Source organism: Mustela erminea, chromosome 10 (genome assembly GCF_009829155.1).
Source record: "Mustela erminea isolate mMusErm1 chromosome 10, mMusErm1.Pri, whole genome shotgun sequence".
Taxonomy (NCBI): Eukaryota; Metazoa; Chordata; class Mammalia; order Carnivora; family Mustelidae; genus Mustela; species Mustela erminea.
In genome coordinates, this window is record NC_045623.1 from 76,123,380 (window position 1) to 76,401,564 (window position 278,185).

Sequence of the window (278,185 nt, forward strand, 5' to 3'; positions counted from 1 at the left end):
GTTTTTCCAGCTGAGCCAGCCAGGCACCCCGATACGATAATAAATACTTTTTACAACCAATAGTAAAAGACTAACCGTGCAGGAACAAGGTCCTAACTTCTGGTTCTGGCAGTTTGGTTTACAGCGGATTAGCTCTCTTGTGGATAAAAATTATAAGCTCTGGTCAGAACCGTTTTTACAAATGACTGGGACGCCCTGGAAGGACAAAAAGCAGGCAGAAACTTAAGGGAATTCAATTCTTGAAAGAAGGCAACTGTATGGGTGAGAACCACAGTTCTATGGTTTCTCCTCTGAGAGTACTTCCCAGTTGTTACAAAACAGAGGGAAAAAGAAAAAAACAGAAAGCTTAGCCTGAGTAGTCACAGGACAGAGTTTGGGATTGCCAAAGCAGTAGGACATTGAGGAGGGAAAATCAGAAAGGAGGGAGTTACAGAAGGGGCAGCACTGAATCTATATATAAATTTTTCTAAAACCCTTGGCTGATCCCTAAACTACATGAGTGGAGAGACTCCAAAGAGATTACGGGAGAAAAAACAGCTGGAAGCCTCAAAGAGCTGAGCAGAGAGACTTTACTAGCTGCCCACTTTAGGAGGAGCAGTTCTTAAAAACTAGACAATAGGCCCCAAATGGAGTCACTTAGGTAAAGCCCTACATCATGAAAAGGAGACTTAATTACAGTTTCAGCCTTTCCCAGAAATGGAATATTAAACCAGTCAGTCAGGAATCAGCTGGTGGGCACTAGGGAGGTAATCTGCCTGATGGACCCCTACCATCCCCTAAAGGAAAGTGATCTTGACACAGTCCACCTGCTACTTGCTATTAGAATTTTCTCATCCCACTCCCTTTTGCTGGTAGAGGTAAAAAGTCAATAGAATCCAAAGAAGATATACAAATGGCCGATAAGCACATGAAAAGATCTCAATATCATTCCCCATCAGGGAAATGCAAATCAAAAGCACAATGAGATACCACTTCACACTCACTGGGAAGGCTATAATAAAAAAGACATATCTAACAAGTATTTGTGAGGATGTGAGAATTGGAATGCTCATATTTTGCCAGGGGAATGTAAAATGGGTTGCTTTGGAAAACAATCTAGCAGTTCATCAAATGCTTAAACATAGAGTTCCCATATAACCCCAACACTAAACTCTAAGGTAGATACTCCAGAAAAACGAAAACACATGTTTACACAGAAATTTATTATACACAAATGTTCATAGCAATTTATTTATTATAGCCAAAAAGGGGAAACAACCCAGCATCCATCAACAGATGAATGGATAAACAAAACTGGTATATCCATACAATGGAATATTATTTGACAATAAAAATATGAAGTGTTGATACATGTTATAACATGAATGAATTTCGAAAACATTATGTTAACTGAAATGAGCTGGACCCAGAAAGCCATATGATAGAACATTCTATTTATACAAAATATCCAGAATAGGAAATTCTATGGAGACAGAAAGTAGATTAGTAGTTGGCTAGGGCTAGGCGATGGTTCCCCCCCAGAAGGAAGGGAAACTAAAGGGTATATGGTTTTTTTGGGGGGGATGTTGAACATGTTTTAAAATTGATTGTGGTGATGGGTGCACAACTCTGTGAATGTATTCAAACCATTGAATATTATACGTTAAGTAGGTGAATTGTATGGCATGTGAAACAATAAAACTATAGTTTTTTTTTTTAAGATTTTATTTATTTATTTGACAGACAGAGATCACAAATAGGCAGAGAGGCAGGCAGAGAGAGAGAGGAGGAAGCAGGCTCCCTGCTGAGCAGAGAGCCCGATGCGGGGCTCAATCCCAGGACCCTGGGATGATGACCTGAGCTGAAGGCAGAGGCTTTAACCCACTGAGCCACCCAGGCACCCCTAAAACTATAGTTTTAAAAATACTAGCACATAGGATCCTGGAGTCCTGGGATCAAGCCCCATGTTGAGCTCTCTGCTCAGCCAGGGGTCTGCTTCTCCCTTTCTCTCTGCTGCTCCTCCTGCTTGTGTTCTCTTTCTCTGTCAAATAAGTAAATAAAATCTTAAAAAAATAAATATTCACTAAAAAAAACAAAGAGAAGAAAGAACATAGGGAATAAATAGAAACAAGTAATGAGATGGTAAACTAAAACAACAATATTGATAATTCTATTAACTGTAAATGGATTAAATATTCCAATTAAAAGGTACAAATTGACAGACTAGTTTTGTTTGTTTGTTTGTTTGTTTGTTTTAAGCAGGGCCCTTTAATGTTTCTTGGGCTTTGTTCTGGGATGCAACTAAGTTACTTTCAAACAATTTGATCCTTTTAGGTCTTGCTTTTATGATGTGTTAGGTGAGTCTGCAGCAGTGCTGAGTCTAAGATCAGTTATTTCTCACTCCTGGGAAGCATTCTATAAAATGCCTGAGTACTGTGCCTAATACCTGGTGAACTTAGAGTTTTCTAGTGTGGACTTGTTTAAGTGTCAGGCACTATTCCCTTTAATCCTTTTTGATGATTCTTTCTCTAGTCTCAGGATGTGTCCCCACATACATACGCTGACCAGGACTCTGTTGAATACTGGAGTGAGATCCTCTGTAAACCTTCAGGGTTTTCTCTCTGTGTACCTCTCCGCACCTTTGTATTTTGTCCTGTAAACTCTAGCTGCCTTGTCTCCAGATTCTGAGTTCCAACTTCTCAACTCCTGGCATCTCTAGATTCTGCCCAAGTTCTTCCTATTTATGCCATGATCTAGAAACTCTTCCAGGCATTAAGTTTGGGCCATCATAAGATTTATTCTTATTTAAAAAAAAAAAAACCAACTTTTTATTTATTTATTTATTTATTTATTTATTTATTTATTTGAGAGAGGCAGTATGAGTGGGATGAGGGACAGGGTGGGAGGCAAATGGAGAGAAGAATCTCAAGCAGACTCCATAATAAGCAGAGTCCGATGCTGGGCTTGATCCCATGGCCCTGAGATTAAAACCAAGAGTTAGATGCTCAACCAACTGAGCTACCCAGATACCCTGATAATCAAAGGAATCTAAATCAGTTGTTTCCCCTCTCTCAGTGATCTCTGTTCTTCTTTGCCTGATGTTCACTATTTCAAAAACTTTTGTTCCACATATTTTGCCTGTTTTTGTTTGTTTCCAGGGAGAGGGTAAATCTGGTCCCTGCTACTCTATTTTGGCTGGAAGAAATCATTTATGGCTGTTTTAATATTAGAAAAAGTGGATTTTTTTGGTGACGAGAACTTGGTGTTTTATGTAGGTGATGAACTGCTAAATTCTATTCCAGAAACCAACCTTACACTGAATGTTAACTGAGTAAAATTTAAATAATAAAAAAATAAAGTGTAGAGGAGGGGGAAAAAAAAGAAAAAGTAGACTTTAAGACAAGGAATATTAAGATGAGGAATATTATAAGAGACAAAGAGATCATTTCTTGGTCATAAAAGGATCAGCCTTTCAAGAAAGAGGGTGAAATCTCCAGTGATTGTGGATTTGACTAGCTCTCCTGATAGTTCTGTCAATTTAAAATATATATATATATATATTATTTATTTATTTGACAGACAGATCACAAATAGGCAGAGAGGCAGGCAGAGAGAGAGGAGGAAGCAGGCTCCCCGCTGAGCAGAGAGCCAGATGTGGGGCTCGATCCCGAGATCCTGGGATCATGACCCGAGCCGAAGGCAGAGGCTTCAACCCACTGAGCCACCCAGGCGCCCCTAGTTCTGTCAGTTTTGCTTTATGTATTTTGAAGCTGTTATTAGCTGCTGTTATGGGTTGAATGTAGTCCCCCCAGCCCCAAATTTATATGCCGAAGCCTTAATCCACAAAAATGATGGTTTTTGGAGGTAGGGCCTTTGGCAGGTAATTAGGTTTAGACGAGGTCATAAGGGTTGGCCCTCATGATGAAATTAGTGTCCTTAATAAGAAAAGGGAGAAATCGGGGTTCTCCCTCTCTCTGGCATGTGAGGTTACAGTGACAAGCTTGGTTGTCTACAGCCGAGGAAGAGGGCTCCTGCTCTGAACTGAGTCTATTAGCACTTTGATGTTAGACTTCACAGCTTCCACAGCCATGAGAAGTAAACGTCTATTGTTTAAGCCACCCAGTTGTGGTATTTGGTTATGGCAGCCTGGAGCTGATTGATCCAGGTACATATGCATATTTCAAATTGTTATCTCTTCTTGGTAATTGATAAAAGAAGTACACTAAAAATCATAAGGGTACATAAAATTTGAACTAACATTATCAACCAAATTGACCTAATTGATATTTATAGAACCTTGATTTCAAAACGTCAGAATACATCTTCTTTTTAAGTGCACAGGGAACATTTACCAAAGTAGACTATTTTCTAGGCAATAAGACAAGTCTCAGTGAATTTCAAAGGACTTAAACCATACAGAGATGTTCTCTGATCACCATGGAAGTCAGTTAAAAACAAAAATAAATTTAAAAACCAGAAAATACCTAAACATTTAGATATTAGAGGACTAACTTTTAGCCTATATATCAATAAGAGATCACAGGGGTGTTAAAAAATATTTGTAAGTGAAGAATAATGAAATTATACCATATCAAAATTTAGGGAATGCAGTTAAAACAACACTTTGAAAGAAATTTATAGCTTTAAATGCTAATGTTAGAAAAAACAAAAAAATTACAAAATCAGTGATCTGAGTTTCCACCTTAAAATGCTAGAAAAAGAGGAGCAAATTAAACTCAGATAATAAAGGAGAAAAGAGATAATAAAGATAAATGTAGAAAAAATGAAAGAGAAACAGACAAAACAGAAAAAAAATCAACAACCCTCAAATCAGTAAAAAAAAAAAAATGGTGACTGATACATGTAATAACATAGTTTGAATATTAAAAGCATGTTAAGGGGCGTCTAGATGGTTCAGTCAGTTGGACCTCTGCCTTCAGCTTAGGTCATGATCTTGGCGACCTGGAATCGAGTCCCGCATCAGGCTCCTTGCTCGGCAGAGAGCCTGCTTCTCCCTCTCCCTCTGCCTACTTGTACTCTCTATCTCTCTGCCAAATAAATAAATAAAGTCTTAAAAAAAAAAAAAGCATGTTAAGTGAAAGAAGCCAGACCAAAAGCGTACATACCGTTTGATTCCATATATGGGGTTCTAGATGAGAGACAGCCCATTGGTCAAATCTGGCCTGATACCTATTTCTCTGCATGACCTTGAACTAAGAGTGGTTGTTACATGTTTAGAGGATTGTAAACGAGGAGGAGGAGGAAGAGCAGTAGTAATGACACAAATCATAAACGGGTTGAGAGCCTGAAATACTTACTATTTGTCTCTTTTTAAAGACCTTTTATTTTTAAGGAGTCTCTGCACCCAACATGGGGCTCAAACTCACAACCCCGAGATCAAGAGTCACATGCTCCACAGACTGAGCCAGCCAGGAGGTCTGTTATTCTTTACAGAATACTCTTATTTACAGAAGAGTTTCCAATGTGTGATCCAAACAAACAACCATGACAACGGATATGAGAATAGTGGCTATGTCTGGGGGCGAGGGTGGGGGCGAATGACTCAAACAGGGCAGGGGGAACTTTCCTGTACAATGGAAATGTTTAATATTTTGATTATAATGATATTTGAATGCATTTTCTTGTCAAAATCCATTAAAATCTGAGCATTTTATTGTACATAATAACATTATACCTTAATAGAAGAACCAAGAGGAGGTCCCCCCCCACCCATGAATTGTAGTCACTGATTAAAATAAAAATAGATCTTTAAAAAGCATGTTTAACTTTCCCCCCTAATATCTTTTCTTCTAACTGGGATGATATCTGGAACAGAGAGCTTTGTTCTAGAGGTCTTCTTTGATATTTTAGCTTGATTGAGGGCCAATCAAACAAAAAACAGTGTTTATAGGGCTTCAGAAATTATTGTTTCCTTAGGATTGTGCTTCCCAAGTAACAATTTAACATGATTGAAAATATAAATTTATGCTGTGAACTGATGTTTTCTTTCTAACGTCTGTCTGCCTACCTGTGAATGGGGCTGAGCAGTGTACTCTCTCCTCCGCCTATGTTAAAATTTATGAAAAACACACTGTAAATTATTTTGCCACATATTCTGTTTTCCATCTATTGCAGTGAATTTTCCTGATAGAAAATTGACTTGGTCTTTAAACTGATATTAAATTCTGTTGTAGCATGACTTTTGGTTTTGAGAATCCAAAGTTATAAATTCCTTCTTTAAAATTTATGATTAAAAACTTTTTTTTAATTTTAATTTTTTAAAGATTTTATTTGACAGAGAGAGAGAGAGATCACAAGTAGGCAGAGAGAGAGGGGGAAGCAGGCTCTCCGCTGAGCAAGAAGCCTGATGCAGGGCTTGATCCCAGGATCCTGAGACCATGACCTGAGCTGAAGGCGGAGGCTTAATCCACTGAGCCACCCAGGCTCCCCTGATTATTATTATTTTTTTTTAACATGAAATGATGTTGACCTGTGTTTGCTTCATCCTTATGTCAGAAGACCTAGCTCCCTCTTCCTTCTAATCAAGTGATAAAATTGGATTGTTAGAAAGAAACTTTGTAATACAGATTTTCGGATATGTTTGATTTATTCGTAAAGCAATACGCAGGTGTAAAAATCCCAGAGCCACTAAAGGAGTGAATATTAGTACAATTTTTTATGTTGGGGATATCTCACTTAAAAATAGGTTTTCATGACTCTTTTAGATATCCTGCCCCCATGAGCAACAAAAAATAGGGTGGAAAAATGTTTTTTCTTTTAAAGATTTTATTTATTTGACAGAGAGAGAGAGAGAAAGAAAGAGGTCACAACCAGGGGGAGCAGCAGAGGCAGAGGAAGCAGGCTCCCTGCTGAGCAGGGAGCCTGATGTGCAGCTCTGATTCCAGGATCCTGGGAACATGACCGGAGCCAAAAGCAGATGCTTAACAACTGAGCCACCCAGGTGCCCTGGAAATGTATTAAAAGTTGATTTAAATGATACCACCTCTGGTGCGCCTGGCAAGGAGTCTGGACCTCCAGGTGAGGTTGGGATTCCCTGCGGGTGAACTAGAGATATGACTGAACTGAAAAATACTACCGACAGAAAAAGACAATGAGGATGTTCTGTCTCCAGACCTGGAGGCTGTCCTCACTTGGAAGTGATGCCTGATAACTGTGTGTCAAGAAAACTTCTCAAGTCTGGAACTTAGAATAGATTCTAGGTTTGTGCTGTCTCCAATCAGTTGGCAGAAGTGAACATGGAAGATTCCTCCATGGAGGAACACGCTTGCACCGAGATCGTGAGTTCATACACATTTTATTTATTACAGATTTTATTTTTAAGTAATCTCTACACCCAACATGGGGCTCAAACTCATAATCTGACATCAAGAATCATGCTCTCCACTGACCGAGCCAGCCAGGTGTCCCTTTCATTTTTATTTTCATTGATTGGGTGAGAGAGAGAGGGGAGGGGCAGAGGGAGAGGGACAAGCAGACTTCGTGCTGAGAGCCGAGCCCAGTGCGGGGCTCGATTCTACCACCCTGAGTTCATGACCCGAGCTTAAATCAAGGGTGGGACACCCAGGCGCCTCAAGAAATACAGAAGACACAGAAGTTTGACAAAGGAGCAACGGACTATTAGGAAGGATTAGGCAGAGTTGAAAAGAAACTGAATAAAAGTTCTAGAAAGTAGGGGCGCCTGGGTGGCTCAGTGGGTTAAAGACTCTGCCTTTGGCTCAGGTCATGATCCCAGAGTCCTGGGATCGAGCCCCGCATCGGGATCTCTGCTCAGTGGGGAGCCTGCTTCCTCCTCTCTCTCTGCCTGCTTATGATCTCTGTCTGTCAAATAAATAAATAAAATATCTTAAAAAAAAAAAGTTCTAGAAAGTAAACAAGGTAGGAAAGAAGAAGAGAGACCAGAAATGGACCACATGTACGTGGTCAATGTGTTTTTTTGTTTTTTACAAAGATGCAAATGCAAATGTGGAAAAAGGATGATATTTTTAATAAATGGCGCTGGAACATTGGAATATTCACAAGCAAAAGCTGAACTTTGACACATATGTTGCACTTTATACAAAAATTAACTCAAAATGGTTCACAGCCTGAATGTAAAACCTAGAGCTATAAAACTTCTTGAAGAAAACATAAAAGAAAATTGCTGTGTCTTTTCTATATAGGAGGCCAAAAGCATGATTCATTTAAATAAAGATAAATAACAACTTTAATTAAAAAAATAAATTAGACTTCATCAAAATTAAACATTTCTGCTTTGTGGAAGGCCCTGCTGAAGAATGGAAAGACAAGTCACAGACTAGGAGGAACTATCTGCCCAAGACATATCTGACAAAGGATATGGATCTAGAAGACATAAAGAAAAAAAAAAAAAAAACCTCAAAACTCAGTAACAACAAAATAGCTCGATTTAAAAATAGGCAAACGTTTGTAACAGACACTTCACTCAAAAAGATATTTGGGTATGCGGCATCTGGGTGGCTCGTTCAGTTAAGCATCTGCCTTCTGCTCAGGTCATGATCGCAGAGTATTGGGATTGAGCCCTCCATTGGGCTCCTTGCTCAGCAGGGAGTCTGCTTCTCTCTCTCTGCTTCTGCCTGCCTCTCTGCCTGCTTGTGTGTGCTTCTCTCTCTCTGACAAATAAATAGATAAAATCTTAAAAAAAAGATTTTATCTAAATCTTATCTAAAAATTTTTTTAAAAAGATTTTATTTATTTGAGAGAGAGAGAATGAGAGAGAGAGAGAGAGACAGAGAACATGAGAAGGGGGGGAGCCCGATGTGGGACTTGATCCTGGGACTCCGGAATCATGACCTGAGCTGAAGGCAGTCCCTCAACCAACTGAGCCACCCAGGCGCCTGAATGAATAAAATCTTAAAACAACAACAACAACAACAACAACAACAACAACCACAACAAAATAAAAGCCATGAAATGACCAACATCAGTTTGGGATAGCGGCTACCTCTGGGTTCAGGGAGGAGGGTGAATTCGCCTTTAAAAAGGGTCACAGGCAAAACCTCAAAGTTTCTCTTCTGATTCTACTTCCTCACCTCACTATTATGTTTTTTTATATTGTTAAAACATGTATTATCTTTTATTGTTTTTAATAACTTATCTGTATGTTATACATATCCTTTTGAATATATTCTGTATTTCATACTATAACCAAGAAAAACACCTAAATATCATAAAAGGCAATGGAGAGTAGCTTATATCGGACCAACCCGCCCCCTGGGAACAAGTGTAAAAGCTGGACAGGATTTTTAAATAAGTCGTTTGGAGGCGCCTGGGTGGCTCAGTGGGTTAAGTCTCTGCCTTCGGCTGAGGTCCTGATCTCAGGGTCCTGGGATCGAGCCCCACATCCAGCTCTCTGTTCAGCAGGGAGCCTGCTTCCCCCCAACCCTGCCTCCCCCCGACCCTGCCTACTTGTGATCGCTCTCACTCTCTCTCTCTCTGTCAAATAAATAAATAAAATCTTAAGAAAAACAAAAACAAAATAAACAAGCTGTGTGGTAGCGCTGGAAAGTGACCGACGTAGGCCAGACTGCATATAGTCCTTGACACGCACAGGCCTATGGGTATGAATCGCACCACTGTGTCTCCTCCTTTTGCCATCATATTGTGGCAGGGGGACTCAGTCATCTTGATGACCTACAAGATGTCACCCTGGTTCCTTCCAGTGACGGCTGCTCTTACTAGCCAGCCTGGGGAGGGCGAAGTGCCTCCCAGCACTCTAGATGCTTCTCTAAGATGTGTATGTGCCCGAGGCTGAGAGCCCTCCCAGGTAGTGCAATTTCTGTGGTCTCAAGGGTCTGGGGCCTCCTTCTAGAGTGAAAGGCAAGGGGCTGGCTCCTGAATGTCACAGCACAATGAAGGACACGCTGGGGCCAGAGGGAGGACCGGGGTCAAATCCATCGTGGATGGAGCAGAGCTTTGCTCTTGTGGGTTAAATACGTATCCTGCTTTTTTGTCTTCTCTGCCTGACGTGTTTCTTCCAGCATCACGTGCAGACTTACAGTCCGCCTTAGCCTTCACGGAGCTATCAGACACCGCACCTCAGACAAGAGACGCTTTTTACAGCACAAAGAGTGTGGCCGTGGGCACATGCCTGTGAACTTCACTGGTACGACCATGTTGGCTTCCTGCCTGGGCCCGAGTGGCTGGAGAGAACGATGAAGTGGATTACTACAGCCTGAGTTACGTGCCATCAGGAAGGAAAGGGCTTCCAAAGAGCATATGCTTGGGGGCACCTGGCCGGGTCAGTTGGAAGAGCACGTAACCCTTGATCTCAGGGTTGTGTGTTCAAGCCCCACGTTGGGTATAGAGATTACTAATAAACAAACAAACAAACAAACCCCCCAAAAAGGAAAAAGAGCATAGGCTTTAAGCCAGAGGTCATTGTATGAGCCACATCCCCCAGAGCCAGGATGCGTGTGATTCAGAGAAGACCTTCTGGCTTTCCGCCCTCTGAACTGCAGGCCCCGGGGGATCTGAAACTTCTAGCATGCCCCGTAGCGATTCTTCCACAGGAAGAATGGTCATGGTGCTCATGAACTCGAAGCTGAAATGGACCCTGCTCATTTTAGGCTCTCGTGTCCCTACACAGCCAGTGCAGGGGTTCTCAAATGTGGAGGGGGGCAAGGACCCCTGATTACCGGGGGAGAAACTGTATTGTCCCTGTGAGGGCAGTGGTACTGTGGCCAGTACCTCTCTTCTTGCTCTGAAGCTCTGGTCAGTGGAAGATGGACAACCCAGTACCGTCAAGACTACGGATGACTCGGCTCCTCCAGAGGGAAGGCGTGAGTCATCCCACTGACCTTACGAAGGGCTGGTAGACGGCAGAGGGAGACTCGGATCCGGTGCTGGCATCTGATGGGATCTGATTTGGGCCTATCATCAGCCAGAGATGAGGACGGTAACAGCTATGCTTACGTGACTTTACTGCTCACTCCCTGTTTGGTTTCTACCGCCATCTGACACGTTATCACGACTACAACAGCTGAAAACAATACCCATTCATCAGTTCACGTTCCGGAGGTCAGAAGTCCAGGCATGGAGAACATGGCTGGGCTCTCTCCTCAGAAGGTTAATATCAGTAATGAGCTGCGTTCTCCTCTGGAGCTCAGGGTCTGCTTTCGGGAGCACGTGGTTGGGGTAGAATTCAGTTCCCTGTGACGGGAGGCTGGAAGCCTCCATAGACTCCTTTTCTGGGAAGAGCTCTCACCCTTTCAGGAGTCCACCGGATTAGGTCAGGCTCACCCAGGGTACTCTCCCTTTCATAACTGGTTTGGGACATTAATGACATCTGCAAACTCTCTTTCTAGCAGTACCTAGATGAGTGTTTGATTGAACATTGGAAAGCACGTGTGCATATGTCTGGGAGCAGGAATTTCAGAGGACACTTCGGGATTCTGCTGGCTCACTTCCCTTAACTTTCACCTGATTCCTTACCCGAAGGCGATCAGTGGTACTAATGCTTTTGTTTTGGGGGAGGGGATTATGCCGGATTAAGATTGCCTCATGGCAAAACAGGAGCCAATGGGACTCTGTGTATCCCGTGGATTGGGACATGAGTTTCTCAATCAGATGCAGGACGAAAGGGTATCCCCAGGGAGGAGCGACATGAACTGTGCCAGATATATGGTGTGTGTCCCTCCAAAGCTTGTTCTCCTTGCTCTCTGTCCAAGTAGGCAGATCTATGTGGATTACATCAGTGGGTTCCTTTGTTCTCTGCATCTGCTCCATTTGGCTTATCTGTTTGGTTTATCTAGAGATTGGGAGCACGGAGGAGAGGAAGGTCTGGATACCTATTTCTCGGGCTTCCTCCCGGCAAGCCACTTCAAGCCACCAGTGTCCTTCAATGGAGGGCTTCTGCTCCTGGGAGGGCAGCTGTCTCCACATGATCCTGGATTCGAGTCCCCCACAGCCCCCTCTACTTCACCTTGCCAGGCCTGGGAATGGCGGCGGACCTGCTGCTCCTAGCCCCGAGTTGCTGGGCTAGCCCGCAGATCTCACGTACGCCCTGCCCACACCTCCGTAAATGGTGCCTTTTTAAAATCTCCTGAATTATCCTAATTTGAATGTGCCATCTGTTTTCTGTTTGGACTCTGACTGATCCAAGAACCTATCAAGAGATAGACACAGGAGTGTGACAGATGGAGAGACAAATATTACTTTCATGACTGCCACCGCTGATACTGGACAATATGGCTTAGGTCTGCCAGGCAAGCGGGATTGCTGTGTTTCCACCCTGAGGTCAGGCCTGTGAGGGCTGAGGCCCCGGCAGAGTAGGAGTGCTTTCTTACAGAGATCAGGGAGCATGGGACTGAACTGAGCATTTTGGCTTTTCTTTTCTGCCCAAGTTACCAACCGCGGGGGTCACTCCTTCGCCCTGGGGAAGACTGAGGGCAGGCTTCTTTCCGCACGGGAGCAAGAAGCTCCATGGAAAGGCCACGCTCCTCCTCCCCTCTGAACAGCAAATGTTGCTTTAAATAAAGTGAAAGATAAGCAAAAGAGCCAAAGACGTAATGTCTGGAATTTCTATAAAGAGCACCCACAAACTGATTCATGAGAATACTAAGAATCCAGCTGAGAAGCGGACAGAGGTTACCAGTGAGCGAGTCACAGAAGAAGAAATAATAATGGCAAATAAACACCTGGAAAGATGTTCAACCTCAGTAATAATCAAGGACTTGATTTTGAAAGACATTTCTTCCAGGGCACCTGGATGGCTCAGTGGGTTAAGTGGCTGTCTTTGGCTCAGGTCACAGCTCAGGGTCCTGGGATGGAGTCCCACATGAGGTTCCCTGCTCAGCAGGGAGTCTGCTTCTCCTTCTCCCTCTGCTGTTCCTCCTGCTTGTGCTCTCTCGCTTTCTCTCTCCCTCTCAAAAATAAATAAATAAAATCTTTAAAAAAATACAAAAAAAGACATTTCTTCCCCTTCAGGTTAGTGAAAATATCTTTTAAAAGATTTATTTATTTATTTTAGCAGGGGAGGGGCAGAGGGAGAGAGAGAGAGAAAGAGAGAGAATTTCAAGCAGACTCCTTGATGAGCATATAGCCCCAAATCTGACGTGGGGTTTGATCTCATTATCCTGACATCATGACCTGAGCCAAAATCAAGAGTCAGACACTGAAATGACTGAAACACCCAGGCATCCCATGGTTGGCAAGAATCTTAAAAACTGATATGATTCAGTATTGATGAAGATATAGAGAAATAGGTACTGTGACAGACTGTCAGAAGGAATGCAAATTGATAAAACCTTTTGAAGAGCAATTTATAGTGGTGAATCAGAGCTTTCTTCTTTTTTTAAAAAGATATATATATTGATTTGAGAGGGAGGGAGCAAGGGGGGGGCAAAGGGAGAGGGAGTGAGAATCCCAAGCAGACTCTGTGCTAAGCACAGAGCCCAGTGTAGGGCTTGATCTCATGACCCTGAGATCAAGACCTGAGCTGAAACTAAGAGTCAGTACCCTAACTAAGTGAGCCACCCAGGCGCCCCAAATTAGAATTTCCAGTGCCCTTGTCCTGTGGCCCAGCAAGTCCTCTTATGGGACAGATGATGGAGAAATATTCATATTTGTACACACACATAAAACATATACAAGAATGCTTTTTGTTGGTAATAGTGATGATTTGGAGGCAACCTTGTTCATCAGCAGGGGAATGATAAAAAGTCTTCATATTTTGGATTACCTGGCTGGCTCGGTCGATAGAGCGTGAAACTCTTGATCTAGGGGTTGGGGGCTTGAGCCCCATGTTGGGTGTAGAGATTACTTAATAACAAAATCTTTTGGATATTTAAAATCTTTTTGGATTAACATATTTTGGAATAAAATGCAGTTGAAAGAACGGCCAAAGCTCTAGAGGGGAAGAGAACAGTAAGGTAGACTGAGTTTATTTATATTTTCCTAAAAATATATTCCCTACATATATCTGATACATATTGAAAAAGAAACAAGAAGCAAAAAGTAGGTACATAACACCAAGAGTAGAATTCACATGTGTAAAGATTAAACAAGGGAAGGATAGGATTTTGTAGTCAGGGTTACTGAGATTTTTCAAAATTTCCAATATAAAACCCAGCTTTTTGAATATTCACACCTGTGCCCTTTGAGTCACACATACGCTGGTTGTATTTAACCAAGTTTAGAGTTTGCATGGGGTGTCTGGTTAGATAACTCGGCACTAGTTAAGGCTGTCAAGGGAATTGTGTGTTACTAACAGCACACACATGGAAGGGAAGGGCACGAGGAGAGGGTCTGGATGTGATCCGGACCACCAGCAACAGAATAGAAACTAAAGGACCAGTTATAGGAAATCTCCTTTGCAAGATAAGGGCGTATAACATGAGACAGCAAATATGATAATACCTTTCCAAGAATATTATATGATCATTCGTGCGAACAGTTTTCATAAAATGATTCCATGCTGTTTTGTATAATGATGTTATTCAACGTACTGTTGTGTGTGAGATGATTCTGTTTAAATGTGCTGAAATTGGAGTGGGAGAGTCCTAATGTGGATGCACCGTGGATATATCTCTATGATGTGCTTGGATCCACGAGAAAGCTATGAAAGGAAAACTTTACCGAATACCTTGCTTCCTTTCCAATGTGGTTCCAAGCAATCATGGGTCTGTGTGATATGGACGACTGTGGGCATACTGAAAAAAGCAGGGAAGATCGGTTCCCAAACCTTAGCGATGTACCTTCAGCGGCTCAAAAAAATAACAATAATTGAGTAACACTTGAATGCTGCTATTCTTACATCTAGGCACCTGTAACTGAACACATGGTTGGACATGAAAATATAGAACATGATCTGTGGAATCCGATTTGAGCGTTGCTGTATAGAAGAGGTATAAAGACCGGTAGCTCAAAAAAGAAATGAAGATGCTCTTGTGTTAGAACAAGGTAGGAAAGAGCTTAAGGAAGTCGGAGTGAAATGAAAACAGCATAAACTCACGACTTTGAAAAGATAAAGGCTCTGCTACAGGCTACATGAAATTATATAAATTCAGAAAATGACATAAATACATAGCCCCAGGGCCCAGGGTTCGGGTCTTTAAATTGAGGAAGTTATGTTTTACCAAGAGAACCAAATATTTCTTGGAATTGGGCACCATGCTGGATCTTGGGATGGAAAAAGCAAGTTTGTTCTGGTACATCTGGTTTCTAGAAAGAGTTACGATGAAGTTAGAAGGCCAGCCTGGTTGATTCCCTCACAGAGGTTCCAAATGCTGAACACAGTGCCACTTGGTTTTTCTTTGCCACTCTGCTCTGTACGTTAGCTTTATGCTCTCTGGCTGACCATCCCCATGAGCTATGGTTCTCTTAGGAAGCAGAACAGAGGGAACAGAGGTTGGGTAGGCGACCTACAATGTCTGTGACAGGTTATATGGTTGACACGGCTTGGGTCAGGTGCCCACTCATTGACCAATCAGTGGGACCTGGACGAGAGAATCATATCGGAAAATGGCAGCACCCATTTATACCTCAAGGTGCCAGAGTGGTAGAAGTGACGTTGTTTCCTCAAACTAGGGTACTTATCCCAGAAGGAAAAAGATATCCTTTCTTAGTTATCCCCTGTTGCCAACAAATTACCTCAAAACTTGGTGGCTTAAAACAACCAACATTTATTACCAAAGAGTTTCTGTAGGTCAGGAATCCAGGTGTGGTATCTCTGATTCAAACCATATCTGTCACAAGGCTGCAATTAAGATGTGGTTGGAGGTACAGTGTTGAGGCTTAATGGCAGAAGATCTGCTCCCAAGCTCCCTCACATGGCGGTTGGCAGGCCTCAGGTCCTTGCTGGCTGTTAGCCAGATGTTAGCCCTTGGACCTGTGTCTTTCCATAAGGCAGCTCACAACAGGGCAGCTGGTTTTCCTCAGAGCGAGGGAGTGAAAGAGTGAGAGGGGGCGCTGAAGACGGAAGCCACAGCCTTTTTGTGACCTAATCTCTGAGGTTCTAGTCTATCAGTTAGAAGGAAGTTGCCAGGTCCAGCCCACATTCAAGGAGAGAGAGTGTGAAGACAGGAGGAGGACATCACTGGGGGACTGGACAGGCTGCCTACCATACGTTCTAGGCAGGTAATATGATAAAAGACCACTACATGGAACAGTGACACATTGATTCCAGAACGTGGTGATTACCGTCTATCACAAACAAGCTGAGTCTGTAGAAGAAGCCTTGCGACTAAGATGACATTACCAGAAGGATGTTAATGCAAAATGTGCTAACAGGTGGCAGTCATGCTTACAGAAGGTTTTACAAACTCATTTTTATTAAATATGAAACAGACACAACATGGTATTTATAAAATAGATGCGAGGTAGAGGGAGTCGTGATAAAATGGAGGTGCGTGCCTACGGGACCGTCTCAGCCAGCCTGAGAGAAAGGGGATGGCCATGGCTTTAAAGCCTCTGACGCTCCCCTCTTCCCTCCCCATCTGGAGCTCACGGTCACCCTGGATTTTGCAGTCTTTATTCACCTGCTCATCTTCACATTTTTACCACAGAGGCTCATACCCTTACACGAGGCATTGTTTGGTCTTCTCCGCTTTGGACTTTGTATAAATGGGATCACACTCTATGTATTTCTCTGTGATTCGCTTCTTTCACTCTGGTTTCTAGAAAGAGTTAAGATAAAGTCAGAAGGCCAGCCTGGTTGATTCCCTCACAGAGGTTCTAGAGGTGCCTAGAGTATGTTTCTGAGATTTATCCCCCAGATTTATCCCTGAGATTTATTCCCTCACAGGCGCCTAGAGTATGTTTCTGAGATTTATCCGGTTGATGTGTTCGCACTGATGTTTCCAGCTTGACCCAACCTTCACTAAGCTCTTGATCTATCACCAGAATTCAAGAGCAAATTTAATTGGGTTATTTGGGCCACCGGCTTTGTCTTCACTTTTCTATACAACCCTGGATGGCTATCCTGCGACTCATCTCTATGCCTACCTAGTGGACATTAGGGTTAGTTTCACATTTTGGTACGTAAAGAGTGGGGCTGCTTTACATCTGTGCAAACGTCCCTCCAGGGGCTATACCTGGGGAAGGAACTACGGGATCAAATGTATATGGATGTCCGGCCTTAACAGATGCCACAGGATTGATCTCCAAAGTGACGGTAGTGATTCACGCACTTCTACCTGCAGTGAATAAATGCTCCAGTTTTTCCAAATCCAATCCAGTATTTGATGTTTGACTTAAAATTTTTTGTCAATCTGGAAGTTATAAAATGAATTTCATTGAGGTTTTGATTTGCATTTCACATGAAGTGTGTGTGTATGCACGTGTGTATATGAAATTATGTGTGTGTGTATGTGTATATATATATATAAATATTATTTATATATATATATATATATATATATATATGCCAATTGGTAAGTGCAATCCAGTAACCAAACAAGACTCTGAACTCCACACTCAGGTCTTAGCCACCATCCATGTAACTATTTATAAGTCATTGTTACTTTAATTCATTGTCATATCAAATTCTTTGGTTAAAATTTAAAAGTAAAGAATCAAGATTTATTTATTTATTTTTAAGATTTTACTTATTTAATTGACACAGAGAGAGACACAAGAGAGAGGGAACACAAGCAGCAGGAGTGGGAGAGGGAGAAGCAGGTCTCCCGCTGAGCGGGGAGCCAGATGCTGGGCTTGATCCCAGGACCCTGGGATCATGACCTGAGCCGAAGGCAGATGCTTAACAACTGAGCCACCCAGGAGCACCTAAAGAATCAGGATTTATAATAATAACTTAGTGTAATGCCTATGTTGCAAAGTGGTATATGGTAGAAATTCAAACAGTGAGTAAAGAAAATAATTTTCAGGGCACCTGGCTGGCTCAGTTGGTGGAGTATGCAACCCTTGATCTTGGAGTCGTGAGTTCAAGCCCCACATTGGGTGTAGAGATTACTTAAAAATAAAATCTTTAAAAAAAGAGAACAATTTTCATGGGCATTGTCCTCCTTTTGCATTTATTTTGATGTAATATGTGAAGGTGTTGACGAAAATTAAGGGGGAAAGTGAGTCATGCCTCTCTAGTCCAAAGGGTATACATACAACGGAGTGGACCCCAGAAGATGGTGGTGCTTTTAAAGTCTTAAGTGGAATTTACACACTCCAAGATTTACAATGAGTTCTTAAAAAGGAATTACTTTCGGTATACCTGGGTGGCTCAGTCGGTTAAGTGTCTGCTTTCAGCTCAGATCGTGATCCCAGGGTTTAGGGATTAAGTTCCCACATTGGGCTCCTTCCTCTGAGGGGAACCTGCTTCTCCCTCTGCCTGCTACTCTCCCTGCTTGTGCTCGCTCTCTCTGACAAATAAATCTTAAAAAAAAAAAAAAAAAAGAGGAAATACTTTCCTTAGATGTTATTCTGCATGGTCAACATTGGACTACAAACATGCTGAAGTTGGGACTGATTAAGATGTTAAACTTAATGAGGTCACATCCTGATTGGACTATACCCAAGAAACACATTTCAGGACAAGTTCAAGTTCCAAGTATAACACCAGCTGCAAATGGGCAAGAAATCAGGTGATCAGGAAGAGTGACAGTCAGGTGATCAGGAACGGCGGCAGTCCGTTCTTAGAGGCAGAGCTAAGCAATGGAACTTGCTGGCCGCTTGGATGAACTCTGATGCTGGCCTGGACCCCAGGTGTCTTTGAGAGCCTGTCTGGGGATAGAGGTCCACAGCTACAGGGAGTGGCTCCTAATGTGGCCCTTGGAGCTTCCTTCTCTCAAAGCTAGCACAGAAAACCGACCAAGAGGACTTCCACCCACATACTGGTGGAGTATAAACTCGCAATGGTTTTAAAAAGCAGTTTAGGGGGGAGCCTGGTTGGCTCAGTGGATTGAAACCTCTGCCTCCGGCTCAGCCCCTGATCCCAGGGTTCTGGGATCAAGCCCGGAGTCAGGCTCCCTGCTCAGCCGGGTGCCTGCTTCCTCCTCTCTCTCTGCCTGCCTCTCTGCCTACTTGTGATCTCTGTCAAATAAATAAATAAATAAATAAATAGATAGATAAATAAATAAATTTTAAAAATCTTAAAAAAAAAAAGGCAGTTTAGCAGAGCATCAAGACCTTAAACATGTTCCTATTTGCTGACTATGTAATTCCAGCCTTAGGATTCTTCCCAATCACTCGGGTTATTGAGGATGAAACAAACTCATTCTGCTTCTCTCAAGAAACATTAAGAGGCTACAGGGGCACCTGGGTGGCTCAGTGGGTTAAAGCCTCTGCCTTCGGCTCAGGTCTGATCCCAGCGTCCTGGAATCGAGCCCCACATTGGGCTCTCTGCTCAGCAGGAAGCCTGCTTCTCCCTCTCTCTCTGCCTGCTTGTGATCTCTGTCAAATAAATAAATAAAATCTTAAAAAAGAAAAGAAAAGGAACATTGAGAGGCTACAGACAGCGGAAACCCAGGAAGGTCTAAACATCCCAGCCTGGGAAGTGCACAGACCCCAGGTCTGTGGGTTTCACCAGCCGGATAAACACCACCTGGAAGTTTCTCGAAGTGCCATCTACCCCTCGTACTCTGGTGCTTGGTTACTCCCCTGCCTGCGTTCCTTCACCAACTGACTCTTGCTTACTTGGTTTCTACAGCCACAATCATTTTTTTGGCAAGACTACCTCTTAGTTGACTTTCTCAGTACTTCCAGGTTTGGACTTTGAGAAACAAAATCTGATTGGCCAGATCCAGACTAGGCAGCTGATGGGTCTTCAGCCAGTGGAGGCTTCCGCTGCCCTTGGATCAGATGTCCTCCTGTGGCCCAATCAGCTGGGGGAAGAGGGAATCCCCTCACCCACAGCCGCTCAGTGCGGAGACCAGGGGCGGGGCCAGTTCTCCTTATAAAGGACTTAGGGCTGGCAAGTACTGTAATGGACATTTCAAAGGAACCTCAGAAAAAAAATTCAGAGGTGGAGCCAAGAGGTGCATTCAAGTGCTTTCACAACACACGCACACACGAATGTTGAAAAACTAATGACCATCAACAGAGCAGTGGGATAAACTCTGGGCTGCGGGTATGGCACAATGAGCAGCGAAAGCAATGACTTTGAAGGATATTGAACACGGGGAAATGTTAGCAAAATAATATTAAATGAAAAAGCAGACCATGAAACTGCATGTACAGTATGATCAGAATTCTCTAAGGAAAAAAAAAAACTGCTTATGTTTGTTTTTTCATCTGTAAGGGAAAGTTAGCGGTTAGTGGTGCGATGACTGGTGATTTAAATTTTCTTGATTTCGTCTTGTAGCTTTCAAACGTTGCATAACAAACAGATACTATTTTTATAATGGGGAAAATACTAAGTTATTTGTTAAAGTTCACGTTCCTCTCTCTTTTAACTGGGTTCTCGGGACGGGCCAGCTCTCTCTTGCCCTTCTCTGGGCTCTCAGCCCCTGGGGCTCCCAACCATCCTCCGGCACTGCCGCCCCCCCCACCCCCCCGCCCTGTCTACCGTCCTGCTGTAGGAGGTGGCGGGGGCGGGGGGGGGGCGGATGCTCTCCCGCCGACCCCTCCGGGCCGAGCTCCTCTCGCTTGGTTCTGTCGCCTCTCCCCGCATTTCTTTCTCCAGTCTCGAAAATGTCACTTTTCTGGGCCGTCCTCGGTCTTCACCCTACAGTGCTTTTCTAACCAAAAAGGCTGGCACAGAGGGCCCGTGGCTCGGCTCGCGGCGCCAGCGCGCCCCCCCTCGGATCGGGTTCCCCAGGCGCGCCCTCCGGAGCCGGGCCCAGCCTGGCCCCGCAGCGCCCTCCCCCGGATCGGCGATTCCCCGCCCGGCCAGGTCAGGGCCGCTCCGCCGCGCCCCGCCTGCTTCCGCCTTCCGGCGGGTCCTGGACTCTGCCCTGCGCGCGTGTGCCCGGCCAGTCATGGCTCCGCTCCGTTTCTCGGCCAACGTGTCGTGGCTGTTCCCCGAGCTCCCCGGGCTCCCCGCGAGGCTCCGGGCGGCCGGCGGCTCGGGCTTCAAGGCCGCCGAGGTGGCCTGGCCGTACGCGGAGCCGCCCGAGGCACTGGCGCGCGCGGCGCGGGAAGCAGGGCTGCGGCTGGTGCTGATCAACACGCCCCCTGGTGCGCCGCGGGGTCGGGGCGGGGGGCTCCGGGAGGCCCGGGAACGCGAGCCGGGTCTGAGGCCTGTTCTCTCCGCAGGAGACCGAGAGAAAGGGGAAATGGGGCTGGGGGCCGTGCCCGGGAGGCAAGCGGCCTTCCGAGAGGGGCTGGAACAGGCAGTGCTGTACGCCAAGGCTCTGGGCTGTCCCAGGTATCCTACCCTCTCCTCCACCTCCTCCCCACCTTGCCCGGTCTGCTCCAAGCTCCTGCCCCCCGTCTGGGGTCTGGGAGAACGGAACGCCAGGTTAGAGAGGTTCAGAAGTCCGCGCACTGGCTCTTCACTCTGCTAGTCCCGGTCCTTTGTCAATTGCCTTTTGTATTTTATTTGTCCTGTGTCATTGTGTTCGCCACACTTTCATGCAGGGATCCCGTGCCAGGACCTCTGACCAGGGAGATAGAAAGTAAACACAGGGAGTGATCCATTGAGGGTCAGTTTATGGCAACTGTCTGGGATTAGAGGAAGCTTCTTACAGGTAGTGATGTTGAACTGGGGCTCCAAGAAATGAACACGCGTTTGCCTGATGTAGGGAGCACGGGAGGCAAGGGTGCACTGATCAGAGGCAAAAGAAGGCTTGGGGCGCTCAGCAGAGTTCCTGAGGCTGGAGATGGGGCCCTTTGGAGCTGGGTGTGGCCAAGAGATCAGGGGATGGCAGGAGGAGGTGTTAGAGGCAGAGTGGGGCAGATCAAATGAAGGGCAACGGGGGTCTGAGTGGTGGGGGCAGAGCGCAGATGGGAAGGATCTAAGGAACAGCTGCAGAAAGTGGAGACGAGCAGCACGGGATACTTAAGGGAAGGGTCAAAATACCTGCTAGAAAGTGAGGCTGACCCGCATGTTATAGCCCCAAAGAGAGGGGCCACTGGAGCGCTAAATGAGAGGTCTCTTAGGCGGGAGGATGGTACCTGGGAAACGGCTTGGCCTCAGGCTGCCACAGGAGGGCAGGTGACAGCCCAGCCAGCGGGGGGTAGGGAGGACAGCTGGAGGGGCACTCAAGGAGCCACAGGAATGAGGCCCTGCTGCTGTCAGGATGGCCTCCCCAACCTCCTCCAGTGCCACCTCCCCCCAGGATACACCTGATGGCTGGCCGAGTGCCCCAGGGAGCTGACCGAGCAGCAGTCAGGAGTGAAATGGAGACCGTTTTTCTGGAGAACCTGAGGCACGCAGCTGGAGTTTTGGCTCAGGTGAGACCAAGGACAGACAGAGCCGGGAGAGCAAACGAGGCAGGAGGCGGGGCACTGGCCCAGCTCAGAGGGAATGGGGACGGGCTTCACCAGTCGCTGGCGGAGGGGGCAGGAAACTGGAGCAGAGCTCTGTTCACGGGCCCGCCGTGGTGCTAGGAGAGCCTCGTGGGACTGCTGGAGCCCATCAACACCCGCGTCACCGACCCCCAGTACTTCCTGGACACCCCCCAGCAGGGTAGGACGCAGCCCTGTGCCTCCCCCAGTCCTCTCTGAATCTTGTGCTCTCCTTGGGTTTCACGGCCCCCTCCCCGGTTTCTCTCCCAGCGGCAGCCATCTTACAGAAGGTCGGAAGACCCAACCTCCAGTTACAGATGGTAAGCGGAAGAAAGGAAATGCTTCTCAGAAGGCCCAGTGTTCCCCACATCTGGGGAGAATGGGGTGAGAGCAGGGGGGCTTGCAGGGTCTCTGACTAGTGTTCTCTACCCAGGACCTATTCCACTGGCAGATCATGGACGGGAACCTGACAGGGAATATACGGGAGTTCCTACCCCTCGTTGGTGAGAGGGGTCTTTTTGCTCCTCCTTGTCTGCTGTGCTCCCACCCCTTCAGCCCCTCAGGCCTCAGGTGGAGCCTGAGCCCCCCACCTGCCGCCATCTGTGTCTAGGGCATGTGCAGGTGGCTCAAGTCCCAGGCCGGGGGGAGCCTAACAGCCCCGGCGAGCTGAACTTCCCCTATCTGTTCCAACTGCTGGAGGATGAAGGCTACGAGGGCTTTGTGGGCTGCGAGTACCGGCCTCAAGGTGAGGGGGCGCTGGGGCTCCAGGCTGGGCCTGGGGGAAGGGAGCTCTGGACTGACAGGTAGTGGACATGGCTGCTCTTCTCCTCACGGGCCGAGATGCCACCGCTTCCCTCTCTCCTCAGGAGACACAGCCGAGGGCTTGAGTTGGCTTCGTGCATACTGGGACAGGCGGGGCCACCCTCAGACTGGCCAGTGAGGGCCTGCCCTGCACCCCCCGGTGCCTCTGGGGGACAGGGCCCAGAGCGGCCTGCATCTCCTGCATTAAAGACCACCTGCCGAACATTGTCCCATGTGTGTGTTATTGGGCAGTGGGAAGACACACAGTGTCTAACCCCTCGCTCTCCCGGGGCTGCTTCCCGCCTGGTGAGAAGGGAAGAGAAGAGACATCCGGCTCACGCTCAAGTGCTCCAGTCTCCCGTGCACACGGGGGTTTCTGAGTCTACCTCTTCATTTACACACCACAGACCACAGGTGCGAGAGCTAAGGGACTTGTCTGTGGTCACAGGGGCTTCAGAAGCAGAGCAGGCATTGGAACCAAGGTGACGTATCTCAGTGGCAACGTCCAGCAATGATGTTCAAGTGGGAAACGAAGACCAGAGGGCTCAAAGCAGGGCAGGGTGGCTGCTGGCCATTGGGGCCTTGGAGGCAGTGTTCAGGCAGAGGAGCTCTCGGGTGAGCGCTTGCCAACTGCTGTGAATTCCTGGGACTCCACCAGGTGAGCAGGAACGTGGAGTCCCTTCCTGGAAGGGCCCAGGGGACTGAGAGGAGATGGGCACCTCAGGGAGTTGGGCTACCCCTCCGAAGCCTGGCCGGTCAACAGTGGCAAGTGCTCAGGAGGGTAGCTCCCACCGCGAGGCCGGGGCTGCAGACCCGAGATCTAGTCACAAAGCTTCTGGTGTCCCCTTCAGTCTGGGCCCAGAAGGGCTGGTCAGTCCTCCTTCAAGTGGGCAAGCTTCCAGACCCCCATGGTTCAAGGAATGGTGCCATTCAGTGGTCTGGTCCTCAGAGGAGGCGGGTCCAGAGGGTGAAGCAAGCTGTGTTGATGACGGACTCGAGGTGGTGGTAGGTGGACACCAGCTGGGCAGGGGGGCTCTCGCTGTCCTGGGGCTGTACTGGGAAGGGCTCTCGGAAAACCACTGTCAGAGACTGTGGGGAACACGGCAGGGGTGCAGTGGTGAGGAGGGAGGGTAGGCAAAGAGGGCAGGGTTCCCCAGCTTCCCTAGGCTCTAGGGGCAGCCTCCCACTAGGCTGACACAAAGCCCCTCACCCATTCTTACCGTCTTTCCCAAGTGGGAATCCAGAAACACCAGCACGAAACAGTCTGTAAACTTCTGATTCAGTACCACCTGCAGTGAAAGACAAAGTGACACGGGGAGTGTGATCTGTGTCACCTGACGCAGCATCCACCTTCCTTGAGGGCATTCTGGAAGTGGGGCCGGTCTGAGGAAGGCCTGCTCCCATCACCACACCTGAGCCCACCTGCATTCCAGGCGCCCAGGACCTTGTCTCTAAACTGAACCTCCGTCCTCATCCTCGCTGGCTCCCCGTCAGCCCAACCAGCCTCCTCAGAATGAGGGGGAGGCGCCTGACTGGAAGGCTTCAGAGCTCGTCTGTCTAGAGGCCCTGCACAAAGCTGGCATGTGGAGAGTTCTCTACCCTTGGCACAACTCCCCCTTGCCTCCTGTCCTTGGTCTTGCATCACTTTGACCTCCCCTCAGACTAACCCCCTATATCTGGCTGTTCCTTTGCTCAGCTCAGTGATCTCTTCCAGGTGATTCCTTTTACTCCCAGGCTTCAGTGACCACCTGTTCACGTAGCTGTTGCTCAGGTCTTTCTCTCCTGGGCTCCGGTCCCCAGCATCCATAAACCTTCTAAAATGTGGTCCTGGGAGGGCCTCATGGACCTCCGACTCAACTCATCACCCTTCCCCCAAATCCACTCCTGCTTCAGTGCTCCCCCTATCCACAGGAGAGCCCCCATCTGCTCACCCCCCCCCCAACAACCTTACCAACTCACCTCAGTGTCCCAGGAATGCCCCTTCAGGCCCTGAAACTCGCCTTCCTCACAAGCATTGTTGCGGGACCCCTCCCTATGGACCAGCGCCTACTTTTTTGGAAGTCTTCTTCCAAATCTCTCCTCCCTACAACCACTACTCTCATCAGGCTCACGTCTTCAGTCTCTTAATCCCCCATGCTGTCTGGCCGACACCTGAGCCTTTTCCCCTCTACCTGGCCCAGGTAGTGCTTTTAGCCTCTCGTGTGCCCCTGGGGATTAGGCTAGACTTGCTCACTCAGCATGTTGGGGCTGGGGCCTGAGAGCCTGCATTCTGGCAAGCTTCCAGGTGTTGCCACTGCCGCCAGTGTGACGACCATGCTTTGGGTGACGAGGCTTTAAAGCCCCAGAGGTCCTTCTTGGGAGTCAGCCCCTAAGGCTGATGAGGTTCCAGACCTTGGCCCTCAGGATCTCTAGCAAGACGTGTGTTTTTGTGCGGTTTTAAGGTCAGAGCTCCAGACTGCTCTCATGAATCCTATGCCAAGGCTCGGTGCTCAGGGCTTTCAAGCCCTGATTTCACGTGGATCCTGTTCCACCTAGGCCTTCCCGCCAAAGCAGACCCAGCTGGGTTGCGGCTCCTTCAGGGACATGTCATCTCTCTGATGAGGCCTTCGGCTACATCTCCCCCTTCAGAGAAGTCTCAGGGAGACTTACCAGATATTGAGTTCCCAAGTCTGGGCTCTGGAAATGACGACAGCTCTGAGGAAAACGGCTTAAGAGAACTTTGATCAGGCTCTGGTACCAGGAGACCGTCATAGACAGGAAGCAGTCCTAGGGGAAGGCCCAAGGGGCTGGATCTGCTGTCCGAGAGCCACCTGAGAGCTCTGCACCCTCCACCCTGGCTGCTGCCAGAACCCCTAGTATCCAAACCGGCCCCTTCTAGAATGCATGGCCGCTTACCAGCTGGGGGTCAATGTCCCCAATGGATTTGGCATGGACTGCTTCCAGGAGCTCCTCCAGCTCCGCCAGAGCCAGGCGCCCCCCAAGCCGTAGCCGGTCAGGCCCCGGAGGCTCCAGCAAGAAGAGGCGCTTCCAGAGCGTGTCCCGACGGCAGTGGCCTCCAGCCAGCCGGACCAGCTGAGCCAGCCGTGCCCGCGCCACCCCCACCTCTGCAGCCAGCGGGGGGAACAGGGGAGTCGGTCCAGGGGCCAGACCAAGCCCCGAGGCCTCCCCAGGGCTACCAGCTGAGCTCCCAGGAGCTTCTGGCTCAGGGGGCAGTCGGGGTGGCTTCCGGAACCGGCGCATGTCTGCGGTGAGTCTGGGGAAGAGCTCTCGTTGGCTGGTGAGCACCACGAAGAACTGCAGCCTGGGGTGAGGACGGGGTAGGAATGTGGTGATCAGAGTGGGACACAGAGAAAGCAAGGGCACTGGGAAGGCTGGGCCATGAGCACATTTGAGGTAGGGGATCTGCTGACCGCAGAACGTGCCGCTCAGCTTCTCCTTGCTCTTCAAAGGGTGCAGCACAGTGACACACCAGCAGAGACACATCGAAGTCATCCTGGTGACGAAGCCCCTCGGAGTCCAGGTAGGAGCCAGAGCTGTATGGTGGGGGTGGGGAAGATGCCAGCCCTGAGGTTCTAATGAAACCACGCCCATCCAGTCTGGCTCAAGAAAACTTCTCTCCCTACTGCCCCGGGGCAGGGGGCGGGCCCTGACCTCAGCTCAGCCAGAGCACATGCTGGTGCCCCCCACACATCCAAGTTCACCTGTTCCATGCTGATACCAGGGCATATTCATTATGCTCTGGGCCTCCTGGCCGGGCCATCCGCAAGGGCTTCATGTGGTAGGAGCTGGCGTGGTCAGCTACGTAGTTGTACAGCTGGTGGGCAGCAATGAGTGGTGTGGACAGCTCCAGTGTCCCTGAGGGGTGAGTTATAGGAGACGCTGAGCTTGAGACAGACATACTGAACAGGTGGGACGGGAAGACAGACATCCCTAAGGCTCTTATTGACAGGCGGACTGGCTGTTATTCTGGGGGGCTCCTAAGGTCCTGGGGAACATAGAGGTGGGCCCAATGTGGCTCAGAATCTAAACTTTGATGGGAAACACCATGAAGAACTTCAGAGAAAGACAGAAACCGGAGCCACAGGGATATGGTCCAAGTGACATGAGGTAATTAACAACATGGGATAGGATGGGACAGGAGAGGCGGAGGTCTGGCCCCAGGAAGTGGTCCCATCAGTCCAGGTCTGGAGACCCCATGGGGCCTAGCTCTGGTTCACCGGCCTGTCCTCTGGCACCGACCTTGGTAAATGTGATTGCGGCCAAAGTGGGGCCCGTCTGGGTGGTGAGCCAGGAAGTGCCGCAGGAAGGTGGTCAGGTGGTAGCCGTGCCGCAGCACCAGGTGGGCGCCCAGCACGTGCTGGTGCACGAGGCGCAGGTGGAAATCATAGCTGAACGAGTGCACGTGCATCAGGTCTCGAACCTTGTCGCACTCCTCTGTGAACAGCATGGACAGCTGGGGAGGGGGGCGGGGCACGGGTCAGGACCTGGCAGGCCGCTTGGCACAGTCCCATTTCTCTCCCTCTTCCCTGGGAAGCCCCTTCCGCGGGAAGCCCCCCTTTTCGTACTCCCTTTTTCATACCTGAAAACTATAATCGTTTTGACGGATGGGCCTTTGACTCTACCCGAGTCCACCAAAGTCTGGCCCAGATCACGGATGCAAAACATACTTGCTTAGTGCCCGCCAGATACTTTTTGAGGTGCTAGGGAGGGGGCGGACCTGGCCCTCAAGGAGTGTCCGTTCTAGCGGCGGGCAGACAGGGTGGCCAATGTTAGGCCGCAGACAGGAGGATGTAGGACGTTAGAAGACAATGTTATGCAGAATCTAGCCAAGTGCCAGTTTTGTGCAGGTGGCCAGGGGAGGCCAGGCGTGGAATGCACTGTTGGGAGTCTCTCCTGGTTCCTCCCATGTCTCCAGCTTGACCTTCCCATTCAACTACCTGCTCTTCCCAGGACACTGCATGTTCTCTTCACACTTTTGTACCTGCTTGTTCTGTCTGCCTGGAACGCTGTTCCCCCTGCTTCCCAAATCTGGCTAGCTCCTACTCGTTCGTAAAGCGTCCTCTGGGACACCCTGCCAAGGCTAGGCCAGAGTGGACCTCCTTTAACTGATCTGTGAATGAATGAATGAACCATGGAGGGAGGAAGAAAGGAAGGTGGAGACACGGAGCTGGTGCTTCTCCTGATGGAAGCCACCATCACTGAGAGTGTGTCAGCTGATGGACCCGTGGTGCTGGGCTGGCAGGATCTACGGACCCAGGCCCACGGAAGCAATGGGTGCAGGAGTTATAAGGAAAGGAAAGAACTGGCTGTCAAAGAAACTACGGACTAGCGGTCAGAGTAGCTGTGTGGTCTTGGCTGAGTCACAACGTCTCGTGTGAGACATATAAGCTCCCTTATCCTCATACGAAGTAGAGGTCTTCGTAAAGTTAGAGAATGTGTGGTAAACTGAATGGCCCATGGATTATGATGATCATGAGCACTAGGGTGGAAAGAGCTCGGGATGATTGTGAAGGAGGGAAGAGGAGGAGAGGAAGGCCGGGGGGACGTAATTCAGGCTCAGGGGCATTGATGATGTCACTGTCGGCGATGGTGCATGATGGTATGTTAGCTGAGGGTTCCCGGCCACAGAACTAGATTTCAGCCTCAGTCCTGCCACCGACTAGCACGTTGCAGGGGGCACGCACTTAACCTCCATGCATGCAGGTCCCCTTAGGTGTACAGGCAGAGGAAAGCTCTCCTCTCTGCTGAGCCTGCATACTGTGCACTTGGCAACAACAGCAACAGTGCAGCAATTTCGGTACGTAACACAGGGCCGGCGATTACACAAGTAGGGGCAGAGAGAGGCTAGCCGGATGGAGATCAGGGGCAGGAAGCTACAAGGACTTCAAGGAGCTCTAGAAAGTCACGGGGCTGGGTCATTTCCGCCAGCACAACAGCAAAGTGAGAAAGTGTACCTGCCCGTCCAGAGCTCCTTTGGAACACTCTGGCCCAGGCAGGTTTCTGAACGTAAGGTCACCATGCTTTTCTGGGTCACCTTATCCCTTGAGGGCTTTCTAGGTGTCCACACTCAAGTCAAAGGCAACCATCCATGGGCTAGATGTGAGCTATCCAGGTATGAGGAGTCAGGCAGACGAGGCCCAGTCAGATCCTTATCTCGGGAACAAAATGAGAGGCACAAAAAAGGCACAAGCTCTCACGCGACATGTCTGGTGACTGAAGGAGCTGAACTAACTCAAGTCTAGAGGGCTTCAGGTCCCTGACATCACTCAATCCTGACTCATTCTTAGCAGTTCTGGGAGCTGGCCCTGCCCTGAGGCAGACAGATAGGAACATAAATAACCACCAAATGCCAGGGGTACGCTGTGTGGCTGGGAACTCTGGTCCTCATTCTAAGTGTTAGTGGCGATCCTGACAAAGCCTGGCTATTTCCAGCTCTAGATCAGGCCAGGACTGCCCGTGGCACTGATGTCCCCATGTGCCAGATTACCCACTATGTTCAAAGGTCATCACTGATCATCTACATTATGAACTGATTATGGTACTGGGCTCCTGTCAGTCCCACAGTGACCACAGGACCAGAGCAGCCACTGTGCTGGACTGCCTTCTGCCTCTAGCGTTGCGGTGGAATATGGTCTGGCCCACTGACAGAGCGAGGCTGAGGGGTGGATGACCCAGTCATGATGACGGAATGGCCATAACTTGGCCACTCCACAGCATTAGATCCCCACTGGCCCAGACTAAACCATCCTAACTAACTAACTAACCTAGACTAACTAACTAACCTAGACTAACTAACTAACCCAGACTAACTAACTAATCCTAACTAACCCAGACTAACCCCACTGGCCACAGCACACTGGGGATGCACTATGCCTGAGACCTTGTATTTCTCCGGCCCCACCACATACCTGAGAGTTGACAGCTTGCCCCATGGGGATCCGGGAACATTCTAGGGCAAACTGTTTGACACAGAAGTAACAGCCCTGGAGAGAAGGTGAAGATGAGATCAGAAGGTTAAGAGATAGGTGGGTCCAGCTCTCCCCACTCACTGTTCCTCCTGCTCACCTGAAAAGTCAGCTCCATGAGGATGATGCCCCCGGGCAGTGCACGCTGCAGGTGGTAGGTGGTGACTGGAGAGCCAGTGCTCTAAAGAAAGGAGAAATACTAGGGTTCAGGGGCAAGGGTTGGGGATTCACCAGCCTGGAACCAGCAGGGGAGTCCTTTGGGTACCAATGTACCCCTGGCATTTGGTGGTTATTTATGTTCCTGTCTGTCTGCCTCAGGGCAGGGCCAGCTCCCAAGACTGCTGAGAATGAGTCGAGATTGAGTGAGGTCAGGGACCTGAAGCCCTCTAGACTTTAGTTCAGCTCCTTCAGTCACCACGCATGTTACGTGAGAGCCTGTGCCTTCTTTGTGCCTCTCATTTTGTTCCCGAGATAAGGATTTGGGTCAGTGATTCGGCTCAGTGACACCTGGGGCTGGGGCCCCGTTGATTATACTGCTGGGGAAGGTACACGACGATGCACTACCTTGGGGCTCCCATCAGTCTTGGTTTTAGGGCAGGAGAAGGAGCCTCGACCTTCCGTTCCAAGGATGGCCATGGCCCGTAGCCGGCTGGTGCTGCAGAATAGAGGGGGAAAGAGGATGAGGCAGGCCAGCGGGGAAGTGGTCTGGCCAGCAGCCCCACGATCACTTTCACGGGCAAGCGACCTGCAGGAGCTGAAACGGGACTGGAGAGGGAAAGGACCTGCTTAGGGTACCATGTTGGGGAAGCAGCTGGGACTGGAGTCCAGGTGTACACCGTGGGGCAGCAGGGCTCCACGGCAGCTGCTGCTCTAAGGGGAAGCTGGAGCAGTGCTCCACGGGGGTGTGGAGAGCAGGCCCCTTTCCACTGGTGAGAGAGGGGACAGGTTAGGGCACAAGAAGCTGCTGGGACTGTTTCAGGGTCCCCTAGGCCTACTCAACTCAATGGTAAGGGGAGAAGAGAAGCAGGAAAGGTACTGTGAACCAGGAAAACAGCAAGGGCCAGCAGGATGCACTCATTATATCAGGAGCTATAAACCACCAGAGCGCTTGCTGGCAATCGGGTTGGACGGTGAGGTGGGGTGTGTGAAAGCCTCTGGAGAAAAGAAATGTCTCATTTGATCCTCAAGGAAATTGGAACAAGACTTTGACAGTGATTGGTGAGAGAGGAAGTGAGACTGGTGAGAGAGGAAGGCCTGACTGTAAATTTGTCTCTGGAAACGTATTTTTCATCCCAGTGTCTTTTTAAAAAAATTTAATTTTTGAGGGTGCCTGGGTGGCTCAGTGGGTTAAGCCTCTGCCTTCGGCTCAGGTCTTGATCTCGGGGTCCTGGGATCGAGTCCCACATCGGGCTCTCTGCTCAACAGGGAGCCTGCTTCCTCCTCTCTCTCTCTCTCTGCTTGCCTCTCTGCCTCCTTGTGATCTCTCTCTGTCAAATAAACAAATAAAATCTTAAAAAAAAAAAATTATTTTTTTAAAAGTAGGCTCCATACCGAGTGTGGGGCTTGAACTCATGATCTGAAGATCAAAACCTGAGCTGAGATCAAGAGTTGGACACCCAAGTGACTGAGCCACCTAGGTGCCCCTACTGTCTTTTGTTTTAAAAAAGGAACCCAGACTTTTGGGAAGAGCTTCAAACTGAATGGAAAGTATGGAAACTGAAGTCTCTCAGAGACGCTCCTTTAGGGGGACCCACTGGGAAGCAGGTAGAGTTCCTTCTCAGGCCCTGATGCCCAGAAATGAGAGGGGTGGGGTCCCAAAGGATAAGGCCTGTCCTCTCTTCCTAATGCCCGGGAGAGGGTGGGAGGTCTGGGAGCAGGAGAGCTAGTTTCAGAAACGCTCAGGAGTTGGAATTGGCTCTCTGGGCCAGGTGGTGTCCCAACTAAGGAAGTACAACTCGTACTCAAAAGTAATTGTGTGCAACACAAAGAGGGAGGTTCCCATAGCCACTGGGAAGGGGCTGGAGCACAGACTCTGGAGGCTCAGATGTTGAGAAAAGCATAAATCAGGGGCCACAGAAACAGGAATCTGAGATTTGACACAGCACAGGAAGAGTGGCCGTGGCTGCATCACTGTGCTCCGGGGAGCTGCAAAGTGGTGAGAGATGAGTTGCCTGCTTCCCAACACTGAGACCTGTCACGACTGTCCCAGAACGGGCTGGAGGACAATGACGCAGGTGGGCCTGGCACAGGGGTCCCTCGTGAGAGAGGCTAACTCAGCAAGGACAGGGCTTCCTGGGCCACGAACCACATGAGATACCTGGAGAGGACCCTGTGGTGACCAGGCCAGGAATCCTTAAGGCCCAGATCCAGGGCATGGAGGTACACAGCCCATCAGTGTGTAAGCCATATGTGTGCATAGCCGTGTGCACACCTGGGTGGCTGGGAGGTTTACAGGCCATGCCTGGGGCCCGTGGGAAGGCGACCCTGACCCTTGTGGGTATGCTTGGCCCGGTGGGGAGGGATGTGCAACAAGGCCCACAGGGCTCAGAGGGAGCCGGCGCGAAGACAGCAAGGGTGTGTGGGGCCGTGTCTGCAGCAGCAGAGGTGGGGAGGGTGCTCACCTGCGGGCCGGGGAAGGGGGCCGCAGCGGGACCAGCACGAAGCCCATGCTCTGTAGATACTGCACGTACTGCTGCAGGAAGGCCAGGCTCAGCTCCTTCAGCCATGGCTCCTCCCGGGCCCCTGGCGGGGGCGCATCTGAGGACTCGCAGCTGGTGGGGGCCTCCCGGCTCCCAGCCCCAGACTCGGGGCGATGGCGCCGCTGGGGGAGTGGAGATTAAGGCAGGCTCTAGCTGCGGTCAACTGCACCATGGGGGTGGAAGGAGGTCCCGTGGGAGAGACCCAGGAGTCTGGAGCCTTACCTGGCCCTCGGGGGGCCCAGAGGTATCGGGGGGCCCATGTAGCCAGGCAGCTGGGTCGAAGAGCAGGGCCGTTGCACAGTAATGTACCAGGCGGGACGACTGCTTCAGGGTCTCTAGCTCTGCAGCCTGGGGAGACGAGGTGGTGAGCACGGGAACGGTGGCCAGGGACGGGGTCCCAGGAGGCTCAGGGAGGACACAGGCTCGAGCTACTCACACTGATGGGCATGCTGGCTGGGGCAGAACGTTGCTGCCATGTCACAAACAGGTTCTCCATCTTCATCTGGCGCTCCAGCTCTGGTGGGTGCAGGCATTAGTAATGGCCCCCAGGAGCTGTCACTCCTCTCCTCCCACACTCCACAGACTGCCTCCGCCCGGCCCAGGGTCCTCACCTCTGCGCTCCGCCATCTTGATCTCTAAGAACTGTTGTCCATGGTAGGTGACGGGATCAGGGGGTCTGGGCACAGGGCCGAGAGAGGAGCTGGGGCGGGCGGCTGTGATATCCCTCAGGGCCTCATCAAAGGGGAATGTGTCGAGGGGAAGGGAGCCCCCACCCCGAGAGGAGGCACTCAGCCGGCCCTGTTCGCGGCTCAGCGGGGGGCTGGCACTCCGGATGAGGGTCTCTGCTTCCATGGTTGGCAGGAGGAATGGGTTTGGCTCCTGAGAGAGATGGAGTGTCACGATGGGTTCATGGCCTTTGCCTTCAGACCCTCTCTCCCACCCAATGGCCTCCTCTCTCAGATGTTCCCTCCCTACTATCTCTGCCCTCAGTCTGTCCCTCTCCCCTGCTTCCTGGCTGGCACCTCCTTCAACTAATCCCTTAGGAATCAGAACTAGAGGAGGGAGCCCAAGCAACAGGCACCTTTTCGTCCCGCACTGGGAAGTCCAACTGGCCACAATGATGGAAAAGCCCCAGCTTCTGGCTGAGGAGGCAGAAGATGAGGTGGGCGCGTGAGTTCTGCCACTGCACGAGGCGAACCAGTGCCCGGCCCAAGGCCGCTCCCAGGTCTGGAGCCCAGTTGTAGGTCAGCAGCTGTAGCTGGAAGTCAGGGGTCAGGGTCAGTGAAATCACTGAACTCCTTCTCCCACCCAGCCCCTGGCCCCCCATCTACCTTCTTGTCCACGACCTCCAGCAGCAAGAACCTCTGCCGGGGAGCGCTTCGCCCACAGCTCCCGTCGCCTCCTGGCTCAAAGCGCTGCACAGCTTTGGCAGCTAGGGGAGGAATGCTCAGTTGAGGTCCAGATGTAGATCCCCGTGAGCCCACCCTGTTCCCCAGAACTCTGAACTCACTCCCTCTGGGCCATGCCCTCACCCTGCTGGGTTGGTCTCCTCCACTGCAAGAAGTTCCTTCCCAGAAGTAGCAGGTGCCGTTCCGTCGCTGGGCGCGGCGTTGGGCACAGCTGTCCAAGGGAGCAAGGACTGAAGATCTCTGGCTCTGAACCCCTGGAGGGAGGAAGGGAGGGACAGAAAGCAGACCATCCATGCACAGCCCCATTCCCTGGCTATCACCTCCCAGGCCTAGCCGAGCTTAGCCTCCAGCAGACCCAAACTCACAAATGCTGCTCAAAGATACGGACACTGGTATCTCCGGCCATGGAGGTGACCAGAGTCGTGAACTCAGAGAGGACAGATGGAAGAAGGAATCGGGACACCATGTGGGTGGAGCTCCTGGACACTGAGGCACAACCTGGAACCGGGGGAGAGAGGTCATGGTGGAGCTGTAGGTTGGGGACTAGGCCATGGGGTTGAGTACAGGTGAGAAGGGGCTGGGGGTCTCACCGATCTGAACCATAAACTCCATCCAGCGCTGAGTCACGCGAGCAAACACAGGCTGCAGGGTCCCTACCTCACCCTCTTCTAGCTGTGTGGTCCTGCGTCTGAGGACACATCGGGAATGAGCCTCACCTCCACATGGGACATGTGTGTGCTTACACAAACCCAACACCTACCTGTGAGTTCACCCCCCACACAATGATGCAACACCATAACACACACACACACCTTTGTCTCTGGGCTCCAGAATCTGAGCCTGGTGCCCGCTCAGTGCCACCTGGAGTCCGAACACTTTCGGTTTTGTGACGCCTCCGGCCCCGGGTGTCTTCTGGCCGATCCAGGACAATGTCATCGGTTGTTTTGGGGGAACCCAAGTCCCCACATTCTGTTTTACTCTGGGGGCAAGGCAGTGAATGAGGAAGTGCTGCTGGGAAGAGGGATGGTGTGGAGGATGGGGGCATCGTGAACCAGTAATGAGAGCCTGTGGGGCTTGGAGGCCCGGGGCAGGCCCAGCTTCAGGCAGCACTCCGCTTTCCTGAGCCCTGGCACCCTCACTGGTGCAAGCCTGACTTCTCCTGTGGGCCCTCCATGAGAAAAGGGAAGTGAAGGCACTTGCTCAGCTGAGGGTCTCTGTGTCAGAGAGACCCTGCCGTGCTGCATACCCTAAAGGGACAGAGTTGCTTTATGTGACAGGCTGTCTGGGGCAAGGTCTACGGGGGGAGTAGAAGAGCCAGGAGACAGGCAAGAAGGCGGATGCCAACTACATCACCTCTTCCCATCCTCTCATTACCAGCATATCCCAGAAGCTACGCCGGCCAGCTTTGCTGGGGGGAGTCACGGGCTCGCCAGGGCCAGGGCCAGGGGGAAAGGTGCTAGCTCGGCCTGCAGGGCTCTTGGTTTCCAACGACCCGCTCCGGAGATTTCCTGTGACATCAGACATTACAGACTCCTGTCACTGTGCCTATTTCAGACAGCCCAGCCCCGCAATAGGTATGACAGTGACTTGCCCCTTATTCCACCTGTCAGGCAATGGTGGCGTATGCATCTGAGAGCTACGTGTTTGTGTGAAGGGAATTCCTGGTGCAGTATCCCTCTCGAAATGGGGGACCAACTGGGTGTGGACCCTTCTGCTGGCATGTCACCTTGCTGACGCAGAAAAGATACAGGACAACTGTGTATTGAATGTGTACTTTGGAGGGAGCCTCTGCGATGCCATCCCGGAGCCCCACCTTTGCAAGCTCACCAGAGACCCGGTCTTGCCTGGGCCTGGCACATACTCTGGAGCCTCCGTACCTGGAGACACGTCCTCAGTACACAGGGAGGCTGGCAGTAGCCGCAACTCCATGACGGCGTCAGCCAGGGCCTGGCGGGCCGCTCCCCGGAGCTTCTCCTCCAGCTGCACGATGCTGATATTCCCCTTCTCCCACACATCCAGTCGAAGCCGTGGGGCCCCGTTCTGAGCTGGGGGAAAGAATGGGGATGACATGAGGGGGCCTCTGGTTCCCAGAGCATTAACTCAGCACCCCCTCTGCTGACCCACCTGAAGAACCATCCGGCACAGTCGGGCAGCGAGTGACCTGGGTCAGTTGCTCAAATTCCTCCTCTTGCAGTGGGTCTAGGGGCCCCGGAGAGGAGGGGGGCCAAGAGGCCAGTGAGATGGGGCTTCCTGCTTCATCCACGAAGGCTAGAGTGATACAGGCGACCCCTGGGTAGAAATCCAGAGAAAGGCTCGGGTCCGAGACCTCCAGATCGCCCTGAGTGGCCAGGCTGGGTGAGGCCCCCCTCAAGCCTCGAGGCAGGAAGATGCTCTCGCACGCTCAGCAGGGGCATGGGGCTGCGCCCTGCAGCGTACCTTTGCCGCCGGTGCCCTGTCCGCCAGGCTTGTTATACAAGTAGATGTCCAAGTCGGGGAGGCCGCCCTGTGGTGGCAGCGGATGCTGAGGAAGGAAGTACCACAGAGAACTAAGCCCAAGCGGGCGGACAGAAAGAAAGCATCAGGGGATGGTGTCCACAGTGGGGAATGGCGGACAGACACGGCTGGGAGCGCAGGAAGACATGGGCAGAAAATAAAGGTGGAGGGGGTGGGGGAGGCAGTGGTATATACATGTCCACAGGCCAAGGTCACCTGCAGTGCCCACAGGGAACAGTTCCACAGTCGGGGGGAGTATGGAGAGGGGCCCACCCTCACCTGGAAGTGGTTGCGGCTGTTGCTGTCCGTGTACTTGGGTGAGTGCAGGAAGATGAGCAGGTTCTGCCGCAGGTACCAGGCCAGGGCAGGAAGCCAGGGCCTGCAGGAGGCAGGGAGGGCCAGGTGCAGCACCTCGGAGGGGAGGCTGCCAGGCGGCTGGATGAACTGCAGAGAGGGGAAGGAGCATCAGAGCCGCGCAGAGAGAGCAGAAAGCAGATGGTCCCTACACCCAAGCCCTGGAGGGCCTTCGGAGGCTGGGAGGGAGCTGACCTCCACATCAGCGGGTGTCAGCTTGCAGTTCCGAACAAGCATGACTGTGATGACATCCAGCGTGGCCTCGTCCAGTCGCCGACGCAGCACCCGTACTAGCTCGTCGGTAATCTCAGGACCTTGACACAGCAATGGCAGGAAAATGGAGACCCTGGTAGAGGATCCAGCGACTCCCCCCAGCCTGGCCCTTGACCCCTAGACTCGAACATTCCCCCACACACTGGAGGCAGCCAGCACTAGGTTCTAGTTCTGCCCAAGTTCTAGTTCACTGTTTGACTATGGACAGGTAAGTGTCAACTCTCAAAGACTCAGTGTCCTCATCTCTAAGATGAAAGTAATAATAACATCTACCTCGTACGTAACAGCCTTAGCCCAAGACCCCGTACATGTTAAAGCAACCGTAAACATGAACAGCAACATCCAGTTGCCTGCTGGATACCTCACGCTCACCATCTCCCAAACCAAACCTATGACCTTCAACCCAAACTCACCCTTGATCTCCAGCCAGTGGAGCCACCAACCACCCAGTCACCCAGGCTAGATATCCTGTGTCAGCTTTCATGGCTCCCCTTCCCCAAGCTGCATTCAATCAGCTAGAGGGCCTATCCTCTAAACATCTGTCTGTCTGTCCCACCCAGCTCCTGCTTGAGGGAAACCCAGAGCACAGCATGAGCTACAGTAGAAAGGTGCCAAGAGAAGTCTTGGGAGGATTCTGGAACCTCCTCTGGTCACTCCCCAGCCCCCTCCGAGCAGTGCTTACCTGCCTGTCCTACACCATGCACCAGAAGCTGGATATGCCTGTCTACTTGGCCCACAGGACGAGCAGCATCAGAACTGCGGCTAGAAGCCATGTCCAGGGGAGACCGAGGCCCCTACAGGGAAACTTGGGTAAGTGCCTGGCTCCAATGGGCAAAGTATGAGGGGGAGCACAGGGGCCTCGGGGTGGGGGTGATACGTGCCGAGGCCTCCTCAGAGTAGATGGGCTCCTGGCTTCGGGACAGAGCTAGGGAGGGGGGCAGCGCATCGCCTTCCCATGGCCGGTCGCTGCAGGATGTCTCCAGGAGCCTGGGAGAGAGTGGCACAGACTTTGGACATAGCTCTTTGGCCACCATCTTTGATCCCTGCTCTACCCCCTATTCCCAAGGCCCACGTACCGCAGGTAGTACACAGCCTTTGTTGCTCGTTCCTGATAGACAAACATATTCTTCCGGTTCACCACAGAGAAGGCATTGAGCACGGAGCGCAGGGCCTGGATGGCTGTGGGAGTAATAGTGGCTCAGGACAGCCCCTTCTCCAGATTCCCTCCCCCTCCACTTGCCTCTCATGCCCATCACACACCCCGAGAGACCCCCATGCTGGGCCCCATTTTCAGGCGTGAATGGACTCGAATCACGGTTCCCCACACAACGTCACAGGAGAAATGGCCAGGGACAAACTGCATTGTGGCGGCTAGGTACCCTCGGGGTGCACAGCTCTCATCAGCAGCATAATCTGGGGAGAAGGGAGATAGTGGATGAGAGGTGGGACACAGCCCTCTGCCTTTGCTACTTCTCACTTATGAACTGGCCTACTTGTCCTTACTCCCCAGGACTCCTTGGCCCTATCACCCTGCAGGGGAAAGATGGTCATTTCAGGTAACAAGGCAGGACCATACTCTTCGGAAACCAGGTCACAGCACAAAGGCTCTCAGGCAGTTGTGGAGAAGGAGCTAGAAGTGTCAGGTGAGGCAGAGCCTGAGAAAATTCTGAAGAATTTTCTGAAGACACTCCTGCTGTATACTAATATGATATATAACACACACCCCATCTGTGTACTCACATGGAGGGGCAATGAGAACCCCGTCAGATAGGATAGGAGAGCTGATACACACCTGCAGAGTCAGGGCAAATGCTGCGCTCTGTAGGACAGCTGACCCAAAAGGACTCATAGGGCAGGAAGGCAGAATGCAAGAGCCCAGGGGCACAGTCCAGAGCCTGGTCTGACCCTTTCCAGCTTCCCAGGTTGAAGAGGAGCCCCCCAACACGGCAGAGGCAGCCATCTGGTTTCCCAGAGAAGCTGCTGCCAGATGTGAGCTGTGTACAGAGCACACAGGAGGTTGTCTGGAACGGAATGCTGGTTGTGGAAGGCTCCAGCAAAATCACGTGGAGAGACTATAATGAGGAAGGGCTGTCTCCAGGCTCTGCCCGGCCTTCCATTACACGCTGCTAGAGGCACTGGCAACAAAGGTGTGTGGCTGTCCTATCTCGTGCTCAATGTGCAGAAGACGCCATCAGACCCTGGGAAGTCCGCTAATTAGGGGAATGGTGCTTTGATACAGAGCACGTCTCGGGATGTGCTGAGACGTGACGTCCGGGATTGGTAGGAACGTTCACCTACAGACTTGCTGAGACTATTAAAAACAAGAAGTGCTCTGATTTTCCTTTTCAACCAGATGGGAGAACTGCAAAGGAATGACATCATTTGGCTTTCCCCTCTGAGCTGGGCTGAGGGGTCATCAGGAGTCAAAGAAGAGAGCGGAAGTGTCAAGACTTCCATTAACATCTTGAGTAGAGTATCGGGCTTCCTCATCACAACCAGAAATCTCAGGAAGCCCAGAGGGGTCCTGTGCCTGCCTATCAGGAGGGACAGCTGATAGGAAGGCAGATCCTCCTACTGGGCCTTAGGCTCCTCCCCTCTGATCTTCTCCCACCTGTGACCTGGCCTACTCGCCCACTCCCCACCCCCACACCGTTCCTTGGCCCTATTAGCCAAAGGGGAAAGATGGTCATTTTGGAAAGGAAGGTGGGATGAGCAGAGGCACGGCCTTAGGAAGACAGGTCACAGCTGGTGCCCCTTCCGTGGTCCCTTTTCTCCTGTGTTAACGCTTCCTTGCCTCTTGGCTCCTTCCCTGTGGAACACAGATGTGCTCGAGTCTGCCTTGTTGTCAAATTCCTTCCTTGTGTGCTTGCCACACTACATAAACAAGTGGTTCTCCTCTGCTCCACCTGTGTAAGATCCTCTCACTTCTGTCTCCTCTGGCTCCTAATCCCACTTCTCTGCCAACACTTTCACTAACGACACAAGGGAACTCTCAATGGCTAAACCCAGTGACCCTTTCCTGTCCTATCCTCCCTGCTCTCCTGGCACCGGTGACCAAGTCACGGCGACTCTGCCCTGGTCTTCTCATGCAAGCATGGACACAGGAAGGGCAGCAGCAGCCCGGGAGGGAGGCTCCTAGGTGGGGTCTCACCATCACTGGGCAGTGGTGCCCGCTGACGGGAGTGGAAGGGGGTCTCGCTGCGCCACAGATCTTCTTCGCTCTCGGCCACCAGAAGAGAGTTACACACGTGACTGTCATGAAGGTCCTGTAGAAGCAGCCGCTGGGAGAAGGAGCCGGGTATCAGGGAACTGAAATATTTCTCAAAGAATTGGTGGCAGTGGTCAGGGGTGATCAAAGGCCAGAGAAGATGGTGGTTATCATAGGGGTCAGCGATCAAGAGAGCATCAGTAATCACGGGGGGGTCAGAGATGCGCCCTACAGTCACCGGGCTCAGGGATCTGAACCCCAGGTTAGGAACACTCGATCCTCCTCTTTGCCAGAATCTGTTCTCCACCCTTCAGGTCTGAGCTTAAAAAGATCAATTCTTTCCCTGACACTTCAGAAGGTCAGACCCCATCATATGCTCTCATCAGTTTCTACCTTTCCTCTGTATGATTTTTCACAATCATAATGGAAACAATTTGTGTAATTTAATTGTTCGGCGTCTATCTCCCTCACTCGACATAAGTTCCAGAGAGTCGGGGTTTCTCTGTCTTATTCACTATTGAATCCCTAACACCAGTGCAAAGCCACAAGATGGAACAGCTCACAGTCAGGGTCTGGAAGAGTAACCCACATTACTGGGAGTGGGTGGGGGAGTGTACCCCAGTTTGTAGGGCCCAAGGAGCAAGAGTACCCCAGTAACCAAGTGTCAAAGAAAATGTCCGTGATAGATCAACAGCTTCTGAAGGTCAAGTTCCTAGAAATTCCTTCCTCATCTGAGCAGTGTCCCGTGCTTAGAAAGCCCTGCTCCCCGCTGTCCCTTACCTGGTTGACCTCCCTGCAGATCTCCCCAACTCGCCTCACCAGGAGCTGCTGCAGGAGGCGACACTCGGCGCCTGGCCCCCCATCCTCCCGAATCAGGCTCCTGGCGGGGAGGGATGGAATGGACATGGTTGGTGGGAGTGGGGTTTGGCAGCTGGGGCCAAGAGAAGCCGTGAGAAGGGAATAGGACTGGACCAAGGGAAGCAAACATGGCGGGAACTGGGAAAAGCAGAATTCTCCGTAGCAGTTACGGAAGCACAAGCTCTAGGCTTGCTTTACCAGCTTCCACGTGGGCAGGACATGTAAGCTTCCTTCTTCTCCCTTTTTAGACCTTGAGCAGAATGGTGGTCTTCCCTTCTCAAACCCAGCTCACCCCGTGATGGGAGCCATCTTTAACCCGGGGCCTTGCTGTGAGTCCTGGCTCTGCCCTTTCCCGTGACCTTGGGCAAGTATTTAACTTAACTGTGCTTGAGTTTCCTCCCCCCGTCACAAAAGAAGCTGGTCTAGGAGGAACGCTCAGAACAGTGTCTGCCATGTACTAAGTGGTTGTTAAATATCACCTGTTAGTCCCACATGAACTTCTGAAGCTGCTCTGAACCGGAGAAGCTCTCAATGCGAGGCTAGGAGCCCCAAATCCTACCAGCTTTGAACTCCACTAGGAAAGCAGAGAGTGACCTGCTTTGCTACAGGCTGTGGGAAGTGGTCAGGACCCTCCAGCCCCAGAACACAGTCAGACCCCGACCCAAACCCTCAGTCCCATGTCTTACTTTGGGATGACCCTGGAGAGGAGTGTTGTGGGACTGGGGAAAAGCGGCACAGTGCAGGCCCCTACTTACTGTGCGTGGGCATACACTTCTACACGATCCTGTAGCACCCGAACGATGAGCCAGAAGTCAGGCAGGCAGGGCCCAGGGAGGCCTGAGAGCGAAGGCTGTGGAGGTGTCGGCCCGGGTGGGGTCCGCAACATGAAGGGAGGCTTCTCCCCCAAGGTCTCATTGGGACCCTCGCTGTCTGAGCCACTGCTGCCACCATCGTAACCTGTGTCAAACGAGCTGAGGTTCAGCCCCAACCTTTGGCTCATCTGATTCTCCAAGCGTGTCAGGCTTGATGGGCCCAGCCCCTTCACGTCAGTCCCTTCTGATGGCCCCTGCCCAGTCCTTCAGTCCCTTCTGATGGCCCCTGCCCAGTCCTTCTGCCGCACAGCCCAGTCTCTGCCTCCCATCAGCTTAGAGTCCTCCCCGAACTGTCCCGGCTTACCCAGGTGGTCAGAGTCCACACTGCCCTGACTGGACATAAGGCTCAGCCCCCGGCTGGGCCCAGGCTGGCTCCCTGGGAAGAGAAGGGAAAGGTCTGGAACCTCTACTGAACTTGCTTAGGACTGCCCGAGGAGGGAAGCAGGGCCAGGGATCTGTAAGTCCCTGGTCTTAGCCCCCAGACTTTGTTGCCCAAGTCCTCTCTTACCTCCCTGTGGCAGGCTGAGGAGGGGGGTGCCCTCGGAACCCTCTGGGGAGCCAGGGGCTTGGGGGCTGGCTGTCAGGGCCTGAAGGGCAGGAAGTCAGAGCTGAATACAGGCCCTACACACCTACCTCCACCCCCCCCCCCCCATTCCCAGGTCATCCCAGGAAAGGCTCACCTCCCCTTCGATGCCTTCGGCCCTGTCCTCATGGCTGTGCCAAGCCCAGGCTGCTGAAGGGGGCTCCCCTTGGGACCCACCTGGCTGTTGGCCAACTGCCACAAAGAAGAAGCCACTGTCAGGATCCTCAAGAAGAACATGGCCAGGGAGGTGAAGGCGGCGAAACTCCTGGGGAGCAGAAGCCAAGGTCACAGTTAAAGCAGAAGCAGCCCTCCCTGTTCACGGCACCCCACACTTCCTCATCAGACCCTCACAACTACCTGGTACGCAAAGGGTCTGGAAGTTGCCTAAACTTCAACAGGCCTAGTGGCAAGGAAAGGGGCTGGGTCTCTTCCCGCTGAGTTGGGTTGCCAGGCATGGGGCAGGGGACAATGCGGTGAGGAGGCTGTTCGGAGGGGAACGCTATGGACTGAAACCAGGAAGAGGCCCTTCTACTTCCGTATCTGGAGTCTGGAGAAGAATGGGCCCTAGAACCATCAGTGGGCGTTCTGAGGGCAGCATACCTCCTTGAATTGTGTGAGGGAACGTTCTGGCCCAAACACAAAACTCAGTGGCAGGGTTTGGCGAAGGCAGGTGGAGCGTCCAGGAGAGCTGTGGATGTGGGCAGCTGCACGGTGCAGGGCAGGGCTCTGAGGGATGCCCCCTCTTCGCAGGGCTCCCACCATCTCATCCTCCAGCAACCAGTGGATCTACACAGAGCAATCCGGGAAATGGCCAAGGGCACCTCCTTGCCACCTAGGGCATCACCTCACTTGCAGACTAGAAGACACCCTGCCTCACAGATTAGGGAGGCCTTACTTTGATCCCAGAATAAAGGGGCGCCTCACCTTCCTCATATGCTGGCAAGGGTATCAGTTAGTGCTGAGGGGCTGTCACTTAGCCTGGGGGAGGGAAGGCCCTCACCTCACTCATGGTGGTCTCAATAGCCAGTCTGTGGGGTGTGGCCAAATTGGACAGTCCCGGGTGCCTAAGTGGAAGAAAGGGTTAGATGCTGGCTTCCAGAGAACAAAACTGATATGGCGCGAGGAACTCTGAGAGGCAGAAGGGGAAGTACCTGTCTTCTTCTGGGGGTGGCAGTGGGGGCCCCAGGCCATCATCCGACCTTAAAGATGATGGCTGCCCTGGGGATCGTGGGAATGAAGCACTGCTTTCAGACGTGGACCTGAACAGGGTAGGAGCGAAGGTCAAAGATCAGCAGCTACTCTTTTCCTAGGCCTCCTAGGAAGTCCTAGGCCCTCCTAGGGAATCCTTAAGGGATCCCGAGTCCCCAAGTGCCTCTAGATTCCTTTAATGGGCCCCCACCCCAGCAAGGCCCAGGCCTCCCCTCCCCCCACCAAACTTGTGGCCACACCGGTGGTGCTGAGGGTCCGAGGTTGGGGGAAGTTCCACTTCCAGAGGCAAGGTCAGCACGAAGACATCCAGGGTAACACTGAGGTCCCTCAGGGGCACTCGGCCTCCAACAGGGGGGCCCTCCAAACTGGAAAGCACCTGGCCTGGGAGAGGGGGAACATCAGAGGTTGCTGGAGCCTGGGGACAAGCAAAGACTTCAAGTCCCTGTGCTAATGAGTTACATCCATAGGCCCTCTCCCCCATCCCCGACAGGCAGGCGGGCTGTGCTGGGACCTGTGGCCCGCCCCCAGGGACCCCGCACTCACCCAGGCAGGTGGGCAGGCTGCACACGGGTACTGAGCTGTGCTGCCCACGCAGACGCACCGAGCACGTGAGGTGCAGGAAGAGAGGCGGCAGGTCGCGCACCAGGCTCTCCGGCCCCGTCGGTGAGTCGCCCCCCAGGATGCTGAAGGAGTCTTCATCAGGGTTCATGGTGTCAGCATCAGACAGTGAGGCGGAGTCAAGCCCCACCGGCCCCAGCTCTGGCTCACGGCTCTCACGATATTCCACCTCAAGCTCTGGGTCGCTCTCAGTGACCACACAGCAGGCTGCCGTGTCTCCTAGACAAGGGTGCATGTTGTGTGCTCACTGGGACAGGCTGATAGCAGAGAGCCCCAAATCCCGGCTTGAAGCAGCCGTACCGTCTCTCCCCACTTGCCCACACACCTTCTTCTCCTATGAGCTCAGCCTCTGAGAACTCTAGGTCACTGACTTTTCTGTCCACTGTGTCCCGAGGGCCCTCATCCTGAGCAAAAGAAAGAGACAGCTTTAGCCAAGGCCAGACAAGAGCCACACTGGGGCCTCAGGGAGCCAAGTCAAGAGGATCCGGGTGGGTATGTGGGGCTGTGGCTCAGGGGTCTGAGGGAGGAAGGGAGGAAGCCACTGACCTCTCGCCGGCTGGACGGAGGGCAGTAGAAGAAGTAGTGTGGATTGGAGGGCACCGTGCGGAAGTGGAGACTGCTGATCTCCAGGAACTTCTCCTGTTTGGGGTTAGAAGGAGGCTATTATGTCAGCCAGCCCTCAGCAGAACACTCCCCCCAGCCTAGCAGACACCTCCACAGGCCGTCCCAGGACAGCCCACCAAGGCTGAGGGCAGGCGGGACTCCTCTTCCCCCACCAAGTGTCCCACCTGGATGAGGCCATGAAGGGCGTCATGCGCCTCTCCTCTGAGCTGGCAGACGTCTGTCAGAGAGATCTCCAGGCTGGGGTCTGGGTGGCCAGGGACACGGCTGCTCTGAAACTCAGGCTCACTGAGGTCCTCCGTCTCTATGCTGAGTGGTCAGAGTGGGGGTGAGGGGAGTTGAGGCGTTAAGAGCCACCAAGTCCCAGAGGAGCCTGCGTCCCTACTGGGAGTGGCTCACAAAGTCTTTGGCTCTAGCAAGGATGCTTAGTACAATGGCAAGGGCAGTGGGAGAGGCAGCAACCATCCCACCCGTTTTGGCTCGAACCCCCACGTTTCTTAATGGCTGGACATTTCTGTGACACAGAGGTCTGAGTAAGGAGGACTCCCAGTTTTCTGACTAGGGTGGAAGGTGACCTCTTTCACTGGGGAAGAAGACAGGTGGAGAAGCAAGGTTTGCTGGGGTAAAAACGCACGGATGTGGGGGCACGGAGGGCGGAGGCTGTATAGCTCCAGACAGGGAACTGGGCTGGAGTTTGGACCTGGGTGTCATCAGGACCCTCTTCCCTCTGCTTCTTCTCCTTTCTTGATGTTAACACACCACGGGGGCCAGACACATAGCTGTCTGCTCGCTTGCCTTTCTCCTTCCCTTCATCGGGGACCTGTTGGGCCCCTCAGGTGAGCTGGGGACCCAGCAGGGAGCAACACACTCTGAACTCACAGAGTGGTTCTAGGGATTACTACTATTGCACCAGTGTCCTCAGAACAAGATTCCCCTTTCACTGATGGCAGCCAGCAATTCTCCACCCCTCAACCAGCTGCATACTCCGTGCCGGAACAGGAGAGACAGAGAGGAGACGGAAATATGGGAGCAAGAAACCAGCGACAAAGCAACTGCCTCCCCGATGTGTGGGCATGACCTGGCGCAGTCCGACCCCTGGCTCGGGAAGTCTGTTTACGGGGATCTGGTGCAGCCCTGATGCGTCCCTCTGGGACCAACCTAACCTGGACTCAGAAGCCAGGACAGCTCGTTCCCGAGGCTCTGGGCCCTCCTCGATGCTGCTGCTGAAGGGCCCAGGGCTGAGAGGCCCGGGGCTTGGGGGTGCCTGAGGCAAACCCCGAGTGTGGCCGCACAGTGCAAGCAGGAAAGGGGTGATGTCTACTTCCTGTAGCAGCTCCTCACAGGCATCAACCGCGATCAGCAAGTCCTGCGAAGAGACACTCTGTGCTTGTTGCAAACTCCCGAACAGCCCTGAGGAAGGGGAGGAAGGGGAAGGCGCCATGAGGGTCAAGTTTTGGAAACAGCCCCTCCAGCCCCCATGCCTGGAATCCCACAAAGCCCCCCCATCTCCTTCCTGACGCTCCTTCACGTGGCCTCCTGCTCACCACGGACGTAGCACCGCTGTGCGTGCTCCTGCAGCAAGGCACAATGGTTGGCTGCCTCCTTGAACCTGGGCTCCATCCAGGCTGAGGACGAGGAGGGCTGGTCGAGGAACGGAGTCCTAGGAATGGGAGGGAGGAACTAGCTTGGCCAACTCTCCTGAGGGGTATCTCAGACTCCCCAACCACCCATGCTCCCGTGGAGTGCCCATACATCTCCACTGAAAATATTCACAGCCCAGCAAGTTCAAGTGGTTTGCTGAAGGAAGCTAAGCCAGGAGCCGGCAAGACACGGACTGAGTTCCTGCCACTGATCATCGAACTGTCAGTCTATCTGCCTGAGCGTGGTGGTTGTAAGCCTTGGCTGGGGGCCGCAGTGGGGGGCAGAACCTAGGTCAGCACCGAGGGTATTCACCGGAAGATGAGGTCTCGGGGTGCCTGAGGGGGCTGCAGGCCAACCATCTGCTCCCTCAGTGCTTCCAGGGCACAGCTATAGACGTAAACAGGACACCGGGTCCGGGGAGCATCTGCGCTCTCTGTCTGCGGGGCCTGACGCCCAGCATAAGCTTGTAAGTCCCGACGGCACGGTGGGCTGAGGTCTTCTGGGTTTTGGGCAGTGTCTGTGGGAAGAGGTATCACGTGATCCCCAAGCCTTCTATTTCTTCCTGTTTCTGCTCCTGCTTAACTGACTCAGAGCCGGCAGACTTACCACTGGCTGGGGTGATACTGAGTGTGGGGACCTGGGCCTTTGCAGCCCTCGCCCCAGGTCCTCCCAGATCTTTCAGACTGGCGGCCCCGCTCCAATCCCCAAACTTTGGCTTTGTTTCCTCTTGAGAGGGTCCCTCCAGGCCATAGGCAGCCAGGTGCTGGATGTCTGAAGAGGAAAAAAGAGACAGAAGTCAGCTGCTGGCTGGCCTGGTGAGGGAGTCTAGGGGCCAGTGATGAAGGTGAGGGGGCGGTACCTGAGAAGGTCGCGGGGAGGAAAGTCAGAAACACATGCTGGGGAGTCACAAGCCTTGCATAGCAGCGCCACTGAGGGGCCTGAGCAGAGATGAGAGGCTTGAGCGTCTCAGGACCTCCACCCTGTAAGAGAAAAACCACCTCAGAGCAGTCTGCAGGGCCACCCAAGCCTGGCTCCCCTCCCCCACCCTGGAGTGCAGCCCTAGGTAGAGCTGTGAGATCCAGGACAAAGGGCAGGGATGGCATCCTGTCTCCAGTAGGAGGCACTTAGCATCCCTGGTGACAGACAGCTGGGGCATGGATTGGTGCTAACAGAAGCTCAGTGGGAAAACAGGCCCAAGGAGACAAAGCAGTGCTGACCAGGGGAGGAGGAGCTGCGTCTCCAGTGGCCTGGGTGCTGCTGACTGCTCCATCCTTTAGGATCCTGTGGCCCCCTGCCGGTGGCTCCCCCGGACCTACGATGGGGGTAGAGGTGGGTGGGCGAGGGCAGGGCCAGCAGAGAGGCAGGGCTCTGAGGGGACGAGACAGGGAGGCCAAAAGCCAGAGACAGAACCCCGCCCTGCTGCACAGGGATGGGGAGAAAGGGGCTGGGCCAGAGGGTGCTGTCTGGGAAAGAGGCGGGAGCTCACCTGGACTGTGGCAGGCCCGTCGCAGCACCTCACTCAAGAAGGTGGCCTGCTCAGCAGCGGTAAGCGGGATCTCCCGGTCACTCAGCTCCTGCCCCAGGCAGCTGTGCAGCAGGCACAGCACCGTGTCGTTGGCGGGACAGGGCCCCTCGGCGAGAGGGACGCCCTCTGGCTCTGCCCGACACACACTCCGCTCAGCACCGAGGGCCTCCTGCTCCCCGGCACCCTGGCTCCGCCATGGCCATGGCGGCCCTCATGCGGCCTCCCAGCTACCGCCTGCCCCAGCGCTCATCTGCTCTCTCGGATCGCTCACTCCCATGCCCGTGGGCCCTAAGGGTCTGTAAGGAGGAAGCTCACCCACCTCTGGAAAGCAGAAGGAAGAACATCTGCAGCTGTTGACACTGGGGCAACAACCCCATTAGGTCAAAATGGAAAGGGATCTCGTGGACACAGGTATCTCCTCCCTGGTCCAATGCTAGGAGGGAGGAAAGGAAGACAAGAGCCTTGATGAGACCCAGAAGCCCCAGCTATGGTTCCCTCCACCCAATTCTCCTGATCCACCCTGGGGGCCCCTTCCCCACTGACCAGCAGAGACCCTCGGCTCTGGGGGCAGGGGACTCCACTCCTTGCTCTGGCACAGCTGTATCAGGTATTCAAAGCTCAGCATGGAGCCTATGCAGGCAGCATCCCGAGGGTGGAGCTGGGGCACAAAGAGCAGAGGTCAGGGGTCAGCCTGCCCTCAGCCAGAGTACTCGGGTGGCCACTCTGCAGGAAGACCGCATAGTCAGAGATGGGCAGAGCACAGAAAAGAGGGCCCAGGAAGGGCACGGGCTGCTCCGGAGGGGACGGCGCCACCCCCGGTAAGGTTGGGGGGTCCTTCAGAGGCCACTCACAGCTCGAGGGATCTCGGAGTACGTCAGGTCCCGGAGGTGCTTCCAGCTGTCAGGGCCGGGTGCCACCCGCCCATACTGAGGCTCCACCCACACCTCGGTGACAAGGTTGAGCTCGGAATCTCCTTCCAGGGCCTCCACCTCCACATCGTTGTCATCATCTGTCGAGAAGCTAAAGGAGGAGGAACCCTGAGCCTGGCGGAGAGGAGAGTCCAATCCACAGGCGAGTGGCAGGAGGTCAGTTCACAGAGGGTGCACAGGATGGATGGAACTCCCATAGGGCCTTTCCGGACCAGCATCCGCCTGATGAAGCAACTGCAAACAGCATCCCCTACCCCAACTCTCCAAAAGCCCAGGAACAGCACTTTGGGGGCCATAGCGACAAGTGGGAATGTGGAAAGAGGCGGCTCCCAAAGAGGACCCGGGTCCCACCTGTCTTTGGTAGAGGCAGAGTGTGGGGGGAAGAGGATGTACTGGACGACACAGGTGTGCTTCTCTTCGCCAGCAGCCTGGGGCTCATTCTGTGGGCACAATGGCAGATCTTGGGCAAACCTCAGCCAGGCCAGTTCGGGCCCTCGGACCCTAGCCCCTGGCACACTGTCCTGTGACTGGTCTCGGGCTTTGGGTAACTCTGTCCCCATGAGGCCGTTTACAGCAGTCCCAACCCAGCTGAGAGGCAGATGTCCCTCTGATGATGAGCCCCGGTGGGGAGGTGTCACGAGGGACGGCAGGTACCTGAATTGGAAGCTCCAGGACCATGTTGATGATTCCTTCCCCACTGCAAGCGAAGTGGAAGCCTTCGGAGAGTCGGACTCTGAAACCCCATAAAGGTAGGGGTGGGGACGGGATGAGATGGTGGAGAGACACTGAGTCCATCCTCCTGCACCACATGCCACTTATGTGGCCACTTCCAGCAGCCGTCCTGGCAGACTTGTCCGCTGGCAGCCATGCTCAGACTACTGGGGCCTCAGGTGCAGCAAGCTGTAGCTGCATAGGCCAAAGTAAGCCAGCTGTGGTGGGTAGCGGGGAGACAGAGAGGGCAGCGGCAGGCGCTACTCTGCACTCAGTACTGTGCATAACAGTGGGGGCGGCGGGGCCCAGAGAGGGGCAGGGTCTGACTTAGGCTTTCTGCCAGGGCAAAAGCCACAGTCTATACTCACTCTCTCCCCTCCCTGAACTGCCCAGCCTGGCCCAGATGACATACTCAGTGAGGATGGACAGGAGCTGTGCAATGGCACTGAGTGGCAGTGCAGGTGCCAGGCCCGATGGGACACTCCAGAGCCACCGCTGATGGTACAGGTAGCGGGACAGCGATGCTAGGCTAGAAGAGGCTGAGCGGCCCGACACCAACGGCAGTGGCCCCGGCGGCTCCAGTGTCAGTAAGAAGGGCGCCCGGTAGTCCAGGGGTAGCTTCTCATACCTGGGCAACAGAGGCAACACCTCGATCACCACTCAGACCCAGCTGAGCCTCAGCCTTCCCATGGGTCCCGACCTGGGCCCCAGACTCGACACCAACCTGATGAGTAGCTTGTCTAGGGGTTTATGCAGGACCACAAGGCAGGGCCGGTCAGACAGCGCCTGCTGCGGGCCCAGCATGGGGGGGGGACTTGGAGGGAGAGCTGCCCCCACCAATGCCCCCCAGACCTTTCCGTTTGACCTTGGGTGTTGGCTCCTTGCTTTGCACCCGGTGGGGGAAACGCAACCGCAGGATCTCTTCCCGCAAACCCGACACAATCTGGGGGAGAAAAGTGATCAGATCTCCCTAACTCCATCCCTTCTAGGTCCAGAAGAAGGGGCCCCCAGACAAGGTGAGAGAGCCCTCTACTCCAAGCATTCCTTGGTCTGGGGGCTCCTGTCTCCACTGGCCCTGGCCCTATATGATGGGGGAGAAATAGCCAGTCCATCCTCCAGGGCTCCTGGGTCTGGAAGTCAGTCAGGGCACAGCTCACCTTGTGTCGGGCCTGGGCCGGTGTGCCGATGGGAAAACCCAGGCGAAGGACCATGCACGGGGCCTTGGAAATGATGCGGACCATGTAGAAGGAGGAAGGGGGCTGGTCAGGGGCACTAGGGAGAAATGGGGGTCAGTGAGCAGCTCAATGTGGGGAGTCAGTGGGTGGAGGAGAAGGAATGGTGAGGTCTGGGCTTAGGGGAAGAGATGCAGGATGTGGGGGACAGGGAGGAGCGGGAGCCCACCGCTCTGCATACCTGGAGAGCAGCTTCACATAGGAGTAGCCCTCGACCAGCACGAAGCTGCTCCAGTCCCGAAGCAGGGAAGTCAGGGAGGAGTGCGAGATCCTGCACTGCACAGTGCTGTAGCGCCCATTGCTGCCGGGGGTGTGCAAGTGCTTGGGGATGGGTCTGGAAGAGCGGGATGGGCTGAGGTGAGGCCTCACGGTCCCAAGTGTGGGGGCCAAACACATACTGCTATTGCTCTCTGCCAGGTCCTGTCTGAGGATGTGGGTGTGGGTAACTGGGAAAGACTGGGAAGCGTCATCGTCTTCCCTCAGCTGAGGGGGGTGAGGGCTTGTCTGCTGTCCCCCTCCCACGTCCCACCCCCCTGAGCCTCCAGCCCACAGCGGGTACCCACGTGTCGTGCTCCAGGATGAGCACCAGCCGATGCATGTGCAGCCAGCGCTGCCAGGAGTTGGCATCCATGGACAGCACCGGCTTCCAGTAGGCTGCAAACTGGGCGTGGGAGGAGTCGGACCCACTGTGCTGAAGTGAGAGCACCTGGGGACGGGAAGGACAGCCCTGTAGGAGCCTTTGTGGAGAATCATGGCACAAGAGCCAATTGGCAAACAGGACCGTGGGGTCCAGGGGTCAGAGAGGAGCTCAGAGCCCAGCCTGGGACGGGAGCCTAGGACAAAGGCCAGATTAGGAGGAGCCCAGAGACAGACTGGGTGGCCCTTGAAGCTGCATCCAGGTGAAGGATAGAGCTTACCACATCTCCATCACTGCCTAGGGGAAAGCAGCCGAGTGACAGCAGGAACTCAGGGTGAGCCGGCCATGTGCCAGCGTAGGCCAAGGATGAAGTCAGCACGGGACAAAGTAAGCTATGGTCTTCTGGAAGTGCACAGCTCATGGCAGTGGGCACGGGTGAAGATGCCAGGGGGGAGGGGGCAGAACACGCCATGTGAAGACGGGGTGAAGGGGCTCCTGGGCACCTTTGCATTCTCTAAGTCTTTACCCCTGACACCCGTGATCTGCTGAGGACAGCCTCTCTACAGATCCTTCTCTGTCAGCAACTTGGAAGGAGGAAGGAGAACTGCTCTCGAGGCTAAAGCTAAGGAATTCTGGGCAACAGAATTGAGACTTGAGAGGGAAGGAAAAAGGAGGCGGCTCTGGGCTCCAGAAGCTGTGCCAGTCCGAGCCAGGGTGGGCGTGGAGTGGGGCTGATGAGCCTCGGAGTCACTCACCGGGGTGGTGGAGCCGGGAGGGATATAGAAGAGTGGCACTCCGCTCTTGGTGCTGTCAGGAAGCGTGAAGTGTTCCGGGACAGAAGAGAAGGACTGAAGGTGGGCGAGCATCTGGTCCGTCTGGTTAATGCTGCAGAGCAAGGGCCAACCCTGAGCCACCCCTGACTCCAGGGGGCACAGAGGAAAGGAGTCCCAGGGGGACGTGGGACTCTGGACACAAGCCTGGGCCTTAGGGGCGCTCTCGCCAGTTCCCAGTTTCATCCCTCTGTCCACCCACACAACAAATGGGGCATTGCTCACTGAGCGGTGTGACCTCACTCACCTCTGCAGCGTGTTCCAGAATCGTCGGATGACGTGGGTACGATACAGTGAGCGGATGGGTTGCCTTAGTGCACAGGACACATCATGCAGAATGTCATAGCCCCCTTCCATTGTCACTTCTACCCGTGTTCCTCGAGGGCCCTCAGGCTCCAGGGGCCAGGGCGCCACGGCCACATACTCAATGCGCATGTTGTGTTTCCACAACAGCACGAGCTTCACCTCCAGCTGAGACCCTCCTTCAGGGGAAGCGGGAGGCTAGTTACGGGAAGAAGGCACAGCACTCCAGCCTGGGACTGAGCTCTATCCGAAACCCCCACCGGCCTCCTGCAACTCTAGCCTGGCAAAAGGTTCCAAGCATGCTTTCAGAGATTTCAGGCCTAGGGCCTGCCAACTGCCACAAACAGAAGTTTATAGGAGTGATGTGAAAACAGAGTTGGCTACACCACCCGCTGCTGACCCACCCCTGGCAGATGGAACCAGGAGGCTAAATGCTAAGAGCATAAGGCCCTGAAGGCGGCTCGGAACCCACTTATCTGCAATGACAAGCAGCATCTCACGGGTGCCTTCTGCTTTGTCTGGCAGGTCTGAGACTTGCGTGACGGGGCAGGGCCTGGTGACCCTCACCTTTGGCCAGTGTGACCTCTCGGACACTGTAGCCCTCTCGGAGCCGTACAGACACCGTGCTGACCAAGTCGGCAGGCACCTCCTTCTCTGTGTGTTTCTTCCGGCGCAGGGCGAGGGCAGGGTTGCTGCTGGCCGAGACCAGGTGCTCATTAAACAGGCGGTGCTGAGAGCCTAGAAGACCAGCAAGGTTGGGGAGGGGTGGGCAGCTCTCTGTGAGCTGACAGAGAGCTGGGCAGGGGAATGGAGGGTGGCTATGCTGACATCCCAGGGGAGAGAACCGTGCCACAACAGTCAGCCCCGGCCCAAGCTCAGGGCCCCTGGGCACCCCTTCCTGCATCACCTCTGGGTCCATGCTATACTTCCCGGCCTCCACCCCTGGTCCCCCCAGTCTGCCCCTCACCGCAGTAATACTCAGGGTTCAGGGCTTCCCCACTGCGCAGGAAGGAGTAGAGGAGAAATGCCCGGTGGTAGACGGTCAGACCCGGGCTGCCTGGTTCTGGTTCCGGACAAGTGGACAGGTAAGAACCAAATGTGGCCATTGCGATAAACTTCATCAGTTCCACGTTGGGCACGTGGCCAAAACTGCAGTCATAAGAGTAAACTCCTCCCACCTAGAGAAAATGAGCAATTAGAGGCCTAGCTCCAAAAGTGGCACAGGAGAAAAAAGTACAAAAAGAGTGGAAGAGACTGAACTGGTGGCTGTGGTCACCCCTGCCCCAAGGACCAGGACCACAGAGAGGAAGTGGGCCAGTGTTCTCCTGGGACAGATCACTGCTCTGCAACTTTCCTCCCCTAGGCCCTTAACTGAAGCCACACCCCTCAGCAGAACATCAAATGCTAGACTGCACCACTCACTAAAGATTCTGGGAACTGGGTCACTGGCTTCCTATTACCATTGGAGAGACTTAGGCATCTCTAAAAAAAGTGCTTCTCAAACCTTAGGGTATATACAAAACACCTGGGGGTTTTGTTAAAACGCAATAGGTCTGGGGTGGGCCTCAGATTTTCCATTTCTAACAAGCTCCCTGATGATGCCAGCGCTGCTGGCATGAACCATATCATGAATACTAAGCCTGTAGATCAGAGATCGGCCAACTACATATGTCCTGTGGGCCAAATCTAGCACATCACCTGTTTATTAAATAAAGTTTGGCTGGAACACAGCCATGCCCATTCATCTTATCTATGACTGCTGGGACACTATAAGAGCAAAGCTGAGTAACTGTGACAACCATATGGCCAGCAAAGCTTAAAATATTTACTAGGTGGCCCTTGACCGAAGATGGGGAAAGACCACCTCGAGATGTTTCACTCAATTCCTTGACTTCTCCATTCCTGAACCCTCATCTCCAGGAACTCTATTCCACTTGCCTGCCCACTGCCTACGCGCTGTCCCTTGGCTTCTCTTGGAACCATTTCATTTTTGCAATTTCAATTGCCACATCTGACTGATTACATGCAACTATACCCCTTTGGATTCCTTCCATCCTCCTTCTCCTGCTGCTCTTTGACCTAATTAAGGCTGCCAGCCCTTAACCTCCAAGTCTATCCCTGGCCCTCTTGACTCTGCTTTGACCTCCAAACCCCAGTGAGGAGCACAACCTCTCCATGGGATCCCAAATGGAGAAAGCTGTATGGTTGCCTAGGTTGGTGCCACCTGGGAACACATTTACACCGAGCCCAGCAAGTCCTTCAGGGCTGTCCTCAACACAGTTCTCCCCGATGCTCGCCAGCCCTCCTCACAGTACTCACCCCTACCTTTTCCTTCAGAGAGGGATGGAAGGCCCTTGGCCAAATTTATTCCCATTGTCACTTCTATCCTTCTAGTTTCAGAGGGAGAATGACTCCTCTCCACTCCCAAAGAGTCCCTTGATCTACTTCTTTGAGCCAGCATCCTCTTGTCAATGGAGAGACTTGACTCCCTCAGGCTTCCTTTTCTTTCCTTCATTTTCAAACTCAGCTTCCTCATGGGTTCTTAGAAACAAGCTGAGGTCTAGCTTAGAAAACAAACAGAACCAAGCCCTGGCCTCTTCCGCCCTGCCCTTTCCTCCAGCTTCCATTCTCTCCTGCCCCCACTCCTCTGCTCATCTCCGCTTCCTTGTCTCCCACCCCCTGCAATCACTTCCCTTGTCACCTCGTCACCAAAATGACCTGAAAAGGACCAGTGACCTCTTTACCACCAAATCAAGAAGTGGCTTTTCATTCCTCCTTTCACCCGCCGTCCGCTGCATCTCACACTGCAGACTGCTCCTTTCTTCCCCAAACTCCAACTTCCCTGACATGAGAATCTCCGGGTTCTGGTCTGATTCCTTCCCTTCATTCTTTGCTAGGTCCCCTTCCTAGGAAAGACCTCTCAACACTGGTATTCCCCAAGGTTCTTCAGGGGCCCTCTTCTCTGCTCAATTACCACCTGCAGGCTGACAAATCCTCTCTCAACCAGTGCTGTCTCCTGAGTACCAGATCTGCATATCCAATGCTAGCCGCTCTGAACAGGAGCCATCTACGACATAATTATGCACTCTGCTGGGCCCTTTACATGCATTGTCTCACCCAACGAGGGAGGCACTGCTACGATTTCCACTTACAAATGAATCCGACCAAGAATCAAGTGAGGTGCCCAATGTCACACAGCTGGTACTTAGAGCCAGGATTCAGGCCGAGCACGCCAAACTCCAAAGGTGATGCCTTCAGCTGCTATCCTGTAGACCCACAGGAGCCTCAAACTCGACATCCACAAGCCTGGTTTCATCATCTTGTCCTCACCCACGCCAGCTGCTTCTCTTCCTGCATGCCCTGCCAGCTACCCAGTCACCACCGACGGACAAATCTGGAGACATCCTTGACCTCTCTTTCTTACTCACCCCTCACACCTTGCTAATTTAAGTCATGTTGACGACCTCCTCATTTTCGCAATTCTATCTGCTTGTTTCTTACCCTTTATTCCCCTAATTTAAGCCCTGTTCCTCTCTCACCTTGAGCACAGCAATTAATAACCCCCCTGCCTCCACTCCTGCCTTCATGCAGCAGCAAGAATGACTTTTATAAAATACAAGCCCAACTAGTGACTTTCCTTGTGCTTATCTGCAGTACCCACAGAATTATCCCAAAGCGTCTTAACACAGCAGAACCAGCTTTTCATGTTCCAGCCGATGCCTACCCAGCAGCCTTGTTTCCCAGAGCGTTTTGCTTTCTACCCTCTGGCCCATCAATCCAAATTGGCTGTGGTTTGCTGAATAGTCCTATTCTTTCCTTTCCTCAAGCTAGTTTGAGTCGGGTTTTCTGATCCTTACAATCAAAACAGTGATAACTAATCAATCTAACAGGGGAGATGAGGCTGGGTGTGACTGTCAGATTTCAAATCCAGCACTCTTTATCCCGTAACATGCTGTCTCCTCACATCCTCTCCCACCACTGCCACCTACCCTATTCTAGACATGACACCTATTCTCCCCACTAACACACAGGCAACTATATTATTGGCTTTATGTGGGAAATCATCACCTGTAAGAAAGTAACCAGCCACGTCCAACTTGGTGACATACCACACTTCCCTCTTCTCTTTTCTAGAAAAGTCCTCACCTGCACAAAGGAACAAGCCACGGTACCACTGCGAAGCTGGTTCAGCAACGTCTCACAGACAGCAACATCAGGGACACTTGTCACCCCATCTGTAATCACGATGATACCTGGAATAGGAAATAGCGGACAGACCTGGGGACGCTGACCAGACCGAAGTCGCAGGGGGGCATCCAACTGATGGGGCCCTGAAGACTTGGGTGCCCACCAGCCGATGCATTTTATGATCTGCAAACACCCTTCCTTCTTCCCTTCCATCCTGCTTCTCCCTCCTGAATGCTGGATCCCAGTGTCCTAGGTGATGGCCTTGGAGCACAACTCCTTCCCACTAGGGTCCCTGATGGTTGTCAGAGCTGAGTACTCGAGAGATGCACCGATGCACACTGCCCTTCCTGAAACAAGGACACATCCTCTTCCCAGGGACGCAGGGAGCCTCAATGTCCCCTTCTTATACCCTATTTCCCCAGCCCCACCAGCATTCCTTCTACTGACCTGCACTAGAGTTTGAGGGGAGCAACTGCAGTGCCAAGATGCCCTGACGAATCATACTGACCAGCCCAAGGTCAGCTGTCACCATGGAGACTCCCACCTTCCGGCCCGGGGCCTCCCCTGAGTCTGGGGACTGGTCCTCTGCCTGGCCCAAATTACAGAAGAGACAGAATTGGACAGATGGCATTACTATCCCACCCACAGCCAAGCCAGAATTTATAGCCCAGCACCGGCCAGGCCAGACAGGCCCAATCCTGTGCAGACCCCAATCCCCTGCTCTGCAGCCGAGGCCTGACTGTGCTTGCTCCCCTGGGGTGTGCACACATGCTGGCCCGCAGATGGACAGGGAGTCCAGCACCGGCAGGAGCACTGGATTGTCCAGAAGCAGGGTTCCCCGCCTTTTGTCAAGGAGGCTCTTGACCCAGAGTTTCCTATCACTCTGATGAAATATTCTCTACATCAATCAAATTAAGTCTTCACAAAGGTAGGACTCAATTTCCTTGGCTACTTCTAGGATATCCAAAGGAATGAGCAAGTGTGTTCAAGTGAGTCCAAGCAGCTTTATTCTTAACTGTACAAAGTCCTAGGGAACAGAGCCCCCCACGATCACCTTGTCAGATCCAGTGGGGGAGGAGATCTAGGACTGAAAACACACCGGCAAACGGCTTTCACATTTACCCCCAGCAAAGTCTGTGTCTTGGGCAGTGTATTTGAGCCCTCCTCCAGCAGGGAACCTGTGGTATGCACTTGCCAGCAATCCTCTCCTTGGCTCCCTCTGCCTCCTAAGCCCCTTTTCCTGCCCTCTCTTCCTTCTGTATTAGGGTCTGTCCCTCCCCGCTCCCTTCTGTCCCTTCAGAGCTCCTCTTTCTAGGGGGGCCTCCAGCGGTCTTCTCTCGTGCATACCTGACTCTGGGGGTCATACTGCAGCTGCAGCATGGTGGCCACCTTGTCCTCAAAGAGACAGAGCTGCTCGTACACCTGCTGCAGGAACGCCTCCCGCTGGGAAGGGTCCAAAAGGCAGCCCTGCACCAGCACCTGAGAAGCACAAGGGAAAGACAAGATGTGAGGGTCAGGGGGACCCAGGAAAGCTCCTCTCTGGCCTGTTTATTCTCCATAGCTCCCAGTAGGCAATCCTGACTTTTCACCCAGGATCTCAAGTTGACAAAATCCATAGCCAGTTCCTCTCTTATCAGATCATCTACTTCATGAGGGAATTGGGGCCATTCGTGACCTTAATCTGGGTTCACAATCTTCCTTTGCTTTCAGTCCTGCACACTGGGTTTCCCCAAATTCCCGCACGGGGGTGCCCTAAGATTTGCCATCTCAGGTCACCAGACTGCCCCACCTCAGCCTGGCTAATAAGTCTTTCTCATTCTGACTCATACGTATTTTATTCCTTTTTTTTTTTAAAGATTTTATTTATTTATTTGACAGAGAGAAGAGAGACAGAGCGCAAGAGAGGGAACACAAGCAGAGGGAGTAGGAGAAGGAGAAGCAGGCTTCCCGCAGAGCAGGGAGCCCGATGTGGGGCTCCATCCCAGGACCCTGGGATCATGACCTGAGCCAAAGGCAGACGCTTAACTTACCGAGCCTCCCAGGCACCCCTACTTTTTTAAAATTCTTGTTGATTTCTAAGCATGGCACACAGAGGCAGCTCTGGACCTTTTCTCTTTTAGTCTCAAAATCATCTTCCCAGTGAGTGCTCCCTCCTCCCCTTTATCCTCAGCAGGTAACTCTCACCCCTCTCTCCACGGTGAAAGGAAACCAGCCAATGGGAACTCTGGGCTTACTTTAACCCCAAGGGTGTACTACTTTCCAGAGAATTGGACATACTTACAATGTCTTCCCAATGTTTACACCTACCTGTTTTTATTGTTCTTCCAAGGCAAGAAAAGACTCCTCCCCCGCTTTTTCCCTCAAGCTAATCTCTCCAACTAATCTTGGACCTTTTGTCTAATACCTTCATTCTTTCTCCCTGGGGTTCCCTTCCTCCTCCTTCCAACATAAGTAAGTGCCCCCACCCTAGAAATTTCATATAGGCCTGGAGGCCCCTGAGAACTCTCCTCTCTGTCAGGCTCCCACCACCTTCTCACATGCGCATTACCCCCCTGCCCCCGCCCTCCCGGGCAACAACTACCTCTTCACTCCCTACTCAGGGCTGGGGAAGTGGGTGGTCACAGCCAGAAGAGGGGAGAAGGGGGTTCTGTATATCCACTGAAGGCCTGACTATGAGAAGAAAAGAATCAGGGGACTAGGAGGAACTGGGGCTCTAAGGTGGGAGAGATGTTCATAGCAGCACTGTTTATAGGAATGAAAAGTGGGTCAACCCACAAGTCCAACAACAGGGTTTGGCTAAATGCGGAATAATAAAATGTGATAAAATATCAAGCTGGGCAACAATTAAAATTCATATTTTCAAAGAATACGTACTGCCAAGGAAAAAGGCCCAGATTATACATTACAAAAGCATGTGCGAATGGCCTGATGTTTCTCCTCTCTTCGGACTGGAAGGGTGGTAGGTAGTGAGGGAGGATAAACAAGAACTCAAAGCCAAGAAGGAAATTCCATCACAGTACTTAGTTCTGAGTGGCGTCTTAGGGAAGAGTTCTGTTTCTCTTTGCATTTTATGTATTTTTCAAATTTCCTTCAAGGGACATCCATTATTCTTGTGATTTTTTTTTTTTTGAGGAACAGCAGGTCACATCTTGGGGAGCTTTAAAGATGGGGTGGGGGAAGGAAGCTAGCCTGTGGCTGACCCTGGGGCGGGGGGGGGGGAAGGGGGGCGTTGGGGTGGGGGATGGTAACCTGAGTAAGCCTCCTCCTTCTCCACAGCTGCTGCCCTGGTTCAGGGCCTGCCTCTTCTCTGGGGCTGCAGTCACCTTCTGCCCACTCTCCCCAGTAGAGAATCTGCCGTCCAATCCGTATTGCCCATGGACAAATCTGAGCCCACTACCGTCCACTTAAAAACCTTCCATTTTTAATAGTTTTAAGAACAGGGAATAGTTTTAATAGCTAATATTTCTGCATGTTTTCTATGCGGCAGGCACTGTTCTGAGTGCTTGATATATATGAACTCAGTCACCATATGATATTGGTCCTGTTATAAAATACACAGATGTGTAGAAAGGACAAATATTGCATAAGGGCCTGCAGCCAGCAAGCAAATACATGGGTGTGTGAATCTGGTTCACCACGCTATACTCTTCTACGGAACAAAGGACAAGTTCTTAGCTATGACGTTCAAAGCCGCTCATGATACGGGGCTCAATCCCAGGACCCTGGGATCATGACCTGGGCCAAAGGCAGAGGCTTTAACCCACTGAGCCACCCAGGCACCCCTCTTTTATTTTAAAGATTTTATTTTTAAGTAATCTCTATAGCCAACATAGAGCTTGAGCTGAGAACCCTGAGATCAAGAGTTGCACACTCCACTGACTGAGCCAGCTAGGTGTCCCTCCACTTATCTCTCTCGTCTCCCCTTTCCTACCACTCCAACTCCCACACGCAATGTTACTGTGTCTAGCAGAATTACAAAATTACTGCGTCAAGGCACACCTGAGATTGGAAGCACCATTTCATAGCTCTCTGGCTTTGCTCTTGGGCCCCTCTGTCTAGAAAGCCTATTTCCCCTTCTTTGAAGGACTCACCTCAATCCTTCCTTCAAGACTCAGTTCAACTGCCTCTTTGTGCAAAAATCTTTCTGTTGCAGCCCCAAGCTTGGCTGGGTGCTCCTTCTTGGTGCCCCCACCACACCTGAGTCATTACTTATCAGTGTCCTTATCACATTCAATTGGAGTTACCTCCTTCAATATCCATCTCCCCTCCTCCCCCAACTCTCAACTCCTCCCATCAGGACAGGGACAGTATCTGATTCATCTGTGACTCCAGGACATAGCCCAGGTCGTGCAAAGTTTGGGCTTCAGTAAGCACCTGCCAAAATGAACCGAGCACTGAGCGATTACCTAACACCTGTGCCTTCCCTGTCCTGGCTATCATTGCCTGTGAAGCCCCGCCTCTGCCTGGCGACGCAGCCTACAACCAACAGTCCTAACAGCTGTGCTAGGAGAGCACCTTAAACCACAGCTGGGATCCAGACATGGGCCAACTGCCCTGTAGATTTTGGACCCTCAGGTGCCAGCTGGACAGCGAAGGTGACAACATGGCCATCAGGGAGTTTCAGGGGAAGCCCCTACCCATGAGTTGAGGGTGGTTAGAGCAGATGAGGGGAAATTGGGCCACTGCTTATCTAAGCCCCAAAGAGAAAATTCCAGTAACAGACTTGGCCATTGTCCAAAAGGAGTGTCTTGTGCTGGCCTGCTTGGGTGGTGGATAAGCCCTGTCATTATCTGTGTGGTCAGAACATGCAGCAGTTCACAGGGTCCTCACAGAAAATGACCCTCCTCCGTCCTTGGGAGAAGTGATGTTTCTGGGTTATTGGTTATATTTCAAAATCATAAAATTATTCTAAAGATCGTCTCCCACAGGTAGTGCCAGGTGTTAGGGTACAAGGAAACCTTCCATTCAAACCAGGTGGGTGGTGGTAAAGGCAAAAACAGACATCCAGGGGCCAGAACTACAGACTTACAGAAGGAGTGAGGGAGGCATGTGTCTCATCAAGGCCACCTGACCTAAAGCTCATGAGAAGGCTCCTGTGGAGCAGAGGAACAGATTCTCCTCACGAAGACAGAGACTCAGAGATGACTAGTAAAGGGGTTCAAGAAGTTGGCGGAGCTGGGGACTCTGGGCGCAAGACCACAGAGACAGGACAAGGACTTGGTCAGCAGACTCCCAGAAGTGAGGTCTAAGGGCACAAAATTGGGGAAGAGATGCGGTACCTGGTGGGCCTGCAGGCCAATGATCGAGGAGTAGGCCTGGATGGTTATATAGATCTCAGGCTGGAAGTCGATGCAAGATCCGGGTACGCGGAAGGGTCGAAGCAGCCCGCCTAGGCAGCGGGAGAGGGCATGGAAAACTTCATCAAACAAGATCTCTCCTGTGGAATCATCCTGAGGGCAATGCAGAGAAAGATCTCTCAGGTGTGACCATAAGCAGCCCTGAGCAGAGGGCAGAAACGAGCAACTTCCACGGGCATTCTTTCCTGAAGGTTGATCACACACCCAAATACGATGCCACGAATGGAAGGGGATCTGTCTTTCAACGCTCACCATTTAAAAGCCTGTTTCCTTCCTCCAATGGTAAGCTGGGATCCCTTCTCACTTCTCGCAGGCCTCTCCCTCTCTCTCTCACCCCCTACTCCCTCCTTTCCCCTCACTGTTCTCCCCCCAACCCCTTACCACAATGCCAGTAGATGGGCTAAGGTCGAGCTCAACGACAAATCGATACTGCCAAGCGAGGAAGGTGACCCGGGTGGAAGGTACAAGGAGGAATGGCCTTGGAAGCACTGGTTCATCTGGCTGCCACCCAGGGGGCAGGACACTGAGGACTTCCAACTCCTGCTCAGACTGGAGCTGACAATCAGGACAGAGAGAAAAGGAAAGGGTCCGGGAAGAGTCACCCCTTTATTTCCTGGACCTGAACTTCTATATCCAAAAATGGCAAACCATTAGCTCCACCTCCCGCAACCCAAGCATATATTCTCCTTGTCTGGAAAATTCAACATTTCCCCTGTGGAATCATCCTGTGGGCAAAGTCCCTTGCCCATCCTAGAATCGGACCGCTCAGAGTTAATCTCCCCTCCCATTTCTAGGACCCTCTTAAAAGAGCAGATCCTTTGGGGCCAGCCCCTTACAGCCTCTACGTTTCTGGACCTCACCAGCATCTCCTGGGGTGTGGCCTGCACCGTCTGATGCAGGTGATTGAGGAACCAAGCCAGGCGGACATTTCGGGAGATTCGATAATCCTTTTTCATCAACAGGAACACCTGCCCAGCTTCTTCTACCTGGAGACAAAGAGACATTTAAAAATCTGTAACAGTTCATTGAGTTCCTAGTATCCGCAGATCACCTCGCAAGAAACCTGTCCAAGGAGTTCACGATATGCGAGAGGCAAAGCTGCAAAGGTGAAAAGTGAACTCCCACCTCCGTGCAAGGTGTTCCCAAGGATTCGAGTCTCTGCTCCCACTCCCCCTATGTGGACTTCTAGGTCGATGAAGTAACGTTTTCACGTTATTGAACATTTAGGGGTTTCTCCTATAAGCCAAGAGCTCGTTGAGGGCAGGGACTCCGTCTTGTCCTACTTTTTTTCGTCCCTCCGCATGGCAAATTGCTTACGACAGAGCAGATACTCAATGATGCCAGATGCCTCCTCCTACAAAGCCTTGACCAGAGCAGCCACTAAGGGACATTTCACTGGGTGACAAGCCAGCCTGCCAAGTGCCTCAAGATTCAACTTCTTCAGGTCACAACCCACACTTTCCCCGCCCTCCACACCTTTTAGTGGCCAGCACTCTAGAGCCTTCCCACCACTGCCTCACAGCCATCGACGCAACTGTGTCCTGCCAAGCACCAGCTGCCTTATCCCTGTCCTTGTCCTTCCACCCAGAAGCCCTGCCAAATCCTGGCTCAGGATGGATCTGCCATTCTCTCTTATCCACACAAATACCACTCCAGTTGCACTTTGACACGAAGAAACGTGTCACTTTGCCGTGCCACCTCAGGGAGGCTTGTACCCATCCTTTGACTTCTCCCTGGTGAGCAACCTCTTTTGCTCCCCCTAGAACATTTCCTGATCTCTCAACCCCTTGGGTCCTGGCAGATAAACTCACCTACTGTCTCAGGCAGAAAACAAGGGCCCACTGGTCTGAACTCCCCCAAAGTTTCTTCCTGAGCAAGGGTTATCTGAAATTCCTTTTTTTTTTTTTAAGATTTTTATTTATTTATTTGACAGAGAGAGATCACAAGTAGACAGAGAGGCAGGCAGAGAGAGAGAGAGGAAGGGAAGCAGGCTCCCCGCCGAGCAGAGAGCCCGATGTGGGACTTGATCCCAGGGCCCTGAGATCATGACCTAAGCCGAAGGCAGCGGCTTAACCCACTGAACCACCCAGGCACCCCAATGCCTTACTCTAGCCTCTGATGAAGATTACACTCCTCCCAGTTTAGACAAATTGCAAATTGCTCATCCTGGGTCCCTGACAGGGGAGGGGAGACGCCAGGCTCTCAGGACTGAAGAGAGTGGTAGAAGAGAAATGAGCAGAGGCCAGTGACTGCCTGTTGAGAAATGTGGTATGGAAAGGAAGGGAAGGTTTTTTTCTTCCCCTAAATGGGGTAATGGGGAGAAGAAATAGAAAAAGCCCGGAAAAGCCACTAAGGAAGGGTGCCTAGGGGCACAAAGGAGCATGGAGAGCAGAGATTCGAGGACTAAAGACGAAAAAAGCATTTCTTCTCCAGGACAGAAGGCATGTAGCAAAAGATGCAGAAACAGCCTCTGGCAGTGGCATGGGTGAGAGCAGAAGGCAAGAAGAGGGAAGGCACTCCCATTCCTTAAGTACCTGTAATACATCTGATGGCCCCCTGGAGAAGCTAAGTGCAAGAACTTCAGACTCAGACAGCCTGGCATGAATCCCAGTTTGGCCTCTTAGTTGCCTGTGAGGTTGGGGAAAGGGTAATTAACCTCCCCAAGCCTCAGTGCCAGCATACATAAAATGGATCTAATCCTAATACCGATCTAGTGTTGTTTAGTGGGTTAAGTGAAATCAGGTACATGAAGTGCTCAGCACTGTGCCTCACACTTAGAAAGAATATGATAAAAATGAACTAGTACGGGGCGCCTGGGTGGCTCAGTTGTTAAGCATCTGCCTTCAGCTCAGGTCATGATCCCAGGGTCCTGGGATCGAGCCCCACATCAGGCTCCCTACTTGGTGGGAAGCCTTCTTCTCCCTCTTCCACTCCCCCTGCTTGTGTTCCCTGAGCTTCCAGCTCAGCAGGGAACCTGCTTCTCCCTCTTCACTCCCCCTGCTCGAGTTCCCTCTCTTACTCTCTCTCTCTCTCTGTCAAATAAATAAAATAAAATAAAATAACTATTACAGGTTATTACCAGGCACAACACAAGGCTCTTCACACAAGTATGCTCATTCAGTTGGCACATAAAACATTAATAGAAAAAAACTTGTCCAAAAAAGTGAAATGATTTAACACAATTAGTAGGAAGAGGATCAGAAATCAAACTCAGGCCTCATGAGCCACAATGCCCAGTGACTGAGCATGACACATGGATAAAACTGGGGAAAGAGCAGGGAAGATTTGGGGCGCCTGGATGGATCGGTCTGTTGAGCTTCTGCCTTCAGTTCAGGTCACGCTCTCAGGGTCCTGGGATCGAGTGACATATTTTGGGCTCCCAGCTCAGCAGGGAGTCTGCTTCTCCCTCTCCCCCCATCCCATTCTCTCTTTCTTGCCCTCAAAGTCTTTTTTATTTTTATTTTTCTTAAAGGTTTTACTTATTTATTTGGCAGAGATCACAAGTAGGCAGAGAAGCAGGCAGAGAGAGAGGAGGAAGCAGGCTTCCTGCTGGGCAGACAGCCCGATGTGTGGCTCGATCCCAGGACCCTGGGATGATGACCTGAGCCAAAGGCATTGGCTTTAACCCACTGAGCCACCCAGGCACCCCTCAAAGTCTTTTTTAAAAAGGATTTTATTTATTTATTTGTCAGAGAGAGAGAGAGGGCACAAGCAGGGGGAGTGGCAGGCAGAGGCAGAAGCAGGCTCCCCACTGAGCAAGGAGCCCAGTGTGGAACTCAGTCCTAGGACCCTTGGATCATGACATGAGCCAAAAGGTAGATGCTTACTGACCGAGCCACCCAGGTGTCCCTAAAATATTAAAAAAAAAAAAAAAAAAGGAACGAGAAGGATCTCTACAGGCAGAAAGGATGCTCTGGCATAATCAGAAAGATAAAAAAAAAAGTTAAAACATCAATATGATGTAATTCAATATTATAGGGCAAACTACTGAACTTTTTTTTTTTTTTTTTTTTTTTTTAGCAGAGCAGTAATGTTATATCTGCATTAAAAAAAAAAAATTCCCTCTGGCTACCATGTGATTCAGAAAGATCCCCTAATGACCAGGGGAGATGACAATGGCCTAGACCAGAGCTACTCAAAGCAGCCATTCTATAAACTGAGACTGGTCCCCCATGAGACAGCAGCTGTGCCAGAATGTAAGCCAGCAATGCCTTTCATTGAGAAAGCCTGGTTTTATACACAGACACACACACACACTCAGCTGAACTAACTTTCAAGACAACTGAGCTTCACTGACATTTTAAGGAATCTTTGGAACAAGACAAAAATTGGTGATTAATTGGAAAGTAATAAAAAGGTGTCAAGGATGGCCAAGATAGCACTGGAAACCAGTAAGCTGCGGAATTTCCAAGTTAAACAGAAAAATCAAATATAGGTATTTACCATCACTTCTAACCACCATTCCCCCCAAAGGTCCCGTCAGATTGTACACTCTCATTGCCAAGATGCTAGAAACTGAAAAGGGATTTATTGGCAAAGAAGGAAAATGCAGCAGTTACCTGCCCTCTACCTCGCCCTTGGTTTCATCGTGGGATGCTCTCATAAACTAGTCAAGCTCTCTTTCAGGACTGGCTGAGCTGGTGTGGGTGTGAGTGCCCACTCTTGTCTAACTGCTGATGCTGGATCCGGGCCAAGGTTATCTAGAAAAGGATGGTCTGGGACTCAGAGTGTTATCAGAATGGGAAGGATACCCAAATTCAGCAGTCCTGTTTATCACTCTATCCTCAAAGCCTACAGCAGTGCCTAGCACATCAGATGCTCCATATGATTTTGCTCAATAAGTGAATTCACCATATGTCCTAACCAAAGCAAGGTTAATGTTTAAAACTAATAATCAGCAGGAGCCTGGGTGGCTCGGTTGGTTAAGTGTCCAACTTCTTCTTCTTTTTTTTTTTTAGATTTTGTTTATTTGACAGAGAGATAGAGAGTACAAGTAGGCAAAGCGGCAGACAGAAGAGGGAGAAGTAGGCTCTCCACCAAGCAGGGAGCCTGATGCGGGGCTCGATCCCAGAACCCTGGGATCATGACCTGAGCCGAAGACAGCGGCTTTACCAACTAAGACACAGGCACCCCTAAGTGTCCAAATCTTAATCTCAGCTCAGGTCTTGATCTCAGGGTTGTTGAGTTCAAGCCATGCGTTGGGCTCCACACTGGGCATGGAGCCTACTTAAAAAAAAAAAAAAATTAAAACTAATACTCAGCACAACTCTTCTCAAAGTGAGATAATCTTAACACTAATCTCGGTACTATTTTCCTCTTGTTCTTCTTTGGTAGTTAGTAAAGACTTTTTTTTTCTTCCTTTCCAAAGAAAGAAACAAGGAAATGCAAGGAAACACCAAAGGGAGTTTGGGTCCCATCTGAGCTGGGTTAAACAGGGGAGAACACATGTCCATGGGTCAGCACCATAAGAACAACCAGGAACACTTGCTCACTCCATCTTCTAGCACTAAAATATTGGTGATTCTGGTTTTAATGAATGGATCTTTCTATGACTCCCTACACTAAGTTAAGTATTTCTATCAGGCATTCAGGAGGCAGTCTATAACTCCTCAGAGCACCTACCAGTTTATAACAAAGTATTTGTGCATTTCATAATGTCTGTTTCCCCTAAAAGTCTGGAAGCTCCAGGGAGGTAGAAATTGTGTCTATATATTGTTCTTTGCTGTATCCCAAGCAACTAGCACAGTGCCAAGACACACTAGGTGCTCAAATATTTGTTGAATGAATGTATAAATGAAGGAAATTGCTCTCACAAACTTTATTTATTTTCTTCTGTGTCAAGTTATGTTCTGAATTTCTTACCAGTGATTCCTAATTTTTCACTGTTATCAACACCTGGTCTTTGTTGTCCAAGAGTTCCCATCCTTCCTCATCTACTTTATGGAAAAACTAGCCTATTTCATTGTTTAGGTTTTTCCTTTGCTTCCATGAAAGTTGTTTTTACCAGGTTTTCACTAATATGTGCCTTTTAAATATTTTCTCTCTTGCTCTCTCTTTTTAAACTGTTCTTGGAATCTGGGGAGGAGCTGCTGGTGTGGGTTCCAATGTGCACTTTGACAGCTGAGCCTCTGGGCTTGAGTTTTAGTTTCCTCCTCTATAAAGTATGATCACCTACCCCAACAGCATGTAAAAGGATAAATGTGCATATTAGCGTAACAAGTAATAACAAATAATTCATCGAAAAGGTGCTTCTCTAAGTCTGAAAGGAGTCCCACACAGCCATTCACCAGCTTTTTTTGCTCTTCTCCAGTTCCGTGGCATAGCTGGGCGTTTCCTCATACTGAGCCAAAATGTCTTCTTGAGATCGTCTTAACCCACCCTTGAGATCTGTTCTCTTGAATACATCTAAACCACTTTTGGTTAAGGAGACTCTATCAAACATCTGAGGGCAGGCCCAAGTCTCTGCTTCTCCATAATAAACTTCTCCTAAATTTTTCAGGTAGATCTCAAACGGCATGGTCTCCAGTTTCTTCACTATTTTATATCTTCGATGATATGCCTATGAACACTGGCTGGTCTCTTTTCCAACTTAAAATGTGGGGGCCAGAATGGAAGACAATACCTAGGTGTGGCCACAGATTCAGAGTCTCCTAAGCTCTATTTGGAAGCTTCACCATCCTGTTGGTGCAGGGAACCTTCATGACTTTCTCACTTGTGTTGCTGTTAAGACACACCCTCCATTCTGTCCTCATGCAGGCTTTTTGGGACACATACAATTATTCAATTAGTCCTGTTACATTGGATAAATTCAGTCTATTACTCTATTGTGAGGCTCAGAGTGCTGTTCTGCCCTCTAGCAAATCTCTTTCTAGCTTAATGTCCCTGCTAATTTCGTCAGATGCCATCAAAAACTCAACCTGGTCCAAAGAGGACAAAGACAAGATGAGTGTGCATTCAGGCATTGGTCAACAAATTGATAGGACTGGGCTAGGTCCTAAGGATACCATGGAAGGCAAAAATTGGCATTCTCTGCTCTCACAAAATTTACCCTATAATAAAAGGGGGGAAAAAAAACCAACCCTGATCATATAACCATTCTACTTACTGTATTATTACAAACTGAGTAAGTGCACTAAAGGAGAAGAATGTGGTTCTATGGCAGCATACAACAAAGTAACTTAACCCAGGTTAGATCTTAGGAGAAAGTGACACTGAAGGTTGAGCAGGGTTTGCTAGGTGAGGAGAAAGGGGGGAATAAACCAGATGGAGGACACACTGGGGGGCTGTGGTATTAGAAATGTTCTTTAGATTAGTAGTAGTTAGTAGGCTGCTTAATTCCATCACTGTATTGCTTTAATTTCTCCACCTTGTCTTGAAAGTTATTTTGAACTATGGACTGACTGCTCAAGGCCAAGCTGAAGCCTACCTAGGTCATCAACTAGTTCTTACAGAATCCACCTCTTGAAACTAGGGACGGTTGTTCAGTGTGAACCTTCTCACAACATTCTCCCTCATCCACGAGCCTTCAAAGTCAACAGCTATGTGTTCAAACCACCATCTCGAAGAGATCCTCATATTCAAGATATAACTGATCAGAACCAGAAAAATAAAGAATTAATCCAAGCAGCTAAAACAGTAGTTTTCGAAGTGTGATCCAAGGACCAGGTACATCAGAATGGCCTGAAGTGCTTATTAAAATGCAGATTTCTGGGGGCGCCTGGGTGGCTCTGTGGGTTAAAGCCTCTGCCTTTGGCTCAGGTCATGATCCCAGTGTCCGGGATGGATCCTTACATCAGGGAGGCTGCTTCCTCCTCTCTCTCTCTGCCTCCTCTCTGCCGACTTGAGATCTCTGTCTGTCAAATAAATAAAATCTTAAAAAAAAAAAAAAATGCAGATTTCTGGGCATGACCCAGACCAACTGAATTTGAGTTGACAGGACTCAGGAACCTAAATTTAACAAGCTTCCCCAAGGGATTCTTCCACTTTAATGCCTGACAATCTCTGAAATGGTTGTGTTCTCCCAGCATCCACACTCACACGGAGCTTCAGTTCCCTGATATTTAATCCCCAAGACTCATGTGCATTACTCTTGGAGTGGTCTGGCAAAGACACAGCAGGGTTCTGGAGTCAGAGACCTGGATTCAAATCTGGCTTTACTATTTGCTATCTATGTGAGCTTGGACAAGTTACTTAATTTTTCCAGACCTCAGTTTCTTCATTGATAACATGTAGGTGAGAATGTCTACTTCATACGGATGTTGTTGCAATTAAACATGAGAATCCAAACAATGATAGAAGAAGCCTAGCATTCTTTGGAACACTTATTGAGGCCTCCATACCATGTCTAACAAGATGAATAACACATTATTAGGCACTGTGCTGCATACCACGTATACTAGGATGAAGGAAACATTGCCTGTCTCAATTTGTTGGTTTTGTTTGTTCTTTGTACCTGCCCCTTTGTGGTTAGGGTATAAATAATCTTTGAAGACTTTTCCAACCCTAATGCTATTCTCTCTTAACAGAATTCCATGAAATAATTTCGATACTTCCCCCCTTGAACTGTCTGAAGGCTCCTAACTACTGCGTACACGCCAAAGTCTGGAACCTTTAGCACAGGCTCAGCCTCACTCCTTTTCTCCTCTCTCCCCAATCTCCCACAGAGTTAGAGCACCTAGGATCTTTTAAACACTGGTTCTGCTACTGCTTATTAGTGTAAGGCCTTGGTGGTGAAGTTACTTAAACTCTTTGTGCCTTAGTTTCCTCATCTGTGACACTGGGAAAATAATAATGCCTATTTCATGGAGATTCTACAAGGATTAGGTGATAGTCGGTAAGCCCTCCTGAAGTGTTAGCTATTCTCGGTGTTAGCTATTCTCACTGCCCCATTGCACCCACATTAGCAGCTGCTTCTAGACCCTTCTCACCCCAGGATTTTCACTGTTGCCTCTGCTCACAGCCAACTTTTACTCATTCTTCAGAGTGAAATGTCGTTTCTCTGAAAAGGCATCCCAACTCACCTCTCCCCTCATACTTCTTAACAGAGTCAGTTAAGAACTCCTTTCAAACACTCATTTATTCTGTAGTTTTCCTTTGCAGCCCTCATTATAAGTCAACGTTTATTTACTCCATTAAAATAGGGGACATGTCTGTCTCACACTGCTTGGCATCCACCCTAATACTTAGCACAATTCTGAGTCCATAGGAGCATTCGTAAAGTATTTTCAGTATTTGATGAATGAATGACTTCTTAAATCTGACTATGCCCAATTTTTTTTTTCTCTTAGAATTGCAACAACCTCTAAAAGTCACTATTCTGCCCAGGGGCAGACCTCTTCACTCCCCTGACTGAGATAAAATTTTCAGAAATGCAAATCAAGAACTTAACACATGCTTAACTTTTGGCTGAATGAGACTTCCACCAGTTTGTGTCTTCACTCCAAGTTACTACAGATCTGCACTGATCAATACAGTAGCCACTACCAAATGGGGCTACTGAGTAAAATGTGGCTACTCCAATGGTCCAAAATGAAATGTACTGTTAAGTGTAAAACACATGCTGGATTTTTAAAAATTTGGTACAAAAAAGAATGATACCTTTTGGCTCCCTGAGCAGCGCAAAGGTAGTCAGCAAGAACAAGCACCCTACAAAAGGCGGCAAAAAAGGAGCCAAGAAAGGGAGCTAAGAAATATTGGCATGATGTGAAAGCACCAGCTATGTTCAATTTAAGAAGTATTGGGGGGCGCCTGGGTGGCTCAGTGGGATAAGCTTCTGCCTTCAGCTCAGGTCATGATCCCAGGGTCCTGGGATTGAGCCCTGCATCGGGCTCTCTGCTCAGCAGGGAGCCTGCTTCACCCCCTCTCTCTGCCTACTTGTGATTTCTGTCAAATAAATAAATAAAATCTTAAAAAAAAAAAAAAAAGAAATATTGGGAAAACATTAGTCACAAGAACTCAAGGAACCAAAATTGTATCTGATGGCCTCAGGGGTCGTGTTTTTCAAGTGAGCCTTGCTGATTTGCGGAATGAAGTTGCACTTAGAAAATTCAAGCTAAGGGCGCCTGGGTGGCTCAGTGGTTTAAAGCCTCTGCCTTCGGCTCAGGTCATGGTCCCAGGGTCCTGGGATCGAGCCCCGCATTGGGCTCTCTGCTTGGCAGGGAGCCTGCATCCTCCTCTCTCTCTGCCTGCTTCTCTGCCTACTTGTGATCGCTGTCAGTCGAATAAATAAAATCTTAAAAAAAAAAAAAAAAGACTACCGATGGTTATTTGTTTTGTCTATTTCGTGTCGGTTTTACTAAAAAATGCAATAATCAGATTCGGAAGACCTCTTATGCTCAGCACCAACAGGTCCGCCAAATTCAGAAAAAGATGATGGAGACTGTGACCTGAGTGATTCAGACAAATGACTTGAAAGAAGTGGTCAATAAACTGATTCCAGACAGCATTGGAAAAGATACAGAAAAAGCTTGTCAGTCTATTTATCCACTCTATGATGTCTTGGTTAGAAAAGTAAAAATGCTGAAGAAGCCCAAGTTTGAACTGGGAAAGCTCATGGAGATTCATGGTGCAGGTAGTAGTTCTGGAAAAGCTACGGGGAATGAGACTAGTACTAAAGCTGAACAAGGGGATGTATATGAGCCACCAGTCCAGGAATCTGTTTATAGGGGTGCCTGGATGGCTCAGTGGGTTAAAGCCTCTGCCTTCGGCTCGGGTCATGATCTTGGGGTCCTAGGATCGAGCCCCGCATCAGGCTCTCTGCTTAGTGGGGAGCCTGCTTCCTCCTCTCTCTCTCTGCTTGCCTCTCTGTCTACTTGTGATCTCTGTATGTCAAGTAAATAAATAAAATCTTTTTTTAAAAAAAAGAATCTGTTTATAATTCAGACATTTAATGGTGACAAATAAAAAATCTTATTTGTGTTGTTTAAAAAAAAGAATGATAAATATCTCATAATTTTTAATATTTATCACACAATGAAATGGTAATATTTTGCAAATGTAAAGTTAAATAAAACACATTACTAGAATTGATTTCATTTGTTTTCTTATCCTTTTAAACATGGCTACTAAAAAATTTACATAAATGGCTTCCATTAGATTTCTACTGGGCAGTGCTATTTTATTTTTTTTTTGAAGAATTATTTATTTATGGGGGGGAGGGGTAGAGAAGGAGAGAAAGAATCTCAAGCAGACTCCCCATTGAATGTGGAGCATGACCTGAGGCTGATCCCATGATCCTGACATCAGGACATGCACCGAAATTAGATGCCAGATGCTTAACCGACAGAGCCACCCAGGTGCCCTGGACAATGCCATTTTACATATCTGCCAAAAAAGTATGTTGTATTTCCCTACAACATCCCCCCATTTCCTCTCATCTTAATCCTTAAGATGTACTTCAAATTCTTTCAGTCTTTCTCAATGTTGATATTTCCAACGCATGGGCTATTCCACCATTCCCTGTGGAATATATCTGATTCTTTTATTTTTTTTCTGAAGATTTATTTATTTATTTGAGGGGTGAAAGGGAAGGGGGAGAGAGAATTTCAAGCAGACTCCCTTCCCAAGGTGGGACTCGATCTCATGACCCCAAGATCATGACCCAGGCTGAAACCAAGAGTTCAACTCACTGAGCCACCCAGGCGCCCCATCTGATTCTTTTAAACAGCACAAGGTTTCCTACTTAAACTTTGGTCTCAACACATCAAATCCCAACAAACTGGAGATTTACCATCCTGTGGCTACAGTATTATTATACTATAATCACGATGGTTAAAAACGTAAGATCTGGAGCCAGGCCACCTGATTGAGAGTCCTGGCTCTACTACTTACTAACTGTGTAACCATGTGACTCTGGTGAGCTGTGTGCTTCAATTTCCCCAACCGAAAGATGGAGATGATGAAAGTGTCTAGGGATGAGAGCATTAACTGGTATTGGTGAAGTGCAGAGGCTGGTGCCTGGCATGCAGTAAGCATTCGCTACATAATGACTACTATTTATGTCATTATACACATCCTTCGCCCTGCCCACCTACTCATGTACTCTCTTAGAACACTGGGCACCTCTTCTAGTGATGTTGTTCTTTCCAAATCTAATAGGTTTTATGCTCAGATCTTTTAACTTCAAAACTCTGCCACTCCCCCGCCGAGTAGCCCTTGGGTAAGGCACTTAACCTCCTTCATTTTTCAGTTTCCTTATCTGTAAGTGAGAAAGGATATTGCCACCTTCCCTTCCTCGTACAAGTTTGAATAACATCGTGTGGCTAGAAGTTCCTTGCATTAGCACCTGATGGATGCCTCATATACACTTTCTGTTTTAATACATAAGGTCCTCACAACACACCATAAAACAGGTATTCTATGAAGAAGGAAACAGGATCCGGATAGTCAAGACTTGCCCAAAGTTGCACAGATAGCTAAAGAGCAGTGCCAGTATCCGGACGAGGTATCACTCCGAGTCAAATGTTTTTTCACGAAACAAAAGCTGCTCCCTAAGTTCACAAGCGCCACAACTAAATTAATTCATGCTGTTCATGGCATTCCAATGTTTGGGGAAATGCATAAACCAGCAAAGTAGGTCTATTGCCGTGTTGCCCATGGAAACTGCAGCAGAAAATCAAACCACAGGTTTTGCTACTATCATTATTAAAACTGAAAAATCCGAGAGCTCTAGAGTCGGCGACGTATCTGAAATTTTAATAAACAAAAAGCGACGGGTTTTTGCTCTAGCAACCCCCCCCCCTTCCCCCACGGAGAAAACTGCGGGTCACGGGGAGGAGGTTCAATTGTCGGGCCTTCCGGGCTGGGCCCATCTCTGCCCAGGCAACTCGGCCCGGCTGCCCCCAGGCCAGGAGGAGGCCGCCGCCGCGCCGGGCTGCCGGACCCTCCCTCTCGGGGCTCGGGGCCCAGCGCCCAGCGTTGCGCCCGCCCGCCCCTCACCTCCGGCTCCGGGCGCTCCGAGGCCATCACACAGCCCTCCCGCGCCGGCCCGGGCCAGAGAAGATGCTCCACTGGTGACCCCTGACCCGGCTACAGGAGCCTCGCAGAAGCCGGAAGTAAGTGGGAGGGCCGAGCTCTGAGCTTTCTGATTGGGGGACGGAGCTTTCTCAGAGTGGCTCGCTGACTTGAAAACCGGAAGGGGAAGTCGCTGCCGCCGCCGCTGCCGCCGCGATGCAGGTGAGCGCGGTTTTGGGACTGTTGACCGCTAGCTAGTTAGCTAGCTTCAGGCAACTGGACTGAGAGTGGGCTGGCCGAGGAGAGTGAGGAGTTGGGGCTGGCAGGAGAGGGCAGAGTCCAGAGCTGACGGGTATGGGCCCGCGGGATGGGGAGGCGCGGCCGACTGCAGAGGTGGGGGTGGGGCCCATCTAGCAGGAGACTGGCCGAGTTGCGAGGAAGGAGACCTCGCGGACTTGCTGGGGTGCACGAAGGGATCAGGCTGCTGTAACCTGGGAAGGTTGAAATGCAGTCCAAGGAAGACGGCTCAAGAAAGTAGCGGGTTGGCTCAGGCCCCGGCCTAGACTGTTGAATGGACGCTGTCGGATGCAGACATAACAAGGGAACTGGAATTGGAGAGAAGTGGGGATTGGGGTGGGTGGGGGGCGGTGAAGGAATTGCAGGGTGGGGTGGCAGAAAGCTGAGCTAATTATAATCTGAGGCTGTGGGTGGAACCCAGGATCGAGGCTCCTGTCATACACATTGGTGAGTTTGCAAGACGATTTTGCATCATTCTTCCCAGCCTGAGCCCGTTAGTTGTTAAGGATGAAGAAATGAAGTAAAACTGGAGACAGCAGATGGAGAGGAAATGCTTGCAGACACCCCAGCATTTAAAATTGTTTCTCTGGTGCTTAGGAGCGTGTGCCTTTATTTTGTTTTGTTTTGTTTGTCACTTGCCACTTACTTTCTTGCACCTGGTTCTTTGTCAGTAAATGTTTATAAGTTGACTAAACTTGTGAAAGGGACACAGGAATACTGGCACAGAGATAAAACGAGTGTCGATTAATTCGGCAAGAAGAAGTTTGAAAACATCAAATGCTAAGGCCAAAGGAAGAGTGGGAGAGAGTGGGGAGCAGTGGTGGTACAAGCCTGGTATTCAGGGAAAGCCTTGATATGTGGGTAGGTTTTCCTGGAGATTGTTATTGGCAAGAACTGCCAGGCTCACGAGGCAGGTTCTAGTACAGAAGAAGCTGAAATACATATGCTGCAGACATGCACAAAAGATAATAAACACTAGGCATTAGGTCTTGTGAAAATGTCTCAGTGAGTGAGTACAGAGTGTTTCCAATGCAGAGAAAAGCCAGACATGAATTAGGAGATGATGAGAGAAAGGAGGAATTGAGGTCAGGGGAATGGATTGAAAGGTCTAAGGGTTGATGCTGTCTGTAACCCAAATACCAAAGATAGAAAACAGTCTGGCTCTCCTGCGCCAGGGAGATCCTGTGTTACTTGACTAGTTTTGCATACTGTCATCCTGGGTTTTCAGCCTTCCTCTGTATGTTCCTATTGGTGCAGAGGGAGGAGAAGCAGCTTGAGGCATCATTAGATGCACTGCTGAGTCAAGTTGCTGATCTGAAGAACTCACTGGGGAGTTTCATTTACAAGTTGGAGAACGAGTATGACCGGCTGACCTGGTAAGGGTTGCCAGGGCAAGCTGAGGAGGGCTCCATGGGTGTGTGTGTTCGGTGAGGGGGGGCAGGTCTCCTGGTGGATAGGACATCTCCAGTGATGTCATAACTTAGAACTAGGCAAACATCTTTCGATTTGGAAAGAGCTGGGTTTCCCAACATTTAACAAGTGAAGTTTGTCTTAGGGCCACCATGGCAAGGAAGTAGAGAAATGTCCAGTTTCCCAACCAAAGTTCTTTCTAGCTTTCGATTCTCACCCTTGACTTCTCTGGGAGGAGGTATTCCCTCAGTGGGTCCTCCTGCTACAGTAAGAATCCAGTGTTCATCCTGGATCTCTTATGAGAGATATTGCTGAGTCTTTTAGGTCCAGCCTACTCTGGAAGTGTGGATCCTATTTTTAGGCCTGAAAGGAGGTCTTCACCCAGTTTCTGAATGTTTAGTGATAGGTATAGCCGTGGTTCTTATTTTGCCACTGGTCCTCATCCCATTCAGAGAATGAACTGCCTTAATTTTCCACCTGTGTCAGAAACTTAAAGTGTGTCCCTCTTTCCTAACCCCACAATCCCTGGGAGCCAGTCTGATTCCTGCCCAGTCCAGGTGAAGTGCTAGGAGCCTTTCTGGGGTGAGCCTGGGTATTCCTAGTCTGAAGGACCGCTTCAGTGCTACTTTACTGAGAACATTCTGACACCTTCTTATCACCACCAGGCCCTCTGTCCTGGACAGCTTTGCTTTGCTCTCCGGACAGCTGAACACTTTGAACAAGGTCTTGAAGCATGAAAAGACACCACTGTTCCGTAACCAGGTCATCATCCCTCTGGTGTTGTCCCCAGACCGCGATGAAGATCTTATGGTAAGAGAAAGAGAAGGGTACGACATGGAAAATTAAATTCTTAGATGAGGACTTAGAGCACAATTGTTGCTGGGTTATTTTAGAAGTTCTGAAGGCGTAGTGTGTGGTGGTAGAAAGCAAGGGCTGCATTTTGGAGACCCTGCTTTTCTTACTTCTGGAGTTGGGGAGCCACTCCCAAATAGTGCCAAATAAACCTGAGGCCTGTGTCACTAAGGCAAAGACCTTTCTCCTCCAATACCTACCTTGAGCAAAAACTATGTCCTTTTATGAGTTTGTCCGTTTTGGTATTACGTTAAAATGTAGCAAAGAGAAACTTGCCCCTAGGTCTGGTAGAAAGAGAAGTATGAGGAGACAGAAAGGAAGCAGGGAGTAAGGGCAGTAGTGCCCCTGGAAGCTAGATATTATAAGTGTCAGGTGGTGTTTTCCCTGAGAATGTATCATTTGCCTATGGAAGGAACTGTATATGTCATGCTAGACTGAGTCTACTTGGGTTGCATAGGAGGATCAATAAAAATCTGTGTTACAGCGGCAGACTGAAGGACGAGTGCCTGTTTTCAGCCATGAGGTGGTCCCTGACCATCTGAGAACCAAGCCCGACCCTGAGGTCGAAGAACAAGAAAAGCAGTTAACCACAGATGCGGCCCGCATTGGTGCTGATGCAGCTCAGGTTGGACAGCCTCTCCCCCTCATCCCCCGCCCCATACCCCAAGTCCCATCACAAGAAGCTAGGCATTAGCATCTGTGTCTGGTGGGGATGCACAGTTGGTTACCCATAAGTTGCCCCTGGAAGAGCACAGGGAAGAAACTTCACCACACTCATTTCTTGATATCCCTGATCTCTGCACAAACGTGTGTGTGTTACAGAAGCAGATCCAGAGCTTAAATAAAATGTGCTCAAACCTTCTGGAGAAAATCAGCAAAGAGGAACGGGAATCGGAGAGTGGAGGTACGGAGGGATGGGTGGCGAAATGGAGAAGGAAAAGAGTGAGGGACTCGCTGGAATAGGAGTGGTGGTTTCGGTGGTGGTGGAGGGAGGACGGGAGACCCAACTGCTTCGGAAAGGGACTGTCCATTCTGTTTGGCATGTGTACTTAGGGCTAGCCCCAGAGCAGGTGGCAGAAATGGGCAAAATGAGAGGAGGGAATTCTGAGATAGTTGTGGGAGTCTTTGGGGGCTCTCCTTCTGGGCTGCTGGTGAGTGTGGATGCTACTGAGCTCTGGTGCTCCGAACCCTGGGGCTCAGCCTGATCTTCCTGCCGCTAGCTTCAGTCCAGGGTCAGAGACATACCTCAGCCTCCTCACTTCACCTTTTTCTTCAGGTCTCCGGCCAAACAAGCAGACCTTTAACCCTGCAGACACCAATGCTTTAGTAGCTGCCGTGGCCTTTGGGAAGGGGCTGTCTAACTGGAGACCTTCAGGCAGCAGTGGTCCTGGCCAGCCAGGCCAGCCTGGAGCTGGGACCATCCTTGCCGGAGCCTCAGGACTGCAGCAGGTGCAGATGGCAGGAGCTCCAAGCCAGCAGCAGCCGCTGCTCAGTGGCGTACAGATGGCTCAAGCAGGTCAAACAGGTGAGGGGGCAGGGAATGACATGGTAGCAGACCTTGAGAATGGAAACAGGAATAAGCTGCATTGTCCGAGCCCCCAGCATCCCAGAGCTGTAGATTTTCTCCTTTTCTTCTTGGACCATGACCCATAAAACAATTTTTCAGAAGTAAAAATCTCCTTGACAGTCTGTAGCAGCAAGAGTCCTTTCCAGAGAAAGGAAGAACTTCAAACAACAGAAACTGTGCCTCCCCCCCACACCTGTCTTAGAAGCTGCCTCAGCGATGTTCTGTCCCTTTTACTCTGGATACTAGGTGTGCTGTCAGGGTCTTTTCTTAGAGAGACCAACAGTCTTAAGACCATTCAGTAGGTGCACTGGGAAGTGACAAACAGGCAAGCTCCATGTATTCTTCTCTGTATCCTGTCTCTCCTGCTTACCGTTAATAGTTACGAGAACAGTCTGAATGAGTTAAGATGTACGTGGCTAAAAGAGTTATTAATTTTTTTTTCAAAGCTGTCTGGGAAAAGGAGCAATTATAATAAGAGAAAAGATATATATATATAAATTTTTAAATATAAATATATATATATATAAATTTTTTTTTTAACCTGTGGCATTAAATGGGGACTAACTGTCTCTTCTGGGAGTAGCTGAGTAGGAGACTGACGGGTGTGTTTCAACCCCTCCTGCTATCAGCCCTCTCCTCCCAGACACCTTCAGGGAGAGGGCTGTTTAAGACCCACACCTCTGATCTTTACTACCCAGGGTCAGAGGCCACAGAGGTTCTGAGACAATAGAGCAGAGGGGTGGCAGAAGGGAAGGGAACCCGGGAGACCATCGCTCTGGTATATCATGAAAGTCTCACCATGCTACAAGTGTCTTTCTTCATGTTTCTTTTAGGGAAAATGCCAAGTGGAATAAAGACCAACATCAAGTCAGCTTCAATGCATCCCTACCAGCGGTGAGTGTGGCCGGCAACCTCCACTCCCCGGTGTCCCTTGCAGAGCTGGCGGTGAAATTGCCTTCTTCCCTCAGCTGAACTAGATGGGTACAACGAAGAGAACATGGGCTTTCGGCACCAGACAGATCCCAGATCCACCATTGACTAGCTGAGTGACCTTGGGCAAGTGACTTAATTTTTCTCAGCCTGTTTTCTTGTTTGTAAATGGCAATGATACCTACCTCATAGGGATGTTGTAAGGATTAAAAAGAGAAATGAATGTAAAATACTTAGTACAGTCTGTGAAATGACGGGTATTCAATAAATGATAGTTTCTACAGCCACTTCTCCCCGCTGCCCTCCTCAGTCCTGGATCCGGAACTTAGTGGGATCTGACACTGCTTCACCTCAGTGGTGAGCCGACGGACTCAGGGTCACGGGCTGCCTCGTTCTGTTTGAAAGCCTGTGCTTACTTTGTGCAGCCAGAAACTGTCGTAGCCTCTGTGAGTCCTTAGGGGCATGCCGGCTCGGCTATCCCCCCTGCCCAGGTTCCATCCTGGCCATCTCTCCAGGCTGTGGGCAGCGAAGCTGCTGGGCTGGGTCAAACGGTCCACCTGCGGCTCGGGTGAAGTGTGGGTCTGCTCTCCTCCTCCTCTCCTTTAAGAAGCTAGTTCAGCTCTTACCCGGGCAATAGTCACAAAGTCGCCTACCCTTTACCTCATCCCCTACAGAGGAAAGAAGATGTTGACAGGTCCTCTGGGTGGGGGCTTCCCAAGATCGGGCTCTACCAGGTAGGACTGTGTGAGAAAGGGATTTTCTTTGCACATGAAGAAGCCCCTTCTTCCTGGACTCATTTTCCTTATTTTAGAGGGAGAGGGGAATTCCACTTCGCACTGTCTTTCTTCAGGTTTTAGTTGTCCTCATAAAAGTGTGTGGTGCCTGGACTCCAGCCAGGATGGCTTTCCTCCAGTCCTCTGAAACTCAGCTAAGAGCCAGATTGCTGGTGGGTGGGGACAGCCACCCAGGACCTCTGCCTGCTTTGCATCAAGCTGAAGAGCGGCGTGAGTTGGGTCTGCTGCTAAGCTGCCTTTCTCAGTGCGCCTTTGCAGGCGCTGGGGCGGGGTCTGAGTCAGGAGGGGACGGAAGGGTTTCTCTGAATGAAGTTATTTAAACTGGAGGCCACCGTGTCAGGGTTAGCAGACAGCGATTTATGAGAGAGCTATGTAAGGATCAGAGACCCAGTGACAGAGACTTCCAGAGTCGCTGCAAGGCAGTTCTCATTTGTTCTCTGTAAAATGTTTTCTTAGCTTCAATTAGCTTTGATCTGAAAATCCTGAGCGGTATGAGGAGGGCCTGCTCATACCTGCTGGCTGCCTGTCTTCTGTTCTCCCCTGTCACACAGCGGGACATAGGCATTTGTTTTGTGCCGGGCAGAATTCTGCCAGGCTGTGGCAGCAAAGGACTGGGAAAGTGGTCCCTGATGTCATCCCTTCCTGCCCCATCAAGACGAGATGGGATCCGCAGAGTTCAGTGGTCATAGCATACAGCAGCATGGGGGCCTCCTGTTTTCAGCTGTGAGGCAATGCCAGACCTTTCCCCCACTTCAGCAATACTGCCTTATTGCTCTGCCTGCCTGCTCAAGTGTTCCTTAGGTTCTTACCCCCACCCCCGCCACTGGAAGTGTCAAAGCTAACTGTCATACTGGATAAAGTTCATCTTTGAAACCCCTGAAGCAGCTTTTGGGGACTGCTGTCCTTAATTCTACCAGAAGATTCCCTTCTATTGAGAGGCACCAACCCCAACTTTCTTTGTTGTCTCAGACCAATAGTACCTTCATTCCCACCATAATATTTGAAATGGGTTCCTTGTCCTCCTAGGGTGGAAGTATCCTCCTGCCCCAACAGAAGCATGAGCAGGACCTCACTTACATCTTGGGCCGTTATGCAAACAAGCCATACTCTGGAGGCACTCACATCCCTATATTCTTCACTCTGGAAACACGTTATTTCCAACCCCCTCACACCCCTACATCCTCTGGAGTACATACACCTGTGTAGCATCACCAACTTTGGGACCTATACAACCCAGTAAATGCCCCAGTGGAAAGTATCTCCCTCCCCTCACACGCATTTCCTCCATTCCCTCAGGAGTGAATATATATGGCGCCCTCTTTGAAGAAGATGAAGTGGTGTGCTTACTTGCTCAGATTTAGGATTTGTAAAAGATGGCTCTCTTGCTCCTCTTTGGTGGTATTCCTGTTTCTGACTACTCGGTTTTGCCTGGGTACTGTGCTTTCTCCTAATCTTGGGGCACCTGGAGGAGGAGATTAGGCCATCTCCTAATCGGGATTGTGCCTAGGGTGGAGAAAGCAGCCCTGTGAAACCGTGAGAGCTTTCTGCAGCACACAGTTCATCCCACTGAAGGCAGAAGCTTAATCCATATCTGCATGAAAGCCACTGCCTAGGACCACTCTGTCCCCAGCTCTGCCCTGTGGCTAGAATTCTGTCATTGTTGACCCTCCCTTTCACTCATTACCCCAGTCACCCCATTCTCTACCCCTTCTGAGGTCTACTGCTGCCCTACCCAGCCAACTTTACTTAACCTTGTGCTTTCTTGTGAAACAGCCCAAATCAATCGATTGTAGCTGAGTGCTCCTTCCAGCTCTGTAATGGGTTCTGGCTTGAGGACCGAGCTGGAGGTGTTGATTGCCCACCTCCTGTCCCGCCGTTGGGGAGGAAGCTGAACTCTGCAGGAATGCCCTAGTGGAAGGCTGGTCCCTTTTCCCACCCCATTCTCACCTCCCCCAGGCAGCTGGGAACAACCTCTCCCTTTGTCTGAGCTTCTTGTACAGAATAATCCTCCTTACAGACAATGTATTCTCTGTGCCCTGTGGACATAGGAGCCGTGTGAGCTGATCCCAGCACCAGGCAGGACGGGAGGCTGAACCTTTCCAAACGCCCACCCTGGGTCAACTCCTAATTACTGTCCAGAGAAATCACTAAGGGATGTACGTTGACCTACTGGCTTAATCCAGAATTTTTTCAGGGTCCATTTTACTTGATCTCCATGGCATTTCCTAGAACTGACCACTTCCTTCTCATCTCTTTCTCCCCACTTGGCCCCTGTGTCTCTGACCATTCCATTTCTGCAGCTTTTGGCCTTCTGTCCATCTGCCTGCTGTCTCTGTGACTAACACTTTTATTTTCAGCTCAGAGCTCTCTGCCCCTAGGATCCATAGGTTCCTCAGATTCTTTTTTTTTTTTTTTAAAGATTTTATTTATTTATTTGACAGAGAGAAATCACAAGTAGATGGAGAGGCAGGCAGAGAGAGAGAGAGAGGGAAGCAGGCTCCCTGCCGAGCAGAGAGCCCAATGTGGGACTCGATCCCAGGACCCTGAGATCATGACCCGAGCCGAAGGCAGCGGCTTAACCCACTGAGCCACCCAGGTGCCCCGGTTCCTCAGATTCTGAATGTTCAAGTCCAGTCATCCTTCCCTCTGAACCTGATTTTTTTTCCGTAGTTTCCTGGGTGTGACCTATCCATGTCGGTGGAAGCCATCCTAAACCCTTCCCTCTCTGTCCCAGCCCTTCATGACCCAGTCAGGGGCCAAATCCTATCTGTTCTTGCTCCCTGATAACTGTCCATCCTGCCCTGCATTTAAGGCCCTGGGCCTCTTTCCCTGAAAGTGTTGTTCGGGCTCCCTGTTTCTCACTCCTGACCCATCTTTGCTGTGGCTGCCAGGTCTTTCTAAACAGCTGATCAGATCACATTGCTTCTCTGATTAAAATCCTTTTGATAGTTCCCTCCTCGTTTCTCAAACTGGAGTCCACGCACCTGGCAGGTTGGTGTGCCAGGCATGCTGGAAGTCCTAGGATCAAATCACCCCGGAACACTCATTTTCTTGAGGGTAAGTAATTTAAACAGAGAACACAAAATTATCACGTATACATTATATGGAGAAAATAGACTTCAGGGAGTTCCTACTAATCTGAAGGAGTTCAGAGTAAGCCACCAGATTTCCTGGGGGATATTTCTTTCTGTCTTTTCTGCCATTACATTTACTTCATTGAAAAAGATTGAAAACCTCTCACATTTCCTGGAAAGGCAAGTAAGATTCTGTGTGATCTGGCCCCCTGACTTCTCCTGACTTAGTTTCTCTATTGTCCTGCTGCCCATTCTGCTCCTGAGCCATACAAGCTGCTTGAAGTTTCCTGAAAGGAACAAACTTTCTAGCCTCCGTTCCTTTAGTCCCACCATTCCCTCTGCAAGTAACATTTGCTCCATCATTCTGTCTGATGAATACCTAGTCGTTTTTCAAAATTCAGCCCACAAGCCAGTCCTCTGAAACAACATTCTTTGGGATGCCCCGATACAAACAAAACTTATTCTTTTATTCAAACCACTTAATAATTTGGGACCAACCAACTTTTTCACCTTCTTACATATAAAGGTCTCTTATTCAATAACCCAGTGCAGGCACAACTCAATGCCACTCTTAAGTAAGGTCAGTTACCTCTTTTTTTATGCTCTTTATTGTCCCCCAAGTTCAAGCACCCTGAACTGTCAGGGTTTGAATTGCAATTCATCTACCTGGGAGCTCGATGATCTTTGTGTCTGGTGTCCTACAGCATCGGGCCCATCATAAACACCGTAAATGCTAGCTGCTACTATTAGCAGTAGTAGTGTGATTTAGTTGACTTGGGGGAGCTAGCATTTTGGTTAAATGAGCATGTTCAGACTGCCTAGGTTCAAATCCTAGCTGTGCCACTTACTAGCTGTGTGGCTTGGTAAAGCTCATTTACTCTGTGCCTGTTTCCTCATTCCTGGGGATGATGATATTAGTGGCTATATCATAGGGTTGCTATATCGTGATGTTTAAAGAGATTAATACATAATGAAGTACTCAGAATAGTGCTTTACAATGAAAGCTTGATAAATATTCGCTATCCTTGGGGCAGCATCTAGAACTCTGCTGTCCGCAATTGTTGCTTAAGCCAGTGATCAATCAGTCCCTTTCTGAGAAGATCACCTCTTCCTCCCTCTGTAGCTTGTTTATGCTGACGTAATGCTCAGCCTCAGGACTCGGCCTCCGGAGAGATCCTTGGCGCACATCTTATCCCCCACGGTGTCTCTCCAGCCCCCAATGCAGAGCATTTTCACATTGGTTTACCTGGTGTAATAAGTCATTTTCAAATCTAGTTTTGTGAATTTTTTTTCTCCCTCTTAGTTGACACCCATGCTCTTCCATTAAAGCCCAGTTCGGGTTCTTAAATCATGTCATTTTGCTTTGAGACCAAATGACAAGCTCCCTCACCTGAAGTGTTCTTTGTCCTCCCTCCTAAACTGTATCTCTGTCCCAACCAGCTGAAGGCTCAGTTCCAGTCTGCCTACAGTTCTCTCCTTAAAGGGGGCCCTGCACCACGCATAGCCCTCTCTGCAGTTGTGATGAGCTCCCTCCTCATTTGTCCACACTTACTAGGTCTGGGTGCAGGTCTTCATGGGCTGCTGTTGGGATTCCCCGGGTATCACCGACCAGAGCCTATGCTTGCCTCTCTTCACACTCCCACCAGTCCTGTAGGCCTTGCTGTGTCCCAGCTGCTCCGCTGTCCTTGCCGCTAAGCCATAAGTACTCTCAGCTGGAGTCAGGACTGGGAGTCAGGTGCTGTGTCACACCACCAATGCTGACAGAGGCTCTGCCCTCTACTTGGACTGTCTGCCCTCTCTTTTTCCTGCTCCCAGCTCCCTTGTTCATCTAATTAATAACTCATCCTGTCAGTGTCACCTACTCCTGTCGGGTCTTTTACACCCGACCGTTCTTCAGTTATACCTGATCTGGACACATCCACTGTGTGGCCTGAGGTGAGTTACCTCCCTTCCAAGAACCTCAGTTTCTCTCTTTGTGAAATGGCATTATAGCCCAGACGACAGAAGGGTACCTTCAACTGAACATATTTAAAATTAAAGTGAAACCTTTAAGTAGCTCATTAATTTTCTATAGGATAAAGTCCAAACTTCTCAGAAGGGCATAAAAAGCCCTGGAAGTATAGTCAGCACTCAGATGCTAACTACTGTTCTTTTCCCCTACTCTCTCCTGAGCAATTTTATTTTTTATTGCATCCTGATATATTAGACTGCTTTGATTGTAGCACATTGCAATCAAACTAGCCTAGCCAAAAACAAAGAAAGGGGGACCCAATTGTATTTAGATTACTCGGGTGGGGGGCTGAAGGGTCACTGGCTGCAGGTGGGCTCCGGGGCTGGGGGGTCCGAGGTGCTCTGTTTCTGTATTTCTGTACTCTGCAGCAGTAGGGCTTACCTCGTGCAGGAACTCTGATTGTTCTGGCTTGGATTCTAGCCTCCTAGGAGCACAGATTGGGGGAAACAGGCCAGTGGAGTGGGGGCAGGAATTTTAAAGGAAATGAAAGCAAGGAGCTGGGAAAGTGAGCTCTCATGGTCCACATTATGTGATTTCGGGGAATCCTCGGGTTTTTTTTTTTCCCCTCGAGCCCTATCTCTTCTTCCAAACTTAGAGAACTGTGTTCAGGATTGCCTGTGGCATGTGGCATCATACTGCACACTGCAGATGTCCCCCAATGCGTGCATTTCTTCCACTCTGCTCCACCTGAGTTACCCAGCACAACCACCTTCCTGTCAGTTCTGTGTCCTCTCTCTGCTCCATGCTCTCAGGCCTTCCGTGTGTCACAGCTGTGTGTGTGTGTGTGTGTGTGTGTGTACACCTGCGCGTCACACCTGTGCACTGTGGCTGGTCTCCCAGCTGGCTCCCCTCCCTCTCCTTTCCTCCTGGTGACATATTGTCCCCATGTTTGCCTTTCTGAAGAACAATGGGGATCACACAAATCCCTTTCTTAAAAATTCTTTGGGATGCCCCGATACAAACAAAACTTATTCTTTTATTCAAACCACTTAATAATTTGGGACCAACCAACTTTTTCACCTTCTTACATATAAAGGTCTCTTATTCAGCGGATGGTTTGGCCAAGCAGAATCACGTGTGCTGCGCTTTCCTCCTTCCGTCCCTTTTTGCCAGTTTTCCCTCAGCCTGGAACACCTGCATTGCTTCTGCCTTGCTTGCCATGTGACCTTGAGAAAAATCCATCACCCTTTCTCATTCAGTTCTTCATCCATGAAGTGCAGTAATAGTAGTTATAGGACTGGACTGTAAGAACATAGGGAAAGGAGCTCTTAGGGCCCCACTCTCGCCAGACAAAGTATTGAATAATAAGCTACGCTTTCTCTTTCCCCTTTTGGCTCTTCTCAACGCATCTTCCAGATCTGTCACAACCCTCTTCCCCCCACCCAAGTTTCTTTAGTTCCATTCAGTGAACACTGCATGTTACCCACGGCCAGATGTGATGAGTGTTCGCACACGGTCTCTCCCTTCTGCCAGCTGGATGTCTTTCCAGCTGCGGTTCCTTCAGCAGAGGGCTCAGCCTTAGGCAGAGGACACTAGCTAGCTGGCCAAGACCCAGGGATATGCAGAATGATTAACTGACAACCCCTTCACCCTCTCTTCACTCCCCTGTCCTCACAGAGTCAGCCCCCAACTCCTCTGCCTGGCAACTGTGTAGAAAGTGCCTTTTGTCCTTTACAGGATGGGGAAGGGAGGAGCCTGATGCAGCCCCCAGGAGACTATTTCCATCTCTCTCTGCTGCTCCTGGGGGCCGTTAGCCTAGACCCTCAGTTCCTATCCCTTTTAGCTGACTCCCTGCGGCTCCCATGCTGTGTCCCCTTCACGCGTCACCTACCTGCTCATATACACACAGGCATGCCTTTTTCCTCATTATTCCTCATTGCCATTCCTGCTTCTTTGATCCCAGTTCCTTTTAATTTTTCTGCTGAAACGTATAAAGCCTCAGATAATCATGGGAACGGAGTTGTTTGCGTTCACATGGATGGTGGTTTTCAGACTGAACCCTTGCTCAAAGTACATCAGTGGCTTATCTTCTGGGGAATGAGGATGGAGAAGGGCCCCTGAGAGAGCAGTGAGTGAGCAGTGAGTCACACAGGGTGGGACCCCTAAGGGGAGTCACCTCACTTCCTGTTAGTTAGGAAGCTTCATGAAGGAGGGGGAATTTTAGTCATTGGGTTGGCAAAGTCTTCCCCTGCACCCCCCATCCCCAGCACCTGGCTTTCATCCTTATCAAGCCTGTGAGTTCCTGGACCCCTTCGGTTTCCCCATTTTATCAGCCTGCCCCTTCCACTTCTCTGCAGGCCCCAAACGACCTCCTTCTCCCCCAGTCCCCTGACAAACTGACTCTTCTTTTCCATACATGTCAGTCTGTGAGGTGCTCTCCTTAGCCAAAGGCTAATCCCTCCATGTGCCTGCTGGCTCCCATGGTCTCCTTCTACACTGTACATAAACATGATTGGGCCTCTTCCTGTTAAAAACAGCCATTAGAATCAGTCTGAAGGCAAGAGCCAGATGCTGATATTTTAAAAGCTGCCTAGGTGATCGTGTGCAGCCAGGGCTGAAAATCATAAACAGAACAAAATGCACACTTCCCACCGTGGCATTCAGGGCTCTGTAGAAACTGGTTCCTGCCCATGTTTCCTACCCTGACCTCTCTGCCCTCTGAGCTGGAGCCACACCAAACTCCCTAGAGTTCCCCCAGCCTGCCACATCTCTTGCTTCTGTGCCTTCACACACATCCTTCCTTCTGCCTGGAATGCATTTCGCTGCTTTCTAGAAAGTGCCCTTCAGCGTTCAGTGTGGTGTCCTTTTGTGAAGTCTTCAAGAATTCACTCCCACCCTGGGGCAGGGTGACCCTCCTCGGTACTTCCATAAGCCTCTGTGTTTATCTCTGTGGGAACACTTGCCACATGCTAACTACTATTGGTCTCCTCGATATCTGTTTCCTCCTCTAGATAGCGACTGCTTTGCAGGAAAACCCAGGGCTATAGAGATGCCATTTGGTAGGACGTGGGGCCAGGTGATCTCTATCAGAGATGAGTTCTCCCAGGACTGGGACAGAAACTGAGCGAAGTGAGTCTTGGTGCCTGTTCATTCATGTGGTCAACGTGGGCTGGGGGCTTGCTGTGCTCACTGACCACTGGGGCCCAATAAATGGGTAGCTGAAGTTCCCTGCCTTGACTACACTTGACCTCTGGCACTGTACATCCTCTCTGGTCGTCTGCTTGGTTCGTCTCTAATTTGTCTCTAGCTGGATACTGAATCCAGAACTGCTCAGTAGAGATCTAAGAGCAGTGTGTGCACACAGCAGGCGCTTAGGAAGTATCTGCCACTACTGACCTACTGGTTGTCAGTAGTGGTATGTTCTTGACATATTGGTTGGTTCCGGTCCTGTCTGAAATGTTGAGCATCGCATGGGGGCCAGCTCCTTCACTCTGCCCGATGATGAGGGAGGCTCTGCTGTTCCCATCTTACAAAGGTTTGGCAACTTGCAGAAGGACACGCAGGTACACGCTGGAATACTTAAACTCAGGCCTATGGAGTCAGGGCTGACCCCAAAGCCACCAGATTATACCTGGGACACATTAGGCTTTCAACAAGTATTTATTGACTCAAGGGAGACTGCGACCCCCAGGGAATCAGAAAGCCTGAATTCTCAGCGTCCTCCCCGCCTGACTCTGGGTCCCATGACCTCTCTGGGCTTTCTCACAGTCTCATTTATTCTCATATTCACTCCACAAACATCACGAAGGATCAGATGAGCCAGCCAGTGGGCCAGGTACAAGAGATATGGAGACAACTAACACATGCCTCTGGCTGAGAGGAACTTAGAGAGGGGGAGGTGGTAGATAATTGCATTCCTGTAGGATCACCAGAGCTGGGGTGGGGAGCTGTGTGGACCCTGTATCGAGCCAAGGGACGAAGGCTTGGAAGGGTGGGAGTGTGTGCAAGATGTGGACATCCTTGGGGAACAGGTAAAATGTAGCACAGGAGAATAACACAGGTAGAATGGGAGGCCAGGGGCCAGCTCAGGGAAGCCTTAGTGTTCTAACTCGAAGAAATTTGAGCCTTTTGAATTCTCCCGCAATTTCCTTTCAAGGGTAGCTGCTCTCGGGCTGGATCATGGCTCTAGTGGCTCTGACCCCTTACCTTGAAGACTGAACTCCTGCATAGCTACATCCCACCATTTACCAGCATATTGTTTCTCCCAGACCACCCTCTCTTCTGAATTCTCCTTCTGTCCACATTTACACCGATCTGACAAGAAGGCATCCAGCCACTTGATGCCAAGAACCATTCGGGAGCTGCTGGAGCTGCAGAGTTCATTCTGTTCCAACTTAGTCCTTACCCTGTTGAGTGGAGTGGGTGTGTACACTGTGGAGCTAGACGGGGAATGCAAGAAGCCAGATGGACAGCTCCGCACAGAGTCAATCCTCCTGTCTCGGAGACATCTCCAGTGTCTGCCACGCCCATCCCATCAGTTTCCAAAGCTTAGGTCAGCCTGTTAGCTCTCACCTGGTCGGCCTCAATCAGCCCATGGCCCCTGCCATCAGAGTGACGTGACTCAGCCAGCCCTAAACCCTGTGCTGCAACAGCAGCACCTGCCCCCTTCACCCGTGTGTCCCTAGCACTTACCTCAGTCTTGCCCATGGTAGGCATTCAATCAGTATTTGATCATGCAAGCCTGATGGCAGGCTCCTCACAAATCTTCACTGTTTCTGTCTTCTCTGCTTCCAGAGTAAAACCAAACTGGCCGGGTTGGCCTTCAAGCCCTACTACATTCGGCCACAGTTGGCCTCCCTTCCCTTTATTTCCTTTCAGTACCTTCAAGGCCAGTTTAGCCAATGATTCACTGTTCCTGCCCCGGGCCACTTGTATTCTCCCACTGCAAAGTCCTCTTAGTTCCTAATGCTAGGGCTCAGCCAAGTTTATGGGCCAGTGGAGAAGGCTTCCTTGCCCAGCTGCTCCCTCCGGCTGAGACCTCCCTGCCACTCCAGGTCAGACCCTCGCACACACGTGCTACCTCCCGCCCAACCCTCCCACCAACCGCTGGGGAGAAAGCACGGTAGGAAAAGGCTGGAACTTTCCTCCGGGTCCCCAGGGTGGGCCTGCCACAAGCTGAAGATGTGTCGGTCGCGTTGGTGGACCGTCACCGGAGGTCCCAGAATGAGACCGAGTGTCAGGAAGCAGCCAGGTGCAACTCGGGTGGGCCGGGGTCGGCCCAGGGAGAGCCGCAGGAGGCGGGCAGCGAGAAGCAGAGGGAAGGGGTGGGGAGCCCGGGCTGGGCTTGCTTCCTGCCCCGGAATCTGGCGGCCCGCCCCTGCGCCCGCCCCTCGGGCCGAGCGGAGTCGGGGCCAATCAGCAGGCGCCCCCCGCCCGGCCCGCCCCGTCCCCCTCTGGTGACAGAAAGTCGGCCCAGCAGATGAGGAAGTGGCAGGCAGGCTGGCCCTGGGGACTTCTCTCTGGCCCTGCTCCCTCCGAGCCCTTCACTGCTGCCCGCCTGGCCCCCCACTGGTGAGTCTGGACCTTCCACGGGCGGGCTGTCCACGTGCCCGGGCACCCTGCCCGCTTAGCCCTGCCCTGCCCTGCCCTGCCCAGCCTGTGGGCGAGGCTGTTCCCGGGGACCGTGGGTGGGAGGTCCTAGCTCTCTGGGGCCGGGCCTGGCCGGTACCCTCCCTCCGATCCCGGCCCCCATTTGTTTAAACCTAGGCCATCTTCCACCACCTCCTGCTCTAGTCCCTCTCCGCCTCTTCCCCTCCCTCTCCTTGGCTCCCAGTTCTTCTCTCCTCCCTTCCCCTCCCCCTCCTTTGCCTGTCTCCCTTTCCCTTCCATCCATCTTAAAGGAAGGAAGCACCCGCCTGAGTTCCCCTACCAGGGACACACCCAGCGCTCCTCAAGCCAGGGGAGAGGTCCTTTCCAGAGCCTGGAGCCACTCCTGACCTCCAGGGCGCATGAGTGTTTGTGAGGGGGTGAACTCGAGGTGGTGGTGCAGAGAGAGCGGGAGAGATAACCAGCTGGCAGGCTCCCCTGGGTCAGGGAGGAACTGTGTGTGTGAGCGCAGGCCTCCGCCAGGTGGGCCGCGCCACAGAAGAGGCAGCCAGCGAGGTCTGCCTGTGAATGAATGAATGGTCATTGTGGTCCGTGAAAGTGATCTGTGTGCATGACCGAAGGCAGGTGTGTCTGAGTGTGGTGAGTGGGATTTTATGTTTATTCATCTCTAAGTGGGGTGTCTGAGTTTATGTCTGTGACCACATTTATCTGTGACTCAACGTACCTGTGAGTAAAGCTGCGTGTGGGCCCCGGGGGTGCGAGCGTGAGTATTTGCACATGGTAATACTAGCAGGACCAGAGAAGGTGGCAGGGTGAGTGTTTTGGGTGTGTTGCGAGTATGAATGGAGTTAGGAGTGGGTCTGAGTATCAGAAGCTCTGCATGTCAAAGTCCGTGGAGGCTGTTTGGGTGGTGTGTCAGAGGTGGGCGGCTAATGCCAGTAGGAGGTGTGTGGGCCCTGCGTGTACATAGGCGTGTCAGCCCTGGGTCAGCCTGTCGTTGGTGCTGGGGAGAGCTGCGTGAGAGGGAGGACTTGGGGCCTGACCATGGTGGGGGCAGGTGTGGGTCCCCATTGTGGCTGCAGGAGCTCCTGTGGGATGTGTGCCCAGTTCAGTGTGTGAGGGGCACGTGGATGGCCTCGCTGGAGGTGTCAGAAGGTGGCCCTTCTTCGCTTAGTGCCTGTGCATGGCTTTTTCTCTGGAAAGAGGGAAGCTGGTGGGCATCTGCTTCCCTCACTGGCTGGGGAATGCCTTGCCCCTCTGGGACAGCCTTGGCATCCCAGGCTCTCCTGGGTCTGGCCCGAGGCTTTTGTGTCCCAGGGTGCCCTCCCCCGACATTCCTTCAGATTCTGAGGGGGAGAGGGCCTAGCTCATTAGGACCCTCCCTAAGGGAGGGGAAGATTCCTGAGACCTCCCCCACTCCCCCACCTCCTCACATGCCACTGGCCTCCCTGCCCCTCCCAGGGAGAGAAGGGTGCTCGTACCCATTCTGAAGCAGGACAGACTGAGAATTTATGGCTAGTTTAGGAGAGGATGCTGGGTGTAGGTTTTCAGCAGTCCTCTTGGGGCCAAGGCTAGGGCTTGGCTGGAGCCCTGTGAGGTTTCTGGCTCAAAACAAAGCTAGATCCTTCGCTCATCTGGCCATCCAGGGTGGGTGGATGGTGAGTCCCATGCTTTACTCTTGGCTTTCTCAATCCTGGTGGGTCCTGCTCCTCCAGGCCCTGACCTGTGGCCTGGACCCACCCTCCACCCCATGCGTAGTGCAGCGGGGGCGGGTGGAGGGCGGGGCGCTCCCAGAGCTAGTTAGACAGGTGGAGCCGCCGGGGCAGGAGTCTCAAAGAGCCGGGCTCCGGAGAGGAAGGGCTGGAGGGGAGTGCCAGAGAAGAGGGCAGCGGGGAGCGGAGAGAGTCGCTGGGGTGAGAGCCCGGGAGGGCAGGGGAGAGGAGGAAGGGGCAGGGATGGGGGGAATCCCCCCTCGGGAGAGGAGCATCCTGAGGAGCGGTTGAACGGGAGGATCCTTGGGGAGGGGGGAGGACCCTCTCGAGGCTGGAGAGGTGGGAGACTGGCAGGGAAGGAGAGGCGGTCATTCTGGAGTGGAGAGGTAAGATTCTCCAGAAAGAGACCAGAAATGGAGAGTCCTCCTGTGGAGGAAGAGGGAAGGTGAGGCCCGGTGGTAAGAATCTCGGCGGTGGAGCAGGGAGTGAGGGAGGCGACTGAGGTGCGGAGAGGAGGGCAGAACAGCCCTTCCCAGCAGGCGGGCAGGGTGTGCGGGAGGCGGTGTGAAAGCGGTGTGTCTCCTACCCCCAGCCCCTCCGCAGCTCCTTCCTCTCACTCTTCTGTCCTTTCTGCAAAGAGGTGTCGGGAGCTGTCCCACCTGGTCTGTGAGCCGTCTGTGGGTCAGGGGTGGGATGGGGGCACAGTCGGCCCTGACCCACACCCCCCATACCTCCCCAGAATCCTTAGCCAGGATGGAGGCGGTTGTGAACTTGTACCAGGAGATAATGAAGAATGCAGGTAAGACGCTGTCCTCCCTCCTGCTCCAGGATCCCTGAACCTAGGGCTGTCTCCTGCTGGAGACTCCCTACGAACCCCTTGACTCTCTGTGACCTGACCCCATGCCTGTACACCTGGTGGGGACCCTTTGGACCCTGTGACTCTTTGTGACTCCTTGACCCTTATCCACAGATCCTCGGATCCAGGGCTACCCTCTGATGGGGTCCCCCCTGCTAATGACCTCTATCCTCCTGACCTACGTGTACTTCGTTCTTTCACTTGGGCCTCGCATCATGGCCAATCGGAAGCCCTTCCAGCTCCGGGGCTTCATGATTGTCTATAACTTCTCACTGGTGGCTCTCTCCCTCTACATTGTCTATGAGGTAGGCCTCTGGGGTGCCTAGGTTTTAATTCCTGCCAGGCTCAGATCCGTTTCTTCAGCTAGATAGCAGGAGGGGTTGGGCTGGGTGGATGGATCTCTGGTGGCCTAATCCACTCCCCTCCCTAGTTCTTGATGTCTGGCTGGTTGAGTACCTACACATGGCGGTGCGATCCTGTGGACTATTCCAATAGCCCGGAGGCACTAAGGGTAAGTGGGGGTCAAGGGTGGGGAGCTAGCATAGAAGCACTCTGGGGTTAGCAGTTTGGCCATGCCCTTGTCTCATGGGTCAGTTCAGGGAAGTTTCTGGAATAGCATGGGTGTCCTAAGTCTGCCTGACTTCTTGCAGATGGTTCGAGTGGCCTGGCTCTTCCTCTTCTCCAAGTTCATCGAGCTGATGGACACGGTGAGTGGTTATAAGAGATATGGGGACCCTGGGGGGAGAAAGGAGAGGCCCTGGCTCGGAAACCCATATCCCCACTCTTCTCAGGTGATCTTCATTCTCCGGAAAAAAGATGGACAGGTGACCTTCCTACATGTCTTCCACCACTCAGTGCTTCCCTGGAGCTGGTGGTGGGGGGTACAAGTTGCCCCGGGTGAGTGGTAAAGGCCACTGGGGGAAGAGGGATAGGCATTAAGGACCAGCAGCTCAACTCTCCTGACCCTATTCATTGTACCGACAGGAGGAATGGGCTCTTTCCACGCCATGATCAACTCCTCTGTGCATGTCATCATGTACCTGTACTATGGGTTGTCTGCCCTCGGCCCTGTGGCTCAGCCTTACCTGTGGTGGAAAAAGCATATGACAGCCATCCAGCTGGTGAGGGGCCTGGCCCATAGCCATACCTCCCGCCTCCCTGGCCTGGATCCCCCCTTTATCCAGCTGGCCTCACCTCTGACCGCATGCCTCTGTGTTCAACATCCAGTCGGTCTACACCACCTCTTGCTGTTCCCTCTCACCCTTGCCCGTCTCCATTCCAGATCCAGTTCGTCCTGGTCTCACTGCACATCTCCCAGTACTACTTCATGCCCAGCTGCAACTACCAGTACCCCATCATCATCCACCTCATCTGGATGTACGGCACCATCTTCTTCGTGCTCTTCTCCAATTTCTGGTATCACTCCTACACCAAAGGCAAGCGGCTGCCCCGTGTGCTTCAGCAGAATGGAGCTCCAGGTACCACCAAAGTCAAGGCCAACTGAGAAGTGTGGCCTAGCTAGGTGCCCACCTAAGTGCCTCAGGACTGCGCCTTGGGCAGCATCTGACTTCTCCCCACCTACACCGGTGACCTGTGACCAGGGCTTACGTGGTCAGGACTGAGCAGGGGACAGGCCCTCCCCTCCCCACAGCTGGTACACAGGGACCATGGCTTCCGTTCCTCACCCACTTCTCCCGGCCGGCACCAAGGACATGGCCTCATTGCCCTCTGCTACTCCAGAGCTGGGGGGCCAAAAGGGCTGGACACATTTCCCCCTCCCTGCCTTAAACTTGGGAGAGGAGCACTCAGGACTGGCCCCCACCAGGGTCTTGTGGCCTTTTTCCTCACACTGAAGAGGTCAGCAATAATCTGTCACTGTGCACCCATGATCCCTCCTTCTCTCCCCCACACTGAAGCAGAAGCTTCTTGGCCAAAGGTCAGGGTGGCTGGGGGGATTGGGCTCACTCGCTTAGGTCTTCATTAAAAGTGACAGAGGAAACCACCGAGGCTGTGTGTGTACATGTGGGAATGGAAGAGGTGTGCCAACCCTGTCTGCCAACAGGAGGGATGGTTCTGGCTCTCGGAGGACCATGGTGGAGAGGAGCCTCTGGGAAGGCTGCTGGGACAGAGGTGATGCAAAGAGAAGAGAGGGAGACGTGACTTTATTAGAAAAATAAAAAAAAAACAAAACAAAACCCAAAACTACTGAGGTGATGAGTTGGTCCTCAACGGATGCCCTGGTGGATGAGGCTGCTCTTGGCTGCGCTGGCCTTCTCCCGCTCCCGCCGCCGTGCAGGGTCCAGCTCAAAGCAGCGCCACAGCCGCAGGGTCTCATCTGCTGCTGCCGAGGCCACAGTGGCTCCGTCTGGGCTCATGGTCAGACTCAGGACCCGGGCCGTGTGACCTGAGGCGTGAGGAGGGAGACGGTGAGAGCGGAGCATGTGAATGCAGACACAGCCCCCAGCCACCAGTGCTGAGAACCACCTACCTTTTTTATTTAATACCCCCGAGAAAATAACTCACACACCATAGAGTGCATCCTTTGAAAGTATATAGTTCATTGGTTTTTAGTATATTCACAAAGTTGTGAATTGTTGCGAACGACAAATGTTGTGAACAACAGTAATTCCAGAGCATTTTCATCGCCCCATAAAGTCTCTCCTCGTCACCTTCTCCCCCGCTGCCCCTGGCAACCATCAATCTGTTTTATTTCTTTGCATTTGCCTCTTTTGAACACTTCATGTAAACAGTCATATACAGTGTGTGGCCTTCTGTGTCTGGCTTTGGTCACTTAGCACCTACCTTTATTTTTTTTTATGTTGAACCATTTTTTAAAATTTAAATTAATATATAATCTATTATTAGTTTCAGAGGTAGAGGTCAGTGACTCATCAGTCTTATATAAGACTGCTTGATTGACACCTCAACTTAATATCTCAGAGGCAACTCAAATTTAACATGTTCAAAAGGAAACTCCCCACCATTCACTCCAAACCTGTTCCCCTCATGGGTTTTCCTTCAGTTTTCCCCACCATTCACTCCAAACCTGTTCCCCTCATGGGTTTTCCCCCCCAGTTTCAGAGGTAGAATTTAGTGATGCATCAGATGTGTATAACACCCAGTGCTCATTACATCACATACCCTCCTTAATACCCGTCACCTAGTTGCCCCATCCCCCCACCTCCCTCCCCTCCAGCAACCCTTAGTTTCCTATGATTAAGAATGAGTCTCTCATGGTTTGTCTCCCTCTTTGCTTTTGTCTTGTTTTATTTATTTTTCCTCTCTTCCGCTATGATCTTGTTTTGTTTCTTAAATTCCACAAGATCATATAATTATCTTTGACTTATTTTGCTTAGCATGATACCTCTAGTTCCATCCACATCACTGCAATGGCAAGGTTTCTTTTTTTGATGGCTGCATAGTATTCCATTCTATTATGTATACCACATCTTTTTTATCCATTCATCTGTTGATGGACATCTGGGCACTTTCCAGAGTTTGGCTATTGTGAACATTGCTGCTATGAACACTGGGGTGCGGGTATCCCTTAAGATCGCTACCTTTGTATCTTTGGGGTAAATACCTGGTAAGCACCTACCTTTAAGTTCAGCAACCTTGGCCATGGTTGGGTACTTCCAAATAACCAACTGGTTCTGGGCAAAGCCATGGCCTGAGATAAGCTCCTTGTAGTGGGGAGACCAGAGGATAGAGCACACCTGTGGAGGGGGTTGGGGTGTGGGCACAACATAGAGCCAGCACTACTCAAATGAGAACTAAGTCCATTTGAATATTAGGCACCCTGCCAGGTGCCAGACTCAGACTTGAATCACCACAGTTCTTATAAAAACTTTGAGAGTTAGAATTATTATCCATTTTAAGAGATAAGGAATCAAGCAGAAGAAAGTTCAGCAAGTTGCCTAAGACCACATGCAAGTTTAGTAGGTGACAGTGCCAGAATTTGAACTCTGGCTCCAGAGCCCAAGTTTAGAATAGAATGAAGGCTGCACAGGGGAGATGAAAGTGGAAGGAGAGAAAGCTGGAACAGTTGCAAGGAGACTCACCAGCAAGGGCCTCCAATGTCATTCTACCTAATGTGGATTAAGGGCTATAGGTGATAGGGAGCTACTGAAGGATTTTAGGATAGGAACAGACCTCCCAGACCCAGTGCAGAGGACAGATTGGAGGGGATAAGTAAAGAATGCTGAGAGACCAGTAAAATGGGCCTCCACTCGGAAGGCCTTCCACATGGAAGGCCTCCATGAGGGGAGGGGGGTCACGTGAATAATACTGAAGGAAAAATGATGTGTTTTGGGGACTGGGTGAAGAGGAAAATCCTAAAGATTTTAGGAAGTTGTGCAGATTTCTGAATAAGTTCTATCACTCTCAAACAATGTAAGAGGAAGAGGAATACATTTCAGGGAGACAAGAAGTGACAAATTCAATTTAGGACATACTAGCATGTTGCCACCTACAGGACAGGAGGATGGGGTTAAGTAATGGACATTAGTATGGTTTGGACCTCTTGAACGAGAGCGGAGTTAGAGTTTTGGAAGTCATCAGTGTATAGAGTTGGTAAAGCCACTGAAGGGGACAGTTGCCCAAGGGGACAGTTAACCAAGACAGAGTAAGAATATTTCTGAGAAGGAGAGGCTGGAACGTAACAGGTAAAAGACTACCTGGGATTGAGCATCCACAGCACTCAGACAAGCCCCAGAGCAGACATTCCAGATGCGAATGTGTCGGTCACTGGTGCCCCCTCCGGTTGCCAGGACATTGGACTGCCAGGGACACCAAGCTACAGCCTAGATAGGATAAAGATGGAGTCAGCTGCCATAGAACTAGACAAGGAGCTACAGGGGTCACAGGGTAATCCCGTCCAATCCTACCATCCCATCTCCCCTTAATGGTCCCCAGGTTCTGGGGGAGGGTCTGCAGAGCCCCCAACCCAGCCCCACTCTCACCTTGACAGCCCCCTGATGCTGGGTGAATGTCTGCAGGGGAACCCAGCCACCCTCTCCAGGAGCACTAGGCCACACATTGACCAAGTTATCGTTGCCGCCGCTGGCCAAATGTCGTCCATCTGGGGCCCAGCGCAGCCCACACACCTCCTGGCTGTGGCCACTCAGGGTGGCCACATGGTGTTCTGCCACCCGAACATCATGGTGGTGGATCTGGCCAGAACGTGAGCCACTGCAGAGGGGAGGGGAATGAGGTTCAGCGGTAATGCCAAACAGTGCCAGCAGCACCGAGTTGCTTCAGTTCAGAGATGTACCTCTGGGGAGAGCTGGCAAAAATCACAGACGGATTTTGCAACAGACTAGCGACAGCCACAAACCTGGATACGATGTAGCTGTTCCAACACAGGGAGCTCACACGGGCAGAATGACTAGTCATGTTTCGAAGCCGCTTCTGCTGCTGCACATCCCATAGCTAGAGAGACAAGGCTGCTAGGACCAGATGGTGACCTGACACGAACACCCAACTCCCCGACAAGCCCCCTGGGTCTGGGCGCTGCAGAACTGCAGCACAGAGGACAAGGCTCACCTGCACCTCGGCACTGCTGGTGCCCACTGCCAGGTAGTTGCCCTCTTTGATCCAGGCCACAGAAGATATATAGTCTCCAGGCTGCTCCATTTGCAGCAGCTGCAAGATGTCCCCGGAGCTAGCACTCCACAAGTACACGCTGTTGTCCAATGCTACAGCCAGTACATTTCCAGAGCTCCAGTCCACAAGGTTCAGGTCTTGCCAGAGCAGGGAAAGGGAAGAGCATGAGCTTCCTTGTTTGCCTGGTCCCGGGCCCTCTTTCTCCATGCGATGGGCAAAGAGAAGGCTGCACTTACAGTAGTCATTCCGGATTTCAGGGGCGTCCAGGATTCGGTCTGGCAGGGAAGGAATGTAACGGCAGGTCTTCCGGCTGGAGCCAGGCGTGGCCTTCTGGCTGTAAAGCACTTTCAGTCTGTTCTGGTAACCTGTGGCAACCGAGTGGGTCCACACAGTGGGACAAGTGATTCCTCCCCCTGCCTAGACAAGCACCTCCCCTCTCCTCAGTCTCAGGTGGGAATGGCAGACAGGCATCACTCCTCAATTCTAGAACTTGGGGTCTTACCCTCTGGGGCATTTTGTGGTTTTCCACTGAGCCGAAGGATCTTGGCTTCCTCCACATCAAAACCGTTCAGGTTCAAAGCCCAGGCTTTCTGATGTTCCTGGCACAAAGAGTGAGGGTGAGGCATGATCCCTACACAGGCGGGTCTTTTGCCTAATAGCCCCTCTGGGACACATACCTTCTTGGTGGGCGTCTGGCTATCTTCAGGCTGGTTTTCCTTGCTCAGGAGGAAACTGGCCACCTCCATCTGGGAAGCACTACGATGGGGGATGTAGCGGTCACCGCCAGGTTTGCTGGGAGTGGTCTGAGTCTTGGAGCTGGATTTGCCTGGGGTTGAAGGAAGGAAGCCAGAGAGTCTGACCAGGCTTCTGCGGGAGGAGGCACGAAGCCCGCTTCTCAGCCGTCCCCTCTCCCTCCCCGATGTCCCGCCGCACCCCACTGACCGGGAGTTCGGCCTGGGGTCCTGCCCGCGCTGTGGGATCGGTTGGCCGCCCGCATGGGTGAGGGGACCGGCCCCGCGGCTTCCTTAGCTTTGCGCTGCCAGCGCGCGGGGGGTGCATTGGGGATAGGTGCGTCCAGCTGCAGCAGCGAGTGCAGGTCGCTCTCGAACACGAACTGCGCCATGGGAGCGTCTGCAAGGGGAGAGGTCCTTGGAGTGGGTGCCCGCCGAGTCCTGGAATAAAAGGTGACCGTGCTCGATCTGGGACGGCATCCCCGCCGCAGCCCCACCCGACCCAGGCCCCCTGGCCGCCTCTCACCTTCAGCCCGCAGCAGGTTCCAATCCCGGACCGGCTTCCGCAGTGCCGATTTACGCTTCTTAAACTCTCCGCTCCGAGCACTCATTGGCTCCTTCAAAACCCAACCGTCGCAACCGTCGTTTTCGCCCATTGGCCTTTTACGGCATAGGAGGCGGGTCTTCCGGTGCAAGTCATAGATCTCACGAGAATCCAGCCATGGAGCGTGATTTGAAGAGTGAGCGGGTGAGGGCCCGTCTCCCGGGGAACCGGTGTACGAAAGCGAGAGGGGCGGGGCGGAGAGGAGCGGGGCGCGCCTGGGGGCGGGACCTGCGCTGCCGCCGCATTCCTCAGCCTCTTCCATTCATTTCTCAGCTTCCCCTCATCAGCCCTTCACGCAGAAAACTGCATGTGATGTGCGCCAGGAGTGAATTTGTTGTGACCTGCGGAATTGTTGAATCACTTTTTTTGTACCCATGAAGCCAATATAACACTGTATGTTCACTAACGGAATTAAAATAAAAACTAAAAAAAAAAATAAAAAAGATACATATGAACACACATACAGTGGAATATTACTCAGCCATAAAAAAAGAATGAGAGGTTGCCATTTGCACAACATGGATGGACCTAGAAGGTATTATGCTAAGTGAAATTGTCAAAGAAAGGAAAATACCATGTAATTTCATTTACAGTAGAATCCAAAAACCAAAACACAAACAAGTGGGGAAAAAAAAAAAGATAATGCAGAGAACAAACTGATGATTTCCAGAGACGAGGTGGGTGGGATGATGGGTAAGATAGGTGAAGGGGATTAAGACGTACAAACTTCTAGTTATAAAACAGTCACAGAGGGTGGCGGTGACTCAGTTGATTAAGTGTCTGCCTTTAGCTCAGGTCATGATCTCAGGGTCCTGGGATTGAGCCTCAGGTCTGGCTCAATCCCAGGACCTAGGGAGTCTACTTTTCCCTTTCCCTCTGGTCTCTGCCACCACTACCCCACCCCCCGCTTGTGCTTGTGCCCTCTCTCAAATAAAATCTTTTTTTTTTTTTTTTTAAAGATTTTACTTATTTATTTGACAGAGAGAGATCACAAGTAGACGGAAAGGCAGGTAGAGAGAGAGAGAGAGAGAGAGAGAAGCAGGCTTTCTGCTGAGCAGAGAACCCAATGCGGGACTTGATCCCAGGACCCTGAGATCATGACCTGAGCTGAAGGCAGCGGCTTAACCCACTGAGCCACCCAGGCGCCCTCAAATAAAATCTTTTAAAAAATTAAATAAAATAAGTCACAGAGATGAAAAGCACAGCATAGGGAATACAGTCAATAATATTGAATAATGTATGATGACAGAGGGTGATCACATTTATCATGGTGAGCACTGAGTAATACATAGAATTGTCAAATCACGGTGTTGTATACCTGAAACTATTATAACACTGTATGTCAACTATACTTCAAAAATAAATATTTAAAAAAAAAACCTGCTTGTGGATTGTATCAATGATACAGAAGTGCAGATCTCAGTGGAGTGACCAAATGCACTTAAGCGGTTCAAAGAAGGGGAAGGCAGCAGGAGGGCAGGGGTGGGGAAGGAGCTGAGAAGCTTAGGAGCAGGAAGAAGGCCAGAGCTAGTTAGCTCAGTGCCTGTAGGAGCACTGTTAGAAAGGAAGTAGCAAGTGTGTTTGTTTTTGGAAAGAGGGAAAATGTTGTTTTACAAACGGGGAAAAAAAAGAGGCTGGAAAGGGGATGAATTCCTTAAGGTCAAGAAAAAAAGTTCAGGGGGCACCTGGGTGGCTCAGTGGGTTAAGCCGCTGCCTTCGGCTCAGGTCATGATCTCAGGGTCCTGGGATCGAGTCCCGCATCAGGCTCTCTGCTCAGCAGGAAGCCTGCTTCCCTCTCTCTCTCTCTGCCTGCCTCTCTGTCTACTTGTGATCTCTCTCTGTCAAATAAATAAATAAAATCTTTAAAAAAAAAAAAAGAAAAAGAAAAAGAAAAAAAGTTCAGGGGGCACCTGGGTGGCTCGGTTGTTGAGCATCTGCCTTCGGCTCAGGTCATGATCCCAGGGTCCTGGGATCGAGCCCCGCATCGGGCTTTCTGCTCAGCAGGGAGCCTGCTTCCTCCTCTCTCTTTGCCTGCTGCTCTGCCTACTTGTGATCTCTGTCTGTCAAATAAATAAATAAATAAATCTTAAAAAAAAAAAACTTCAGGACTCAGACCTGCCTATCTGGAGCTAAGACTGCATTGCCTTCGGAGAGACATTGTGGGCTTATCTCCATGGGGCTTTAGTGGTGTCAGGAATTTTGCAGATCCACTAGTCTTATCTGTATGTGGTGCATCCTCCCCATCCTGGCACCATACCCATATTTTACAGATGAAAAAGCCAAGGCCCAGGGAAGGGATTTGCCTGAGACCACAGTTGGTGGGAAGCCAAGTCTGATTCCCAGTCAATCCAGTGCTCTAATAAGGACTTGAATGAGTTGTATGAATATGCTTAGAGGTGAAACAGCAATAATAAAGATAATAATGGGTACCATTTATTGGCCATCTATTAACTACTGTGTTTAAACATTTTACACACATTATTGACTTTAATCCTTAGTCCCATAAGGCAGATATCCCTTTCCCTTTTTATAGAAAAAGAAACTGGGTCAGAAAAAGGTTAGAAACTTGCCCAAAGGCATACAGCCAAAAATAAATAGCGGAGCCAAACTATCTGGCTTATGCCTGCACGTCTAACCATATGCTAATGCTGTCCCAGAGAGAGACCAGAAAAATCACATTTTCATTCACTACCTTAGATTAGCTCTGATGATGACAGGGAAAAATCTAGGGTTTTTAGCCCGAACTTATTATTTTTATTATTTTTTATTTTGAAGTATTATTACTTTTTTATTTCCAATTACATGGATGACCTAGGGTTGGCAACAGGGGGACCCTGAACCTCAGAGAACATAGAAGAGGCTTCTTAGAGTAAGGCTGGTCAGTGCCTTAAATGTTAAGCTAAGGAGTTTGGACTTTATCTGCTAGGCATTGTGGAATCAGTGAATTTTTGCGTAGAGAGGAGCCAAGCAAAACATGCCTGAACATAGGATGTGGCCAATAAGCTTCTGGAGTAAGGGTAACTAGAGGCAAAGAAGGATAGGGTTATAAATAAGGGGATGACCTCAGGGAATTCATACATTTTAAAATAAAGGAATGAAAGAAGCCAGTGGAGATTATCCTGACAAGGACCTTGAAGAGGGAAGAATTCTAAGATATGCAAAATGGTCAAGAAGACTGAAGACAGAGAAGGTCGGATTTGGCCACTGACAAATAAATCATCAGTGACCTTGGAGAGCGAGCTGGATCAGAAAAGTGTGTGCTTGGGGGAAGGGGCTGCAGAAAAAAGGCTGGGGATGGGGAGAGTATAGAGGCAGCAAGCATGGGATATTTGCATGAGAAATTTGGCACTGAGAAAGGGGCAGTGCATGGGAACCTAAGGGAACCAGTACCAAGAGGCTGATGCATGTTTGAAGGTGAAGGCAAAAGAGCCAAGGGAAATGAATGAAAGTGAGCAAAGGCCAGCTGATAGAACAAGGTGCCTGGGTTACCTTACCCAGGAAGAAATGGGATAGAAAACACAGGGAGCTTTCCGGTCTAGGAAAGAAAGATCACTTCCTTATACACTGAGGGAAGGAGAACAAGGCTTTAGAGATGTGTAATTAGAAGCCAAGGAACTGGTTAGGTGGAAGACTCCCACCTAAAGGACTTGAGTCTAGGAAAGCAAAGGGCATGGAAGGAATAAAATATAGGTGGCATCTAGATGGTAGACCAGCACAGTTGGGATGATAATAAAAATAGCTCAATAAGCATTGAGTATTGACTATGTGCTTGGTATTATTTTGATACTTTTAATCCTAACATAGGGAAAGACTAGATGAAGAAGAGGTCAGCTGCTGCAGAGTGAAGCTGGAGATTTAGGGGTATGGAGTGGGATGAATAGGAAGATCAATCTAGAAGCAGCATACAGGTTGAGTTTAAAGAGAAATCCTGGAGGCAAAGATATTAGTTAGAAGGCTGTAGCAATAGTTCAGTGGAGACAGAGGAGATGGACCCTAGGAAGTAAAAGTGGTCAGGACATGACGGCTGAGTGAGTGACAAGATGAGAAGTTCAGTGGTTTGGATCTCAATCCTCGTCTTGAGTCCCTAGCACTGCAGTCGGAGCCTTGACCATGGCTAGGGGAAGGAAATGTGGAACAATGAGTATATTGGATATCCTCCATCTGTCCCACTCAGGCCTACTCTTCCATCCATCTCTACCATGGCCTGTGCCTTGTGAGGCTGAGGTATAGGGCTTATATCAATGGATTCCCTTGGGTTGGTTTCTGTTTGGATTCCACCAATGGAAGGATACTATGGATTAAATTCCCCCCTCCCTCAAATTCATATGTTGAATTCCTAAGCTCCAGTACTCCACAGTGGAAACTTATTTGGAAAATAAGATCATGGCAGATGTAATTAGTGAAGATGAGGTCATTTGGGTGAGGTCATTTAGGTCATTCAATCTAGTGAAACTGGTGTCTTTATAAAATGGGGAAGCTTGAACACAGACATACAAGGAAAATGCCATGTGACGATAAAGACAGAGATGAGGGTGATACATCCTCAAGCCAAGGAATACCAAGATTGCCAGGGAACCACTAGAAGCTAGTGGAGAGGCATGAACAGACTCTTCCTCACAGCTCTCAGAAGGAACCAACCCTAATGACACCTCGAACTTCTAGCCTCTAGAACTGTGAGATAATACATTTCTGTTGTTTAAGCCACCAGCTTTGTGGTCCTTTGTTAGGGCAGTGCTGGCAAACTAATACAGAGGAGAACAGAGGGCAGAGGGAGAGGGGGTCTAAGCTATGTATTCCCCTGAATCCCTCGCTACCATGTCCTCACAGTTTGGCTCTCTATCAAAGGTCACCACTCCAGTCAGGCAACCTTCTCTTAGAGTGACTCTCTAGATCTAGTAACCACAATTGCCCCTTACCCCTGGATACCTAGGGGTGGTACCAACTCCCAGTTCTGGTTAGTCCTGGGGTACTGCACTCTTTCTTCAGGGTTTTCCTAAAACCTGCCTTATCTTTACAAATATGCCCTTTATTAAACTCTCATCAAGATGCCCAGTTTGAATGTGTCATCTATTTCTGCCAAGACCCTGATTAATACAGTGGGTATGTCTGGAGCAAACAAAAAATACCATATTTTTGCGAATTTGAATGAGTAAGGGGAATCCATAACCAGAATGGCCTAAGCACATTCTTTTTTAAAGATTTTATTTATTTATCAGAGAGAGAGAGAGAGTGTTTGTGTGTATGCATGCACAAGGAGGGGAGGCAAAGGGAGAAAGAGAAATAGACCCCCCACCAAGCAGGGAGCCCAAAATGGGGCTCAGTGAGGGGCTTGATTCCAGAACCCTGAGATCAGGACCTGAGTGGAAGGCAGACACTTAACTGACATAGCCATCCAGTTTCCCCCAGCCTAATCACATTTACTGCTGCAAATGAATGGCCTAGAGGATGAGGGCACTTGCCATAGGGTAAAGGTAGCACTATCCAGAAAGATTTCCTTCATTTAGAAAACATTTATTGAAAGCCTACTATCATGCACCAAGCACTGATCTTGGTGGTGGGGAAAGACAACTAAATCACAGCCCTGGCCCTCAAGGAGCTCACAGCCTAGTAGTAGGAGACAGACAAGTAAACAGTTATTTGCATAAAGAAGCACAGGGATGACAGAAGTCAGGGCTGGATATAAGAACTTTGCGGTGGTCAGCTTACAGGAAAGGCAGTGGACTCTTGAGTAACTACAGTAATTAAGGGGTGGGAGAGATGCCAGGATAAGAGAACAGGAAGGAATAATTACAGTAGTTCAAATATAAACATACTATGTCCAAGGCACTTAGACTAGCTCACTTATCCTCTTCACAACTCTGTGAGTTTCTGGCATTATCCCTGTTTTATAGATGAGAAAATCAGGGTGCAAAGACTTTAAGTTATATGCCCAAGGTCACACAGCTAGCAAGTGGGTAAGAGAGGAAGTGAACCCAGCTCTGACTCCAGAGTTTATGCTTTTAACTACTCATATACTCAGAGCCAGGAGAGAGGGTGATACTATAGAAGCCAAGGTAGGAGAGAATTTAAAGGAGGAATGAGTAGTCACTATGACAGATGCCACAGAGAGATCAAATAAATTGAGGATTGACAAGATCCTACCGGACCTTGCAATCACAATATTTGATGTGAACCCTGCCCGAGTTGTTTCCTTAGCAAAGCAGGGGAATGAACTGAAGCTGTCTGAAGATCAAATGGGAAGTGGGGATGTGGAGATGTCTGTTCAAGGAGTGGAGCATTAGGGAGGAGAGAAAAAGCAGGTGAGTTAGAGGAGCTTAGTCAAGTGAACTGGTGTGAGGAGGGAGAGTCTTGGCTTTATGTCTGCAGCAGTACCAAATATTGTCAGTGTCAGGGAGTCCAACTATGAGGACAGACAGAGGGGGATGGACGTGAGGTCCGAGATGTTTGTGTTGAGGGGATGGGGTGGGTAGGGAGGTTGGGAAAAGAGGTCTGGCCAGTTTGGATCTGTCCAGAGTACGGGGAGAGAGGGCCCTGCCAGCAGCTCAGAGGTAAGTAGGAATGGTTGGCGATGTGGGTGGTGCAGTAGGACCCCGACTCAGCCATGGGTGGGCACACACACAGGGGCATGGTCCCCAGGCAAGAAGGGGGCAATCCTCGGTAGTCCATCTGGGTCTGGGAGGAACACAGGGCCATGGAGATCTTCTCTGAGGACTTGGGTAGAATTTCAAGGGGGCTGGGTTCCACCTCCTCAAAAGCATCCGAGACTGCAGCCTTGGGCTGGGAGAAATGGGGGGAAAGGATTCTGGATTAGAGCAGGTGGGAGGGGGACCTGGACTATATAGGAAGGAGGGTTAGCTGGGCATCGGGCCCCAGGATGGTAGGCTGGTGGGCAAGGGTCTTGGAAAAGTGTGCAATGGGGTAAGGATCCAACTCCAGGCAGGGCTGATCCTGGAGACTGGAGAAGGGAATTCACTCACCGGACTCAGCGCTGCAGTATCCCTAAGGTACTGGCCTAGGACCCGGTGCAGGTCTGGAAGGGAGGGCCACAGGGCATGCTTCAGGCTCCTTGGGGAGAAGGAAGAGGAGACTGGGTCACAGGAGTGAATTGGGAGGGAGGAGGAAACCACTGAGGTGATGAGGGGTTGAGCCTGAGGTTAGAGAATAAGGCTTAGAGAAGCAAGACTGTAGTCAAGGCAATAAGATAAGGTGGGGGGGCATAGGTGAAAAGGAGGGAAAAGGGAGTCAGGGGTGAGGGGTTCAAAAAGCGGTTTGAGTGTCCTCAAATACCCCTGCTTCAGGGTCTTTATGCTTGCTATTTTCTGCACCTCTTGATTCGTTCCCTCATTTCATTTAGGTCTCTGCTCAAATGTCATCCTAAGAGAGAAGCCTTCCCCGACTGCCATGTCTAAAATATTATCACCTCCTTTCCCAGTCCGTTTCCTGCTCTGCTCTATTTTTCTTTATAGCGCTTGACTTACTGTATACACATTATATTATCCCACAGGTTTGTGTTTGTCTCTATCAATCCACTAGAATATCAACTCCATGAGAACAAAAACTTTGTTTGCTCAGTCCTCTATCTCTGGGAGATAGAATACTGTCTGGCTCATAGTAGGTCCTCAAGAAATTAGTTGAGTGGGTAAATGAAGAGAACCAGAGGGGCTTATTACTAAGTTACTGGGGAAGGTGGTCTCTCTGGGAAGAGTATAGATTAAGCTAAATTGTGGGACCCTGCAATTCTTTAGGCTCATATTTCCACATGGAAAGACTTCAAGAACAACATTTCAGGGTTCTTCTGCGACCCTCACTCATATCTCTCCAGGGGAGGAGTGATTTATCTGGCAAATTGTGGACCAGGAACTGAGTTCACCTGGTTCATCATCTTCCTCTTCTACCCCAACTTTTTTGTTGGCTCTGACTACTTGCACAGAGGCTATAATGTGGTCTGCTTATGCAGAGGAGTGAATCAAAGAAAGACATGTTCAAGGAGAGATGGGAGCATAAAGAAGGGACACCTAACCTAGTCTAGGGTCACCAAGGGAGGCTGCCTGGAGGAGTTGCCTTCTGAGATGAGTCTTTAAGAACCAAGAGATGTTACCAACTGAAGGACTGAGGTGGTGTGGATTGTATCCTTGTGTGTGTTTGTTTTGTTTTACTTTTCTATCCTCATGTTTATAACTTCTAAAGACATTTCTCTTCAGCCTTAGTCTTGAAGCCACATAAACAAGTCATTAATAACATTTTTTTAAGGGTGTGCGATTTGGCAAGCACTGTGCTGAGTGCTGAGGATTTAAAGATGATCACGTAAGGTAGAGGGAAGACATATAAAGAAATAAATCCCGGGCCGCCTGGGTGGCTCAGTGGGTTAAGCCTCTGTCTTCAGCTCAGGTCATGATCTCAGGGTCCTAATATCGATCCCCCCCCCCCCCCCACACACATCCAGCTCTCTGCTCAGCAGGGAGCCTGCTTCCCCCTCCCCTCTGCCTGCCTCTCTGCCTGCTTGTGATCTCTCTTTCTCTGTCAAATAAATAAATAAAATCTTTTTTTTTTTTTAAAGAAATAAATACTATGAAATGCTACTGGTATTGTGATAGAAGTCTGTACTGGGGCACAAAAAGAGTAGCCAATAGGGGAGAGTTCAGGAAAGGTTTCTAGGAGTTGGTGGAGAAGGTTATTTAAAGATAAAGGGATAGAAGTCATGGAGGGAACATATCCCCAGCAAAGGGAACACCGTATGCAAGGCACTGAGAAGTAAAGCCAGGGGGCTTATGGAGGAATCACCAACAGTTTGGCGAGGCTGATGCACGGGGTGGGAGGGAGTGGAAAGGCTGGCAGGGGCCAGATTTTACAGAGCCTTGCCTGTCATTCCAGAGTCTGGACTCTATCCTCGGGGCTAGTAATGAGACTTAAGGAGGGGAGTGAGAAGTTCATGTGTGCTTTTTAGGAAGATGATTTGGGTGGCTGTGTGAGGCCAGACTGAAGCGGCTCTGTTTCAGCGAGCCGGGTAGTGTTTGTAGGGCTAAAAAAGGGGACCATTGTTCGAGCGACATTTAGACATTTAGGAGGTGGAATGAGCAGACGAGGCGGGCCTGCGGAAAAGGGAAGGGAGGTGCCTAGAGTCCCGGTTTGGATGATGGGTGGACAGCAGCCCTGTTACTGAGATGAGGAGCCAGGAGGTGGGGTTGTTTGAGGGGTCTGGTAGAGCGGGCATGTTAGCGTGTAAGGAAGCGGTGCGACTCCCAGGGGAGACGTGCAGGAAGTGGCTGAAGCCACAGGTGTGGACATGCGGTCCTTGGTCCTCGGGAGAGCGAGTGTCGTAGGGTAACCCTGGGAAGCTTGTTTAGAGGCCTCCGGCCCCACCCGTCTCCTGAGTGACCGGGGCGGTACCTGTAATGCGCAGGAAACTGCCACCTCAGCACCAGCAGGCCCAGGAGGGCGCTGAGGCCCAGCACCACGAGCAGAGCGGTCACCAAGGAGATCCAAGCTAAGGGACAATACCAGTCAGACTTCTGCAGCCCCGGGCCGGAGCCCCGCCCCCGGGCCCGCCAGACCCCGCCCCTCTCATCCCCCCTCCCCGCCCCCCCTCCGCGGCGCCGGCGCCCCTCCACTCGCGCAGCCGCAGAGCGCCTTGCTCCCTGCCGGGCGCTCACCGGAGTCGGAGGTGGTCTCTGCTGGCACCGGCTCTGACCAGGCGCTCCAGGGCCCTTGGTAGGTGGGGCCGTGGAGCCTGGCGCGCAGCTGTAGGCGGTAGCGAGAGCGCGGGCGGAGCTCCAAGGTCTCCCGCTGGGCCCCGAGAGGCGGCTCCAGCACCTGCGCAGAGGGGGAGCGAGCCGGTGGGCCGGCTCCGGGCGGCGCGGCGCCAGCGTCAGGGCCTCTACAACCTGGCATCCTTTTGGCCAAAGGCCTACTGCTCTGAATCTCCGGGGGTCCCTCCCAGAGAGCCGCCCCGACAGAATAAATACATGCATCCCAGAGAAAACTGGCAAGATAGAGCCCGACAGAGAGACATGCTGACCTTAGAGAAACGCGCCCCGACACACACGCGCACATACACGCTAGCACGCGGACCTCATCTGCACAGAGAACTGACCACTCATCCGGACACAAATGCATTCGCACACTGACCGGGGCACGCGGACATCCCGCCAGAAGTGCTCCCCACGATCCAGGTCAGGCCACGGAAACCCCGGGCACATTCAGATACTCAGGGCCAAACGGACTGTTCACAAGTAACATGCATCCAGCTGTGGGTGCTAGGTGCTGAGGGGCAAGGACAGATTCCAAGCAGAGGGAACAAGCATTGTGTGGACAAGCAGGGAGACTAGCTATCAGGTAGCAAACATTTACGACGTGCTGGTGATAATGCCAAGCACTGGGGAAAAGGATAGATGAAAACATGGTTCCTCGCAAGTCCAAGGAGGACCGCATGCAAACCAGTAAATAATTACAAGTCATTAGTGCTATAATGATGATTTAAGTAAGGCAGGATAGGAGCAGGAGGAAGCATGGCATGCTGTCTGGGCTGCTTGATTGGGGGTTAGAGAGTAGTTCAGTGTGCTAAAAGCACGGATGGGCAGGCTGTGTGGTCAAAGATGAGCTAAGGCAGTGGTAGTAGGGATTTGAGGATTGCTAGTACAGTAAACCGAACTTCAGTGTTGGTGAATGGAGGGAAGGGACAGGGGAAAAGGAAGAAGAGTTAAGGGTGATTCCAGGTTTGGATAACTGGTAAGTGGTAGAGCCACTGCCAGAGAACAGAGAAGTTTGAGGATGAAATACTGTATGGTTTCACTTTATTAGGTTCAACAACAGTCAGAACTTATCAATGGTGACATCAGAACAGTGCTTACCTTGGGGTATGTGTGGCTGTAAGGGGCATGAGGAACTTCTGAGGTGTAGAAATAACCTATATCTTGATCTGGGTAGTGGTTAAATGGGTGTATACATGTACAAATTGATCAATTGTATATTTAAGATCTATGTATTTTCTTTAATGGAACATACCCCAGGGAAAAGGTAAAATAAACTTGGGGAGGAAGATGAGTTTAGTTTAATTTTGGATATACTGGGTCTGAAATGCCCCCGAGGGCTTTTATGCACACTGTCTGGTAAGAAGTTGTATATACACGTGGTTAACGAGAATAAAGTAGAGAAAGTAATATTTAACGAGTGTATATTGAGTACCTTCTATCTGCCAGCAGCATGCTAGATATTTACATACTTAATTTTTGTCACAATTCTGGAAGATAGATAGTTGTGTCTCCATTTGACAAAATGGAGACTTCCAAAGTTTAGGTAATTTACCTAGGGCATAGAAGTTTCTTTCCATTTGGGTGTTGGAATGGTAAGTTTGGGCTGGTAAATGCATAGTCATCAAAACTCTGAGTACTTACCTAGGATGAACATGTATATTTATCGAGAAGAGAAGGGAGTCTAGCATGGGACTATAGGAAGAACAACAGATTATGGAAGGGTGGAAAAAGAGAAGCCAGGAAAAAGGGAGACTGTTCAGCCAGACAAGTAGTATAAGAATTGGGAGATTGATAACCCAAAGGCAAAAGAAAGAGAAAATTTTAAATGGGAATAGTCAGCAGTGTCAAATGCCAAAGAAAGATTAAGATGCCAGTTGAGTAAGATCCACACAGATACAGAAACCCAGACACAGATACATGGATACCTTCACTCTTGATAACAGACCGGATGAATCTCAGGGGTACTCTGTGTAGTGAGGTCTGTGGGCATTTTTTCCTTGATCGTACCTTCCAGTCTTGATGGCCTTCTCCTGTGTAGCGGAGCTGATAGCAGGTCTCTTGGGCTCCCCAGGATGATGGGTGTTGCCATTCCACTTCCAGCTGCCCACTGGAGACCTCCCTCCAGTGCAAGTTTGGAGTGGGGATGAGCACTACAGGGATGCCAGCAGGGACTGGCCTAAGCTCTTCTGTGCGTGTGACATCATGCCACTAGGGCCATGGGTCAAAAGTGCCAGAGCCGGTGATCCTGGGCGTGGGGTCCGTGGGAGTAGGGGCAGGAAGTACATGGGAGGAGAAGGGAAGGAAGTTCTTACCAGCCTGGTGGATCCAGAAAGGGGAGCCCAGGTAGCTGTGAACAGCACCCTGGGCTGTGGTCACCTCCACAAGGATGTGAATAATGCTGTCGTTTCGTGACTTGAAGTGGCAGCGGGAGAACTGGGAGGGCTGTAATCCTGGATTTTTCTCCTCTTCACACTTCTCCCAGATGGGGTCCCTAAGAATCATGCCCATAGAGTCACTCAATTGAGCCTAATCCTGATAATTCCCATCCCACAAGGGATATGACCTGTAAGGATTATAATCTAACTCCTCCCATGGATGGGCTTCCAAGGCTTTCTCTCTGTCTTCCTGCCATGATGTTTTGTTTTCTGAAGCTGACTTTGGTGTCCAGCCTCTTCCTCTTGAGGTAAGAGCTAGATGATTCATGGACACTGCCTGGGCTCTAGAGCTCAGGTCTTGGCTTGGTCTACAACTCTGGTACACGATTGATCTCTGCTCCCACTTCTTCATCTGTAAAAATGGGTTAAAAATCCTTACTTCACAGGATTGTTTCAAAGAGCCTTCATCTTTCTGGTGCAAAGGTCCTCACATTTTTAATCTCATACAGCAGGCCTGTTAGTCACCTCTCTGGGTTATTCTACTATTAGATGATTACAACAGCCTCCCATCTGGCTTTTCTGCCTTCATTTTCACCACTCCCTTGTGGAGCTTGTTCTCCACAAGAATTTACTTCCAAAATTTTAATCTGATAATGTCCAGAAGAGATCACAAATCTGTCCATTTGTTTGACTCTTTCCCACGGCCACATTCCATGAGCCACCTGTCTCCAGCCTAGAGTAAGGCCAGCTTCTAACTGGTGACTCTGCCACCTTTCCTTCTTCATCATTTCACAGAGAAACACACCTTTTTGAAAGAAAAGTAACATCACATCACTCTTCTGCTGGAGATCCTTCAGTGGCTCCCTGAAGGCCCCCTTGAATGAAATTTAAGCTCCATGCAGGGCCTGATATGGTTTACTTCTTCCCTATCTGGCCATTCTCTCTCCTACAATTCTTACTCCAGCTTGCTGCTTCTCACCCACAGGGGCCTTCTTGCTGTGCTGTAAATATGCCCCTCGCACTGCCTTTGCACTACACCTTGCCCTTGATTGCTCTGACTCTAGATCTCCATGTGACTCATTTTTTTTTTTTTTTTTTTTTTTTGCCATTTAGGGCTCCTGGCATTCTCTGACCACAGAGTCTAGATTAGCACCCACCCCCCATCCTTCCACTTAATCTCTATCATATAACCTGTTCCGCGGTCACCTTACTTCTTTGTCACCCCTCGTCCCTCCACCCCCCCCCACTAAAATGGAAGGCCCCAACAATGTGGAAACTTTTTTATCTGTCACTCCAGCCCCAATCCCTGGCACATAGTCACCCTCAATGATTGTTGATTGAATAGATGAATCATGTCTCCTTCCTGATTATAATTCCTAAATGGCTAGCTCTTACAAAAATTATTTATTAATGTATTTATGTATTTACTTCTTTATTCAACAAATAATTGATAATATGTGGCAGACACTGTGCTAGGCAGCATGAATACATAGAAGAATAATCAAGGAGCTCTCATTCCAGTGGGAGAGGCAGAAAAAGAGACAGATGGTATTTTTCTGTGGTGTGTTCGGGCTCCTTTGGGGAGGGGTGGGTATCAAGGAGGATAATTTAACCCAGATGGGGAGGGTCAGAGAATACTTCCTGGACAAGGCAGTGCTTAGACCGGGTCTTGGACTATAAATAGGATAGGCAAAGGGGACAGACAGGCAACCCAGGCACATGCTTGTGCATAGATAAGAGATAGGGTGCTTTGGGGGGAATTCTAAGTGGAACAGAATGCCCTTAGCTTAGAGGGCCTCGTCGTGAGTGGTAAATGGGAGAGGGCAGACTAAGATCATGTCTGATCTTATGGCCTTCCTGAGGAGCTTGAACTTAATCTTGTAGTAATCACGGAAACATTTAGGGATTTTAAACAGAAACTTGTCATAATTAGCATTGTACTTTGGGAATATCACTGTAACTACAATTTGTGGGAAAGAATTTGTGAGGACAGACAAGACGCAGGGAGATCCAATAGGACACTTTTATGGATGAAGGCCCAGAAACAGGGTGGTGACAATGGAGGTGGAGAAAAGGGATTCAAGGGATACTGAAGAGGTAGAGATGATAAGACTGTTTCTGATTAGACCTAGAGTGTATGGAAAAGGCAGAAGCCCATGGAAATCACTATGTCAGGCTTGGAAAATTGAGCTGATGGTAGGATGGAGGACAATAGGAGGAAGAGCAGGTTTTGGTAGAAGAAATGATGATGTCAGTTTTGTTCCCCTTTAATCCATTCGTGGCACCTCTAGGCTATGGAAATCTGTGCAGTTTTTAAAAGGAATCAGTTATGCCTTTTTGTAATGGGCTCCAAGACACATTTTTAAGTAAAAAAAAATATTAAGTTGGCAATTATATATATAATGTGTTCCAATTCATACTGAAAATGAAATGTTGTGTATGGACATGAGTAAGTACATAGAAAAACTGGAAGGACACATTAAAACTGTTAATGGTGTTTTTTTCATTATTCATTAATTTAGCAATTTTTTTTTTTTTACTGACTAATTGCTAAGTTCCAGGCACTGTGGTAGGTAAGAATACATTAATGAGTAAAAGCAGATATTGACTTCGCTCTTAGGGATCATGTATGTTCAATATCAGCCCCTCTCAACTGGAGTTCTGAGACAGAATGGTTATCAATGAAATAACCACATAAAATATAAATGTAAAATTGTAACTATGGTAAGTACTTATGAAGGAGAGGTAAATGGTACAATAAGTATGTGTAGTAATGCTATTGGACCTGATGAGGAAGATTGGGGAGGGTTCCCTGAGAAGGGGACATTTGAGTTGAGATCAGAAGGAGGGCTGGGTGGACAGCATGCACAAAGACCCAGAAGCAGGAGATAATATGGCAAATAGAAGGGGACCTAAGAGTCATAGAAAGGAAAAGGCAGCATAGTGTAAGATGAAGCTGAAGGTATTCAGGGGCTGAGTCTGTTAGTACTCTATAATGCCACAATAGGGTTCTTCTTCTTTTAATCCTAAGAGCCGTAAGAAGCTATTGCAGATTTTTAAAAAAGATTTTATTTATTTATTTGACAGGCAGAGATCACAAGTATGCAGAGAGGCAGGCAGAGAGAGAGAGAGGAAGCAAGCTCCCTGCTGAGCAGCTAGCCCAATGTGGGGCTCGATCCCAGGACCCTGGGATCATGATCTGAGCCAAAGGCAGAGGCCTTAACCCACTGAGCCACCCAGGCGCCCTGCTATTGCAGATTTTTGAGCAGAGAGTGTTATGTTCATTTTTGCACTTTAAAGATCACTACTCTGGCTCCTATGTGGAAAATGATTTGGAGAATTTAAGAGGTGATCTTATAATAAGTGTCCTCAGTAGCCCAAGTGAGATACCATGATGGCTCGTACTAGGGGAATGGCAGTGATGAACAGAAGTGAACAGATTCTAGAGATATTTAATAGGTAAAATCCATAAGACTCCGTAACTTTCTTATACCATACACAGAAATAAATTCAAAATGCTTCAGAGATGGGCGCCTGGGTGGCTCAGTGGGTTAAGCCACTGCCTTCGGCTCAGGTCATGATCTCAGGGTCCTGGGATTGAGCCTCACATCGGGCTCTCTGCTCAGCAGGGAGCCTGCTCCCCCCCCCCCCCCTTTCTCTGCCTGCCTCTCTGCCTACTTGTGATCTTTCTCTCTGTCAAATAAATAAAATCTTAAAAAAAAAAAATGCTTGAGAGACCTAAAAGTGAGGCAGGAAACCATCAAAATCCTAGAAGAGAACACAGGCACCAACCTCTTTGACCTCGGCTGCAGCAACTTCTTACTAGACTCATCGCCAGAAGCAAGTGAAACAAAAGCAAAAATGAACTATTGGGACTTCATCAAGATAAAAACTGCACAGCAAAGGAAACAGTCAACAAAACTAAAAGGCAGCCTTCAGAATGGGAGAAGATATTTGCCTATGCCTTATCAGATAAAAGGCTAGTATCCAAAATTTACGCCCAAAAACCAAATAAGCCAGTCAAGAAATGAGCAGAGGACATGAACAGACACTTCTCCAAAGAAGACATACAGATGGCTAACAGGCACATTAAAAGATGTTCAACATCACTCATCATCAGGGAAATGCAAGTCAAAACCACAATGAGATACCACCTTATACCTGTCAGAATTAATAACACAAAAAACAACAGGTGTCGGTGAGGATGAGGAGAAAGGGAAATTCTCTTAGACTTTGGTGGGAATGGAAACTGGTGCAGCCACTCTGAAAAAGAGTATGGAGTTTCCTGAAAAAGTTAGAAATAGAAGTATCCTACAACCCAGCAGTTGCATTACTAGGTATTTACCCAAAGGATGCAAAAATACAGATTTGAAGGAGAATATGCACCCCAATATTTACAGAAGCAGCACTATGAACAATAGCCAAACTAAGGGAAGAGCCCAAATGTCCATTGACCAATGAATGGATACAGAAGACATGGTGTGTGTGTATATATGTTCCATATATATATATATATATATATATATATATGTATATATATACACACACATATATATGTATGTATATATGTATATATATACACACACATATATATATGTATGTATATATACATATACATATATATACATATACATATATATACATACATATATATATGTGTGTATATATATATACATATATATATATATATAAAGGAATATTACTCAGCCATCAAAATAATGAAATCTTGCCATTTGCAATGATGTGGATGGAGCTACAGTGTATTATGCTAAGCAAAATAAGTCAAAGACAAATACCATATAATTTCACTCATATGTGGAATTTAAGAAACAAAACAGATGAACATATGGGAAGGAAAAAAAGAGAGGGAAGCAAACCATAAGAGACTCTTAATGGTAGAGAACAAACTGAGGGTTGATAGAGAGAGCTGGGCAGAGGATGGGCTAGATGGGTGATGGGGATTAAGGAGGGCACTTGTTATGATGAGCACTGGATGTTATACGTAAGTGATGAATCACTAAATTCTACTCCTGAAACCAATATTATACTATATGTTAACTGTCTAGAACTTAAGTAAAAATTTGATTAAAAAAAAAAAACCAAAAAACAAAACCCTAAGACTTGGTTTTAGATTGGATATGTGGGGAGTGATAGATTAGTGAGGTGCTTGGTGGTAATTCTTGAAGGCAAAGTTTGGATTGGATTTGATAGTGGAGAGGTGCAGTATGTATTTGAGTAGGGGAAGACCATTCAATGTTTGAGTTTTTAACAAAGGTGTTTGTCAGAAGAATTGCGGGTGAATGAGAATGTAGGTTGTTGCAGTGGTCTAGGTGATATAGTCTAGGTCTAGGTGGTATGATTAAATCTGGACTAAACCAAGTCATCCCAATGGGGATGGAAAGAAGTTGAGAAGGTAAAATACCTATTGGAGAACATGAGCATGGAGGGCAGTTGGTTTGAGGACAAGGGAGGGGAGTGAAGAGGATCAAGAACAATCAGTCCCTTTCTGCATGATCATGCCTCTCTCCCATGACATCAAGCTCAATCATAAGTTCAGCTCTCACCTGTCTCTGGGGCAGCACCGTGCCCTGCTGTGGAAGAAGAAGCCTTGGGAGCTAGCATGGTCCTGTTGCTGCCACTGACAGGTAACATTCTTCAGGTTCAAGGTAAAGCACTGCAGTCCAATTTCCACTGAATTAACAGAAGAAAGTCCCATCAGGGCCAACAATTCCCACTCTGTAGGGTAGCCAGACTATCTTTACATAGTTAACTTGGAATATTTACCCCCATTCTTTGTTCTCTCCCTGAATATAGTTCACTGTGTCTGTCCAGTGGCATGTTTGGGGTTATTAGGAAGGACCATGGTTCTCAGAGCTTCCATATCGAGTCCAGACCTCTCTAGAGTTCTTTTCTATCTCCTCCCCATCTTCCCATTCTTTTGTTGACGTACCTGCATCACCAGGCAGGTCCACGGTTGCAGGGAGGGACCAGGAACCCCAGGAACCAAGGAGGGAGACCCCATCAGGTTGGCTGCGTAGCTGGAGCCAGTAGGATTTACCAGGCTCAAGCCCTGAGATGAGGCAGCTTCCACTCTTCACTGTTAGAGATGAAGCCTTGGGAGAAGAATCCCAGCCTCAGAATCTAGGTCTGCCTCAACCAAGACAGCCTCCATCTCTTATATTTGAAGCCCCACAGCATACCTGTGGAAATATGGCCAGTTCCTCACTGGATAGATAATGTACACAGACTAGGGGCCAGGCCAGTGGGTTTCAGGTGGTGTCCAGAACTTTTTAGGCCTGAAACACTCAGCTTTGTTGGTGTGAATGACCCAAAGTGGGAGATACCTAAATAGAAATCACTCCCAAGCTCAAACTAACTTTCCAAGGACCAACCCAGCCTGGAATTCCCAAAGTATGGAATCCCCTGGGCAAGTTTTAGGGTAGGAGATAGGAGGTGGGGCAGAAGGCCAGGATACTTCTCTAGTTGGGGACGTCTGCTCTGGTCCATCCTGTTGGGGCATCATGGGCTGAGCACATGGAGGCTGGTGCAGAGCTGGGACCAGGTTCAGTCTCTGCAGAACTGGACAGCAAGTTTCTGTGGGCAGCAGCTGCATGACTGTGGGACCAATGGAATTCCTGGGATCCTTGGGGCCATAGCGAAGTTCATGCCTCAGGAAATCACTGATTTCGGGAGCTGGGGTCTCCCAGCTGATCTGAAGTTCCCCTGGCTGGATCCCGCCTGAAGCCTTAATGATATCTGGGGGAGCTGGCAAGCCTGGGGGCAAGACAGGGTACACCAGAATTCTCTGAGTGCCATAGCTGATGGTTCAACCCATGGACTGTAGAGAGGGGAGCTGCAGCTGGTTTGGGGGCAGCCCCTGCATTCTAGAAGATCACAGGCCACTGTTCTCTTGTAGGCCAGGGCAAGGAGGTTCCTTATCCCGTTTTCCTTTCCTCATGAGAACAGTGACCTCACTGCGGCTTTGTTAGACTCAGTGCTTTCAAGAACAGGGATCTCTCCATCTCTGTATCCTTGTCACCCCGCACAGTTCCTGACACATAGTAGACACATAGTAGGTATTCTATAGCTGTTGAATTACTCAACGAATAGGTTAATGATGGGACAGGAGCATAGGTTTGTCTCTGGTGTGAAATGAAATCTAGCTCTGGATGTGAAGAATGATAAGGGGGTCTCGAGGTGCCTCTGGTGGTCTGGTAATGAAGGGCATCCACATTGCCCTAAAAGAGCACAGATCAGTCTGATCCTAGGAGCTGGACTGAGGACAGCAGATAGAGGGGCCAGGGTGACAGGAGGATGGCCCTTACCCACACTATCCACAAAGAGCACACGCTGGGTCAGAGTCTGGTTCAGAAACACGTTCTTCACCCAGAGGTGCAGCGGAAAGAAGAGGCGAACTTCATCCTGGGCTGGAAACTGACACACGTATCGGGTTCCAAAGGGGGGCACGCTCTTGAAACTCAGGGGGCAGGCACGGGGCTTCTCCCTGTGGGCATAGGAGAAGTCTGCTCCACCTACACGGCCACCATGACATCATGGGCCAAAGCCCAACTTCGATTTCCATTACTGCCATTTTTGAACTCAATGCCTGGCATAGGTGGGCTTAGGGATTATGCAGGGACCAGCACTGGGGCCATTCAAAGCGCGTCTGTTCATTAAATGGTTACTGAGGGCACGTACTTGGAATAGTCTCTGATAGGGCCAAAGGCAGGGAAGCTACAAGAGCTGGGCTCAGCAGAGGTAAGGACAGGACAGACACAGGGGAGCATGACACAGCCCAGCACATACCCTGGGTAGGCATACAGCAGCTGGTATGTTCCATTGGGTGCTGCCTCTTCCTCATCCCAGAAGCAAGTGAGGTCCTCAAATGTTCGAGAGAAACAGTTCAGGGGCTCTGAATCCGAGGCCAGAAAGGAGGCATCTGAGGAACAGCTGGTGAGTTGAGCTTAGGGTGCTCCCGCGCATGTTTATGGGCAAGAGTAAAGGGGCTGGGGGGAGCCTCCTACCTTGCACCCCACCCCAGGACTCCCTCTTCCTGGGAATAGGTGATCTCCACCCTCCACACACCTCACCTTTGTTGGTGACTTGTGCCAGATTTTGGGGGGCCAGGAGGAGGCAGGAGGTGACCGCCAAGAGGGCCCAAGAGGGCATCTTCTCCGGCACTGTGTGCCTGGCTTAGCCCATCCTCCCCTCAGGAAGCCGGGCCCCAATCCCCTCCCAGACCAGCCCCTCAGGTTCCTGTCAGATACAGCCCCACGTCCTGTCCCTGTCCCTGCCCCTTTGGGGCCCATTCAGACCACACTGGGGCCAGAGGCCAGGGGAGGGGGAGTGGGAGTGGGCAGGAGGGGAGGAGGGATTTGAAAGAGAAGATATAGGCCTTTTGGTGGGAGGGAGATGGGGGTCATCTTTTTGACCGTGAACCAGGAGACTGAGCCTCTGTATGTGACTACGTCAACTATTATAGAAGGCTGTATTATTAACAAGAATAACATTTACTGAGCACTTACTAAGGACTTCATATCTATTCACTCAGCTCATCCTCCCATTAGTATTATTTCCACTAGAGAGGTGGGGATACTGAGAGGCGGAGCCATTAAAAGATTTGCCCAAGATCACAGACCTACTGAGAGGCCAAGCCCAGGAGGTCAAGCTTCAGAGCCTGAGCGTCAAGCAGCTACGCCATGCTGCTGGAAGGTGTAGTCCATCGGGAAAGGACTGCCTCACAGACATAACAAAATGGTGGCTGTTTCCACTCGAATGGCTTCTGTAACTTTGGGCACAAACACATTCTCTCTGGAACTAGACGTGCACCCTCCCTTGTGGGGAGCCTCCAGGGCTGCCTCTCGTCCTTTGCTACTCAAAGTATGGCCTGTAGACTAACAGCAGCAACATTGCCTGGGTGCTTGTTAGAAATGCAGAATCTGGGGTACCTGGATGGCTCAGTCAGGCGCCTGCCTTTGGCTCAGATCATGGTTGCAGGGTCCTGGGATCGAACCCCGCATTGGGTTCTCCCTGCTCAGCGGGGAGCCTGCTTCACCCTCTCCCTCTCCCTCTGCCTACTTGAGCTCTTCCTCTCTGTCAAATACGTAAATAAATAAAATCTTTTAAAAAATGCAGAATCTTAGGCCCCACCCCAGACCTACTAAAACAGAATCTGCCCTTGACCAAATCCCCAGGTGATCTGAACACCCATTTAAGTTGGAGAAGCACTGGTCTTGTGGCTTAGCTATGCTCATCTTCTTCACATCAGTAGCAAAAGAAAAGGCATGATGCCTTGTCTGAAGCCTGGGCTGCCTCCTGGGAGTGCTGTACCTGTGGGTGGCTTTTATGCCATCTCTCACAAGCCCTGACTCTTGCAGGGATAGAAGGACGTGTATGAACTCCTCTAATGAGACCCTCCGGCCTCAGCTGGGGCTACCATCGCTGGCTCTACAGGCTAAATGGCCTCCATGTCAACCTTTTCTCCTCCTCCTGAATTAATGTTACTTATAGAGGGATTTGGGGGAGCTGGGTGGGCAGGGAGTAAATGGAAATGCTTCAACCTTGGGACGTCTTAGTTTCTCTGGCTCTATTTCTTCTGCAAGAAGAGCCTGAGGCCAGGCTCGTCCTGATTCCTGTCCAGTTCTTGGGTTATAGGGACCAGCTTCCTCTGTCCAATGGGGATGACTTTGGAGGCCTCCCCCAGCCCCCTATCAAGGGCCACCCAACCTCCAGGTCAAGCGAGAGGTCAAGTAAGAGATGCTTTGATGCTCTGTCTATGCGGATGACTTCAAAATTAGTATCTCTAGCTGTGGCTTGTCCTGGGGTCCACACTGGGATCACTACCCACCAGCTTGGCATCTCCACGTGCACGTCTAATGGGCAATTTATACTTAAGATGGCCAAAGTCAAACTCTCTCCTCCTCTTTTTAAAGATTTTATTTGTTTATTGACAGAGAGATCACAAGTAGGCAGAGAGGCAGGCAGAGAGAGCGGGGGAAGCAGGCTCCCCCGCTGAGCAGAGAGCCCGATGCGGGACCCTGAGATCATGATCTGAGCCAAAGGCAGAGGCTTAACCCACTGAGCCACCCAGGGGCCCCAGAGTCAAACTCTTGGTTCTGGTTCCCACCCCGAAGCCTGTGATTTTCTTTTTCCTCTAGTCTTACCTTCCTCTGTAAATGGCACCACCGTTTACTCAAGTGATCAAACCCGAAACCTCAGTCCTCCTTGATTCCTATCTTTCTCTTACCCTACATTCAACTTACTATGAAGTCCTATTTGATATTCTTTCAAAATGTACCCTGAATGTGAGCAATTTTTACCACCTCCCGCCATCCTAGTCCAAGTCTGGACTACGGCCGCAGCTTCCTAGGTGCTTTCCCTCTTCCCCTCTTCCCCCCAGCAGCCCACCCTCCAGTCTTCTGCAGGACAGAGGGAGCTGTATAAAATGCAAATCCAACTTCTTCCTCCCCTGCTCAAAACCCGCTAATTGTTTCCTACTGCATTTAGAATAACATCCAAATACCTTCTCAAGGCATACAAGGTCCTGCCTGGGGATACAAGGTTCTGCATGATGTGGCCCCTGCTTACTTAAATCTCATCTCCTACCGCTGTCTTCACTCTCAACCAGCCACAATAACCTCATTGTGTCTTTCATCTCAATCCTTATCATGCTCAACCTTTCTGTAACATTTGATATTCTCCTCCTTCCTTGGCTTCTACAAAGTATCACATTCTCCTGGTTTCCTCCTACCCCCTGGAACATTCCCTCCCAGTTTCTTTCTTTCTTTACTCTTTCTCTCAAATGTTGTTGTTCCCCAGGTGTCCTTGCTCTGCCCCTTATCACCCCGCACCCCCGAGAGATCTTGTGGCTTCAGTTCCATCTATAGACCAAGAACTCCCAAGACTGTGCCACTCTCTTGAACTTCAGATTCTGAGCTACTTATTGGATTTCTATTTGTTGTTCCGTAGACACTTCACCTAAATGCACCAAGTCCCAAATGCAACTATCACTGACTCCCATACACCCTTCCCGATTTTTCTCTTCCTGTGTTTTCTGCATCTCACCCTAGGTTCCTGGGCATCTAGGCCTGGAAGCTGAAAGTTATCCTCAAATCATTCTCCCTCCACTCCTGCACCCAAGCCTTATCAAGTCTGTGACTTCTACAGGGAGACAGTGTTATAGTGCAAAGGATGCAGAACCCACAAGTCAAGGGGCTTTGTCTGTCCAGAGTTGAGATGGGGGCTCTGCATGCCTGAGTGAAAGGAGGTGCAACTACCTGTCCCTGTCACTTTCCCATTTTTCTCTGTTTCCACACAGTGGGGAAGAGGTGCCTTCCCCAGTCCTTTGCTTCTTTAGAATATCAAGGGGGGTGTTAGAAGAGATCTAGGGGGAAAAGAGACCACTTAGGTATGCCCATTCTTTGGTCAGGGAGTCCAATAGACTCCTCAAGGTCAGCTCAGATCAGCAGGCCTAGGCTTTTCTGTTGGGCTATAAGGCCAAAACCCCAGCTTAGAGAAACCTGTATTTGATCTGTGTGCAGTCGCTGCTCAGAGAATGTAAGGGGTTGCTGGATGAGGTTTGGCTCAGGCACTAAGTCTACTGTTCAACTACTCTCTGGGGGCAGAAGGAAGCCCTGTTCTGTAGCATTTGCAGGTTTTTGGTGCAAATACACCACCACAGCCTATTTCACGCTGCTAAGATGACGTTGCCGAACAATGGGTTGGGAAGAGAAATCACTCTCCTGAGCCCATGCCTGTCTCCCCATGTCCCCAGATTTCCAGCACCAGTCAGACACTCGGGGATAGGTAACTCTAGGCCCCCGGGTTCTCCATCTCCCCAACACTTACTTCCCCAGCGTTGCCAAACTCCTCTCCAGAAGGGTCGCTCCACTTGTTGGATGGTTCTGGCAGGGTGTCAGAGTGCTGTCTTTGCCCCACACCTTTGTCAATGTTGTTTTAAGTTTGCTATGCTGATAGTTGACAAACAGCTCAATCTCACTTGGTGCTTTTTCTGAAGCTCAAGTTTGCTTTTATTCTTTCCCTGCTGAACATCCTTTCATGGCTCCATAGGATTCTTTGGACCAAGACTCATCTCTGGACACTGGAACACAAGGCCCTTCTACCTTTCCGCTTCCCCTTCCTGGAATCTCTTCCCCAAGATGCTCCTTTCACTATCCCCAAACCCAACCCCCTTTCTGCCACAGGGCTTTGGTCCCTTTGCTTCCCCAGGCACAGGACTCTCCAATCTCTGAGTCTTCTGGAATTTTCTTTGTGGTTCAAGCCCTGACTCTAGCTTTTCTTATCCCCCAACTATACGTCACTCTAACTATACGTTAGAGCAGAAAGCCTAATTTAAAAAGACAGAGGTTATTTTACATTCCTTCCAGAGGACTTGTAGCTCTTTTATGATTACGAGAAACATGGTGAGTCTTTGGGCACGGCCTTGGTCAGGAGGGAGAGGGCTAAATTTGCTGAGTACGAAATTGGTGGGAATTTGGGAGTATACTGCGGTAACTCCAGAGAAAAAGGAGGAGGGCTGGTAAGGGAAAGACGGCAACCGGAGGAGAAGAGAAAGCCTCACGAGTGAGAAATTCCAGCAGGACTAGCGGAGGGAAGTTTCAGCACAGGGATGCCTCATGCCTGGTTTGATGTTCACTGACTACTCTGTGAAAGCTCAGTTGCCCCAGAACCGTCCCCCACCCAAGGGGTGTCCTCGACACAACCTTCATTGGTGGTGTTTACAGAACAAAGGCAGAAGAGTAACGATACCTGTGGAGTGGAGAGAGGATGGCAGCCCCAGAATTCAGGTTGAGAGGTGATCCCGAGGGTGTGAACTATGGGAAGGGGAGCCCAGGAGGAACAGAGGAGGGTGTGGACTTTCTGAGGATGTGGAATAGGGACTGAGTCGTTCTGTTGGGATAAAATTGGAAAAGTTGGTCCCGAAGGGCTGCCCTGAGGACTTTTGGGTTGCATACACATAATCTTTCCTTCCTCTCAGAACCCCCCCCCCCAGAATTTTGTGTCTCTGTTGGGGTGTTTTTCTATGGAAACAGTGAGGCTAGCCTCAGCCTGAGCTGGATAAGCCTGAGAACCCTGCCACAGGGCAACTGTCATCCTAACTCAGTCCTCCTGGGTCAAAAGTCGGGTGGGAGCGGGCCTGCCTCTTCCTTCCCGACCCCAGTCCCGGCATCGTAGCAGCTGCCACCAATGGACACTGGCTATGTGCCGCCATGAGGCTAATGCACGGTCTCATTTCTTCCCACAATGACTCTCTTCAGTTGCCCTGTCCTTCCTTTAGGAAAGTGAAAATGCAGGTTGCAATGGATTAAATGAGTCGTCCAAGGTCACTGTTAAGGGACACAGCTGAGATTCGAATTCAGGTCCATTTCATACCAAAGCCTGCTCTTTTAATCACTACATAGACACCTCTTACTGTTCCATCTGTTTTTTTTTTTTTTTTAAGATTTTATTTATTTATTTGACAGACAGATCACAAGTAGGCAGAGAGGCAGGCAGAGAGAGACAGGAGGAGGAAGCAGGCTCCCTGCTGAGCAGAGAGCCCGATGCGGGACTCGATCCCAGGACTCTGAGATCATGACCTGAGCCGAAGGCAGCGGCTTAACCCACTGAGCCACCCAGGCGCCCTGTTCCATCTGTTTTATTCACTCAACGGTATGCGCCCGGCACAGGGCCTGCTGTGTCTCTCCCACAGTAGGAGGCTGAGCTCAAGACCAGCATCAAGAGAGGCCTGCTTCAAGTAAATGGGAAAAGGACCACCAAGATGCATCCAGTAGTGACCCCCAGCAGGAGAGCTGCAGGGACCTGATCCGGTCAGCCTTCTGTCCTCCGTCCTCTGAGAGCCAGCCGGGCTCCTGAGCTGCTCTTACTCAGCTGCTGGGCTCTCTTTGACCCCTGCATCCATGTTTCCTGCTGAGGAAACAGGGGACCAGGCCAGGACCGTCAGACGCTGGCTGGTCTGCCGCCCTGGGAGAGAGCCTGGGGTGAGATAAGAGGATGCAGAGTCCATGGGAGGAGCCTGAGCCAGCCAGAGGGCCAGGCAGGAAATCACCCCTTCCTTGGGGGGGCCGAGAGGGAATGACTCAGGGCTGACTGGCGGGAGTTCCGTTTTTGTGGCCAGGGCAGGCTGCAGGGAGGCCGCTTGGATAACGTGCTCGGGGTCGCCTTCCCCAACCGTCTGCCTAATGGGCCTTGGAGAGGTGTGCTTTGGCCTTTCCTCTTTCCCTTTTCCACCTTTTCTCTGGAAACAAGTGGGCGGGGTTGGTCTCTTGCTCTACCCCTGCCCAACCCAGGCTGTCCCCTGGGCAGTAGAACACAAAAGTGGGGAGGAATGAAGCTGGACAGGCGTGGGACCACTGAGGCTGAAACTCTAGGTGCTCTCTACCTACCGTCTGCTGCCTGTTATGAGCCCAGAGTGGAAATGTGGGCATCTTCTGCTGGGGGAGGGGACCCTCGGAGCCTGCCCTTAGCCCAGACGTGGGGCTGATCTCCCTGTGTTCATGCCTTCTTTCTTATAAGGAGATATAATTCACGTGCCTCACAAGCCACCCACTGAAATTGTGAATTTAGTATTCACAGATATGGGCAGCCACAGTCAATTCTAGATCTTTTTTTATCGCCTCAGAAAGAAATCTGAAACTTTCAGCTCTTGCCCTCCTATCCGCCCCTCCCCACCACCTTCCTCCCAGCCCTAAGGAACCACTGAGAACTCATAACTGAGTTCAGCAAGGTTGCAGGACACGAGACTGACACACAAAACACAGTTTTCTTCTACAGACTTGCAATCTACTTTTATCCCTACAGATGGGCTTATTCTGGCCATTTCGTATAAATGAAATACAAGCAGATGCAATAGGTGGTCTTTTGTGACTGGCTTCTTTTGCTTGGCCTGGTATCCCAAGTCCATGCCTGTAGTGGCACAGATCAGTACTTGACTCCCTTTTAATGATGGAATAATACTCCGTTGTGTGGGCAGACCACATTTTGTTTACCCATTCATCATTCAGTGCGCATTTGAATTCTTTCCATGTTTTGACATTACAAACGACATTTCTATAAACTTCTGTGTAAAAGTTTTTATGGGGACATATGTTTTGATGTTTCTTGGGTAGATACCTACGAATGGAACTGTTGGGTCTTACGGGAACTCTTGTGGAAACTTACGTTTAATCGATGAACTGCCAGATTATTTTCTGAACAGGTTACACAATTTTACATTCCCACCGGTAGTGTATGAGGGTTCTGATTTCTCCTTGCCAACATTTGTTATCTGATTTATTGATCATAGCCATCCCCGGGAGGTGAGAATTTGTATCTCCTTGTGGTTTCGATTTGCATTTCCCTGACGATTAATCATGTCAAACATCTTTTCATGAGCTTATTGGCTAGTTGAGGGTTCTGTGGAGAACAAGCTCTTCAAATCCTTTGCTTGGCTAAAAATTGGGTTGTCTCTTTATTATTGAGTTGTAAGTCTACTTAATACATTCTGGACACAGTCCCTGATCAGATACACAATTTGCAAACATTTCCCCCATTTTGTACCTTTTCTTTTCACCTTCTTGATAGTCTCCTTGGATGTACAAGTTTTCTATTCTGATGACGTCTATTTTATCGATTTTTAAATTTTGTTTCTTGTTCTTTTGTTGTCCATAGATTCCATTACCAAATCTGAGGTCATGAAGATCTGTGTTTTTCTTCTAAGGGTTTTATAGTTTTGGCTCTTACATTTGGGCCTTTGATCCATATTGAGTTCATTCCGTACATAGTGTTTGGGTAAAAGTCCAGCTTCATTTTTTTGCATGTGGGTTATTCAGTTGTTCCAGCATCATTTGCTGAAGACCATTCTTTTCCCATTGAATGGTCCTGGTGTCTTTGTTAAAAATCAGTTGACCTAGGGTGCCTGGGTGGCTCAGTGGGTTGAAGCCTCTGCCTTCAGCTCAGCTCATGATCTCAGGGTCCTGGGATCGAGTCCCGCATCAGGCTCTCTGCTCAGCAGGGAGACTTCTTCCCCCTCTCTCTCTCTGCCTGCCTCTCTGCCTACTTGTGAGTTCTCTCTCTGTCAAATAAATAAATTTTTTAAAAAATCAGTTGACCTTGGACACATGGGTTTATTGCTGGACCATAGATACTATTCTATTCATTTATTAGATATTTGTTGCTTTGTAGTTAATTTTGAAATTCAGAAGTCTGGGTCCTGCAACTTTGTCATTCTTTTTCAAGATTGTTTTGATTATTTCGGGTCCCTTGCTATTCTATATGGATTTTATTATCTTTTTAAAGATTTATTATTTATTTATTCATGAGAGACAGAGAGAGAGGGAGGAAGGCAGAGGCAAAGGCAGAGGCATAGGCATAGGCAGAGGCAGAGGCAGAGGCAGGCTCCTTCCGGGCAGGAAGCCCAATGCAGGACTCCATCCTAGGACCCTGGGATCATGACCTGAGCCGAAGGGAGTCACTTAACTGACTGAGCCACCCGGGAGCCTTTAGACGGATTTTAGAACGGACTTATCAGCTTCTACTAAGAAGCCAGTTGAGATTCTGATAAGGTTTTCATTGTGTCTGTGGATCAGTTTGGGTAGTATTATCATCTTTTTTTTTTTTTTTTAAAGATTTTATTTATTTGACGGAGAGCGAGGAATCACAAGTAGGCAGAGAGGCAGGCAGAGAGAGAGAGGGGAGGAAGCAGGCTTCCTCCGGAGCAGAGAGCCCGACGTGGGGCTCGATCCCAGGACTCTGGGATCATGACCTGAGCCAAAGGGAGAGGCTTTAACCTACTGAGCCACCCAGGCGCCCCAGTATTATCATCTTAATAATGGGAAGTTTTCCAAATCATGAACATGAGAGGCTTGTCCATTTATTTAGTCATGCTTTAATTTCTTTCAGTGATGTCTTATAGTCTTCAGGGTGTGAGTTTTGCACTCTTTGTTAAATGTATTCCAAAGTGGTTTTTTTCCCCCCACAAATGGTATGTTTTATGTTGTTTTTTTTTTTTAAAGATTTTATTTATTTGACAGAGATCACAGTTAGGCAGAGAGGCAGACAGAGAGAGAGAGGAGGAAGCAGGCTCCCTGCTGAGCAGAGAGCCCAATGCGGGGCTTGATCCCAGAACCCTGGGATCATGACCTGAGCTGAAGGCAGAGGCTATAACCCACTGAGCCACCCAGTTGCCCCTATGTTTTGTTTTTTAAATATTTTATTTATTTGAGAGAGAGCGATCAAGGAGAGGAGCAGAGGGAGAGGGACAAGCAGACTCTGTGCTGAGTGTGGACCCCAACCTGGGGCTTGATCTCATGATTCCTGAGATCATGACTTGAGCTGAAACCAAGAGCCAGATGCCTAACCAATTGAGGCACCCAGGCACCCGGCCTCTGCCAAAAACAAATTTTTAGTCTCCACATCTTGGACGTCCAAATGTCCCTGTAGTTGATCTGAAATTTCATTCTAGCAAATCCTATCTCCTGTCCTACATAACCTCCCCATTACTCCAGTTCATTTCTCCTTAAATTGAGCCCCACACTCCAACCATTCAAGTCTCTTTGGAATACAGATTCTGATAATCAACACTCCTTCCAAACTCCTTGTGTTTGTAGATACTATCAGCTGACACTTACACAGTACCCACTAGGTACCAGGCCCCGTACGGCCCCTGCCCGTGTGATCTCATTTAGTGCTACCAACAGTGAAGTAGTCATTACGAACCCCATTGTGCAGAGGAGAAAACTGAAGCTCAGACAGGTTAAGTGACTTGACCAAGGTCACACAGATGGTACATGATCTAGCAGGAACTTGGACACGGATCCATGTGATTCTGGAATCCATGTTATTATAAAACCATACTGTTATACCTTCTTTGATTCCATCTGATTCACTGAAGAAATGTATGAAGCAAGACAAGCCTTGTTTCTTAAGGACGGGTGAGAGAGAAGCCTGAGGACAGGCACACAGCCTGAGGTAGTGACAGGGGGACTAGTGTTCAGGACAGGAGCACCTCCCAGAACACTGAGATAGATCCTGGGGAAGGTGAAGGATTCTGCCGTAGCTGGCTGAAGTCAGAAGTGACCTCTGCCTTCCTCCTTGAGGGCCCACAGGCCAGCCAGTAAGGTGGTTCCCAAGCGAGGCTACCTAGAGTCATAAGGAGAAGCAGGAGCTCAAGACAGGCCAGAATCTGTCTGGTGCTGAGGCGTCAGTCTGAGTGAGGTTAGGCTATTGCTGATCCTGGCATGGACTATTTGGACAGAGCAGACCCCTGGACTGGCAGTTACACAGAGATGTAAGGAGAGCTGCTGGTGACCGGGGCTGCAGAGCAGGGAGGAGACCATAGGAAACTGGACCTTTCATAGAACAGGGAGGTAGGTGGTGGTGTCTGTGTAAAATGGGTCTTCCAGAACATTCCCAGCATGGAGAGCCAACCCCAACAGAGGGCTTGAGTTTACGACTGGGTCACTGGGGACACTGTTTCTTTTCTTGGAAAATCCAGTCTCTCTTTGGTTCAACTTTTCTTTGGGATTGGCCGGCAGTGAAAGGAATACATTGGATGGAGCTTCTCATAACATTTATTTTTTTTGGATGATAAAGCCAAAAGTGGGGAGTAGTGGGAATGTTAGCTGTGTGGGCGCTGGCTTGGGTGGAGGGGCTGAAGAGGGCTTGAGTGTGGGGAGTCACAGAAGAGGGTACAAACCTGGAGCAGCTGAACTAGAAGAAGAAATGGGAAGAGTCACTCTAGGAATAGCTGCAGAAGGCGTGGGAGCGATGGCAAAGGGTGAGTATCCGAGTGCCCTAAGCCCACCCCCTGGGTCCCCTCTTTTTTTTTTTTTCTTTTAAGATTTTATTTATTTATTTATTTGAGAGAGAGAGAGAGAGAGGAGGGGGGAGGAGCAGAGGAAGAGGGAGAAGCAGCCTCCATGCAGAGCATGGAGCCCGATGTGGGGTTCGATCCCATGACTCTGAGATCACGACCTGAGCCGAAACCAAGTGTTAGATGCTCAACCAACAGAGCCACCCAGGTGGCCAGGATCCCCTCTTTTCTTAAGTTAAAAAAAAAAAAAAAAATTCCTCGAGGCAGCTCAGGCCAGAGGCCACAAGGATCAGAAGGCACAGGCTGGAGAGTGGAGTTTGCTCTGGCCCGCAGAGCCTGGTACTGGCCTGACAGCCGCTCAGGCCTCCTCGGCTGTGGCGTCGATGCCCGCGTAAGTGAAGTTCTCAAACAGCGACATGTTCACATAGGCCTGGGGGACAGAAGAGGCTTTAGTGCGGGCCAGGGGTGGGGGCGCCTGTGGCCTGGAGCTCCCTGGCTTCTGATATGGCAGCCCTACTTGAAGAGACACTGATTTAGACTCAAGATGGCCCCATGGCCAAGGGCAGCCCTCTGCAGTGAGAACAGACCAAAACTGGGGGTCCAGGTGAGAGCCCATTGACATATTGTTAGACAGAAGGGTTTTTTCTTCTTAAATTTAAAAAAATTTTCATTGAAGTGTAGTTGACATATATTATATTAGTTTCAGGGGTACAACATAGCCATCTGACAGTCACCATCTGTCACCACACAAAGTTAGTATGGTATTAGTGACTATATTCCTTATACTGTTTTCATCCCTGGGATTTATTTATTGCATAACTGGAAGTTTATACCTTTTGTACCTCTTAATCTTCATCGATTTTGCCCAAGTGTGGGGGCTTGGCAACCACTAGTTTGTTCTCTGGATTTATGAGTTTCTTTTTTTGTTCATTTGTTTTGTTTTGTTTTTTTAGACTCCACATATAATTGAGATCATGTATTTGTTTTTCTGTGACGTATTTCTTGGCATAATACCCCCTGGATCCATCCATGTTGCTGTGAATGGCAAGATTTCATTCTCTTTGATGGCTGAGTAATATTCCATTGTACACACAACTGACCCTGAACAACATGGACTTGAACTGTAGGGGTCCACTTACTCCAGATTTTTTTTCAATAAATGCCATATAGTGGTGTAAATGTATTTTCTCCTCCTTATGACCTTCCTACTAACATTTTCTTTTCTCTAGCTTATTTTGGTGTAAGAACATAGTATATAGTACATACGCAAAATATGTTTTAGTTGACTGCTTATATTAGTGGTACAGCTTCCAGTCAACAGTAGGCTCTTAGTAATTAAGTCTGGGGAGAGTCAAAAGTTATATGCAGGTTTTTGACTACCTAGGGGATTAGTTGCCCTTAACTCATCCATTGTTCAAGGGTCAGCAGTATATATCACATCTTTATCCATTCATCTTAGTTTTTTTTAATGCACCTGTCAGATGAGCTGTTTGTTCATGCATTCATTATTTATTCATCTATTCATTAAGCTATTTTGATCATTTATCCATTTACATGGATCATTCATTCATTCTCGTTCATCTGTTTAAAGATTTTATTTTTAAGTAATCTCTACACCCAACATGGGGCTCAAACTCATCACCCCGAGATCAAGACTTGTATGCTCTACCGACTGGGCCAGCCAGGCGCCCCTGATCATTCCTTCATTCTTAAGACAGTTCATTAATTCCTACAGCTCCTTAGTCATTAATTCATATGAAGGACTCTTTTTGCTCTTGCTCATTTTGATATATTTCTTCCTTTATATTTACCTGATAATTCGTTTATTCACATGGTTATTAGGTTCAGTTATTTAATTATGTTTATTCATGTTTATTATATCATCCATCCACTAATTCTATTCATTCACTTACTCTTTCATTCATTCACCCATCCATCCATTTGGTTAGGGGACCATTCATGCATTGTCACTCTGGCTCTGTGTCCGGTGAAGAGAGGTGGCCCAGATGAGACTGGGCTGAGGGCCCCAGCAGAGGAAGACAGGTAAGCAGTATGGGACCTGGGACCCCGGGGGAGCGATTTGCCGCTGGGGCCTCGGAAGAGTTAGGAGGGCCTAGTATTCAACCCCTGGAGAGCTGGAAAGTGGGGCGGCACCCTGAGGCCCAGCTGTCCTGGCAGCTAGTGGTGGGGACAAGGACATGGAGGCTGCTTCTTTCTGGCTTCTATGAGAGGGCACCCCTGGAGCGTGCTGAGCCCTGTCCCCATCAGCCCCCATCTCCTCACCTTCCTGGCTTCCAGCATCCGGCCCAGCTGCAGCGCAATCTGAGCAAAGGGAGGTCGCTCATATGGACGGTCCCGCCAGCACTGACGCATCAGCTCGTACCTGCAGATGGGGCGTGGCTGAGAGGAGGGGTCGGGGCCAACCGGGCTGAGGGGGTCCCGGGGCTCCAGGCTGAGGACACTCACACTTCGTCGTCACAGTTACGAGGCTGTTCCATGCGGTAGCCCTGAGGTAGCTTCTCATAGAGCTCAGCACAGGTCATGCCGCAGTAAGGCGTGCCCCCTGCAGGAGGTGACAGAGCTCTCTGAGCCCAGGGAATGGGAGGGTGGGGGGATCAGGAGAGGGCTGGGGTCTGGGGGTCTGGAACTCACCAAGGCTCACGATCTCCCAGAGGAGGACCCCAAAGGACCAGCTGGAATGAGAAGGATGTGCTTAGTTCCCGTCTAGGCCCAGGGGCCAGCTGCTCAGTAGCTGCCTGCCCCACGGTGCGCGCCTCCCAGCCCTTGCGTGGGGGCCACTCTGCAGGTGTCCGCCTTGGCCAGCTGCTGTCTCTGCTCCACTGAAATTCCTTCAGAGCTGCTCCCAGACTCACCGTCCGCACAGCTAACATTCTAATCACACACTCTGGGCCATGCACGAATCAGCTAACATATACGTTCATGCATTTAACCCTCACACCGGCCTTATGATGTAGGCGCTACCATTATGCCCATTTTACAGATGGAAACGCTGAGGTACTGACAGATTAGCTAGCTTGCCCAAGGTCACATGGCTTGTAAGTCCTGGAACCAGACTCAAGACCTGACAATCTAACTCCAGACCATTGTTCTTTACTACGTCTTATACTGTAACAACCTCTAGGCGGGGTGAGACCAGGATGGGAGTTCTAGTTGGGGGTGGGGGTGGGCATCTAGGGAGTTTGGGGGCAGAAGCAGGAAGCTTGGTAGTGGTCAGAGAGGCAGTCCCTGTGGTGGACAGTGAACAAGGCAGGCCAGGCCAAAGGGCCAGGGACCAATGAGTAGAGCCAGAGCTGGATGGCCTAGCAGGCCAGGTTCCCTGGAAAGAGGAGCAGAAGGGAGGCCAATATGGTTATCTGGGTGTGAGGGGGTCTTGGCGGTCATGCTCTGGATAGGCTCCTGGTGGGGATGACTCTGCCCTTCAGAACGAAGGTGAGAACTTTCCTCGAGTGGTCTCTCCCTCCACCCAGGCATTGTCCTCCCATATTCCTGAACCCCTCCAGTGTATCTCCCTGTGTTAGATGAACCCAGCTCTAAAGTTCCCTAACACAATCCTACCACTGAAACGCCTTCCAAGACAACGCCTCCTTCCAACTAGCCCCCCATCTTCCCACTAAGATGCTGGGCATCGCCAAGGTATACCCAAGATGCGCTTGTCTCATATCTGTGTCATGTAGAACAGACCCTGGCAATGCCCAAATTGTGCTTATACTACTCGAGACGTATCTAAGACGTGTCTAGGTTTATGTCTGTATGTGTCTTTGGGGGACCAATCCCTCCTACCCCTTCTGAGCCCCACACTCACACATCGCTCTTGGTGGTATAGACGCTGTAGTTCAGAGACTCGATGGCCATCCAGCGCACCGGGAGACGCCCCTAGGGGAGAGTGGGTTTGAGGGGCTGGGTGAGGAGGAGGGGCCTGTGTCAGGGGTCCTGGAGGCCAGGCATGGAACCTGGGTGCAGAGACTGAGACGTACCATGGTCTTCTTCACATAAACCTCCTCTCCCCGAGAAAGGCCAAAGTCGGCGATCTTGGAGGCCAGGTTCTCTCCCACCAGCACATTGCGGGCCGCGAGGTCCCTGTGGATGAACTGCAGGTGTGGTCAGAGGTCAGGGAAGACTGCGGACGGGCAACCCCAAGACTCCTGGGGCCCATGAGGGATCTGACCTCCCAGCTGGTCTTTGTGGGCCGCCTCCCTCCCTGTAACAGCCCCCTTACCCTCCTTCCCAGCCAACCAGGTCTTATCCTGCCTCAGAAGAGTCACACTGCTGGCTGTCCCTTCCTTCCTGGGATCCAGCCAGAGCCAAGCTCAGGCTGTGTGTCTCTTTCTGGGATGAGGTTGGGCTTCTCGCTGGTGACCACACTGCCCCTTCACTTCCTCCAACCTCCCATCCACCCATCCTCCTTTTCTCTCCGCTCTTGGATGCAAGTGGGGAAGGCCCTCCTCTTGCTTGAAGTGACCTTTCCCTGGAGTCTCCAGTCCCCTCCACCCCCCGCCACAAGATCTTCTACCTTCCCCAGAAACCTCTCTCCACCAGCCCCTCCCTCTGCACAGGTTTTTACTTGTCTGCTTCAAGGACACCCAAAACTTCACCAACTTTAAATGTCTCTCCTCAGTCTCGTGTTTTCCTCCTGCCACTGTCCTCTGCTTCCTTCCATTCAAGCGAGGTGTCCTCAGACTTGGGCTCAGGCCTCCACTCTCTGCCTTGCTCTCCACCCTGTCCTGGTGGGTCTCTCCCTCAGGGCCCCTCACAGGGTCCACTCCCTTGCCATGAGACTCTCCAGCACTTTGTAGGGTGATGGTTCCCAGATTGTTGTCTCTGGCCTAGGCCCTTCTCCCAAGTTCTAGGCTGACATCTCTAACTGCCAGCTCAGCATCTCCAACAAGCTGTCCCTCAGCTGCTTCCAATACAACGCCTCCCCCAGCTCTGCTTCTCGGCTTGCACTCTCCCGAATTCACCCAGGCCAGCAGCTCCGGGGTCTTGCCCTCCCCTGTCTTCCCTGCCCTGCCTGCTACAGGGGGTCATAGTGGCGGCACACCTTCCTCCCCATACCCCTGCACACCTGTTTCTCGCTCAGGTACTGCATGCCATTGGCGGCGTCACTGGCAAAACGTAGCAGCTGCCGGGAGCTGAGGGTGGAGGCTGTGCCGTGCTCTCTGGCGAAGGCTGGGTCTGTCTCCAGGACCCGGCTCTTCCGCAGAAAGTCTAGCAGGTTCCCGTAGGGGGCATATTCGATAGCGATATACAGGTAACCTGGGAGGGAAAGAGCCAGGGACGGAGTGGGGGTTCCCAAGCTGGCAGCTGGCCAGCAGCAGGCCTCCAATGGTAGGAGAAGGGGGCAGGCTGCCGCTGTGTGTGTCGGGGTGGGGGGGGATGATGGCTGTTGATGGGGCTTGGGAAGAAGGGATAGGTGAGGACCTGGGGACTTACCTCGGTTCTCACAAGCCCCCAAGAGGTTGATGATATTGGGGTGATGTCCCAATTTGCACAGAACTTCTAGTTCTCCCGCAAAGTCACGATGGTCATTTTCAGAGGCATACTCTGTGTAAAGAATCCAATATCACTTTAGTCAGAAATAGTTCTGAAAAGGCATGGCTACTGAGGGCTGGGGGCAGTTGCTGGAGGGGATCCAGGTAGGGCCTGGGATCTGTGGGACAAAGGTAGGGGGTGGGCCTGGGGTCAGGGGTCACTCCGGGGGGACCTTTTAACATCTTGATGGCCGCGTTCATCTTGAGTCCGTCCTTCTTGATCATGGCCCGGATGACCTGACCAAAGTTCCCCTCCCCGATGAGGTCCTCAAAGGTGATGTCCTCCCACTCCAGCACTGGATAACTCAAGGGCTCAGGCTGTGGTTTGGGCCGCCGGGTTAGCGTCAAGGTGCCTGAGCTGAACTGCAGGATGGTTTCTTCGCCCTTCATAGAATGAGACAAGTGGGAAGGCAGTTGGCGCCGCAGATGTGGGGCCAGCAAGAGGTACAGACAGGCATTGAGGGATAGTTAGACAAATGGATAGAGACCCCCGCAGAGGGCACTGTGGCGGTCAGGCAGGAACAGATATGCTGACAGAGGATACACACTGAGACAGAATCACAGGAGATGAAGCCATCCATGGGCCACTGGCTAGACAGAGGTCCAAGAAGAGAGATGTGAGGCCACAACCAAGGATCTGGTGTAGAGGGCTCTGGGAGAACAAGGAGTGGGTAAGTCTGCTAGAAGCCACGAAGACAGGAGTCAATGGAAAGAGGGTATCTCCAACATTTCAAACGGGAAGGAATTGGAATGAGCTGTGATGGGAAGTGGCAAGCCTCCCATCACTGTGCCGATCTCACGACCAGGCTTTTTGCTCATCAATCCTCTGGAGAGGATTCCAGCCTTGGGCCGCGGGCTAGGACACATTTATAGAGCACCTATCACATGTGAAACCCCAAGCTGGTGCGAGTCAGCGGAGGGGTTTTCTCTACAGTACGGGAAGCAGAGATGAGGACTGTCTATGGTTCTAAAACCACCAAGGAGCCGAAGATAGACCACTGCAAAGAGGAACATCCACTTCCCCTAACCACATAGGAGCTGGTCCACCTGGGTCAGGAGGATGGCAGGAAAGGGAAACAGCTGGATAGGACCCAGGGCGCCACTGACAAGAGACCTGGAAGAGGGTTAACACAGACCTGGGGGTGGGGCTCCCTCAGTGAGGGGCTAAGGACAGGGGGCACATGGATTCACAGGAAACATGGAAAGCGGAGGCCACCGTACCTCAGGTGCATGCACAGCCATGTGCTCAGGGAGGGGCACATGCACAGGGACACACGCGGGCACACACGGGGGTACCCACCAGCAGACGCATAAGTGCACTCATGCATGGCACACGCGCACACCTTCATGCAGGCACACGAGGCACGGAAAGTCTGGACATGTATTAGGATTATGTCTGTGTTCAAGGCGATTTTCCCATCTCCCTCCCTCAACATCTGTCTCCATTACCCTGCCCCCACCTCAGCCCTAGTGGCTTTCTGTGCACACTGACCTCAGAGGGAGCAGCCTGGAACAAAGAAGCCAATTGACTCTCTGAAGGGAGGCATGGCCTAGACAATGGCATTGGACACTAGGCTTTCTATCATAAGGATCAGCCCTTGAGAGAGAAGAGCGTTTTTGTTTTGTTTGTTGTTGTTTTTGTTTCTTTGAAATGCCAAAGCATGGCTATAAATATCAAGAGCCCAGGTGCAAAGGGAGGGCTGGGGAAAGACTCTGGATCACCTGGGACAGCACTGGGGAGGATCTCATGGGAAGAGGACAGGTGGGAGAGAGACGGGAGGGGGGGACAAAAGGAGGGATGCTGGGAGCTGGGAGCCGAGCTGGTCCCCCACCCCACTGGCAGTAGGGGCACAGACTACTGACTACAGAGAGCTCCGACAAGTTTTACAGCCAGGTATACAGCAAGGCCAAGAAGAGCGGAGGCCTTCCCCCACCCCCCATATAGGGACGTGGGTCAGCACAGCTCTGGAGTGGCAGAAGCAGCCATAACAGGGCTTGCAACAAAGGGTGTAAGCGCCACAGAACACGCTGCCCTCCACAGGGTACAGGGAGCACCTCAGGGCTCTTAAGTCTCCCAGAGGAGGCCATGGCCTTTGCAGAGATGAGGCCGGAGGAGGAACCCATAGTAGGAGTTGCCTGTGGCCAGGAAGCCACAGAAGGGCTGAGGGCATTAGCCACAGATGTGTGCTGGCTCCCAAGGCAGGGAAGGATGCCAGAGCAGAGGCCAGCATGAAGCTCAGATGTCCCGCTGCCCGCCGCACCTCCCGTGTTGTCCCCATGCTACCTAGGCTTCCAGCACCTCCAGAAAGAAGCGAGAGAACCCTGAATTAACCACGGTGAAATATGGACACAGGGAACTAGTTTCAACAGCGAATATTAAATATTTCGCACTAACATAAACTGACTTATGAACTGAATTCAGTTCTAGAAAATCAAGGAAAATTATATCTTGCATCCATGAGCACGGTTAAGTCCTACACCCGCGACCTAAACACCTAAACATGCGCACGCGCACACACTCCGGGGTTGGCGGGGGGGGGGGGGGGGGATAGGTACTGCGCATGAGCGGACAGACTCAGCTAGAGTGGTGCACGCATGCGCCCAGAGCGGGCACAGGAACTGACCGAGCCCGACTGGTAGGTGAAGGTTCGTCGGCGGTGCAGGCAGCTTCTGCGGATGCACACGAGCGTCAGGAGAGCCGCCAGGATGGTGAGGCAGGTGGCTGACACGGAGCCCACTACGGCCAGTATCAGCTGCCGGTCCAGACCCTCTTCGGCTGCTTGGACCTCTTGGACCGGACCCTCACTCTGCAGCCCTGTACACAAGAGTGGGGGCAGATGGCCGGGAGGGAGAGATCACAGAGCCTAGTACCAGGAAGGACCAGGGGTATCAGGCCTAAGGCCGGTGGTTCACTGGGGTGACGGGGTTTTTCCCAGCACTAGGACAACAGATGCAGGGAAGGGTCAGGGGGGCCAGGATCAGGACAGATGTGACTTGTTGGGAGGGACCTCGGATGTCCTGGCTCCAAAACTGGAGATCCGGTGCCAGGAGAGGGCATGGAGACCAACCCCGGGCTGGGAGTCCCCGTGGCTGTGCTCTCTCACCATTGCCCAGGGTGGACTCCTCTGCCACACTGCTCCAGTCTCCGGGACCCTGGATACTGGCCCGCACACGGAAGAGGTAACGTGTACTAGCATTAAGGCCACGGACAATGGTGCTTGTCTCCTCGGGCCTGTCCACGTCCATCCACAGTGGGTCTCCTGAGCCCCCAGCCACCTGCACCTCCACGATGTACTTGGATATAGGCCCAACCGAAGCCTCTGGGCGCTGCCATGTCAGCTGGATCTCAGAGTCTGAGAGGGCTTGGGCACGGAGGTGTCGGGGAGCTGGGGGCCCTGAGGAGATGGGGGTGGGAAGGCAGTGCTCAGACGGGAGCAGGGTATGTGGCTCTGGGGTGAGATCCACTCTAGCTGTGTTCCCTGCTCTGTGGACCCCCAAACGCGAGCCAACCCGCCAACCTTCCCCGTTCCCTGCTGGGCTCAGTTTCGCTCCATACGCCTCCCCTCACCACAAACTTCTGCTTTCCTTTGTTCTCCTTATGGGCCAGGTCTTCCTGGCGTCCCAGATCTTCCCAGCATGCTAGGTCTTCCTGTGCCCCATACCCTATGTTCGCCCAAATCCCATGTCCTCCTGGTACACCACATCCTCCCTAAGACCCTTAATCTCCACATGAACCCTGGCCTCCCCGTCTTTCCCTCATCCCGTATGCTCCTGGGGGCCCACCTCTCCCTGGCCACCAATATCAGACATCTCACGTCCTCCCTTTGCTCATGTCTGTCTGTCGTCCTACTTCCCCCTTATGCCCACGTTTTCGATACATCCTGTGTTCTCTCTGTGCCCACGCACTCTCTAGTAACCTCCTGTGTTCCATGTCCTCCCTCATCTGGAACCCATAACAACCTTTCTGGGTACAGCATACCGCTGGGGGGCAGGAGCACACGCGCGGGGGGCGAGGCAGGGCCCAGAAGGGTACAGTGGTAGAGCCGTACATCCAGCTGGTAGGGGGTGCCAGGCGTGAGTCCAGTCAGGAGAGCGGTGCGGGCCTGGGGGGACGAGACATTCTCCCGCCGCTCCTGTCCCCGTGTCCCATCCCACAGGCGCAGCAGGAAACCATCGCCCACCAGTGGCCCAGGCACCGAGGGTAAGGACCAGCTCACTCGCAACCGGTCAGGACCCTCCACGTGCCAGCCCTCCAGCCACGGCTGCAACGAGGGCTCTGGGGCCGGAGGTTGGGAGTCAGAACTGTTCAGTTGGTCCTTGGGGCTGTACAAGACAGTTATCTCCCCCCAGGGGACAGGGTGGGACAACCTCCAGTGGGAAAGGCAGGGGGCCCCTGGCGTGGGGACAAGACAGGACAACCCCTGAGTGCATAGGACGGTAACCCATGGGGGACACGAAGGGGTGACTCTCGCCTCTCACCAGGACAGTCTGTGGTCATGAGGGTGGGAGGCCCCCAGGCCCCCTCCCCTCCTTCCCCTGGCCGGCTCAGTTGTACGCGGACACTGTATCCTGTCTTCGGCCTCAGGTTCATTAAAGTCACATTCTCGCTGGGGTCCACTGGGGGCAGCACACATCATTCAGCCCCCACCTCTTCCCGAAGCTGCCACCTCCCCCCTTTCATTCTGACCCAATATCCTCTCCTGCCCCAGACCCCCTCCTGCCCCCAGCAATGCCTCCCCCAGCCCTGAGCCCCCGCTCACCCACAATGGCGGACCAAGCCATGGTGCTATCCTGGGGCCGGTAGTGCAGGCGGACAGAGGTGATGGGTCCGTCCCCGGAAAAGGAGACCAGTGGGGAGACCACGAGCTGGCGGCTCTGCTTGGCCAGGAGCCGAGGAGCAGTCAGGGGCACTGGGGGCACTGCCAGGAGACCCCAAGTCAGGCAGGGTCCAGATAGCCTGCCCAGTCTTCCGAAAAATAAGAGGACTCAACTCTGGCCAGCAAAGATATCTCGGTCTTGGTTTGGATCTGGGGCCCCTCTGGGCTGGGGAGAGCCCAAGTTCAACCGATGGGCAGAAGGGCCAGCATCCAGTCAGGACAGTGTTCTGCCGCCTGGGCAGCTTGGGGCACAAGGATCCGGCAGCGAGGACTCGAGAGAATCCCCAAAGCTGCTAAGTGAGGTCGGATGAGCCTAGCTGGGTGTGGGGGAGGCAATGTGGAGCACGCAGAGGGGCCTGAGACCCCAGGCAGGGCGAGAGCCTGGTGTCAGCCTGCTCTCTGTTCTCCCTCTACCATTTATCACTCTCTTTGTTGGAGAAAAAAAAAAGAAAGCCAGCCAGTGATGAACTATGGGCTTTGCAATGGCTACTTGTCCCTTTAAGACAGCGCTCTGCCCACCCGGGTGCTGAGGCTTGGAGATGTGTACCTGGCCTATGGCCAGGCCGTCAGCAGGAGGTACAACCAGGATTTGGAAGACGCGTTTGGCCAGGCCACCTGGAATCAGCCAGTTCTACCCCAAACGGCTTTTGATTCCTGCCTGGCTTCCTCACTTCATGTTCATTGACCCTCTTCTGGCCTGAGCTTTTCTGCCCAGATTATCACGTCTGCACTATGACTGGTTCCTTTGCCTCTCCCAAACAGTTATCGGACCGATTGTTCTAAGAATGATGGATGCATGAACCGGTGGCTGGAAACAAGGGAGGGCAGGAGGCCCGGGCGGAGAAGGAAGAGTTGGGAGCTGGGGGGGGTGTGCGGGGAGGAATGGTGGGGTCGGCAGGTCATGAGGAGGGGAGAGCAAGGGGGGGGTATGGAGCCCTGGAGCCCCTGTGCCTCATGCTTACAGCGGGGCTTAGCTGTGCAGGGAGTGGTCAGACATAGAGTGGGCCCACACTTCCACTCAGACTTCAGAACCAGACCCCCAGTGCTGGAGGTCCCATCAAATGGGTCTGGAGCTCTGGGGAGGGGTCTAGGTGGCAGATCAGGTCCTGGAGTTGCCAGAGAACAGCCAAAACCTCGGAAGAGGACATTTTGGTAACAGTAACAATAGGGATGCCTGGGGGGCTCAGTCCGCTGAGCATCTGACTCTAGGTTTCAGCTTAGGTCATGATCTCGGGGTCCTGGGATCGAGCTCTGCATTGGGCTCTGCACTCAGCTCAGAGTCTGCTTTTCCCTCTCCCTCTGCCCCTCCCCCTGTTCGCTCATTTCCTTTCTCTTGAATAAATACATTAAATCTTTAAGAAAATAATAGGAACAATAAATGCCAACATATATGGAGCACCTTGCATGAGGCACCGGACTCAGTCCTCGTATACATCATCTAAGCTCATTGCGTTAAATGACCCATGACATTAAATAACATAACTTCAGCGCATTAAACGCATCATCTGACTTGCTTCACAGCAACCCTCATGAGCTGGGAGGGGCTAAGCAGCTTGCTTAAGCCAGGAATTGGTGGTGAGGATTTGAACCCAAATCGCCTGGAATCGGAAGCCTGGGGAGAAGAGACAGGCTAGATGCAGAGCCTGGGCGGCACTGATAGGTCCTGCTGGTGGGGCAGCTGCAAGTTGGTGGGAGGGGTGGAGAGCAAGCAGGGAAGGAAGAGAAAGAGGAAGAGGGGAGACGTCTGGGTTTCTGTGGGGGAGGCCGGCTGTCAGGAGCAGAGGGCAAGAGGAGTCAAGGCGTACGGGGCTGGCAAAGGTGAATGGACAAGATTGTACCCGGCTCTGGGCCATCCTGGGCACTGGCAGCTCCCTCCCTACTCACCTCCCTACTCACCACGGAGCTCCTCTGGGTGGCAGGCCACCCTCTGAGCTGAGGCACCCCACACGCTCCCCTGTCCTGGCCCTGGGAGCCCTGAGGCGTGATGAGAGCAGACGGCAGCATCCCAGAGGCAGAATTAAAGACACGCCGTGTGCAGGGGTTGTGAGCGGGTAGAGAGGGCCAGCATGGCCAGATAGGAGGCTGGGCAGGGTCAGAGGGTATGCTGTTTCTAAGGCATGGGATGTCCTTTCCAGATAGGACCGAGCTATGCTTCTGCCCTGACATGGGCCAGACCAGACCTCTGGTGGACGACAAACCCTCTTCTTTGCTGGGTGCTGGGCTGGGAGTTCAGGGGCCCTTGCCCTTCCTGCTACTATGCCCAGTCTGCGCAGCACCAGCCCACTGAGCACCACTCTGCCCACGGACCCTCCTCCATAGCCCCAGGACATCACTGACCTTTGACATTGACCCTGAAACGTCGGCTGTCTTGGCCACCAGATGTGGACACGCGGCACTCCCAGAGCCCACTGTCACCAAGTGCCAAGCGGGGCACCTCGAACTCAGCTGTGGTCCTGTCTGGCTCCACAATGGCCTTGGTGGACTGAGAGAGACAGGGAAAAGGGACAGACCATAGAGAACAAACACTCACGAGGCCAATATGGGACTAATAAGGGGACAGAGGGCCCCTGGTGGTTTCTCAACCATCAGATGACCCCATATGAGCCACAGTCAGGCCAGTGGGTAGAGCCTTTGGAAAACCCTGAGGGGCAGGGGTCTGAGGGACCACCTGTGAGGCCAGTGGGGTCAGGGCAGGTGGGGGGCTGCTGACCAGGAGGACCGTGCCGTCGGGCTTCCGGAGCTCCATGCTGCCCCGCACTGGGAACGGGTTCCCTGCGGCTGCACAGTTGATCCGGGGTGTAGTCTCTAAGTTGAACTCCATTTCTGAGGCCACATCCAGGATCTGGGGGATCCGGTCTAGGGAGAGAGGGAGGATACATCCTGCAGCCCCACGGGGCAGACATTGACCACCATGCTGCCCCTTTTCCTGTATCATGCATCTCAGTGGAGGGGCCACCAATGGCTCAGTCGCTCAAGCCTAGAAGCTGCAGAGTTCCAGACAGCCCTTGCGCCCCACGGCTGATCGGCCACAGAGTCTATCTCCTGTGCTCCCAACCCGATGTCCTGTCTCAGCCAACACATGCCCCTCCCCAGCCTTATAGCCCCAACACTGGTTCAGGCCTCACTCATTTCTAGGCTCTGTTACAGACCCTCCAGGTTCTCCCACCTCCACTCTCCACCCAGCTGCGTGGGTCCTCCCTCAAACACAAATCTGACTGCCTTCTGCCTCTTCAACAATTCCCTCCTGCCCCCAGCACACCTGCTGGCCTGCTGTTCAAAGTTCCCGAGGTTTGACTCTTGTGGTCACTCCCCCAGCCTTCCTACTCCACTCTCATGGTACCCGACCCCGAGTCCCTCAACCCCTGGGCCTTTTCCAGTGCTCTTTCCCTAGCCATCTTGCGCTCATCCTTCATACCCCATCTCAGATCTTGCCTCTTCCGTGAAGCCCTCCCTGAACCACTCAGACTGGCCAGGGGCCTCCTCTGGGCTCCCATCCATTCTGGGCTATTGCCCAGCCCTGCGTGGGTATGGGTGATGTGAGCTGGGCGGTGAGAAGGCCCCCTGAACCCTGATCTCCCCGGGTGTAGAGCTTGGAGTCAGGGAGATGTGTCTGGTGAAGCCTGACTTGTTTTAAGTGATCTCAAACACCCTTGTACCTGACTTCTCACAGTGCATTCCATGCCAGCCAGAGGGACAGACACAGCCGCTGAAGCGGTCACATGTACCACCGTTCCGACACTGGCACTGGAGGCGGCAATCTGCCCCAAAGTGGCCAGGGGCACAGGCTGCGGATAGAGGGGTTGTGGTTAGAGGGACACAGGTCAGCGGCAGTGAGGGCAGAGCTGGGGCCTGGGTTATGCCAGGCTGGGTGAGCAGGGGGCTATGGAGGTTCTGGTGTGGACACCAGGGCCAAAGTGGAGGGTCCAGGTCCAGCCTGTGGCTGGATGTCTGGGTCAGGGACTGCGGAGGGCAGGTCAGTCCATACCTTCCTGGCACTGGCTTCCTCTCCAGCCAGATCCACAAGAACAGCCATAGGGGTCCGGGAGGCAGAATGTGAGACCTCGGCAGCCCGATGTGCTGGGGCACTGCTCCTGGCAGCTCTGCCCAAAACGGCCCTCTCTACAGGCTAGAAATAGGATGGGTGGATATAGGGCCCACTGCTGGACCTCAGGGTCCGGGCCCCACTTGGCATTCTCACCACCCACCAAGCTCCATCCTCTTGGTTCAAGAGTCTTCCCCAGCCAGTCAGCCTCTCCTGCCTAGGTCCTAGCTTCCCGTCCTTACCCTGCTCACAGCGGGTGCCAGTGAATCCAGGGGGGCACACACACTCGCCATCCTGATCATGGCAGACACCTCCGTGCAGGCAACCCGGGCACTCCTTGGTGCAGTCTGGTCCCCAGCGCCCTGCCCTACAGCCTGGAGGAACGTGCTTTCAGCAACCGACCCTCACCAACCTAGCACTGCTGCCGAGGTCTCGGGCAGCCCTGGGGGCCCACAGGAAGTGCCCACAGGGCTCCCAACCTCCATCCCACCCCCCAGCTCTGCCCTCTGCTCCTAACCCCTCACGATGAGCCGGAAGAAGGCGCTGCCTAGGGGGCTGGTTTCCAGGTAGGTGGCACTGTAGATACCACTTGCTGAAGGCTGCACGTTTGGGAGCTCCATCAGGAACCGTCCATCCTGGGCCTCATGCCAGTCCAGGGTGTAGAAGTAGGATCCTGGGGGCAGAAGTGGGTCAGGGTCCTCAGCACCAGGTGAGAGCTGGTGCCCAGGTCGAATCAGTGTGCGCCCCATACAGTGACCAGAATTGGGGCAAGGCACCAGCCAGGGTCTGTCCCCAAGGCAGAAAGCTGGGATGCATCCTCTGTTCCACGCCCCAGCAACACTCAGGAAGTCACCAGGTCCTGCAGTCACTTTTTTCTGTCCCGCTCATAGCCACCATCACCACGGTCCCCACCTCCCGCGGTCTTCCAGGCAGTCTCCTCTGCCTCTGTTGCCCCTCCCTCCCTCCATCCCCGACTCATCAGCCAGCAGCATTTTCCCCAGCAGAAGCCTCCACAGTTCCCCTTCTTGGACTCCTTCAGTTACCCACTCCTTGGCATATCCCTGCTTCACCCTCTGGCCCCATACCTCTCCACACCCTGCCCGATTCCTAACATTCCTGAGTTCTGGAAATGCTGGTTTCTCTTCTAGAAACACCACGGTATTTCAGCACTTCCTGTCTGTGCTCTCAGCCAATCCTCCTCCTGGAATGTCCTTTCCTCCTCCTTTGTGTGGCTAATTCCCATTCCTCCTCCTGGGCACAGTTCAGGGGTTATCTCCTTGGGGACTTCTTGGGGACTTCTCCCAGAAGCTTCTTCCTCCAGGACTTGCAGTCCCAAATACTAGGGTCCCTATCCGTGTCCCAACTCCTTTTGCCTCTTTGCCCAGGACTGGATTGTAGGGAGTACTGGTCTATGTGACCCTTCACACCTCTCATCAGTTCAGGGGGCCTGGTGCTCAGGAGACAAACCCCTTGGGCCGGGGAAAGGGTCCTCCTTCCCTCAAGAACATAGGGCAACCAAAGGGCTGTGGGTCTGAGGGCTGAGGCTGGAATCTCTGGGGCCACACAGAATAAGGGCTCCCTCCCATGGAGTGGCCAGAGGTTCTGATAGGGCCAGGGTGGGGGCAGGCCTGGGCTGAGTTACCCGTTCTCTTCTTCCTCATGGGGACTGCTGCTCCTTGCCAGAGGGCCTATGTGACAGCACCTGCTAACTCCCAGGGGAGTGCTAAAGGTGAGGGTTCAGCACAGTGCTGATTTGAGGGTAACAGGGAAGGAGGTGGCGTGCCACAAGGCTGCTGGTCCTCTGGGTATAGGAGGAGGACCGAACAGGCCAGAGAAGACATGGTGCAAGTGCTTCCTGTGGACCTGACACAGAGGCAGGTGCAGCGGGGAGGCAACAGGTGTATCAGAGTGAAGGCCGTGTGGGCGGCCAAAGCTGGGGGAGGTCAAGGGCAGGGAGGTGTTCGTTGAAGGGGCAGACCGTTGACCTGCCCAACCTGTCCAGAGGCCCCTCTCACCGTTGCTCTTCCAGATCACATCTGTCTGCTTCTCCTTGCGCACACGTGCCACAAGCACGGCCGTGTCGCCTTTGTTCACCGTGTGTGTGACCTTGTCCGGGAGCAGGTGCGCTGTAGGGGACCGGTGGGTGGGTGGGGGATGAAGAGAGGGGTCAGAGGTGCACAGCGGCAGCAGCGACAGCGGCTCCCGTCCGCTCCCCGCCCCGCGGGCCAGACTCACCTCCGGGGCTGTTGTGCACGTAGAGGACGCGCGTGCGCCCCGCGCCGCCCACGCACGAGAAGACGCCCACGAGGTCTGAGGGCTGCGAGAAGCCGCGCAGCGTGATGCTGTGCGAGCCGTTGCGCAGCAGGTGTGGGGGCTGCCCGGGCCGCGGCGTGCGCACGATGCGGTCGTCCTTCTCCAGCAGCAGCGGGGGTCCCCAGGCGTCCGCGCCCGCGCCTGGCCCGGCCTCCCCGGACACGCAGGTCAGGAAGAAGCGCTGGGGCTCGGTGAGCCGCAGGTCGGCCAGCAGCGTCAGGTCCACCGCGGCGCCTGGAGCCGGGACGCCAGTCCTCCTTCCGACGAGGTCCCCAGCCCGCCCCGCGCTCTCAGGCGTTTCCCTCCCCTCCCTTCCTGTCTCTTTCCCGGCCGCACACTGGCTTTGCCCCCCCAAGCCTCTTCGTCCTAAAAACAAAAACAAAGCCCCCTCTCTGGTCTCCTGGTGCCCCCCTTCTCCCGCCAGATGGCTTCCCTTTATAGCCTCGGAAAGAATGATGTATGCTCCCTGTCTCCGTTTCCTCACTGTTTAATACCCTGCCGGTCCCCTTGAGTCCCCACCTGTCTCAGACTGCTCTGCAAAGAGGAGCCGCTCTCCAGGAGAGCAAAATCTTCTTGGAGAAAGCCTTCCCTGCCGCTCCAGAAATCTAGACGGGCTTGCCGTCCTGGGATTTACAGGAGAGGCGGGCTTCTGCAACCAGGTGGTTGTGGGGCAGAAAAGGAGGGGAGCCCCTCCTTTTCTGTCCCTGCCCCTTAACTGGCAAGTAATTAGCTAGCTTTAATGCCACTTAGCTCATCAATTAATATTCTTCAAAAGCCTACCACGGGTACATTGAAGTTGGCATTTGCTGACCGCCCACCATATGCCTGAGCACCTGCTTTCCAGTGGATGGTCACACCCCCCAGTGAAGTCGCTGTCTCTCCATTTACAGAGGAGGGCGAAAATAATTATTCTACAGGCTTCCTGGAGCAAGCTCATCTACTCCCCGGGCTTTATCATCATCTCTGAGTCAGCCTCTCAGCTTGGGTCTGCATTTCTATCAGCTTTCCCCAACCCTGCCCCTCTCTGGTGTTCCCTGACTCAACAGATGGCACTAACCACCTGAGACACAAACTTTGGAGTCCTCTCGTGTTCCTACTTTCATGATGATTAATGTTTATTGGAGGTCAATTATATGGCAAGCACTTTAATTTTATCGCCCCAACAATCCTGGGTGGTGGGTGTTACTACTCTAGTTTTATAGCTGGTGGATGAAATCTCAGAGAGGTAACTTGCCCAAAGGCATATAATCAGTAACTGGCAGAGCCAGGTTGTCTGACTCTAAACTCTATACCTCTAAGGGTGTTGCTGGCTGCTGCCATCAATCACAAAATTCTGCGGATTCCACATCCTCAAAGCCTCTTGACTGCACCCCCATCTCCAAGCCCACCCCTGTTTAAACCCCACATTTACTCACCTGGACCATCCCAACAGCTACACCCTCCTTTCCCAGCTCATCCTCCAGAGTGGCCTTCTAAGACCTTGGGATTCTCTGGTCTACAACTTCCCATGGCTCCCCATTGCCCTCGGGATACAGAGCATGCTCTTGAGCCCTTCTTTGCTCATACTCTGCCTCTCCTGTTGAGTTCCCTCCAGAAACCTTCTCTCCCATACCCTTCCTCACCTCTGAGACTTGCATGGACTGTTCTAGCTGCCCAGAATGAAGGCCACTGTTCTTAGTGAAGTCTTTCTGGACGCCTTTGTCATCTACTACCCCCAAGCAGAGTAGCTGACTCCTTCCTCCATGCTCCTCTGGAGCTACTTGTGTCTCCCTTTTATCCTTCACCCCATGTCCTGTGTCTCCAGCTACCACTCAGAGCTAGCCTTTGTGTTCCAATCCTCTTGGCCATCACTGAAGGAATCAACTACCACTTACACAACTGGGCACTGGGTGCTCTGCGTAAATTACCTCCTTTAAACCCCATAACAGCCATAGGAGATCAGCATAATAGAATCTATTTCAACCTGTGACCCATAACACAGCTCCTAGAATATTGCTGGTGCTAGATAAATGTTTGTCAAATGAATGATTAAATGAAGCCAGCACACCGACTATACGAGCACTCCCTGAAAACTCCATAGGCTCCCATAGGCCCCGCTGTGCTTTACTGATCCGAAAATCCAACACAGTCAATGACTGTTCTATTCCCAGTGCCAGGCTGCAGTGGTGTCTAGGGCCTGCCTGGGTTTTGGAGGCCTTGATCCCACTTTCTAGCTGATCGGGAAAGTGTTGGCAGTGATCGTAAGGCTTCCTAGGGGGAAAATCAGGGCTTTGGGGGCTGGGGGTGGGAGTGGCTTGGGGGAGACTTACCGACATGAGAAGCCAGAAAGAGGATGGGGAGCAGCAAAGGAGGCCCCAGCCAGACCATACTCTGGAGGCTGACCAGGTCAGCCAGGACAAGCTAGGCCTCCGGTCAGTTAGTCTGGTTCTAGATGCTGGGCCTGTACTGTTTAGTGCGTGTTGGTGCTGGGGAGGAAGAGGAAATGAGGTGGCTTGGGTGGGAGGGGTAGCCGTGGAGGGGTGGGGAGGACCTATCCTGCTTCTGCTCACCGAACAGGCCCCCCACCCCAGTCCGGCCCCCACAAAGCCAAGGATGGGTGTGGCCTGGAAGGCCCTGGAATGGGGTCACTTGAGGTGGGGGAGAGTTGTAAGGGCAGACCTAGTCACTATGGGACAGGTTTTCCCCTCTCCTCTCCTCCCTTTGGTCCTCTGCCTTGCCAACAGGCAGGAGGCAGGAGGCAGGAAAGGGAGGAAGCCAGTGGCTTCCGCCTATTGAGGAGGGATGGGGCTTTGGGGCGGGGAGGGGGGGTGGTGGTGGGGTGGTGGTGGGGATATTGTTCTGGGGTCTCCCCTCCCCCCAGCACATACACACATACTCCCCTCCCCCCAGCACATACACAGCAATTCCTTATGTATGTGTCCCAGGACAGTTACACGGGTGTCCTAGAGAGCGGTTCACGTACATAACAAGTGGACAAAGGAACACAAGAACTCACACTCAGGGGAAAAAAAAAAAGAACTTTGATTCTATCTTGCATATGTAGGGGTGAACAGGTTTTTCCTTCCAGGTCTTTTGGCTGGTCTAGTAATTGAAAGGAGACAGATTAACAGGAAAAAACAAAAGTTCAATAGCATGTGTATCTCCTGGAGACATAGGAGTGAAGGGGTTCAGAACAAGTCTTCCTGCAATATGCCTCTTTGGCATGAAGATTATTTTGAGCTAAAAATATTAAAAACCCAGCAGACTCAGGAAAAGCTTTTTACCTCCCTTTCAGCTGCCTAAATTTATATTGGAAAGGGTGCCTGCACCAGAAAGAGAGCTATTAGCAGAGATTCCTTTTTACCTAAGAAACTTAACTGCATAACAGACCAACCTTTTTTTTTTGTTGTTTTGTTTTAATTGCGTTATAATTAACACACCGTGTTATGTTAGTTTCAGATGCACAGCATAACGATTCAACAATTCTATACATTATTCGGTGCTCACCACGAGATGTGTAGACTATCCACCAAACAACTCTTATGATATCCTTGACTATAGTCCTTATGCTTTGCTTTTCATCTCATCTCTGTGACTTTTTAATTTTATAGCTGGAGGTTTATACCTCCTAATCCCCATGATCTATCTTACCCATCCCCTCTGGCAAACACTAGTTTGTCCCCTGCATTTGAGTCTGGTTTTTGTTTTGTTTTTTAGGTTCCATATATTAGTGAAATTATGTGATATATGTTTTTGTCCGACTTAGTTCAGTTAGCATAATGCCCTCTGGGTCCACCCATGTTGTTGCAAATGGAAAGGTCTCATTTTTTTATGGCTGAGTAACATTCCATTTTATCCACATTTTGCTTATCTATTCATGTATTAATGAACACTTAGGTTGCTCCCATGCCTTGGGTGTTGTAAATAATGCTGCAGTAAAAATAGCGGCGTATCTATCTTTTCAAATTAGCGTTTTCATTTTTTTCTTTTTGTGGGAGGGTGAATACCCAGTAGTCCAGCTGTGCTTCTTCTGTTCTGTTTTTCGTGGAGGCTGCACTAGTCTGCCTCTCCACCAACAGTGCACGAAGGTTCATTTTTCTCCACATCTTCACCAACACTTGTTATTTCCTTTTTTTTTTTTTAAGTCATTCTGACAAGTGTGAGGTGACGTCTCATTATGGGTTTGATTTGTTTTTCCCAGATGATGAGTGGTGTTGAGCATCTTTTCATGTGTCTGTTGGTCATCTGTATGTCTTCTTTGGAAAAATGTCCGTTCAGGTCCTCTGCCCATTTTAAAATCAGATGTGTGTGTGTGTGTGTGTGTGTGTGTGTGTGTTGTGTTGAGTTGTGTAAGGTCTTTATATATTTTGGATGTTAACCATTTATCAGATATATTATTTGCAAATATCATTTCCCATTCTGTTGGCTATCTTTTCATTTTGTTTTTGGTTTCCTTCACTGTGCACATAAAGGGGCAACCCTTATTTTTTTTAAACATCTCTCCTGCCTTCCTGCCAATGACCCACATCCCTTTTGGAGCCCACCCTTGCCTTAGTTCAGGATGTTATAAACTTCAGCCACCTGGCTCTTCTTTGGGTGTCATATTTTAAGGGCTCCCATATATATGTAATTGAATTTGTCTTTCTCCTATTAATCTGGCTATGTCAATTTAATGATTAGACCAGCTAAAGAACCTTAATAGGAAGAAGGGAAAATTTTCCCCCCCTTATAAGAGAGACCCAGGAAAACTTGAGTAACTCCATGCAATGGCCAAAGCCATCACTTTAAATACCATCTTCAGCTAGAGACGAAAGAGGATGGGTGGGGATGGCTGGGGAGTCCGTTCGGGACTAGGAAAAGCACAGTAGATGTGGTTAAGATGGTGTCAATTGGAGTTTGTGCCTTCTGTCATAAGATAAGCGTTTCTAGAGATTGAGTCATTCCCTCTTCCTGGTCCGGGGGGGGATACCCTTATAAATGGAGATTTTCCTATCAGTGTAAAGGGTAACTTCTATGCAGTTTTCAGAACTTCGCCTGTGTCTACTGTTTCTTCAAAATAACTGGCTTAAAATAATCAATTGCCAAGGAGATAAATTTCAAGGTGGTCTATTTGGCTTCCCTTCATATAGCTTTCTGGTTTTACAACTGGAAAAAGTGAGGCCTGCAGTGTTTGAGGGCACTTTGGGGTTGCGGCAAGGCTGGGACTTGAACTTCTTCTGACTTCGTGGCTCCTCAAGGGCACCTGTTAAGCAGACCCAAGGAATGTGCTGGGAGTGAGCCTCCTGCATTTACAGTCTTTAGATTAAGCTGCAGCCAGAGACACCTCCTCATTGTCTGCCTGATGTCACAGAGCAAGAAAGAGCATGTGAGCAGGGGGAGGGGCAGAGGGAGAGCGAATCTCAGGCAGATTCCCCACTGAGCAGTGCTGGGGGATGGGGTGGGGGGGCTCCATCTCATGACCCCGAGATCATGACCCGAGCTGAAACCAAGAGTCGGACGCTTAACTGACTGTGCCATCCAAGTGCCCTGATGTCATTATTTTTGTGGCAAACCCATGCCTATCCCTGGCACTGGGGATGCACTGCCTGTAGGGGACTGACAACAAATAGGGGGAGCCCCAGCCCATTGAAAAAGCCTCCAAAACCCATGGCTCTTGCCCCTTCTGTGCGTCCCCCCAACTTACCCCGTCTCTCACTGCCCTGGCATCACTGCTTCATCTGGGACCTCCACTGGCAGTTCCCAGAACAGAACATGGCCTGCAGGTTCAAAACCCCTGCCAGGAGTCTGTCCTTCCAGGGGGTAGAGGGAGAAGTCTTGGCACCATCAGATGGCAGGGGCTCCTGGTGAGATCTGTGGTCCCTCTGGCATGGAACGGAGTGGTCGGGGTGGAGGTGAGACCTGGTGCCAGCTTAGTGGACTTTCCACCAGGCTCCAATTCACTGTCCTGGGGGAGCTGGACCCCTGCAGCCTGATTTTGCTGGGGCCTTTCTGAAAATCCCTGAAAAGTCTCAGGAGAGACTTGGACTGCTGACGTAGCATGAAAACAGATCAGGGAAGATTCCCCACATCCCATAGACCCACAGACATCCCATTCCTAGGAGTGAGGCTAGGAAGAGCTTTTTCTGGATGAGTCTCTGTGGGAATGGGTCGTTGATGGCAGTAGTCTTCAGCCCGTCTTGGTGCCAGGGTCTTTGAATCTGGCACTGAGGACTGCCAGGGCAGTCTGTCTGGCAGGGTTGAAGGTCCTGTTCACTTTGGCAGAACACCTCCCTCAGTTCTGGGAAAACCTGGCGGGCCTGATGTCATTTTGCAAATGTGTGGAGAACACTTGGGCAGCATCTGCTCTTCTGGAAAATGACACAGATCCTAGCACAAACGTCTTCTCTGCATGGAGAAATCTGAGCCTATGACACGGTGGCACGTGCCAAGACTCGAGGCCCATCTGCCCTCCCTGCTTTTTCCGCTGGGAAACACATCCAGCAGTAATGATCTGTAGATAAATACAGAGCAAATCCCACAGAGCTGGTACACAGAGACTTGTATTATACAACAACCTCCTATAAGTACCAAAGTGTATTTTTATGTGCCTTGAGATTACAGGGCAAGTAATTCAGTGTATGTGCTGCCCAAGGGAGCATTGTCGTGAGTAATATACGTCGCACAGGTTTACAAACAGCATGTCACAAGTGAAACATCACTGCACAAACACATTCTGAGTGAGTTGCACGTGGGTCTGCTAACCCTTAAAACCATGATGCGAATCTCAGAGTTTCAGTCGCTGGGAAAGTCAGAGGCTCAAAAGGATGCTCACGCAAAGGACAGCTCCCCACATTGTAAGGTCCATCCTTGAACCCCTGAACTAAGTTCATAATGAAAGCGCTCAACCAAAGATGACCCCCGCCCCCCGAACGGGAATAGCAGCCTGACCAACTCCACACAAGGCTGATAATTCACAGCAGAGAAAGCCGCCCTCCTGCAAATAGTGGGCATTCCAGCTGCGGGCCTGTGGGCGTACCCGGGCGCGCTGTGCCAGCCGGTTGCCAGTGGTTTCTGGGCCGCCAGGCTTCCTGGTGGAATGCTGAAGCAGAGATTTTAGTGCCGCTGAGGATGAGATTTAAATCTACGTGCCACTTTTAGTTTCCAAATGCCAAAGTTGGGGACCTCTAATTGGAGTGTTACTGGTAAGAAGCCGTAGCTGGACCAAAAAGGAAGGGGTAGTTAACTATCTTTTGCCCGTAGTGACTGAAAAATGGACTTGTGTTTTTGGAACTATCAGGACCCACTGGGGCGGCCCCATGCTCCACGGTGGGCTGTGGAGCTAAGCAGGTCTGTGTTCTCTCCGTGGGGTCCTCCATTTCGAGTGACACTGAATATCATTGTGTGTTTTTCACAACTGGTCTAGATTTGGGGGGCTTCCTTTGGAGAAGTCGTCTGTCTTGGTCTTTTCCGGCTGCTGAAACAAAATACCACTGACTGGGTGACTTACAAACAACAAATGTTGATTTCTCACCATTCAGGGGGCTAGAAGTTGGGAGAGCAGGTGCCAGCATCCTCAAGGGGAGGGCTCTCTTCCAGGTCACAGGCCCTCATTGGGCAGAAGCAGACTCTTGGACCTTTTTGAAATTTTATTTATTTGAGAGTGTGAGCACAAGAGTGAGATCGGGAGGGAGAGCACAAGGAGGGGATGGGGCAGAGGGAGAAGGAAAAGCAAGTTCCCTGCTAAGCTCCGTCCCAGGACCCCAGGGATCATGACCTAAGCTGAAGGCAGACGCTTAACTGACTGAGCCACCCAGGCGCCTCTCAGACCTTTTATTAATAAAAGTATCAATCCATTCATGAGGGCTCTGCCCTGTGACCCAATCACCTCTAAAGCCCTATGTGTAACATCACACTGAGCATGAGGGTTTCAGCATGCTTTCTGGGGGAACACAAACGTTCAGATCATAGACAGCATAGTCCTTCTCTAGAGATGGGGACAGGCCTACAGCTTTCCAGGAACCCATGCCCACATGCTGATGTTTTCCATGTCCCTCCTAGGGGCCAGACCCTGTGCCATAGGCTAAGGCTGCAGCCATAAGGAGGACAGACATCATGCTTTGGAATGTTTAGCCTAAAAGGCAGCAGAGATCCTTTCATGGCAGAAACCTGAAGGCTTGAAGCTTCAGGGCATCTGTTGAAAGAATGGGAACCACCTTACCCTTTGGGGCAAGGCCCATGTTCTACTGGGGTTCCTGTTAAGAGGCTCAGTGTGTGATTTGGTGACACATGGAGTGATGTCCGACCCACACTGAGGCTCCTTTGGAATGATGTTTCTTCTGTGGGGAGGGAGAGAGGTCTAGGTACCAGAATGACAGATGCAGAACCATAGGATCTGATTTGGCCATAACAATGTACAAGCCTCAGTGTGGTACTTTCTTTTCTGCATGTGCTGATTATGACTCAGTCTGAGAAAAATGTTAACAGCGACGGCAGCTTGACTGAAACATTTCTGAATGTTTACTCTCACTTTTTGCCCTAATCTCTTTGTAAGAATGTTCTGACAAGTGCTGGGTCACCAGCCGCCTTTTGAGTCACACTAGTCTAGTAGGGTAATGGAGCTGGAGGGATAGGTGGCTGGGCTTAAAGGTGAAGTCTGAGTTTGTTTTATTATACCCCTTTCTGGGGTGTGATAGAGTCTATGGTGTGGCTGTGAGTGCCAAGGAAGTGAGGGCACAGGAACAAGAATCTAACAGAGTCATTTATCAGGGTGTGTTCCTTTTCCCTTACTGTTCAGAACATGCCACATCTCTCCATAGAGCGGACATATAGAGACTCTGCACTGGACATTTCCAACATGGGCCTTTCTGATTTGTTACCATCGCCATCTTGACTGTAACACAAGACTCTTAAATTATCTCAAGATGGAATTCTGTCTTTCCTCTACAGTGGTTCTAAATTCTCTCCAATGACCAAAGATAGAATAAGCAATAAAATAAAGTAGCATTGGATTATAAGCCAAAGCATGAAAGAAATACCGATGAATCCATCGTGATATAAATAAATGCTTAACTAGATAAATAAGTGGAGGAGAAGAGGGACATATCTCCATTTCAGAAGAATTCTGAATAACTTATGGTAAGTTTCAAGGAGGGGGAGCGCAAGTCTGCCCTCCTTAAGTGAGGGCTATGCATAGGGACCTCAGAGGGGACAGCAGAAAGGCAGGAAAGAATAGTGACATTATAGTGGAAAAACCTGACCATTACCACCTCAGTTAGGTGGTCAGGGTCAATATCAACAGTGAAAAACATGTTGATAGTCTGTAGCTGTGATATGATGGGATGAGAATAGCAGTTGACCTCTGTGGTCTTTTTCCCCAAAACCTGTAACCCCACCTAATCATGAGAAAAACATCTATAGGCAAATTCCTATAATAGAACATCCTACAGAATACTTGATCAGTACAGCTCAAAATTGTCAAGATCACCAAAAACAAGAAGTTGGAGAAACTGTCATGCTAAAGAAACTGACAGGCCAAGGAAGGAGCTAAGGAGACATGGCAACTAAATGGAATGTGATGATGTGGTTGGATGCTGGAACAGAAAAAAAGACATAGGAAGAAACTGAGGAGCCCAAATAGACTATGGACTTAGTACTAATACTAATGTAGTAATACTAATGTATTGACACTGGTTCATTACTTACGGTAAATATATCATACTAATGTAAGAAGTTAATAGGGGAAAGCAGGTGTGGCATATATGGGAACTCAGTACTATCTTCTCCACTTTTCTATGATTTCTAAAATCACTCTAAAAAATAAAATCCATTTTTTAAAAAAAACACTTCCCTCCAACTCAGGAGAACAAGAGTCATAGGAGCCCATGGGCTATGGCCATAGACTGTGCCAGCATTGCCCATCATTCTGATACTGAGGAAACCTGGTCAGGCACTGCCAACCCATCCCTGACTTCGTCACAGGGTCAAGGGGAAAGGTCAGGTAGTCCCTTGATGTAAACCTAGGATGACGGAAAGGGATATCTTCCCCAGGACCACCACTATCTGAAGTACAATCTAAGTGGAACTCTGGCGGGCTCCCACCCGACCTCCTGCCCATGACCCAACATGGTCTGGGGGTCCCTATGCCAAACCCTCCTCCCTTTCCTTCCTTGCTCCCTAACCTCCATTCACAGAAGAGCGTGGAAGATGTAGAATGGTCCATCTTGGAGAAGAGTAGTCCTTGGCCCCAAATAAGCCCAAAAGCAGGTCTCTCATTGTCTGGAGTCCTCTGAACACCTTGGGGTCAAATAGGACACTCATTGGTCATATTTGGCCAAACAGGCCAATGCAGCCAACTAAACCCCCATCATTTTGGAGGAGCTCTGTCCTTCCCATCACACCCCGAGAGAATTGCCTGTTCTTTGCCTACTTGTGATCTCTGTCAAATACATAAATAAAATCTTTTTTTTTTTTAAAGTGGTATTTCAAATCAGTAGGAAAAGTTGGTCTTTTTAATAAATGGTGTTACAGGGGCGCCTGGGTGGCTCAGTGGGTTAAGCCGCTGCCTTCGGCTCAGGTCATGATCTCAGGGTCCTGGGATCGAGTCCCGCATCGGGCTCTCTGCTCGGCAGGGAGCCTGCTTCCCTCTCTCTCTCTCTCTGCCTGCCTCTCCATCTACTTGTGATTTCTCTCTGTCAAATAAATAAATAAAATCTTTAAAAAAAAAATGGTGTTACAACAAATCGCAGCTGTTTATAAAAATATGAAGTTGGATCTATACGTTATATATCCAGATAAATGCCAGGGGTGCCTGGGTGGCTCAGTGGTTTGAAGTCTCTGCCTTTGGCTTAGGTCATGATCTCAGGGTCCTGGGATCGAGAGCACCAGGTTGGGCTCCCTGTTCAGTGGGGAGTCTGCTTGTCTCCCTCTGTCTCTGTACCTCCCCGCCTGTCCCTACCTTGCTCATTCTCTCTCTGAAACAAATAAATCTTAAAAAAAAAAAAAGTAACTCATATTACAGATTAGAAATCAATAAAAACACATAAAATCCAATAGATATATGGGTAAAGACTATAAAAAAGATACTATGTTAACACACAATTCCATGATTACAAACAGTTTATAGGAAAGTAAATACAAATAGTCCTTTAAAATATGAAAATGTGGGGTGCCTGGGTGGCTCAGTGGGTTAAGCCGCTGCCTTCGGCTCAGGTCACGATCTCAGGGCCCTGGGATCGAGTTCCGCATCGGGCTCTCTGCTCAGCAGGGAGCCTGCTTCCTCCTTCTCTCTGCCTGCCTCTCTGCCTACTTGTGATCTATCTCTGTCAAATAAATAAATAAAATCTTAAAAAATATATATGAAAATGTGCCTGGTCTTACTTATCGTAAGAATAATTCAAAGTAAAACTCTTCCTGAATACCATTTTCATCCATCAACTTGGCAGAAACACAGTCTTGATGAGGCTGTGGGGAAAGAGGTATGTTCACATGTAATAATACATGCTGGTTTAGCTCCCACGGAGAGGGATTTGGGAATTACTGTCAAAACCACAAACATGTTGACTCTCCCACTCACATTCTTGGGAAATCATCCTTGCAGTACTCTATGTAATGGCGAAAGATTGGGAAAGACCCAAGTGTCAGTCAACATGGGACTGCTCCAATAAATTTTGAGGTAGCCACATGACGGAATATTCTGCAGCTGTAAAAATGGTTGAAGAAACTCTTTAAGTCTATATAAGGTTTTCCAAGACACACTAATTAGTGAAAAAAAAAATAAGATGCAGAACAGCGTGTGCAGTATGTTGGCTTTTGAGGAGGAAAGAAGAAAATATATTTGTATATTCATAGTGCTCGTATTTGCATAGAGGAACTGGAAAGATGCACCAGAAGTTCATAAAAGTCAGTCCTCGGGGTGAGAGGAATAAGACAGTTGGGAGCCAGGGGGCTGGGAGTGAGAACTGTGACTGTCCACCTTTTCTATTTTTCTGATCTCTGACTCATATTTGAGAATAAAATACAAGGCATGTGACATAAAAGGAGTCCCAGTTCTTTAATTTATTTCCTTGATTTGAGAAAAGGCAAAAAGCATTCTGTGACACATGAGACAACTCACGAGTGTGAAGGTCTGGCTGTGGTCTTAAGTACCACTTAGAAGGGAGTGCTCAGCTGCTCACCAATAAAATAAATAAAGCCTTATTGTCTTGACTTTTAGTTTAGGAGAGTAAGGGCCCATTTCTTATGGTCATCCCCAATGGGTTGGGCCCACTGTTGTCCAAGTGACCCTCATGTTCAAGGGGGACAGAAAAACCCAACCCTCCAAGGCCCATCAGCCTCCCGTCCCCCAACAGGTCACTGAGACCACACACTGATTTATGCCCCTTCAGTGGTCTTCCAGGGTGTTCCATGTGGCTTCTTAAACTGCTCTGAGGGTTTTAGAGTACATGTAAATATGTGTGGAAACATGCCACAGGTTCCTTTGAAAATTCAACTTAATGTTTTATGTATACAAGTTCCCGGTCTTCTGGCAGAAATGGTGGAATGGAGACCGCTCTGGGTTATGCGAATTATGCTCAAAAAGTTCCTGGTAAAATTTAGGGCTGGGTCCGTGGATGTTGAAGAACATACATCTCTCCAAGCTGCCCCTCACAATTGACATGAAGGCTGTAGGAATGGTCAGATCAGTCCTCTGCTAAGTCATAGAGACTCCTCCCAAGGAAAGCTGCCTGGCGCGGGTGGATTACCTGGGTGTCCATGCAATTATTTTTCCAAAATAAACAGAGTGAGAGTTCCATCTTTGCTTCTTGGATCTCAATAAGCTGTTATATACAAGCTGTGGAAAGTCAGTATGTGAAGCTGAATGCTGGGCTTTGTTTTCCTCACTGATGTTAAGGAGATGGGTGGTCCCAATATTCCCCTCCCCATTACATTCCTGTCTTCTCCTAAAGCATGCCCTTGTGCAGTGGCTCCTAGAATATTCTGAAAAGTATTTAAGATATTTCTTTGTTTTGGGCAACCCCCAATGCTGGTGTCTTTATATATTCCAGAAGTGTTTTATCTCTCTCTCTCCTCTTGGTCACAATTGCTTTTTGAAAAACCACGTGAAATGTTGCCTACGGAATGGATGAAGTTTTCTTTTGGCTGAAATAAGCGACACGTTCACCCAATTCCTACGCGCCCCTTACCCCGACTTTAATTTTACCAGCAAATCACTCTTCATGTTGATACGCCAAGAAGGTTAAAAAAAAAAAAAAGTGATTCTTCTAAGATTTTTTTAGGTCAGCTGTTCATTAACAAGAGTCCCTTCACTTAACACTCAACAGCAACTAAAGTCATACTGTCGAGTCAAAACCTGTTTTTGCTCTTCTTCTAGGAAATAACTGTATTTGAGAGGAAGTCTGTCAGCAGATGTTTCTGGAACATCAGGCTGAGGCTCTGCCCCCGGAGTTAGTGGGTGAGTGTGTGTGTTTTCACCCTGGGCTGAAAAGATGTGCCAGGTGTTTGTGACAAGCTGTGATGAGGACTGCAGATTACTTGGAATCCATTGTATTCTTTCTTCTTGTTGGAGAAAGAAAGCTCTGAAAACAAGCCCTTATTTAAAGGAAGCCCCAGTTCATCCGACAAGGCTTTGAATGAAGTCCCTTTCATGCAAACTGCTCGACAAAGGCCATTTGGCCCTGAGAAACCCTATGAGGCCAGAAGCTGGAATGAACACCCCATGGAGGGTTCAGACAGTTCCAAGCTCAGGACTTTCTTCAAACATTAACAGGTGTTTATTGACCCTGGTCGGAATGAAAACGACCCAGTAACACAAGCAGGAGAGCCTGGCATAGAACGAACATCCATCACCGTGACTAACAGTTGCGGAATAGTTACAGGTACTGGGAAAGGGTGCTGATGACTTCTCATGGGCTCTCTGCCTTTGAGGTACGTTTCGTTATTATTTTCTGCATCTTACAGGTGAGGACATGCAAGCTTCTTACAGGCAGCTGGGTTACGGTCGTGTGGGGGCCCAATAAAGATGGGCAGGCACGACTTTTCAGGGTGTCTGGCCTTGGAGGCCCACGGGGACCTTGCTTCACCCCTGCCACCCTGAAATCCTAGAACCAATAGCATGCAACACAAATGACTCATTGTCCTTCTGCCTCAAACAATAGCAGGCCTCCTTAGAATACAAAGCACATTTGATGAGAGAAAGCGGCCACCAGAGGCCACAGCCACACATTAGGGCAGAATCCACAACCCCTGGGGGGGGGGTGGCAAAAGGGGTGCATCCCACTTGTTCAATCTCACTTCAAAGATTGCTTGAGGAGAAATGGTAATGACAGCACAAATCCATGAGCTCCGTGACCCATTGCTGGTGACACAGCGATGACACGGAAACGTCTGAAGGCAGGGCCCCAACTCCCACTCTTCTTGAGACACTTTTCTCCTGGAGGCACTCTGGTGCTTTGCCAGCACCATCCTTGCCACCGCCCTGAGGAACGGATGCTAGTACAACACCAGGTTCCCTGCCCCCATGGGGGACAAGCCTCCTTTCAGCCGTAAGTGGCACCTGCCACCAGAAGATTTCCACACGGGAATGGCCCCAACACACCCAGGGACTCACAGGTGGGCACCAGCTTTTCCCCTTTCCCCTTTATTACCAGAGCCCTGTGAGAAAGCAAGAATGTGGGAGAGACGACTGCTCCCCTTGCATGGGACCTGGGGAGGCAGGGCTGGGTGGGGCAGCAGGATGGGGTCACTCTGTCTAGCTGGTCTGCCCCTTGGCCACTTGCCTGGGCATGTCATCCCTCAGGAGAGGGTGGAGTCATCCCCTGCCAGGTCTGCTGAGCTCTGTCCTCCTGGTCCAGTTACTCCAGAGATAACTGATCATGGGGGGCCTCAGACCGCTATCTCATATCCAATGTGGCAAGATGGAGCTGGCAGCTTGGGAAGAAGTTGTCCCAGGAACCCGGATGTTGGACTGATGCGGCAACCATCTGAGGTAATCATACTGGAGTTTCAGGGTGGTGTGGTTGGGGCTAGAAGAAGCTTGGTAAGCGCTTCCTTCAGGGCTTCTTGGAATTCTGTGGCCCTGGACAGGTTTTTCCTCCTTGAGGAAGGACTGGAAGCTTCCATCTCCAATGTTTCCCTAGTCTCAGGTCTGGGTCTGGGAAGCTCCACTGGGATAAATCCTTTGAGCTTACCTCAGTGAAGTGTGACTTTTGGTGACGATGAGGTAAGAGGATTTGTTTCACTGAGCTTCGAGACCATTGCCCACTGGGGCCACTTCAGGGACGCTCCGAATGCTGGGGCATGTCCAGGAGGTCAGTGCTGGCAGACCAGGAGTGGGGACAGGCCAGCCTCCAGGGACAGGCCACCCTCCAGTGGCTTGCAAGAAGAAGGGGTCCTCTACCTATTTCAAGGGTCCACCTGTTTACAACAAAATAGAGCTTCCTGCATACAGAGTGTGAAGGGTTAACACCAGTTCTTCTCCTGGGAAGAGCAGGCGAGCTCCCGAACTTCCAAGGATTCATCCTCATGATGAGTGTTTAGTGAGCACCTACTCCATGCAGACCCGTGAGCGTGTTTGTAACTGTGCTCACTAGCATCTTCCTGCTCGCATCAGCTTCTCCAAAGGGGACCGCAACCACCCCGAGGCTAAGACCCCCGGGACGAGCCCAGGGAGGGGCTAGGTCCCATGGAGAAGGGAGTGGGTGTAAGATGGGGAGCAGGACACCTTGTTCTTTGCTTCCTCAGCATCCATTCCCTGTTCTTCTATTAGCAGCACTCTCCATTTCCTTTGGGAGATACAATCCAATCTTTGAAGGGACTGTTGTCTGTCACTGCAAATGATTGTAAGGAATGGAACTCCCTCGATGGTAAGTTTTACTGACAGAAGAGGGATCTAGCTGGGATATAACTGGACAGGTGCTGGACTTAGAGTCAGAAGAGCCGGGTTCGAATCCCATCTCTTCCATTTACTCATAGAGTTATTAGTGGGGTTTCTTCAGTCCTCTGATTAGCAGGTGGAATTAACGTACTTCAGGGCATAGTAAGACCATCATCGGTCCATAGACGCCCATCTCAGGACCACCCCATGGTTCATATTGGAGGGCATGTCTGTATGAAGAACAGCATCCCCTGGATAACCTCTATTTCCATTTGCCACAGTCTGCTGCTGACCACCTCCTATTTTTTCAACCTACTCTCTCTGGCACAACCAGCAATGGCTCTAAAATCTGTCCATCCTACCACTATTTTTTGGGACCCCTCACACCTCCTGCACCTGGCACTCACTTCCTCCTGGCCCAGATTGCATGGGCCAGCAGGGCAACACCTCTGTTGCCCACAGCTCAATTCCCTTGCCCCTCTCTGGCTGTATCAGATTTGCTGGACAAATCCGCAATCCTGACCCAACGATTCTCTCTCCCAAACCCCAGGATGAGGAATTTACATCTTCTAGAATCCCAGTACCAACACCCCCCCCCCCCTTCATCATGAGCTGATGACATTGCTTCCTGTTTCTCTGGAAAAACAGAAGCCACCAGAAGAAAACTCCCTAAGGCTCCCTATCATTTCACCTGTGCACTCCACTTTCGTCAGAGGGAGTCTCCCTGCTCCCGGCCAGTGCCAACCCTCCACCTTGACTCCACGCCCCTTGATGCCTAAGGACTCACACTCCCATTGTCTCTTCTCTCTTTGTGTCATCAGTTTCCTGTCTCTCCTGGATTATTCCTAACAGCAGACACAGACAGTCTAAAGGCTCCTAACCTTTAAAAAAAAAAAAAAAAACCTCCCTGGGTCCCACACCTTCTTCTAGATTCTGCCCTTCTGCTCCTTTTACTCCTTTAGAGCAAAATCCCTTGGCAGAGTTGCCTTTACTTCCTCTGCTCCCAGCTCGTGCATGGCTCGTGCATCATACGCCATGCCCCGTTGGGCATTTGTCCCCACTGCACTGTGGAACTGCTCTTGTCACTGCCAGGGACCTCCACATGGCCAATTTCAAAGTCTTCTCAGTCCGTAGCTGGGCTGACCTCCTGTCAGCATCGGCCATAGCTAACTGAGCCCTTGCCCTTGAAACGCTTCTCTGGCCTCCGGGACACCTCTCTGGGGTGTCAGCCTCCTACCACGCTGGCCAGTCCTAGGCTCCTTTCCTGCTTCTCCTCCCCTCCCCAGCCTCTGCTCCTGGCAAGCTTGAAGGCTCGGCCCTCCTCTCTTTCCACATTTCCTTTGGGGCATCTCATCTAGATGGCTGGCTTTAAAAATAGTCCACATGGTGCTGGTTCTCAAACTTACATGTCTAACTCTTCCCTTCCTGCCGCATTCAGGCTAGTTCCTGGTAGTGCGTACTTAGGATGTTACCTGGATGTCTCATGGGCATCTCACGGCCAGCGTGCCCACAACTGAGGTCCTGACTGCCCTGCCAGATCTTCCCCAATCAGAGTCTTTGCATTTCAGTAAATGACGACTCCATCCCACTAGCTGCTCACTCAAAACTCAGGAGGGATTCTTGGTTCCTTTTTTTGCTTCCTCAAACCCCACACCCCATCAGAAAATTACATGGGCTTTACCTTTAGAACATACCTGAAGAGTCTGAGCCCTTCTCCCCTTTTCCACCTGACTACTCTGATGCCACATTCCTTCTCTTGTGAATGATAGCCACAGCCTCTCAACTGACCTGGGAAAGAAGGTCAGCCCCTCTCACTGATGGAAGGAAGGATAAGGCCCGACATGAGTTGGCCCCACATAGCCCCTTCCATTCTCCCCACTGTGCTCCCTTCAGCTAGCCTCTTTTCTGTTGCTTGTATGAGCCAACATGTTCTCACCTATTGGTCTTTGTTCTGGCTGTTCCCTCTTTCTGGAATGTTCTTCCCCCAGATACTGGCATGATTGCTATCCTACTTTTAGTCAGATCTCAACTCAAACATTCCTTCTTCTGTGAGTCCCGTCTTTTTTTTTTTTTTTTTAACTATGTGATGTAGAGTAACAGCCACCTGTACAAGTCTCTATCACATGAAGCTATTTTCCTTTTCATAGCACTCAGTATCTGAACTAATCTTATCTATTTCTTGACTTGTGTATTGTCTGCCTTCCTAACCAGAAGGAAAGCTGTATGGTGGTGGGAACTCTGTCCCCAGTGCTAGCACTGAGCTTGTCACATGGTTGCCAGGGCATGCCATGGTTGCCATGGAGGGTTGTAAGGGTTGTTCACTGCATCAGAGTTCCTGGCTGAGGAGCAGGTGCTGACATCCAGCCTGTTCCCTGCTTTCCATGCACTGGGGCCATCCAGCAGGTTGCCTTCTGCTGTTCTGCAATTTGTGTTGTATGGGCTGGTAGTGGCTCTGTGACGGGCATTCAATAAATATTCATTGAAGGTGCCTGGGTGGCTCAGTTGGTCAAGTGAGCCTTCAGATCAGGTCATGATTCTAGAATCCTGGGATCGAGTCCCATATCAGGCTTCCCCTGCTCTGCAGGGAGCCTGCTTCTCCCTCTCCCTCTCCTTCTGCCTGCACTCCCCCGCTTGTGCTGTCTCTCTCTGTCAAATAAATAACAATAAAAAATAACAATAAAAAATAAATATTCATTGAATAAATTACTGATGGATGTGCAGACCTTTTCTTCTGTGGAACTTCATGCAAAATACCTTCTCAGGGCCTTATTTTCATCATCTGTCAAAGGGATAACTAACATCTATTTCATAGTATAGTTAGGCAGTTTAAATGAAATCGTTCATAAAAAATCTGGCACAAATATGATTAGATTTGTATGAAATACCCAGTATAGGCAAATCCACAGAGACAAAAAGCAGATTAGTGGTTGCTGGAGGCTGGAGGGATGAGGAAATGGGGAATGACTACTTAATGGGGTGGGGTGCTCTTCTGGTGTGATGCAAGTGTTTTAGACTAGATAGAGGGATGCTTGTACAACGTTCCAAATGTACCAAATGCCACTGAACCATGCCCTGAAAAGTGGCTAAAATGGTGAATTTCTTACATGAATCATGAGTTATGCTATATGAATACCTCAATTAAATAAAGAACCAGCACAGCGCCTGGGAACGGTAGGTTCCACGTGGGGACTGGTAGGTGTTCAGTGAATAGCTTTTGAATCTTATGATGATGCTCTTGATTCAAGGGCAAGATCCCAGACCTTCCTTGGTTCCTTACTGCCCCATCTGGGATACTATTCAGTTTCCTCTCATTCATTTATTTCAGAAGCATCTATTACGGCCACTTTAGATATTGGGGATGTGGAGAGGAATAAGACAGACACAGACCCTTCTCCCAGAGTTTACTGGCTCATAGAGGACTGTGCCAGATGAAGAGAAAATCACAATACTGTGCAGTCAGGGCTAGCTGGGAGAAGGGCCAATGTCTGTGGGGCACAGAGGAGGTGGGTAGGGACCCAGACAAGGGCATGTCAGGGAAGGCTCCTTTAGATAGAGAGGCACTGGACCTGGGGCCTGAGCCATGAGTTGGTCTGGCAAGAATAATCAGCCAGGGGGCGCCTGGGTGGCTCAGGTCATGATCTCAGGGTCCTGGCATTGAGTCCCCGCACCGAGCCCTCTGCTCAGCGTGGAGCCTGCTTCCTCCTTTCTCTCTCTGCCTGCCTCTCTGCCTACTTGGGATCCCTCTCTGTCCAATAAATAAATAAAATCTTAAAAAAAAATAATAATCAGCCAGGTGGGAGATGACGCGTAGGGGTAGGGGCTGGAGGGCGGGGTTGGGGTCCCAGAAAGAGCCCAAGCAAAGCCTGGGGGGGAAGACCGTATGGGTCGGAGGAATAGAGAACAGTCTGGTGTGGCTGGTGCAGTGTGCCCAGGTAGATGACGGACCAGGCAGGAGAGTTCTAGAAGGGGCCACTGGCAGCAGGAATTCAACTCCAAGCTAAGATATTCAAAGTCCTGCAGGAACTGACCTCCACTTGGTTGTCCCGGGGTCCCACTGACACACCCTAGGGGCAGCCCTTGCTCTGGCTGTGCCCCATGGTTCCCTGTGACTTCCTCGTTTGTACTCTTCCTCCTTTCAATATTTATTGAGAATCTGCCCAGTGTCAGGGGCCAGGAACCCTGCTGTCAGGATCAGGACGGGGGTGGGTGGTGGCGGAGGGCAGTGGAGCACCAGGAAAGCTCCTGGGAGGCAGCACCCAGGGTGCCCTGGGCAAGAAAGTGGGGCTTGCAGGGAGAAGGCAGGACTAGTCTGCCCAGACCTAATGCTCGGGAAGGTGACTCTGAGCTAGGTCTTAAAGGACAAGAAGGTGCTAGGTCTGGGGATGAGGAGGAAGGCAAGAGGGAAAGGTTCAGAGCTGGCTCTGTGGGCTCCCAGGATCCTGGAGATCCAGATCCAGATGACAGGGCTAGAAGCCTCTATCCTGATCCACACCTAGGCACACAAGTAAACCGCAAGGGCACAGGTACATTTTCCATTGACCTCAACATTCCCCACCCCCTACCCCTAGCCCCCCAGAGTCTGCTCACAAACATTTTTGCAGGCCATTCTGAATGTCCTCGGTGCCTGTGGCTTTGCAGGGAGGAACTCCCTCCCTCTACCGTCCAGTTCCGTCCCACCGCCTTACCGGGCCTTCACAAAACTCCCCCTTCCACTCTAGACTTTGTACAGGTCATGGAAACACACTAGCTTATGGGGCCGTCGACCCGAGCAGTCGCTCCGCTGAGATGCCTGCCTGCTCCTTCTAGAGCCTGTTGGACGCCCCCTCTGGATCCCAGGAACACGCCGCCCCCTCCCCCGACTTCTCACCGGGAGCAGAGGGTGGGGGTGGGGCCTGAGCCAGAAGGTTCCCTGCAAAAGCCGAGCCAGAAGAGTAAACCTCCGGATTGGAGGCTTCGCCTGCAGCCTGGCCCTCCGCCCTCACCTGAGGATTAGGCCCCGCCTGCCGGCCGCGTCGCCAGGTGTGTCAGGTGGCCGCTCGGGCCCACCCACCTGTCCGCGTTCTGCCCGCCCCAGCCGGAAGCTTCCTCCTTGGACTCTGCACAGTTCCTACAGGTGGGGAGCAGAGGGGAAGACTTTGGGGGGCCTGGGAGGGGGATCCCACAGATCTCTGAGGGCTCCTGGGAGTTTTAAAAGGAGCCCCCAATCAGGGTGAAGAATGTACGTCTGTGAGATCAGAGACTGTGTGTTTGTGGAAGGAAGAGATGTGACATGTGGGGGTAGGGTGACAGCCTGTGGGGGTGTGTGTGTCCTTGAGAAGGAGTCACAGGGGCAGGGCAGGCAGGAAAAGAGTAGGAGTGAAATTTTAGAGACATCCATTTGAATACAATTCATTTCCATTTAAAATCTGATTTCCTGAAGATCCAGTGCCTATGGTGGGGCCCAGAATAGGCACCCAGTGAGAGAATGAGGGATTGAGCCCTCCTTTCTGACGCCCCGCTTCACTCTCCAGCTCCCCCTTCTTCCTCTCCTACCCGCCCTGAGCAGCTGAGCATCAGCTCTCTGCTAGCTGAGCACCAACTCTCTGTTAGCACCAGGCCACCCATGAACCAGACTGGTCCTTGGCCCCAGGCAGCTGCCCATCTAGTAACGGGCCACTTCTGCTGGGTAGTTGACTGCGTAGGGCAGGGAAGGGGTCCTCCAAGGGGGTCCTGGGACAGTCTCACAGGAGGGTGTGGTCTGATTTGGCCTGGAGGGATGGGATGGCTGGGCAACAAGAGGGAGGTGAGGGGGGTGTGTGTGTGTGTGTGTGTGTGTATAGCATGGGGGAGGGAACTGTGGACAAGAGGGCTAGTTTGGTCCAAGGGCCATGTGCTGGATTCTGGAGCCTGGGAGAACAGGCTGAGAATCTTCATGTAGCCCCGAGGGCTTGGGGAATGGTAGAAGGATGTTTAAGAGTTGGGGAGTGATGGGGTCAGATTTGGGCTTTAAGGCTCATGCCTCCGGGGAATGGACTGGAGGCAGGGCAAGATGGATTAGGAGGTCCCGTAGATGAAGGTGGCTTGGACTAAGGCAGTGGCGGTGGGGTGCAGGGAAGGGGCAGAGCCATTCCAGAGATGTTTAGTTCCAGGAAGAACTCATGAGTCTTGGTGACAGGTTGGAGGAGACGAGGGAGGGTTTTAGGAAGATTATTAAAAAACATGGGAGGTACTCCCCTAAACTAGACGCTACTCTCCTAGGTGCTTTCCTGGCTTGGATACTCCTCCCCAGGTACTCCTCTGATAATCTGCAGCCCTAGCTGTTCCTCTGACAGGTACTTCCCTAACCTAGGTGCTCTTCCTCTAGATATTCCTCAGATTCAGGTGTTGCTCCCCCAGACATTCCTCTGACTCAGGTGCTCCTTCTGCTGGGTGTTCCCAGGCCTAGGTGATCTTCCTCCAGATCCTCCCTTAATTCAGGTGCTCCTCCTCTCGCTCCTCCTCAGCCCTAGTAGTTCTTATCCGGATCATTTCCTGATCTAGGTGATCTGCATTTGGCTACTCCCTGAATACTGCCTCCCTTGGAGGCAAATGGAGGTCAGTGGACAAGGGATGTGTCTGAAGAGCTAAGAGGGTCAAGGTTGGGTAGCAGGAGCTCCTGACTGAGGAGTGGGGTCCCCTGCCTGGGCAGGGACTGGCACTCTCCTCCACATGTGGTCTCTACTTTGGTTCATCAGCTCTAAGCAATTGCTGTTGTCCAATCCCTGGGAGCCAGAACCGCCTCTGCCCCCCTTTCCCATCCAAGTGGTATAGCAGACTGGACTCTGGACCCTGGTTTCAGAGACCTGGGTTCAAGTCCTGGGACGTTGACTGAGTTAGTTCACCCTTCTGGGCCTCAGACTCCTCATCTACAGAGAGGGGATCCTGTTTATACCCACATTTACAGGGTTCTGTGAGCACATTGTCCGGAGCTTGAATCAGACGTAACGTTGAGTAAGTTCCCGCATTGATTTTTTTCTGAGGCTTGCAGAGCCGGACCCTGCAGCTTTCCCTTACAGAGAGCCAATTTCTAGATGTGCAGCTCTTTCTCTTTTGTGCACAGCTGGTTGCGGCCAACTGTCCGGTGTCCAAAGATTGTGCAGTGCCCTCGCATGGCTGTGCGTCTGCCTGAGAACGAGCACCTGTGCTCCCCGGACACCCTCTTGTGTGTGTATGTTCTAGGACTCTGGCCTCCGGGGCTGCCTGGCATCTGGGGGTTTCCTTGGAGCTCGATCTTTTCTGGCAGAAGCCGAGGCTCACCAGTGTCTTCAGGCCCCTCCATGCGTGAGACAAACCAAAGTGAGTGAGTGGGAAGGAGGCCAGGGCAGTGGGGAGAGGTTGGGAGAAGGACCCCGCCCCACACCTTTCGGTTTCCCCAGGGAACCCAGCTGGGGTCCCCATCCATAATGCTGTCCCTTCCTCTGCAGCCACTGTGGAGCCCTCAGAGCTCCCAACAGCATCGTCCATGTCTCCTGGAGTGGGCACTGGGGCCCGGGCATGGCCCGTGCTGGTAGGGGTTGTGCTGGGGGCCGTGGTCCTCTCTCTCCTCATCGCACTTGCTGCCAAATGCCACGTCTGCCGCAAATACCGTGCCAGCTACCAGCACCGCCCGCTGCCCAGGACAGGGAAGGGGATCTGCCCGGAGGTGGCCGAAGAGGATGATGATGGCTTCATCGAGGACAATTACATTCAGCCCGGGATTGGCGGGCTGGGGACCGAGGGTAGCAGGGACAACTTTTCCTTCTGAGTCCCAATCTCCGGACACCCCACCCTAACCCCGTGCCCATACCTGACAATGTAAGGATAATGGAGACTCCACGAGGACCGTGAGGCTCAGGGACAGAGGTATCTAGGGCTTCAGGGCGAACCAGGGGTAGAGCATCCCTTCTTACCCTGACACTGGCTACTAAAGTGACAAACCTTCTCTTGCTCTGTAACCCTCAATGGCTCCCTGCTGTTCTCCGGACAACCACAAGGGCCTGGCCTGGGAAATAAGGCCTCTTTCGACCTCTTGATTCCCTTTCTTGCCTTTCCCAACTTCACTCCCTACTAAACGAATTATTTGTTATTTCTGTTCTCCCACATGGTGTTTTTCCATGCGCTTTTTCCTCACATGCTCTCCCAGGCCTACACTGCCCTTCTGTTCTCTCAAATCCTCTGTGACAGAGGGCACCCGGAGGGGGACTCACTTGGTGGAGCGACTGGCTCTTGATTTCGGCTCAGGTCATGATCTCAGGGTCCTGGGATTGAGCCCTACACCGGGCTCCCTGCTGAGGATTCTCTTTCTCCGTCTGTCCCTCCCTGCCCTCCCCCACCCCGCTTTCACAGTGCGCCTGTGCTCTCTCTCCCTCTCTCTCAAATAAATAAATAACTATTAAAAAGAAATCCGCTTTGACAGTGATGAAAATCCCTGGCCAACAGAGCCCCTCTGGCCCGTCTACCTGCCAGCATTTCTGGTGTGCTGGAATGTTAACAGTTGAGCGGGTGAAAACCAGTGTGCCAACCTTCCTACTGAATTTTTTTCAATGAAGTGAGTAATCTACATGGTTACATGACATTTTTCACAGGTAGTAATAAATTGATTTTCATTTTAAATGAAAGTAAAAAAGAGTCACTGATTTTTTATTTTCCTGAATTGGGACTTGTGGGTAAAGTGTTCCTTGTCAGGGCACCTGGCTGGCTCAGTCGGTTAAGCGTCTGCTTTCGGATCAGGTCATGATCTCAGGGTCCTGGGATCCAGCCCCACATCGGGCTCTCTGCTCAGCAGGGAGCCTGCTTCCCCCTCTCTCTCTCTGCCTGCCTCTCTGCCTACTTGTGACCTGGCTTCCTCTGTCAAATAAATAAATAAAATCTTAAAAAAAAAAAGTGAGGGAGGGAGTCAGATGTGGGAGACTTTATCAACAGTTGATCAAGAGGAGGAAGGCAGGTACATCCTTGCTGGTGGGGAGATTGGGACAAAGGAGGCAGTTTGTTTGTGTGTGTGTATGTGTGTGATATTCAACAATTCCATACGTTACCTGGTGCTCATCATGACAAGTGTACTCTTAATCCCCATCCCCTAGGTCCCCCGTCCCCTTGCCCCCCCCCCGCCCCCGTAACCATCAGTTTGCTCTCTGTATTTAAGGGTTGTTTCTTGGTTTCTCTTTTTTTCCTGTTTGTTCATTTGTTAAATTCCATGTATGGGTGAAATCCTATGCTGTTTGTCTTTCTCTGACTTATTTTGCTTAGCATTATACTCTCTAGATCTATCCATGTCATTGCAAATGGCAAGATTTCATTCTTTTTTAGAGCTGAGTAGTATTCGTGTGTGTGTGTGTGTGTGTGTGTATGTGTCTGTGTGTACCACTTCTTCCTTCTCCATTCATCTGTTGATGGACACTGGGGCTGCTTCCGTAATTTGGCTATTATAAATAACGCTGCAATAAACATAAGGGTGCATGTATCCTTTTGAATTCTTTGGGTAAATAAATACCTAGTAGTGTGAATCCTGGGTTGTAGGCTAGTTCTTTTTTAAGATTTTTCAGGAACCTCCATACCGTTTTCCAGAATGGCTGCACCGGTTTGCACTCCCACCAGTGGTGCACGAGATTTCCCTTTCTCCCATCCTCCATATCCTCTTATTTTAGCCGTTCTGACCAGTGTGAGGGGATAGCTCATTGTGGCTTTGATTTGCATTTCCCTGATGCCGGAGTGACATTGAGCATCTTTTCATGTATCTGTTGGCATCTGGATATCTTCTTTGGAGAAACGTCATTTGTGTCTTCTGTAAAACTAAAAGACAACTTGCCGAGTGGGAGACTGGCAAATGACATATCCGATAGAGGGTCCGTATCCAAAATGTATAAAAAGCACTTATACAACTCAACACCAGAAAACCAAATAATCCCAACAAGCATCGAAGAAGGGAGCAAGTTAAGCTTTTGGTTGCAAGCAATGGGAAGAGAATGAAAGGGACAGCTGACTCAGGAGGGCAGGGAGCAAGTGGCTCCAGGAGCCTGAGGACAGGAACATACTCTTATTTGTGGACATTAATGAGACTCCATGCCTGGGACCCCCAAGTTCTTGACTCCAAGTTTCAAGTACTCAGGTGACAGTCTCATCAGCCCAGTGTGGGTCAAGTATCCACCACTGGTCCAACCAGCTCTGAACGGTGGCAGGCTCCGTTAGTGCAGATGTGATTTGGGGAGCCTGCCTATTTGTTCCAGGTCATTCCCAGACAAGGGGGGAAGTCATCATGAATCAGATGGTCACCCCGCATACACCCATTGGAGGCAGCGCTGGCCTTTGAGGAGGAGCCCGCACAGAAGGAAGGTGAGGGCAGGACTGATATAGGGAGGGGCTTGAGAAAAGGGTTGGTGAAGGAGGGCTGCAGGGCAGAGTCGAGGGGGGCCCTGGGCAGTGACGAAGCTGAAGGGTGGGCCAAATCATCTAGGGCTTTGGCGCCAAGAGAGCTTGCATTTCAATATGAGAGCAGCTGAGGCTCCGCTGTGGACAGTCAAGGAGTGATGTAATCATGATAGAAAAGTCATTCTGGGGGAGCCTGGGTGGCTCAGTGGGTTAAAGCCTCTGCTTTCGGCTCAGGTCATGATCCCAGGGTCCTGGGATCGAGCCCCACATCGGGCTCTCTGCTCAGCAGGGAGCCTGCTTCCTCCTCTCTCTCTGTCTGCCTCTCTGCCTACTTGTGATCTCTGTCTGTCAAATAAATAAATAAATCTTTAAAAAAAAGAAAAAAGAAAAGAAAAGTCATTCTGGATGCCGGGCCAATGGGTCAGGAGGGAGAGACCCCAAGGGAGGTAAGACCTGCCTAGGATATGGCGGGGAACAGAGATTCCAGACACACAGGGAGGCAGGATTGGAGGAGGGTTTGCTGCTCCTGGATGTGGGGAGTAGGAAGGAGGCAACAAAGTCACCCTGATTTCTGGTCGGGTGGCTGGGTGCCTTGGGAGGGGCCGGATTTGAGGGAACAAGTATTCAATGCTTGATGGGCGATTTCCAGGGGGAGATGCTCAGGGACAGCTGGATTCACCTGGGAGAAGTCCGGCCTGCCGGTGTGGGTTTGGGACTACTCTGCAATGGGGTCACTGAGACCCAGGAGTGAATGAGATCGGGGCCTGGGTGGAGGACCAACTAGGGAAACTGACGTTCAAGGACTTGTCAGCAGAGAAGGACGTGGCAGGGGAGCCCAGTGCATGTGTCACCAGCCCTAGCTGTTGTTCCTGAGTCCAGAGACCGTCTGACCCTTGCAGGTCTGGAAAGTCCCCGTGTCTGGAACAGCAGCATAGGCTGCCCCAGCCTGAGACCTTGAGAAGGACCTTGAGTAGCAGAACTAGGGGGCTGAGGGCACGTCCTGAGCGAGAGAAGAGCTGCTGGAAATGCAGCTGGGCCTGTTCCCTATGCTTGTGCCCCCTCAGTGCCTATGTGGAGGGGTTGTCCTGTCTGAGTTCTGGGCTAGAGAGTAGCTCAGCTGTCCCCTTGGTCACATACCCTTCAGGACCTGAGTCAGAACGTCTGAGGGATCCAGGGAAGGTAAGGGCTTGTTTTTCCTGAGCCCAGCACCCAGCAAGGGTTGGCAGGGAGAGCTTCCTCCCAGAACCTGCTGTGGGTATCACGCCTGGCTGAGCAGGCCCCTGGGGTTGTAGGAACCTTGGACCCTGTCCTGAGAGGCTTTCCTGGATTCCTCTCTGAGGCATGGTTTTCACTGTGCTCTGCATGCTGGGCTTCTTGTACACAAAGAGGGAGCTTGATTTGGGTCCACGGGTTCAAAGGCCCAGGGATGCTAGAATTGTGGGAGGCCTGAGACTCAGCCAGACCTCTCTGACCTCCCTCCCCTGGCTTCAGACCCTCGCCCCAGCCTGCCTCTGTCCCCAGCCCTCTGCACCCTGTCCTAGAGAACACAGCAAGTGTTAGCTGTATCTTTCTGGGTACCCTCAGGGCTGGCTCCCTACAGCAGGGGGCCAGTTTTCATCCTGAAGGGGAAGTTTGCCAAGCCTCCTTCCTCCTCATTCACTCTGGGCTGGAGATTTGAATGTGTCTGTTTACCTGGACTCAGGTCAGAAGATCTGAGGCACCTGGGTGACTCAGTTGCTTGGGCATCTGACTCTGGATTTTGGCTCAGGTCATGATCTCCAGTTGTGAGACTGAGTTCCACGTCAGGCTCTGTGCTCAGTGTGAAGCCTGCTTAGCATTCTTCCCTCCACCCTGTACTCCTCCCCTTACCTCCCCATGTGCGTGGGAGTGCACACACACACACACACACACACACACACACACACATTCTCTCTCTTATATACATATATAAGATTTTATTTATTTATTTATTTATTTATTTAATTTCTATATAATATTTATATATATATGTATATAAGATTTTATTTATTCATTTGAGAGGAAGAGAGAGAAAGAGTGAGCACAAGCAGGGGGAGCTGCAGGCAGAGGTAGAGGGAGAAACAGACTTATCTCTGAGCAGGGAGCCCAATGAGGGCTCCATCCCAGGACCCTGGGATCAGGACCTGAGCCAAAGGCAGATGCTTAACTGGTTGAGCCACGCAGGTGCCCCATAAACAAAATATTAAGAAAAAAAAAAAAAAGAAGAAGAAAACCCAGTGAGGACAGGACAGTAAAGGACTTGAGTTAGAATCTTTGATACTGTAGAACATAATAATAGTAGGAACAACCGCCCTGCTGGGCAGGAACCCCCATTTTACAGACTGAGAAGCTGAGGCACAAACAAGTTAACTGCAGCTTGCCTGCTTCACTCAGCAGCAACGCTGTGAGCTCACCCCAGAGTACTGATGAATAAATTTAGAGAGGGAGCCTCCTGGTTCTTGGACTTGCTCCCACTGTGCCTGGGCTGGTAACCCCCGCCCCGAGGGAATGGGAGCTGAGAAGTTCCAGGGCACAAGCGCCTGGTTTGGGAGGGCAGGCCGTGAGGGTAGAAGTGCTATGCCCCAAGCCAGTCCCTGGGGTTGACTTCCCAGGAAATCCGAGGAGCCTCATGGGTCCTGGGGAACAGTCGAGAAAGTAGCCCCCATCTGAGTGCAGAAAGCTGAGCGTGAGGGGACATGTGTTGGTCCCCTGAGGCCTGGAGGAAGCTGCTCTAGACACCTGAGTGTCCCCAGAAGCCTGCGGTCTCATGTGGGATGTAACTGGATACGATGTAAGAACCACCCGGATTGGAACGGATCAAAAGTTTCTGGAACATGTTCTTCCAGTATCAGGGTGTACAGGTAACACAACGGAGAACCTGGAATGTGACTCCTGAGCTCAGGAGGAAGCTGTGGCAAGTGCCTCTGTCTCCCTCCCCTGTTGCCCAATGGGGACCTCTGTCTAGGCCCAGACCACTCCACTGTCTCCCCATCAGCCCCCTCTTAGCTTTGCTCTTTACCCAGTGGGGACCTCTGTCTAGGCCCAGACCACTCCACTGTCTCCCCATCAGCCCCCTCTTAGCTTTGCTCTTTACCCAGTACCAGCTCGGATTTCAGGGTCCACTAGGTCGACCTTCCACTAACATCCTCACCTCACCTGCCCCATTGTCTCCCCATGCCCATTCCAGGTGGGGCTCCACCTGTGGCCTGCATCTCAGGCCCCGTGTGCTGTTAAGAAAAGAGCCCAGGGTCAACCCTGCCTGTGCCTCTGTTCCTGCCTGGTATCCGGCCTCCTGCGGGCTCCAGGCTTCCGGCCATCTTGCTAGATTGGCTAGATTGGCTAGACTGGCCATCTTGCTAGATTGGCTCCTTGGCTAGATTCCCCTCTCCTCCTGAGCAGCTCCTTGACATGGCCTCAGCATCACAGAGAGAACAGTCGTCGGCCAGGGCCTCCCTCCTCTTCCTGCTCCAAACTCACCTGGTCTGCATTCTTTCTTCTCCCCTATCAAAGTGGCATCGGAAGCCCAAGGCCTCCATCGCGGGCCCTGGAGCCACCCTCCCTGCCTCTCCACTCAGGGACGTTAAGAACAGCCTCTTCTCTGCCTTCTGTCTTAAACTTCTGGTTCTGTCCGCATTCTATCAACACATCGCATCTCTCCCATCTTAAAAAGCGGCTCAGTCGCAAGGACGGGTTGGTCCCACCCTTCGAATGTCCATCAGATGTGTTGTGTTTCACTCCGTCCCGACAGCCACCCCTTTGTCTGGGCCCCCATCATCTCCCATCTGGGGATGCCATTCACCCCCAAAGGAGTCCCCTGTCCCTGATTTTGCCCCTGCCAGTTAATTCCCTACAATGCGGGCAGAATGACTATCCTAAACCACAATTCCAACCAGGCCATTCCTTGGCTTAAAATCCTTCACTGGCGTCCTCCTCACCATAAGCAATGGTGTCACCTACTATGGAGCTGCTGAAGCCTGGGACTGGCCCAGGGCCTCTCCCTGGGTGTACCCTTGCCTCCCGGCCATGAACGCTTGGGTTCGGGCCCCACAAACTGTCCGTTTCCTTGAGGAAGCCAAGTTCTCTCGTCTCTGGACCCTCCTCCTGCTCTTCCTTCTTTGTGGGATACCCTTTCTTCTCCATCGCTCTAGTTTGGCCTGCTGCTTCTCGTCCCTCAGGGGCCAGCAGAAACGGCCCTTCTGGGACTGACTGGACATTTCTTCTGATTTGTTCTCTCCTAAAGCCAACTCCCGGCTCTACATCGCAGCCAGCCGGGCCCAGATCCTATTCTGGGCAGAGTACTTCCCTCATTAAAAGCTTTCCATGCTTCTCATTGTCCTGAGGACAAAGTCCAAATTCCTCAGCTGGGCTGACACAGCCATTCCACAGACCACAGGAAAGGTGGTGAAACTCTTTGGTAGGAGCAAGGTGAAGGCTTCCCACCACATGACTCTATTTTCTCGTGACAGGGAGGCCAAGCCTGGGGGTGGGGGGTTGTTTGCTGGGGTGTGAAGGTTGTGGAGAGAACCTGGGGGCCGCTGTGGAAGGAGGAGCTGACCAGGGAAGCTTGTGTAACTGATGAGTACAACTGGGGACCGGTTGAGATGGGTGGTGGGGACACCAGTTTGCCTGGCCGTGTGGATTTCTCTAATAACATTTCACCATGAGGCAGACGGGTGGATTTATCCAAGGGCGGGGATTTGTTAGAAAGTGGGACCAAAGGATGAGGGACTAAGGAGCTGAGGACTCTGTCAAGGAGTGGGTGAAATGATGGGTCATGGAATCTTAACCAGAAGGGAGACGAAGACAGGAGGGCCAGTGGATGGCTGCTGGCGGTGTGGACTGAGATGGGAATCAGTGAGAGGCTCTGAGCAAACAAGCTGGAGGTGGTAGGTTGTGGAAGTCAGCCCTAGTGATTGCGGAAATTGTAGCATTTCTGCCCTGCCTGTGCCTCGACCCACCTCCTGCCCAGACCCACATTATAAGCTACGTTATAGCTGCATGTGGTGTGTTACTTCCCCAGCCCTTTGGAACTGCCCTCAGGGGCAAAGGCCAGATTCTTCATCTGGCATCCTTCCCAGGAGAGCTCAACAAAGGCCTTGCCCATGGTGGCTGCTTACTCGGACATGTGTGCTGTATAACCCCTCCCCTCCCCTTTCCCTAGGACTGTGTTTCTGTTTTCTTTTAGTTTTTTGTTTTTGTTGTAGCATGCTATTTGTTTGTTTGTTTTTCTCAAAGAAACCGTCTGCCTCTTGTTGGGTTTTTAAAAGTAATCTCTAGGCTCAACATGGGGCTCAAACTCACGACCCCAAAATCAAGAGTTGCAGGGTCCACCAACTGAGCCAGCCATGTACCCTTCCTTTAGTTTTTTAAAAGAAACATCGTAAAAGAGTCTAACCTTTACTCAGCTGCAAAAAGGCAGGACTTCTCCCCATATTACAGGATGGAGAGGCAGTCTGTGGTCCTTCGATGGCCCTGGGGGTGATGAGAATGGGAGCCCCAGAAGAGGGAAAATTTTGGGGCAGGAAGATTCCAGGCCAGTAGTGGACAGTGGCCCAAGTTCCCAACCCGTCCCTGTTCCGGGTAGGTCTCTTCCTGATCCTCACATACACATTGCCATCCAACCAAGCTGAGTCCTTCATTCATGCAGCAAAACTACTATGTGTCAGGCCCACCTTGGGAGCGAGGGACATATGGATGAATAATATCACAATCCTGATTCAGGAGACAAGGCACACAGGGAAAGAATTCTAGACTGGTGCCTACAGTTGTGGGTCCAGGCATAGAAAATGGGCAACTCATTAGTTTCAGGGGACAGGGCTGGGGAAGATGCCTAGAGAACTAGGTCTGAAGGGTATGAAGGCAAGGAGAAGAGAGACACGAAGCCTGGGAGAATTGAGAGGACATGGGACGGTCACGACAGTTGCGTGCGGCTGGCTCCTGGGCTGCTTTGAGGTGCGGGAGCGGCCAGATCATGTCGGGGAGCCCGCGCGTTAGCTTGCGTGCCATGGAGGGTCGGGCAAGGACTTGAACGTTTTAGGACAGCCCTGGGTTGCCACCTGGAGCTTCCCAGGTATAGTCTGAAACTGGCCCTCGTACGTGGAGGGCAGGAAGAGATGAGACACAGAGACAGGCCACTCTAGATCAGTGGCTCGCAGGTGTAATGGGTAAGGGAACTGACTTATGAGGTTTTCTTGGGTGGCTACAAGACAAGGAGATCTCCGGACCTGCCCGTCAGGTCTTGAAAGTTTATACAGGTCTTCAGTGGGTTCAGTCTCATGTGCCATTCCGATAGTCCCCACACAACACAACTGTCTCAAGGCTGTATTTCTGGGGCAGCTTCCAGGAGCTGGAAAGTCAAGTGGGACACACATCTGAAGGACAGGAGAAGGGGTGGGGAACTTCCCATTGCCTGGTCCAGCTCATGGGTCAGCTGGCGGTCCCATTCCCCTAACCCCATCACCTCCCCTAAAGTCACTGGCTCAAGGGTGTGTGTTGGGGTTGGGAGGGAGATGAACTGAAGAAGAAAAGAACAAAAGCAGGAAGCCCCAAGGGGAGGCTGCAGAAATCAGGCTTGGTTGGGGAAGGTGCTAGAAGTGAGTCCAGAGAGCTGGGTGCCCCACACACATGTGTTTGGGGAGTCTGCAGGTGGTGATGTGGTTGCTAGACCCTGGGTAAGGAAGAAGCGAGGGCGCCGTCAGGGACCATGTTGCGCTTTCTAGCCTGGGTGCTGGGTGAGGGCCACAGCTCCCAGGTGAGACGAGGAGCTCGTTCAGGATGAGGACAAAGGGGATTGGATGTTGAATATGTGGGGTCGGAGATGCCATAGTACCCGGGCAGAGGTTCTGCTGCTCCAGTGGTCCTGGACATGGCTTCTTGTTTTGGCTCACCTGGCTCCCTCCTTGGCAGGCAACACCCTTCCATCATCCATCAGCCCAGAGTTTTCTCCAGGAAAGCCCCTAGATCTTGCCCTGAAAGCAATTTTCTCCCCGTCAGAACCCAGGTAGCTCTACGCTTAGTGCCCCTTGGAGGCCTGTCCCGTGTCCCTGTCTCTCTTGGCTCCCTGGCAGGGCTGCGGGGCACCTGATCTTGGATGTTAGAGATGATCATTGCCACCCAGGAAGTTCTGTGCCTTCCAGGGCTGACCCCAAGCAGACAGTGACTCTTACAGCCCCGGGGGGTTTCCAACAACTCTTCTGTGCCTCGGGTTGGGGGGGGCAGGTGGGAGTGGGGTGCAGAGGGAGGCCAGCCAGTGCAGCAAGTACACAGGCCAAGATATCCCAGTCCCAGAGGTGAGATAGGGTACTGTGGCCTCCAGGGGAACCAGCTGATGAAACCCCAGTGCTTCAGGCTTTACCTCGAAACAGTGCAGGAGCAAATGTGAAGAATTTGGGGTACACTCCCTCCGCCCCAGACCAGAAACCCACCTCCTCCCCCCCAGTTCGCTCGCACAGTACCAGTGAGGAGAAACCACACCCCTGACTGGGGACATGGCATCTTTGTCAGCTAGAGAGAGACACAGAATATTACCTGTAGAAGGGCAGTTGTTGCGGGGGTTGTCGGGGAGGGGGAAGGAAGGTCTCTAGGTGAGATGGCCACGGACAGACAATCACCATGACAGCGGCCACCACTTTTATTGCACACCTGCCACGTGCCTGGTCCCTTCACACACGATGGCATGTGGTCCTCACGATCCAGTTCACAGCACGACTGTGACTCTCTAGAACCCAGGGCTCAGAGAGGTTCAGTCACTTGCCCCAGGCCCCCAGCTGATGAGTGGTAAATGGGGGGATTCCAGTCCAGTTTCGGCACTTCCTGGAGCCTGTGTCCTTTCACTTTGTCACCCGTTACTCTCCTCAGTGAACAGTTGCCGGGATGGTCTCCGGGCTAGGCAGGTAACAGTCACTCCCAGAAACTCCCTGACAGGTGTTACAAGGCAGGGTTGCATTTGAGGGGTGTCGGGAGTAAGGGCCAAGAGTCTTCAGGGATCCCAGAGAGAGGCAGGGTCACACACCCCCACTTCTGAGGAGACACCCCCATGCCTTCCTGTGGCAGGGGGACATGTGGGCTCTTCAGCACAGGTCACGCAGCCCCACAGAGGGTCGGACAGTCCTGGGGAGATAGACAGACTCGCACACTCCCCGGCATGTGTCTGTGCAAGCACACACCCACCCACAAGCACAGACAGCCTGGCGCAGCCCTGTGGCTGCTGGGGCGGGGGGCGGAAAGGGGAAGTGGGGCTTGGTCAGATGAGGCTGGCGATGCTGGACGTGGTCTCGTGACGCTGGCCAGCAGACAGCCGGCCTGAGATGCTGAAGGTGCTGCCGTGGCCGCCGTGGTCACCGGGGGTGGCGGGGGCTGCTGCGTGGAGGGGAGGACAGTGTCCGCTCAGGCCCACCTGGTACAGCAGCAAGCCCAGCAGCAGAAGTGAACCCGTGGCAGCCAGGCCGATGCCCACCGACAGCATGGCAGCCAGCGGCCGGGCTGGGGCAGGGGCAGCGGCCAGCCCGGCCAGCGTCAGGCCGGTGACCAGCACCACCAGGCCGCTGAGCAGCACCACGAGCGCATCGGCCCCTCCGCCGCTCCGCAGCAGGGCCACTTGGTGGGGCTGGCGAAGACAGTTCATGTCCTGCACGGCTGAGCTCATCAGCTGCTTGACCAGCACCAGCAGGGCCAGCAGGCAGAGCACTGTGCCCGTTGCCAGCCGCCACTCGCCGGAGCGGCTGCTGGTGGAGGACAGCAGCGCCACGCCACCCGCCCCACAGCCCGCCACCAGGACCACGGCCACAGCGAAGCAGAGTGCCGAGCGCCGCGGCTGCTGGGACCACCATAGCTCTACCTGCTCTCCCAGCATGTCTGGGGGCAGCCCCCCAGGACCCGGCGGGGCTGGAGCCTCTCCTTCAGACATGGCTGGGGGGCAGGTGAGAGGGCAGAGGGCAGTGTCAGGGGTTAGAGGGTGTGGGTCATGGCCTAGAGCCCCCACCACCTGCTTGGCAGCTAGAAGCCCAGAGTCCCGTTCCTCTCCCCGTCCGGGGTGTGGTCACCATCACCTGCAGGGGGGATCACACCTGTTACCTCCCCAAACAACTCACCCTTTTTGGTCTCTCCTGGGAGCCTTGGGGATGATCCCTGGGAATCCTCCCCAGTGTCCCCCAGCAGCCCCCTCCCCAGCACTGCCACTCAGGAATGCTTCTCCAATGATCCCAGGAGAGTTCCCCCACATAACACATCCCCCACCCCCTCCGGGGAAGCCCCTGGCCCAGCCCCTGACCTCTTTGGCTCTCTCAGTTGCCTGTCCCATCCCGGCTGCCTCCGAAGGAGCTGGTGTCACAGTGGATGATAGGACCAAGAGCAGAGATAAAGCCTCATTCAGGATCTGCCTCACATGGCCTCAGCTGTCACGGCTGGCTCCTGGGGGGAGGGTTGTGGGGAGGGAGGGGGCTTATGACTTAACCCTTCTGGAACCATCAGCTTGACCCTGAACCTTCTTTCTTGGGACTACAGCTACTTCTCTGTGGGTCAGGATCGAATCCCTAACTCTTCCCTTCCCCCACATCTCATCTGATTTCCTACCCACAGCTGCTGGTGCCCCGATCCCTCTCTTCCCCAAACCCGGATCTCCCTCCTAAGCTCCAGACCCATAAGCCAATCGTCACCTTCATGTCCCCTTGTCGTCTCTGATGCAACACTTCCCCGCCCAAGCTCCGTCATCTTAGCCTAGACCTCCTCCTCTTACTTCCTTACTTCCTTGTGAAGTGCACGTCTCAAAGAGGCCACCTGTAAACCTCTCTCCACACGGTCCCTGCTTCCACCCCCACGCCTCCTGCCACATCATCCCCACCCAAGCCCCTCTTCCTGCCTCCTTTCTTCATTCTCCCTCTCACCACCCCCCCCCCCCCAATGCCATCCTCCTCCTCCACCATTATTCTAAAGTGGAGCAAACGGAGGAGGGCTCTGTCCTGTCCTTACCAGCCATGGGACTCTGATGAGGGACCTGGCAGTGGTTACTCATTTAACATTTAACCTTCCTCTAGAGGCCAGCCAACATGATTCAAACTGGGCAAAATAAAGCAGTTATGGTCCTTGCCTTCAAGGAAAGCCAGCTTACAGCAGGTGCGTATATGTGATTAAAGCCCCGAGTGGGGGAGTCAGAAGAGGGGCCCAGGGGAGGGTCAGAGGGGGAGGGTCAGAGAAGCCCCTCTTAGAGCCTCAGTCTCCCTATTGGAAAAGCGAGGACGATAATATTTATCTTGAAGCATGGGGGCGAGTCATTTGACATTTCCGCTTCAAATGCATAGATGTCCAAAGAACTCTTTTTAAAATAAAATAATACATGTTCTCTCCTCCAATTCAGGAGAGGACTCCTGCTTTATACATAGGATGCGGGTCGTGGGTTGTTCCAGGAATATGATGAACGTGGTCCTCCACGGGTTAACACCCCTGAAGAGTGGTCCTTCCACACCCCCCTGCAAGGGCAGCCACTGCACACAGAGTAGGAGGAGCAGATGCAGGTGCCCCCAAGGGAGGTGGGGGAGGGGCCTAGGAGGGGACCAGGACTGAATCCCAGCATTCCTCAGGGCTGTGACTTCACTGATCTGAAGGTGCTAGCACAGGTGTGCTGGGACAGTGGGGCCAGGCTGGGGGTGGAGTGAAGGTTCTCAGGCAGAGCCGGGGGTGGGGGAGGGGGAAGGTGGGGGCGGTGGGGATCAGGGGATCGTGGGGGACTCACAGAGGCCTGGAAGTGCTGGATCCGATGAGGGCAGGCTGGGCCAGGCAGGTGGGGCATTCCATCTCCGTTTCCGGGGGGAGGCGCTTCACCTGCTTAACCTGCATCCAGGTAAGGCCTGGGGGTGTGTGTGTGGTGGGGGAGGGGTATCAACAGGTGTTTCCTAGGCAGGGCTTGAGCCGATTGGCTGACGTGGCACAGCTCCATCTGCCCGGGCTGAGGCGTTCCTGGGAAGGGAGGGGCTTCTCTCTGCTGGCTGTTAGGGCTCGAACACAATTCTCAGATCTGGGCAGTAGGAGGAAAGTTGTCTATCTGCCCCAGAGTCGGGACTCTAACCCATTGCCCCGGCTCCAAGCCCAGCTCAGTTTTAGTTCTATCCTAAACCTAATCCCAACCCCAGGTGCACTTTCAAACCCTAATTAGATTTCCTAGCTCCGACCCAACCCCTAGCCCACATCTCAGCCCCAACCCAAAGCCCCATTTCCAAATCCAATTCCAGTCCCAGCTTCAAATCCCAACCCCAAATCTGGCTTGAAACCTCAGCTCCAATTCCTCACCCCAGCCGCAGGCTCCATATTCTGGAATTAGATCCTAGACTACAACCTTGACTCTTGTTCCTGAATTCAGCCCCCAAATCCCAGCCCCAGACTCGAATCCTGCCTCAGCCCCAAATCCCAACACCAGCTGATCCCCAAACCCAGGCCCACTACCCTCATACCTGGATTGGAGCCCATACAAGCCCCTTGCTCTGTTTCCTTTAAAGCCCCAAGTGCCTAGGTTGCCCTCCTGGACTTGGGAAAGGCTTTTCAGGTGTGAAAAAGGAACTCCCTTGCTTAAAGCTCTTGCAGAATAAACCCTTCAGGGTAGCCACCACACTCCTTTGCTGGGCTTGAGTTGCCCCTTCTGTCTACCCCACTCCAGTCATTTGCCACTGGCCCTTCCCCTCCAGCCCGATGGCATGCCCCGCAGTTCTGTGTGCTCTGTCCACTGCTTTGCCCTTCCAGTGGGTTTCTGAACTCAGAGTTCCCCTGCATAGGGTATTTGCCACCATCCAGCCTCAGTCTGGCCAACTCAAATTCTTCAACTGGGATGTCACCTCCTCCAGGAAGCCCTTTGGGACTTCCAGGTGGGTTTATGTGCCTCTGGTACACCCACGGCCCCTGTGCTTGCTCTGCAGCTGCTCTTACCTGAGCCTGTGCTGTAATTGCCTCTATTTACCTACTTGTCGTCCCCCATGACACAGGGGTCTTAGTGTCTGTTTCTGCTAACCACCTGACCATAGTAGGCAGCATTTTGCCTGGCATGTGGGAAGTAATGATAAATATTTGTCGAATGAATGAATGTGTGAAGTGATAGGGGCAGGCAGTGTGCGAGATAAGGCTGGAAGGACAAGTTTGACAGGTTGCACTGGGACTCGGGACTCCAGACTGAGGACTCGTAGGCCATGGTGAGGCATTTGGACTCTTCTGAGGTGCCCTGGGGGATTCTGAAGTGTCCCAGAGATATGGCCGGGGCCCTGCTTCTTCTTCTTCTTCTTTTTTTTTTTCTAAGTATTTATTTATTTGACAGAAAGACACAATGAGAGAGGGAACACAAGCAGGGGCAGTGGGAGAGGGAGAAGCAGACTTCTTGCTGAGCAGGGAGCCCGATGTGGGGCTTGATCCCAGGACCCTGGGATCATGACATGAGCCCAAGGCAGATGCTTAACGGTTGAGCCACCCAGGAGCCTCCCTGCTTCTAATAGTAGGGGAATCTGGCAGCACCCACCACACGCACTTTGGGTAGGTGAAGGGGGCCTGCTTGGAGGCGGTTGCAGACGGTCACCCATTTCCTGGGTTGGGCCTCTTGCAATGTCTCTTGCTCTCTCTCCTTCTGATATGTGTGAAATAGACAAGGAAAACAAAGTCTGGGTTTTCTTCCCCTTATCAGCTTACAAAACAACCACGCTTGAGCTGTCCGTGCCTCTCTTAGCTTTGTTCTGAGCAGGTGATGGGGGAGCCGGTCATAACTTGAGAGCAGGGCTAGCAAATAGAATTACAATGTGAGCCACAGATGTGATTTAAAATCTTCTAGTGGGGGCACCTGGGTGGGCAGTCGGTTAAGCATCTGCCTTCGGCTCAGGTCCCAGGGTCTAGGGATCCCTGGGATCAAGACTTACATCTATCTGGAGGAGCCTGCTTCTCCCTCTCCCTCTGCAGCAACCTCTGCTTGTGCTCTCTCTCTCTCTCTCTCTCTCTCTCTCTCGGTCAAATAAATAAATAACAACTTAAAAAAAAATCTTCTAGTAGCCACGTGAAAAAGGTTCAAAAAAAGGTGAAAATAACATATAGTCATTATTTTATTTAACCCCCAAATATTTTCATGATTGTGAATGATTATGATTTCCATGTAGTGTATGATTACAAATGAGTGATAAGATACTTCAGTCCTTTATTCTGGAAATCTCGGTTCAGACTAGCTATGTTGCAAAGAAAGGCTCGGTTGCCACATGTGGCCCATGGTTCCCTGACTGGTGCAGATCTAGATGATTTTTCCCCTCGAGGAAAAGTGCAGGCAAGCTGACTTGCTGTGGGGCGGGCTGGATCTCAGGGAGGCCCACGTGGGTGTGCCACTTTGCGAAACTTTACAAAGGTCCCCCTGCCCTGGTGCGAGTGGGGTGAGAGGGGTGAGGGGGTGGGGAGGGTCAGGGTTCCAGGATGTGTGTTCCTTGGGCTGAGAGGCTGATTTCTAACAATTATTTACCTTCCTGGTTTTAAGACGTCAGCCCAGCCAGGCCCATGGTCTAGCTGTCCTGAATGGAGCTGGGGCAGGGGAACTCGTGAGATTTTTTTTCTCCCTTTCCCCCGAGTGGTTTGAAAAGACCTTGTTGGGCGGTGGTAATGCAGCCTAAAAGGTTCCTTAGCTTACACTGATTGCACGAGTCCCTGGTCTCTGTCTGGGTATTATCAAATAAGTCTGGAGTCCAAGTGGGCAGCAGGCTCCTTGCAGGGCTTTTGAACTGTGTTCCCAAAATAGAAACTACGGAATTAGCTCAGATGGGCGTCAGTGAAAGCCAGGAGTAGGAGGTGGCAGTGGGCACAGAACACAAAATATGGATTCTTTTTTTTTTTTTTTTTGTAAGATTTTATTTATTAAACTGATGGAGAGAGAGAGATGGCAAGAGAGGGAACACAAAGCAGGGGGAGTGCGAGAGGGAGAAGCAGGCTTCCCACTGAGCAGGGAGCCTGATGCAGCTCGATTCATGGACCCTAGAATCATGACCTGAGCCAAAGGCAGATGCTTAATGACTGAGCCATCCAGGCGCCCCCAAAATGTGGATTCTAACTGGTCGATTAGATGGCCATTGGACGGTGGGAGTTCTGAGAGGTCCACTTCTCAAAAGAGAGGCCCCGTGGCCCAGTTTCCCTGCTTCTGCTGCATTTCCCCCTCAACCTACTGTCACGTGGGAAGCTGGGCTGACCCTGTCCTCATGAGGAGCTGGTCCTGTCCTTACTATGCACGTGCCTCCAGTGGCCCACCTTCCTCAAACAGCCAAAGTCCTCCCGGATCTCCAAGGCCCTCTCTGATTTCATCACAGCTATCCCTCCCTCACTTGCTCTTGCTTGGAGGCTTTGCATGGGCTGTTCCCTCTGCCTGGAATGCTTTTCTCCCACGTGACTCCCTCCTGCACCTTCTGTCAGGTACGTGTTCAAATATCACCTTCTCAGCAAGAAGCCCTTCCCCGACACCCTATAATCACAGCCTTCCCCACTTCCTACCCCCGCCCTATTTTATTTCCTTTATACTCTTATGTTTCTCTGTAGCAATTATCACCGCCCAGCAGGCTATATATTTTTCTTATCTGTCTAGAATATTGTCTCTATACTCCCCTAAAACGGAAGCTTCATGACAGAAGGGATGTGATTCATGATGTCTCCCCAGTTCCTAAAATAGGCTTGGCGTGTAACAGGTGCACGGTGAATGCGCTTTGAATGAATGGTGGAAAGCCCGTGGGTTTGGGAGCTAGATTGACCTTGAAGTGTCAAGCCCCAGCTCCAGCTGGGGAACCAGAGAAAAACTGCTTAAACTGTATGTGTTTCAGGCTCTCCATTTGTAAAATGGGAACAATAAGTACTTAATCTAAATTGTGTGTGTGTGTGTGTGTGTGTGTGTGATTAAATAATATAATTATATTCTTGATTAATTCCAGCAAACATTTACCATTTCCTTTCTCTGTGTTCCCACCAGGTGCTATTCCAGGTGCCAGAGACACTGTGCTGAGCAAAAGAGGTGCTGTTCCCACCCTCCTGAACCGCTTTATAGCGGTTTGTAGCTGGGGTGACAGTCCCCTCAGAGACACATATTTGGGAGTATCTGCCCTGTGCACAATGACTGCCTCCCCACCCCAGGGATGAACCCCAGCAACGGGGATCACATTTTGTGACCCATCCCCCTGGCTGTAGCCAGGGGTGAGCCCCAGACTCAAGCAAGGCCCCAAATGGTTCTCTTTTGGCATTTTGAAGTCAGACTAGAGATTCTGTTTCAACTTTGGAGCGGGTACTAATGAGACGCCGAGGCACCCTTTGCCAGCTGAGCTGGGGGTGGAAACTGGTCTGCAGAGACGGGTGAGGACAAGAGAGGGAGGGGTGGTTTCAGCTAGGCTCTGGTTCAAGTTTGTCTTGAGGCCCGGTTGTATCTCTGCCTGGAGATTCCTAAGACCAGCCCCACTCTCACCCCCTTGCCCAGCCCGGTGATAAACTTCCCCATTTGCCTTAAACTGGCTGGAGCTGGGTTTTGTTACTTGGACCTAAAGATGGGCTTCCATAGTTCTTCTGCTCAGAGCTAGACTCTCAAAGTCCCAACTTGAATATACTTACTCCACCAGAACACAGAGGCGGTACTAGGTGAGTCCCAGTCCTGAGTCCCAGTCGTGAGTACCCGTCTACACGGGACACCCCTGCCAAATCCCAGTACGCGACACGCCCTAGATGAGCAGTAAACGCCAATTCTGGTACAGGATTGGTCATCGGAAGCGATAGCGAGGGTTAGCTCTTCCGCCTGCCTGGTGCCCCGAGGGGTTATGTCCTTGTAAATTTGCTCTCTCATCCAGTTCATCTCAAAGCCCAAGTAGGCCCTTGAACCTCCAGTGGTCTAGGGGAGCTTACCCTAGCAGAGCTCAGGAAGAATGAACCCCGTGGCAGGGCCTGACACCCTCCTCTGTGACCTCTCACTCTGCATCCAGACCGATGATTGCAAGGGGGTCCTACCTGGACACGTGCATATTCCCAGGGCACCAGCTGTCGCACCATAAATGAATGAGTCCCCAGAGCTTCATAATGGACTGCGACCAGAGGAATGAGAGTGGGGTCTGTATGCCAAATGCCTGGCCACTTGGGGGACCAGTGGGGTCCTGAAGGAGGAGGGACTGCCAGGCCCGCCTACTCTGTTAATGGGGGGGGCGTTCAACTGGCTGTAGGCCACTGGGAGGGAGGTTGTGAAGGCGGAGGTTGGCCAGTGGGTTGAGAAGCTCCCCATGGAGACAGGATAGGCAAAATGGAGCGAGGTCTCCTCTGTGGGAAGCCCAGTCAGCGGCCCCTAGCAGCCGGAAGTAGGAACAACAGAGGAAAATGGAGAGGTGAACTGTGTCGCTAAGCCCTGACAGTAACTTTTTTTTTTTTTTTTTTGGTCACGCAAGTGCCTTACCTCTGTTTCAAAGAGGACTATCTCAGAAAACACATTGCCAGCCACCAAGACTTCTCTGTTTCTGAGATCTTGGTGGATTTCAGCAACTGACCAGCTGATACCCTCTCTTCCCGCTTCCTACCCTTCAAATTCCCATTCTTGTATTTTAAATAATGATCCCAGAAACCATAGGCCCCCACGCTTGACCCCAATAGGGCAGAACCCCAGGCCTGTGGGATGGCTGTCTCTCCTCCCTCCCTCTCCCTCCCCCCGATCCTGACCTTGCTGTGTAGCCCTGGTGTTATTTCCACGTCCCCCAAACGATAAGCCTTTCTTTTCTGATGGTGGTTGCTGAAGGGAGTCTGGAATCGTAATCAGAACCACAAGAGCCAATCTGGCCATGACATTGGTTATGGAGAGGTGGAGGCTGGCACGGAACAACAAGACTATACTTCGGGCTCCAGATTTGCCTGCAAGAAGAGGTTCCCCCGCCCCCCTGGGCAGCTGAGCAAACACCCTGTCCCTTGCTGGCCCAAGTGCCAGGCATGGCTGGGACAGGGCTCTCCCTCTGCCTGAGCATCTGCCTCCACTTCCCTCCCAGCAACTGAACTGCAGCCAGCCAGCAGCTTAGGTGAGCTGAGCTTGGGAGTCATCAGCTCCCTGTACTTCTGGTCTAGACTCTCCTGGCTTCACACTCGTGTCATCTCTGCCATCTGGCCCAGGTTGTATGTGGTGTTCCTCCAGAGCAGGCTTAAAGGGCTGGAATATGGAGGCTGCTGGCAGCCCGGGCCCACAATCCTGGCCTTGCCAGGACGAGCCTGGATCAACCATTTCACCCTTCTCAGTCTGGATTTCCTCACTTGGAAACTGTGGCCCATCTTGTAGGTGAAATGTGAGGTCTTGATTCTCAGGCATTTTTAGGTTGAAAGCCCTGTTGCTTGAATGTCACTGCATCCTAGTTCCAGTGAATTTCCTTCTGGCCGGCAGAAGAACCACAGGTTTGCTCTGCATGTCCCCTCTTCCCAAATCCTTCTCCCTCTCCCTGTGTTGGGCTAGCTCCCTTCATTCCGAAGTCAGAGACATTGACGTCTCTGCATCTCCACTGCCACCATCCAGGCTGCTGTCTTCTTAGTCATGGTTGGCCACAGCATCCTCCCCACAGTCCCTAGCCTCCCCTGTTGGGTCCCTCCATCAATGCTCCACCCAGACACGCAAGGGAACTTTAAAAACAGACCCAGCCCTTGCACCCACGGCACTGAGAGCCTAGTGGGAGAGGCAGCATCCCACCATCAGATGGATGTGTTCTAGTGGGGGTGATGAGGGAAAACAATATGGTGCATGTAATCCAGATTGGGGAGGAAGGGATGGGGGACTGTCTTTCTGAGAAAGCAGCATTTCAACTACCCTCTGAAGGAGGACATTCACTGAGTGAGGCGTCAGGACAGAGCATTTCAGGCAGAGACAACAGTATGTGGAATGACCTGGAGGCAGGAAGAACTTGACTTTTTATAGGAACTGAAAGGAAGCCAGTGTGGCAAGAGCCTGGGAATGGAGGGCAGGGATGGCTCAGGGGCTTTGTGCTGGCCTCTGGACAGTGTCATCTCTGGCCTTCAATACCCTGCAGCATCGGGCTCTGCTGACCTCCCTGACCCCCATTTCAAGCCATTTTTTTCTGCAAAGGTAAAGCCAAGAGCCTAGTTCGGAGTGACGTCTGTTCTGGCCCACCTGCCGGGCACGATGACGTCACAGTTTGTTGTCTCTGTGGTTAAATCAGTCAGGGGGTGCCGGAATCACCTAGAGGGCAGAGGACATACTGGGTACACACTAGTCTGAGGGGGATGAGCTGGCACGTGTGACAGGGTATAGGCAGCCGCACCCTGGAGACCCAGAAAGTGTAGACGGGCAGCAGGAAGCTGGGCCCAAGTCTACCGTGTTGGTCTCCACAGTGACAGGCAGCCCTGTGCCTGGACAGGGATAAGTAGCGATGGCTTTGGACAAGCTGGAGCCGCCCCTGCAAGTCCTCAGGATACCTTCTTTCCCTCACCCCTCCCTGGCTCCCTGGGTAAACAGAGAGTTGGACATGGTTGCTGGCAAATATCTTTATTCTGCCCAGGGGCAGGACAAAGAGGTTGGTGTGGCCAGTGCCACAGGGACTGGAGGGACAGCACAGGGTTGGCCTGAGGGCAGGGGCACAGGGGCACCAAGAGATGGATCACCAGCGGGGATCAGTTGGTTTGTACCTCAGTGTCCACTTCTGACTGGACAAGGGAAGGAAGCCGAATTCCAGCAAGGGGGTGGAAGCCCGGCACCTGCTCTTGCTCTTGGATCTGGTCTCTGAGGCGCTGGATTTCTAGGCGTTGCATTTCGATGATTCTCCCGGTTTCTTCTTGCTCATTCAGTCTCATGGTGGGTGCGATTCCAGGCATGTCCTCGCTGGACACTGGAAGGCACAGAGCAGGACTGCTGTGGGCCTGTTACTAGACTGCTGTGAGGTCTTTGAAACCAACTTACCCCTCTTCTTCCCTACTGTCCCCTGATTTATTGAGCTCCTCATAATCCCAGATGCTAGGGGCAGAGACAGGCCCTCTCACTGTCTGGCAGAGATGAAAGAATGAAGTGACACTTTCTCCAGAGTGAGAAAGCTTGTGTCCTGAGCCCCCCAGTCTGCCTGCCCCAGGCCCCTCCAGTGGACTCTGCTCATTCCCCCGCGCCCCATTCCCCAAGCAGGGTGGTGTTCACCTGCTGACCTAGGTCGGCTTCCAAAGCCCCGGGTCCTCCTCCTCACATAAGACCCCTGCTCCAGGAGGCAGACCCCTCTTTAACCCTCCTGGACTGGCAACTCACTCATGCCTTGAGGACCTTCCCCAGACTCCATTCTCCTGTCTCAGGAGCTGCCATCATCCCACGCAATGCCAGTGTCCACGACAGTCCATGGCTCATCCCATTCCCTAGACCCCACAGGCTGAACGCTCACCATTTATGTTCTTGGCCTCCATGCCATGTTGGCACCCGTTCTGTGGGTTCCCCTTCCTCAGCAGGCCTAAGACCCCACACCTTCAAATCTCTACCGCAGTAACCCATCCTCCCATTCCCACCTCTCTCACTGCCTTCAAGATTTCTGCTCTTTGACAGAGCATAGATCTCTTCTTTCTGGACAGTTCCGTTTTTTACCCACCAAATGGGTTCCTTTTAGATTCACTACCTTTTCTGTCCAGTTAGGCTCACTGTGGGTCTCTCTGCCATTTTCTTGACAGTACCCTCGAGATTCTAGATGCCTAGTCTCCCTGCCCCGTGTGCTCTGCACAGCCTGAACCTGAGATCATCCAACCACCCATTCCCATCTGGCCTGTTGTGTGCTACCTATGAGATTCAAATTCTCAGTTTCCAGCCCCAGACGAACTTCCTGCCTGTAGTCAGCAAATTCTCATTGCCCCACTCCGGCTGTGCTTCTGAACTTTTACCTGTCCTCTAACTCCTCACCCTCTTTAAAGAAAATTATGGTCAAATATAACATAAAATTTACCATCTCACCACTTGGAAGTATAGAGTTTGGTAGCATTGAGTTCATTTACATTGTTGTATAATCATTCTCCAGAACTCTAGCAAGCACTCTCATGCCTCTGTTCCGCTTTCTGTCTCTAAGAACACAATGCTCTAGGAACTTCGGACAAGTAGAATCACACAGTGTATTTTTTGTGTGTGTCTGGCTGTCCGCAGGGTTCATCTGTGTTGCAATGTGTGTCAAAATCATTTCTCTTTCAGGCTGAAGGATATTTTATTACGTGTATATATTACATTGTTTTATCCCTTCATCCAATGATAGACATTGGGTTGCTTCTGCCTTTAGGCCACTGAGAATAATGTTGCTATCACCATGGGGTTACAAATAACCTGCTGTCAGTTCTTTTGGGTATATACCCAGAAGTGGTTTCTAGGTCATATGGTAATTCTGTTTTCAATGTTTTAAGAAACTGCCATGTTGTGTGGCTGCGCCATTTTACGTGCCAACCAACAGTGTGCTAAGGTTCCCATTTCTCCAGATCCTCACCAATGCTTCTCCATTGGTTTGTTTTGAGAGCAGCTATCCTAAAACATGTGAGGTGGCATCTCATCATGGTTTTGTTTTGTTTTTTAAAAGTTCAGGTTTTCTCTTCTTTTTTTTTTTCCAAAGATTTTACCATTTATTTGACAGAGAGAGGGAGAGAGCACAGGCAGGGGGAGCAGTAGAAGGAGAGGGAGAAGCAGGCTCCCACTGAGCAAGGAGCCCAACATGGGACTCCATCCCAGGACTCTGGGTTCATGACCTGAGCCGAAGGCAGCTGCTTAACTGCCTGAGCCACCCAGGTGCTCCTCATCGTGCTTTTGATTTCATTTCCCTGATGATGAGTGATGTTGAGCATCTTTTCATGTGCTTCTTGGCTATTTGTGCATCTTCTTTGGAGAAATGTCTATTCAAGTCCTTTGCCCATGTTTCAACCTGGTTGTTTTGTTATTGCTGTTGAGTTGCAGGAGTTCATTACATATTCTGGCCATAACTCCTTACCACATGTGTGATTTGCAAATATTTTCTCCCATCCCAAGGGTGCCCTTTGACTCTGCTGATTGTGTCCATTGATACATGTGAGTTTAAATTTTTATGTAGTTACTTTTTCTTTTGTGGCTTGTGTTTTTGGTGTCACATCCAAGAAATTATTGCCAAATCCATCTTCTTCCCAACTCTTCACAGATGACATTGACATCTACTTTATGACAGTCTGTGTCTCCAGCTCCCAGTCAAGCTCCTCTCAGCAGAAGAGGGGTCTCTTTCCTACCCACTGCCAACTCTTCCCTGCACCTCAGAAGTTAACTCTAGAAAAGAATCCCTGTTGGAACACAGTATTGCAAGGAGCAAGTTGTCAGCAATGCCCAGAGGCCAGCCTTGCCTTACGCTTGTAACTGGTCTGAAGATGGAGCCAGCATTAAGAGTGCTTGACTCATCCCATTCTTCCTGAGAGAAATCTAGACCATTCTCTTCTTGCCTTTGCTCCTCAACTCTTCTTTTTTTGGCAATATCTAGGCTCTTGATCTTTTAGTATTTCTTCTTTTTCTAGTTCTTGACGCTTCCTCCTCCTGCTGCTACAGGTTGCCCCTGATAACCATCCTTTTGGTCAAGCTGTGGCCTGGCCCTGGGGAGAGCAGCACCCTTGGGGAGGGACAGCATACCCAAACTGACAAGCCCAAGCACCTGTGTCACTTGCCTCTGCCTGGTTTCGGTTTGCCTCTCCACCTGCTTCCTTAGCTATTTCCTCTTTCCTGGTTACCAGCATAGTTTTTGGACTAAACTTTGTGCCCTCCCCACTGGCTTTCATACTTAGTTATTGTCTTGTTGCCCAGAGAGATCCAACCCGTGTTTGTGAAGCCACAGTCCTGGAGATACGTACCAGATTGAGCTCTGCCCTGCCACTGGCCATACCATCCTCTCTTTGTCCCAGTGCTTCACCAGGTGCTGTAAGGGTCTTGATGCAGATTGTAGCTTTAAGCTCCTCTAGGTTCTGCAATCACTGGGTGATGTCAGTGAACCTCAGAGGTTTGGCAGTGAGAGGTAATGGATAAGGAGTATCCTAATTGCCATGGGGAGGGGGAATCAGACACTGCAGCGTTATAAGACAGCTCAGGGTTGACACAGCTGCTGGCTGGTGGCTGGCCTCCAGAAACAGTTGTCTCCTGAAATATCCCTGGCCTGGGTGACATTGTCCATTAATGTTCCCAGGGGTGCAGCTTTGCCTCCTGAGAGCAGTTCATGTGGGCCCAATGTTTCCCCCTCTGTCTCCTTCCTTGGTCTGTGAGCTTCTTGAGGGCATGGGCTGGGCTTATCCTGTTTCTTCTCCTCACTCCCCAATTCTCTCGCATTCTTTGATAGCGAACTGCCTGCTCATCAGAGTTTGGTTCCGTCTTACGGAGTCCCCCTTTGATGGTCCTTCTTCATGTGCCGTGGGTGTGTAAACCCTCCTGTCCTTTTCCTCCATGATTGGGTCAAGTCAGTGCTCTCCTCCTGGCCCCGTTCCCCACCTTGCTCCTCATATCCCCCGTGTCCTCTTAGTCCATGCTCTGCTCTGATCCTGCCATCTACCAAGAGCTGGGCAGTCTCCTCTCTGCACCCTGCCTGCAAGCTTCTTTTGGGAGATTAAGTTCTGATTTTAAATGATGGGAAATAAGAATGTGACTACTAATACATTTGCATTTATTTCTACTGTTTTATTTGCATTTATGTTGGTGTCACTTTTTTCTTTTCTTTTTTGGCCTTTTCAAAACTTAGGGGGTTTTCCCCTTTACTGGTTTATAAGGTATACATACTCTTTCTTTTTTAATAGTTATCCTCAAAAGTTTAAGAAGCATATTTAACTTAGAGTCCAAGACTTAAAGTCCAACTTTACCTTCTTGCAAAACAATACAAGACTTAGAATGCTTTAGCTTTGATCCCCCTGGTTAAATGCTCAGTATTTTAGTTCTGTCTTGGTATTGTGATCCACAATTTAGACATTGTTAGTATTGTTTTATACAGTTGTCAGACTTCCCTCTGGAATAATTTTTCTTCCTGACATGTATTCTGTGACAGTTCCTTTAATGAGGTTTTGTTGGTGACAAATTCTGGTTTTGTTTGTAAAAAAATTTTTTTCTCGTGTTTCACCAGTTACATAACTCCAGGGGACAGTTATTACCTCTTAGCACTTTGAAGACTCTATTTCAGAATTTCTATGTGGTTTACACTGCTGCTCTTGGGAAGTCAGGTATCTGTTGAATTGTTACTCCTTTAAACGCAGTCTCTCTGTTCTCTGGCTGCTTTTAACATCTCTGCCTTTGGTTTTCTGCAGACCAGGTATAGATTTCTTTTTATTTATCCAGCTTGAGCTCCCCCGGGCTTCCTGGACCTCACGATTGGCATCTTTCATCAATTCCGAAAAACTTCCAGCTATTCTTTATCATAATGTCTCCTCTCCTCATTCTCACTTTCTCAGACTTCAGTTAGACGTAAGCTGGGTTATCCTATCCCATCTTCTTTGTTTCTTATTACACCTTTGTCCCTTTGGGCTACAGTCTGGGTAATTTCTTCATTCCTTCAGTTCACAAAGTCTCCTTTCAGACACCTCTAACCCATTGTTCAGTCTGTCCATTGAGACTAATTTGCAAACTATAGTTTTCATTTCTAGGAGTGTTTTTGGCTCTTTTTCCAAATCTACCCAGTCAATTTTGGAAAACTCTTATTTTGTCTTATTTCCAAGTTTCTATTTCTTTTTTTTTTATTTTTTAAATTTTATTTATTTATTTGACAGACAGTGATCACAAGTAGGCAGAGAGGCAGGCAGAGAGAGAGAGAGAGAGGAGAAAGCAGGCTCCCTGTGGATCAGAGAGCCCGATGTGGGACTCGATCCCAGAACCCCAAGATCATGACCCGAGCTGAAGGCAGAGGCTTAACCAACTGAGCCACCCAGGCGCCCCTCAAGTTTCTATTTCTTTAAATATATTAAATATTCTTATTTTAATAATCCTACTATCCACGATCTTTTTGATTTTATCCTGTAGATTGATGTTTTTGTCATGTTTCACTCGTAGTGATTTATTTCCTCCTGTATTTAGTGATTTTTTGATTGTGAGCTCATGTTCCTTAAAACGTTATCTATAGGAATTCTTTGACAACCGTGTTTAAAATGTATTCTTCCTTAGCAAATCTGCATTTGCTTCTGCTTGGGACCTGGACACACTGCCAGTGAAACTAAATCTTCAGCCAAGGTTGCTTTGAGCCACAAATTAAGTGTAAATTCTGGACTTAAACCTGCCCGAGTATGGACTTTTGGTTAGACGTTCTCAGGGAGAGATCTTTTCTCTTGTGTTTTCTTTCCTTCATCCAGAGTCAAGAATGACAGATACTTATCTCACCTATCTCCCTCTGTAAGGTAGATTTCCTCCTCTAGTTAGCATATAGTTTTCCAATTCATTCTGTATTGATCTGACTCCATTTCTTCCTTCTTCATTCCTTTCCTTCCTTCCTTTTCCTATCTACATATTCACCAACACTTACAGGGTTTGTTGATGTTGTTATTTGATGATAGTGATCATAATGGCTCCAGGTCATGATCGCAGGGTCTTGAGATCGAGCCCTGTTCTGGACTCCATGCTGGCATAGAGTCTGCTTAAGATTCTTTCTCTCTCCCTCTGCTCCTCCCCTTCTGCTTGTGCACACGCATGTGCATTCTTTCTCAAAACAAACAAAAACTGCAAATTTCTATTGAGTATCTTTTCATATGCTTATTAGACATTTGTGTATTTTCTTTGGTTAAGTGTCTGTGCAAGTCTTCTCTTCACCAAAAAACTTTTTTTGGTTGTTGGCGAGTTGTAGGAGTTTTTTATTTATTCCGGATCTCAGTCGCTTATCAGACATATGACTTGCAAATATTTTTCTCCCATTGTATGGATTGTTTTTTCACTCTTACTGAAAGTGTTCTTTGATACATGAAAGTTTTAAATTTTGATGTAGTCTAGTTTATTTTCCTTTTGTTGCCTGTGCTTTTGATGTCATATCTAAGAAATCATTACCATATCCAAAGTCATAAAGCTTTTTTCCTATATTTCTTCTATGAGTTTTATAGTTTTAGCTCTGACATTTAGGTCCTTGGTCTATTTTAAGTTAATTTTTGTATATGATGTAAGGTAAGGGTCTGACTTCATTCTTTTATATGTGGGTATAGTTTTCCCAGCACCATTTGCTGAAAATATTGTCCTTTCCCCATTGAGTGATATTGGCACCTATGTTGAAAATCATTTGACAATATATGTGAAGGTTTATTTCTGGGCTCTCTACCCAATCCCATCGGTCTGTATGTCTGTCTTTATGCCAGTACCACACTGTTTTGATTACTATAGCTTTGCAGTAAGTTTTGAAATCAGGAAGTGTGTGAAATTAGAATGTGACACCTCTAATTTTGTTCTTCTTTTCCAAGATTGTTTTGGCTATTTGGGATATCTTGAGATTCCATGTGATTTTTGGAATAGATTTTCTATTTCTGTAAAAAAAATAATTGAATTGAGATTTTTGACAGGGATTGTACTGTTAGTACAAACATAAGATGTTTTCCCATTTATTGATGTTTTAATTTTTTTCAACAACGTTTTATAATTTTCAATGTATACGTTTTTTTGCCAGCATATTTAAGTTTATTCCTGAGTATTTGTTCTTTTTGATTTATTATAAATGCAATTATTTTCTTAATTCCATTTTTGCTCATTGTTAGTGTATAAAAATGCAACTGATTTTCTGTTGATTTTGTATCCTGCAATTGGGATTTTTGATCTTTTGCATGAAACCTCCCCCATGCTCTTTAGGAGTTTGTAGGATTTTTCCTTTGTTCTCTGGTCTTTGGGAATTTCATTCATGATCCATCTATTTTTAGCCATTGTATTGGCTACAATGTAGATTGAACAGCTTCTAAAGACTTTCCCTTGTTTTTAGCCCCATCTTCACCCCTACCTCCTGATATATGTGCTTCAGCTAATTCCTGAACCTTGAGGGGTTCTGTGATGTACATTAGGTTTCTTCTAGATTCCCCACTTCTGGCCTAGGAGTCTCTAAAGTCAGTTACTACTTATCTTTCCGTTTTCCAGCTTTCAATATTTTGTGTCTCTTTCTTTGTTTTCTTTGATCTGAAGGTTTATTTATGTCATTTTAGCAGGTTTCTAATTAGCCATCTTTATTTGGAAGTTCTAATTATATGGTTTTAATAATTGAAAAACATGCAGGTGTGTCTATTAGATCTGTTAGTTAATTGTTTTGTGAATGAAAACTTAATATAAATGCTGCTAAAATTAAAATAGTGGTTTGGGGATGGCAACCTGTCCTGTTCAGATAAAGAATTTTTTTTAAAGATTTATTTGTTTATTTTATAGGGCAGTGGAGGGGGGCGCAGAGGGAGACAATCTCAGGCTGAGCCTAGAGACCAACACAGGGCTCTATCTCATGACTCTGAGATCATGATCTGAGCTGAATCAGGAGTTGGATGCTTAACTGACTGAGCTACAGGCACCCCCAGATAAAAACTTTTTTAAAAACCAACTGAATTGGTCAATCTTATACAACTTAAGGATATATATTTTGAGCTAACTGGTCTTCGTGGCCCCATGTTCAAAATTAGAAGTCAGACTTAGGTTCTTCATGATCAAAGCAGACAGTTGGAATATCTGTCAACTGTTACAAATGAAATCTTCCTTGAGTAAAACTATAGCACACAAATGATCCGATGTTGGGTTTGTTTTAAAATAATCCATATTGATGGGAGAGGAAATAACTGGGGTTATGGATACTGATGAAGCAAGAGAGACAGGAACTGATATCATTGAAGTCAGGGAATAGATTCATGGGAATTCATTAGACTTTTCTTCCATTTTTTAAATATGCCTGACAGTTTCAACAATAGTAATAAGAATAACTTGGCTATATCATACAGTATCCTGAGGAGGTCTCAGCTGATTATTTGCTGGGACACTTGGGCATATTTGAAACATTTTTTAAAGGGAGGCTTTGCGGTTGTTCACAGGCACATCTACACTTCCCCTGCATCTCCAAGAAGTCAGGTATCTCAATCTTTCTAACACTCACTGTGCTCTTTAAAAAAATTTTTTTTTTAAAGATTTTATTTATTTATTTGACAGACAGATCACGAGCATGCAGAAAGAGAGGGGGGAAGCAGGCTCCCTGCTGAGCAGAGAGCCCATGTGGGGCTCGATCCCAGGACCCTGAGACCATGACCTGAGCCAAAGGCAGGGGCTTAATCCACTGAGCCACCCAGGCGTCCCACATACTGTGCTCTTGTGTCAGTTCTTTAGACCTAGTATTGTCACTACTTAGAGTTCCCTCTTGCATCAACTCCTTGACTCTAATGAAAAGGGTACAATTATACATATAATTGTATTGTGCTGTCACAATTATATGTATAATTTTGTAATAGTTTAAGAGTCCCAACAAATTACAGAGACTTCCTGTGTATACTTCAGTCACCTTCTCCCAATGAAAACCTCTTAAGTGACCATAGCACATGAGACGACTGATACTGGAAAGACTCAATCCACGGCCAATGGCAGGTTTCCATTCATCAAGGCTTCTAAGCTCTATTCCTGAATGTAAACCACCAGAAAGCAATATACTCAAACCACACTGACTTAATTTTCCATGGAAATGCCTTATACTCTCCATCTTTATTGACTGTCCAGATAAGAAATGGATACCTGAAGAATGTTTTTTAATAGTCTGAAGACATACAGTTAAAGGCTGTCCACTGTGTGATTTAACAGCCCTTTCATAAGGATCCATGTGTTAAGTTTCTTACAAAATTTAGAACCAGGGAAAGGTTTGTTTCCGTAGGAAAAAAAGCCTCCAAACCTTCTTTTTGCCATAAATGAGGACTATATAAACTATTGTGTTTTTCTGTTTCTCTTTTTGCCTTGGCTGTCAGAAATTCAGAAGAACTGTAGGATATAATTGCAGTAACGAACTCATTTACTATTTCAATGTCATTCTTTCCCCCTTTCCATTTGAATATTTCTAATCTTTCTTTTTGTCTTTATTTTAATTGCACGGGTCTACAATCCCTTATCCTCAATCCTAAAGTGCCAAAAGCTCTAAAAATGTAAAGTATTTTAAAATTTATGAAGTTCAGTGTGAATATTCATGTCTCACTACAGAAATACAAATGTGTTTGATTTCAGGACCCTGCCTCAGACTCCTCTAGGGATGTTATGTAATATGCAGTATATAGTACGCTCTTTCTAAAATCAGAAAGATTCTGAATTCTGAAACTATAGCTAATGCCAAGGATTTTGGTCCCGCACATGTTTGCATGTGGCAAGTGCCTCACAGATCCTTTGGATAGCAGGTGTACAGCATGGAGATGTTCCCAGAAGACCATGGGGTAGATGTGACCTGAGACAGAAAGAATCAGGAAAGGTAGCCTTGGAAGACAAAGGGAGGCTTCCTTGTGGCTGCCATTGGCTCCTTGATCCCAGTGCTCATCCCCTTTGCCCACTGGTGATATTACCTGTCTCTGGAACATCTTGTGGTCGAAGTTTCTTGGTCAGTTTCAGAGCTGCTTCGAGGTCATAGACTTGGGAGCGGGTGAACTTGAGCTCCCTGCGGAGCTCATTAATTTCCTTGATCAGGGAGACATTTTCCTGTAGAAAAGAAGAGAGAATGAGTATGGATGGATGAGTGATCAGTGGGCACAGGGCCTGCCCTGGCCTAGGGCTGAGGGCGTGTGAAACAGACAGGATTGGGCCTGGACCCAGATTCCTCTGCTGGGTACGAGTCCTAATCCTAGCTCATGGATCAGCCTCTTGAGGCACCAGCTGATTTGCCTTCAGGTGGACTCTGGCAACACAAGCTACAGATAGAGTGTACCAGTCCCAAGCATCCAGACCCTTTCCAGCATCAACAACAATGCTTTTCTAAGCATTCCATATGAATTGAACGTGTTACTACAATAATCTTATGAGGAAATTCTATTTTAATCACAATCTTATAGTAGAGGAAACTGAGGCATAGAGAGGTTATGTCACTTGTCCAGATTACATAAACAGCAAGTGGCAGAATGACTCTGACAGTCCGGCTCCAGAGCTCTGAGCTTTTAAGTGCTGTGCTATATTTTATTCACTCTTCCCCCATTTATTTGTTGAAGCTACCTTTATATGGTATCTGGTATGGCCCTGGGATACAGACAGAAATGAGAAATGGTTTCTGCCCTTAGCAGCATATTGTTTAGTGAGGAGCACAGAAAATAAATGAATAATGAACATTTGCTATACTCATTAACAGTTCACTTGTCTTATTTTTGTTTGACAAATATCCATCCATCCATTCACTCTTCCGTCCATCCATCTGTCCATCCATCCATCTATCCATCCATCCGTCCAATACTTACTTGAGTACTTACTATGGACCAGGCACTGTGCTAATCCTGAGGAATATAGAAAGTAAGACCTGGCCTCTGCCCTTGAATAGGTGAGGGTTTAGTGGGGGATCTGGGTGTAACTGAGCATGGTGGTCACCTTGCTGTCATGGAGGGGCGGAGCACAGAGGAAAAGCACTTAGCCCTGCCTGAATGACCAGGGGGGATTCCTAGGAACTGGTCCCTGGGCTGAGGCTGCAAGGAGTTACGACGGAAAGGGGAAAGGGGCGTGTGTGGGGGGTCACATACAACTGGAACAGCAAGAAAAAGGCACAGAAATAAGACACGGCTGGCGTGGGCAGGACTTGCAGCTGTTCTATATCGCGGGACACAAAGTGCGGGGGGGGCATGGTGGGGTCTCTGCACCTGGAACCAAGCAGTCACTTCTGTCTTCCCTTCCCACACCTTAAATCTCTGCTTTCCTTCTCACACTCAGCCTGAGGGCACTGAGGGTGCCTCCGTGAAGGTGTCCCTGTCACCATGGGTCCAGAGAAGGACTGGTTAGTGTATTCTGTTTGGCTTGTCCCCAAGCACATGAGACTGCTTCTCATGTGACAGTGCAAACGAATCACCTAAGGATCCTGTTTAATGTGGCTTCTGACTCAGTCAGCCTGGGGCTGGTCCTGGGATTCTGCATTTTGAACTGGCTCCTAAGAGATGCTGCCGCCAGCATGAGGGCCAGACCTTCCGTGGGGAGCAAAGTCCTCGAGGGTCAGAGTACCAAAAAAAGGGCAAATGCAGGCCGAATCTCCATAAAACATATCTGTGCCAGGGACTGCCACCACTCGGGACACTTTCCATAGTGGGAAGCATGGAGTCGGTCCAGAGAACAGGGTGATCCCAAGCACTATAGTCCATGAGGCACGACAACCACTTCTCTGTTGGAGGGATATGCCCGCAGAGCCCAAGCGCCTGGAGACATCCTGACATATTCTTTCCCTCCAGAGCCTCTTTATCTGAGCCTGTCAGATATACTTTCAGGTTTTTAGTATATCACTTAATTTCAGCATTCATTAAAAAAAAATTCTCTCGGACGCCATGCCCAATTATTGCTGATCCCTTGTTTTCAGGCTGGGCTTTGTGCTTTTTTCCCTACAAAGTCAGCAGATTTCTCCGGCTGATCTTTTTCTCTTTTAAGCAACCCAGGCCTTAGTGATGAATCTCCCACATTTCCTTTCCAGATGCTCTCCAACAAAACTCGCTGCCAGTTTCCTCCCCTGGAACCTCTCCACTGCTGACTTTCTATTGTGATGTGCTCAATTAAATATGTATGTATTTGGTTCTAAGACCTTGGACTCTGCCTTGTGTGTAAGAGGCGCTCAATAAATATTTGTGGGATGGGTAGCAAATGAATAACGAATGCAGCAGATATCAAGCTGAAGTCGAGATTCTTCCTAACAAGGAAATTACAAACTAGGGGGTAAAGGTTGGACAGGGGAGACCAGACAGAAGAGAGATTTAGGGGAGATTCAAGGAAGTGGGGCAAACCTGCTCTGGCTCAGGGGCTCGTTCCACTCCCCTCTTCATGGGCGTCACTTAGCATCCCTTCGCTTGCCTCCTTCAATGAAGTAACAATAACCAGCATGAAGATTAGAGACCACTGAAGGTATCATTTGGCCTGCCTTCTCCAGCTGTGTCTTAAGTACTCCTTGCTCATCTCCATCCATTCTGTCACTAAGTCCTATCAATTTTGTGCCTCCCCTGGATCTCATGTTCACCTTCCTGCTGTGATTCGCAACCGGCTCTCAGCCTCTCTCCGCTCTACTACCGTGATGACCCCCGGCGGAGTACTTGCCCTGGTGTCTCCCCATCCCTCCGCCCTCGAAAACCCTGCTACCACGGTTGGGGCTTCTGGCTCCTGGTACTTTTTAATGCGATTGCCTGTTTCTAACCCCACTGCCTGCTTCGGACACCTCCATGACACCTGCCACCTAAATGGGCCTCCAGATGTGACCCAGTCCCTATTAGAGTGTGATCGAGACCCATGACTTGATGCGATCCAGTTCCCGGTTCTGTTCATTCATTTGTTCATTCATTCATTCACTTACTCATGCATAAAAATCACCTAAGAACCAGTTCCTGGAAGCCTACTAGGCACTGGTCATTATGGCGACCACGGGGAGGTCCAGCTTGGATCCAGTGCTTAGAGATGCCATGGGAGTCTGAAGAGCGGCACTCACCCAGTGTGAGAAAGGCTCCCTGGGGAGGTGGGGGGCAGGGGAGAGTGTTTCAGGCCTGCAGGATTTGAGGCACGAAATGATGATGATGACGACAATAAGAGTAATCATAACTTCAGGCGACAATAAGAGTAATCATAACTTCAGGCACTGCTTGGATCCCTGCAGCACATCAAACATTTTGTATACAGTAACTCATTTAAACCCCACAACCACCTTATGACATAAGAAGTTATAATTAGACTCATTTCCATTTGAGCAAACTGAGGCCATGGCAGCACACAGTGGTAGAACTGGGATTTGAATCTAGCTGCATCAGCCTCTAGGACCGTTGCCTCCCAGAGTCTACTTTCCATCTCTCATTGATGTCACCCCATTCTAACACCTCACATAGTATGTGGTCAGCCATGGAAGTCCCCTAAATGTACAAGTTTGGCTCCTTAAACAGTGTTTTCTGGCGAGGTCTGTGTTCTCAGGAGTCCAGAGGTCACACTGAGGTCAGCTGTATATGCTTTTGGGTAGCTGTGTGAGCTTAACATGTGGACGGGACAGGTTTGCTGATCTTCCTGTCCTGGTCCCTCTTCAGTCAGCACCACCTTCAAAAGCCCCTCCCGTCCTCCAGCAACCCCCCACTCCCCCGCCCCCAGCTCCTCTGCTGCAGGAAAAAATGTGGCCTGGGGTCCATCAAGTGTCAGGTCTTGGGGTATGTATGACCGGCTGGGAGAATGCTAAAGTCCATTTCTATAGAAAACCTTCTAAACAAAGGGGCTACACTCAGCTGTCCAGGACTGCCTTTGGTGGAGGGGCGGGGACTGACCCAGACAGAGCCTTCAGCCCAGAAGGGAGAAGGAAGGGAATGACTATAGCACCCCCTACCGGTCTTCCCTATGTTGACACCTTAAAGAATATGGCCGCGCCTGGCCGTGTGGGAAGTGCAGGCAGCATGCTGGGAGCCCTCAGTGGCGTCTCTCCAGAACCCACCACCGCTGGTGGGATCGCCATCGCCTAACTGCATGGGCGAGGCATCTCTCTGCTCCTCTCTTAACCCTTCTCTCACATCCGACCTGACGTTTCATCATTTCTATGCTGAATTGTACTTTGATGTCACAACTTAGCCCCTTCCAAGGCCTGCTCCTCTCCCCATAATAGGCAGCCATCTTCTCATGGGGGTTTCCGCCACCCGCCTTCCCCCCCCTGCCAACTGAGGTGATCGTTTCAACAGAAAACACCCCTCCCTGCTTCAACCTTGGGTGGCACCTGCTTCTAAGAGGAACATTATGCTTCTTAGTGTGGCCAGGAAAGCTCTGGCAAGGGACCCTAAGCTACTTGCTTTCCAGCGAGCTTTGTTCTCCTCGTCCCCGGAGTTCTGTGATGAAGGTCTGAGGACTCCTGGGCCCCCAAATACCCCAGACACCTCGCTCTTCTCTGCGGGCCCGTTCTCAGGTGTTCTCTCTGCCCGGAAGTCTCTTCCTCCACTTGCTCCCTGACCACCTCTACTCCCCTTTGAGGCCCAGCTCGAGGGCTTCTTCCGGGCCCTGAAGGCCGCCCCTCCGACAGGCCCTCGGCACTGGATACACTGTTCTGAGCAGCGATTGTCTGTATCTGGTTTAAGTTTCCTACCAGGATCTGTGGAGGGTAGGCATACCATCACATTCATCTCGGAATCTTCCACGGCCTGGCAAGGAGCTTGGCTTGCAAGAAGCCCTCAGAATTGTGTCCTGAATGAATAAAATGTGTGTCCTAGTTGTTTGTATTCAAAGCGCCTCTTACCTTCCTCTCTGCAAGCATGCCAGAGAGCCAGTGCAGAGGCCCTGAGCTCCTGTCTCAACATATAAATGAGACAGTGACCTCATTTTCTGGGGTTCTGCCCTGACCTTCCTTGCTTTTTTGGACTGAAGTGCCAGGGCCTTGGCACCCAAGAATGCAGAGCAAGGTGGGGCGGCGGGGTTGGTGGGGGGGGGAGTGGTGGGAGGAGGGAGATGGGCTGGCCACCTGCTGGGGAGTCTGGGACATGTCTGGCCAGCCCCCCTCCCTCCCATCCATCACGTCCACAGTCCACAGGCAGCGCTGGTCCTTGCTGGGATGGCCTTCCAAGCTCTCCCATTGACTTCTGCCTTGGTTGCTGAGTAGGTCTTTTGGTGAGAGGACCAGAAGGGAGAGGGCATTTGGGAGCACCTGTCCTGTCCCAGCCAGGGCCTCGTGCTTTATGGTGGTTAATCTCATTCAGTTCCCATGGTAACTTGCTGAGGTGGATACTTTCTTCCCCATCTTACAGAAAGAGAAGAAGTCCCCTGGAGAAGAGAAGGCATTTCCCCCAGTTCTCCCAGGAAGCGTGGCTGGGGCAGGATAACCCAGGTTTAGACAGACTCTCATTTCTGCTGCCCTGACACCTTGCCAGGTCCTAGCCTGTTCCCTCTCCTTCAGCTGAATAGCAAAGAAGGAAACCACTTTAATAACTGAAAACAGTGGCTTTCAAAGTTTTTCTTCCTTTTTCTCTCACTTCCTTTCTTTTCTACTCTTTCCCTCTCCCTCCCTCCTTTCCTTTCTTCCAAACCAAATCTGATACCTGAGCCTACTGTAAGCAAGGCATTTCCCAGGGGAAGGCGTAGGGCCCCAGAACCCTGCCTCTCGGCCCCACTCTGGCTCCCTGCTATTGTCTGAGGAAACATCTACGGATCCACTGGGTGCCACAGCACCCAGATTTACAAAGCTGCTGGAGAAAGCACTGTTCCAGGGACTTGCCCTGGATGACAGCTCCCTCTGCCAGCCATCAGGCAGGGGCAGGCCAGGGCTGGGCAGGAGCCCTGCTTGTGTCTCCTTGCTCCCTCCGCCCTCTCACTCTGCCCAGCAGACGTGGGCAGGAGCCTTCTGGGGTCCCAGGGAGCAAAAGAAGACCTGTGCGTGTCCTGAGTGGCCTCATGCTGATGCTTGTACCGTTGGGCTAGCTTGTGGTCTTTCCGTTCCCTTTCCTTCTTCTCCTAGGACGGACATTTGCTTTCCCCAAATCCATTTGGCATGGAGAGAGGCACCCCGACCCTGGAGGGTCCTTCAGGCCTGTGCACTGGTGGCAGGACACAGGTGAAGGCTCAGCAACATCCCCAGCTGCCAACTGCTCCTATAGTGGTCCTGGTCCCACTGCCCAGCGCACTGCATTCCAGAACCCAGTGGGGGCTCGGTGCCTGGGGGCCTTGAGATCTTAGCCAGGGCTCTGTGTCTCTGCTGCTGGTACCTAAACAGTCCCATCAATGGAATGCACTCCTCTCTCTGGGCTTCGACTGCTTTGGTGGCCCAGGAAAAAGGCAGTGGTTTGACAGGGTGGGGTGCTCTGAGGCAGGGGCCCAGCTGTAGGATGGTGAGAGAGACCCGTCACGCCTGGGTCTGGCCTGAATCGGGATGCGCTCTGCTCACCCAGGCAGGGACTGGCTGAGCTGGGAACTGGTTTGTTTCAACCCAGCTGCAGCCCCTCCCCATCCTAGTATTTCAATTATGGCGTTCAAGAAATATAAATATAAAAAGGTATGTGCCTTATAAATGCGATGTTCTCTTTTGATATTAAATCATGTTAATTGCCTCAGACGATACTGATACTCCGGCAGAAATCTGGCAGCAGAATCCTGCCTAGCAGTCCTGATCATGTGTGTAAGTGGAGGCGGCGGGAATGGGGTCAGCGCTATCTGCACAGCCCGGTGAGGGATCGGGAGGTGGGTGTGGACAACTCATTAAATCAGAGTAGGGCCAGCACTATCATGGGTGTGGTTGGCTCTGGACCCAAGAGATAAGGGAAGGGACCCGAGGCACCAGAAAAGGCAGATGAAGCGGTGGAGAAGGGGCGTGCTCAGAGGGAACCGGCTACTGGGGGTCACGGGATTCAGGTAGCAGAATGAAAAGCCGCAAAACAAATTAAGGTGAAATACGAGTGGGAAACCAGAGGAAAGAGGAGAGCGTGACTTGGGAGAGCTAAAATCCTGTGGCTGCAGGGCCAGAGGGGGCGTGAGGAGACGGGCAGAGACAGGGAAGGATGCCCGCGGAGAAAGGCTGGGGGTAGAAAGGAATGGGCGCTGACAGGGCCGGGGTGGGCAAGGGAGCACCTGGAAAAACCTGGAGGGGCTCTGGGCCTCGGCCTCAGCCAGGTCAAGCTTGGGGAAGGCAGAGGAGAGGAGTCAACGAGAAAGCGGTAGAGAGAGCTAGTGGCCCCTGGCCATTTGAGGAGCGGAGGTACCTGCATGATGCGGACGTAATCTGTGCGGTGCAGCTCACTCTCCTTGACCACCTTCTTCTTGAGAGTGGCCAGGTTTCTCTCCAGGTGCTCCCGCTGACGGGCATACTCCTGCTGCAGGTCCGTGTTCAGCCCCGCGATCTCCACCTGTGGGGGGTGGGGTGGGCAGAAGGGCTTCTCAGGGAGGCAGGGGGGAGCCAGGAGAGCAGGTGAGCACGGGAAAGGGGAGCAGGGCTCACCATGTCCGCCCGCTGCACGTACTTCTCAAAGAGAGCTCGGACCTTCTCCTTCAGGAGCCGGGGTTCCTGGATGTACGCCACACAGTTGTGAAGGTCTGTCTTAAACCTTCTGACCAGCGCCTCCAAGTCCCGCTCCTGCAACCATAGGCATGTACTTCTGGCACCCCCAGGGGCTCTCCAGGGGAAAGGCAGATGGCAGCAGGACGACAAGACACACTGCCTCAGGGGCTCATGGTTGGCTGCCGGGACACAGAGACCTAGTGGGGCTCACAGCCCAGAGGCAGAGAGAGGTACTAACACTCATGGGCACCTGCCCGAAGAGCTTCAGCTTTAAAAGTCTACCCAGAAAATTCCTTCATTGGCCCTAGACTCCCTTCAGGACCACACACCTTAAAAGATGAAAGGAAGCCCGAGTGATCCCACTACTCCTTTCTGAGCAAAGATGGATAGTATCGCTTCTCCCTTGCAGGTCTCTGGACCATCGCTTCCCTGTCCCCCACTCTGAGCTCGCCCGGGGAGCACTGTTGTGAGAGGGTAGCAAAAACATGACCAAATGGGGCAGATTGGTTGCGTCTGCACACGTGGGCCAGAAGCTTGCTCTTCCATCCTGCCTTCTCTGATACCCAGCCTCCCATTCCCCAGACCTGGAGGGTCTCTCCTGCCTCCTGCTCCTGTAGCCCTTTGTTCATCTATCAGAACCTTTCGCCTTGCATCAGGATTGCTATGCACACATCACAGATCACCTAGCCACCTGGCGGGATCTGTGTCGGTTCATGGTGGTGGCTCGCAGCTTCTGTTCTGACCCAGTACAGAGTCAGTGCTTAATGTGGGGGATGGAAAAAGTCAGTCCGCTGAACCAAACATGGGGGGCCTGTGCTAGGGGGTAGGGGGTGCAGCCAAGTCCTGGCCCAGAAGCAGAAGACGTGGTTCCCAGTGCTGGCTCTGGGTACACTGCTTGGTTATGGGTGCCTTAACCTTCTAATCCCTCTGGCCTTACATAATTACCTAAAGAGACTGGAATAAATTTCTGAGGCTCTCTTTGCTTCAGTATGTTTTCATTTTGTTTTTGATAGTCAAAAATTCTTCCCACTGCCTACAGATGACCTCTCTGAGCATATTCCTTCCCAGACCAAACAAGCCAATGCTGCAAGCACCCTTATGATGCTCGGCTTCCCATCCCCTTGAACATTTTACCCAAAGTCCTCCTAGTCTCAGATGGATGCAGTCACGTGCATTTGCATGGGCATGAAACCAGGCAGGGCTGTGAGCAAGGGGAGAGCGAGTTAAAATGGGAATGTATCTTAGCAATGGGCTGGCACTGTCTCTTGGAAGCCAGCTGCCCGCTGCAGACAGGTGCCAGATTCTAAAGCTCAGATCTGCCAGACTCCGAAATCCTCACACCTTCTGTCTTTCTCTGTGCATCTCCTGATCGGTGGCTCTTAGTTTCTGCCACAGTTCTGCGATGTTCAGCTCCAGCTGTGTGTTCTGCTTATGGAAACGCTCCAGTTCTGCTTCCATCTACAGAGAACAAGGGGGGAAAGTCAAGAAATAAGAAAGGCTACCAGGGCATCTCTTTTCTAGCTCCCACCTATGTCCTCTGCAATGAAACCTTTCTTCTCCACTGCCTGCACCCCAACATTTTTTTTTTTAATATAGAGAGAGAGACAGAGTAGGCACACACAGGACAGTGTTGGTGGGAGGGGAAGAGGGAGAGAGAGAGAGAGAGAGAGAGAGGGAGAGAGAATCTCAAGCGGGTTCCATGCCTGGTGCAGAGCCTGATGAGGGACTGGATCCCAAGACCTTGAGATCAAGACCTGAGTTGAAATCTAGAGTCGGATGCTTAACTAACTGAACCACCCAGGTGCCCCCCAAACCTTTCTTCTTAACTCCTTGCCATCCCCAAAGCCCCCGCCCCTTGGTGGACATGTTGAGGCAGACCATGTGTTTTTATAACCAGGCTCTGAATTTTTCTGTCTTCATTTCCCTGTTCCTTCAGCCATGCTGATTACCTTCTTTTCTTGAATTCTCTATTACTTGGTGGCTTTCAAGTGCTGGAAACTGGAACCTGAGGCAGGGTTCTGCAGAGAAGCACTCTCCTTGCCTACTTTGTGAAATCGTGTGAGTGGACCCTGACCCTTTGGGCCCCCAAGACATCAGAGTCGATCCCAAAGCAGAAAGTTGTAAGGGACCAGCAGGTAGGTATTCCCCAGTTGAAGGAACCTCCACCTGACATTCAGTTAAAAAGTACAACTGAGGAGAATGTCTTGTCTTTGAAAGAAAAGGAGGAAACTACTAATGAGCTTCTGCAAGATGTTTTTTACTCATTATTGCGTTTGTATTAACCAGGGACATGAGAATGACAATTGGAACTTGTTTAGGATGAGACCAGGTGTATGCAAGCTCTCAGTTGATCTAATTTCTGCCAAAAGCAAAGGGGTGATGTTTGATTGATGCCCCAAATCTGGTGGACACCAGTATTCCTGTTAATAGAGAGGTTCGCTATTTTGGGGAGATGGGCTAGTTCACTGGGTCTTTTTTTTTAATGGCTGGAGGGAGTAGCTCTTCTTGTCTATCCCAGGCCCTCTGGTCAGATTTGAAAGCTCCTGACCATATTCTGGGGTACCAGGAAGCCCGAGTGAGTCACATCCGTGTTCTGGACACGAAGGGGCAGCTTGTAGAACGTTCTCGTCATGACTGGAAGCAGTCTGTATAGACAGAAGAGCCCTCTGACCCGCTGTCTGGCAGGAAGGCAGCACTCAGTAGACACGCGTCTGAATGAACAAGTGCATGGCAAATGTCCAAGGCAAAGGGGAGCCTCCCGTGAGGGAGGAGAGGGGCGCTTGAAGCAACCTGCCTTCCAGGAGAGGAGTGGAAAGATAAACGTGCGGTGTTGGCGGGGCTCTGTCGGCCCATCTGTGGAGGACACAGCAGGTGTGGGGCTGTGCGCAGCTCAAGAAAGGATGTGTCCACCGGAGAGCGCTGGCAGTCATGCCAGGCCTGGGGAGACAGAACTGATGAAGAGGGAGTTTTCAAGAGGCTGCAGGTCTAGGGAGAAAGCACCCTCTGCATGAACAGGGAGGCTCCGTCAGGTTTTGTGAGACAAATGGGAATGGGAGGTCAGAGTGGAGAAGGAGAACTCCGGGCAGAGACGGAGGACCGGAGGTGTGCGTCTCTGCAGGCTACAGGTGCTGGGGTGTGGTGTGGAGGTGAGGGGGCCGCAGGAGGGGTGCAGGTGAGGAAGGGCTATGGGGGCTGGAGAGGTCAGCTGAGCTGGGTCACATGGGCCCGACGCAGAAGTCCTACTGGAGAGAGCAAGACTGGAGCCAGGTGGACCAGTCAGGAGGCAACACGAGGGTGCCCAGACCAAGGGAACGGTGGCTGGAAGAGAGAACGGGGCTTCCCCAAGGTCATGTCGGTGTGCCTACAGCTGGCTGTGCCTCTTTCTCTGTAGTCTTGAAGCCAGTAATGACAGATTAGGTTAGAAAGGAAGTAATACAGGCAAAGCATCAAAACCTGCTGAGAACAGAAATAACCTATTTCATAGAGAAATTGTGAAATATGCTGAATTTGAATCGCTGGCTGGACAGCTAGGATACTAGCCAGGATGTGGGAACAAGCGCCCTCTTCCCGGGGAGGAAATCCCATCTACTTTCCCATGTGTTACTCCTCACACTCAGTGACTCTCGGTTGGGGGGAAGGGGCAGGAAAGAAGCATTTTACCCCCTGGGGGACATCTGGCTACATCTGGAGACACTTTTGGTTGTCGCATCTGGGGGTAGGGGAGGGTGGCCACTGGCATCTAATAGGTAGGCCCCAGGGATGCTGCTAAGTGCCTTAGTGTGGGGCAGCTCCCCATCACAAAAGATTATCCCCATAACAAAAGATTAGCCACCCTAAAACATGAAAATGCTGAGGTTTAGAAACCCCCACAGTCCTTCTTGTAGGAAAAGGAACTTCATGGGAGACACGCAGTGGATGGGCCCAAGAGGTCTGTGGCCCCCCTAGAAGGAGGCCCCAAAATCAGAGTCCCACCCCCACCCCGCTGCCTCCAGGTGGAGGAATCGGGCTCAAACATCAGTCCTGGTGGCAGCTGGCACGGGGGTCGGGGTAGGAGGGGCCCTGCTGGGATCACCCTCAGGGTGCAGGGTGCTGGGAATCAATGCGTGGGTAGCCCGGTTACCAAAGGCAAAGTGAATAATCCTTCCAGTGTGCTGGGGTGGAAAGTAAGTGACCCCACTGTAAGTCTCCCCGAGAATAAGAAGGGGAAACGGGAGAGTGATTTCGGGAGGCTGCAGTGTCACTTTCCAGGCAAGTGGGGCGTCTGCTCTTTTTCAGACAGCCATTTCTGGACCCGGAAGTCACTCAAGAATGGCAGGAGGCCCAGATGAGGCAGCTCTGTGGTCAGCTGGGGACATCCTCCCCTTTCCCAGAGGCCAGGGAGAAAGTCACTGCCACGAGGACATACCCTCTCCGCACACTCTAGCCCTGGACTGATCCCACCACCCGACTTCTTTCCTGGGTCTCCTGCAGACCCACCAGAGCTCTTGGATCCAGTTCCACTGAGGCTATGGACACTCTCTGACACACTCGCATCCTTGCTCAGCACAATCCTCGAAAATGGGTGGGGAGCAGAACTGCCAGAGACTTCGGGCTCGCGATGGAGAGGGGTAGCGCCTGGACCATGCAGGGCCCCACTGGCGAGTATGGGTTCTATTCTAGGTGGAAGGGGACACCACTGGGGGCTTGATGTGGCATCTGTGTGGAGACCAGACTGGAGGCTGGAGTCAAGTCCAGATGAGAGACGACAGAGGCTTGGACAAACGTGAGACAGCGGAGAGGGAGGAGGCCTGGGTTGGAGCTGTCTCTGGTGACTGTTTGGATACAGCAGTTAGGGGAAGGGAAGAAACGAGAAGACTCTGTGCTTATACCTTAAGCACCTGGGGGGATTGTGGTACCATTTACTAAGAGGAAATAGGAGAAAGGTGACGTCAGGAACTCAGGCTTTTTTTTAAAATTTTATTTACTTAGTTGAGAGAGAGAGAGACACACAGGGAGAGAGGGAACACAAGCAGGGGGAGTGGGAAAGGGAGAAGCAGGCTTCCCACTGAGCAGGGAGCCTGATGTGGGGCTCCGATCCCAGGACCCTGAGATCATAACCCAAGCCAAAGGCAGACACCTAACGACTGAATCACCCAGGCATCCCTCAGGGTCTGTTTTTTTTTTTTTTTTTTTAAAAGATTTATTTATTTAGGGGCACCTGGGTGGCTCAGTAGGTTAAGTCTCTGTCTTCAGCTCAGGTCATAATCTCCGGAGTCCTGGGACCAAGCCCTGTAGGCTCCCTGTTCATCAGGGAGTCTGCTTCCTCCTTTCCCTCTCTGCCTGCCTACTTGTGATTGCTCTCTGTCTCTGTCAAATAAATAAAATCTTTAAGAAAAGAAAGAGTTATTTATTTATTTGAGAGAGAAGGGGGGGAGAGAAAGTACACACACACACACACACACACACACACACACACACACGAGTGGGGGAGGGGGAGGGGCAAAGGGGAGGGAGAGAGAGACAGAAAGAGAGAGAAAAGAGAGAATCCCCCCCACCCCGAGCTTCCCTGCTGAGCACAGAGCCTGACCCTGAGATCATGACCTCCGCCAAAATCAGAAGTCAAGAGGAGGATACTTAACTGACTGGGCCACCCAGGCGCCGCAGGAATTCGATTTGAGATCAACCATGGACCCTACTGTCAGCTGCAATCTGTTTAAGGAGATGCTATGTCCGGGGCGGAGGGGTGGAAAGGGGACACTTGTCCCTCACTGGACTCTCGGTAGCCCTTGTCCTGTTGATCTTGCTTTTCATCTCTCCTCTCTACCTGCATCCTGTCTGCTTCCCAGAACACACACTTGAAGCTGCCACTCTCCTCTCAAGAGCCTTCATGACTTCCCGTTTCTCCTCACACGAAGTCCAAACACAGCAGCGCACCCGCCCCCACCAACAGTTCCAGATGGAAAAGATGTCGAAGGGGAGGGGTGCGCTTTCCCTGGCGACAGGCTGGTGGCTGAGTACGCACCGCCCCCTGGTGGCCGAAGGCCCCACAGAGCGAGCGCACTGCGACTCCGGCAGGGCCCAGGTCCACCCCAGCCTCCAGCCTTCGGCAAGCCAAATAGGAAAGCCTTTCACTTCTGCACCACTGACCTCCCAGCGGGACCTTTTCTGGGGCTTCCCCTGCAGTGTGGGGACCCACACCCTTGGGGAGTGGGCAGGGCTTGTGACGAGAGCTTTGTCTCCTTGCCCCTGGCGAGTGTCAGGAAGAGTAGGGGAGGAGACAGTGGCCCACCACCGCCCAAGCGGACGGCTCTTGCAGATGGCTCTCACCTCCTGAATCTGTTCCTTCATCACCTTGATCTCATTCTCTCGCGGTTCTATTTGCTTCTTTAGCTCCTTGATTTTGTAGTCTAGTACAAACTTGAATTTCTCTAGTTCTTGGTTTTTCTTTTTCAGATCATAGATGCGCTTCTCCTGTGGGAGGGATGAGAGAGAGAGAGAGAGCAGGAGAGAGAGAGAGAGAATATGGCACTTCCTTTAGGCAAAGGCCATCAGTCCTGTGCCCTGACTGAGGAGGCCACAGACCACTCTCCCAGCCCGGGATACGAAGACTGGCTTCTCTGCTAGGCTGCAGCCCTGACTCTGTGGCTTCTGTGCTAGGACTGCATTCATTTGTTCATTCATTCATTCACTCATTCAAATACAGCTTGGAGGGGACTGTATTTTCCAGAATCTCTCATCCCACACGCTCTTCTGTCTCCAATGGGACTGTACTCTTTTCTGTCAGGAGCTAAGATCTAATTCTGTTGTCTTGCATCTGGCTCGACCTATGGTTTGCTTGCAACACAAAGAACACAGCTCGAGTGATGCTGTGTGGCTTCCCACGCTGGCTCAGAAAAGGCCAAGCAGCTCCCACCTTGTTCTCTGGGGACTTGTGCTCTGAGGGAGGTCATCTGCTCTGGAAAAAGTCCCACGACACCAAGCCCATCAGACTGAGGAGCATGATGGTACTCTGGTGGCCAGTCCCAGCTGAGCCCAGCCTCCTAGCGCCCCCGGCCAAGGGGCTGGACAGGTTCATGAAGAAGCCACATTGGATACTGGTCTTCCAGCCCCCAGCTGTTTGAGTCACCCCTGGTTGAGGCTCAGGAAGGTCCCTGCCACTAGGGACAAAGGCAAGCCATTGTGTTGTAGCCTGTCCAAATGCCAGACCCACAGAACCGGAGAGCATAATCAAGCAGTGGCTGTTTGGCACCACCAGGTGTTGGGATAATTTGTTCCACAGCAATAGTAACTGCAAAGCAGATCTGTCCATCCATCAAACAGTTACTGAATGAGGACCTTGTGCTGAGATGCCAGAAATAGGACACCGTTCCTGTCCTTACAGGCAGGAGAAGGCACTGGCTGGGAAAGCAGATTTGTCAACAAGAGCAGCCCGGCCCTGTCATGGGTGTAAGAGAGGACGGCTCAGAAGGCGCAGTATGTACAGAGGCCATCGAGAATAACCAGGGGGCGTGTAAAGCAGTGCTTCATGGGACCGGAGGGGAGGAGGCGAGGGGACTGGGGGCCGGCCTGCTGGGTTAAAGGGGGTTCAGAAGGTGTCCAGGAGGCTAGAGTTGGCCAACTATGGCCCTTGGGTCAAATCTGACCTGTTTCCAATAAAGTTTTATTGGAACGTGGCCAACCCCACTCATTTATGTGTGGTCTGTGGCTGATTTTACAATACAGCAGCAGAATTGAGTAGTGTGACAGAGGCGACACTGTATGCAAAGTTGAAATATTTACTACCTAGCCCTTTACAGAAAAATCCTGCTGCCCAAGCTGCAGGCAGTGGGGAGCTATGGCAGAATTTTAGGTGGCGGAGTGACACAGTTACAGAGGACGGTGGCAGGAGCTGGGGTAGGCGGTGGGAAGGAAGGCTGTTGAGCTGGATAGGAGACTGTCGCAATTCCAGGTCAGGAGGCCTTACCCTCTTTATTCCCCTTTGAGAATCTGAAGAGAGCTTAGGACCTTCCCTACCCCAAGGCCCAGACACATACACAAACACGTGCAAAAATTTCATGTAGGCACCATCCCATTCCTCTTAACAGACCCCCTGAGGGACTCCACTTCACAGGTGAGAAAACTAGGCTCAGAGACACTGTACAAGGTCCTGTGGCTAGTCAATGACAAAACCTGTGCCGGAACCCAATTAACGAGGGCCGAAGCCTAGGGTCTCAACCACCAGAGAATTCTGCCTGCCTGAGGCAGGAATGGTGAGGGGGTGGGCAAGAGGGCCTACAGCCTGGATTTGCTGGGGAGGAGGAGCCAAAACTTTGGGGTGAGCCTCACAAAATGTGACGTGTCTGTCTTCTAAGTGTTTTGTAAGAAAAGCATCCTAAAAAGGGATACCAGCTTTTTGGGGCACCCAGTGGTTGTAGGACAACCACAGGGAGTGGGCAGTGGGGTAGGTGAGCTGCCCCCCATCCATGGGCACAGTCATCCTCAGATGCCTGGAGCAGGGGAGAGCAGGGGTCCTGCTGTCGGCTGACTTAGGTTCTTAGCCCAAGTCTGTCGCCCATAGACTATATGACCTTGGGCAAGATACCAACCGCCTGGAACTCAGTTTCCTGAGCTCTACAGTTGGGTCCCTTGTGGCCCCTGGGGTCGCTGGGAGAATAGAGTGTGGTGTGTTTATAGCAGTCAGCCCAGTGCCAAGTGCACAACAGGTACTTTGCAGACCACTCATTCCCCATCAGGTTCCACGAATGTGTTTAAAGCATCCAGGGGCCCTCTCTTCTGAGCTCTGTCCTCATCCCCTGGGTCTATCCTGGGGGTGGTTAAGGGAGGACAGAGAGGAGCCTTCACCTTGTCTTGAATCGTTTCGTCTCTTTCCTGGATTTCCCGCTTGAGGCCCAGGATGTCCTTCTCCAGGGACTTGATGACCCCCTGTAGCTTCACCTGCTCCCCCTTCAGGACCTCAATGTCATTGGTTCGCTCCTCGATCTCCTTCTGCAGGCTGCTGAACTGCGGGTACAAGTGGCAACAACAGAGACCACCAAAGTCTTTGCACTCCCCTCTCTGCCTCCCAAATGCCTGTCTGCACACAGAGCTCCCCGTCACCAACCTGTGAGCCGAACTCCCCACCCTTGTGAGCTGAAAATCACATCTAACGCTCAACGTTCCTGGGCCTTTAGGAGTGAATTTTTGGAGATTTTGGACAGGTCAGGGATGTCTCGGGCCCCATAAGTGATGTAGCGTTCTGTCTGGGAAGATCCAGTCCCAGTCCCCTCTGCGAGGATGGACTCTTGGGGCAAGAAGCTCGGAGACCAGCTCCCCAGGTGGACCCAGAGTTTTCCATGACCACACCAACCTTGAAAGGTGGGGATCTGTGCCCCATCAAGGTCATAGATATTGTAATGGATGAGCCACCTTGGCCATGTCTAAGAAGAGAAGGCGACATTGTCCCTGGATTGATATGCCGTGGGATTTCTAAAAGGAAGGAATATAAGTTTGCTTTGAAGTCGGTTTCTCTAAGGCTAAACATTCTACAAGGATCTCTGAACTCTTTGCCCTGCCTTGTAGACTCAGCATCAGTCCTTCTCCCACCCAGAGCTCCCTACACCGAGAACCTAAGGACACCTCTAGGACTTGACCTCACGTCCAGAAGGTCTCATCTCCATTTCTACCAGAGGTTGAACTCTGAAAACTGACGAAATCCTACTTGACCATAAAGGAAAGCTGGGGATGTTCATCAGTGTCAGGGCCAACATCACTAAGTCACTAACCCTGTGAAAAGGACAGAGAATAGAGCCCCGAGGAGGGGTGGGAAGGGTAGGCCTGCCTGGTGGGTTGGAAGTATTCTGGGCAATGCAGCCCAAGCCTGCCCAGAACAGCGTCATACCTTTTTCCTCATGATGCCCGTTTCTCCTTTGAGCCGCAGGTTTGATTCCTTTTCATCCCGAAGCTTCTTCTCGTACTTGGTTTTGATATCTTGGATTTCTCGGTCCTCATCTTCTTCAATCTGTTTCTTGGTCTCTTCGAACTCCCGCAGCTGTTGCCTGACATCCTCTTGTGCCTGGGTCAGAGAAGGGAGATTGTATGCTCGGGGAGAAGGGACACACACAACCCTTTCGCACTGACAGGGCCCGGGATGAGAGGAGCATATGGGGCCTCTCATGGGGAATGGGAAGGCGGGTGTTATTACAGACATGGGAGCAAAGGCCTTGGGTCCCCGAACCTTCCCCTGTCCTCCTGTCTGTCCCGTCTTCTCTTCTCTACCTACCAGATGAGGCCACCACTTCCATCACTTCAACAACCACCTTCCCAACATCCTCACGCCCGCCCCACCGCTGGTCTTCACCCTGACACCCACACTTCCTCTATCTTTTCCTCAATGAATTTGTGACAGTTGGAACTGTATTTGTAAAACAACTTGACTGCCTTTCCCATTAGATGGGAGCTCCTCGAGGGCAGAAACCCGGTCTATCGCGCCCACCACTGCATTCCCAGAGTACAGCCCCCACGGGCACACAGTAGGTCCTTAATCACCACCTGAAGGAGCGCATCTTGAACTCTGCCCTCCAGCTCCTTAATCCAGTCCGACCGTCCCCCAGCACTTTACGTTACATTGTCATTGCCTGTTTGTCAGGATCCTCCCCTGGCAAGGAAGCTCCTCGCTGGCTGGTGGGGTCACATCCCTCTGCGCCCCACGGGGGGGCCCCCTGCCCTGCTCCTGGTACACAGAGAGTGAAAGCCTGGAGTCCGGATGCTGGAAAAGTTAACTCCACCCACCTGGTGGAGTCTGAGAGGTGACTGGGATGTGCTTCCTCTTTGCTTACTGCCCCCAGGAGCTCTGAGTTCTAGAAGAAGTCAGAGGCCACCGGTCTCCCCTCCCACGGCCCCTGGCATGCTCCGAGCTGTACAATCCCTGCAGTGAGTGCTTCGGGGATTCAGAGAGACAAGATGGTTTTAAGACTGGGCTCCAGAGGAAGACTGCTCTCTTTCTCCATCACATGTCACCAGACTCTTGCTAGACAGAAGCCTGGCCCGGAGCACTCCATCTGCAGCTCAGAGTCACCCGCCAGCCACCACTCTGGCTCTGGTAGGTGTCATTAAGAAGGAAAGTAAGCCAGCCAGGTTGGCGAGGCCTGCCAGGTGGGAGCTCCCTAGGGAAGTTCTGAGCTGAAATCTTGGACTCAAAAGAAGAAACGGGTTGTCATTCCTGTAGGGGTCCTGGCCAGCCTCTCTGGCCAGCCTCTCTCCCCTCAGGGCAGATTCATCCCCGGCCCAACCCCGGAGCCCCCAAAGGCAAAGCTCCAACCAGTTTACTGGAGGTGGACTAATGTTTCAGGCGCTTCTAGGACGCCCTCCTCCCCCCATGCCTTGCAGGTTTTGAAAATCACTGATGGGTGAGACACAGTCCCTGCCCTTGAGAAGCGCCCCCCCCCCGGGCCGGTAGCGGGGGAAGAGAAGTAAAGGCAGGATGCTACTGGATAGGCCAGTAAGAGCAAGGGGTCTGGGGGCCCTGAGGATGCAGAGGAAGACTGCTTGGCCCCGTGGTAGCGAAGAACCCTGTAGGAGCTGGTTCTCCTCCCGAGTCTGTGTGGGGATGGACCAGTGGGAAGGGCAAGAGGGAACATCCAGAGCAGAGGCTCAGAGGCTGTGTAGGGATCTTGGCTACTCCATGTGGTTGGGTGGGAGGGGGCTGGACAGCGGCAGTGAGGACCCGGCAGGGAACATTCCCTGTGGGAGCTCAGCCTGCTCCGTGAAGAGACCCCCACTCTCCACCTCTCACCTCCTTTATCCCCCACTGCCTGCTCCCTTCCCCGCTCACTGAAGACTTTTGGGTGCCCACTCAGTTCTTGTGCTGGAACTGGGGGTGGTGACAGAGGGCCCTGTCATGTCCCAGGGTGCTTTGACCTTCGTCTCACCTCGGCCTCAGCTACCCACACTTCGGTCCACCGCCGGAATGGGGTCATGTCTGCAGCCTGAAAACTCAGGCCCTGCTCTCGGCACGGGTGATCTCCCTGGGGTACCCCAGGTACCAGGCACAGCTCTCCAGCTCACCACGCTCCCCCGCGCCCTCCCCAACCCTGTCCGGATTCCTCCACTGTCTTCCAGGCTTTCTGGCCCGGACCTCCTGGCTGCTCACCAGAGGACCTGTGTTGTCTTAAACCCCCAGCTGGGCAGCAGGGTGGCTCCCCGTCTTCCTCACTCCCATTCCTGCTCTCTGAGCCCTGCTGTGGATGAATGCCACCCGAATTCAGCCAGAATTCAGGTAAAAACCTCAGCTGCATGCTCAGCTACACACCTGCCAGTCGTCTTCTCTGTCACTCACTCCCTCCTTCCCTTCAAAACTCCTTTCACACCTTCCTGACTCCCCTGCCCCCTCACTTACAGGGTGCCATCTGCTGCAATTTCACGCAGAAAAGGCGGCCATCTGGCTCTTCTCCGTTTTCTCTCCATCTTGGGAAACTAGATATTTTGGCAAACCAAACTGCTTCAACATTCTCTGACTTGGCTCTGCCTGTGTGCCTTTGCCTCCTGCATTTCCCTGTCTCCTGTTCATTCTAGCTTCCATTCCCACCCATCCCCCCTCCCGGGCCACCTTAGCTCCTGCAAGTCTCCTCTGACCCCTCCGGGAGGTCTGCGTCCCCCTGCTCTCTCCTGGGCACACCTCTCTGAGGATCCTTCTGTGGGACTGACTCCTTCCCATGCCTGAAAAACAGGCCCGGGTCTTTATTTCTCTTGGTCACCGAGCACTCAAGCTGGTAAACCAGTAAGATACCATCTGGGTTTGTTAAATCAGTGAAGGAATGATTTCATCTCGAAAGACACAAGAAGTGGCTAAAGGGATTCAGGCAACCGCCTGTCCCATTGTTCAGAGCCCTTGTTTCTCTCTTTCTCCTACTGGTGTCTCCTAAAAAGGTCTTGCTGGACCTTAAGGCTTGAAGGTACAATTAGGATAGAACAGCAGATATGAACTTAGTCTGTCCACAGAATTTCAGTCCCTAAAGCTGAGCACCTCCCAGGTCCTTAGGTCCCCTGGTCTAGAGGGCAAGAAATGGTAAAAGAGCAGAACCCAAGGTCAAATGCATGTGTGTTGAAAGTGGGGGACAGGAGGGAAAGGGGGTGAGGCCAGCCCTCCCACGGCTATCTGGGCCGGTCGCAGGCCAGGCCTGCAGGATGCACCGTGAAAGGCAGGCACAGGTCCGCTTCCGGTGAGTACCTCTTCTAGAAGGGTGGTCTTTTCCTGCAGTTTGGCCTCATAAAACTCAGTCAGCTCCTCTAGGGCCTGGCTCTTGGTCTCATCGTTATCCCGAAGCTGTTTTTCATATTCTTCCTGCATCCTCTGGGACTTGAGCTGCAACTCCTGGTACTTCTCATATTCTAGAAGCAACTTTTGGTTGTTGCAACATTCTGGAGGGAAGCAAGGATGGTTATTTCACGTGGGACGGGAGCACGACCTCAGGGTCCCCTGGGAGCCTCTGAGATCTCCCACCTGCTGCCATTAGCAGCTAAGGGCAGGCGCCACCAAAGCCGTGATGCCAGTGCCTGCCCAGCTGCCTCACCTGCCCACACCCCATCAGCTCGTCGGGCAACCAAACTCTGCTGCGGTGTCGCCTAGGCAGAAGGTTTCCAGGAAGGGGCAGAGGGCTATGTGGGGACTCAGGTCCAAGAAGAATGTCTTGAATATGCAAAAGAGTTATCAGCACCCCTGTTATACAGAAGAGTAAACTGAGGCTCAGTGAGGTTAGATGACTCCCCAGAGCACTCAATGTGTTTGGTGAGTCTGGAGTCTGGGACCCATGGCAGCCTATCAGGCTCCAGACCTGCACTCTTCTGTATCTCCTACAGGCATGCAGTAAGTGCTTAATACATGTTTAACGAATGAGCAAATACATAGGAGTAAAAACCACAGTGAGGTCCAGGGCATAAATGCAGCCTGTGGACAGATAAAGCCAGATTACCTGGGGCTTCTCTGGGGTTCCGGGGGACTCTCAGACTTTTGTCCCCACCAGAGCCCATGGCCTCTACCTGGGGACTCACCCAGGTCCTGCAGCTCTCGGCTCTGTTTGTCTAGCAGGTCCTCAATGCGTTCCCGATGGGACACATCCTGCTTTTCTTTTTCTGTTCTTAAAACCTAAAACACAGAGTCCACTGTTCTCATTCCCACACATCTGCTGAAAGCAGCCCTAAGGCAAGAACACATTTTATAAGCGTTTGTTCGCTCACAAACATTCCTCAAGCCCTTATTTTGCACCAAGCATTGTTCCATGAGCAACAAGCAAGCTATCACTTTTTATTTATATTATATTCTGCTCTGAAAGTTCTAGACTTTCTCTATTTATATCCTGTCTACTAAATGGGTCTTGTCAATGATGAGTTCAGTTTTGGACATGTAGCAGATGGATTTTGGGGTGGAAGAAAGTAAAGATTCATTTGAATTCTCTGTTGTCTGCACATTGCTGTCAACTAACTTCTTGGATGTGCTAATGTGTCAGCTTCTAAGGAGTGTTTTCTTTAATAGGGCAGGAAAGCTCCTTGCAGGCAGAGGGGCCACCCCCAGGAATACCTTTGTGCTTAGTTTATGGAAGGCCCCACAGCAATGTCTGTTGACTAAAGGAACAAAATAATAAAACTAACAGCCAGGGGCTCCCCCCCGCCCCCCCCCCCTTGGTCAAATTCTCTGACCCATGGAGATAACATAAAAGCACAAATATTCTCCGAGTCAAAATTTGGGGGTTTTGGATGAAGGGCAGGACCAATTTGTGGAGAATAAGGGAATTATTCTGGAGAGTCCTGGATCAAATCTTCCTGCAGGAGGACCATTTAGACTAATTTTGTTCAATCCTGAACAACAATCCTGAAATCAGTGTTTGGTAGCTCTTCTCTTCCTATCCTCTGTTTTTCTTATGACCTTATCATTCTGTTTTTAAATAAGTTTCTCTTGATCATAAAGATAATATAGTCTCATTGTAGAGAATTCGCAAAAATACAAAAAAGCATAGAGAACAAAATTTAAATGATCCATAATCCCAACTTCCAGAGGAAATCCCGTTGCTAGCTGTTTTCTTACTAACTGGTCTATGTGTATTTATTTTACTTGATTAATACCGTTTGCTATAGAGAGTTATAAATTCTGCTTTATTCCACCTGGCACTTTGCTGGAAGCATTTCTGATGTTAGCAGCTCTGCTGAAAAACCACACATTATCATATGGTTCACCTTCCGAGTGTAGCTTGGATAGCCTACGCCACTTCCATCTTGAGTAAATTGAAAACGTCTTGTTATTTGTGGTTGTTGGCTGAGTCTCTCAAACACACCTGGTTTTTCGTTTTCAAGGACTCCATTTCCTGGAGGAACTTATCCGTTAGCTCCTTAATCTTCTCAGAGTAGTTCATGTCTTTCAGTCGAAGCTGATACTCGTTCTCCATTTTTAATTCTTCCACACGAGTCTTCAGCTCCAACATAATCTGAGCCTTTGGGGGAAGGACACCAGAATCAAGAACATTCACAGTGGGGGGGCGCGAATCGGAAGAGTGAACCTGGTGGCCTTGAGCTCTCTTGAGATCTGCAGCTCCCCCCAACCTCAACTCATGAGTCTCCACTGCACCTTGTCATCTTTTCCCTGCAAGACACCCGGGCTAAAAACTAGAAGACATAGGAGTTTCTTTCTCTGCCCTCACAACATCCATACAGTGAGCCCCTCTGGGCGCCACGCACGACACTAACAACTCTCTCCTCTTCAGATCCGCATAAATGCCACCTGCTCGGTGAGGTCTACTGGGACCACACTAGGTATTCCTGCGGCCCTTCCCTTCCCATTCCTGGCACTCACGACCCTCTGCTCTACATTACTATTTTCTTAGATCTAGGCACTTTCCAATGCAATTTAGGTTTGATTTTGTTTATTGTCTTTTGTCTTCTTCCCCCATTAGAATTTAAGCTCGAGGAAGGCTCAGCTCCTTGCTGGCTTGGTATACTGATATATACAAGTGTACCTAACACACAGTAGGGACCTAAAGAACATGTGTTGAACTAGGATGCCTGCCCCATGGAACTTACTACTGAGGAAGCCAAATAACATCATTACAAATTCCGATAGGTGTCCAGAGCCGGGTGGTTCCCCAGGACTGTCAGTGTGCCCCTCTCAACGTCTACCATGCCTTTTCTGGCCTCACTATCCTCACTTTAACTGAGGTCCTAACTCTTCCTGCCTTGCTGGTTCCTATGTCTAGGGACTTCTTTTTTCAATCTGTTGTATTCACTGATGCCAAAGTTTTCTAAAAATACTGTGAGACAGACACCCTTCATTTCCTGAAAAAGGTAATGCTAATGACAGAGAGGGTGAGATCACAGGTGTTTTCCTCTCACTCATCCATGATGACCCCCCACTCCCAGCTGTGCGTCTCTATCTCATCTATTTTGGTTCATCTCCCCGCCCCCACCCCCCCACTGCAGACCACTAGAGAAGAAGGAATGTGTTATGCACATTTCCGCAATCCCTGCCAGTGGACAAGTGTGGACCTAGCACACAGGAGAGACTGATTGAGATGAGGGGTGGAAAACAAATTGCTTGGGCAAAGTTGGGGGTGAGAGTGTGGATGTCTGGTCAGGGCACTGCATGTGATGTGGGATGGGTGGGAGGCAGAGGGACAGGAGGCCTAGACCGGCTCAGACCATCAAGGTCCTTGCCAGCCATGATAAGCATTTAGGACTTTCTTCTATAGGGCCTCTGAAGGTCCTGTCCAATCTGATTAAGTTGATTTGGTCTCAGAAAGGCCTCTCTGGTGGCAGTGTATAGCTTGGGCTCGATTCAAACATGAAGGCAGAGGGATTAGGTGTGTGTGTGTGGGGGGGTACTTCACAGTCCAGTGGAATAAAGAGATTCAAGAGCAAGATTTTAGAGGCACCTGGGTGGCTCAGTTGGCTAAGTGGCTGCCTTCGGCTCAGGTCATGATCCCAGGGTCCTGGGATTGAGTCCCACGTTGGGCTCCCTGCTCTTTGGGGATCCTGCTTCTCCCTCTCCAACACCCCCTCTCCCCTGCCGCCACTTGTTCTCTCTCTCTCTCTCTCTCAGATAAATAAATAAAATATTTTTTTTAAAAAAGAGCAAGATTTTAGGGAATGTGGTGTTTGACTGGGAGCAGGGTGGAGGGGCAGCTCCTTGGAAGAGCGCCCCCTGCAGGTTGCACTTGGACTCTCTTGCTTCACCGCTTTATCCTGGGTGCCTAGCCCAGGACCAGCAACATACTGCTAAATAAATGTTTATCAGATGAGGCGGTCTCCCTGGGGTCTGCCTTGGACTGGTGGGATACCTTTATTGATGGGAGTGCTGGCTTTGGGCTCACCTCATCGCCCTTCCTCAGTCTGTTCTCCCCTTGGCTGCAGAGGTGGCTTTCTATGATGCCACCAATCTCATCAAGTCATTCCCTAACTTAGATCTCTCAGTGGGATCCTTAGGAACAATGTCCAAAGTCTAAACCATGGTGTAAAAAGCCCCCACAATCCCCTTCCAGCTGGACAGCTCCAGCTGTCTCTTCTCTGGCCCCACCTAGCCAGGAGCGTCTTCCCCAGAGCACCTCTCTCATCCTTTTGCACACTCATCCCTTGGTGTGGAGGACCCTTTTCCATCTGTTCCTGAAGGCTCCATCCAAGGCTCACTTCCTCTAGCACCACCTGGCCTGGGTCAGAGTCCCTTCCCCTGTAACCCCAGAGCATCGTTCCTTCATAACACCTGTAACACACTTAATTTTCCTTTTTCATTTTACCCGTACCTCTTCCCAGGCTACAAGCTAAAGGCCCCTGCATATCTTTCACTTCTGGCACCCCAGACCTTAGTATAGTGTCTGGTATGTAACAGACCCCTCTGTGAGTACTAGTTGGATGGCTGGATGAATGAATGAATGACAGAATGAGTAGGTAAATCATGTCCTGAGAGACAGTTACATAGAAAAAAAAAAAAGAAAAAAGAGAGCTGGGAATTCTGGAAAATGTGACTTTTATTTTTAATTTTAATTTTTAAAATTTTTATTTTATTTTATTTTTTAAAAAGATTTTATTTATTTATTTAACAGAGAGAGACACAGCAAGAGAGGGAACACAAACAGGGGGAATGGGAGAGGGAGAAGCAGGCTCCTCACGGAGCAGGGAGCCCGATGCGGGGCTTGATCCCAGGATCCTGGGGTCATGACCTGAGCTGAAGGCAGACGCTTAACAACTGAGCCACCCAGGTGTCTCTAATTTTTATTTCTTAAACAAGAGTTATTTATTTGAGAGAGAGAAAGAGTAAGCATATGCAAGTGTGGGGGAGGGGCAGGGGGGAGAGGACATCCAAGCAGACTCCCACTGAGTGCGCCCAACATGGGGCTCGATCTCACGACACTGAGATCATGACCTGAGCCCAAACCAAGAGTTGGATGCTTAACTGACCAAGCCATGAAGGCACCCCCAGAAATGTGAGAGAGGGTTGGGAGGGAGCTGGGAAGGACAGAGAGGCTCACAGGAATAAGAGCGCAGTCTCACAGATACAGAGAGAAAAGGGGCACCAGGAAGTGAGCAGAACATACACTAGTCATTTCCGGCTTGGCAGCAGTTTGGCCAGGCCAAGCTGGGGGTTGGGTCAGGAGTCAGCCCAGACACCTCAGGCCTTTGGCACAGCCTAGAGTCTCCCAGTTGCTCTTTTCCTCTACCCTCTGGGAGGAATGGGGGAGAAAACAGAGAAGAAAGAAGAGGAGGAAACACACTTGCCTGCCTGCCGTAGGGCAGACCCTGACTGTCATAGGCTCTCCCTCATCCTTTCCTCCCACTTTGCCTTTCTTGCAGAAAGTTCCAGGGAGCTCTTGCAGAGATCTCTGGAAATGTCTGGGTCTTATCATCCTGTTTTGAGGCCATTTCTGCATGGTTGTTCTGATGGTTTTACTCACCTCTACTTGACTGAGTTTCCTGATCACAGGGCCCAGGCCTTTTTACACACGCATCCCCAGTACCTAGCAAACAGTGGGTATTCAATAGATGCCCTTGAGATTCTGGATGAACAGCAATGAATGCATAGCTCTGCCATTCTCTGTAAGCCTTGTGAGTTTCCCATCCCTTTGGTGTCTCCCTTAGGGAGCATGGTGCAGAGCTAGCTGTCCACTCAAAACTCTCAAAACACATCTTCCCAGAGTGTTTAATGCATTCCCAGGAGGGAAGGGACTTTGGGGGTAGTGATTAAGAGAGTAGGTTTGAGATTAAATATGGAGCAGAACTCTAATCCTACTACATGTCACTTAATTTCTCCAAAGTCACCTCTTGAAACATGGGGAGAATAGGATCTTTCTCACAGAAATGATGTAACATTTAAACAAGAAAACACTTGTAATTAGTACAGTGCCTGGTTCGTGGGAAATCTAAAAAAAAAAAAATGCTGGTTATCATTATTTTTATTATTAAAAAGCCTGGGTTTCGGGGCTGTTTTATAAATACTTCATTTTTCTTTTTAAATAAAGGCAGCTCCCCTAAGCAGTTATTAAGTTTCACAGATACAACTGGCACATTTAGCGTGTCAGTTCAATTCTGCAAATATTTACGACCCTCTTCCATATGTCTAGCAAGGGCTAGACACTAAGGGTCACACAAGAGAACGACTTGTCATGGCTCCCGCTCTCCAAGAGTGGAGGAGGAAAGCCGGTTCACAGGCTAGAGGTAGAGCAGAGTAGGAGTCCGGATGACCAGGAGGCAGGATGGCACGCGGGAGTGAGGGTGGAAAGAGATCCAACCACAGGGAGGAGAGAGGCATGGCGGCGTGGGCTGGAAATACGCAGGGAGCAGGGAGCGTGGGACTCAGCACAGGGCACTGGGTGCAGCCAAGTGTGCGGGGCCTTGAATGCCGATCCCAGGGGTTTGGACACAGACTGCTAAGGAACTTCCACATCCCTCTTCCTTCGATCTGGTTCTTACCTTCTCTTCCATGTCTGTTTTAGTAACAAGCACCTCTTCGGCAAAGCCCACTTCCCTCTCACGCTTGATTCCCCGACCATCCTTATCAAAGACCTTCCAGGTAAACAGGCAGCCATCCTCGGCAACGGTCAGCAGGAACTGGTCATCAAACGTGAGCGACATCTGAGGAGAAAAAGAGCTTAGAGAGGAAGCTTTCAGAGGCCACGGATGACCAGAACTGACCTGGTTATTTGCACGGTAACTGTTCAGGCAACCCTGATTGGGCACAGCCTCACGGGCAGGAAGACTGGATCCTGGGTAAGAAGAAGACATGGAGCTCTCACAAGCTTCTGTTAACAAAGAGAGGAAGCAAGACTGTGTTTATGTCCTCTGTGGATTTGGAATCTTAAGAGTTAACTATTACCTGGATTATAAAAAGAACTCTCAAAACAGTAAAAAAACCAAACAATCCAACTAGAAGGTGGGCCAAAAATATGGGGACATTTTACCAAAGAGGGTATACAGACGGCAAAGAAGCACATGAAAAGATGTTCAACATTATTAGCCACTAGAGAAATGCATATTAAAACTAGGGGGAGATAGGACTACACGCCTGTTAGAACAGCTGAAATAAAAATAGTGACAATGCTAAATGCTGGCAATGATGTGGAGAAACTGGATCTTGCATGCATTGCTGGTGGGAGTGGAAGAAACTTGGCAGTTTCTTAAAAAATAAAATATAAACATATCCTATGATCCAGCAATTGTTCCCCCAGGTGTTTATCTCGAGAAATGACGGTCCACCCAAAAGCTTTTTATGATGGGTCATAGAAGCTTTATTTGTAATAGCCCAAAACTAGGAAAAAATGAACTATCCTACAACAGGTAGATGGTTAAACAAATTATGGGGCATCTGGGCCATGGAATGCTACTCAGGAGTAAGGAGAAATGAAGTACTGATACGGGAAATAACTCAATGGAGCTCAGGGGTATTGCGCTGGGCGAGAAAAGCCACTATCAAAAGGTCATATACTGTATGATCCCATTTATATAAAATTCTCAAAATGACAAATGATGGAAATGGAGAACCAATGAGTGTTTGCGAAGGACTTGGGGGGGGCAGCTGATGGGGGCAGGGGTCACTTGCAAGGGCAGCACGAGGGGGCTCTCTGTGGCCATGGAGTTCTTGTGTATCCTGACTGCAGTGCTAGAGACAGGAATCTAAGGCACGTGATAAAATGACATGGAAACACAAACGCATATTGTACCAATGTCAGTGGTATGATACCATTCTTCTTCTGTTGTGTGATACACTTCCACAATATCGCACCAATAGGTATGACAGATGCACTTAATTGGGGCAAAGTGGGAGGGGGCGCCCAGGTCTCTATGCTGTCTTTAAATTTCCTGTGACTCCATAATTATACCCAAATAAAAAGTGAAGGCCAAAGAATCAACGACGAAAAAGGCCTTCTCAACAATCAGCGCATGTGTTGAGAACCTTACAAATGGCAATGCTCTTCTACTCATCACCTCTGTCTACCAGCTCAGCCTTTGGGATGATCAGAGACACCCACAGGATCCTGTGGAGCAGCATAGTGGGTAGAGTTCATAAGATCATCAAATGCCCAGTTGTAAGAAAAGAATTAAGTAAGTTATGTCCATCATTTGACAGGATATATGTGTGGTTACTAACATCATGTCTTTCAGGAACATCTAATTATATGAAAAAATGCTTATAATAGCATTAAGTAAAAAAAAAAAAAGCAGGCTACAAAAGAGTATATATAGTATACTCTCAATGTATTTAAAATGCATACAAAATGTAACAAAAGAGTAAGGGAAAATGCATCAAAATATTAATGATGATATTATTAAGAGGATTTTTCTTTTTTTAGAGAGAAAAAGAGCATGAACATGTGAGAGAGGGTGAGGGACAGGCAGAGGGAGAGAAAGAATCTCAAGCAGGCTCCACACCCAGCTTGGAGCCCCTCGGAGGCCTGACATCATGACCTGAGCTGACATCTAGAGTCAGATGGCCAACCACCTGAGTCATGCAGGCGCCTTAGGAGGAATTTTATTTCTAAAATAAACATGCATTATTTTTATAACAGCAAAATAAGTACCTTATCCACAAAACTTCATACTTATGAAGAGAAGAGGGGGATTTTTAAATTTACTTTGAGTGCAAGACTCAAGGTCAGTACAAGAATGTTCCAGTTGATAATGAAAAATCCTTTCTTTAAGTCAATCAGAGAATGATTATCATATGATCTCATTGATACGAGGAATTTGAGAAACAGGACAAAGGATCATAGGGGAAGGGAGGGAAAAATGAAACAAGACGAAACTGGAGAGGGAGACAAACCAAGAGACTTTTAATCTCAGGAAACAAACTGAGGGCTGCTGGAGTTGAGGGGGATGGGAGGGAAGGCCATGGCTAGGTGATGGACACTGGGGAGGGTATGTGCTATGATGAGCGCTGTGAATTGTGTAAGACCGATGAATCATAGACCTGTACCCCTGAAGCAAATAATATATTATATGTTAATTTAAAAAATTCCTTTCTTAATGAGGACATTATCTGCAGGCAAGCCAGTATAGAGTTTGGGACAAACTTCAAAGCCTTAGGTATTAGAGTTGTTGGAGGGACAATTTACAAATATGTGCTCACAGTATTGCCCCAGGAAAGGTCTTTTGTACCTTCTGGCAGCGGCAGGGGCTCATCTCCCGGGCTTTGGCTCTTTTTAAGTCCAAGGCACTTCCTTGGAAGAGGAAACCTGTGTGCCACGACCAGCACTCAGCAGATGGGAGATCTGGGTGGCATGCCTACAGCATCTCTTAAATGGCCCATTATCAGGCATAATATTACGGGGAGCAACGTTGTACAAGATTCTTTAGGTCTCTTTCTGATTATTTCCTAGAATATATTCCTGGGAGTAGTTTAAATAAAGAATGTTAGTAACCAATCAATGTTCACGGAATGGGAGGTTGGATGAATAAAGAAGGAGAGAGGAATAAGGGGAGAAAAGCCACCGGGGAGGTGGAAGGGATGAAGAAGGTATGTGGAGAGCAGGATCAGATGGATCCAGCAAGGGCTAGTTCTGGGCATGGGCCCCTGAGCAGAGGAACCCTTCTTTTTTTTTTTTTTTTTTTAAAGATTTTATTTATTTATTTGACAGAGAGAGATCACAAGTAGGTAGAGAGGCAGGCAGAGAGAGAGGAGGAAGCAGGCTCCTTGCTGAGCAGAGAGCCCGATGTGGGACTCGATCCCAGGACCCCGAGATCATGACTTGAGCCGAAGGCAGCGGCTTAACCCACTGAGCCACCCAGGCGCCCCGGAGGAACCCTTCTTACCTTGGTGATGGGACCTGCATGGGCCTGGTACTCATTGAATTCTTTCTGCAGAGGCAGTGGGTACTTCATCGCACGAATGGTCCCCACCGAGGTGCCCACAAACATCATCCGCCCTGAGTGCGAGATGACAATGGCCGTGTAGATGACATCAATTGCTGAAATCTCTCGAAGGACCTGTGGGGACACAGATGGCTCTGCTCAGGGTGAGGGGCTGAGCCATACCCTCAGGGTGTCCCTCCCTCCTCACCTCCTCGCTAGCACCATTTGATGGCTTTCACATTTTGTAACTCATTCAATCCTCCCCAAAACCCTCTGAGGTAGTTGCTGTAGCCCAAGCCCCAGGACCCGCGAGTAATTTGCCTCGATTCACCCACCGAGCCTGTGGCGGTCAGGCCCCTAGTCCGGCCCCAGTGTCTCTGCTCTTGACTGCTGGGCCACCTTGCATCTCAAATTCAGAACTGGATGTGGGTCCTACAGTTATTCAGCAATTACCAGTGTCCCTTACATAAAGGAAACCCTACCAGCAGGGAACTCATTCAATTCTTCACTTGCTCATTCACTCACCTCCCCATCTAGCCACCCAACTGCCCATCCCGCCTCCCACCAAACACTTGTTGAATGTTTGCATGGATCACACAGCTAGCGGGGATCCCAAGAGGCAGGAACAGTGGGTCTGCCCTGCAGGGGCTTTGCTCTGGTGCAGCACTGGAAAAGCCACCACACAATTAGGACTAAGCTACTCAGGAGCACAATAAACAGAACCCCTCCTCTCAGCTGTGTTCTAGTCATGGGGGAACCCATCTCAGGTCAGTCTGCTGCAGTGGTGTCTGTGCACTTGCCCAGGCACCAGCACCGGGATGGGGACAAGCACTGGAGAGAAGCTGGAGAAGCCAACAAAGGTCAGCTGTTGCTGGACGCCCAGAGAAGTACACAGCCACATTTGTACGAAGAAGCATCCTTGCTGAGCGCCTCTCTCCTCCCTCAACTCTTTGGAGCCGAATGAGGTAGTTCCTAAAATTCGGAGTTTGAGGGTTTCAAACAAATAGGGTGGCAAGCTGAGGCGACAGTGGGAACTATAGTTCTGTTTCTACCCCAGGGTAAGCATGTAGTTTAGAGATGCTGCTGACCTGCGGGCTTGGATTGTGGAAGAGACCTTAATGGCCAGCCAGCAAAACGGAAGCGGAAAGGGGCCCCACAGTTTCACCCAGTCAGGCAGGGCACTGGGCAGGAAATGCCAGGAGAAACAGTGACTGAGCTGACCCAATAGGCACGAGGGGCTGGACATTATAAGGAGAAGGGGCCCTGTTCTCATGAGCCCTCTTCCCATCACTCTTCCTGCAGCCCACACAGAGGCTACCTTCTGCAGACCAAGGCAGCAGCCGGGAGGGAGGCCCAGGCCGACTCACCGAAGAGTCTGCAATCTCCTTGAGGGTCTGGTCTGATCCAACTGCAAAGATAATTTTGGAATCAGGGGAGACAGTAACACAGTTGTAGCTGCAGGACTTCAGCACACATTCTGTCTCTCTCTTTCCAGAGGACAGATTCCATTCATATACGGCACCATCTGTGCCGCAGGAAATCAGTTTGCTGTCATCCGCGTTCCACACAATTGAACGAACCTACAGGGATGAAGATAAACCCAGTTAAAAATCTGCATGCACGCGCACACGCACGCGAGCACACACACAGACACACACACCCCTCCTTTGGGAAAGGAGGATGCATGCCTCACGTGTTCCACTAGACTGAGGCAGCATGTCCTTTCCTGGTGCATGCCCTTCAGCGAGCACAAAACTGACTTTATTTGGAACACAGCAGAAAGAAGTCCACCCTCTGGGCGTTGTCCAAAATCATGGAGATATTGGTAGAGAGCAATTAAGAGAAGGCTGTTCAGTCCACGATATAAGCAAAATAGCAGAGCATAAGAATTATTTTATAGAACAAGGGAAAGAGACGGACAGGAAGAGCCCTTCTGCAATCACAGAGACAACTCTGGGGGTCGGGAGGGCTGTGTGCATGGGCTCAGCCACACCAGCTCAAGAGTTGTCAGAGCAGGATGTGGGGAAAACTGGAAAGCGTCTTCTAAGCTGCACAGGGACCCGTTAACACAGGGCAGAAGCCTCACTGGCACAAGGGGTTTAAACATAACATCTGACCTAACGCTAACTGAATAATAATCTCCTCTGGTCCGCGGCATCTCCCAGGAAGCCAGGCTTAGAGATAAAAATCACACTTATTCCTGGCAGCCTGGAAGACTGTATGCATGACTAAGGCTGTACTCTCTTGGGTGCAATCACAGAGAGAACCTCCAAACTACGAGTCAGTCTCTGGCTGAACAAGGAACAAAAAACGTGAACTCCATGCACTGTGACAGCCTCCTGGCCACACAAATCCAAAGGTAAAGGGTAAAAAGCTAACTGGCTCAGGGGGCTAAGCCCAGTCTGCGACTCCTAACTGACTCACTTCAGCCGAGGGGCAGTCCCTAGGTAGCCAGAAGGAATGATAAAAGAAGAAAAAAAAATCTGAGCAGAGACATCAAGGCTGCACACTGCACGGGAAAGAAAGACTTCTCAGAATTAGTTCAGCCAGGTCACTAAACAAAGACACATCTTTCTAGGCTTTCCCTGTTGTCATATTTGTAATTCCCTTCTCCAGCAGTGAGAGACGTGCCTCCCATTATCTTCAGTATGTTTGCTTATTTTCTCAATCTCCTCCTAAGTGACCTACATCCTGACCCACTGGCCACTTCTTTTGGTATTTCCAGGGCTCCTACCCTGTCAGGCACATCCTTGACCACTTCTTTAGCTCCCTCTCCACCTTTGAAATTGCATTCTGTTTGTTACTATTATGTAAAAATACACTTGAAAAAATATAGGGACATGATTTCCAACAGTATTCCTAGATTCACTAATTTTAATAGTTTATTTTCAGATAAATTCTTTGAGCTTCCTACATACTCAATCATGTCATCTATGATGATTTATTTATTTCTTTCCAATTTTTACGCCTTTTATTTTGCTATGGTCTGAATATTTGTGTCTCTTACCTCCCATCCCACCTCCCCCATGGTTCATATGTTGATTAGTGCACTTAGGAAAGAGGCCCCAAAGGGCTAGGTCACCCCTTCCACCCTGTGAGGACATGAGAAATCTACAGCCAGGAAGAGAGCCCTCACCTACCCATGCTGGCACCTGGATTTTGGACTTCCCACCTTCCAAACAGTGAGAGAAATTTTCTGTAGTTTATGAGCTACCAGTCTGTGCTATTTTGTTATAGCAGCCTCATGGACTAACACATATTTCCTTTTCTTGCCTTATTGCATTGGTTAGGACTCAGTACAAGGCTAACTGAAGGCATCATGTTTTGTTCTCTATCTCAGAAGGAATGCTTTCATAATTTTATGATCAAGTGGGCTGTTTGTTGTAGGTTTTCTTAAATATCTTGCATAAGATTTTTAAGGATTTTAAAAAAGATTTTATTTATTTATTTGACAAAGAGAGAGAGTGAGAGCGTGCACAAGCAGGGGGAGCAGCAGAGGGAGAGGGAAAAGCAGGGTTCCTGCTGGGTTGGGAGCCCGATGAAGGGCTCGATCCCAGGACCCGGGAATCACGACCTGAACCAAAGGCAGACGTTTAACTGACTGAGCCACCCAGGTGCTCCTTGTATAAGATTTTTAGTAAGTAAAAAGAGACGTTCCATTATTTTTTAGTTTTTAAGTGTTGTTTTTAAAATCATAAATGGATATTAAATGTTATCAATTTTTATTGTATCTGGACTTATGGAGACAATAAGGATGAAAAATCATGTTTATGTCAATGTGGTATAGTATATTAATTGATCTCAAGTTGTAAAACAACCTTGTATTGCTGGAATAAATCCAACTTGGTCATTCTGTATTATCCTTTTTATATGTTGATGGATTGGTTTAATAATATTTTGTTTAGGATGTTTTTATGTTCATGAAAAAGACTGGCTGGCCCTTTCTTATGATGTCTTTGGCAGGTTTTGGTATTGTGATTATGCAGGCCTCATAAAACAATATTGGGAAGTATTTGCTCTTTTTTCTGTTCTTGATAAGAGTTTCTTCAATATTAGCATCATTCTTCATGAACAGACACTTCTCTAAAGAAGACATACAAATGGCTAACAGACACATGAAAAAATGTTCATATATCATTAGCCATCAAGGAGATTCAAATCAAAACCATATTGAGATACCATCTTACACCAGTTAGAATGGCCAAAATTAATAAGACAGTAAATAAGTATTGTTCCCACTGTTGGTGGGAATGCAAGTTGGTGCAGCCACTTTGGAAAACAGTGTGGAGATTCCTTAAGAAATTAAAAACAGAGCCACCCTGTGACCCTGCAATTGCACTACTGGGTATTACCCCAAAGATACAGATGTAGTGAAAAGAAGGGCCATCTGTACCCCAGTGTTCACAGCAGCAATGGCCACAGTCACCAACTGTGGAAAGAGCCAAGATGCCCTTTAACAGACGAATGACTAAAAAAGATATGGTCCATATATACAATGGAATATTACTCAGCCATCAGAAAGGATGAATACCCAACTTTTGTATCAACATGGATGGGACCAGAGGAGATTATGCTGAGTGAAATAAGTCCAACAGAGACAGTCAATTATAATATGGTTTCACTTACTTGTGGAGCATGAGGAATAACACAGAGGACATTAGGAGAAGGAGAGGAAAGGGAGTTGGGGGAAATTGGAGGAGGAGACAAACCATGAGAGACTGTGGACTCTGAGAAACAAATTAAGGGTCTTGGAGGGGAGGGTGGTGGGGGGTTAGGATGAAACCGGTGGGTATTAAGGAGGGCACGTATTGCATGGAGCACTGGGTGTGATGCATAAACAATGAATCTTAGAACACTGAAAAAATAAAATAAAGTTAAGAAAAAAAGATTAGTGTCATTCTTTTCCTTACAAGTTGATATAATTCTCTAGTGATATGCTCTAGGCCTAGTTTTCCTTATAAATTCTCTACAGACTCAATTTTTCTTGGAATTTTTTGGTTTCATCTATATATTCAATTTATATAAAGTTGTTCAAAATATCCTCTTTTGATCTTTTTTATTATATATAGGATTTGTAATGATATCCCCTTTTCATTTCTCAAACTGGTTATTTACCTTCCCTCTTTTTTTTTGTCCTCCCTTGATCAGTCATGTCAAAGGCTTGTCCATTTTGCATTTTCAAAAAACTAAGTTTTGGTTGCACCTGGCTTTGCATTTTCAAAAAACTAAGTTTTGGTTGCACCTGGCTGGTTTTGGTAGAGCATGCAACTCTTGATCTCAGGATTGTGAGTTCAAGCCCCATGTTGAGGGTAAAGATTACTTAAAAAAAAAAAAAAATCCAAAGCAGGTTTTGGCTTTGATGATCTTTTATTGTGTTTGTTTTTTATTTCATTAACTTTTGCTCTTAGCCTTATTATTTCTTTCCTTTTATCTTCTTTGAATTTACTTGCTGTTCATTTCCTAATTTCTTGAGGTGGATGATTATATCACTGACTTTTTATCTTTTTTTATATTTCTAATATATACATTCAAGGTTATAAATTTTCCTTTAAGTATGGCTTTATTCCATCCTCCATCTGTATTTTTTTTTTATACATTGCAGATGTAAGTCCAACATATTTCCCTGGTTAGACACCAGTGTTATAAATATTTGCGAAGTTGTGAAACAAATGGCTGCTGGTGAGGGAAGGCCTCCCGTGGAGGAGCACATAGTTCTAGAAAGAGCATCAGAATTACCTGGTGTGATTTCATCTGCATCTCCATAGTCGCTTGAAGACCAATCCCACTGTTGAAACTGAAGAAGGTCAGTAACTCAATAACACTTGTGTTTTCATAGCACCTGCACTGATCCACCTGTGACTTGCTAAACTCAATGGTCAGTTTACAGGATTTCTCTCTGACTTTTATTTTTAAATTTTTAAAAAGATTTTCTTTCTTTCTTTCTTTCTTTCTTTTTTTTTTTTTTGAGAGAGAGAGAGAGAGAGAGAGAGAAAGAGCACATGTGTGCATGTGTGCAAGTGGAGAAAGTGGCAGAGGGCGAGAATCTCAAGCAAACTCCCCTCTGACCATGGAGCCCAACATGGGGCTTGATCTCACAACCCATGAGATCATGACCTGAGCCAAAACCAAGAGTCAGATGTTTGACCAACTGAGCCCCCCAGGGCCCCTCTCTGACCTTAAATGCCCCCAACTTCTATATCCTTTTGGGAATGAGTTCCTTAGCTTCTGTGATACAATTCCTTGATTCCCAGTTCTTCTGTGCCTTCCTTCACAGGCTTTCTCTACTAAACCAGTTCCTTAAATGTTGGTCAACTGTCTCCTACCCAAGATTCTTCTCAGATTCTACACAGGCCCTCGGTGATGTAATTCATGCCTCTGACTTTCACTACCACCTAATCCCCTGAATCTTCATTTCCAGCCTTCTTTCCTGATCTCCACTTTCATGTGTCATACTTCTTGGGCACATCAACATAACAAGTACAATATAGAACTAATATCATGTTTCTTTCTGTCTCTACTACAAAAGCCACGGTTTACTTCCTGACTCATCTTTTACCCTCACTTCTTAGCTGGTCTCCATCCCTCCAACTTCCCTCCCCTCTAATCCATCCTCGATACTGTTTGGAGAAGTTCATTTCTTTGTTTGTTCCTTCGCTTCTTTCTTTCTTTCTTTCAAGATTTTACTTACTTATTTGAGATAGTGAGAGAGAAAGTGGCAGAGGGAGAAGGAGAAGCAAGCTCCCCGCTGAGCAGGGAGCCTGATGCAGGGCTGCATTCCAGGACCCAGGCAACTGAGCCGCCCAGGTACCCCTGGAGAAGTACCTTCTAATCCCACTACTTCCTTTCTTAAATCCTTTCAGTAGCTTCTCATCGCCTACAGTCCAATTTCTTGGCATAGTACACACACTATGATGCAGCCAACCTTTCCAGCTCCTTCTACCACTTCTGGAATGTGCTCAGTGTTCCAGCCATGTATATCCCAAACCACTATCCTATTTTATACTCCCATTCCATCATCTTTAACAGGTCCTTCTGCATATAATGCCTTTCTTAAGTGCTTTTCCTTTCCAAATTCTTTCACCTTTCTTCTTAGCCTTTCAACTTTTGGGTCCTCCCTTCTCTTCATACCCCACCTCCACTCTGTCTAAAAACTGTTGGCTTTGCTTCCTAAATATCTTTTGAATCCACCTACTTCTCCCTATCTGTCCCACCTCCATCGTGGTCCAAAATAGTGTAGATATCTACAATATTCTCTTTACCATTTCCACCCTGTCCTTTTTAATATATTCTTCTCTCTGCAGCCAAAGTAATCTAAAATGCAAATCTGGTCATATTATTCCCTGCCCTGAATGTCTACAGTGGTTTAAAGGAACAAGGAGGACAAACCCTTTTTTATCATTTTTATCCTTAAAAGGCCTGGAAGGTTCCATGTACTTGGGGCCCTGCTAACCTCACCAATTCACTCATTCCTGAGTTTCATCCTGATGTGTACATACCAGCCCCACAGACTTTTCAGTTCCTCTGACAGCCATGCAATCTCTCACCCCAGGGTCTTTGGATTCCTATCTGCAATGATGATCACCAGCTGTGTCTGGTTAATTCCTTCCTACTTTCTTAGGACCCCGCCTTTGTAAACACCCCCATCTAACTTATGCCAACTCTTTCATTATTTACTCTCATAACACCCCATGTTTTTCTTTCACTGCATTTATTGTAATTAGCCTGTGCTTTTGTTTTATTGTCTCCTTCCCCCACGTAAACAGTGAAATCCAAGAAGAAAGGGCTCATTTCTCTTTTGTTCACTCAGTGAGTGAAATGCTTGACTCTATGCGCCTCATTTCTCTGGACACTACTCACTCACTTACCTTCCCTGTGTGTCCTTTCAGGTTCGAGACGTTCTCCAGGCTTGTGGTGGTAAAAATGTGAATCACATTTCCATTGACTGCAGCGAACAGGTGACCACCATTACTAAAGGAACACTGCGAAGAGATAAAGCAAGACATCAAGAATGAAAGAAAGAAATGAGTAGTCCGGAGGTTACAGCTAAGAGCTCCTTTTCTTGAAGAGCTCTGGCTAAAACATTTGTGGAAGTGGGAATTGGTGGAAGGCACAGCTAGGACTGAGGACGGACTGCATCTTTGTTATTGCCATAGCTCATATGGCCAAGATTGCTGCCACTGCCGTGTGCACTGACCGTGAAGCTGCTTGGATTGTAGTGCACAGCACCCAATCCGTCTCTAGAAGTTTCAGAGTGGGGAAGCAATTCCCTCAGTCACTATCTGGTTTCTGCAGTCATCTCAAGGGGAAGTGCGATGGGCTGCTTCCTGCCTCTCCCTGTTAACATGCATATTCCCTGGCCCCACTCAGTCTCCAACCTCACCTTTCCAGTTGGGACTCTGAGTCTGAGATAACTTTGCTTTTGGATGTTTTTTTGTTTCTCTGCAATCACAGAGAGGATTAATCATACCTGGGATCTCACGAGGTTTGGGGTTCTATGAAATATCTTGATGAGCATGAGAAAAACGAGATGGAGCCCATACGTTCAAGAATGTGGTGAGAGAAGAACTAGACTTCTTCCTTTTTCTTCTTTTAAAGTCACTGAAGTTCTTTAAGACAGGTTTTGGTCTCACCTCACAAGAGCGTGTTTTTCCAGAGGGAGTCCACTCACTTCAATTATCTGATGATACTCAAAGAACAAGAGTTCTTGATATTTCAACCCCAGTTTTCTACAAAACTGGGCCATTATCTCCAGCGTCTTACCTCTCTGCATCCTCTGACAGAATATTCTTTGAAGGAACGTATATCATCAATGAGTAGATTCATAAGGCGTAGTTTGTCAGCAAACCCTACTACAATGAAGTGTCCAGACGGGTGAAGGCTGATTGTATATGCCTCTTCTTGGTATTCCTTAAATAGCTCCAGTGTGCTGTGAGAAAGACCAACTACTGAATTAGAAGTCCAGCCCGCTAATGCCCTTGAGCCCTCCACTTTATCTGGTAAATTCTTTTATCATAGCATTTGAGATATGTTGTTGCTTAAAATGATTGGTTCCTCTTTTTTCTAGATTTAGGTTCTTTGGGGAGTGTCCCCAGCAATGAGTATGGAAATTAGGGGATGTGATCAATGAGCTGTCTAGTGATGCTGAGGGCACAGCTCCATTTAGAGTCACCAGATCAGAGGGATCACACAGTTTCTTCCCAGCAGCCCAGCGGCCATACACAAAGACCCAAGATATTCCAGTGTGGGGCCAAACTAAGTTAGAGATTCTCAGGGGAGCTATGCCAGGAGGGTAAATTCATTAGGGAGTTAAGGGTGACGGGGGCAGGGATAAGGAGAAAGAGATGGAATGAGTGATCCTGAGAGCTCTATGTGGCGAAAAGTACATCAAATGGGAGTGAGGGGATAGGAAAACTGGAAGAACATAGGAAGTTATACAAGAAGGTGAGATACTGGTGTGCTATCTTTATGTCCCTAGTGTCCAGCATGGTGTCTGGCATGTGGTAAGTACTTAATGAACACAAAGCAATCTTCTAGGTCAAGCACAAACAAAAACAGAAGGGAAGCAGGTACGTTGCCTGACTTGCTAGAAAAAACATCATTTCCAGGGTGCCCATGTGGTTCAGTCAGTTAAGCAGCTCAGATCATGATCCCAGGGTCCTGAGATCAAGCCCTGTGTTGGCCTCCCTACTCAGTGTGGAGCTTGCTTCTCCCTCCTCCTCTGCCCCTCCTCCCTGCATGTGCTCTCTCACTCAAATAAATGAATAAAATCTTAAAAAAAATTCTTTTCCAACTGAAGGCTTCTAAGCAATTACATTTTAAAATTTTCTAATTAAAACAATTCACATGAACAAATTTAACAACTGAAATCTTGCACACTACAATAGCAATGCCTTTCATCCTTACTTTGATTCGTAATTCCAGATGCGAACGGATCGATCCAGAGAACAGGTGGCAATGAGGGGTTTGCGGATGCACGTGGCTAGACCAGTGATGGATGCCGAGTGCAAGGGGTACATCAGATACTCGAAGTGAGCGGGCTCCCCCTGGAGAAATCACAGAGTGAGATCTGGCAGAGTGAGCGAGAGGCTGGCTGTGCACGTCAGCTCTCAGTACAATCAGGAGCATCAGTTAGCCTGGCTGCCCAGGAATCAGGCTGTAGGAAGACTGCTTTGGTATCATGCATCTTATTTTAAAACATTATCTTAATGGCGATACAATATTTTATTCTATAGCTATGCCAGAATTTAATATAGATTACCATTCCTCTACTGTGGGAACACTTCAGTGGATTCCATTTTTTTGTTATTTAGGAGTAACCAGGCTAAACATGTTTGCATGTATGTCTGTGTACCTCTGTGATTACCTCCTTAGATACTGAGGTGTGAGTGTCCAACACTAAGCTTTTGAATATGCAGGCATCCATTTCCAAATACCTCCACCTGAACAGACTTATTGCCGGTTGCTAGCGAAACCACCAGGTAAGGAAGTAGAGTGCCCCTACCCATGGAGGTCCCTTTTTCAGAATGCCCTGGATAACTTAGACACTGACTGCTTGATTGATCCCACTTCTCCCTTCCTGTGCTCTCAATCCTGCCCTTAAGCCTTCAATTAGCCCATAAAGAGTGAACACATATAATCCTAGACATCCCACCTTTACTGCCTCATATAAGCGAAGTCCCGTGCCCTCTCTCTTTTTCTCTCTCTCCATGACCTCACCGTGTGGCCCTCATGTGTGCTCTGTACCCTCCAGAGCCTGTGAGTAATAAATCATGTTCCCCGAAGTTCCCTGAGGGTTTTTGCTGAAGTGCCTCCTGCAATCTTAGTGAGAAACAAAAGGTCTGGTCCAGCCACATCTCTGTCCCTGGTGGGAGAAATGTCTGGGGGTTTGCTAGGAGTACTAAGGGCCTGATCAAGTGCCTAGCCAATAGCATCGCCATCAGCAGGCTGGGACTGACACAATGGATACTTTTCTAGAAATAGAATAACGGGGGTGGGGGGTGGGGGGGGATGTCATTTGAAATTCTAAAGACCTTGAAAGGTACTGCCAAATTCCTCTCCAGAGAAACGGTGCTGTTCTGCCACCGGCAGCAGTGGGAACTGGGTGAATATTTGACATGAAAATGTATTCTATTACACTGGCTGTGTAGGCCCCACGTGTTCTGTAACTGGGGGCTTTATCGTTGGGACACCTGAAGGAGGAGTGATGGCCGGGGAGTTCAATCAGGTGCAGACAAAGGCTGGGATGAGGGTTCTGTCAAATCCTGGCCCTTTCCCACTTATTAGCTTATCTCTCTCCTCTCGGCCTTCCTTACCACCTCGGAGGAAAAGGTGCCGTGCTGGGGCTTGTCTCTACTGGTACATTCCTACCAGCTTTTAAACACACTCAAGTCTCTTATCTTAAGAACAGCAATAGTGGGGCGCCTGGGTGGCTAAGTGGGTTAAGCGGGTTAAGCCTCTGCCTTCAGCCCAGGTCATGATCACGATCCCAGGGTCCTGGGATGGAGCCCCGCATGGGGCTCTCTGCTCAGCAGGGAGCCTGCTTCCCCATCTCTCTCTGCCTGCCTCTCTGCCTACTTGTAATCTCTGTCTGCCAAATAAATAAATGAAATCTTAAAAAAAAAAAAAAAAGAACAGCAGTAGTTCTTCCTTTTTTGTTTTTTGTTTTTTGGGTTTTTTTCTGTGCCTTTGCCTGAGAAGCTGTACAATGATGGAGAATCAGGCAAGCAGGCTTACTGGTTTCACTTAGAATTCAAGACCGCAACCCTCCAACGGACCCAGTAACTCTGCCAGGTTTCTCAGTAAGTTCACTTCCTGAATCTACAAGAGATACCAATTTCATGCTATTTATAATCTTTCTAGGCCCTTCAAATGCTCTTCCTCTTCTCCCATTCCCAAAGCTCATCTGATGACCTGGCTTCCTATTTCCTTGATTTGGTATCTTTATTCTCTTTATTTTATATCCCAGGGGCAGAGCTGTAGACCGTCATAATCAATTCATGTATGGTCATTTTTTATTTTATGTTTATTTCATTTCTCTGTTCTTTAATTTTCACTCTTATTATTCCCTCTCAAAGGCACCAATCAATGTGTTTCATTTCTGTCCTTGGATATTTCTGTAAACGGCATGTGCTTCAGATTGCATTCTTAGTTTTACCTTTTTCTCTCAACCATCTGTGTTGTCATATGTATAATCATCGCTTCTAACTTAGGTTTGGTATTCTGTAGAATGAATCCAGCTACTTCACTTTTCTATCACTCCTAGGAATGGACATCTGGGTTGTCTTCAACTCTCCATTCCTACGAACACCAAGGTGAAGGCCTTTGGGCATGTTCTTTAGCAGACCGGCATGATATAGCTCCTGGTATGCATCTAGGGCCAGACCACTGGGTAACAAGATGTATGCATTCTCTATTTGACCAAGAACTACCAGATTGCTCTCTGGAATACCTGTGCGGGTTTACATCCCCATCACCATCACATTAGGATCCCCCTTCTCCCTTGTTCTCAGAAGTCTCTGAGATCTGACTTTCTAATTTTTGGTAATATATTAAAAATAATTCTTACAAAGAAGACTCTCAGTTGTGACGTGCAGGAAACCATTACCCCACCACTCGGGCCATGCTCTCTGGCTGCTGCGGCCACCCCTGCCCTTGCCTCTGTCTCACATTAAAGATCCTAAACCATGCTAGGTGAAATAAGTCAATCAGAGAAAGACGATTACTATACGATCTCACTCATATGCAGAATTTAAGAAAAAAAAAAAAAGAGAGGATCATAGGGGAAGGGGAGGAAAAATAAAACAAGACGAAATCAGAGAGGGAGACAAACCACAAGAGACTTAATCATAGGAAACAAACTGAGGGTTGCTGGAGGGGAGGGAGTTGAGGTGATGGGCATTAAGGAGGGCATGTGATGCAATGAGCTCTGGGTCTTATCTAGGACTGAAGAATCACTGACCTCTACCTCTGAAACGAATAATACACTCTATGTTAACTGAACTTAAATTAAAAAATTTAAATTAAAAAAAATCCCAAACCATAACTGACTCCAAGCATTTCACAATCAATGAAAAAGGAGAAATCTTTCAATTGCAGGCTGAACTCAATAAGGAAAAAAAAAGGAAAGAGAGGGAGGCTGTGAAGAAAGTGATTGTTGCCATGACTGTGGGGGAGGATGTCAGCTCTCTCTTTCCATATGTAGTGAACCGTATGCAAACCAGTCTGGAATTAAAGAAGCTTGTGTATCTCTATTTGATGAACTACTCCAAGAGTCAGCCAGACGTGGCCATCATGGCTGTCAACAGCTTTGTGTAGGACTGTGACGATCCCTATCCTCTAGTTATGGCCTTGGCAGTCAGGACCATGGGGTGTATCTGGGTGGACAAAATTATACAAGATCTTTGTGAGCCCTTTTGCACGTGCTTGAAGGATGATCCCTATGTTGGAAAACAGCAGCAGCAATTTTGTGTGGCAAAAGTCTATGATATCAATGCTCACACGGTGGAAGAACAGGGATTTCTGGATTCTCTGTGGGATCTCATAGCAGATTCAAATCCAGTGTTGGTAGCATTATCTGAAATCAGTGAACCCCACCTAAATAGCAACCTGCTCGATCTGAATCCACAGAACATCAATAAGCTGCTGACATCCCCAAATGAGTACACTGAATAGGGCCAGATTTTCATCTTGGACTATCTAACAACAACCCTAACAATGACAGAAGTTTAGAGCATCTGTGAGCACATAACTCCCTGGCTATCTCCTGCCAACTCAGTATTGGTGCTTTCAACTAATGAAGTTTCTAGAGTTATTACCCAAGGACTCTGATGACTAGAATATGCTACTGAAAAGTTGGCCCTTCCACTTGTCACTTTGCTCTCTGGGGAATCAGAGGGGTAGTACATCACCATGACACTACTTCAGCTGCCTCATCCCACTCAATGTGCTTTCTGTAGAAGATGGCAAATGAAGTGCCAGGTCTTCCTTGCAACAAGGAAGGATGTTCCCAATGAAAATAAAGCTCAGTTTTAGATTAAGGAATGTTATTTAAATGTCAACACTTTCCAGCAAATTTAAAACAACAACGTTTATACTACTGCCAAGAGGAATGTGGAAGGGCAGAACATGCTGTACTAATCCCTGAAGCTCATTGATGGCATTTGGATTTTGCTTGAGCTACGTATCTAGCCAGGAAACCCAAGTTACATGCTGTCACTGAAGCGTAGAGCTCCTGAAGTCTCTTGGTACATCTATGACAACAGTCTGAAAAATCAATAGACTAGATTGGTCTAGTGCCATCTGGCCACCCTGTGACTGGTGCAAGCCAAGGACTCTTAACTGGAAGGAACTGTATTGCCATGTAGAATCTGAACCCAAACACTCTGAGGCCACCCACCAAGGCAGTGGAGACTCTAGCTTATGCTAACTTTAGGGTACAGGATAGTTTTAGCTTCCTGTGAACATTTGTAACCACTGCTTCAATCACTTCCCACCTCCTGCCACCTGCCACTGCTATCTGTCCTTAGCTGTGAGCCTCTCCATACTACGCCAATAGCTGGCATTTTTGATTGTAGTTTGATATTTTGTAATTGAAAGTTCATTTCAAAAGCAAAAAAAGATTAAAAAATATTAAAGCAAGGAAAAGTATCATTGAAAAAAAAAAGGAAAGATCTCAGACTTGTTTTAATTTGCATTTTTGTACACATAGGCACCAGAAATTGCTTGTGAGAGTGACCAGGTATTGGATTCAAAGTACGAAGATTTCACAGTGGCCATTATAGATCTATTCAGAGAACTAAAGAAAACCATAATTAAAGAAGTAAAGAAACTTCTGAAAACAATGTCAGATCAAATAGGGAATATCAAAAAGGGATAAAAATTATTTAAAAAATAGAAATTCATTGTTTATAGCAGCAATGTCCGTAATAGCCAAACTATGGAAAGAACCTAGATGTCCATCAACAGATGAATGGATAAAGATGATGTGGTATATATATATACAATGGAATACTATGCAGCCATCAAAAGAAATGAAATATTGCCATTTGCAACAATGTGGATGGAACTAGAGGGTATTATGCTGAGCAAAATAAGTCAATCAGAGAAAGACAATTGTCATATGATCTCCCTGATACAAGGAATTTAAGAAGCAAAGTGGTGGGTTTGGGGGGTAGGGAAGGAAAAAATGAAACAAGATGGGATCAGGAGGAAGACAAACCATAAAAGACTCTTAATCTCACAAAACAAACTGAGGGGTGCTGGGGGGAGGAGGGGTAGGGAGAGGGTGGTTGAGTTATGGACATTGGGGAGGGTATATGCTATGGTGAGTGCTGTGAAGTGTGTAAGCCTGACAATTCACAGACCTGTACCCCTGGGGCAAATAATACATTATATGTTAATTAAAAAATAAAATAAAATAAAACTAATAAAAAAATAGAAATTCAGGGGCGCCTGGGTAGCTCAGTGGGTTAAGCCGCTGCCTTCGGCTCAGGTCATGATCTCGGGGTCCTGGGATCGAGTCCGGCATTGGGCTCTCTGCTCAGCGGGGAGCCTGCTTCCCTCTCTCTCTCTCTCTGCCTGCCTCTCCGACTACTTGTGATTTCTCTCTGTCAAATAAATAAATAAATAAAATCTTAAAAAAAAAAAAAAGAAATTCATGGGGGTGCCTTGGTGGCTCAGGTCAGTTAAGCTTTTGACTCTTGATTTCAGTTTAGGTTATGATCTCAGGGTTGTGAGATTGAGCCCTACATCAGGCTCCACTTTGGGCATGGAGCCTCCTTAAGATTCTCTCCCTCTCCCTTTGCTCACACCCCACCTCTGCTTGTGTATATGCTCTCTCTCTCTATCAAAAGAAAGAAAAAAAATCTGGGGGTGAAAAATACAATTAACAGGAGTGAAAAATCCACTAGAGGGACTCAAAAGAGATCTGAACTAGCAGAAGAAAGAACTAGTGAGGTTAAAGACAGATCAATAAAGATTACACAATCTGAAAAACAGAAAAAAGAATGAAGAAAAATGAACTGAACTGCAGGTCAATGTGGAACACCATTAAACACACCAACATATGTACAATGGGAATACCAGAGGGGAGGAGAAAGAGAAAGGAGCAGAGAAATATTTGAATAAGTAATGGCTGAAAACTTCCCAAACTTATTGAAAAATATTAATGTACACATCCAGGAAGCTGAATGAACTCCAAGAAAGATAAACACAAAGAGATCCATAGACATATGATAGTAAAAATTTCAAAAACTGAAGAAAAACAAAAAGCAAAAAACCTTGAAAGCACCAAGATCAAAATGATTGATCAGTTACAAGGGAATTCCAACAAGATAACAGCAGATTTCCCAGCAAAAATAATAGAAGCCAAAAGGGAGTAGAATAACACATCCAAAGTACTCAAAGGAAAAACTATCAAGAATTCTATATCGGGCAAAGCTATGTCTTAAAAATGAAAGGGAAATAAAAACATCCCCAACAAGCACTAAAAGAGTTTACTGCTTGCAGACTTGCCTTATATGAAATACTAAAGGAGATTCTTCACGTTGAAAAGAAGTGACTCCAGAGAGTAGTTTGAATCCATCAAAAAATACACCACCAGTAAAGGTAGCATGTCATTATAAAAGGTAATATAAACACATATTTTATCCCCACTCTTCTTTAACTTTAGTGGAAAAGCCACTATATGAAAAAATACATATTTTATGCTTTGTTGGGTGCATGGAAATATATTTGCCAATAAAAACAAAAAGAAGGTAGGCGGGAGCAATCTGTACTAGGCTAAGGGAGTGACTTCAGATGGTACTTCAAATCCACAGGGACAAGCAAAAAAGAACCAGAAGCAATGACAATGCTCTAAAATTGACTCTGGTAATGGCTGCATGACTGTAAATATACTCAAGACCACTGAATTGTACACTTTAAATAAGTGAATTGTATAGCATGTGAATAAATACCAACACTCAATAAAACTATTATTTAAGAAAAAACACCATTGCTGAGAAAGATAGGTTAAAATCTCCTACTCTGATTGTAGATGGTCTATTTTCCTTGTTGTTCTGTCAAATTTTGCTTTATGTATTTTGAGTGCATGCTATCAGGTACATACAGTTTTAAAATTATCTTCTCAGTGAAGTGAACCTTTTGGTAGTTCAGAGTGATTTTCTTTATCTTTAACAGTACTTTTTTGTTGCAATGTCTGCAGTGTCTTTATGCTAGCTTTCTTTGTTATTTAAAGCCAAAAAAGGAAAAATAAACTTCTTTATATATGTACATCTTTGTGTCCATGAGCAGCTATAGGAGTACCTTGAATTCTCTTAAGTGCATCCACAGGGTTAAAGGAGATGTATAATTTAAACCTGACAGACAACTCCAACGTGTCCTCCAAGAAGGCTGCAAGCAATCACAATCCCACTGAGAGTGGAGTATGTCTACAGCGAAATCTTAAGATTAGAGTTTCTTTTGCTCTTATGAAGAGGCTGAATGAGCCAGGCTCAGCAAATCTGGATTAAAAGCTGCCCACAGGGACGCCTGGGTGGCTCAGTTGGTTAAGCAGCTGCCTTCGGCTCAGGTCATGATCCCAGCGTCCTGGGATCGAGTCCCACATCGGGGTCCTTGCTCCGCAGGGAGCCTGCCTCTCCCTCTGACTCTGCCTGCCACTCTGCCTGTGCTCTCTCTCTCTCTCTGACAAATAAATAAATAAAATATTAAAAAAAAATAAATAAAAGCTGCCCACATGGTAACCAGTCCTTGGGCTGGAGGGAAGCGTTGCTGGGGAAGACTCACCTTGCTGATCTCTGTCAGGGACATGGTGATGCTGTAGAGTTGGTTCTTGCTGGTGCTGGCAACCAGGGTTTCCTCTGAGGGACTGAAGCACAGGCAGAGGATGTCCTGCTTGTCAGACTGACTTGGCTCATTGCTCTGTGGGTCCACAGGAATCTGCCCAAGATGCAAGACAACTGTTAGGAATGTTCCCACATCGTCAATCAGTGTACCCTTGGACTTCCAGTGTTCTCTCAGATACTTTTAGCTCCCAGACTCCCAGACCAGCATGCTTCCCAGGACCCTCCTCAGATGTGGAGAAGAGAGGGCCTCAGTCACTTCGGTTTCTGTGGGGTTCGTATTCACCCTTACATGATGACTGGCTGACTAAGGGACAGCAGCATGTATGAAAATGATCTCTCTACATCTCAGTTTGAGATCGCCTCTGAAAACAAGTGTTTGTTTAAATCCCACCCTTGCCCATCTGTCGGAAGCCCAGTGTGGGTGTCACCTCATCGGGCACACTTTGTGCATCTCAGGGCAGCAGAGGGGAAGGTGACGGCTCCTCTTCCATGTGGGGCAGGTGACAGGGCAGAGAAAGGACAAGAGGGTCACACAGCAGCCCAGCCAGCAGTCCCTGAGAGGGCCGGGAGTTGCCAAGTAGACATTGTAACATTAGATTTCCTTTTCCCCTGCCATTGCTTTTTGTCTGCTAACAAACTCCTTGAAAGGTTGGCTTGCACATAGTGTCTCCACATCCTTACCTCCCACTGAGTTCTCACTTGTTTCTACTATATCATTTATTGAGTGTCCTCATCAACCGTAGAAATTTCCTTCTCACCAGAGCCAGAGGCTCCTGCTCAGTCCTGCTCAAGGTCCTGCTCACGTCCACTCAGGGAAAGTTCTACAGGCTTAACCTGCACAAAGGCTCTTCTCCCTCCCACTTTCCCTGCTATTCACTGCTGTGACTAGACCTCACTACTGCTTGGCTGGACTAACACAGCCTCTTCACGGATTCCGAGGCATGGCAGTGGTAATAGGTATCATCTGAGGAGCACCAAGTACTGGTCACATCATTTCACAGGTGTTGCTTCCTCCTTTTGGTAACCCCACCAGGGATGGGCTACTTTCTCAGGGAAGAAACAGAGGTTTTGCTGGAGTCAGCAGCTCGTCTCAAGTCTCTCTGCCAATAAGGTCAGAATCAAGGCTGTCTCCTTCAGTGTGTCTGTAGCCACAGCACATCCAGTGCCTCCAAGTGCCCCCACCCCCCACTACACGCCCCAGGAGGATTGGTTTTCCTAAGTGTAATGCTTCTGCTGAATCACACACACTCCTTCGGCTGGCATTCGAGATCTTTCACCAGCCTCAGCTCCCATCTTTTCCTTTCGAGTGATTCAGTTCCTCTCCACCGGGAAGCACAGCATCTCCCAGACACACCACCTGCTTGCTGTCCATGGTGCCTATGACTCACCTGTTCCTTCCACCTGCAATTCCCAAACTGTTCCCTCCCGTCACTTGTTATCCTTCCTCAAGGACCCCTCTCCAGAGATTCCCACCAGACACCCAGAGCCTTCCTGGATCTTCCCCAAGCACAGACGATCTCTCTCGATAGCGGTTTGTATCACTTATTCCATAAACATTTACTGAACGCTTCCTGTGTGCCAGACGTTAAATATCAGTATCTATCATAATACGATTTTTATTGCAACACTAAGCTTCAAAGAGAAAATATAACTTGCCAAAGTTCTCTTCCAGAATTCAAATCCAGATCCTCCCAATTTAAAACCCCACTCTGTGCACCCCATCCTAAAACTACCAACAGGGACTAATGGCTCAAGTCCCCATTTCCACTCAGCACTATAGCCCTTTCCTCCCGGCAAAATCCCTGTCCGTGCTCTGCTCAAGGAGAACAGGTGCCAGGAGAACCCCAGTTCTGCTCTTCCTTCCCTCCTTACCCGGATTTCCCTGCTCTCCCGGTAAAAATCCTTCTCCTCCATCTTCTCAAACAGTAAAACTCTGCCTGGACCAGCGGAACAGGCAAATCCCTTTGAATAAGCTGCAATGGCGAACACCTGGGGCATGGTCAGCTGGCTGAGGCTCCTGGCCAACATGACCTGTTCGTAGGAAGGGGCCGGGGAGCTGATGGTTGGAAATTCAATGAGGCTAGAAAAAGAAAATAGCATATAAGGTTGACAGAGACGATGCCAACGAGGCGAGTTCAGCTAGGGATGAGAAGGGAGGGCTGTCTTTGGGTGTGGGAGGAATCACCCATTGTGAGTCCCATAACCTAAATGCTACCCTTTGTCCTCACACTGTTACACAAACTCCAAAGATTGGACGGTTGCCCGTTTATTCGGTAGTCTCATCCAGCCTGTGTGGTCACTATTATTATACAGTCGTTCCATCCACTATTATCCTCCTTTTTAGGAAAAAGTGGTTCAGAGAGTTTTCTAGGATACACAACTAATGAGTGGAAGGGCTGAGATTTGAATCCAGGGTTCCACTTTCTCCCTCTCTCCCTCCTTCCATCCACGTAACAAACACTTATTGGAATTATACGGTGTTAACAACTCTGTGAAACAATGGTAAGTAAGGGGGCACATAGTTCCTGCCCTCAGAAGCGTAGAGTCTAGGGGACAACTCCTAAGGACCATTAGGGAACAGCTGGGTGGGATGCGAGCAGCCAGTTGGCAAGTAGCGAGGATTTTCTGAGGTCATTTACAGCAGAGATGCGCGCAACCTGAGACGAGCAGAGACTGAGAACTCCCAGCTGATCTGAGGAACGGACAGGAGTACGTCAGGGTGTGAATGGGTCTGGAGGACGGGGGTAGGGGGAACTACATATGACCAAGCCCGGAAGCAAGAGTGCATGAGACATGCGTGGTAGATAGAGGCAGGAGGAGTGCATGCTCCGGGTGTAAAGATGGGTCCGAGCAGCAGGGAGACGCGTGGGCCAGGTTCAGGAGTCTGGGCTTTATTCTTAGAGCACCAGACCACAGCAGGATTAGGAACATGGCAAACTGGAGGGTAGGTGGACTTATTAGGAAGCTCTTAATAAAATCATGACAGAAAAAGGAGAGGTCATGTATGAGGGGGATGGTGGACTGAAAGTTACATGGGGAGAAGACTTTATCATATGTCATGTGCTGGAGGACTTAGTTTCCAGAGCCGGGCAGACAGTATTATGATCTTGGGGTTTATGTATTATGATCTCTGAGGCTCTGTTTGAGCCTCCTTGTCCTTTATAAAATGGGCATGATAATAGTATGCACTATGTAGGGTAAGCCTCAAATGAGAATATACAAAGTCACAGAGTGCTTAACACAGTGACTAGTACATGCAATGGTACATTCTAATATGTTTGAGATATGACTATTATTGGCTGTTGTAAAGGTAAAGTTGACCTGAGCCCCTGCTTTACTCCATATGCTTTTGTCGGATTTACCAACAAACTCCCTGTACTTCTTTGTGGGTCTGCTGGCTCCTTTCAGATTGTGAGGTCCTTGAGTACCCATGTCCCTAGCACAGAGCAAGGTGCCTTGCATACTGCAAGGACTTAGTGGCCAGTTACTGAATTGAATCAGAAAATTAGGTAGCTACTAGAAAATGTCTGTTTGAAAATCTGTGGTTTTGAAGACTAATCATCTGAAATGGTTATAAAATGAGAGTAGGTATAAAAATAAAAAGAATTGTAGCTAGGCTGTGGTCGTAACTGTTAAATTTGTGCATGAATACAGACGAACATGAGAAAGGCAGAGGGAAGATGAAAAGAGTTGATTTTAAGGTGGGAGGGGGTTCTGAGTAACTTTGAAAGAAAGCTATTTTTGGTGTAAGGCTATTAGGATGACGAGCATATTTTCACAAGAGCACCAGCCCAGAGGGGCACCATTACCTCTCGGATTCCTGGATTTTCTCCAGGTTCTTGGTTTCACTGGAGGTCTCCTTGACCATTATACTTGTCTCCCAGCGTTGATCTCCAGATTCAAAGAGGAAGAGCCTGCCTGTATCGGTGCCAACGATGATCTTGTCCTCAGACACCCAGGCATGGGCTAGATAGTTATGGGACTCTCCCCTCTGAAAATTGGTTTGCTTCAGGGTTCCCTCAGCAAAACGGAGGAGCTTAAACATCCCATTTCCGGTGACACAAACCTGAGTGTTATCCTGGGGATTGAAGCTTACCTGTAAAATGGGAAAGGATCAAACTTACTTTGATGGAATTACTTCTCATTTCATGAATATTTATTTCCGGTAGCCCAGAGTAGCCTTTAAACATCACGAAATCATGGTAAGTTTTGATACCATATTTGACAAGAGCCCAGTTTCATCATATTTGTAGAGCCCAGCATCTTAAACTAGGAAACCTAGAGAGATCATTTACCAAGGCCAAAAAGTAGATAAGCAGGTCTTGACAAAAATGGAACAAAGCCTCAGCTGGAAAAGGGGGGCTCTGGTGGGTTTACGTGCCCTGCCCAGGGGGAAAGGGACCATGTCAGCAACAGCTATGCATTCTCCCACCAAATGGGATGTATTATAATAGCAGTCAACCTGCACTCCTACTACATCTGATGGGCTGTAATTTCTTCAACCCTGTATTCCCAGGGCTGGGTTCATAGTGGGCATCCCATAAATGTTCACTGAATCTAGCGTATCTAGAATCTACATTCTAAAGGATGTGCTCTACTCTGTTTAGAGAGGCTGGGCCTGACCTCACCAAGGCCTAGATGAACTAATCCTCCAGCTCTCTTGCCTTTGGTCACCAAGTAACCTCTGATTACTCATTTCACCTCCCAAGTTCTCTGTCGTTAGGGAGGAACTGCACCAGGTAAATGATGGGAGCATTCTCGTCGTCACATGCTGGGGTTGCCATCAGCCTCTCGTGAGAATAATGCAGTCCATTCCTGAGACACTGACTGGCTCATATCTCTGAACATGAGCAGATCTGAGTTCCTGAATTGTAAAGCTGAGTACCAGATCCTACCCTGGGGTGACTGCACCAAGATAAAACCTCCTTGGGACCCCTTGCCTAAGCAATCAATCAGCTTTCGCAAGGGTCCTCTTCGTTTTACCCTCAAACTACGATGGCAAGTTCCACTCCCCATGTAACTGCAATTTCATGGACATGTTCCTCAAGGTCTACCACTTTGCATTACATTCTTAAAATCTTCCTACTGCCGGAAGAGGCCAGGACCAGCAAGACAAAGTGAGTTCTCAATCCATCTCGGCGCCCAAACTGGGAAAGCAGTTCTGGGCCACAGAAAAGAAGACAGGCACTGCAGACAGGGACTCCAGTCCCCACCACCCCATTACCTGTGTGATCTTAGGTGAGATGCTTAACCTCTAGGAGCCTCAGTCCTCTCATATATAAAAGGACGATAATAATCATACAGACCACATGTGGTTTTTGAGAGACTAAATTTAGAAGTGCAAATGAAATCAGCACTGTTGCTCGCACACAGCATTCCATGAAGCTTATACTATTTTTCATAACCTGCACGGTACTTGTTATGCGGGAAGGTACCTGGTAGGCAGCATTGTTTTGAGAGTCGGTTCTAATCATAGCCATTACTTTCTGTTTTTCCCACAGCCAATAGACAAGGTTTGACTCTGGAGGTGATGTCTGAGTCAACAGGTATTTGGAGTCTGGAGAAAAAGCCATGCTAATAAACCTCTGAACAGGGAAGTCAAAATTGTTAAGGATTTTGCGCTTCCGACAAGGGATGGATGACAGTTCATAAATGGTGATGATGGGTTTTTCTTGCACAGTCTCGGAGATAGCAAGATATCGCCGATTGGGACTGATGGACAAGGCCAGCATGCCCTGACTCTTGTCTGAGCCTGTGAACAGAGGTAAAGGCGGATAATGAGGGCACATGGTGCTTTCGCCATGACTCGACATGAGCCAAGCACAGTGGTGGTGGGTTTGCAACATGGGAGAAAGGCACAGAAAGAGTACCTGTCAATCCCTGTAGCTCCTTGGTACCACTATGGGGTATTAGGAAATGATGAGGATGGGTACCTGACTGAGGCTGAGGTAGAAGGAGAAGTTATGGAAGGATGCCAGGAGGACCAGGTGGGGCAGGTGGCAGGAAAAGCAAAGGTGTGGATGTGAGAAAGGGTACAGATGGTGGAGAACTAAGAACAGTGGGGTGTGGTTGGAGCCAGGGGAAGCCAAAGGTGGATCTAGAGGGGTGGAAATGAGTGGGCCTTGATGCTCAGAGCCACCAGCCCTCAATATTCCTCTACTTTTGAGGCAGAGAGGCCAAATACTGGGGTCCCCAGGCTCTCTCGCAGTTAGGTCATCTATGTGATGTTCTGACCGTGAGACAGCCACAGAAATCTGCTGGACTGGCTTTATGGCAAAGCTTGTGCATTCTCAAAAACCAGAGATGGATGCATTCTACCCCTAATTTTCCTGGAACATGTCGGTGCCATCTGGAGATAGAGCAGTCGTCTTGCAACCATGAGGTACCAGGCACAAGAATAGAAGTTGTGGTCTAGAAAGCAGAGGCTGAGGCAAAGGTGAAGTGCCAAAAACTTTATCTGGGAGATGAAATGGCCCATGTTATGATGTTCATGGATCCCTTCTTCCATTAATGGTAACAATTAATAAAATGGTCTAAAAAATAAAATGGTAAAAAAAAATTGCATTTTATGATGACATTGGTATAAAGAAGAATGTAATGCAGATTGGATTTATTATTATTATATTCATTTTCTTGAGTGTCTAAAAGTATTAGCAGCCCAAGCCTCTGTGCCTCCCACGCTGTGTGGAGAAGCCGGCCGGCCGGGATTCAAGCACAGGGTGGGGAGGGTGAGTGAGGCAGGGGACAGGCGCTAACCCTGATGCCCTGGGCTCCCTCTGTTGTGCTTTACAACGAGCTGCGAGCTGCGGCAAGTCTGGCCAGCAGTAGGACCTCTCTGGAAGGGCTGCAGAGAGTCACTGCGCCTCAGCAAAAAAGCCAGGTTTTAGGTCACTGGCAGCCTTGTGTGAGAGTTTGAACTTCATCACAGAGGCAAATGAAATGCCACAGAGAAATTTTTGGAAGGGTCAGATGTGTGTCATAGAAAGATCACTCTGGCAACTGTGTGAGAGACAGTCTTAAAGGAAGGGAAGCCAGGGAAGGGGGCAGATTATTTAAAAAAGGGAATGGTAGTGACAAGCAATATGAAGGCTGGGACAGGTGATGAGAGAAATGCTAAGTCAGACCCAGTGGTTGCCTGGGTGAGGCCCGGGAAGGGGAGAAACGAGCAATGACTGACATCTGGTGACGGGAAGTAGGGGAGACAGCTGGGAAGGAACACAGGTAGGGGACAGTTAGGGGTCACGGTGAAGATGACATCTACTGTTTTTTGCTAAAATCATCCTGTCCAAGGATTGTGTGTGTGTGTGTGTGTGTGTGTGTGTGTGTGTGTGTGTATGTTTAAGATTTACTTATTTATTTGTTTATTTGACAGAGAGAGAAAGAGAGAGAGCACAAGTAGGCAGAGTGGCACGCAGAGGGAGAGGGAGAAGCAGGCTTCCAGCTGAGCAGAGAGCCCAATGCGGGACTCCATCCCAGAACCCTGGGATTATGACTTGAGCCAAAGGCAGACGCTTAACTGACTAAGCCACCCAGGTGCCCCAAGAATTTTGTTTTTATTCATGTTTATTTGGTTCTAGTTTTTTTCTGATTTCTTTTTTTTTTTTTTTTTACCCTAAAGTCTTTACTTCATCTTGGGTTCAGGATGGTTAAAGACATGAAGTGAGGGATTTAAGTTGATTCCCATTTTCCAAATACCTCACTAGTTGTCCCAGCAAAGATTCCTTTTTTAAAATAGTTTTTTAAAAGATGTTATAAATTTGACAGAGGGGGGAGAGAGAGAGAGAGAGAGAAAGAGAAAGAGAGAGCGTAAGTGGGCAGAGCGGCTGGCAGAGGGAGAGGGAGAAGCAGGCTCCCCACTGAGCAGGGAACCCAATACGGGGATCCATCCCAGGACCCCAGCATCATGACCTGAGCCAAAGGCACATGCTTAACTGACTGAGCCACCCAGGCGCCCGCAGCATAGATTCCTAATGCCACCTTAATGATAAATCAAATTCATTTACATATATAAATATATACACTGGGTTTCTGGGATATTTATACCAGCACTACATTATTTTTGTAATCATAGCTTTATCATGTATTTGACAATCTGGCAAAGGAGGATCTTAAGGGAAGAGAGGGAGCAAAAAAGAAAGGATAAATTCAGTTCTGGATATACTGTGTGGGAGCTACACACGGCAGGACATTTAGGTAAGGAGGTCTAGCCAAGAGCTGTGTATGATTCCAAAGCTCAGGGACGGGCTGGGCTGAAAATGCAGATTTGGGGTAAGAGTCATGTGAGAAGCTGAAACTGTAGAAGCATGGATGAGACTGCATGGAAGAGGCAAAGGAAAATTTCTCCCTCCTTCCTTTTGTGCTCTCACACCAGGGCCATCCCTGGCATAGCATTTGTCCTGCTTATTTCCAAGTCCTGCTCCTTGGAACACATACCTGTCTGCACAACAACAGTGAGAGCCCCTAAAGGGTAGGGGCCCTGGCTTTCTTGCTCATCCATCCACCCACCCCTCCATTCACCCACCCCTCCCCAACCCATCCATCCACCCACCCCTCCCCCACCCCTCCTACCACCCACCCTCCCCCACCCACCCAATCACCAGTGCCTGACACCAAACGGGTGCTTGATACATGTTGGCTGATTGCAGAGCTTGTAAAATGCTTTTGCGCTGTTTTAAACCAGTCGACGACAGACTCCTTGAAATATTTTCACCTCTTGCATGGATCTCCTCCAATCTTTTTGGTTACTCCTTCAAAGACTCTTCAGCTGCCTCTTCCTCAGTTCCCCAGCACTAAATGTAGGAGTGTCCCAGAGGGTACTCTACCGTTTTATAAATATCTTCACCCTTAAGAGGATCTCTGGCATTTGAATGATTTTATATTTCATCTCTGTGTGGATGAACTTCAAATTTCTATCACCAGCCTGGACCTCTCTTCCTTGTATCCAGACCTCAAATCAAACTGCTCACTTAATATCCGTATTGCCTCACTAGTGGGCATCCCAATCTCAGCATGTCAAGAAATAACCTCCCCCTACTCTCCGCAAAACCTGACCTTTCTTCAGTCTTTTCTATCACTGTCCCAACTGCCTGCCACCACCCCACTCCAAGCCAGTGTCTTCTCTTACCTGGTCTCCTGCTTCCTCCCTTGCCCCTCCTTAAATCTGTTCTCTATACAGTAGCCACAGAGTCTATTGAGACATAAGTTAGATCCTGTTACTCTGTTCAGAAGGCCCCCATGGCTTCCTACTTTATCAGAGTAAGAGCCTTTAACCTACAAAGCCCTAGTACTTCTCCAACTGGCCTCCCCCTCCCTACTCCTCCATTGACTCCATTCCAGCCACACTGGCCTCCTTGCTATTCCCCTAACGCACTAAGCACCCTCCTAACTCAGAGCCTAAAAGGTGAAAGGAAAAAGTATAGGAACAATATAGGGGGATATAGTAATAATATATATTAATAATCTTGAGGTAGGGAAGAATTCTTGAACAAGTCACAAGAAAAAGGCTGATAAATTTTACTTCATTAAAACTAAGAATGTCTTAAGTCAATCAGAGAAAGACAATTATCATATGATCTCCCTGATATGAGGAAGTTGAGAGGCTACGTGGGGGGTTTGGGGGGTAGGAAAGGAATAAATGAAACAAGATGGGATTGGGAGGGAGACAAACCATAAGAGACTCTTAATCTCACAAAACAAACTGAGGGTTGGGGGGGGGGGCGGGTGCGGGCTAGGGAGAGGGTGGCTGGGTGATGGACATTGGGGAAGGTATATGCTATGGTGAGTGCTGTGAAGTGTAAACCTGGTTATTCACAGACCTGTAACCCTGGGGCAAATAATACATTGTATGCTAATTAAAAAATTTAAAAATTTTGGGGCGCGTGGGTGGCTCAGTGGTTTAAGCCTCTCTCTGCCTTTGGTTCAGGTCATGATCTCAGGGTCCTGGAATCAAGTCCTGCATCAGGCTCTCTGCTCAGCAGGGAGCCTGCTTCTCTCTCTCTCTCTCTCTCTCTCTGCCTGCCTCTCTGCCTACTTGTGATCTCTCTCTGTTAAATAAACAAATAAAATCTTAAAAAAAGGAAATTGTTTAAAAAATTTAAAAATTAAAAAAATTAAAAAACCCTAAGGATTTCTGTTCATCAAGATACCATACAAAAGGAGAAAACACAAGCCCCAAAGTGGGAGAAATTCTATAGAGTATATAAAATGTGCCCATAAATTAATAAGAAAATTACCAAAAAGAGAGAGAGAGATGGGTAGAAGAGTCGAACAGGACATTCACACAAGACTAAAAGGAATGGCCCATAAACATGTGACAAGCGATTCATCCTCATTAGTAGCAAAGAAATGCACACTAAAACTACAACAAGATACTCTTTCTCAACCACTAGCTTAGCAAAGAATTAGGAAGTTGGACAATGCCAAAGGTTGGAGGCCAGGAAGGAATGGCGACTCTCATGCCCCCTGGTGGAAGTGTAAATTGGTACTAGCGCATTACCCAGTAATTTTAGTCCTGGCTGCGTGCCCTGCAGAATCTGCACAAGCGGAGGAGCATGCACAAAAGAAGAAACTTTACAGTGGCACGCTTTGTAATAGCAAAAAACTATTGTTTCCCAAGTGTCCATCCACACTAGAATGGATAAACATATTTGAGACATTCGATTCATATGATTGAACACGTATATTTAAGTTGGTCGAAAACCTTTCCTTTCAGTACTCTCATTGGGTTTATCGGGTCATATCTGGCTCCTACGGTTAATGTATGTGTCAGGATGGAAAGGGTTTTTACCTGGAATGAATTTTTGCCACTTCTGGTCCACATTGTATTTCACACAGTGATTTCCTGAAGGAAATATAATGATCTGCTCATCGAAGAAGAAGATATTGTTGGCCACGTGGGATCGAAGACCAAAAACATGCAGCGACTGAGCCACCACGGTCGACATGGTACCCGGCAAAGTTCTGCTGAACATCCCGCGAGCTGGTAAGGGCGGAGACCCGCCCCGCCCCTCCGTCCCGCCCCTGGCCCCGCCCCGCCAAGTCCCCGCCTCCAACCCCGCCCCGGAGCCCTCCTCCGCTCCCCCCGCCCCTCCAGCGCCCTCCTCACGCCCTTTTGCCCCGGGCTCCTGCTTCTCCCTCTCCTTCGCTCCTCCTGGCCGCCTGCTTCTCCAGACGACCCCCAGCTACGCGCTCCCACCTTTCGCTCTTTCGCTCCGGATCACCAGACTACTCGTGTATCCAGCGGTAGAACTCCTACGGGTCCCAAGCAATCCTGTCTCTCTCAGACGCCGGGGTGGTTCCTATAGCAACGGCAAACCGGAAGTGTGATTCTGCAGCCGGAAGCGGAAGTCCCTGTCGAAGAGAGCAGCAGCTGCGGAGAACAGTGGTTGCTGGTGCCGCTCTGGTCCACGTGGGCCGCGTTGTGAGAGTACCGGGTGGGGGACAGGCAGTCGCGGCTAGAGGCGCCACTGGTCGGCCGAGCGGGCCTCGGGCCATCCGGCGAGTTAGAGTAGCGTGGACGCGCGCACTCGCTGGGACATGGACACTCCCCCGCTGTCAGGTTCGGACTCGGATTCTGATGATTCTCTGGTCACAGACCGAGAGGTAGGTGACAGCCGGGCTCGCGGGGCAGGGTGCGGGAGAAGGTCCTCACTCCCCCGGTGCTGACTGCCCACTGTGCTCTGCAGTTGCAGGATGCGTTTTCCCGGGGACTCCTGAAGCCAGGCCTCAATGTCGTGCTGGAGGGGCCGAAGAAGGCTGTGAACGACGTGGTGAGCTTGGGCGCCTGGCCGGGGTCCTGGGACACGGGATGCTCATGAGACACTGTTGTGCTTCTCAGGCGGAGTTCTTGTCCCAGAGAAGACTCAGCCTGCGCAGTGCCAGGAGGGTCAATTCCCGACCCGGTTGTGGGGGTTAGGGCTTTGTCCGTTGGCCTCTGTCCTTGATGCTGGCTCTGTGTCTGGATTTCCTAGAGTGGCCTGAAGCAGTGTTTGGCTGAATTCAAGCGGGATCTGGAGTGGGTTGAAAGGCTTGATGTGACCCTGGGTCCCGTGCCGGAAGTCAGTGGACCTCAGTCAACACCTCAGAATAAGGATCAGAAAGCTGTTGATCCAGAAGATGACTTCCAGCGGGAGATGAGCTTGTATGTTTGTTTTCAGGTGTGGGAATTATGGGTCCCTGTGCTAGAGGGAGGGGGCTGGGGGGGAAGTAGTGTACCTGTACTCCTCCGACGTTGTCATAAGCCTGAGAGTAAGAAAGAGGGCTTCTTAATATTCAAAAGAGCTAAGGAGATTGTGCGTGGTTGAGACAAGCGCCTGCTGGGTCCACCAGTTATAATTCAAAGTCCAGTTTATTTTTAAATTTTATTTCGAAGTATTTAGTTTTAGAGTTACTTTGTACTTTCAGTTATTTTAACAAAAACTTGCTTCTGGTAGGTTCTTATGTGAACTTTTTCCAGTGACTACATAAGAATTCATAATTGATACTAGTTTGTAAGTTGATGGGTACTTTTATTTTTTTTAAACCACATTGTTTCTTTTTTTTAAATTTTTGTTTATTTATTTATTTGACAGAGAGAGAGAGAGATCACAAGTAGGCAGAGAGGCAGGCAGAGAGAGAGGGGGAAGCAGGCTCTCTGCGGAGCAGAGAGGCCGATGCGGGGCTCCATCCCAGGACCCTGAGGTCATGACCTGAGCTGAAGGCAGAGGCTTTAACCCACTGAGCCACCCAGGTGGCCCAAGTGCGGTCACTCTTTTAAATGAAATTTTTTTTTTTTTTAGCAGAATTCCCCTTCTAAAAAGGGCTAAATTTCTCCTAGATACCAAGTAAAAGAGATTTTATTGCATTTGTGTGTGTGTTCTTGCTGGTGGAAGTCAGATGTTGAGAATTTTTCTGATCATGGATGACTCTGAGGTTATCCTTGTCAGATAGGCAAGTGAGAAGGAATAGAAGGTCTCTCTCTCTTAGCTTATTGCCCAGTTTGTCCCATATCACACTGTCCTCCATCCTCAGCTACCGGCAGGCCCAGGCTGCAGTGTTGGCGGTATTACCCCGCCTCCATCAGCTCAAAGTCCCTACGAAGAGGCCCACTGACTATTTTGCAGAGATGGCCAAGTCTGATCAACAGATGCAGAAGGTAAGACACAAAGGTTTCCTCTGGAAAGCGAAGACTTTATACTTAAGTGTGGGTAGTTGACTTATCTCTTGTAACTTTTTTTTCAAGATTTTATTTATTTATTTGACAGGGAGGGAGAGAGAGTGAGCACAAGCAGGGGGAGCGGCAGGCAGAAGGAGAGGGAGAAGCAGGCTCCCCACTCTGGGATCATGACCTGAGCCGAAGGCTGAGAGTTAATTGACTGAGCCACCCAGGCACCTCATCTCTTACAACATTTATTTATTTATTTTTTAATTTTTTAAGATTTTATTTATTTATTTATTTGGAAGACGGAGAGAGTGCGCAAGGGAGAGAGAGCACAAGCCAGGTGGAAAGGCAGAGGGAGAAGTAGACTCCCTGTGGAGCAGGGAGCCGGGTGCAGGGCTCAATCCCAGAACCCTGGCATCATGACCTGAGCTGAAGGCAGACGTTCAACCAACTGAGCCACCCAGGTGCCCCTCCTACTACATTTAAAAAGACTAAGCCCAATAATAGGGAAGTGGTTGTCAGAGGACAATTACTAGAACTGTCTACTTCAGACTCATGCCAGTCACTGCCAAGTAGAAAAACATAAGGATGATTTTTTTCCCCTAATTTAAACATTTAAGGGGAGGAGAAGTACTATAAGAACTGTGGTTTCAGAGATAAAGATGGCCTTTTGCATTTCTTAGCTGGTGTGGTCATGGTATGGTGTGTAGAATAAACACACTTCTTGTTCTGCCATTGTCACGGGCTGGGACTATAACTTGTAAACAGTTCCTTTTTTTCTGGGCCTCGATGTTCTCTAACATGAGGGACTAATTAATATCAGATGTAATATAATTTCCAGTTAGACAGAACTTGGCCCTCATTTAACTTTGGGAGGAAGAGAAATGCCAGAATTTAATCCAAGATCTCTTCCAATACTTGGGTCTCTGGATTTTAGGGAACTCTTGTCTCAGTGGTACTTGGGGAAGCTAATTTAGAGATGAGCTCAGACACATCTCTGTACACTTATCCTGACGAGTGCTTACCCTTTGACTGAACTGGCTGATCTGATGGAAGAGGCTGGGTACCGGATACTGGTTTGAGTTTTTAACATGTATCTCATATATTGGAGAAGGGAACTGAGGCTGCATGCTGGTTTCACGAGTCTGCAGACAGTAGTGTTGGGGAGAAGTTTGTTTCTCCTGGCAGAATGCAAGCCGGCAGCTTTGCGTAACAGAACAAACAGCACACTGAGATTGGGAAGGTCCCTTTCAGGTTCTACCGCTGATGCTTTTCGTATCTTGGACAAAGTGTTCAGCCTTTGGGCCTCTTGTCCAAGTTTCCTTTGAGCCCTAGTTTGCAGAACTGAGAAGATCTGGTCCCACTCCAGTGCACCTTAAATAGTGGTCGGGCCAGACTCAAATAACATAAGCTGACAACATTTTGTGTTTCAGATTCGACAGAAGCTGCAGGCTAAACAGGCGGCCATGGAGAAGTCTGAAAAGGCAAAGCAACTGCGGGCGCTTAGGAAATACGGGAAGAAGGTGAGAAGGAGAGTGTGCGGGCTTAGAATGAGGCCGAGTATCCATCAGGCTGGGGTGCCGGGGTCAGATCTGGTTCCGTGCCGTGTGTGTGTGTTCCGTCTTGTGTTGATTATCTCTCCTCAAAGAGGGCGTCTGTGCTTGGATATAAACACCATCTTTCCTTGATACCAGGGTCTCAAGGGATGAGCGGTTGGCAGGGGGTGGTGGTGGCGGGGCATGGTCACTGCTGGGAAATAATTCATTTTGCTGGGCTTCATTGGCACATCTGTGCAGTGAAGGAGTGGGTCCAGACCAGTGGGGTCCAAACCTGACCTCACAGCACAATCACCGGGGGAAATCTTTCAAAACAGATTTCTAGGTTTCAGAATGTCTGGGAATCTGTGTGTTTTGTCTTCCCATCCCCCAAATACTTCTCATGTGATTCTGAAATGCATCCAGCGTTGGAGAATCACTGGTCTGGATAACTGAAAAGCCTTTCAAAGAACCATATTATTGATTGTCATCCAATTGAGGAGAAAAATGGCTCCTGTGTGCTTGACCAATGGATGTCTGAGTTCTACCGTAAAATCTAGGGAAACCCTTCTTGGTTTTTCTCCTTTATTTCATGGCCATTTAGGAAAGAAGATGACAGGAGTTAAAGTCAGGGTTGTGGGAAGAAGTGAGTGTGGGGAGGATCAGCGCGAGTGTTCAGACTTTGTCAACATTTTGGGCATAAACATTCATGGTCTGGGGTGCTGAGCTGCTCTCCATATTGGAGTTACGTCATTGACAGGTCCTCCGAGGAGTAAGAGTAGATCAGCATCCTGTTCTTTGCAGAAGGGCAGCTGTGCATGTATTGTATCAATCTGGTGGTTGACGGCTGAGGTCAACTCAAAGACCTGGGTAGTTGGCAGTAACAGAACCCAACTGATCAAAGGCAAAGACAACTTTTACTTGGGCCTATTAACTCATCGTTTGTAATTCGAAGAAATGTCACGGCAGTGGTTCTCAACTGGGGATAATTTTGCCTTACCAGGGAACATCTAGCAACGCCTGGAGACATCTTTGGTGTCATGTCTTGGGGAGAGTGCTACTTGCATCTAGTGGGTAGACAGCAGGGAAGCTGCTAGGTGTCCTACAATGCCCAGGACAGGCCGTCCACCGCCCAGTAAAGAGTGATCCTGTCTAAGTGATCAGTAGAATTGATATTGAGAAACCCTGCTTTCGAGTGGAATCCTCTGCTTTTGTCCTTACGGCTAGTTTTCTTTTTTTTGCCAGATTGTTTCTGTTGATACTTTCTTGCTTACTAACAGTAGGGGCTAGATACTTAATCTGAGAATTGGATGTAGGCCTAGATCTAGATGTAAAACTAGACCTAGTTTTGTAGGTAGGATTGTGGAATGGGGTAAGAGTGTAGACTCGGGGTGTGAATTCAGCTGTGCACTTTCTCACTGTGTGACTCACACAAGTTACTCTCTGTGCTTCACTTTCGGGGGGGTGATAGGAATTTCTACTTCACAGGGTAGTTGAGGAGATAAACTAAGAATATACTTAGAGCCTTAACATAGTTGTGGCACACAGTAAAAGTTCAGTGGGGATGGTAGCACAGCATTGTTACCAAGACGATGGAGACACTCACGGGGATGATGGTCTGGAGTGGGTGTGACAGCCCTGTGTTCATGTCCCAGGTGCAAACAGAGGTTCTTCAGAAGAGGCAGCGAGAGAAAACACATATGATGAATGCCATTAAGAAATATCAGAAAGGTCAGTATACCTCCCGTCTAAGGATACAGGAGAGTGGGGGCAGCTGCTGATTTTAACACCTGTTGCTGTAAAGCCTTGATTGATTTCAAACCGTTGGACCTAAAGTTTGGGACAGCATGGGGAGCAGAATGTGCCTCTTAAAATTGATTTAGCAAGTAACAACCTTCTTTGGAAGCTTCAGCTTTTCTTAAAATGTTTTGGTGCTGGAGTGCCTGGGTGGCTCAGTCGGCTGAGGGTCTGCTGCTTAGGTCATGATCCTGGGGTCCTTGGATCAAGCCCTGCATTGGGCTCCCTGCTCAGCGGGGAGTCTGCTTCTTTCTCTCCCTTTGCTACGCCCCGTGCTATGCTTGTTTTCTCTGTGTCAAATAAATAAATAAAATCTTCAAAAAAATAAAATGTGTTGGTGCTGATCAAAGTACCTGTTCACCCCTAGGCTTTTCTGATAAACTGGATTTCCTTGAGGGGGATCAGAAGCCTGTTGCACGGAGAACGAAGGAAGGAGCAAAAGGCCAGCAGATGAAGAAGGGGTATGAGGGGTTTTGCTTCGGCTTTGTGGTGGGTACTGGGCAAGCAGTCTGAGCACAGTGGGGAACTCCCCAGGAGTGGGCTCAGAGCTGAGAGAGCACAGTGCTGCCTGTGGCCAAGGCGTATGGGCCTTTGGGATGGTCCTTTTAGCCCTATCAGTCTTGGAAGGTTAAAGTAGGGTGACTTAGGGGTGCTTGGCTGGCTCAATCAGTAGAGCATTTGACTCTTGATCTTGGGGTCATGATTTTAAGTCCCACGTTGGACATAGAGCTTACTTTAAAAATAATTAACTACACAACAACAACAACAAAACCCTGAAGTAGGGTGATCTAAGGACGTGGCACATTTTAAGTGAATACTCAGTAAAAGTTGATTCCACATCTCACGGTACGATGGTTTGGAGTATAGACCTAGGGTTTGGGTGTAGAATTTGCCATTTTGGGTGGCTTTGAGCAAGTTACTTGACCTTCCTAAATATTAGTTGCCTTATCTGTGAAAATGAGAAAATAGTATGCCCTCATAGCATTATGCAGATTTAAAAGGTCTAATGGTGGATATTATTATTTTCTTCTTAGTTTACTTTTATGCATCCCTGGACACCAGGCCTGGGGGAAATGATAATTTCTTTAGAATATATTAATGCCATGATAAAGGCATTTAAGACATAGTGCAGAAGCACATTTTAGAAATAGCTGACCTGGTCTGGAGATCAGGGTGTGAGGATGGCTCTTTGGAGGAGGGTCCTACCTGAGCCTAGTCTGAAGGATAAGCAAGAAGAATTAACCAGAAGAATAGGAGAGACACAGGTTTCAGCTTCAAGAATGAAGAACGCAAATGAGCAGAAGCATAGAGTTGAGAGCAGCAGGTTTGTGTATGAGGAATAGCAAGCATCTGGTACTGTGGGGAGTGCAGTGTGGGGCAGTCTCGGGGAGGTGAGATGTAGCTGGAGGGGCTGAGTCACAGATGCAATGTTTGCCTTGTTCCGAAACTTGGGTTTTATCCAGTAGGCAGGGAGGGAGACTTTGATGGCTTTACTCAAAATAATGAGCGGGTCATAGTCATGTGTTTGAAAAACTGTAGTGGTACTTGTGTAAAGGATGGACCTGAGGGAGGCAGGGAAACTGACTGGGGGGCTTCTACAGAGTCCAGAGAGCAATGATAATGAGCTGACTGGGGGGCTTCTACAGAGTCCAGAGAGCAATGATAATGACCTGATAAAAGGCAGAGAAGAGAAAACGGGTTGAAATATTCAAGAAGTTAAATTAGCAGCACTCCGTAATTGTGTTGGGCGTAGAGAGTGAAAGAGGGAAGAATCAAGGCTGGTGCCCAGATTTCTAGCCTGGGAGGCTGGAATAGGTGGGAGGACCACCATCCTTGAGTCAGTGTTTATATACAGGAGGTGAAACCAGGCTAGGAAGGGAGATGGCATGTGATCTTGGATATGCTGAATTTGAGCTTCCTATGGGATGACCAGTTTTTAAAATATATTACATTTGAATGTTAACTGTATGTACTATCCTTGAAAGGAGTAGAAACATCTGAGAATGATCTAGCAAGAGTTAGTTAAAATAGAAGAAGCTTTCCAGAGATAAATGTTGAGCCACAAGATACATGTGGATCCTTTCTTGGATCTTGTTTTGTTTTCGTGCTCCAGTAGTTAAAACCATAAGTAGATGGGCTTGCCTGGGGACTTTTTAGAGTTAAGGGTGTAGGGCCAGGGATGAGATTCTGGGTAACAGTAACATCTAAGAGCTTTTGCTTATAGACCGGAAAATAAGGGTATTGGTGGGCCATGGGAATCATCAGGATTTGCAGTGCCATGGGTGACCGGTAAGCCTGCTTTTTTTCCAGGCCCAACGCTAAGCGGCGGTATAAAAACCAGAAGTTTGGTTTTGGTGGAAAGAAGAAAGGCTCCAAGTGGAACACGCGTGAGAGCTATGATGATGTATCCAGCTTCCGGGCCAAGACGGCTCATGGCAAGGGCCTCAAGAGACCTGGGAAGAAAGGATCAAATGTAAGTGAGCCATGGGTCCTATCCCATACCTACCTGCACCCTTCCCTTTCTTAGGGCAGAAGGCCAAGTTGCTGTGTGATCACCTGTGGTATTTTTTTTTCTGTAGAAGAGGCCTGGAAAACGGACAAGAGAGAAAATGAAGAGCAGAGCACGCTGAACAGCATCTTCATACACAAAGAACCAAGAAAAGGGGTTGCAGGCTTGGGATTTCACCAGACAGTTGTATTTCTTCTGTTGGGATATTTTCGTAAAAAGTTTTTCCAATAAACTAAAAAATTTTCAAAGAAACATAGAATCTTGGTTAAAAACTCAGTAATAAAAGGTGGAAAAGTTACTTTTACATATTAAGTAAGATTGCTATTTATTGATGATTATTTAGGTTTTGAGTCCAAATTGCTGTTCCTTTATGATAGATGAAGATTTAACTTAGACCTTCCTCACCCTAATTAATTGTATCATGATTTTAGATAAATCAGGAGTCAGTGGTTATATCATTGTGACTGTTTAAATACCTTCATTGTCAGCCAGATGTACTAGGATAAAATTTCTTTTGTGGTACAGCTTTTGGGTTTTCCTTGAGTTAATTATTACTTTGTATTTTTTCTGTGTGCCTAATTTTCCTTGTAGATCCTTATTTTTCCCTAGACACATGTCATTTTATCCACTTTATAATTTCCTGCTCTAACCTAGGTCTGTCATATAGCTCTCACCCTGTCTCTTCTAGACCATTTAGATTGGTCTAATTCCTGGATCCCATTCCCATCTTAGCTTATGCCTTCTTTTTCTATGTACCGTCTTTTAGTATCTTCCTAGGAAAGAGAACTTTGGGACTCCTGCCTTTCTGCAGTTGCCTTTAGTTTGGTTGGTGGGAGTTGCCCTGAGATTGTTGCATACTGCCTCCTCTCCCCACTGAAAAGTTGCTGCCATTCCTTCTCTTCTCTCTGGAATCTTTTCTTCTCCTGTGATCTGAAATTCCATGAGGACATGTCTTGGCATGGACCTGTTTTTATTCTTTGGTGAGGATATTTGGAAGGATGCGAGATCTTCAGTTCTGGCAAATTTTATTTGATAGCCTCTCCCTATTTTCTTTGTTCTAATTCTGGAGTTTCTTTTCTTTCTTCCTTTCTTTTTTTTAAAAAGATTTTATTTATTTGTTTGTCAGAGAGATAGAGTACAGGCAGGCAGAGTGGCAGGCAGAGGCAGAGGGAGAAGCAGGTTCCCTACGGAGCAAGGAGCCTGATGTGGGACTCAATCCCAGGACTCTGGGATCATGACCTGAACCAAAGGCAGCCACTTAACTGACTGAGCCACCCAGGCATCCTAATTCTGGAGTTTCTGTTGGTCAAATTTTGAACCCCTTCTGATGATCTTCTAAGTTTGTATTTTAGTTCCACTTTAGAGAAAAGATTTCTTTGATTTTTTTTTTCCTAATCATTTAGTGAATATTTATTTTAGCTTTCATTTTCCATTTTATCCCCCAGTTCTTTATTCTCTTATCTCAGAATGTGAATTTTGATTTTGGTTTTTTAAGAGTTTTCCTCTGTTCCTTTCATTCTGTTTCCTTGGGTTTCCCCCAGCCCCTCCCTGTTCATTATGATCCCCCTTTTTTATGTCGAGCTGTATGGAAGTCAAGAGCACGGACTGCTGGGTTTAACACCTGTTTCTACTGCTTACCTGCTGTTTGACCCTGGGCATGTTAATTTCTCTGTGCTATGTCATTTCTGTATAGACATGAGAAGAATATCTACCAAATACAGTTTATGTCAGCTTTAAATGAGTTAATATATGTAAAATGCTTAGAACATTGCCTGCCATATGGTAAGGGTTTATACCTGCTTGGAATTATTTTGCTGGGGGGCTTTCCATAATGTCTGAGCCTTCATGGTACATACTTGAGAGGTACTCAGATGCTGGCTGGTGGTGAGACATAGGTCGGACATGGGTAGGAAAGCCACATTGCATGTTGGGTTTTACTCTGTGTTGAGGGTAGGAAGTTTGTTTACCTATCTTCCTTTTCTCCAATCAGAAAGCATACATTAAGTTTAGAAAGCATACATTAAGGCAGCTGGAAATACCTGTGTATATTTTTAAGCAGAAAAAATAATGTATTTTCACGTTGTTTCCTTTTTGGTAGCATCATTGGTATATAAAAAAGGACATTTCTGGTTCCATATGATTCTTTCTGGTACAAAAACAATGAACTTAGTGTTCGTAAACGCATTTCAGTTAACAACATTCTGAGCAAACAGGTCATGTGTTCAGAAGACCAAAATGTTTTACCCTGACCTGTTTTTGATAATCTACACTATTAGTGCCCGGGGTAATGCATAGTAATTCAAATAAGGAGCCTCAGAATTGGCTCAAGACTTTGGATTATGTGTGGAACATATTGAGAGTTTTAAGAAAGGAGAATACATGTTAACGGTTCATACTGGTAAGGCCAAAAGTAACTCATTACTGCTAGTACTTTTAAAGAAAGAATTGAAAACTGTGTACCTACCTTTCTTCCTTTTTTTTTTTCTTGGATAACAAATAGAATCACCGTCCTAAACTTCAGAGATATACTTCATAGAAGTCATCATGTCACCTCTACCATGTCAGCCTGCGAAGTATCACTGGGGTGCAGGCCGTATCAGCCTCCCATTGTGTTCCATTACAGCCTCGGGCATTGAGGCTGATGACGTGGTGGAACCAACTCCAAACTTAGGAGGAAGACAGTTTACCAAAGCATGGAGAGGAAACTTGCTCCGTGTCCTGTACACATTAACACAGGCAAACACTTGTTTTGTTTTGTTTTTTATAAACAAAACAGTTGATTCTCAATGTGTTTAATGTTTTAAATTCTAGTCCACCAAATAACTAGTTTTATTGTTTTCTTTGCATGTAACAGTTTTTGTTTTTTTTTTTTTTTTTTTTTTTTTTAATTTCAGTGTTCTAGAATTCATTGTTAGGCACCACACCCAGTGCTCCATGTAATCTGTGCCCTCCATAATACCCACCACCAGCCTCACCCAACCTCCCATCCCCTGCCCCTCCAAAACCCTGGGATTGTTTTTCAGTGTCCACAGTGTCTCCTGGTTCGTCTTCCCCTCCGATTTCCCCCAACTCCTTCTCCTCTCCCATCTCCCCATGTCCTCCACGTTATTCCTTATGCTCCACAAATAAGGAAAACCATATGATAGTTCTCTCTGCTTGACTTGTTTCACTCAACAGAATCTTTTCCAGTCCCATCCATGTTGATACAAAAGTTGGGTATTCATCCGTTCTGATGGAGGCATAATACTCCATAGTATATATGGACCACATCTTCCTCATCCATTCATCTGTTTAAGGGCATCTTGGTTCTTTCCAGTTTGGTGACCGTGGCCATTGCTGCTATGAACATTGGGGTACAGGTGGCCCTTCTTTTCACTACATCTGTATCTTTGGGGTAAATACCCAGTAGTGCAATTGCATGGTCATAGGGAAGCTCTATTTTTAATTTCTTAAGGAATCTCCACACTGTTTTTCAAAGTGGCTGTACCAACTTGCATTCCCACCAACAGTGTTAAGAGGGTTCCTCTTTCTCCACATCCTCTCCAACACACATTATTTACTGTCTTGTTAATTTTGGCCATTCTAACTGGTGTAGGGTGGTATCTCAATGTGGTTTTGATTTGACTCTCCCTGATGGCTAGTGATGATGAACATTTTTTCATTTGTCTGTTAGCCATTTGTATGTCTTCATTGGAGAAGTGTCTGTTCATGTTTTCTGCCCATTTTTTTTAAAGATTTTATTTATTTATTTGACAGAGAGAGATCACAAGTAGGCAGAGAGGCAGGCAGAGAGAGAGAGAAGGAAGCAGGCTCCCTGCTGAGCAGACAGCCCGATGTGGGACTCGATCCCAGGACCCCGAGATCATGACCTGAGCCAAAGGCAGCGGCTTAACCCACTAAGCCACCCAGGAGTCCCCTGCCCATTTTTTTGACATGATTATCTGTTTTGTGGGGTTTTAGTACTTTGATGAGCTTTTAAAAATCCCTTCTCCATCTTGGAGATTGTATTTCAAGGAGAGTGTAAAAGGCAGACAGTCAATAGGCAGAGATGTGAGTCTAACTCTGATCCTGTGTAAATTATAAAGTAGATCAGATCCCTGGTTCTTTCTCATCACCGAGTTGTTGGCTCTAAAAGCTGTCCCTGCTCCTGCAGGTCTGTTCCTTGAAATACAACACATTCACTAACTCAACATAAGAAAAGAGAGAGAGAGGAAGCTATTACTGTATACACAGGCTGTCCTCACTTTGCACAGTAGTGCGGGACCAGAAAAATGAGCTGCTTGCCAAAAATCAGACAAGGGGATCTTAATATTTTGACAAAATGTTCTAAAGGTATGGAGGTAGGGAGGGTGCTCGGTATTTCCATGCCCTTTTTGGGCATGACACCTTCCCACCCAGCCCTTGACGTGTTCACCAGCCTTGAAGCTCTCCAACCCTGAGTTTAGGGGTTTTCATGGTGGTTTCACTATGTCGGCATGATTGTATTAAGTCACTGGCCATTGGTGATGGTCCATCTTCTGTCCCTCTTCCCTCCCTAGAGATGGAGTGGGGCTAAAATTCCAAGTTTCTAACCAAGGTTTGGTCTTTCTGGTGAGTAGGCCCCCATTCTGAAGCTACCTAGAGGCTGCTAAGGGTTGCCTCATTAGAATAAAAGGTGTCCCTATCACCCTCTCAGGAAATGACATGGGATTTAGAGCTTTGTGTCAGGAACCAGGGACAGGTCTATCGTAGATCTATGATAGCACAGGTCCCTTATAGCAAAAGGGCACATTTCTAGATGCCCGAGTAGTCATTAATGATTAGTCCTCACCATATTTTATGAAAAGGTCTCCCAGGGCAAGTCCACTCAGATTTGCAGACTTCCGTTCGATGTTGTCAGGTTCCAAAAGCAGGAGTGATCTCAGCGATCTATAGCTTCACCCTTTCAGGCATAACTCAGAACAGCCAAAGGTGAGAGCTACATGGAGCAAAGTGGGGGTGGGCATGGGGCTTCTGTGTGCTCTGGGGTGCCCCCCCCCATCTCTGTGTGCTCAGCAGCCTGGAGTTCTCTGCCTCTTTCTCCTCAGGACCTTCAAATGGTAGTACATGGGGGGGGGGATTTCTTTAGAGCCATTTCATTTCTCTGGAGAAGAACTTTTCGGCTTCAATCCCAAGGTAAAAATGCAATATATGTGTGGCCTACGGGGTCAAGCTTCCTTTCACGGATTTTCATTGTTTGTAGCCTCACACTTCATTCCTACCCTGTGTTTCATGCACTGTCCCTGAGCCCTGGGCTTTCCCCATTTCTCCAAGAGTAGGCCTCCAGTGTGGGAGATGCTCCATGCCAGGCTGCTGTGTGGGGAGATGCTCTTCATGCCAGTGTCCATTTTTGGTTCCGTGCTTCACACCCCTTCTCTCCAAGTCCTGCACCTCTCTCCAGGGCTCTGTGCTGCGAGGTGTTCCACTCAGCGTGTCCGACGTGTGGTTTCCTCACCTTCTTCCATCAGCTTTCCATCTCTGAAATACGTCTTCAGTCTTCTTGGATGCTGATGTTCCTCTCCCAGTCTCGCATTCATACATTTTTGTCTCTTCATTGTCCTTTACTGGGGTCTGAGGAGGGAATATTGTGGGAATATTCAGAGGGAATTCAGAGTTATTCAGAATATTCAGAGGGAATATTGTTTGCATCTTAACCTGGAATTCTGCCACTGGTTTATAAGATCAAGGATTTGAAGCAGTGGATGTGGGCAGAAAGGAGAAATGTGAGACTCGGGAAAAGCCAGACTGAGGCTTGAAAGTAATCTTTATTCATCTGAGCTGCACACACGTTGGGTATGGAAGACAGGGCCGCCGTCACCGCTGGAAGACTACTTGTGGCGATCATCTTCTCCCAAGCTCCACATTTTAGCTTTGTACAGCGTGATATCGTTGTAGACCCTGAAGTGGTTCAGCCTGCGGTCATCACGTTCCGGGTTGACCTAGATAAGAGAACACAGGCATCAAAAGGAAGCCTCTGTGGGGAAGGGACCATGTCGCTGCAAGGACCTGGGCTCCAGTGTGCCGTCTCCAGGTCTCCTGGCGCAACCTTGTTTGGGAATGGAAATGACAGCATTTACATCAAAACAGTTATAACGTAGGCCAAGTTGCTGCACTACCCTTCCCACACCTGCGTTGGAGGCCACACCTCTGGACACTTGGTCCCCTGGAACGTGAGCCCCAGGAGGGCGGCTGCTATACCTGTTTCAGTCACTGCTTATCCCCAATACCTAGAACAGTGTCCAGCACACACTAGAGGTTCAGGACACATTTGTCACTGAAAGAATGGGTGTCATTGATGTGGTTACACAGAGGACTAAGGGCGAGCACTCAGACACATAAATCTGATAGAAGCTCTAAGACGGACTCAGGCAATTAAAGGATACATTTCCATCAAATGTTACTAGGAGAGCAGAAGCCGAGAGGTGTTTGAGTGTGGCTTCCCCAGTGTCCCAGTATTGGGACTGGGGTTGTCTGTTTGTCCAGGGTGAGGTTC

General features: G+C 49.7%; 12 protein-coding genes and 3 long non-coding RNA genes across 34 annotated transcripts in view; 7 read left to right on the forward strand and 8 right to left on the reverse strand.

Moving 5' to 3' along the window:
* Positions 1–20,819: 20,819 nt before the first annotated feature.
* On the forward strand, positions 20,820–23,373 carry HYI (hydroxypyruvate isomerase (putative)). Its single transcript, XM_032303596.1, has 8 exons — positions 20,820–21,081; positions 21,160–21,271; positions 22,185–22,299; positions 22,456–22,534; positions 22,624–22,673; positions 22,787–22,856; positions 22,964–23,098; positions 23,220–23,373. Exons 1-8 carry the CDS (start codon positions 20,883–20,885, stop codon positions 23,291–23,293), a joined length of 834 nt encoding a protein of 277 aa, XP_032159487.1. The 5' UTR covers positions 20,820–20,882; the 3' UTR covers positions 23,294–23,373.
* A 2-nt stretch (positions 23,374–23,375) lies between these two features.
* SZT2 (SZT2 subunit of KICSTOR complex) lies at positions 23,376–75,727 on the reverse strand. The gene is given in 73 exon segments (XM_032303593.1): positions 23,376–24,243; positions 24,375–24,443; positions 25,804–25,920; positions 26,050–26,455; positions 26,565–26,687; positions 26,856–27,009; positions 27,394–27,607; positions 30,063–30,137; positions 30,220–30,300; positions 30,684–30,774; positions 32,741–32,940; positions 33,041–33,166; positions 33,255–33,334; positions 33,430–33,697; positions 33,900–34,076; positions 34,150–34,250; positions 34,351–34,481; positions 34,593–34,725; positions 34,818–34,915; positions 35,040–35,206; positions 35,602–35,735; positions 36,105–36,272; positions 36,352–36,516; positions 36,664–36,748; positions 37,000–37,164; positions 37,270–37,388; positions 38,030–38,141; positions 38,229–38,334; positions 38,424–38,526; positions 38,608–38,760; positions 40,499–40,628; positions 41,336–41,435; positions 42,169–42,370; positions 42,590–42,661; positions 42,794–42,872; positions 42,966–43,133; positions 43,469–43,654; positions 43,869–43,932; positions 44,020–44,127; positions 44,317–44,458; positions 44,621–44,914; positions 45,021–45,099; positions 45,242–45,334; positions 45,484–45,625; positions 46,480–46,726; positions 46,861–46,976; positions 47,270–47,474; positions 47,564–47,728; positions 47,817–47,937; positions 48,175–48,269; positions 48,444–48,614; positions 48,802–48,915; positions 49,026–49,140; positions 49,334–49,502; positions 49,763–49,851; positions 50,066–50,144; positions 50,535–50,750; positions 50,847–50,932; positions 50,934–51,065; positions 51,280–51,394; positions 51,536–51,688; positions 51,918–52,060; positions 52,747–52,876; positions 53,069–53,303; positions 53,692–53,862; positions 54,092–54,302; positions 57,271–57,377; positions 57,760–57,901; positions 58,660–58,791; positions 62,592–62,762; positions 63,051–63,224; positions 63,530–63,655; positions 75,606–75,727. Coding segments are annotated over 73 exon segments (10,281 nt in total). The 5' UTR covers positions 75,633–75,727; the 3' UTR covers positions 23,376–24,099.
* Positions 75,728–75,766: 39 nt separating this feature from the next.
* MED8 (mediator complex subunit 8) lies at positions 75,767–80,959 on the forward strand. 3 transcript variants are annotated; one of them, XM_032303603.1, is made up of 8 exons: positions 75,767–75,842; positions 77,175–77,293; positions 77,993–78,137; positions 78,664–78,804; positions 79,002–79,083; positions 79,456–79,704; positions 80,580–80,640; positions 80,715–80,959. In XM_032303603.1, exons 1-8 carry the CDS (start codon positions 75,837–75,839, stop codon positions 80,716–80,718), a joined length of 807 nt encoding a protein of 268 aa, XP_032159494.1. In that variant the 5' UTR covers positions 75,767–75,836; the 3' UTR covers positions 80,719–80,959. The 3 variants fall into 3 exon arrangements, with proteins under 3 accessions (XP_032159494.1, XP_032159493.1, XP_032159492.1); XM_032303602.1 differs by having other exon boundaries at positions 75,768–75,842; positions 80,580–80,959; XM_032303601.1 differs by lacking the exon at positions 75,767–75,842 and having other exon boundaries at positions 76,372–77,293; positions 80,580–80,959.
* Positions 80,960–86,444: 5,485 nt separating this feature from the next.
* On the forward strand, positions 86,445–96,672 carry ELOVL1 (ELOVL fatty acid elongase 1). 3 transcript variants are annotated; one of them, XM_032303600.1, is made up of 8 exons: positions 86,445–86,479; positions 94,554–94,613; positions 94,785–94,975; positions 95,101–95,181; positions 95,321–95,377; positions 95,462–95,567; positions 95,655–95,791; positions 95,953–96,672. In XM_032303600.1, exons 2-8 carry the CDS (start codon positions 94,568–94,570, stop codon positions 96,172–96,174), a joined length of 840 nt encoding a protein of 279 aa, XP_032159491.1. In that variant the 5' UTR covers positions 86,445–86,479; positions 94,554–94,567; the 3' UTR covers positions 96,175–96,672. The 3 variants fall into 3 exon arrangements, with proteins under 3 accessions (XP_032159491.1, XP_032159488.1, XP_032159489.1); XM_032303597.1 differs by lacking the exon at positions 86,445–86,479 and adding an exon at positions 91,959–92,066; XM_032303598.1 differs by lacking the exon at positions 86,445–86,479 and adding an exon at positions 93,795–94,015.
* On the reverse strand, positions 87,316–91,858 carry LOC116568103. The gene is made up of 3 exons (XR_004276506.1): positions 91,188–91,858; positions 88,387–88,612; positions 87,316–87,797 (listed from the first exon to the last, which is right to left on the reverse strand). It is a non-coding gene; the product is annotated as an uncharacterized LOC116568103 (long non-coding RNA).
* A 140-nt stretch (positions 96,673–96,812) lies between the features above and the next one.
* On the reverse strand, positions 96,813–101,636 carry CDC20 (cell division cycle 20). Of its 2 annotated transcripts, none has more exons than XM_032303594.1 (11): positions 101,532–101,636; positions 101,217–101,446; positions 100,952–101,100; positions 100,777–100,873; positions 100,511–100,639; positions 100,215–100,411; positions 100,006–100,100; positions 99,632–99,860; positions 99,347–99,472; positions 98,269–98,386; positions 96,813–97,074 (listed from the first exon to the last, which is right to left on the reverse strand). In XM_032303594.1, exons 2-11 carry the CDS (start codon positions 101,395–101,397, stop codon positions 96,896–96,898), a joined length of 1,500 nt encoding a protein of 499 aa, XP_032159485.1. In that variant the 5' UTR covers positions 101,398–101,446; positions 101,532–101,636; the 3' UTR covers positions 96,813–96,895. The 2 variants fall into 2 exon arrangements, with proteins under 2 accessions (XP_032159485.1, XP_032159486.1); XM_032303595.1 differs by having other exon boundaries at positions 101,217–101,473; positions 101,532–101,628.
* Positions 101,637–106,916: 5,280 nt separating this feature from the next.
* On the reverse strand, positions 106,917–121,944 carry MPL (MPL proto-oncogene, thrombopoietin receptor). Of its 2 annotated transcripts, none has more exons than XM_032303032.1 (12): positions 121,824–121,943; positions 121,540–121,672; positions 121,059–121,237; positions 120,209–120,507; positions 119,684–119,846; positions 119,298–119,424; positions 113,671–113,849; positions 113,366–113,508; positions 111,260–111,419; positions 110,997–111,093; positions 108,587–108,674; positions 106,917–108,386 (listed from the first exon to the last, which is right to left on the reverse strand). In XM_032303032.1, the coding sequence occupies exons 1-12, from the start codon at positions 121,900–121,902 to the stop codon at positions 107,997–107,999; spliced, it is 2,037 nt and encodes a 678-aa protein (XP_032158923.1). In that variant the 5' UTR covers positions 121,903–121,943; the 3' UTR covers positions 106,917–107,996. The 2 variants fall into 2 exon arrangements, with proteins under 2 accessions (XP_032158923.1, XP_032158924.1); XM_032303033.1 differs by having other exon boundaries at positions 108,294–108,386; positions 113,284–113,508; positions 121,824–121,944.
* Positions 121,945–132,774: 10,830 nt separating this feature from the next.
* On the reverse strand, positions 132,775–151,998 carry TIE1 (tyrosine kinase with immunoglobulin like and EGF like domains 1). Of its 2 annotated transcripts, XM_032301639.1 has the most exons (23): positions 151,635–151,998; positions 149,248–149,559; positions 149,028–149,138; positions 147,530–147,685; positions 147,255–147,386; positions 146,956–147,096; positions 146,627–146,755; positions 145,681–145,826; positions 145,308–145,452; positions 142,854–143,012; positions 142,573–142,710; positions 142,073–142,369; positions 141,198–141,488; positions 140,718–140,908; positions 138,267–138,477; positions 137,996–138,106; positions 137,628–137,818; positions 136,540–136,653; positions 136,368–136,438; positions 135,197–135,237; positions 135,011–135,107; positions 134,828–134,927; positions 132,775–132,974 (listed from the first exon to the last, which is right to left on the reverse strand). In XM_032301639.1, exons 1-23 carry the CDS (start codon positions 151,690–151,692, stop codon positions 132,903–132,905), a joined length of 3,414 nt encoding a protein of 1,137 aa, XP_032157530.1. In that variant the 5' UTR covers positions 151,693–151,998; the 3' UTR covers positions 132,775–132,902. The 2 variants fall into 2 exon arrangements, with proteins under 2 accessions (XP_032157530.1, XP_032157531.1); XM_032301640.1 differs by lacking the exons at positions 149,028–149,138; positions 149,248–149,559; positions 151,635–151,998 and adding an exon at positions 148,098–148,191.
* An 11,597-nt stretch (positions 151,999–163,595) lies between these two features.
* On the forward strand, positions 163,596–167,225 carry LOC116568005. The gene is made up of 3 exons (XR_004276471.1): positions 163,596–163,890; positions 164,133–164,266; positions 165,047–167,225. It is a non-coding gene; the product is annotated as an uncharacterized LOC116568005 (long non-coding RNA).
* A 2,668-nt stretch (positions 167,226–169,893) lies between these two features.
* Positions 169,894–173,076, forward strand: C10H1orf210 (chromosome 10 C1orf210 homolog). Of its 4 annotated transcripts, XM_032302968.1 has the most exons (4): positions 170,201–170,267; positions 171,392–171,422; positions 172,352–172,468; positions 172,597–173,076. In XM_032302968.1, exons 3-4 carry the CDS (start codon positions 172,450–172,452, stop codon positions 172,914–172,916), a joined length of 339 nt encoding a protein of 112 aa, XP_032158859.1. In that variant the 5' UTR covers positions 170,201–170,267; positions 171,392–171,422; positions 172,352–172,449; the 3' UTR covers positions 172,917–173,076. The 4 variants fall into 4 exon arrangements, with proteins under 4 accessions (XP_032158860.1, XP_032158857.1, XP_032158859.1 ...); XM_032302969.1 differs by lacking the exons at positions 170,201–170,267; positions 171,392–171,422 and adding an exon at positions 169,894–170,173; XM_032302966.1 differs by lacking the exon at positions 171,392–171,422 and having other exon boundaries at positions 170,181–170,267.
* Positions 173,077–175,008: 1,932 nt separating this feature from the next.
* LOC116567013 lies at positions 175,009–206,167 on the forward strand. The gene is made up of 3 exons (XR_004276075.1): positions 175,009–175,480; positions 190,485–190,526; positions 206,068–206,167. It is a non-coding gene; the product is annotated as an uncharacterized LOC116567013 (long non-coding RNA).
* Positions 183,060–186,437, reverse strand: TMEM125 (transmembrane protein 125). Of its 3 annotated transcripts, XR_004276074.1 has the most exons (4): positions 186,261–186,437; positions 184,803–184,942; positions 184,371–184,581; positions 183,808–183,892 (listed from the first exon to the last, which is right to left on the reverse strand). XR_004276074.1 is itself a non-coding variant. In XM_032301773.1 (3 exons), the coding sequence occupies exon 3, from the start codon at positions 184,437–184,439 to the stop codon at positions 183,777–183,779; it is 663 nt and encodes a 220-aa protein (XP_032157664.1). In that variant the 5' UTR covers positions 184,440–184,581; positions 184,803–184,852; positions 186,261–186,422; the 3' UTR covers positions 183,060–183,776. The 3 variants fall into 3 exon arrangements, 2 of the variants coding, with proteins under 2 accessions (XP_032157664.1, XP_032157663.1); XM_032301773.1 differs by having other exon boundaries at positions 183,060–184,581; positions 184,803–184,852; positions 186,261–186,422; XM_032301772.1 differs by having other exon boundaries at positions 183,060–184,581; positions 186,261–186,422.
* Positions 194,003–263,998, reverse strand: CFAP57 (cilia and flagella associated protein 57). 7 transcript variants are annotated; one of them, XM_032301763.1, is made up of 23 exons: positions 263,890–263,995; positions 263,482–263,654; positions 258,131–258,447; positions 256,505–256,791; positions 254,568–254,775; positions 252,637–252,789; positions 244,756–244,895; positions 243,613–243,778; positions 242,718–242,831; positions 236,220–236,432; positions 234,814–234,987; positions 231,478–231,639; positions 226,860–227,015; positions 225,583–225,676; positions 224,762–224,952; positions 221,435–221,608; positions 220,399–220,557; positions 217,885–218,028; positions 212,920–213,036; positions 211,519–211,653; positions 211,283–211,426; positions 203,981–204,113; positions 194,003–194,358 (listed from the first exon to the last, which is right to left on the reverse strand). In XM_032301763.1, exons 2-23 carry the CDS (start codon positions 263,636–263,638, stop codon positions 194,144–194,146), a joined length of 3,753 nt encoding a protein of 1,250 aa, XP_032157654.1. In that variant the 5' UTR covers positions 263,639–263,654; positions 263,890–263,995; the 3' UTR covers positions 194,003–194,143. The 7 variants fall into 7 exon arrangements, with proteins under 7 accessions (XP_032157654.1, XP_032157656.1, XP_032157655.1 ...); XM_032301765.1 differs by having other exon boundaries at positions 263,482–263,657; positions 263,800–263,988; XM_032301764.1 differs by having other exon boundaries at positions 263,482–263,657; positions 263,890–263,987.
* A 36-nt stretch (positions 263,999–264,034) lies between these two features.
* Positions 264,035–271,978, forward strand: EBNA1BP2 (EBNA1 binding protein 2). The gene is made up of 9 exons (XM_032301771.1): positions 264,035–264,296; positions 264,380–264,463; positions 264,665–264,834; positions 265,704–265,827; positions 267,267–267,356; positions 269,024–269,099; positions 269,533–269,626; positions 271,476–271,638; positions 271,745–271,978. Exons 1-9 carry the CDS (start codon positions 264,231–264,233, stop codon positions 271,793–271,795), a joined length of 918 nt encoding a protein of 305 aa, XP_032157662.1. The 5' UTR covers positions 264,035–264,230; the 3' UTR covers positions 271,796–271,978.
* Positions 271,979–277,438: 5,460 nt separating this feature from the next.
* Positions 277,439–278,185, reverse strand: part of FAM183A (family with sequence similarity 183 member A) — a 16,874-nt gene continuing 16,127 nt past the window's right edge. For both annotated transcript variants that reach the window (XM_032302952.1, XM_032302953.1), the window contains one exon: positions 277,439–277,631. In XM_032302952.1, the coding sequence (XP_032158843.1) occupies positions 277,521–277,631 (111 nt within the window). In that variant the 3' untranslated portion in view covers positions 277,439–277,520. The remainder of the gene's footprint in view (positions 277,632–278,185) is intronic.

Coding starts and splice junctions, on each gene's coding strand:
- MPL (XM_032303032.1), bottom strand. CDS start 121,902: ATGCCCTCTTGGGCCCTCTTGGCGGTCACCTCCTGCCTCCTCCTGGCC. Junction 119,847..120,208: donor AGACGTCCCCAACTAGAGAA/GTATCCTGGCCT, acceptor TCTTCTCCCAAG/GCTTCATCTCTAACAGTGAA. Junction 108,675..110,996: donor CAGTTTCCTGCGCATTACAG/GTACCGCCCCGG, acceptor CTTCTCCCCAAG/GAGCCTGAAGCATGCCCTGT.
- TIE1 (XM_032301639.1), bottom strand. CDS start 151,692: ATGGTCTGGCTGGGGCCTCCTTTGCTGCTCCCCATCCTCTTTCTGGCT. Junction 142,711..142,853: donor GGCTTGGTCCGCCATTGTGG/GTGAGCGGGGGC, acceptor TGCTGCCCCCAG/TGGACCCCAGCGAGAATGTG. Junction 142,370..142,572: donor CATGACCACAGACTGTCCTG/GTGAGAGGCGAG, acceptor CTCCGGCCCCAG/AGCCCTCGTTGCAGCCGTGG.
- CFAP57 (XM_032301763.1), bottom strand. CDS start 263,638: ATGTCGACCGTGGTGGCTCAGTCGCTGCATGTTTTTGGTCTTCGATCC. Junction 258,448..263,481: donor GTGGCAAAAATTCATTCCAG/GTAAAAACCCTT, acceptor CTCTGTTCACAG/GCTCAGACAAGAGTCAGGGC. Junction 218,029..220,398: donor ACGAAACGATTCAAGACAAG/GTGAAGGCTCCT, acceptor TCCCTCCCACAG/GAGAAGCGCATCTATGATCT.
- HYI (XM_032303596.1), top strand. CDS start 20,883: ATGGCTCCGCTCCGTTTCTCGGCCAACGTGTCGTGGCTGTTCCCCGAG. Junction 21,272..22,184: donor AAGGCTCTGGGCTGTCCCAG/GTATCCTACCCT, acceptor ACCTCCCCCCAG/GATACACCTGATGGCTGGCC. Junction 23,099..23,219: donor CTGCGAGTACCGGCCTCAAG/GTGAGGGGGCGC, acceptor CTCTCTCCTCAG/GAGACACAGCCGAGGGCTTG.
- TMEM125 (XM_032301773.1), bottom strand. CDS start 184,439: ATGTCTGAAGGAGAGGCTCCAGCCCCGCCGGGTCCTGGGGGGCTGCCC.
- EBNA1BP2 (XM_032301771.1), top strand. CDS start 264,231: ATGGACACTCCCCCGCTGTCAGGTTCGGACTCGGATTCTGATGATTCT. Junction 264,297..264,379: donor CTCTGGTCACAGACCGAGAG/GTAGGTGACAGC, acceptor TGTGCTCTGCAG/TTGCAGGATGCGTTTTCCCG. Junction 265,828..267,266: donor CTGATCAACAGATGCAGAAG/GTAAGACACAAA, acceptor TTTGTGTTTCAG/ATTCGACAGAAGCTGCAGGC.
- CDC20 (XM_032303594.1), bottom strand. CDS start 101,397: ATGGCGCAGTTCGTGTTCGAGAGCGACCTGCACTCGCTGCTGCAGCTG. Junction 101,101..101,216: donor GACCCCAGGCCGAACTCCCG/GTCAGTGGGGTG, acceptor CTTCAACCCCAG/GCAAATCCAGCTCCAAGACT. Junction 100,874..100,951: donor GCCAGACGCCCACCAAGAAG/GTATGTGTCCCA, acceptor TCTTTGTGCCAG/GAACATCAGAAAGCCTGGGC.
- MED8 (XM_032303601.1), top strand. CDS start 77,157: ATGTTCCTATTGGTGCAGAGGGAGGAGAAGCAGCTTGAGGCATCATTA. Junction 78,805..79,001: donor TTGGTGCTGATGCAGCTCAG/GTTGGACAGCCT, acceptor TGTGTGTTACAG/AAGCAGATCCAGAGCTTAAA. Junction 79,705..80,579: donor GGCTCAAGCAGGTCAAACAG/GTGAGGGGGCAG, acceptor TGTTTCTTTTAG/GGAAAATGCCAAGTGGAATA.
- ELOVL1 (XM_032303600.1), top strand. CDS start 94,568: ATGGAGGCGGTTGTGAACTTGTACCAGGAGATAATGAAGAATGCAG. Junction 94,614..94,784: donor GGAGATAATGAAGAATGCAG/GTAAGACGCTGT, acceptor CCTTATCCACAG/ATCCTCGGATCCAGGGCTAC. Junction 95,378..95,461: donor TCATCGAGCTGATGGACACG/GTGAGTGGTTAT, acceptor CACTCTTCTCAG/GTGATCTTCATTCTCCGGAA.